The 233,800-nt window shown below is 42.6% G+C and overlaps 5 protein-coding genes across 12 annotated transcripts; 3 read left to right on the top strand and 2 right to left on the bottom strand.

The window, feature by feature from the left end:
- The first annotated feature begins 470 nt into the window (after positions 1–470).
- On the top strand, positions 471–165,424 carry RIPOR2 (RHO family interacting cell polarization regulator 2). 3 transcript variants are annotated; one of them, XM_050941799.1, is made up of 22 exons: positions 471–553; positions 118,918–119,044; positions 120,213–120,368; positions 121,071–121,149; positions 121,848–121,871; positions 123,301–123,354; positions 127,261–127,410; positions 128,392–128,455; positions 133,600–133,643; positions 135,456–135,581; positions 135,692–135,840; positions 137,325–137,454; positions 140,195–140,878; positions 143,645–143,829; positions 145,652–145,820; positions 147,472–147,607; positions 148,561–148,722; positions 149,709–149,867; positions 151,618–151,820; positions 155,811–155,894; positions 157,844–157,934; positions 163,804–165,424. In XM_050941799.1, the coding sequence occupies exons 1-22, from the start codon at positions 478–480 to the stop codon at positions 163,902–163,904; spliced, it is 3,153 nt and encodes a 1,050-aa protein (XP_050797756.1). In that variant the 5' UTR covers positions 471–477; the 3' UTR covers positions 163,905–165,424. The 3 variants fall into 3 exon arrangements, with proteins under 3 accessions (XP_050797756.1, XP_050797758.1, XP_050797757.1); XM_050941800.1 differs by lacking the exon at positions 471–553 and adding an exon at positions 69,160–69,280; XM_050941801.1 differs by lacking the exons at positions 143,645–143,829; positions 145,652–145,820; positions 147,472–147,607; ... (4 more) ...; positions 157,844–157,934; positions 163,804–165,424 and adding an exon at positions 141,948–143,587.
- On the bottom strand, positions 61,979–63,688 carry LOC127045621 (zinc finger and SCAN domain-containing protein 29-like). The gene is made up of 2 exons (XM_050941880.1): positions 63,151–63,688; positions 61,979–62,467 (listed from the first exon to the last, which is right to left on the bottom strand). Exons 1-2 carry the CDS (start codon positions 63,592–63,594, stop codon positions 62,456–62,458), a joined length of 456 nt encoding a protein of 151 aa, XP_050797837.1. The 5' UTR covers positions 63,595–63,688; the 3' UTR covers positions 61,979–62,455.
- Positions 165,425–167,773: 2,349 nt separating the features above from the next.
- Positions 167,774–177,753, top strand: ARMH2 (armadillo like helical domain containing 2). Its single transcript, XM_050941874.1, has 2 exons — positions 167,774–167,975; positions 177,308–177,753. The coding sequence occupies exons 1-2, from the start codon at positions 167,774–167,776 to the stop codon at positions 177,751–177,753; spliced, it is 648 nt and encodes a 215-aa protein (XP_050797831.1).
- A 6,566-nt stretch (positions 177,754–184,319) lies between these two features.
- On the bottom strand, positions 184,320–192,778 carry GMNN (geminin DNA replication inhibitor). 6 transcript variants are annotated; one of them, XR_007772781.1, is made up of 9 exons: positions 192,677–192,778; positions 192,041–192,109; positions 188,845–188,940; positions 188,041–188,179; positions 187,137–187,219; positions 186,950–187,060; positions 185,964–186,113; positions 185,320–185,585; positions 184,769–184,836 (listed from the first exon to the last, which is right to left on the bottom strand). XR_007772781.1 is itself a non-coding variant. In XM_050941869.1 (7 exons), exons 2-7 carry the CDS (start codon positions 192,095–192,097, stop codon positions 184,642–184,644), a joined length of 681 nt encoding a protein of 226 aa, XP_050797826.1. In that variant the 5' UTR covers positions 192,098–192,109; positions 192,677–192,778; the 3' UTR covers positions 184,320–184,641. The 6 variants fall into 6 exon arrangements, 4 of the variants coding, with proteins under 4 accessions (XP_050797826.1, XP_050797829.1, XP_050797830.1 ...); XR_007772782.1 differs by lacking the exon at positions 185,320–185,585 and having other exon boundaries at positions 184,740–184,836; XM_050941869.1 differs by lacking the exons at positions 185,320–185,585; positions 185,964–186,113 and having other exon boundaries at positions 184,320–184,836.
- Positions 192,779–213,269: 20,491 nt separating this feature from the next.
- Positions 213,270–230,760, top strand: C2H6orf62 (chromosome 2 C6orf62 homolog). Its single transcript, XM_050941868.1, has 5 exons — positions 213,270–215,376; positions 218,734–218,910; positions 219,667–219,792; positions 224,732–224,866; positions 229,466–230,760. Exons 1-5 carry the CDS (start codon positions 215,248–215,250, stop codon positions 229,589–229,591), a joined length of 693 nt encoding a protein of 230 aa, XP_050797825.1. The 5' UTR covers positions 213,270–215,247; the 3' UTR covers positions 229,592–230,760.
- Positions 230,761–233,800: the final 3,040 nt, after the last annotated feature.

Here is a 233,800-nt window from a genome sequence, read left to right as displayed (position 1 = left end):
ATATTCAACCGTATTATTGTTTAACTTTAACCTCCGTCCCCCCCAATAAATCACGTTGCCTGTGCCTGAGGATGCTGGTCAACTACATAGCTAGAGACCCAGGTTTCAGGTACGTGCACTGTAAACTCTCCAGGGCAGGGCCCCTGTTCTGTGTTGGTGTAGCCCTAGCACAGCGGTGCCCTGACCCAGGCCTGGGACCCCCTTGGGCGCTCCTGCAGCACAGCTGGAAGTGGAGGCAGGAGCCAAGCTGGCAGGACGCTGGGCAGGGAGCCCCCCTCCCCCGCTGCCTGCCCGGGATGAAATTACGCGCCCAACAGCTTCGCGCATAAAACATGAGCAGTCAGCGGGGCGCTGCCGGTGCAGCCAGGGCTGAGAGCCGCACGCCGGGCAGGCAGGTGGCTCCCGGGCTCCGTACGGGGATTTACCCTTTTCCCGGGGCAGCTGCGGCCGCCCCCAGGAGTGCCCCGCGCAGGGGCCATGGAGCTGCCGCCGCGCCTGCACTGGCTGAGGACCAGGCTGTGGAGGCACGGGGCTCGGCGCCGGCAGGTCTCCAGTAAGTGTTACCTGGGGGGGTGGGCGTGCGGGGGGCTCGCCTCCTTCCCTGCCCCCACCCCGCCGGAATGACGCTGAGCACAGGGGCAGCCCTAAAACTTCCCGGCCCTGGGCTGGCCCGTCTGCGTGCCCCTAACCCCTTACCTCCGGCGTGGTGCAGGCGAGGGGTCGGAACATGCACCATTTCTACCCGGACAGCTAGGCTGGGTCCAGTTCTGACACTCCCACAGCTGAACTACTCACTTGAGGGGACACCCTGGAATCAGGTCAGTACTGGTGGGGGTGGTCAGAAACTATTTTATTGCACAAGGGGAGAAAGAAGTCGGGGGTGGGGGAAATCCAGAAGAATACACCCCTCAGTATGGGATCAGCTGTAGTGAAGGATGAGGCCGGTTTTGGGAACCTAACAGATAGCATTAAGATGACAGGGGGGCCTTGGTGGAGGTCATCGCTTCCCTGCCACGATGACGATCATGTGCTGAAGTGGCAGCTGCTTTAATATATTCAAAATTGCTTCTATCTGAGATAGTCTTAGCCTAGGTGACAGATCATAGTAGTTTATCGCAAGCTTCAAAGACTCCCTTTTAGCTGGCTTGCAAGAGGGAACAGTGGCCTTTTGGTTCTATTGAATCTCTGCAGCAATGTATATACTAAGTCCATAAATGGCTATTAGCCAGGAAGGGTAAAGAATGGTGTCCCTAGCCTCTGTTCATCAGAGGATGGCGATGGATAGCAGGAGAGAGATCACTTGATCATTGCCTGTTAGCTTCACTCCCTCTGGGGCACCTGGCATTGGCCACTGTCGGTAGACAGATACTGGGCTAGATGGATCTTTGGTCTGACCCGGTATGCCGTTCTTATGTTATGTTCTTATGTTCATACAGAAACCTGAGTAAGCAGAGTGGGGACTTCTTTAGTAAGTGTCTGACCACTTGTTGACAGACAGCATAGACGTACAAGGGAACAAAGAAGGGATGACAAACTATCTCTGTTCATCTTAAGGTTATGGGCCAAGTATGGCAAAAGAGAACTTAACTGAAAATGCCTAGTGGGAATCACTACAAAATGTTAAAATACATTTCAATAAAAACAAGCATGCTATGTGCCAAGTATGGTACCTACAAATCAATGTTGTTTGAATATCTTAGTTTATTACAATTATCCTGAAATGTCAGAGATACCAGGATCCATCCTGCCCCATGAATACCAAACTCTCTCAGTTATCCTCTTGAACATAATATTGTTACAGAAGCCAAATCAGTTTAAACTGAGAACCTTTCAAATTCAAAGCATTATTTCTAGACTTTAGAACACATCTGCTGAAATGAGTGTTTCTACATTCCTACACTCTTTATTTACTGAGTTAATCATTGGTTCTGATCAGTCACCTGTTGTATATTTGCTGTTGTGCACGTACTTATGTAGTGCAAATATTTATGCATTCCATGGTATTATGGTCAATTCCTATTTCCTAGTCAGAAGAAAAAACAATTCTGTTTCACCTTTATTTAGGATTATATTAATCTTTTCCAATTTAAATTCCCTATTTACAATGAAAGAATTGACAAATAGTTTGGGAATTATTTGGAAACATCTTAACACAGGCTGCCCCATTCACTCTCCTCATTCTGATTAATAATTATCCACTTGCCCTACTTCAGTTGTCTCTTGAGCTAGTAGTAATAGCGCCAAATGCATCTAGCACCAGTTTATACAAACTGAAAGAATGGGAAATCGGAGAAGGAGAGATACTCTGAATAATTTAAAGAGATTTCTTTGGTTGGGAAAGTGCTCCAGCTTTGGGAAACATTGTAGCACAGAAGGAAGGGGCGGGGGTTAAAATGAAAATGAAAATGGAAATAAAAAATTCAAGAGAAGAGAGGCTGGGAAGCTTGGGTGGGTGATTTAGGAGAGAGGTACTAGACTCTGGAATATTTTATTATTAGGTTACTAATTTGAATCCAGACTGAGACAATAGTAACCAAAAGGGGTTCCTTTCTGTGGCTTGAGTGTCCAGTACTGAGAGGCCAAACCTAAGGATGTGGCCCTAAGACTGAATTACTCCCTTTGTGCCTCGATGTGGCTCTTAGTGATCAGGATTGAGGCACTGTGGCAAAACTTACATTATTGCTAGATACATTGTACATGTTCTGTTTATAAAATGGATATTTATAAACACACCCAGAGTATGCAGCAAGGAAATGATCACTGTTCAGTTTCTGATGTCACTAGAATCCCAGCCCTCCACAGTGGCCTCTCTTTGAAAATGTAGTCATCCGGGAAGACAGACTGAGGATTTTGCTGTGTCCTATCAGGATTATTGTGATCACTATTTTGAATGTCATCCTCTGAGGAGAACTTCCCAGAGGCACAGTTTAAGCTTTGTTATAAAAATGCTTCTTTGCGTGAAAGAGCACTTTCAAACTGTTGGAAAGCCTTTGCATTGTAAATGTAGCTTTGATGGTCAGACCAAGGGAATTCAATAAAGCAGATGGGATGGATTCTCTGTGACAACTTTTAAAATCTCAAAGACTTCTGTTTAATTTTTGCCTCTTGACACAGGCAAATGTACGTGGTTTTGCTTGCATTGGTGAAATCAGAAAGTAAATGTTACTTTATTACACTGGTGTTAGGGGGGAAAAAAAATATATCCTGTTTGTATCAATCAATCAGCAACCAGTCTGATGAAGCTAGATTTAGTATTCTTTAGACAAGCCTGCAAAACAATTTTTTTGCTGCTCCTCCCCAAAATGTGATTGAATCCTGACTATTAGAATCAGGTAACTGCACAGGGCTGGGGAAGTGGTTTACATATAAAGGGTCAGGTGTAGCACAGAGGGAGTATTTTTCTCCCATTACTCTCCCTGATGCAGAATGGGAAATCACATCCTTTTGCTGGTTGATACAGATGCCAACATTTTATAATAGTTTTGCAATGGACAGGGATTGAGAGAATGCTATGTCCTCAGCCTTTGAAGGGTTTGAGGGTATTCTGGTGAATTATATCATATTACAAAATCAACTATTAAATTGTCATCCCTCAGTGAAATAGGTAAGTATTATCTCTATCTCACAGATGAGGGAAATTAAAGCAGAAATGTTAAGTGACTTATCTAAGGCCATAGAAGCAGTCAATATCAGAGCTGGGATTGGAATACACAGGGCCCTAGTCTGAGCCCTGTGCTTAGTCCATTAGACCAGGCTGCCTTTCATGCTATCAAGCTGCCTCTCGTTGCGAGAGATCAGACTGACTGCTCAGCGGAGGAGCATAGAGTGTAGAGCAGTGTTTCTCAAATTGGGGCCACTGCTTGTGTAGGGAAAGCCCCTGATGGGCCGGGCCAGTTTGTTTACCTGCCCTGTCCGCAGGTCCGGCTGATCGTGGCTCCCACTGGCTGCGGTTCGCTGCTTCCAGCAGCCCCCATTGGCCTGCAGCAGTGAACTGCAGCCAGTGGGAGCCGCAATCAGCCGGACCTGAGGACGGGGCAGGTAAACAAACCGGCCCGGCCTTCCAGGGGCTTTCCCTACAAAAGCAGCGGCCCCAGTTTGAGAAACACTGGTGTGGAGCTGTGCAGGCTCTATGCTTCTGTCAGAGATGGGGAACAGTGAGGAGGCCATGCTGGTTTGTGGGATTTTTAAAAAAGGTGCAAAAATTATGGGACTGAGACAGTTGCATGCTGAGAAATTGACCCCTTGCTACCAGTCAGTCTTGCACGAGTTGTTTTGGCCCAAGCATGCATTGTCCAAACTTTCCAAAAAACAGTGCTCTGGACAGTGGTGGGTTGCATACTGAGATACCTATCCCTGGGACACTGCACTCTGCATTGATACCAGCACTCCACTGCTGACCCAAGGTCACATGTGCACAAACAATATACTAACTGCAGCGGCTTTATGCCGACATAACTTGTGTCAACCAAAGTTCCTAGTGTAGACATGTCCTAAGTGTGCAGTAAAGGTTCAAAATAGATTGTATTTGCCACTATTCACTACTATTGTCTTCCCCTTAATTGTTAGTGGTAATATGGTAGGCTTTTAAATATATTTGCTTTTTGGGGGGTTTAGAGTTTATGAAATATTAAGTACAAGGTCTCTTTTGTTACATAAAGGGAATGTTCTTTGGAAAAAAATATAACATGCAGACAGTTTCATGAAGTTCTGATGTGATGTGGGCACAATGTTTCAACTTCCAGGGGTCTATTCAGAATTTATTTAAATTCATACATTTTCAGAAATGTCAAAGACACAAATCTTTGTCTTTTCAGTGTGTAGAGAATCTTTAGTGTGTAGAGAAAAATATCTAACTATGACTAATGTTCTACCATTGTCATTCAAAACCTTTTTTCACTAAGCATTTGTTATAGATGAACTGGTATTATGCTAATACTTAGTTAAGTATATGTAAAACTATTGGATTAGCATGCTTATTTTGCATACAAATTAGAATAACAAGAATTTCATATTGCAAAGACCTCAGGAGTGTTTTGTGTGTATGTTTTAAATATTACCTCCAATAAAGGTGCTCAGCTGTTATTAGAACTGTTTCAAAGGAGTTGGAAACACTTTCTTTTTACACATTAAAATCAGGGAATTTGAAAGCAGCTCCGTGTGCTTGCAACAAGCCCTCTGAGAGTACAGATGGTGATGAACAAGAGTTACATGTATTTTTATAATATGTAGTTACTTACAGATGATGAAATGTAAAATTACCAAGGAAATATGTAATAGTTAGCAACAACCTGAGCAAGAAAGCAAAAAATCCCAATATCACAAGTACATTTGTGTTTTGTTTTTCTCCATCCTTTACTGGGTTATGATGTGCCCCATAATTATACCCTTCACATATTAAAAATGCTGTTTCCCCACCTTTAAATAAATAGAACTTCAATAATTCTCACTGGCATTATCTGCAAACATGATAATTCTCACAAAGCTACAGTGGTCTCACCTTACTTCTCAGGGAAGATTTAATAGCAGACTGCTGTAGTGAGACCTCGTATTATGGAGGCTTGGCCTAGACTAGAAAATTAGGTTGGTTAAACTATGTCGATCGGGGTGTTAAAAATCCATACCCCTGAACGATGGTGTTAAGCTAACCTAAGTCCCTGTACAGACAGCGCTAAGTTGGAAAAATTCATCCACCATTGACCTAGCGACTGCCTCTTGGGAAGGTGGGTTACTAATGCCGATGTGAGAACCCCTCCTGTTTTCACAGGTAATGTCCACACTGAAGCACTACAGTGGCACACCTGTGCTGCTGTACTGTTTTAAGTGTAGACAAGTCCTATGACATCATTGTTTTTGTTAACTATGCTACAGAACCATTACAAATGTACTATGGGATATTGTCATAACCACTTGAAACTAGACTATAATTGTCAAAATAAATTAATAGCCACAAAGATTCTCCCAATCTTTGTGTGAATTAACAAGGGTTTCCTATATGCATAAAGCAATGCCTATAAAGAATCAGAGGCAGTGTAAGAAAATCTCTGCATTGTCATGAGCCATTTTTTCCATTTATGTGCATTAGACCATGTTGTGTTCACAACAGATGACTGCACTACTCAGTTGGAAATGAGAGGCTGAGGATCAGTGATCACTTAGTTTTCTGAAGATGTCACAATTAACACCTGTGCTAAATAGCTTTGTGGTAAATCCCTGCGTAAAATCCTATAGGGTGAAATTCACATCTGGGCAGAGGGTCAGCACAAGGACTATGCATCCTTTAAGTCCCCATTTAGGCCTATATATTACCTCACTAGGGCTTTGTGCTGGCTTCCTGCACAGGGTGGTTTTTCACCCCGAATTAATTATAGCTGACATGGAGACTTTCACAGAAAGTGTTCTCCCAGGTGACGGGTGTGCCATTGGTGTCAAGGTGTGAACACAACACAGTGTGCCCAGCTTGTTCCACTTTCTTCCTCTGTGTGGGAGTGATGTGCTGTTTGTGTGTGTGCATGCACATATGTACATACATACCAGTACCTTCTACTGAACAAAATATATCAGACTTGCCCTTATCAGTTTGTGGTTATCATGTCTTGTAGTAGGTAGCATGAAAAAGGGGTGACATTTAGAGTTCAATCTGTGGAATCACAGTAAAGTCATTTGGGTGTCATTTGGGAAGAAGGTTTCAAAAGAAGGTGGTCAGTTAGAGGCAGTCAAAAGAAGAATGAGTTAGTTGGCCAGAAAGCTATTTCTTTGGAGATATGGAAACTGAACTCCTCAATGTAATAGTTGTAGACCTGTGCCAAATATGTGTTTGTGTTTGGGGTGGTTACTGGATCTGTGAAGGTAGGTGTGGTGATCTGTGGATTTCTTGTCTGTAGGGTTCCATAGCTGAAGTGGATTGTGTTATCTGAGAAGTTGATGCTAGTGTGGGAGTGTTCCAGAGAGTTGGATGGATGGTGGTTGCTGAAGTTGTGGTGGAGATCTATGAGGGAGTTTAGGTAGCCCATCCAGAGGATGAAAAATATCATAGATGTATCCACAAAGGACTATCTTCCTCCAGAAACTCTGGAATACTAACAACCTCTCATGCTTGCCACCAAGGAGGTCACCTCTTTATACACCAACATTCATAGCATTGCTGCCTGCCTCTCGCACAATAATGGCATTGCTGCCTGCCTCAAAATACCTACAAGACAATGAACAACCCTCAGATATCCACCCCAAACACACTGCCAAACTCGCCCAATTCATCCTCTCCCATAATTATTTTACCTTCAACAACAAAAACTTAGTCCAAACCACAGGAACAGCTGTAGGTACTAGGATGGGGCCCCACTATGCCAGCCTCTTCATGGGCCATCTTGAGGGGAAAAAAATCTGGACAAATACACCACAAAACTAGTGACATACCTGAGATATTTTCATCCTGTGGGCAAACCGCTTTATCTCCCTCATAGGTTTCCACTACAACTTCAACAATAGCCATGTATCTATTAAACTCTCTCGGGAACGCTCTTACACAGTAGCATCAACTTCTTGGACAACAAGATCAGCTTCAACAATGGAACCCTGCAGACTGCTAATACAAGAAAGCTACAGAGCACCACACCTACTTTCACAGATCCAGTAACCACCCCAAACACAACAAGAAATCCGTTATTTACAGCCAGGCACTCAGATACCACAGAATATGCTCCGTGGAAAGTCCAGGCTATATACCTTTACGCACTTAAAATCACCTTCACCAGACCAGGATACTCCATCAGAGAAGTCGATTGCATCATGGACTGGGCCACCCCAATACCCCAAGGGGACCTGTTTCAATACAAAAATAAAACCCACTCTTACTACACACCGCTAGCTGTCACCTACCACCCCTACTGGAGCCAATACCAGATATCATAAAACAACTACACCCCATACTGGCTGGGGACCTTATCTTGAAATAAGTATTTCCTGAACCTTCTCTTCTGGCCTTCAGACAACTCTCCAGCCTCTCCAAGCTCATTATTGGAACCAAGCTCCCCATAGACAGGACACATCAAAGTGACATCAGACCCTGCCAGAACAACAGATGCAAAACCTATAGACATATCTCCACTGCTGCAATCATCAACACCCCCCTATAACACATCTTACACTTACAAGATCCATGAGTCCTATGCATGCCTATCAGGACAGATGGAGTATCTCATCCAGTGCCCTAAATGCCTCAGCAATGATGTGGGTGAAACCAGACAATCACTACTCTTTTGAATGAACACACACAGGAAAAAAAGACAAAAATACTGTCACCTGTGGGTGAACTTTTTCACAAAACTGTCACTATATCTGACCTCTCAGTTCTCATTCACAAAGAAAATCTGCACAATACCTTCAAAAGATGAGCCTGGAAGCTTAAATTCATAACTTTGCTAGTCACTAAAAATCATGAACTGAATAAACACACTGGATTTATGGTTTACTACAACAATCTGTAACCCACTAACAATGCCTCTCCCAGCTGCCTTTCCCCCCGCCCATTCCTTCCCCTCTATGACTGAAAGGGTGTTAATGGGCCCCTTCTCCTTGAGTGGTCCCTTGAAATATGTGCCAACTACTTATGCTAAACAATCTGTTTCACCTTGTTTTTAGTTGTGACGCTCTGAATAGGTTTCCCAGACCTGAAGAAGAGCTCTGCGTAAGCTCTAAAGCTTGTCTTTTCACCAACAGAAGTTGGTCCAAAGAAAGATACTATGTCACTGTAGATGAGTGGACTCACCCCTGCGGCGGCACCTCCTGCTGGTCTCTCAGGGAATTAGCTCGTTCCAGCTCCGGAGCGCCCTCTGCAAGCCGATGAGCCACCTGTCCTCTGGCCCCTGTGTCCCTCCCTGGACCTGGTGCCCTTTTATTTGGGGTACTGCCCCTTGGCAGTAACCTCTCAGTCTTAGAGTCTCCCCTCCTCAGGGAACCCCCACCCACTATCCCCTCCTCACCTCAGTATAGGGCTACTGCCAGTCATCGTCTAGCCCCCACATCCTGGGGCAGACTGCAGTATCTGCCTACTCATCACTGGCAAGGTTGGGTTTGGACCTGCTGCCTTGGCCTACCCCTGGGCTGCCCTCTGCAACCCCCAGAACCTGTTAGCCCAATGCTAGGCCGCAGCCTGGGGCTTTCCAGGCTGGAGCTCCTCACCCTGTTCCCAGCCCTGCTCCCCTCAGGTACCCTGTCTCTAGCTCCCTGCAGCCAGGCCCTTCTCCCTCTACAGGCAGAGGAAGACTTCCTGGGCTTCTGGCTCACAGCCTCTTATAGGGGCCAGCTGGGCCTGATTGGGGCATGGCCACAGCTGAGCCTACTTTCCCCAGTCAGCCCAGCCTTCTTGCTCCAGCCACAGCCCTCTCCTAGGCTGTTGTTAACCCTCCAGGGCAGGAACAGGGGATCACCCTGCTACAGTCACCTACTTTTGTCTCTTTAATTTGTGGTGTTCCTTTTCATTTCTTGTCTGTGAATTCAAGCTTAGTTCTTCAATGTGTCACTCCTTTTGAGAGCAAAAGGATTAGTGAAACATTGAAAAGACCCACCTTGTCTCAGGACCAACATGGCTTCAACAACATTGCATAACACAAATTAAGACAACCAGCCAAATTCGTTATACTGGGGTTTTAAAGACATGAAATAAGACTAAGAAGCTGTTGAGCAATAGTGTAGCATCAGAGAGGAAGTGAACTCTAAACTGATTGTTGTTTGAAAAACTCTAGAGAAGAAAACGATAAAAATGACTGAACATACATTTTTAAAGCCCCAGAAGGAACATAACTAATCTAGCCTCCCTCAAGGAGACCTGCACCCAAACAATAGAGTGGAATGCATTCTTCCACTTTTATGACCAATCCCATCTTTAATTTTTTTGCAGGTTACAACATTATGCCATTAGTATTAGTCCCGCTTGATGGGACTGAAGAGCATGTGGTCTTTACTTGTCATTTAAAGCTTTTATTTTAAATCACAGGATTCTGAAATTATATTCAAAAGTCATCTTCCAGAACTAGTATAGGAAGTAGAGCTCACCAGAGCTGAGTCCCAGTAGCTCAGAAAGGAGACTGACACTGGTCCTGGGGAGAGGTCAGACTATGTGTTTCTAAAAGCAGCAAAGAATCCTGTGGCACAGCTACCGCTCTGATATGTGTTTCTAGTAAGCCCTATACCCAGTGATGGAATGTAGCTTTTTCTTTCCCCTAAGAGATGCACATGTATTACTCTCCTTAACATTAATGAAAGTTACACATGACCCAGAGAGGAGAATAGCCTCCCAATAAAGTATAAGTCTTTCTGTGACATAATTAACAGCAGAAAAATACATAGCTTTTTATTTAGCATTGCTCAATTTTTGATGTGAGAAACAAACATTTCCTCAGTTGCACATCAGTCATTCTCCAGAGCACCATTCACAAGGTGCTTTGATGTTTATGATAATTGAATCTTTTTTCTTTAGAAGATTTGACACCATTTACTTCAAAGCAGCAGTCAACTCTATATGCATTCAGTAGGTGCTGATTAGTATTTATAAATGGAGAGAGAATGAATAAATGTAGCTGTAAATTTTAACTGTACTGATAATTTCAAGATGTTTGTCAATGTTTTCAATAATTGTTTTATTGAGCTAACATGTTCCATAAGTTGGCAAGACAATGTAGAATAAAAATAAAATATAAGCTTGTCATCAGGTTTCAAAACATCTTGAGCAATTAGTAACTGTTAGACAAATTGCATTTGGTGTAAGATATAAGAATAAAACTAACTGTATAGATGTACATTTTTAAATAATAAAATTTCAGTTAAACTAGACCTAGTTATTTAAAGTGAAAAACCTACAAGATTTAAAATTGAACCCAAATAATAAGTGCCTACAAACGTATTACTTTTCAGACCAAAAAACTTGCATTTTATGGACTTAAGGGCACATGTTAGAGGAGTTAAAAACTAGCTTACAAATAATCTTCAAATGTAGTTGTTAATGGGGAGTTATCAATGAGCAGGGTCCCGCAGGGACTGGTTCTTGGTCCGTTATTTTTATTAGTGATCTAGATGGTGACATAGAATCTTGGCTGGTAAAGTTGCAGATGACACAAGGATTGGTGGGGATAATAAATACTGTTACAGAGTGATGTGAATCACCTATTTAAATAGTCATAATCCAACAAAATGCATTTTAATATGCCAAGTGAGGTAATACATCTGAGAACAAGGACCAAACGTTATATCTACAGGATGGGAGACCCTGTCACTGCTTTTCAAAACTCAGAAGGATTTAGAGGTCATTGTAGATAATCACTGCAACGAGAGCTCTCAGTACAGTGCTATGGCAAACAAAGGGATAAGGTGTTGCTTGAATGTATAAAAAGGAGATATCAAGTAGGGAAGTGCCCCTGTACACAGCATTAGTAAGACTGCTACTAAAATATTCTCTTCAGTTCTGGTGTCCACGCTTCAAGAAAGGAGGGGAGATACTGGAAAGAGTTTCAAAGGAAGACTTCAAAATGATCCAGGAGAAAACAAGCCGTATGATGTGTGGTTAAAGAAGCTCAACTATTAATGGAGATTCTCTACGTCCTAGTAAAGAGGAGAGGATGGAAGATAAAATACGGGTAGGATCTGATGGAAAAACAGTCAAATGAGTCCCTTTCATTTACATCATGTAATGGCAGACAGCTGAAAAGTAATTTAAGTACTTATATACAAATGCTAGACAGCTAAACAATAAGATGGGCAAACTAGAGTGCCTTGTATTGAATGAAGATATTGCTATAATAGGCATCACAGAAACTTGGTGGAATGAGGATTATCAATGGGATGCAGTAACATTAGGATACAAAATATACCGGAAGGACAGAACAGGTCATGCTGGTGGGGGAGTGGCACTATATGTGAAAGAGTGTAAGAGTCACATGAAGTAAAAATCTTAAATGAACCAAACTGTATGGATAGTAATTCCATGTTTGAATAATAAGAATATAGCAGTAGGGATACACTACCAGTCACCTGACCTGGATGGTGATAGTGACTGTGAAAAGCTCAGGGAGATTAGAGAGGCTATAAAAATAAAAAACTCAATAATGAGGGATTTCAACTATCTCCATATTGACTGGGTACATGTCACCTCGGGAAGGGATGCAGAGATAAAGTTTCTTGATACCTTAAATGATTGCTTCTTGGAGCAGCTAGTCCTGAAACCCACAAAGGAAGATGCAATTCTTAATTTAGTCCTAAGTGGAGCACAGGATCTGGTCCAAAAGGTGAATATAGCTGGACTTCTTGGTGATAGTGACCATAGTATAATTAGACTTAACCTCCCTGTGAGGGGGTGGAGGTGAGGTGGAGTGGGGAACACCACAGCAGCCCAACATGGTAGCATTTAATTTCAGAAAGGGGAACTACACAAAAATGGGGAAGTTAGTTAAAACAGAAATTAAAAAGTACAGTGCCAAAAGTGAAATTCCTGCAAGCTGCATGGAAACTTTTTAAAGACACCATAATAGAGGTTCAACTTAAATGTATACCCCAAATTAAAAAACATACTAGGAGAACCAAAGAAGTGCCACCATGGCTAAACAACAAAGTAAAAGAAGCAGTGACAGGCAAAAAAGGCATCCTTCAAAAAGTGGAAGTTAAATCCTATTGAGAAAAATAGAAAGGAGCATAAACTCTAGTAAGTGAAGTGTAGTAGTAAGTAAGGAAGGCCAAAAAGGAATATGAAGAATAGCTAGCCAAAGACTCAAAAATTAACAGCAATTTTTTTAAGTATATCAGAAGCAGAAAGTCTGCTAAACAATCAGTGGGGCCCCTGGACAATCCAGATGCTAACGGAGCACTCAAGGACAGTAAGGCCATTGCAGAGAAACTAAATGAATTATCTGTATCAGTCTTCATCGCTGAGGATGTGGGGGAAATTCCCAAGCCTGAGCCATTCTTTTTAGATAACAAATCTGAGGAACTGTCCCAGGTAGGTGTTTCATTAGAGGAGGTTTTGGAACAAATTGATAAACTAAACAGTACAATCTGTTCCTGGTGACTTATTATTCACCCACGGGTTCTGAAAGAACTCAAATATAAACTTGCAGAACTACTAACTGTGCTATGTAACTTATCACTTCAGTAACTTCTGTACCAGATGACTGGAGGATAGCGGATGTGACACCAATTTTTAAAAAGGCTCCAGAGATGATCCTGGCAGTTATAGGCTGGTAAACCTAACTTCAGTACTGGGCAAACTGGTTGAAACTATATTAAAGAATAAAATTATCAGACACATAGATGAACATGATTTGTTGGGGAAAGTTCAACATGTTTTTTTGTAAAGGGAAATCATGCCTCACCAATCTACTAAAATTTTTTGAGGAGGTAAACAAGCATGTGAACAAAGGTGATCTAGGGGATATAGTATACGTTGATTTTCAGAAATCCTTTGACAAGGTCCCTGATCAAAGGCTCTCAAGCAAAATGAGCTGTCATGGGATAAGAGGGAAGGTTTTCTCATGGATCGGTCACTGCTTAAAAGATAGGAAACAAAGGGTAGGTATAAACGGTCAGTTTTCAGAATGGAGAGAGGTAAACAGTGGTGTCCCTCAGAGATCTGTACTGGGACCAGTACTATTCAATATTTTCATATATGATCTGGAAAAAGGGGTGATAAAATTTGCAGATGATACAAAACTACTCAAGATAGTAAAGTCCAAAGCAGACTGCAAAGAGTTACAAGGGACCTCACTAAACTGGGCAACAAAATGGCATATGAAGTTCAGTGTTGATAAATGCAAAGTAACGCACACTGGAAAACATAATCCCAACTATACATATACAATGATGGGGAGTCTAAATTAGCTGTTACCACTCAAAAGAGAGATCTTGGAATCAATGTGGATAGTTCTCTAAAAACATCCACTCAGTGTGCAGCAGCAGTCAAAAAAGCTAACCGAATGTTGGGAATCATTAAAAAAGGGATAGATAATACGACAGAAAATATCATGTGCCCAACTTTAGTAGTCCTCCAACTACCATCCCACGCTGCTTTGTGGGAATCTGTGACCAATCTGTCTGTCCCCTGTGTACTTTCCACTGCTCTGGGGTCAAATTGACCAGATATTCCCTCCCCCGTTTAAGAACTGGCATAGGGCCAGGATCAGCCCATTTGCCCCTGGATTTGGAAATATCAGCACTGCAGTGACATTACTCCAGCAACATTCCACCATGCCTTGCACAGGCACTTGGAGCTGATGCAGGCAGCTCCTGCAATAAGAAAAACTTATTGAGGAGATCTCAAAACATGTGGCCAAAAAGGGTCACAACCAGGGTGCCTACCAGTTCCATATTAAAAAAAAAAAAAACCCACCCAGGAAAAAATGTACAGAAAAAACAGGGATGACAGAAGAAAGTCTGGTGCTGCCCACTTGATCTGTCCACTTTATGAAGAGCTGGACAAGATTTTTTTGCCAGCACGTCACTACAGAGCCCAATGCCCTTGTGGAGAGTGGACATCTCTAAGGACTGTGCGGAGACTGGAGCCCCTAAGGATAAGGGTGAGTGGAGAAGGATGAGGATAGTGGAGAAATCTCTCTGAACCATCAGGATCTCTTTGGCTCTGAGGCAGGCGTGCTGGAACAATTTTTATAGTGGGGATGCTGAGAGCCATTGAAGCAAACTGTAAACCCTGTATATAGTGGAAACCACTTCAAGCCAAGGGGTGCTGCAGGAACCCCTTTTTCCAGCACCGATGCTCTTAGGAGCCTGAGGGTAGCCATGTAGGAAGCCAGCCCGATTTCTAGCCCCAGACAGAGCAGAAAAATCCTATTGATCCTATCAAGGGGACCTTGTGATGCAAGTATCTATCTTCACAACTTACTATTGTTATGCTATACTGCTGGGCTAGGTTCTGTTCTGGATGTCCCATGGCTGCTGCCATTTTGGGTGGGCATGAACTAGGAGACTTTCCAAGTCTCCACCTCCCACTGCCCTCTTTTCCTCCGTCCCCCAATGTGGTCCCCTTTCATTCTTGCCCCCCAGACATGTTTTCAAAATAGTGGCTGGATCAGCCAGGCAGTTGGCTTCTATCTTGTGCTGAAGCCCTGACCTCTGGTTATTTACAAACCTATACCATGAAGGGCGCATACCCATCTGCTAATTCCCTTCTTCCTCCGTGGATCTCTCTTGCTTGGCAAATGTTGCCCTCACCCTCTGCTCTATCTGCATGCTCTGAATGGCAGCTGCAACCGCTGCCTTCTCTATACTTGCATGGCAGATTCAAATAATGATACTATTTAGTTGTGCAAAATTCAAAAAAGTTGATTGTAGCAGTTGTTACAGAAAAAAAATTAGCTCATATTCACAGTTTATAGGAGGTATACATAGGCATGGGCAACTGCATGCCCTAAAGGTATTAAGGCTACTGGTCCCTGCTAAGGCATATATATCTGTAATGGGACATACAGGAAAATAAGTTTAGGTTTGGGATAGCATAGCTGAACAGCTCTTGATGGCTTTTTACAGGCTTCATAGAAAAAGACATGGGGTGGTTAAGATTTCAGCCAATCAATACAGAATGAGAATAATTTTTCCTCTGCACTCCCAGTATGTCTACAGGGGATATGAAGCAGAATCAGACTGAGAAATTGCTCAGTTTTAGTCCGAACATTGTGCAACATAGCTGCACAGTCATTATCCCTCGCATAGCTCACAGCTCCTTTACACTCCTGCAGCACTTCTGGTGGGGACCATCTCGGTGAATCACTTCACAGCAGAGCTCGCTGGTGTGCCCTTTGCCTTTTTGAATAAGCTGATTCTCTGCCTTCTAGTCATCTACTTCAGTGTAACATCACTGAGAATCAGGACAGCCTAAAGGGGAGATGGAGAAGGTGACTATCCACCCCTCTCACCCCAGTGACCTCATACAAGTACCTCCAAAGCACCCCATGAACTGCAGACCCAAAACCAGGAATATAAACAACATTTCATTGTAGTTCCCATGCACACATGTACCATATCTGAGGTCTCCCAAGACTGGAATGAATCTCAGTGGATCGAATTCAGAAATAGATTTTTTTTTTAAACCCTCTATCTTTGCTTCTGTGGAAATAGCTGTAAGCCGTACAGTAACTGCCTGTTTTCCCCTTACTGTTCTGTTTGCCACATGCTGAGGACAGGGGATGGATTACTTGATAATTGCCTGTTCTGTACATTCACTCTAAAGCACGTGGAGTTGGCCACTGATGGGATAATGAGCTAGATGGACCATTGGTCTGACCAAATATGGCCATTCTTATGTTCTGCTCCTCTAGCCATAGCATCTGCAGTGGCAAGACTCTCAAGGACAGGGCCTTTACCAGTGGCTGGCCAACCTGAGGGGGAAGAAATGGAGGTCTAAGGATGAGATATTTGGAGACTTCCTTACAGACTTGTGTGTAAATTACATATATATATAAAAAAATATGTGGTATGGGGTTGGGGGTGGAGGAGACTATAGAGAGCTGGAGGTACTTCTGATGTCAGAGAGTGAGAAAGACAGGCAGCTATCCAAAGACAGCACTGAAATTGCCTTGGACAGCATTGCCATGACTTGAGACACTGTGAAGAAATACAGGGACATGCAGAAGCAGCATCTGGAGGCAATGCACAGGCAGAATGCTCTGCTGTAGTGCTTGCTATTAGGCCCTCAGTCTCCACCCCATTAATGTCTGTAGTGATTCTAGGGGCAAACTTCCCATTATTCATTAAAGGTAAACAGGCATGAATTCTGAAAGATCCTAGCACTGTGCACCTTTCCAGATCAACCTGCATTTATGTTGGTAAACCTGCCATAGTGGTCTACCAGGCCTTGGAGCACCATGAAGAAATAGCCCTTCTGTTTATAAACTTGGTGGCCTCATGTGGGGGCAAATGATAGGCACTTGGGTCCCAGCAATTTCTCCAATACAGTTTGGGAACCCCATGCATGTAAAACCATCAGTAATCTCCTGAGCATTACCGAGTTTTATAACCCAGCTCAACAATATGTTCTGCATGGCAGCAACCACTTTCATGACAATGGCCATCTACTGACTGCTCTGAGAATTAGCTCCTCTGAGGTCCAATACCCTCTTTTGGCACTCATTTGCATGCTCTGCTGTGCCCCTCTCTCTCTTTGACTCAGAATGCTCTCTTCTTCACAGCTTGGCCCTCCAGCCTGGTCAGTCCTCCCCTTCTGGGGTAGGGAAGTCTTATTAGACAACTGTCCTAGAAAGTCTTCTGCTGCACTGCTCAATCTATGCCACTTCCCCAGTAGGATAGGGGAACACTGGCCCACTCTCTACTCTGAGTAGAGCACAACTGAGATTAAATTTGGGTTGACAAAGTGACCTGAAGAAGAGCTCCGTGTAGCTCGAAAGCTTATTGTTCTTACCTGCAAAAGTTGGTCCAATGAAATAAATTATCTCACCTGTCTTGTCATTCTAATATCCTGGGACTGTCATGGCTACAACTACACTGCATATATGAAGTCAGACCTGACGGCTATCAAAGAGTGGTTGGGGGCAGGGGAATCAGTCTTAGAATGGTGAAGGCCTTTTTTCCTGTGAACTGAAGAGAGGTTACCTCTGGTTAATTAGAGACATCCAAGTCAAATTAAGGGCTGCTGGTGACCTATAAAATCCCTCTTCAGGTGAGAGAGGAGGAGGAGGGAGAAGAAACCAGCTGTAGCAGAGTTAGAGGCAGCAGGCAAGAAAAGGTTTCCCCCAGATGTAGGGCTGTTCTCCTTCCTATAGGGGAAACACTGAGTTTACGTCTGTTTGGGGAAGGGCTGGTAACCAGAAGCCAGCATAAGAAGATAACCCTCTAGTAGGGGGAAAGAGATATATTTCTTGTGTGTTGTGGGGTTTGTGTGGTGGTTTTTTTTTTTTTTTTTTGCTTAAGAGAACTACACGGGCCTACCCTGAGGCCAACCTTATAAAAAAACCAAAGTTAAGAATTAAATCCAGAATAGGACTGATTTACTCCAGGCCCCGCCTTCCCCCCACCAGAGGGGAGAATGCTGAGGCTGACATGGCAAAAGCTGTGCCTTGCCACATTGGGTACAGCAGGATCAGTCATAAGTGCATTGGCTGCAGTCTCTTACTGTGGACATCTAGACTCAACTGGGGAGGATGTGCGGGGACGTTACCAATAAAATCCCAACTGCATTAAATACCACACTACCTTAAAAACTAGATTTTCCTAGCAGCTTTTTCAGGATGGATGCTTCACCTGACTCTGGTTTGCTGTACATTCAACGAATCAAAAGATGTGGCCCAGGGGCATGGCTCAGCCTGGAGAAACTAGAACTGAAAGCTAACCTCGGATTATACTTCTACTAATTATTTTGTTGGAAGCTTTTTGGGGAGTCTACAAACAAAGCAGTTACTGAGGGCTTTAAATAAGTCCCTCTCTCCTCCCAGTGAGGGATGCTTCAAACTACCTTATCTCAGAAGGTGCTCCCTTTAAAGCTCCAGGTGCCAGTATAGAGATTACACATTAGGAAGAGGCCATTAATGCTTTTCCTGAGAGTTGGAAGACCAAGGTTGTGATTCTCTGGAAAAAAATCAACCCCAAAGCTTCTCATACTTTTTTGGGTTTCCCAAGTCTAGGCAGATTCCCCTTCCCCATCTCTGTGGATGGATGCTTCAGGGTGGGCCTTCATCTGGGTGTGAACCTCCTCAGAAAATGGTTTTGAGATATACGATAGAACTCACCTTTTGTCCCAGGGACAATTCTGTCCTTCTCCCAAAGGAAGTTAAAATAAACCCCATAAATAATCCCTCCATAGCATCCAAAGATGGTAGAACCAGTGCTGTGGAATGATATTTTGGAAAAGGCACAGGATTGTTTTTGCTACAAAGAGACATGATGGCATTCAGCCCTTTTTAGATTTTGGGTCCCTCAATAACTCCATAAGGAGATCAATATTCCAGGAGGAAATACTGAAATCCATAGTTACAGCATTATCTTCCCGAAACTTCAGAACATGAAAATAAACCTCCTGGAGATCTACTGAAAACTTGGCATCTAAGTTATTTCAGAAGGGAGACAGAAGAAGATAATGTCTGGCAAATCAGACACTACCACACCTCTCCTGAGATAAAAATCTGATTCTACTCCTGCACTAGTTGGTCTTGTGTGGCTATTCAGCAAAATTCTTGCTTTGCTTTTGGCCAGCAATTGCAGCAAATCAGTATTTAAATATCTTGGTTCAAATCCAGTACTAGCATCTTTTGGAGGACCCATTATTTAACAGCTATCTGATGTTGGGTCCAGAGAAGCTGTTTATCAGTACAGATTCAGGGGGAATGTATCTGGACTCCTATATCACTCAGAATGTGGAGGGAGGAGTAGGGCAAGGCAAAGAAGGGATGTGGTCCAAGGAGGAGACATACAATATAATCATGCTATGGATCATTAAGCTCACTCCTCCATTTATAGCAGATGATTCTTCGGAAACTATATAACTTCTAAGAAGGCAGCAAACCATCAGCACTACTTGAAAAAGTAGTCCTAAGTATTTCCTTATTATCCTCTGCCTTTAGCAAGAGAGAGTCTTGCTTGTGGTAACCAGGTATTAGCTTCTAACACCATCCTCTCAGCCAAATACGCCAGACTATGCCAACGCTGTTTTTGCCTTGCAAGTTAACAAGAGGGTCACTTCAGTGCCCAAGTCCCCTCAAAGTATTCTGTGATATCCAGCCCCTGACACTGGCTACTCACAGATGTCCAAGATCCTCTGCCCGCAAAGGAGCGGTGTACCTCAGTTCACCAGTTAAATCACTGCTCCTGCATAATGCATGGCACTTGTAATGAAACAAAGGACGGTTTAAGAAAGAATAGAGATTCCATTGGAAACAAGAGTGTGATGGAAACAAATGGTAAAAATACAAAATAAAATGCAAAGTAGGGCTACACTTATGAACAGTTACCTTTCCTATCTAATAAAGCAGGTCCCTCCCTCACCAATTCAGTTTGTTGCAGAGCTGGCTAGCTTCTCAGGAGCCAGGATCCAATCTTTCATGAAAAACACCTCAGCTCAACAAGATGTTTCCTCAGTGAATGGATACAGAGTGCCTCTCCCCACTGAGTTATACTGAAATAGTCTTTTGTCATCTTTACTAATAGACAGGGCAATCCTCTTCCCTTTTAGAATGGTCCTTTTTTTTTTTTTTGACCTCCACAAGCTTTTGGTTATTTACAGTTGTTTTTGATGGTTTTCTATTGACTATTTTGAGATGGGGCAATGGTAGGCAATAGAACCTTTCACTACATCACCAACTAACTGGAGAGAGGTGGCAACTCCAGGGAATAAGCCATCACTGAGCAATACTACTCCCTGCTGTCTCTTTTTAACGTTAAGACCATAAGGATATAAACTTCAATATAATTCTATTATTTCTTAAATATTATCCATACACACATGATTAGGAGCATCAATAAGTTGCAAGCTTTCTTACATGTTACTCTTTACGGACAAAAACCCCGTAAGTAGTGTATTTGATGTAGTGAGTTTGTCAAGTTTGAGATCAGAGATGTTTGCAAAGAATAGGAGATCCTTTGCTGAGGGCTTTTGTGTCTCATGTGGTCCTAAGCAGGCTCAAAGCAAAGATTTAGTATGCCTCCAGTTGCTATGGAGATGGGGAATGCCCACTGTGAAGACTCTGACATGAAAGGTCCTAAAATGAAAACTCACAAGTATGGCAGAATGTCCCCCTTCAGAAAAATGCTTTCATGTAAACCGCCTGTATGATTGTTTTCTACAAGCACAACACATTTGATGATCAGCGTTTCCTCACAATATTTGTTTCCTATATGTGTTGCATAATGCAATTGCTTTTTACTCTTATATTTTATATCTTCACTAACAATGGAAAACATGAAGAGGCTGAAAACAGAAGACACACTGAACTCAGAAAAAGGATTCTGAAATACTGTAACTCAGAGAATTAAAACCCTAGCTAGATACAAATGAATAGATTCCCTGTAGAACAATCTGGTACCAAAGGTGCTTCTCATTTCCTACACAATGTTCTTTTGAGTATTATGATTCTTAGGAGAAAATAACACCTAACTGGGAAATAGCAGTCAATGTTGTTAGATAACTGGATCTCTGATTGCCTGCACAGGCCTGGTGTCTGAACACGGGTAGCCAAATTACTTACTATCCTGAGACTGGCTCCTGTCTAATCAGTACCCATTTTCAAACACTTATTCCTGGTCTTGGTGGAACAAGAAAAATTACAGGGAAGCAAATCAATGTGTTAGCAATAGTGAATGGTTTTGGATACAAAAGAAGAGCTACTATTATACAGACAAAACACTTTTTTTGGAAGAAGTGCCTTGGTATAGGTTAGAAGCATGTGAGATGAGATAAGGTTATCTGCTCTAGTGCTCTCTTCGCGCTTGTCTGATTTATGTCTTAATACTGCTGCCCAAGCTTTGGCTATGGCCACGTCCAGACTAGGAATTAAAATCGATTTTAGATACGCAACTTCAGCTACGTGAATAACGTAGCTGAAGTCGAATTTCTAAAATCGAGGTACTCACCAGTCTGGACGGCGCGGCATCGATGTCCGCGGCTCTCCGTGTCGATTCCGGAACTCCGTTCGGATTGATGGAGTTCCGGAATCGATGTAAGCGCGCTCGGGGATCGATACACCGCGTCCAGACTAGACGCGATATATCGATCCCCGAGCAATCGATTTTAACCCGCCGATGCCGCGGGTTAGTCTGGACGAGGGCTATGTTCATGAAGAAGCTTCTTTTGTTTTTATCACTTAAAGCTCCTGCCTGCACTCTAATCAGCCCAAAATAATTTCATTGGGTTTTTAAGTGGTCTAATCATCTTCCCCCCCCCGCCCCCGCAATTCTTTACCATCTTTGTTCATTTGCTAAATATCCAAAGATGCTATTATTATAGGTACTGCAGAATTATTCTATATGAGGTAGATGCTACTGTGTATCAGCTATTCATTCATACTGTGAGGATGTCACACACACTGGCATTTTACTGTACAAGCCAGGGCAACGATTCTATTTGTGCTTCAGCATTAAGCACGTGCATAAGTTTTTGCAGCCTCAGGGCTTTGATCTGTTCAGTAGCATTGTATATTAATGATGAGGTAGACTGTAAAGAAATTAGAAGTGATGGAATAGATAAGAATCTATTGGGCCAAAATAACTTTGTGGGAAGAAAGCTACTAGAGGTTCCCCTGATATAGTGCTTAGGGCAGTGTTTCTCAAACTGGTGTCGCCGCTTGTGTAGGGAAAGCCCCTGGCGGGCTGGGCCGGTTTGTTTACCTGCCCCGTCCGCAGGTCTGGCTGATTGCGGCTCCCACTGGCCGCAGTTCGCCGCTCCAGGCCAATGGGAGCTGCTGGAAGTGGCAAACCGCAACCAGTGGGAGCCAGACCTGAAGACAGGACTGGTAAACAAACCGGCCTGGCCCGCCAGAGGCTTTTGCTACACAAACAGTGACCCCAGTTTGAGAAACATTGGACTAGGGTGATTTACAGAGCATGCAGGGGTGTAATCAGGAAGACCAAAGAACAATTGGAGTTGCAGCTAGCAAGAGATGTGAAGCGTAACAAGAAAGGTTTCTACAGGTATGTTAGCAACAAGAAGGTGGTCAGGGAAAGTGTGGGACCCTTACTGAATGTGGGAAGCCAACCCACTGACAGATGATGTGGAAAAAGCTGAAGTACTCAATGCTTTTTTTTGCCTCAGTCTTCACAGACAAGGTCAGCTCCCAGATTGCAGCACTGGGCAGCACAGTATGGGGAGGAGATGGGCAGCCCTCAGTGGCGAAAGAAGAACTTCATTTAGAAAAAGGATCATTTAGAAAAAGCTGGATATGCACAAGTCCATGGGGTCAGATTCAATGCATCTGAGGGTGCTGAGGGAGTTGGCTGATGTGATTGCAGAATTATTGGCCATTATCTTTGAAAACTCGTGGCGATTGGGGGAGGTCCTGGACAGTTGGAAAAAGGCAAATATAGTGTCCATCTTTAAAAAAGGGAAGAAGGAGAATCCGGGGAACTACAGACCGGTCAGCCTCACCTCAGTCCCTGGAAAAATCATTGAGCAGGTCCTCAAGGAATCCATTTTAATGCACTTGGAGGAAAGGAAGGTGATCAAACAGTCAACATGGATTCACCAAGGGCAAGTCATCCCTGACCAACATGATTGCCTTCTACGATGAGATAACTGGCTCTGTGGATATGGGGAAAGTGGTGGATGTGATATACCTTGACTTTAGCAAGCTTTTGATATGGTCTCCCACAGTATTCTTGCCAGAAAGTTAAAGAAGTATGGATTGGATGAATGGACTATAAGGTGGATAGAAAGCTGGCTAGATTGTTGGGATCAATGGGTAGTGATCTATGGCTCAATGTCTAGTTGGCAGGCGGTATCAATCAGAGTGCCCCAGGGTCAGACTTTTGGCCGGTTTTGTTCAACATCTTCATTTCATTCCCTACCCTCAGAAAGTTCGCAGATGACACTAAGATGAGGGGAGAGGTAGATATGCTAGAGGGTAGGGATAGGGTCCAGAGTGACTTAGACAAACTGGAGGATTGGGCCAAAAGAAATCTGATTAGTTTCAACAAGTGCAGTTCCTCCAAGTGCAGGACTTAGGATGGAAGAATCCCATGCATTGCTACAGGCTGGGGACCGACTGGCTAAGTGGCAGTTCTGCAGAAAAGGACCTGGGGATTATAGTGGAGGAGAAGCTGGATATGAGTCAACAGTGTGCCCTTGTTGCCAAGAAGGCTAACGGCATATTGGGCTGCATTAGTAGGAGCATTGCCAGCAGATCAAAGGAAGTGATTATTTCCCTCTATTCAGCACTGGTGAGGCTACATCTGGAATAGTGTGTCCAGTTTTGGGCTACCCACTACAGAAAGGATGTGGACAAATTGGAGAGAGTCCAGCAAAAATGATTAGGGGGATGGGGCACGTGACTGACGAGGATAGGCTGAGGGAACCAAGCTTATTTAGTCTGCAGAAGAGAAGAGTGAGGAGGGATTTGATAGCAGCCTTCAGCTACCTGAAGGGGGGTTCCAGAGAGGATGGAGCTCGGCTGTTCTTAGTGGTGGCAGATGACAGAACAAGGAGCAATGGTTTCAAGTTGCAGTGGGGGAGGTCTAGTTTGGATATTAGGAAACATTATTTCACTAGGTGGATGGTGAAGCACTGGAATGGGTTACCTCAGGAGATGGTGGAATCTCCATCCTTAGAGGTTTTTAAGGCCTGGCCTGACAAAGCCCTGGCTGGGATGATTTAGTTGGAGCTGGTCCTGCCTTGAGCGGGGAGTTGGACTAGATGACCTCCTGAGGTCTCTTCCAACCCTAATCTTTTATGATTCTAAGTGGGAGCATGGAGGATGTGGTGGAGATTAAGGATTATCAGCACCTAAACAAATACTTTGCCTCAGTTTTTAATTAGACTAATGAAGAGCTTAGGGGTAGTGGCAGGGAGGCTAATGGCAATGAGGATATGGTGGTAGAAATTACCACATCTGAGGTGGAAGTCAAATTCTAACAGTTTATCCCGGCCCCTGGGTTTATACCCATTAATCTCCATCCAGGAATATTAAAGAAACCGGTACATAAAACTGCAAGCCCAATAGCAAGGATTTTTAATGAATCTGTACATTCAGGGATTGTATGCTATGACTAGAAAATTGCTAATATAGTTCCTATTTTTAAGACCAGGAAAAAATGTAATCCAGGAAACTATACGTCAGTTAATTTGACCTCAGTTGTATGCAACGTCTTGGAACAAATTTTGAAAGAAAAAGTAGTTGGGCTGAATGGTAATTGGGATAAAATACAACATGGTTTTACAAAAAGTAGATCATGCCAGACCAACCTGATCTCCTTCTTTGAGAAAATAACTGATGTTTTAGAGAAAGGAAATGCAGTAGGTTTAGTCCCATTAATCTACCTGGATTTCAGTAAGCAATTTGATATAGTTCTACATGGGAAATTTGTTAAATTGGAGAAGATGGGGATTAATATGAGAATCGAAAGGTAGATAAGGAATTGGTTAAAGAGGTGACTACAACCAGTCGTATTGAAAGGTGAACTATCAGGCTGGAGGACGGTTACTAGTGAAGTTCCTCAGAGATCGGTCTTGGCACCAATCTTATTTAAGATTTTTATTACTGACCTTTTCACAAAAAGTGAAAGCATGCTAATAAAATTTGCAGATGATACAAAGTTGGGAGGTATTGCCAATATGGAGAAGGACCAGAATATTATACAAGAAGATCTGGATAACCGTGTAAACTGGAATAATAGAAATGGGATGAAATTTAATAGTTCAAGGTCATGCATTTAGGGACTAACAACAAGAATTTTTGCTATAATCTGGGGATTTATCAGTTGGAAATGACAGAGGAGGAGAAAGATGTGAGTGTATTGGTTGATCATAGGATGACTATGAGACATTGATGTGATGCGGCCATGAAAAAGGCTAATGCAGTCTTAGGATGCATCAGGCGAGGTATTTCCAGTAAAGATAAGGAGGTGTTAGTACCATCATAAAAGGCACTGGTGAGATCTCATCTGGAATACTGTGTGCAATTCTAGTTTCGCATGTTTAAGAAAGATGAATTCAAACTGGAACAGGTGCAGAGGAGGGCTGCTAGGATGATCTGAGGAATGGAAAACCTACCTTGGTCAAACTGACAGAGACTCTGGGGTTTTTTCACCTTCCTCTGCAGCATGGGGCATAGGTCAGTTGCAGTTTTAAACTAATGTAGCTGGTGGATTCTCTGTAACTTGAAGTCTATAAACCATGATTTGAGGACTTCAGGAACTTATCCAGAGGTTAGGAGTCTATTTATTTCATGAGTGAGTGGGTGAGGTTCTGTGGCCTGCAATGTGGAGGAGGTCAGACTAGATGGTCCTTTCTGACCTTAAAGTCTATGAGTCTACAAAGGGGGATAAAGGCAAAGATTCTATTTTGGCATTGGGACTGCATTCACAAACTGGAAGTGGTTCTGCTATTCCCCTACCTATATAAGAGTAATTTCATGTGCCTACCTGTTAATGTGTGAATCTATAAATAGGGACACGTAAGGAGAAAAACAGTGATAACTCTGAGATACATTAGATTAGTGGGGTTTGTGGGAGGAACAAAGTGGGGGAAAACATGCTTGCTGAAAAGTAGTGACTTTCCCTTTTGTGATTACAAGATGAGCTAGTAGCAGGGTCAGGAATATAACCCAAGTCTTCCAACTCTCACTTCCTGCTAGACCTGTTCTCTAACCACATGATGACATTACAACCTTAAGAATCTGAATGAAAGTTAGAGGTGTAGGTTTCCTCTAAGACTATTCAATGCACAGAAGATTTTGAAGTACTATTTCCAAAATATCTGATATTCTCAAGAGAGAAATACCAGTAAATCCATGTTATAGGTACAAGGTCACTCATGGCATGGGAGAGTCAGGTCCCCCACAGGGAAAAAAAGCACAGCAAGGATGTAGAGCAGGGGTAGGCAACCTATGGCACGCGTGCCGAAGGCAGCACGCGAGCTGATTTTCAGTGGGACTCACATTGCCCGGGTCCTGGCCATCGGTCCAGGAGGCTCTGCATTTTAATTTAATTTTCAATGAAGTTTCTTAAACATTTAAAAAACCTTATTGTCTTTACATACAGTAGTTTAGTTATATATTATAGGCTTATAGAAAGACCTTCTAAAAACATTAAAATGTATTACTGGCATGCGAAACCTTAAATTAGAGTGAATAAATGAAGACTCGGCACACCTCTTCTGAAAGGTTGCTGACCCCTGATGTAGAGTGTGTTGATAAACGTGCAGAGAGAACAGAAATGCGCCACCATTTTTCCCTGTTGTGGAGTGCTGGACAGACAAGCTGCCTTCGGGACATACTTCTCTATTTTATATAAGGGGGATTTGGCTGAACCAGCGCTCATGAGAGAGAGAGGAACTGAGAGTGTCACCTAAAGCCAGCTATCCTGATTTTTAAAAGCACAGTTCCTGCTAGTAGTACATCTTTAAACATCAACGCAAGATGTGGTGATCTGAGCAATTAAAGGCTGAGTTGTTTTCTCTTAACCACAGTGGCCACTAAGTGGCAGCATGACTTAGAGCCTAGCCTGCTGAAAGGTTTGCGCTGAATTCACAGAATGAATCAGAATTGAGGAGCAATGTACAAGGTTAGGTAATAAAGAGTGATGACACTAGAGGAAGTCCAGCCAGATCCTTTAAATAATTTCTTTAGTTGCAACAAATCATACTTGTTTGTAATTGTCCTTCTTTCACTCAAGGATAAATGCTCCGTACACGGTTGGTTGGTTGTGAAGGTGGACGTATGGTAAGGGAAGGCAAGAGTTCAGTTCTCGCGAGTTCTTTCTGATTTTGAGCACCAAACCATGTCTCTGAAGGAGGTATCTCTGCCTGCTTGGAAGATTTAGTCTTGACTTTCTTTTTTAAAAACTTTGCTAGGCAGTGCTATAAAGCAGCACAGCACCATTCTTAGTGATTTCATTCATTTCCTTTAAAATCAAACAGGTATGTTATTTCACCATCCTGTTAAAAGTTTCTAATGGCCATTTAAATTCCCACCACTTTGAGTAATCTCTTGTTTCCCCCACCCACCTCCATATGCTTCCTGAATAAAATCACTGTCAAGTTTTTTTAATATTCTGATTTTTCATTTATTCTCATGTTATACCCATGGCAATATCCCTAATTTTCCCCATGGCTTTAGGAATTCCTTGTCACAATCAGAAGCTGATGAGAGAAAGTATGATCGTAGATTCATAGCTTCTAAGGCCAGAAGGGATCACTGTTCTGCAGAAGGTTAGATTAGAGGATCACACAGGCCATAGAACTTCCCTGGAATAATTCCTGTTTGAACTACAGCATCTCTTTTAGATAAACATCCAAACTTAAATACCACCAAATATAAGAGCTGTTTAAAATACAGAGAAACCAACCAGATGTGTGATTGCTGAACAGCTATGTTCCTTTGGGGAAAAACACCTAACAAAATATCCCATCTGAATTTAGAAGTAATAAAAATGGTTTTACTGTGGCATATCTAATATTGCTTATATAAGAAAGACTGGTAATGCATTGACTCTAATGGCAAATGCAGTAGTCATTATGGGATATATTTTCAGAAGAGTTCCTATGGACAGATTTTCATTTACGGAGCACCCACAAATTGGGGCCAGATTTCTGAAAAAGTTCAAAATGCAGTAGCTCCCATTGTGACACTTATGGCCATACTGAGCTCTTTAGAAAAATTTGGCCACTTTTTTTGGTTTCTAAATAAGAGTTGAGCTCTTCAGAAGATCTGGACCTCCCCATTGTTGGAATTAAACAGTTGTGAAAATCTGGCCCTGTGAGCTTAGCCCACACAGCCTTGGATAGTCACATATTCTATGACGATAGAGAATGTTGACTAGAACACCAGCTGTGTCCCCTATCCTATTCGAGATGTGCCAAAGAATTTTTAATTTCAACTTGATCCGTTGGGCAGAAGAAATTTCTGTTCAATATCTGAATTAAAGGATATTACCAGTTCTAACCTCTGGTTTCAGTAAACCTTACCTACATATCTGTTCTGATGCAGAGCCATGGTGGTATGGTTATGAAAATTGGGAGTTGCTTTGTCTCTTCTTGATCCCAAATTATTTTGTTGGCATTAGCTTCAGTTTCTTATTTTGTGTGTGTGTGTGTGTGTGTGTGTGTGTGTGTGTGTGTGTGTGTGTGTACGCGTATTGAGTTTCCATAAGGAAGGAGTTCCTACAACAGTTGTTTCTCTCCATTTGTGAAAATGCCCTACATTCATAGCTAGACTGTTGGCATTTCTAGCTCCCTTTATATAAGCTTTCGCAATTCTCAGCTGTGCTACAAAGAGGACTTAATTTGGTGCCTCAGAATTTTAGGTGTCAGAAACAGCTGTAACAGAAACAGAAGTAGATGATATGGCTTTGTCCTTCAAATACATTTTGGGTTTTGTCTAATGTTCTCCAGCCCTGAAATTCCAGCTGCTCATATCTGTAGGCATTCCTTTTGTAAAGAAAAGACTGAGTACTTTTTGATGGAATTTTAAATTCTTCCCTGAACCCGTTTATATTCTAGCCTCTTATTTGGTTAACAAGCTCTTACATATCCTAGTTTTCTTGAAGTATGAAAGAGCAATGTATTGAATATTGAACCAAATTCATCGCTGATGAAAGTGTCCACAATCCAATTAAAGTCAGCAAACTAAGAGGGATTAATTTGGGGAAGTACATTTCCTATCATGCTCTTAAAGGGTGATTTTCACATTTCAAGACAGATCATGGGGCTTTTAATGCCACTGCTTAGAAAATTTATATAGCGTATTTCATGCTGATGGAACCAAAGAACTTAACATGTTGCATAGATATTGTTGAAATGAAGCCACTTCTGTATGCAGTGGAGTAGTTGACCAGCCCTTAACAGTGGTGAATGGAGAAGAGAAATTTATCATTCAGAACCCTAGGAAAAGAATCTAGCCATGCAGAACAGACAGGAATTTGGGGATTTTGAGGTCTCAGCCAAAAGACACATAGAGACTATGTCTACGCAAAGAGCCAAGTATGCACTCGCACAAGTGATATGTTAACTGCTATGGCTTCATGCCGACCATATTTAACTCTGTTGAAAAATTTGGCATTGACCTAAGTTTGTAGTGGAGGCATGGCCTAAGTCAGCAATATCAGTGTTTGAACTTGTTGTTCCAGAGTTTCTAACCTGAGGCTGAGAACATTAAACCATTTGACAAGCTCACTATAGGTATAAAAGGTGTAGAACAGTAGAGGAAGATCCTGGTGGTAGTGAGAGAGTTAAAAAAATTACCATATTACCACATACAGTATGTATTACATCTCCAATTTAAAAAAAAAAAGTAAGGAAAAAAGTTACTGATCTGCAAAATCAAGCTCATCATCTCAAATGAAGCAAAACAAAAATGCACCTAGACTACATTACACCATGTCATATTTATGGTCACAAACAGCATCTTCAACTCAGGCTCCAAAAATAACTAGTAATGAAGGACCTTGATGAAATACACAAGCAATAAATCCCTATCAAAGCTCATCTATTGTACAGAGGAAATACAGTAAAAGCTTTGTTATCCAGCATGTTGGGAGAATGGGGGTGTGATGTTGCACTCCATAATATTTTATGGAAAATTGCTTATGAGTGTAAATATGATGGAAAAGGTTTCTTGTAAGGTATCATTACAAAGGTTATTAGCTACTGAGAGTGTTCATCCTATTTGTCTGCATGTATTATTTCTATGTCTGGAGTTAGGAGAATAAAATATAAACTTGTATTACTGATGTAAACACATTAAGTGGAAGCCATTATGAGTGCTTCATAATCAATGAACTGTGAATGGGGTTGTTTACTTGCAAACCTCCCTGGGTACCTGCAGGCCAGCCCTGGAAGAATGAGGTCTTATGGTGATGTGACCATGTCACATGATACTAGAATCCATCTTAAACCTGGTGCTTTTCCATTTAGAAGGAGGGGTGGGGATCCAAAGAGAAAAGATTCCCGCCTTGTGCCAAAGCTATAAAAGGGAGTGAAAGAGAACAAAGGGCATCCCAGTCATGAGAGAGCCCCTGTTTTTCACCTAAGATGCCTGCTGGAACTAACAAGGAGTGTACTAGGAAGGAGTCTAGCCTGTGAAAGAAGCTTATTGGAACATTGTGAGATTTATTTGTAATTAGTTTCTTAATGTATTAGACTTAGACTTGCATGTTTTGTTTTATTTTGCTTGGTGACTTGCTTTGTTCTGTCTGTTATTACTTGAAACCATTTAAATCCTACTTTTTATTCTTAATAAAATCACTTTTTTGTTTACTAATTAACCCAGAGTAAGTGACTAATATGTGGGGGAGCAAACAGCTGTGCATATCTCTCTACCAGTATTATAGAGGTAAATTTATGAGCTTACCCTGCATACGCTTTATACAGAGTAAAACGGATTTATTAGGGGTTTGGATCTCATTGGGAACTGGGTGTCTGGGTGCTGGAGATAACTGATCTGCTGTGTGGTTTTTGGTTAAAGCCTGCAGCTTTGGGGGTGTGAATCAGACCCTGGGGCTGTGTTGCAGCAGGCTAGTGTGTCTGGAGTCCCGAGCTGGCTGGGAAAACTGGCTCAGAGGTAAATTCAGCACATCAGGTGACAGTCCTAAGGGGGTCTCTGTGACTGAACCCATCACAGGGTAGTGCCGGTTATTCAAATATTCCAGTTAACTAAGAGTTATACTTATCAATGGAATACCAATTTTCAAAGAATTAGAATACAATAAAATGAATAAAATATAAAATAGTATACAGGTACTCATCAATCCAGTAGTAGTAGTGCACTGCAGAGTGGTTGGTTTCTTGAAGCATTTAGCTATATAGAGGTAAAGTTTTCTATACAGGAGGCTGTCTTATAACACTACATATCCCTATGGGCAGCACATGGCGTACACCCAGATCACTAAAAATACACTTAACCTTAAAACTATACTGAACATAATTTAATTTTAATTTGATGATTCAGAAGTCACTTCAAGATCTTGCAGTGCCTCAGGGTAATCATTATCAACATCAGTTATCATTGTAGATGTAGAAGGTGTAAGAGACTGGGCTGAATCTGTAATGACCCTATGACACACTCTGGAAGCTCCTTTTTTGACTAATTCTCTGGTATCAGCTTGCTTACTTACTTCTGCCTCTTTTGCATAAAAGTAGAGTGCAGAATGTGCAATTGCATAACCTCCTGGGCTGTATACTAGTCCCGGTTACTAGATTGAAGATTTGTATTGGGAGATAAGAGAAATGTTGGTTAATAAAGCTTTCTGTGGGATAGCACAGCTTTTACTGTAATGAGTAAAGAGTCCTACTGGGACAATGACTGGAGTTGCTGGAGCAACCTTTGCAGTTCTGTGTTGGAACCTTTTTGATTCCCTTGTTCACAGCATAGTCTTGCTGGAATTGCTAGTTTACTGTGAAACAATGTGCTCCTACTAGGACATTCATACCAATCTACAACTTGCTACTGCTTGATAATTTTACTCAATTGCCATCTTTGCTCAGTGATACATTTCTAAGAAGCAATTAATTAGTGAATGTAACCCACTCAGTATCATCTATTTGGGCTGTTGGTCAGAATACTTTGCTGTCTGTAGCTAGGGTTTTGATAATTCTTGATGAAATATGAAACATGAACTGTTCTGGCTGTGGTTCTCTCATAGTTCTCAATAACCTTTCTCCTCAAGTATAAGATTTCATTTCCTCCTGGAACATGTACACTAGAAAAAATTGCTGTGTGATAATTCAGGTGAGATGAGATAGTGTTAACACTTTTTGTCACCACTCTGCTATAAACAAACATAATGAAGTTATTTTAGTCAGTCACTCCCATTAGAATCTCATTTGTGGTAGCTTGAGGTTTGTCCTTCATTATTATGATGTACAAAAAGTACCTTCCTACAGAAGCACAGCTCCTACTGCCTCACCCAAGGGCAGGCTTCTCTATCACCTCTCCTGCCTCCTATGGACCAGGAAGATTCTAAATAGGCCTTTTCTACACTATGAAATCAAACATTTGCTGACAGCAGTGGTCAGCCACAGGTGCAGCTGAACTATTGTTGAACATTATAGCTGAAGCTGCAGCCGAGCTAAGCAATGTTCAGTGTCACCTATGGCAGACAACTAGTCTCAGGTGTGGTTCAAGTTTTATAATGCAGATAAGATCTGAAGGCTTGTGCTGTGGCAGTGCACATAGGATGTCATGACAGGGAGTTTGAGCCACTGGCTAGGAAACTGTTAACTGGTGGTCAAACACTAGAGTAGATTTAAACAGTTAACGCATATCCCAGTTACCTCCACTCCTAACCCATTATTATTGTGAGATTGAAGCAGATCTCTTAAATTACAATGCTCATTTCACTTCAAAGGGGATGTTAGACTCAAACCTTAATCTCACCAGAGAAATGTATATTTTGTTTCCTTAAGTCATCTATGTCCTGGTACCATTATTTAGATATATGATGAGTCATTAACAAAAATGACTTGGGGGGTAGGGGAAGGGGTGCCATAAAATTCCTAATATTAAAATGTTATTCTAACCATCCTAGTCAAGAATAGTAAAGACAAATGTCCTTACTCTACATACCACCTCCAAAAAAAAAAGTATATTCAACAGTTTATTAAATAATAATAGAAGTCCTGAGGTCTATTGCTTGGATACATGGGCTTTAGTCTTCTGTTTTGTCCTCCGTCCATTGGATGCAGGTAGGAGCCATTAGCAGCTTCATATTTTGAGAGCAGACAGGGCCAGTTTGGCCCCTCAGCATAGTACAGAGCAGACCCAGTGCTCTTCTACATTATACCGAACCATCCACGAGCTGGGGATTACCAGTGTGCAGCACACTAGGCTGAAGAGGCTACAGAGATGGTGGAGGAGCCAGCTACGCCAACTGGCCACTCCATCATGTCAGGTGAAATCCCCATTTGGGGAGATCCAGCTAGTTTCTGACCCCTTTGCTCCATGTTAAATGGCTCAGGGTTGATCCCATTAAATACAGAGTAGTATTGTTAAATGGTGTTTTCTGTCTGATTACCCCACTTTTGTGAACAGTCATTTGCTTCAGAATAAAATGAGTGTAATCCAAGGGAAATACTGAAATATTTCACTGCAAGTTATTCCATAAAAGAAATACTTTGCTTTCAGTGGCACTGTGACAGGGTTTACTCAGCACTCTGGCGCCTCCTGACAGCTGTCCTGGGGATTAGCTCTGTTCGTCAGGGCGTTCTCTTTTGCTGATGTCTTGCCGCCATCACTTCTGCTCCTGGACCCAGGTCACTCTCAGGACTGCAGCGTCCTCTTCATGACACAGCCCTCTGGTTGTGCCACACTCTGTGCTTCCCCGATTTTCAGGGGACAGTATCGCAGCCCACTGTCCAGCCACTTCCCTCAGTGATTCCTGCAACCAATTGTCTGCCACTTTCTCAGTGGCAAGGTGAGGGGAAAGGGAGAGACCCAGGCCCACCCCAGAGACCTTGTAAGATGCATCCCTTCCAACTCCTCAGTACATTTCCCTGGGCCACTTCCCCATGGCCCCAGCTTCCTCTTTGCCCTGGCCTCAGCCTGCAGATCCCTGCAGCCTGCCAGGAGCTACCTTTAGCTCCGCAGGTCTCTGCCTGCAGCACTACTCTGCCCAGGGTGCTTGGTGCCTTTAGCTTGCAAGGCAACCAGTCCTCCTTCCTCCTCAAGCTCCAGGGAGTGACTGAAGCTGCTCTGCAGCCCTTCTTATATGGGCTAGCCTGGCCCTGATTGGCTGCTTCTCGCAGCCTCTCTCTAATTGGTGGCCTCCTGCACAGCCTCCATAGGGCTCTGTTAACCTCTTATGGGCCAGTGAGGGGCAGAAGCCCCATCACAGGCACGATCATGTACTTTGGGTACTTCAGGTCTACTGAAAGAGAATGAGAAGGAAAAGAGCTGAGAGGTTATTTTTATATGAGTCAGTAAAGAAGAGTATGGAACACCTTGTATTTACATAAAACAGATAGTTCAGTCGTTTATATTAGTTTGATGTCTGCTTAACCCTTTAATCATTTTCCTACTCATTTAGACCAGAGCAAAAAGTGTTTTCCATTAAGCAGAAAGTTTCTTCTCAAACATGGAATTTCATGAAATTACTCATTTTGTTGTTGTGATTTTTAGTCAGGATTAGGTTATTCCCTCAAAGGGTATTTTGTCCAGTGCTTAGAGCCAGGAGCTTATTCTAGTTTATTTTCTGTGTTCTGCCACTGATTTTCTCTGTGACTTTGGGCATGCATTTTACTACTCTGTGCCTCAGTTTCCCCATCCATAAAATGTTTAGAATACATACTTCACTGGTGAAAGATGTTATATAAATTCAAGTATCATCAATATTATATTAAACAGAAATTAAAATCACTAATTTTTGCATCTGCCAATGTTCTGTACTTTCACAAATTCTAAATGTACAAAATACATTGTCCTCTTAAAAGTTCTGCTTCCAGAACCATAATAAATAGAAATGATCATTGTAATACCTGCAGGTTGTATGAACATTAAAATGTGCTAGTATAAAAAGCTTGACTGAAACACTCCCGAGAGGGACACATTCCCCTCCCAGCAATCCGAGATAGAGATTATGAATTCTGATGACTAACTAGGAAGTCATTGTTTACACAGCTTCAGACACAGAGCATTAGCAAAGCTTTGATTAAAAAAGCACTTCCTAATCATGACATCAGAGCACAATGATGTCATATCATTTGCATTTACTCTCCTTTGTAGTGGTTTTGTATTATTTGTTTAGTTTTTATTCTAGGATAAATAGGCTGGCTCATATTCTCAGATGACTGAACAGATATATGTGTAAGATTCACAACTGTATATTCACAATGAGTTTTGGGGGGCCACTCTTGTTAGCATCCTTTTTAAGGACAGTAATGCATGAATTATGTGGGCAAAATCCTCACTTTGTACCTCATCCTACTGCCACTGAAATCAATGAAAAAACTCCCATTGCCTCAACAGGAGATGAGGGAGCTTGCACCACTCAGGATAGTCTTAGAATTTTCTGTCATTGGTCCTTTAGCTCCTTATTTAGATAGAACTCTCATTGATTTCAGTGGGATCTTCTCCTGAGAAATGATTGAATGGGGACAGTAGCATATGGCCCTATAAAAAAGCTTTTAAATGGTATTATATCCTGTATGTTCCAAGACCTGTGTCCATATATGATAGGAGGGATCTGAAAGAGGTAAAAGGTTAGAAACTTCATACTATTAAAATTTTATTAAAGCAATAGTGCAGTTTAATCAAACTTAAAACATTATTTTAAAACCTCTTGCAAACAAACGTTCTGGGTCCAGTTACAGTCTCACTTACAATAAGGTAAATCACAAGCAATGAAGTGAGTGGAGTTAACTTAGTGTAAAATTGGCAGATATGTGATGTAATCAGATTCTCTTGTTATACCACAAATGCTGCTGGCTTCAGCTCTCAAAACATTTATTCACTGGGTAATGTGTGTTTTAAGGGTTAAACAGTTTTTGGAACGCTAGAGTAACTGCTAAATTCATATCAGTTTTGATGAATTGGACCAATCTGTCTTTCATCTGAATCATCATTATGGAACATATTTTGAATAATATGAATTAATTCCTCTGAATTCTCATGTGTTTCATTACATCTTCCTGTTACAAAAATGATGATTTGAATCAGAAGGCATTAATTCATATTTTATTTATGCTGCTTCTTTCCTCTCAGATATATGAATGATGAGAGATGAAATGCCATTGTGTGTATTTAATTCTTTTTTTCGTGGGGATTAATAGTTAACTATTCTCTGTGAATTTCTATTTAGCTTCTAATAACAACTGTGAGAATTAAGCTCTGTTTAAATAAGGGTCGTATGCAGTGTTGTAGCCATGTTGGTCCCAGGATATGAGAGAGACAAGGTGAGTGAGGTAATGTCTTTTATTGGACCAACTTCATTTGGTGAAAGAGACAAGCATAAATAAGGATTAGCAGTTTTGCTTATACTGCTGAATTCCTTGTGCACTGTGGAACAATTGCAATTTTAGAGCTGTAAAGAGGCCACAAAAATCTGAACTAAGCCCCATTCTCCCTCCACCCCCAACATCTAATCTTTAGGTCGAAATACCTCTGTATTGGGCAAAATCAAAACTCTGGATCAGAACCTTCGGAGATTTTTTAAATCCAACCCCAATTATTTCCAATCTTTAGGGTGAGTGGTGGCGTCTGGGTGGAAAATCAGATTCAAATTTTAGTCAAGGCTCAGATTAAGTCTTGTTTGTTTTGCACTACATGGAGGTAGGTTTTTCTCTCCTAAATATTTAGCATGAATTATTTTATCTGGCAATATATTTCACAAATGATGAGAACAAATCTAGTACAGCATCTATTAATCCTTTTGAATGAATCATACCCTGTGCTTTTACTGACAACTCTTGAAAGCATTATCGCTCCCTTGATGAAGGGAATCTGCTTGTCATTTCATTGGACAAGAGAAATTCAATACCTAAGTCCCAGTACAAGTGAAGATTTATTATTTTTATCACATAGAAAACATTTGGTAGTAAAAACAAACAAGTCTGCTTCCATCCCTTCCATAATGAACTCTCATCTCATCCTTCATCCACCACAAAGAAAAAGGAAAGCATAAATAAACCGTGAAAACATGGCTTGTAGCTATGAGTGACATCATTTTTAATCTCAGGAACACATAGTATATCAGATTCGTGAAATCCAAGGGAACTCACTGAAATGAATTTCAGGGAAATGCCATAAAATTTCACCGAAATTTTATATGAAATTAGGTGCATTGTTCCAGACATACCACCAGGTTGTTAAGAAATTGCTGTGATTAATATAGTGTTATCATAGGTATATCTGCACTGCAAAAAAAAACTGCAGCAGCAAGACTTGAAGCCTGGGTAAACTGGCTTGGGCTTGAGCTATGGGGCACGCTGGGTTTCAGTGCACAGGCTCCAGCCCCAGCCTGAATGTCTACACTGTTATTTTTAGCCCCATAGCGTGAGCCCTGTGGAGCTTTTTGTTTTTTTTTTATTTTGGTTTTTTTTTTGCTGTATAGACACATGGAGCAGAGGCACAGAAAGTAAAATTTGTGCGCTCACTGCCGTTGCACTTGGAAATTCTATGGGAAATCTGTATATGGAATGGCTACAGAACTGCATTCTGACATTTCTGACATTTCACCTTGTCTTGTGAGATGGTAGGTCACCAGTGCCCCTCAAACAGATGGTTGTTAGCCTTTATTCAAGCAACCTCGCTTGATGGTGGCAGTCTCACCAATTATTGCCCTGGCTCAAATTTTCCTTCACCCTGGAAGCTTATTGGGAGGAAAAAGCCAGTGGCATTTGGAATTTTTAGATTTGCTTGACCTCTTTCAGTCTGCCTTTAGGCCGAGGGATGGCATGGTGGTTTAGGTAGCCATTGTTTTGTTCATGTGGTTTTTTTATTAAGATCTGGCACTTGTGGCTGAGGAGGCTGTTGTGACTTTACTTTCTCTCTTTAGATTGCTAAAAAGTCTGCCTGTCACCGTGGGTAACTGCCATTTTGTGAGGCAGAATTGATGCAGCTTGTTACAGAGGAGACATTGTGCTTCCTCAGAAAAACTTTAATGTGACCCGGAACTGGCTCACTGTGAATTGAAGTGTGTGTTTGGAAAAATTTGTTAGGAGAGCAAATTAGACATATAAAAACCACTATTGAACAGAAATATCCTAAGAACCAACTATAAGGTACAATATATTGATCCGTTGAGTGGATTTATGCACATATCACCTCCTCTTATTGCTTCTTTAACCATAGTTGTGGAGTTAATAAAAATGAGGGAGAAATAGACTTACAGGGCTGCATTCTGCCACAATTTACACTCTTGCAACACCATTTAAGTCAGTGAGGTTACTCAAGATAGGGTAGAATTTGACCTATTCTGTTTACAGGTCAGCTGGTCTCGATCCTATACATCTCAGTGCTCAGGGATGCTATTTAATGACTAGCTGTATGTCTTTTGGAGGGTTTCACTGTCCATGAAGGTTTTGCATGTCTTAGGGAAATCTCTTGTTCTTTCACTAGTTCTTCATTTAAATTGGTTGTACCATATATCTGTCATATCTTCCTGACATGCCCATAATTATCACTGGTGCGCCTCCCTCTCCCATGTAAAACATACATGGAGAGGGATTGCAAATGTAAACCAATGATGAGGTTTTCGTACTACAGTAATTCAACATGAAAAATTAGCTATTTTTAATATATATGCAGAGTGGCAATGATTATATTAAATCAGTCATTCCTGCCTTAATCTGCATTAAACATGTGGTTTCCCAACCTACTATGGTGTCATCTCATGTCTGTATATGACAGCAGACATGAATGAGGTTACTAGGTATAGAAGAGAATGCATGAGCTGGTGTAATTTCAACATCTTTAACTACTTTTTGTTGTAAATTAAGATGAAAAGGCTGCAATAGGAGGAGCTGTTTCTTGGCAGAATCAGTCACTTCGGTTTCAGGGAAAATGATCAGTTGTTTGCTCCAAAAAGTCCAGTCAAACGTGCCTTAAGACAGCGTGACAGGACACAAGTAATTCTTACTTGTGGAGCACTCCAACAGATTTCAGTGACTGTTCCAAATAAACTACTGCTCAGCATGAACAATGATGGCAGAATCTCTGGCTTTAACGAAGGTGGTCTTCTAACACAAGTGAAATGGTGTCAGGCCCCTGGTCTTTCTGGGCCACATTGACAAAAATATTCAGATCCCTAAAGATACGGATAGGTGCTTTGAAAATCCCACTAGGCACCACTAAGTCAGTTAGGCACCCAGGCCCAGATGCCCAAATATGCTTAGGTGCCTGGAGGAGGTTTGGCCATAACTCCCCTTAGTCTGGGAGAGAGGCCACGCCCCCTCCCTCTTATAACAAGCAGCCTTCGAGGCCCTGGCTGAGTAGATAGGACCAAGCAGCCTGTAGTCGGAGCCCTAACCCCAGGCAGGGCGCAGGCCCCCATGCAGGCCACAGCACCCAATGAGCTAAGGGTGCAGCACCAAACAGTCTGGGGGCGCAGGCCCACAGGCTAGGGGCAGCACCGAACAGGCTAAGAGCACAGTTCCTAAAGTGAAGCACAGCACCAAACAGGCTAGGGGCGCAGCAGAAAGCAGGCTGAAAGTCGCAGGCCCCCAGGGGGAACTCAGCACCAAACAAGCTAGCGGTGTAAATCCCCAGGTACCGTGCAGCACCAAAACTGGCTGAAGAGGGCAGCACTGAACAGCCTAAGGGGCACAGTCCACCAAGAGGGGTGCAGCACCAGACAGGCTAAAGAGCACAGGCCCTAGCCCCTGCTATCATCTGATGCCCTAACTCAGGCAGATAGCAGACAAACGCAGGCCTGATGGCCTAAGGTTTCTAGGCTGCTACCCTAAGGTGAGGTTGGCTGCAGGGGATTAGGGGACCCGACCCAGGCCACCCTACTCCACTGAGTCCTAGCCCCAGGGCCCTAACAGTGGCAGATGATTCCACCACTGGGTCTGAGGGATCCAGCCAAAACATGCTGACCAGTCTTCTGGCCATGCAACTGGGGTGGGGGATTCCTCTCCATCTGTCTCGGAGAGAGGCCACATTCCGTTGCTACAGTACTTCCCCTGACTGCAACAGGCAATAGGTGCCTAACCTGCTTAAGCACTCTGTACATCCTGCTAGGGTCTGGCCCTATTCTCAAGAAGATACACTCAGTGGGATCTGTTGTCTGACTCCACTCAGTTGGCTGTAGGCCTCTTGACTTTTGTGCAGCTGCAGAAGCAGCAGCCTAATCACATCTGCAGTTCAGCTAGAAGCCACAGAGAGTAGTTTGAGAACCTGTGCTCCCCAACTACTAGTACAAAGAGATTGTTAATGCTAATTGGGTCTTGTTTAACTTTCCCACTTAAAAAGCCAATCCTTTCCAAATGTGACTGCTTTAATATACAGTGCACGTTTGTAGAGATGAACTATTGCTTTAAAATGGCTTTTATTTTTGTGAAATATGTGGATCCAATACACTTTGCCTCCTGTTGTCTCAGAAGGTAATTTTATTTCCAAGGATGGATGTAATCAGTAACAATGCAGTGAATCTGAAGTAATGAAATACTGTATGCCCACTTGTTCTTTGTGCATGCAATCATATAGCTATTGCTCTTTGATTTTACACTGGGTTTTTCAAAGATCAATAGTGTCATTTTTAGTGGCTCATTCTGGGTTTATTAGCAGAGGCAAACCTTGCTTCTCTGTAGTCTTTTATGACCTTACAGGATTCTAATACTAGTGAGTCAAATTCTGCCCAAAGAGAGAAGACACATATAAGCAAAGAGTGAAAAGCTATTTCACAATGAAAAGTGTAAATAATTTAGAATGTGTGTGTATACAGTTGGCGGTGAAGTTATTCATTCATGATGAATCTTATCCAGAGCTTACTGAACTCAGTTGGAGTCTGATGATTGATTTCAGTGGGTTTTGGATCAGACTAAGGTGACACCAGCTGAGAAGAGTATAAGGGATTATAGGGTATACCTATAAGGGATTATAATTTGTGTCACTAGGCTCAAATAAACTTCCACCTATCACAGTCAAGCATAGGGTCAATATGCCAATGGATCCATCTCTTTTTCTAAAAGAGATGCTATTCTGTGTCCAGGGCTCAGTACATAACTGCAGAGAAATCTGAGCCTGCTTCTTTATCCCATTTCTGAATATTCTTCAAATTCTTCCCCAGAATTCTGCTTACAGACTGAGAGAATCCAAAAGTCCTTTTATGTTGCTCTTGAAATAGAATCTTCTTCTTGAAAATTAATTATTGAGTGTTCCACTGCTTTATAATATATTTATGTGCCTTTCTCTTTTAGAACATAGAGTGTTGTCTTAAACAAAGCTCAGCAAGAGAAGAGCCCAGTTTTGCTTTATGGGGTCTATTCTCCCAAATAACTCATGAGATAACACTATCTGCAGGCAGATCTAATGTGCCCATTATTGTGGTAACTAAGTGTCACATATAAAATGGAGGGTAACATTTCTATAATCCTGATTTTCAGACACAGGCTTCCATGTGTGCATGAAAAATATTGTTTAATAAGCTTTTCTGATAAGATAAAAGTGGGCTTTGTACAAAAGTGTGTGTGATGTTGGCAAACCAGGTGCCAGTTCTTGCCAAGATCTAAAAAATTAGCTAAGAATGAACAAATTCATGTCTGGAGACGAGACCAGTTCACCTGTATGTTAGTTTTGCTCAAAATAGGTATTAGTCTTATAAGAATGTATTTAGTAATTAGACTGTATGAAATGCTTGTAAATTGCTGCATGCATTAATCTCACTTGTAATGTTGGTATTCCATGTTATAAGAAAACATATTAAGTTTTACTTTATAACTTTGAAAATGCTTGCTCTGAACTTGTGAACCCACACATGGGAATTGTCCCTACCCCCCACCCATTCAGAAGGATTATCAGACTCAGAAGGGCCATCAAGGAGCATAGCAGTACAAAGGATTGGTTAATGGCTCTATTGCACGTTGGAAATGCTACAGGCAGGGAAGCTTGTCCTGTGGACTTGGAAGCTGAATGAAGGAAATAAAACAAATTAACAGGAAAATTTTCCATTTCCCTTTGCTCTTTGAACTCTGACAAGGCCAGAGACTCCAAAGTAAGCTGGAGTTTCTCAGAGGTTACCCCTAGGTATGTCCTGAAAGACACTTTGAATTGACAAATCACTACAACTCTGTCATTCTTAGAATTTAGATGATAACTCATTTGTGTATATGTGTGTTTGCTTGCTTTAGCCTGTAAATAACTTATTTCTTTTTCCTAGTTCATAAACTTTTAGATAGTTTATTACAGGATTGGCTAAAGATATTGTCTTTTGGTGTACGATCTGTACTAGTTGATTTGGGGTAAGTGCCTGGTCTCTTGGGACTGGAAGCAACCTGAATTTTGTGATTTGTAGTGTAAGTGACCATTTATCACTAAATACAATTTGTCTCCATGGCACGAGAGACTGCAGAGTCAAAGGTGGGGTGGTCAAACTATGGCGCGCGGACCATGTCCGGCCCATCAGACCTTTTAATCTGGCCCTTGAGCTCCCACCGAGGAGTGGGATCGGGGGCTTGCCCTGCTCCATGCAGCTCCCAGAAACAGCAACATGTCCCTGCTCTGGCTCCTACATGTAGGGGCAGCCAGGGGGTTATGCACGCTGCCTCCACCCCAAGCGTTGGCTCTGCAGCTCCCATTGGCCAGGAACAATGGCCAATGGGAGATCCAGGGGCGGCACCTGCAGATGGGGCAGCACGCAGAGCTGCCTGGCTGGCGCCACGCCTCCACATAGGAGCCAGAACGGGTACATGCCGCTGCTTCTGGGAGCTGCTTGAGGTAAGCGCCACGCGGAGCCTGCACCCCCTCCTGTGTCCCAACCCCTTGCCCTGGCCCTGATCCCTCTCCTGCCCTCCAAACCCCTTGATCCCAGCCTGGAACCCCCTGCTGCACCCCAAACCCCTCATCCTCAGACCCACCCCGGAGCCCTCACTCCCCTTGTACCCCAACCCCTGTCTGGAGCCCCCTCCCACACCCTGAACTCCTCATTTCTGGCCCCACCCCAGAGCCTGCATCCCCCAAACGGCGCCCTCACCCCCTCCTGCACTCCAATCCTGTGAGCATTCATGGCCCACCACACAATTTCCATACCCAGATGTGGCCCTCAGGCCAAAAAGTTTGCCCACCCCTGGTCTAAGGGGACTGTCTGTGACTCCAGGGTAAGAGTGTTATGATCCAGGAGTTTACATTTGTTACTGGGTTGGTGAAATCTAATTACAGAACTCACTGCCAGTTTGGCATATCTGCCCAGTTATTGACATTCTGCCCTGAGAGGCATTTACAGTCATGAGCCACTCCAGACAGCGTGACAGTGTGTATAGACACTGTATTCTGTTTTCTCTTCTATTCACTATTGGTTCTTACAGTGTGCTCATTGCCACAGTGAGGGACAACTTCACAGAGCTGAAAACTATGAGGCTAAGCAGTTGGGAGAAATCATATAAAACAGAAAAACTGAATGATAATTGGGAACTGTTTAAGAACATTTTTAAGAGGTGACGTAAAGGCAGCTATATTATATATATATATATATATATATATATATATATATATATATATATATATATATATATATATATATATATATAATATATAAAAATCAGAACCTAGGAATTGCAGAAAATTATTAAGGGAAGCAAAAAGACACAAGAAGAACCTATGGCCAGCAGAGTTAAGGACAATAAGAAGGAGTTTTTGAAGTACATTGGAACAAAAAGAACCCTAATAATGCCATCAGTCCATTAACTACATGAAAATGGTAGAATTATAAATAATAATGCAGAAAAAGCAGAAGTGTTCAATAAATATTTCTGTTCTGAATTTGGGGGAAAACAGATGATGTAGTAAAATCGTAGGACATGAAATAGTTTCTGTTTAACTAATAATGCAGGAGGATGTTAAACAGCAGCTACTAAAGTTAGACATTATAAAATCAGCTGGTCAAGATAACTTGCATCCAAGAATTTTAAAACAGCTGACTGAAGAGCTTGCTAGAGCTTGCTAGCTTGCTTGTTGATTTTCAATAGCTCTAGAAACACTGGAGAAGTTGAAGATGGCTGGAAGAAAGCTAAAGTAGTGAAAATATTTAAAAAAGGTGAATGGAACAACCCAGGTAATTATAGGCCTGTTAGCCTGGTATCAGTCTGTGGCAAAATAATGGAATGGCTGATACGGGACTCTATTAATAAAGAATTAAAGGAGGGCAATATAATTAATGCAAATCAACATGCATTTATAGAAAGCAGATCCTGTCAAACTAATGTGATGTCTTTTTTTTGATTAAACTACAAGTTTGGCTATTCAGGTAATAGTGTTGATGTAACCTATCAGAGGGGTAGCCGTATTAGTCTGGATCTGTAAAAGCAGCAAAGAATCCTGTGGCACCTTATAGACTAACAGACGTTTTGGAGCATGAGGTTTCGTGGGTGAATACCCACTTCGTCAGATGCATGTAGTGGAAATTTCCAGGGGCAGGTATATATATGCAGGCAAGCTAGAGATAATGAGGTAGTTCAATCAGGGAGGATGAGGCCCTGTTCTAGCAGTTGAGGTGTGAAAACCAAGGGAGGAGAAACTGGTTTTCTAACTGGCAAGCCATTCACAGTCTTTGTTTAATCCTGAGCTGATGGTGTCAAATTTGCAGATGAACTGAAGCTCAGCAGTTTCTCTTTGAAGTCTGGTCCTGAAGTTTTTTTGCTGCAGGATGGCCACCTTAAGGTCTGCTGTAGTGTGGCCAGGGAGGTTGAAGTGTTCTCCTACAGGTTTTTGTATATTGCCATTCCTAATATCTGATTTGTGTCCGTTTATCCTTTTCCGTAGGGACTGTCCAGTTTGGCCGATGTACATAGCAGAGGGGCATTGCTGGCATATGATGGCGTATATTACATTGGTGGACGTGCAGGTGAATGAACCGGTGATGGTGTGGCTGATCTGGTTAGGTCCTGTGATGGTGTCGCTGGTGTAGATATGTGGGCAGAGTTGGCATCGAGGTTTGTTGCATGGATTGGTTTCTGAGTTAGAGTTACTATGGTGCGGTGTGGAGTTACTGGTGAGAATATGTTTCAGGTTGGCAGGTTGCCTGTGGGCGAGGACTGGCCTGCCACCCAAGGCCTGTGAAAGTGTGGGATCATTGTCCAGGATGGGTTGTAGGTCCCTGATGATGCGTTGGAGAGGTTTTAGCTGGGGACTGTATGTGATGGCCAGTGGAGTCCTGTAGGTTTCTTTCTTGGGTTTGTCTTGCAGTAGGAGGCTTCTGGGTACACGTCTGGCTCTGTTGATCTGTTTCCTTATTTCCTCATGCGGGTATTGTAGTTTTGAGAATGCTTGGTGGAGATTTTGTAGGTGTTTGTTCTCTGTCTGAGGGGTTAGAGCAGATGCGGTTGTACCTCAGTGCTTGGCTGTAGACAATGGATCGTGTGATGTGCCCGGGATGGAAGCTGGAGGCATGAAGGTAGGCATAGCAGTCGGTAGGTTTTCGGTATAGGGTGGTGTTAATGTGACCATCACTTATTTGCACTCTGGTGTCTAGGAAGTGGACCTCCCATGTAGATTGGTCCAGGCTGAGGTTGATGGTGGGGTGGAAGCTGTTGAAATCGTGGTGGAATTTTTCCAGAGACTCCTTCCCATGGGTCCAGATGATGAAGATGTCATCAATGTAGCGTAGGTAGAGAAGAGGTGTGAGTGGACGAGAGCTGAGGAAGCGTTGTTCCAGGTCGGCCATAAAAATACTGGCATATTGTGGGGCCATGTGGGTGCCCATAGCTGTGCCACTGATCTGGAGATATATATTGTCATTAAATTTGAAATAGTTGTGTGTGAGGATAAAGGCACAGAGCTCAGCAGCCAGTTGTGCTGTAGCATCATCAGGGATACTGTTCCTGACAGCTTGTATTCCATCTGTGTGTGGGATGTTCGTGTAGAGAGCCTCTACATCCCTGGTGGCTAGGATGGTGTTTTCTGGAAGGTCACCAATGCATTGTAGTTTCCTCAGGAAATCAGTGGTGTCACGGAGATAGTTGGGAGTGCTGGTGGCATAGGGTCTGAGTGGAGAGTCCACATATCCAGACAGTCCTTCAGTGAGAGTGCCAATGCCTGAGATGATGAGGCGTCCAGGATTTCCGGGTTTGTGGATCTTGGGTAGTAGATAGAATAACCCTGGTCGGATCAGCATCCTATACAGCAAACAGGAAAACATCAAAAAAGAGCTCTCCAACCTGGAGACTCTCATTAATAACCAAACTCCATACAAACGGACTTCACTAAAATAAGACAGGAGATCTACATTACTCACTTCACCTCTCTACAAAGGAAAAAGGACTATAAGCTGTCTAAACTCCTATCTGCCTCATGGGGCCACAACCGTGGTACCCCCAACCCACCCAGCAATATCGTCAATCTATCCAACTACACACTCAGCCTAGAAGAAAAGTCTGTCCTATCTCGGGGACTCTCTTTCTGCTCTGCCACCCCCATCAACATGATACAGTTCTGCGGCGATCTGGAAGCCTACTTCCGCCGTCTCCGACTCAAAGAATACTTTCAGGACAACACTGAACAGTGCACTGATATACAGGTACCCTCCCACCAACAGCACAAGAAGAAGAACTCCACATGGACTCCTCCTGACAGTCTGGACCTCTACATTGAATGCTTCCGCCGACGTGCACAGGCAGAAATTGTGGAAAAACAACATCGCTTGCCTCATAACCTAAGTCACCCAGAACAAAATGCCATCCACAGCCTCAGAAACCACCCAGATATTATCATCAAAGAGGCTGATAAAGGAGGTGCTGTTGTCATCATGAACAGGTCTGACTACCAAAAGGAGGCTACCAGACAACTCTCCAACACCAAATTCTACAGGCCACTTCCCTCAGATCCCACTGAGGAATACACTAAGAAACTGCAACATATACTCAGGACACTCCCTATACTAACACCGGAACAAATCAACATACCCTTAGAGCCCCGACCAGCGTTATTCTATCTACTACCCAAGATCCACAAACCCGGAAATCCTAGACTCCCCATCATCTCAGGCATTGGCACTCTCACTGAAGGACTGTCTGGATATGTGGACTCTCTACTCAGACCAAAGGCCACCAGCACTCCCAGCTATCTCCGTGACACCACTGATTTCCTGAGGAAACTACAATGCATTGGTGACCTTCCAGAAAACACCATCCTAGCCACCATGGATGTAGAGGCTCTCTACACGAACATCCCACACACAGATGGAATACAAGCTGTCAGGAACAGTATCTCTGATGATGCTACAGCACAACTGGCTGCTGAGCTCTGTGCCTTTATCCTCATACACAACTATTTCAAATTTAATGACAATATATATCTCCAGATCAGTGGCACAGCTATGGGCACCCACATGGCCCCACAATATGCCAGTATTTTTATGGCCGACCTGGAACAACGCTTCCTCAGCTGTCGTCTACTCATGCCCCTTCTCTACCTGCGCTACATTGATGACATCTTCATCATCTGGACCCATGGGAAGGAGTCTCTGGAAAAATTCCACCACGATTTCAACAGCTTCCACCCCACCATCAACCTCAGCCTGGACCAATCTACATGGGAGGTCCACTTCCTAGACACCAGAGTGCAAATAAGTGATGGTCACATTAACACCACCCTATACCGAAAACCTACTGACCGCTTTGCCTACCTTCATGCCTCCAGCTTCCATCCTAGGCACATCACACGATCCATTGTATATAGCCAAGCACTGAGGTACAACTGCATCTCCTCTGAGCCCTCAGACAGAGACCAACACTTACAAAATCTCCACCAAGCATTCTCAAAACTGCAATACCCACACGAGGAAATAAGGAAACAGATCAACAGAGCCAGATGTGTACCCAGAAGCCTCCTACTGCAAGACAAACCCAAGAAAGAAACCTACAGGACTCCACTGGCCATCACATACAGTCCCCAGCTAAAACCTCTCCAACGCATCATCAGGGACCTACAACCCATCCTGGACAATGATCCCACACTTTCACAGGCCTTGGGTGGCAGGCTAGTCCTCGCCCACAGGCAACCTGCCAACCTGAAACATATTCTCACCAGTAACTGCACACCACACCATAGTAACTCTAACTCAGGAACCAATCCATGCAACAAACCTCGATGCCAACTCTGCCCACATATCTACACCAGCGACACCATCACAGGACCTAACCAGATCAGCCACATCATCACTGGTTCATTCACCTGCACGTCCACCAATGTAATATACGCCATCATATGCCAGCAATGCCCCTCTGCTATGTACATCGGCCAAACTGGACAGTCGCTACGGAAAAGGATAAACGGACACAAATCAGATATTAGGAATGGCAATATACAAAAACCTGTAGGAGAACACTTCAACCTCCCTGGCCACACTACAGCAGACCTTAAGGTGGCCATCCTGCAGCAAAAAAACTTCAGGACCAGACTTCAAAGAGAAACTGCTGAGCTTCAGTTCATCTGCAAATTTGACACCATCAGCTCAGGATTAAACAAAGACTGTGAATGGCTTGCCAATTACAGAACCAGTTTCTCCTCCCTTGGTTTTCACACCTCAACTGCTAGAACAGGGCCTCATCCTCCCTGGGTACATCTACACTACAGGATAAATTCGAATTAGCTAAAACCGATTTTATAAAACAGATATTATAAAGTCGATTGTGTGCGTCCACACTAGGCACATTAATTCGGTGGTGTGCGTCCGTGGTCCGAGGCTAGCGTCGATTTCTGGAGCGGTGCATTGTGGGTAGCTACTGTGAAAGAATGAGGCCAATAACGTCGATTTGCGTCCACACTAACCCTAAATCGATATAGTAATATCGATTTTAGCGTTACTACTCTTGTTTTGTAGGAGTACAGAAATCGATTTAAAGAGCCCTTTAAATCGATATAAATAGCAGTGTAGTGTGGACGGGTGCAGCGTTAAATCTATTTAACGCTGTTAAAATCGGTTTAACAGCGTAGTGTGGACCAGGCCCCTGATTGAACTACCTCATTATCTCTCGCTTGCCTGCATATATATACCTGCCCCTGGAAATTTCCACTACATGCATCTGACGAAGTGGGTATTCACCCACAAAAGCTCATGCTCCAAAACGTCTGTTAGTCTATAAGGTGCCACAGGACTCTTTGCTGCTTTTAGAGATCCAGACTAATACGGCCACACCTCTGATGCTTTAAAGGATGTAGGTTTCAGTTCAAGGATGTAGGTTTCAGTTCAAGGTTCAACCTCACCACAGAGTTTTCCCCAGAGCCTGACTGAGGGGTGTTTTCATCTTCTACCCCATGCATTCCTTATGCTGAGAGCCTCCCTCACCTTTCAGTTAGCCTAGGACAGTGGCTCTCAACCTTTCCAGACTACTGTACCACTTTCAGGAGTCTGATTTGTCTTGTGTACCCTCAAGTTTCACCTCACTTACAAACTATTTGCTTACACAATCGGACATAAAATACAAGTGTCGAAGCACACTGTTACTGAAAGATTGCTGACCTTCTCATTGTTACCATATAATTATAAAAATAAATCAATTGGGATATAAATATTGAACTAACATTTCAGTGCATAGTATATAAACAGGGCTGGCTCTAGGTTTTTTGTGTCCCAAGCAAAAAATGAACAAACAAAAAAACCTCCGAGAGCTCAACTGTCAAAGCGCAAAAAAAAAAAGTGTCCAGAAAGCTGCCTCTGAAATTGTGTCCCCCCAAGCACGTGCTTGGTTTGCTGCAGCCTAGAGCCGGTCCTGTATATAAAGCAGTATAGTATATAAAGCATTGTCTGTATGAAATTTAAGTTTGTACTGACTTCACTAGTGCTTTTTATGTGGTCTATTGTAAAACTAAGTAAATAGCTAGACGAGTTGATGTACCCCCTGGAAGACCTCTGTGTACCAAGGGATACATCTACCCCTGGTTGAGAACCACTGGCCTAGTATGATCATATGGCCAAAACAGCTCAATCACACAGGTGCAGCTCCCATTTCCTGCAAAAGGAGTTGTATAGTGTTAAATGAGAGCAGAATTTAATAAATAAACATTTTGAGCCAAATTCAGCCTGGCTGTAAGCAGCTGTAACTCTGTTGCTTAGTAAAGTGGCAAATACAAGTGACTAACTACAACTGCCTTAGAGCAAAAGATTGGAGAGGTCTGAATTTGGCCTTTCTGCTTGTATAAGCAGATAGCTGGTAACATGAAAATCAGCTGATTTTTGCTGATTTTTTTTTATAATGTCATGAGCAGCTGCTGATAACTCACCTAGACCTGGAACATCTTATTGTGTGTTTTGGGGAAGGGATGATGGGGATATGGAGGTATTTGCATTTCCTAACTTCCCCCCATTTGGGAAAGAGGGAGCATAGTGAGATTGCTCCCTGGCTTCTTTCTACCCTTTACTAAAATCTTGGAGAATTACCAGAAAGGTATTTAAAGTTTCCTCAGAATGGCATTTAGAATTTTCAGACAACCTCTGCCACGAGAGAGTCAGTCTACAAAAAAGCAGGTGATTTATGGACAGCTAACAAAACTGCTCCAGACAGAATTCTCTGTGGGGAAGGAGAACAGTTCAGAAACATCATGGTACAAATAAGTGACAGTCATGTTAACACCACTCTATACTGAAAACCCACCAACCACTGTGCCTACTTTCATGCCTCGAGCTTCCATCTCAGACACACCACATGATCCATCGTCTACAGCCAAGCGCTGAGGTACAACCTTATTTGCTCCAACACCTACAAGATCTTCACCAAGCATTCTCAAAACTATGATACCCACACAAGGAAATAAGGAAACAAATCAACAGAGCCAGATGTGTACCCAGAAGCCTTCTGCTGCAAGACAAGCCCAAGAAAGAAACCAACAGATCTCCACTGGTCATCACCTACAGTCCTCAGCTTAAACCTCTCCAACACATCATCAGTGATCTACAACCCATCCTGGACAATGATCCCTCGCTTTCACAGACCTTGAGAAGCAGGCCTGTTCTTGCCCACAGACAACGCACCAACCTGAAGCATATTCTCACCAGTAACCACACACCACACCATAATAACTCTAACTTAGGAACCAATCCATGCAACAAACGTCGATGCCAATTCTTCCCACATATCTACACCAGCGACACCATCACAGGACCTAACCAGATCGGCTACAATATCACCGGTTCATTCACCTGGATGTCCACCAATGTTATATATGCCATCATGTGCCAGCAATGCCCCTCTGCTATGTACATTGGGCAAACTGGACAGTCCCTGCGTAAAAGGATAAGTGGACACAAATCAGATATTCGGAATGGCAATATACAAAAACCTGTAGGAGAACACTTCAACCTCCCTGGACACACAATAGCAGATTTAAAGGCAGCAAAAAAACTTCAGGACCAGACTTCAAAGAGAAACCGCTGAGCTTCAGTTCATTTGCAAATTTGACATCATCAGCTCAGGACTAAACAAAGACTGTGAATGGCTAGCCAACTACAAAAGCAGTTTCTCCTCACTTGGTGTTCACACCTCAACTGCTAGAAGAGGGCCTCATCCTCCCCAATTGAACTAACCTCATTATCTCTAGACTCGTTCTTGCCTGCATATTTATACCAGCCTTTGGAAATTTCCATTACATGTGTCTGACGAAGTGGGTATTCACCCACAAAAGCTTATGCTCCAATACATCTGTTAGTCTATAAGGTGCCACAGGACTCTGTTGCTTAGTTCAGAAATTGTTTCTAATTAGTTCAGCCCACACTGTGAAATCCCAGCAGAGTGGACAAGTACTTGTATGTGTCAGTTTAGACATCCTCATCCTGTTTCTTGCACCCTTTCCAACCTGTTAATTGCTTGTAAAAATGTAGGCTGCGGGATCTCTTACTCAGGTTCTTCATACAGTATGCTGCTGATTAGCTGATTTGCATATTGCTAGCTGTTTTGGTGATGAGATGGTCAGCCACTGATAATTCAGATAGACCTGCAACATCTTATTTTGCATCTTTGGAGTGTGTGTGGGGGTGTGTGTGTGATGGGGATATGGAGGTGTCTGCATAATCTTATATTCAGGGACCGATTTAGTCTTGTGGGCATTGGGATCAAATGGAAGATTTTTCACCCCACACTCAATTGCTCTCTCCTTATTGGAGACTATAGTGATGCCTAACTGCATGCTTCTCTTATCAGTCAGTACTATAATGAGGTAAGGCACAGTAGAAAGCAGCAGTAGTTTCAGTAAATGGGCTGGGGTTGACTGGCCTGGACAAGCCTTTCCAAGAAAAATGAGGATGCATTGCAAGGAACAAAATTCAGTCTACACTCATTGCTAAGAGACATGGCAAAGACTCAAATTACTGCTGCATTCGTGTGGCAGCGACTCCCTCAGTTCAACATTAGGCCTTTCACTGCTTCAGTTTGCTTTTTTCCCAATCAAGATACCACACCACTAGTGCCTTTCAGGTTAAATGTCCCCTTCAGAGGTCTGGTTTATTCACATGAAAACAACACTCAAAAGCAAACCTTTCAGCCTTCTTCCCTGGGCTCAATTCATCCTTTCAATTCATAATAGGCTTTAGCATCCTTATAGCCCTCCTTCCAGGACTTCCCATTCCTTTTAGTCCTTCCAAGCTAAGCTTGCCCTCCTGCATTTCTCTCAGTTAATGCTTCTACTCTGCTGCACCTTGCAGCTCTCTTCCCAGGCCCTCTGCCTGGGAACGCTGACATTCCTTTCTAACGTGCTCTCTCCCAATCCTCAGCTAACCATATGCAGGCCTCTTAAGTCACATGGTCCCTTATCGTGTTGATGCAAGTTTGCAGCGCCATTAATCGTCCGTGACTCTGGGGAACGTGCAGGACATTGTGGATGGCTTTGCACAAATGGGGTTCCCTAACTGTGGAGGGGGGATAGATGGGACGCATATTCCTATTCTGGCACCACCCCACCTAGCATCCGAATACGTTAATCGGAAGGGGTATTTCTCTATGGTTCTCCAGGCGCTTGTGGATCACCGTGGGCGTTTCATTGACATTAACACAGGCTGGTCTGGAAAGGTGCATGATGCACGCATCTTTCGGAACATTGGCCTGTTCAGGAAGCTGCAGGCAGGGACTTTTTTCCCAGACCAGAAGATCACAGTAGGGGATGTTGAAATGCCCATTGTGATCCTTGGAGGCCCCCCTTACCCGTTAATGCCTTGGCTCATGAAACCATATACAAGGAAGCTTGACAGGAGCAAGGACCGGTTCAACTACAGACTGAGCCGGTGCCGAATGACTGTGGAGTGTGCTTTTGGCCGTTTAAAGGGGCGCTAGCGATCTCTGTATGGGAAGTTAGACTTGAGGGGAAAGCAGCATCCCCGCAATTATAGCCGCGTGCTGTACCCTCCATAATATTTGTGAAGGGAAGGGTGAAAGATTCAGTCAGGCATGGACCTCCAAGGTTCAATGCCTGAAGGCTGAATTTGCACAACCAGAGAGCAGGGCTACTAGAGAGGCCCAGCACAGGGCTTCAAGGATTAGGGATGTCTTGAGGGAGGAATTTGAGGCTGAAAACCAACAGTAATGTTTGGTGCCTTGCATGGGAGTGAAGTGCAGTGGTTACAATGTTAGTAGGAATCTGTTTTTCCTAAGCTGATTTGCAGTGCCTGTTTCTTTCCTGGGCTAAGGTATCTATGACTTTCTGCAATAACAAAGACTGTTTTCAAAGCCAAGAATTCATTTATTGAAAAGAAAATAACTTTATTGACAGACACACAACATTTTGGGAACCTAAAAAGGCAGGGGGGTGGGGTGGGGAACTGTACAGTAACAGGTTTGAATATGTCCTGTCTGGAGTGCTGTGCAATGACTGCTGCACTTCAGGATACCTATACTGCCTGGTGATGGGGGTTGAGTGCAGAGGGTAAGGGTTGTAGTTATCAGGGCTGGTTGGTGAACATACAGGTGTTGGAGGCAGCTGGTGGTGGTGGTAAGAACCTGGATGCTGGGGAAGGGGGTTTGTAGCTGACATTGGGGCACAAGGGAAAGAGCTTTGGGAAGGGGGTGGGAGGTTGGGCCGGCGCGGTAGTGCTCTGCCTGCATGGCTACGAGCGCCTGGATAGAGCCCGCTTGCTGTGCCAGGATGCTTATCAGCTGCTTTGTGCTTTTCTTCCTGGCCGCTGCGTTTTTCTGGCAGATCCTGCTTTTCCTTTCCCTCCAGTCCTGCACTTTTTGATTCTCTCTGGCAGAGTGATCCATAACTGCTTGCAGTAGGTCTTCTTTGCTTTTTCGTGGCTTCTTCCGGAGGTTTTGGAGTCTTTGAGCTGTTGATAACACGGGCAGTCGAGAACTCAAGGTTGCTTGTGGAAAGGCAAAAAAGGCAACACTTAACAGAGGCAGCATTGTTTATATCTGACAGTTATTCCCACACAGTGAAGGAGTAACATTCTTCAAAATAGCATAATTTTCCCATACCAAAGAGAGTGCACATAACCCACAGGAGCCCCGAAATGGTGAGTAAGGGGGACTGATTATTTCAGGGCTGTACTGTCCTCGGGGTTTCTGTGCATGGGGGAAAGCAAACAGCTGCAGGGGGCACCTACACTGAACACTATCCCAACATTTTCCACAGGAGTTGATCCTGGAAGATATCTCGCTGCTGCGGGTCACCTGGGAAGAGCGGGAGGGTCTTCTACAGCAATGCGGATTCCGCCCTGGCCCCTATGCAGCTTGCCTGTGTGCAGCAATGGTCCCCCACTCCTTGCTATTCCACATCTAGGTATGCATGCAGAAACCTCCCCCTCTGCCGAAAAATTTCCACCCTGAAAATAAAAGCCGCTTACTGGGAACCCGCTCCTCTGTTTGTCCTCCACCAAGTACCGGCTGCTGCGACTGGCTACCTTCCTTCTGACTTGAGAAGAGCTCCTGGCTGTATGTCTCCAGGGACTCCGGGGTGTCTCCCCCCACCCCAGTACCTTCACTCTTGGTTTCCTCCTCCCCCCTCTCCTTCTCCTCCTTCCCCGCTGCTCTGAAGTGTCCATCGTGGTCCTCGGATTGGTGGTGGGGTCACCCCCAAGTATCGCGTCCAGCTGTTTGTAAAAACGGCAGGTCGTGGGAGCAGCGCCGGAGCGGCGGTTTCCCTCGTGGGCTTTGCAATAGGCACTCCGCAGCTCCTTCACTTTAACCCTGCACTGCAGGGTGTCCCGGTCATGGCCCTTTCCAGCATGGCCCTTGATACCTGCCCAAAGGTATCGTAATTCCTATGGCTGGAGCGCAGCTGGGACTGCACAGCTTCCTCCCCCCAAACACTGATGAGGTTCAGCAACTCGCCATTGCTCCATGCTGGGGCTCGTCTGGCGTGTGGAGGCATGGTCACCTGGAAAGATTCACTGATTGCACTCCACACCTGGCTGAGCAAACAGGAAAGGGATTTTTAAAATTCCCAAGGCATTTAAAGGGTGGGTCACCTGAGGCCAGGGCAGCAGAGTTCAAACTGATGAGCAGAGTGGCTGAACAGGCATTCTGGGATACCTCCAAATACCTCTGGAGGCCAATAACAGCACTTTTGGTGGCCACACTGATGGAGCAGTGCTGCATCACCAGCACTGCAGTCATTATTCCCCAGGCCGAGGTGGAATACAGCCAGTGCTGTATCCAGGGAGATACAGCGCTGTATGTGCCTTGCAAGTGTCAACGGGGAGTGAGTTGCAGCGCTGTAAACCCACCACCAGCGCTGCAACTCTCCAGTATAGCCAAGCCCGCTGATAGATCTTTAAAATTTGTAGCCAAGACTGAGCTATTTTTGGCACAGCCTGACACGCTGACTGTCCCAGTGCTGCTACCGATATCACTACTGGGGTTTCTCTGCACAGGTGGGTCTCTGGTTTAGAAGAGAAACTTCAGGGAGATGCAGAAAAAAAAATAAAAATAAAAATGTCACATTTGGGGAAAATCCTTGTTATTTTTAACCATATATTTGGCTTTAGGCTCTCTCAAGCTAAGCAAGGTCAGCTTAGCTGGACCTGGAAAAGAGACCTGTAAGAAAAATCGAGATTGCTGCAGGGAGTAATTTTAAGTGATTCAATAGGTGGCAAGCTTTCTTCTGGGAAAAGTGGCTAGGAAAAGTGTGAATATGGTAGCAGGGAGCACTTGTGTTTTCTTGTAAAAACCAAGATCCTGACCACTTATGGTCAACGAAGAGCTACAAGTACTTTTTGGCAATAGTGGGAATGCTACCCAAAATGAAATTTGATCAGAACACTTGGATCAACACCAGTCTGTTTATTTGAGGAAAGCTGTTCTTGACTCCTTGACCTAAAAGGCTGTGTAGTATTGTTGTGTGCTGTGAAACTATTGATACACTTAGGTGGTTCTGGGAAAAGTGAGCCTACCATTTGTTCAACTCACAGTTAAAGTTTGTAAAACATTTGGAGATTTTTCTGGATGAAAGATGCTATTATATTATTGTCTGTCCATTGACTGCTTGTACTTCTTTGTGAGATTTTTTTTTTCTGTTTCCCATAAAACCTTTGCAGTTTATGTTTTAAAATCACTAGGCCAACACCCCTTCTCTTGCCAATTTTCCTTTGCATTTTAGTTATCACCCGTCAGCTAAAAATAAAATAAATAAAATGCATCAATGCAAATATCAGACTGTTTACACTTCTGCAAGCTGTGGTAATCACACCTTTTCTGAATCTTCCATTGCTTCACAACATTGCAAAATAAAGTTACATTGTTTAAAATCTATTTTTCTATGCTAGCCCACAGGAGTGACAGTGAAGCAATCCCTTCAGGAGAGATACTATGACCTTAGGGTACATCCAGTTCCTGCACGCGTTCCATAGCATTATATCAGGGGGAAGTCAAGCAGGGTGGGGATGCCTTGCGGTAAGGTTTCCTTTACCACAGGTTCCGTTCCCATGTGCCCTCTTATCCTTCTGGTTTCAGAAAAGAGAAGTAAACTCTGCTGTTGCAATTATTCAGAGAACTCACTCTATAGTGGCATCAAGTGTAGCAGAAAGTGGCAAATACAAGGACAATGGAATTTTTGTAAGGACTCTCAAAGCATTGCTGGAAACTGAAAATATAAATGTAATATTCCATATCATATAATACTTTATGCTTGAAAAAACCATTCACCATTCATATCGTATTTGAAAGAGCCATAGAAAGGGGCAGGAGAAGGTACAAGGAGGGGTAAATGGACAAGCGAAAACAATGGGGACAAGCAAGGGGATTACATGTACACTTCAGGATGAGATGGTTATCTGCTAGTATCACACCGCAGTGTGAAAAAGCTGAGAAGAGAAAGAAGCCTGAATGAACCCCCCAGATTTGAATATCCAGTACTTGAGAAAGTTTGGATCCTAATTCTAACTCTGCAGCTCAGAATCATCTCAAGGTGGGATTAAAAATCACAAAACTTAAACGTTTCCCTCTCTCTTTTTTAGGTCTGCCTACAAAACAGGTACAGGTTGAGCTTAATTTTGTGCTGGCTTCTGTCAGTGTAGATCAGGGGTAGGCAACCTATAGCACACATGCTGAAGGCAGCATACGAGCTGATTTTCAGTGGCACTCACACTGCCTGGGTCCTGGCCATTGGTCCGGGGGGGCTCTGCACTTTAATTTAATTTTAAATGAAGCTTCTTAAACATTTAAAAAACCTTATTTACTTTACATACAATAGTTTCATTATATATTATAGACTTATAGAAAGAGACCTTTTAGTAAGGCTGTTGACAAAGTCTCACATGACAGTCTTGTAAGCAAATTAGGGAAATGTATTCTATGTGACATTAGTATAAACTGGATGCAAAACTGGTTGAAAGACTGTACTCAGAATAGTTATCAATGGTTTGCTATCAAACTGGGAGGAGATATCTAGTGGATCCTGTGTGTAACAGTCCTGGGTCCAGTAGTAGTCAACATTTTTATGGATGACTTAGGTAACGGAATGGAGGTTATGCTTACAAAATTTGTGGATGACACCAAGCTGGGAAGGGTTGCTAGCACTTTGGAGGACAGGATTAGAATTCAAAACAACTTTGACAAATTGGAGAATTGGTGCAAATCAAACAAGATGAAACTTAGTAAAGACAAGCACAAAGTACTACACTTAAGAGAAAAATCAACTGCACAACTACAAAATGGGGAATAACTGGCTAGGCAGGGGGGTCTAGGGGATACAAATTGCATATGAGTCAGCAATAGGATGCAGTTGTAAAAAAAAAGGCTGATATCATTTTGTCCAAAGAAATGGACAAATTGGAGAGAGTCCAGAGGACAGCAACAAAAATGATAAAAAGTTTTGAAAACCTGATATCTGAAGAAAGGTTGGGGGGGCGGGGACCCAAAACCTGGACATGTTGGGAATTGGTCCTGCTTTGAGCAGGGGGTCAGACTAGATGACCTCCTGAGGTCCCTTCCAACCATGATATTCTATGATTCTAAAAATGTTAAAATGTATTACTGGGACGCGAAACCTTAAATCAGAGTGAACAAATGAAGACTCGGCACACCACTTCTGAAAGGTTGCTGACCCCTGGTATAGACCCTAGAAAGTCTGATGGGGAGGAGTTGCAGTGCATGAAAGTGTCTGCATCTTTCTATCCGCCAATGGGTTTGTATGGGCCAGCCTAGCTCAGAGTTCACAGCTCTGGCCAAAGAAGGACTTGGAGAAATGAACACTCCCCTCGGTAGCTTCTGCTAGCAGGACTTCTGTGAAGCCTCAGCCAGAAAATGAAGCTACCTCCCCTGACCTCCAGCACCTGAGGAAAACCGTAGAGTGTGGCAGTAGCAAAATTGTCCAACTAGGACATAGGGGGTCAAGGGGACTCAGGAAGGGATAGTTTACATCTTCCATGCAGCTTCACTGAATCTGTCCCATTATTTACAAAATACATATAAACATTTCATGTAAGTTTTTATATATTTCACTCCTTAAAAGTATAACCTTCAGATACATAAAACTCTGACTGGCAAGTTTCTGCACCAAAAGTTATACTACTTTCATTAAAGCGCGTTCATTAAAAGCGCTGTTGCATGTCCAAACTGTCTTCCACTGGTGCCATTGTTACACTTATAAGAAGCACACAGGCGAAGGCAAAAACATTGCATTTATTGAAAATACAAGTTAGCATACGCTTTTTAGTCTCTCTCACACACACACACACACACACACACACACACACACACACACACACACACACACACACACACACACACACACACACAGTCCTGCCAGTTGCTGTTTATAGTTACCAGTCTGTTGTAGCTCGAGTCTATCTAATGCCCAGTTAGACAGAACATGAGTGAGAACCTGGGCTCTTGTTGGTCACGATCCTGTGCTCCGAGGCTTTGCAGGACTGAACCATGGCAAAACATACCAGCTTTATAGTTGTAAATTCCCATTTAAGTCCATGCATTTTGCAATGTCATCTTGTAATCATTAGTTCTTCAGTGGTGTTATCATTTGATGGTTATTGTCAGGCTTCTCATCGTTATCTTCTATTAGTTGTCTCACCTTCGGGGGTGCCTGCCTCACCCCTGAGGTCGTCAATGCTGCTAACATGTTTAGCATTGGATATAATGGATGTTTTCTGCTTGTCTCCATTTTTTCCACACCTGATCTTTTCCTGATGCATGCATTCCTCATTCACACAATCTCTTACAGAAACCTTCAAAGGTATACAGACAGCATTTTATATTCAACAGAATACATTGTAAATCAAGCCCTGCTAAATCTTATAACTAAAACAATTCACACTGGGGCTTCAAGCCCTCAACGTTCCTTTAATCTCCTTAACATAGACTCAGACAAGATCCTGTCTCTTACTTACTAAAACCTTAAAATAAAGAAATATATATTTAAACAGAGTGCCTAATTTGTAATACATATAGGAAACCATAGTAGACATTATAACTTATCCTAAAACAAAAGGGTGACCATAATCAGTCATAAGGATTGTTCTGGTCTGTCATTCCTTTCTGCTATTCAAAAAGGGTGGCTGGCAGGATGATTTCAAATCATACATTAATTCTCATAATACAATTATAAAATCCTGCTCCTACACCATAGCATGTCCACCTTGCGATGCTTGCATTGCCAATGAGAGCAGTGCACTATGGGTAGCTATCCCACATTGCAGCTCTCCCTCTTCTACTGCTAGGTCTTGTGGGAAGGCGGAGGGGATCATGGTGCATTATGGGTCTGGGCTCAATGCCCCATGATGCACTGCTTTCCGTCCCAGCATTCAATGTGCTTCCATCTTCAGTTCGCAGCATTTTTCAGCATCCCATAGTGCTTTCCCCGCCACATCTATCTGCAGGAATGGACCCCGCACTGCTCTGCTAGCTCTCACTAGCACAGCATGAGTGGCAGTGGAGTTATTCTAAACATTACAAAGGCAACGGCAGTCACAGTTGCCTGACATGGTGTCCAAGGTGGACAGCAACAACAGTAGATTGCTTTTGGCATTCACAGAGGAGCTGAATGCTGTGGAACAGCGATTTAGGGCTCAGGAAACTAGCACAGAGTGCTGGGATTGGATAGTTATGCAAGTCTGGGATGATGCATAGTGGCTGCAGAACTTTCAGATGTGGAAAGCCACCTTCATAGAACTGTGTGCTGAGCTTGCCCCAGCCTTACAGTGCAAGGACTCCTGAATGAGAGCTGCCCTCTCGGTGGAGAAGTGCATGGCAATTGCCGTGTGGAAGCTGGCAACTCCGGACTGCTACCGGTCGGTCATGAACCAGTTTGGAGTGGGAAAGTCAAGCATTGGTGCTGTGTTAACACAAGCGTGCAAGGCCATTAATCACATCCTGCTGCGAAAGACTGTGACTCTTGGCAACGTGCGTGACATTGTGGATGGTTTTGCAGACATGGGTTTCCCTAACTGTGGTGGGGCGATAGATGGGACACATATTCCAATTCTGGCACTGAACTACCTTGCAACCAATTACATCAATCAGAAGGAGTACTTCTCTATGGTTTTGCAGGCACTTGTGGATCACCATAGGCAATTCCCTGACATTAACGTGGGGTGGTCTGGAAAAGTGCATGACATACGTATCTTAAAGAACAATGGTCTGTACAGAAAGCTGCAAGCAGGGACTTTTTTCCAGACCAGAAGATCACCATAGGGAAAGTAGAAATGCCCATAGTCATCCTGGGAGACCCATTGTCCCCCTTAATGCCATGGCTCATGAAGCCATACACGGGAAACCTAGATAGCAGTAAGGAGCGGTTCAACAACAGGCTGAGTAGGTGCAGAATGACCACTGAATGTGCATTTGGCTATTTAAAGGCGCACTGGCTATGCCTATATGACAGGCTAGACTTGAGCAAGAAAAATATTCCAACAGTAATAACGGCGTGTTGTACACTGCATAATATTTGTGAAGGGAAGAGTGAACGGTTTTCTCAGGGGTGGATTGCTGAGGCAGACTGCCTGGCTGCTGATTTTGAGCAGCCAGATACCAGGCCTAGTAGGGGGCGCAACGTGGGGCAGTATGAATCAGGGATGCCTGGAAACAACACTTCCAACAAGAAAATCAGTAATGGTTGTTGCTATGCTTGGGACTGTAATGATTATTTAAACTTGGAAGCCTATGAAGCAACTGTGATTGTTAAGGCCTAGGATTCAATGCAAGGGACTAATAAAAGTGTTGATTTGCATGGTGCCATGAGGTATCATCCCTTGTGGGAAAATAAAAAGAGAGTATTAATACAAACACTGCTTTTATTGACAGAAGAACCACACAGACACATACAGCCATCTACACAGTTGCGGGAAAGAGGGTGGGATTCGGAAGGAGGATGATTTTCATAGTTGAGTATAGGTCCAGCTTTCATTGGAACAACTGTCTGCGGGGGTGGAGTATAGAGGAAAGTGCAAAGTGCCAGAAAGTGGAAAGGAATGCACAGGGGGAGTTTGGGGAGTGCATGGGAAAGAGTTTACAATGCTGTGAAGGAGAGGACGGACACGCATCTGCTTAGTCTGCAATGTTATGAGAGTCTGGAGCATGTCGGTTTGACAATCCATAACTTTAAATCAGCCTCTCTGTGGCATCCCTGTTGTAAGTATCCTTCTCTTTCCTGCTTTTCACTGTCCCTCCATTTCTTGTGTTCAGTGTTTTCAGCCTCTGACTGTTGCAGCATGATCTGGAACATATCTTCCTTGGTCCGTCTCAGCCAGTTTCCTGTCTTGCACAGATGCTCTGCTGCTGTAGGGCTGTTTCTCATGGTGAAATCTGGAAACACATTGTTCACAATAAACAGTAGAGCTATTTTCAGTAGAGCATTGAAGCAGTAACATTAACACACTGCTGGTAACATACTTATCACTTTCTCAGTGACCCTAGGCAAGCACATATGGGGCAGAAGACCCCAAGTATGGTGAGTGAACTCTGGGGCAAGGGCATTTTTATTGCACTGAAGCAATCTGAAAAGGTTGCAGGTCACTTAAGGTGTGGCAACACTCTAAACTATATCACCATTTTCCACAGGCGGTGGTCACTATGAAAGATATCTCAGTAAGGGTAAACAGGGAAGCAAAGGTGCATCTGCTACACACTTGCGACTTCCGCCCCGGTCCCTACGTTGCTTGCCTGTGTGCAGCTTTGGTCCCTGCCCAAGTGATTGCAGAGTGGCGTGGGAAAGTGTCTTTCAATAGGGGAAGGAACAAGGCAGCTCTGCCAAGGAACCTCTGGCACAGGATTTTTGAGTCCCTCAAGGAAAGTTTCCTAGAGGTCTCTGTGGAAAATTCCCATGAAATCTCAGAGTGCATAAACTCCTTGTTCTGCCTAGCTGTGTGGGGAAATGCCCAGCACATACAAGCAAAGCCAGCCTTCCACATGTCTCTGCCCTCAATCCACTTCAGAACTTCACAAAGCAAAACCACCTCCAGGGGTCTGCTCTCCTGCTTCTGTCTCACCTGAGAGCGACTGCAGAGACTGGCTAGACACTTCTGGAGTACAGAACTGCTCCAACTGGACTCATCATGGGGTTCCCCATCTTCAGACTCCACCTCTTCATCAGTGACTTCCTCCTCTGGGTTAGATACACTTTCCACCAGCTCCAGACCCACTGAAATATCCATGGTGCTTTTTGCAGTGGATGTAAGGTCACCAGCTAGGATACCATCCAACTCCTTATAAAAATGGCAGGTCTGGGGTACAGCACCAGAGCAACAGTTTTCCTCCCCTGCCTTGTGGTACACTTTCCTGAGCTCCTTTACTTTTGCTCGGCACTGCAGCCTGACCCAGTCATATCCCTTTTCCTGTAAGCTGCATGCAATCTGGCCATAGGTATCAAAATTCTTATGGCTTGTGTGCAGCTGGGACTGTTCATAGCTCTGGCACCTCTGGGCTTGCTGCATCAATTATGAATGTAAAAAAATTGCTTGGGTCCTGGCACCTCTTTCATTATAAATTAAGCAAGGAACACAGACCACTCCTCCCATCAGGCACTGCAGCACCATAGGGAGATACAATTTAACATGGACTGATTAGAAATGAAAGGTTTTGACATTTCCAAATTAATTTCATGAAACTTCTTGCTCCCCATGAAAAGTTTTGATATTGCTACTTTTCATCACAATTTGAGATAAGAACAAATGTCAAAATATCAATGTGTACTCAGCTCTGCTATTCAGTACTAATTAGCTAATAGTCAATACTGAATGTTGGTTTAGTCAAAGTGAACAATTACAAAATATTTCTTCCTCACATTTTCCCTAGCTTGGCAAGTGGCTTCTCTGAAAGAGGCTGGAACTTCCCCAACAAGACCAGGCTCACAGCTGGAGAGCCCAGTCCTCCATCACTGGAGTCAGGTGGCCTTGTCTACACTGGGAAAACACGTCAGAAAAACGTTAACTAACATCATACTAAACTTGATTTTTTTTTCCTGGGTGGAATCTGATTAACTATGATAAGCTGAGACATATTTAAACACAACTGGGCCCCATCTGCATGAGATGCTGTCATTTCTAACATCATGTTTGCCCTAGCACCCTTTCTAACATGGTGCATCTTTCCAGTGCATTCATAGCAAATGGGAGGTTTCCCATTGACTTCAATTAGAGCAGGATCAAGTTCTTAGAGGTTTTCTGGATCTGAGAGTTCTAACTGCTGATATGACACTCAAAATATTGGTCACACAGGAGTTTTGAATTACATACTGAAATGAATGCTCACTTGTGGCTATATTAGACTATCTCACAGAGGTATCTTTTTCAATAGGTTGCAGAAGAAATGAGAACAAAAGCTAACAGAGTTAAGGTTGCTAAAGGAGAGCTTTTCTATACACTGCTTTCTATTACTTCTCTGATCCACGCTCCCCACCCTTGTTTTTAACACTTCGCTGGTCACCCTTCACTTTTTGTTTACAGGCTGTTTGAGGATGGGCGGTAACTTTCTGTGATAACAGGCATCAGATGTGGTTATGTCGAAGAAAAATGAGTCTTTCAGTAATTGCTGGCAGGAAGGGAGTGCACTGAGTTAACCAACAGGTGACAAGAAAAGTAACAAAGTTTGTAAACGTATCAAAGAGAAAGATATAAAATGCTTCTTGAGTAGGGAGGGAACGAGAAAAGTTGCTACTTCAAAAGGAAAGGAGGGGGAAGCTGTTTTAGCTTAGATGCTGAGATCAGAAAAAAAGCAAATAAATTGGTCTGCAAAAATCCCAAATACAAAACAGCCAAAGAAGGGGGCAGGGAGAACAGGAGATAGAGCAGAACCACTGCAGTGTAGATCATTTTCACACATTAAAGCATTTCATCTTGAATAAAGAGGTCTGATTTTTCCTTTTGAGACAGGTTTCTGTGAGAAACTTCACAAGCCAATGATGATATTGTACATGATCCTGTCATTTAGGGGAAGACAGTGTGGGAAATGAGAACAAATCAAAAAGACTTTTCTTCGTGTGTTTGAAGTGGAAGTTGAGTCATTATCATTCATTACCAGGCTAGTTAGTGCTCATTCGGGTGACAGTTATTTTCTGGAAAGAAAACAGCTTTTGATGCCTTTTAATTCCTGAAAATAAAAGAAAAAAGGGCTGTCGACGTAACAGGCATCCGGATGGGGTGACTGAAAACCGTGCACAAAGAAATAACTTTCAATTCTAGGGGAAATGAAGTACAAAAGGAAAGGGTTACAATAACCAGGACAGTTTTCCTTGTTCCTTAGTGTTTCAGAAACTTTGTTAAATGGCTAAAACTTTCTATGCTGAATTTACAAATGAGACACAGACAGGGCAGTACACAGAAGTTAGCATCTTTTTATAGGGTATTTTCCCCTGTTATTTCCTTTCGGGGAGCTGTGTATTTTGAATTATTCTGTGTTCTCATGTATGACGTCACTAATCTTGCGTTGGTTTTTTTTAATCAATCAAACACGGAAACCTGAGTATAAAAGTGCAAGACTTTTTTACCCTACATTAGTCCTTATAGGTTGAAGTCCTGGCCTCATTAAATTCAATGGGGCCCCCAGGGGTATGTCTACACTGCAACTGGGACCGAATCTCCCAGCCCGGCGACACAGATGCCTGCTGGCAGCACTTGAGTGAGCTTTCTAAAACTAGTAGTATGGAAGTTGCAGCTCAGGCAGTGACTCGAGCTAGCTGCCCGAGTCCAAGCCTGTGCCGGACTCCCTGGGTCTGAAGCTGGGTGGCTAGTCCAAGCCACCTCCCATTCCGCAACATCTACACTGCTCTTTTTAGTGTGCCAGCTCCAGCTAAGCTAGCACTAATCTGTCTACCCGGGCTAGGAGGCACATTCCCAGCTGCAGTGTAGACATACCCCTAGTGTTAAAGGGAAATGATAAGGCAAGAGTTGCCTTAGCTGGTGGATTTTAATTCTCAAATCCAGATGTGGTTCTGGGAGTCCTGCCACAGAACTTCTGTTTTTAAACAAATAGATGCAATCCAGGAAGCATTTTAATTTATAGAAATAAATGTGCACCATTCCCTTCTGCTCTCCCCATTTCTGTTTCTCCTTCACTTCTTCACCCTTTGTTTTTTTCCTCTCCTTCCACCAATCATGGTAGCTCAGCTGATTTGATCCTCCTATCACTCCTACTACTTCCTGAACATAATCTGTTCTTCTGGAGGCAGCATTTAGAAGTGCTGTGGATTTTCTCCTGCTAATCCTTTCTCTTGGCGGTAGCTTCTCTTTCCACAGAACTGATTTCTTCCCTCTGCAGCTCCACTCCATGTCACTTTTCCTATTCTCACATCTCTCTGCTGCTGATATTGTGCTGATTTATTTTCTTGTTCCTCCCAATCCCACCCTCCGTTGCTCTTCTACTTGTCTTCCCACAATATTGCCTCCTTCCTTCGTCTGTGTATTATTTGTATTCCAGTGGTACCTAGAGGTGCCAGCTGAGATCAGAGATCAAGCCCTATTGTGCTAGACATTGTAGAAATACATAATAAAAGACAGTCCCTGCCCTGAAGAAATTATAACATCAGGGCCTGTCTGCACAGGGCGTTTAGTCCAGACTAATTTGAGTTAGTGCAGATTGAAAATGCCGGTGAAACAAATCCTTAAATCCCTAAACTTCTTACTTGCTGTGAATTTTAGAGTCTTCTTTACAATGTGTACTAAATTTGATGCAAATTGAGTTAGTGCAGATTGCGGTTCACATAGAGACACTGCTGCTGCTCATTACTTTGGTAGTCCTCCAATGGTTACCCCACAGTGCTTTGTGGGCATCCATGAGTGACCTGTGTGCCCTCCCCTGCTTTGAGGTCAAGTTGACCAGATGTCCCCTCCCCCATTTAAAAACTGGCACAGGGCCAAGATCGGCCCATTTGCTGCTGGATTCCAAAGTATCAGCACCGCAATATTACTACTCCAGATTTCTCACAACATGCATTGAGCAGCCTCTTGGAGCCATGGTGAGATCTTTGGTCTCCTCACCATGTGGGAGACGTGACAATGCAGGCAGCTCTTGTGGTCAACCACTGCAATAAAAAATATACTGTTCAAGGAGATCTCAAAGTAGATGGCCAGAACGGATCATAACTGGGGTGCCTATCAATGCAATATAAAGAACAGACAGCTAAGAAAAATATTCAGAGCAACCTGCAATGACCTGTCCATTTTATGAAGAGCTGGATGGGATTTTTTACCTAATACCCTTATGGAGACTTGAGCCCCTGATGGTGAGCAAGAGTCACTGGAAGATGAGGAGGACAGTGAAAGATCTCATCAAAACCCAGGACCTAGAGGTGGCTGTAGAGGAAGCCAACCTGATTCCCAGCCTGCAACATAGGAGGTAGATCCTGCCAAGAGGTTCTTAGAAAATAAGTATGCATCTTCTGTCAGTGCAATTTATTATTATGCTACATTGCTGTGCTAACTTCCATTCTCGGTGCCCAAGGGTTGCTACCACTTTGGGCAGATGTGAGCAAAGAGCTCTGTTTCATGTTTTTACAATCACTATGAGCAAAATTTATAATTTTTTTTCAAGCTTTATTTTTGTCTGAGATGTACTGGCATAACTTGTGCAATTGAAACCATTGAAAAGTCACATAAAACCTGCAGTGCATGCATGGTACGCTGAAGAATTTATTTTCACAGAAATATAAAAGCACAATCACAAGACAAAATAAAGAGTGCAATAACATGCCACTTCTACCATGCGTAAAAGCAACAATGTGCTTTAAAATAGGCAATAATAATCACTACTGCATTCATATTTGCTCATAACTCACCTACTGGATGGTGAAGTGAATGAATTGCTGTTTAGTGTTTTTGTCATTAAAGGGTATGGCAGAATGGTATAGCCACTATACTAGCAAGATGAAAGTCAGTTGGCATCATTGTCCTTGAAAGAATAATAAGTCCTAATAGCAATAAATAAATAAATAAATAAATAAAAGTGGGAGATTACTTCTCTAAGTCTGCAGTCCTGAAAACTGAGCCATGAATAATTGTACTCATGTGAGTAGTCCCACTGAAGTCAGCAGGACTATTCAAGTATATACACTTAAGCAGGAGTTTTCTTCTATCAGGCAGAAACTTACAAGGCAAGAGGATAGTCAGTCAGTCAGGCATAGGATTCTCACAGACTCCAGGAGTAAATCTACTAGCTTCAATAATTCCAATATGAGAGAAGTGACATGTGGCAGATATAAAAATCAGAAAAATCGTCAGGTTTGGGTTTTACAATGAAATATTTCTGATATTCAACTCTAAATGAGATTTGACTTTCGGCTTTATCGGTGTTCTAGTTTTGTACCCCCTGCTCAGAGCATTAAGTTGGTTAGTATCTTAGGATGGTGATGCACCACAAGTGGTGACTCAGGGCAGCTTAATTATGAGGACAGTATGTCCCCACGGTACAGCCACCGATGCATTCTTGTTAATGAGACGGTGACTACAGCTGAGTTCAGTGTTAACTATATCTATTCAGCAGGTACTAATTTTCAAATGCAAGGAAAAACTGTTATCGGTCTTAATATGCTAATTTTAAAAGTGTCCACTGAACACATGACACTCATAAAGCCTGGTGGTATTCTCTAGTTGAATTGTCCCCGTAGTGAAATTGAATTTATCTATAGAAAGATGAATGCAAATTACTCCCTGATTCTGTCATGGCCACCAACAAACATTCACATTCATATGCAAAAACACCCCCACACTCATCTTTTAAATTACATGCATGCTGGACAATGTTGCTTTAGAATAGTATTCACTGCAATCAGGCTATGAATGCAGTCTGCATTCTGATCTGAGTCTGTTCTGTCTGCATCTCCCCTCTAGGTTTCTTCTCTCTCAGCTAAAAGAAACACCCCACCTCAAACCCAATCTCAAAGGCTGTGGCTAAAAACAAGAAGCCTTATTCATGTGAATGAGGCTGTTTTTGTAAGTGCAAATACGGAAGCTGCCACCACCAAAATGTTTAGGAAACTGGTGAAAGGAAATAGCCCTCTTGTAGCCTAGAAACTAATTCAAGCATTCAGCTCTGTAGCAGCTACCTCTGGCTGAGCTGTGGCCACGATGCAGCACCTAGAGGAAGATCTGACTATTCTTGGAGAAGCAGATGATATCTTCTGTGAAGGTAAAGAACCTTTTATTAAGCAGATCTTTTTAATACACAGACTGAAAACAGGTTTGTACTTAGCTTGTATTCAGTTTCTTTGGTAGAAGTTGAAGTTCTCCACTGGCTCAGGACAGCCACTAGGGCTCACAGTGATAGGGTTGAAAAAGACTTGCTTTCTCTCAGTAAAATAATGGGAACAAAAGCTTTCTGGGTGCAAGATAGTGAGTGAGATTCATATTAACTAGGCAGACAGGTTACACAGCGAGGGTGTTAGCTCAAAAGGGAAAGCAAAGGCGGAGCTACATACAAAAGAGCATCCTTTGATCTAAAAAGTTACACTTTGCAAAGTAAGCTAATACAAAAGGGCCTGTGTTCAGTGATTGACACTGGGCCTGATTCATCATGGCCATAAGGCTTGTGCTGTCACTGGCACCAGTGCAAAAGGCTACTAAATGAGAATGGAAATGTTTTATGTCCACTTCGCACTCACTCTCCATTGCTGTAAAGGATTATACCAGGTGGAGGCCAATGAGAATCAGGTCCACAGTCTTTCTCTCTTCTCCCACCACTCCCCACTGGCTTAGACACAAAGGACTTGATCCCGCAAGCCCTCCCTGCACACAACTCCTATTGTCTTCCATTGGAGTTCAACTAGGGTGACCAGACAGCAAGTGTGAAAAATCAGGACAGGTGCTGGGGGGCAATAGAAACCTGTATAAGAAAAAGACCCAAAAATCAGGACTGTCCCTATAAAATCGGGACATCTGGTCACCCTAAGTTCAACGCACAGGGGGTTTGCAGGATTGGTCTCAAAGATTGGTAATCTTTAAACTCAGCTGCAACATAGTTTCAGCAAACTCAGTTTAAACAGAGTTTGGCTGGTCACTTGGGATGGGGCCAAACCAAGTTATTGTAGCCTGAGTAAAGACTAGACCAGAGAAAAGAACACACTTTAAAATCCCGGCTTCAGTGATGTGCTGCCAATATCTGAATAGGTTTCCCACAAATATCCTCCCACCCTTACACTGTGATGTATCCCTATGCCAGACGTGCAATGCATTTGCAGAGGCAGGCTGAGAGGTCAGAGCATTACTCCTGTGTTTTCATTTATACACAAGTACTTTCTCCTAATCATAGCCCAGGAGGGAGGCAATGCCACCCGGCAAACCAACTTACACTTAGCTGGAAATGTTTATGCTTTGTACCTGAAAACTATACTGAGTATACAATAATGTAACGCAAAGTTCAGTTTGTGCAGTTTGGAAGGAATATAAATCCTCCTGCTTCAGGGCTTAAACGAACCTCTAACTATTGGGGTTCTGGAGGAAGGTTTCCCCTGGGGGCAGCCTATCCCATCATTACCTACTGTAGGGTTTCTTGTAATTCCTCTCAAGCAGCTGGTAGTGTCAGTGTCAGGCTACATCACTGGTATGATTCAACAGGATTCCTCTGGGTACAGTCTTCAAAGGTGCTTAAGATCCATTTGAAGTCAATGGGATTTAGGCTCCATAGCCACTTAAATGCTTGGGAAATTTTTGTCTCATGTTCCTAATTTGAAATGTGGGGGGCAAAAGTGAACTTTTTTTTTTAAATACCTGCATTTGATATAATGTAATCCAGTCCAAAGACAAACACACAGCATTCATGCAATCCTTGTGGACACCATGGCTAAATCATCTCTGGCAGGAATGACTTCTCAGTAGCCAGCGAAAGACTGGTTACTGGGAGCCAGGGGAATCATCCTAACTAACCTTACCTTTAGTTTAGTGGAAGACTTAACCAGAGGCCCAGAAGAGCCCCCAAAAGTCTTCCCAGCATATCACTGGATAGTTGTAATGTGATCTGACCCTCAGCCACCTTGGTGGCTAGATGGTATTAGGAACAGGTTCCCATAGTTGGGGGGGTTAAAGGCCCATCTAGATGAGGCCCTTCTCTGTGTTTTTCCCTCTGTCCTATTTCCTTTTTTTTTTTTTTTGAGTGAAACACAGTATGTTGCTTTTATTTTCGAAAGCACTTGTTAATGCCATTCATGGCCTCAGTGAGGGCCCAGTACACTCCTATAGAGTGGGCCATGCCAGCCAGTGAGGAGCCATCTTCTGAGTCTCAGAGCATTTCCTGAGCCACCTCCACTTGCATGGAAAAGAGAGACTCAAAAGATTAGTGTTACCAGAGGTTAAAAGAGGCCAGAATGGAAACAGGGCCAGCATGAGTAACACTGCTCCTCCCATGTCTACTAAGATCCACAGATATCTACAGATTTTGGAGGCTGGACCCACTGCAAAACCCACCATATTTTAGAGAAAAGGATTAGGAGGAAGTTTAAGTTCCACGTTTCCAGTCTCCTATACTGGTTCATGCTGCAAAGGACCTGTGTCCGCATACATTTGTTTCCAGTAATTCTATGTTCCCCTGCAGTAATGGGATACTAAAAATATCTGTAGCTTCATAATTAATTATAGCAAAAATATGTCCAAAATTTCCCCCTTCTTAAGCTGTGAAATGTTGGTAATACTTTGTCTGTGGCGTGGTAAGGAATGTCTATCACAGGGGAGAGAGGTGACCCGCAGCACATGATCTGACAGCTAAAGCTCAGCCTGAAGATACAAATGAATCAACCAACATGCGGATTTAGGGACTTTTAAGGTTGGAAGGGATCATTGTGACCATCTGGCATGGCCTCCTGCCTAATACAGGCTATAGGACTTCCCTGAATTAATTGCTGTTTCAAGACCAATAACTGTGATTGAACTAGAGCAGAACTTGTAGAAAAACGTCCCTTTTTTTTTTTTTTTAAATTTCCAGTGATAGAGAATCAACCACAATCATTGGTAAATTGTTCCAGTGGTTAATCACCCTCACTGTTAAAGACTTGCATCTTATTTTCAGTCTGAATTTGTCTAGCTTCAGCTTCCAGAGATTGTGGATCTTGCTTTGCTTTATCTGTCTAGCTTTGAAGAATCCTCTATTATCAAATTCTTGTTCCCTATATAGAGGATCAAGTTACCTCTCAACCTTCTCTTTGGTAGGCTAAATAGATTGAGCTCCTTGAGTCTATCACTGTAAGCCATATTTTCCAATCCTTGAATCAATCTCGTGACTCTTCTTTGGCCCCACTCTAATTTATCAACAACCTTCTTGAAGTGACAGAGTCCTGTGGCACCTTATAGTCTAACAGACGTATTGGAGCATGAGCTTTCGTGGGTGAATACCCACTTCTTGAAGTGTGGACTCCAGAACTGGACACAGTATTCCAGTAGGAGTCACACTGGTTCCAAATACTGAGGTAATATAACCTCTCTACTTCTATTTGATATTCCTGTTTAAACATCCAAAAATTGCATACTTTTGGCCATAACATCCGACTGGGAGTTCATGTTCACCTCATTATCCATGAGGATCTCCAAGTCTTTTCCAGAGTCACTGCTTCCCAGGATAGAGTTCCCCATCCTGTAAGTATGCCCTGAATTCTTTGTTCTTTAACCTTAACTTTGCCTGTATTGTAATGAATATTGTTTGCTTGCTCTAAATCAATGACCTGTCCTCTTTATTATGTGCCACTCCACCAGTCTTTATATCATCTGCAAACTGTATCAGTAATGTTTACTTCCAAGTCACTGATAAAAATTTTAAATATGTAGGTGCAAGAACCAATGTCTAAGGAACCCCACCAGAAACAAAACTTGCTTATGATGATTATTTCCCATTTACAATTACATTTTGTGACCAATCAGCTAGTTCTTAATCTATTTAATGTGTTTTTGTATCATTCTAGTTTTTTAATCAAGATACTGTGTGGAACAAAGTCAAATGCCTTGCACAAGTCTAAGTCTATTATATAAACACTATTTCCTGTATCAGTCAAACTTGTAATTTCATTTTTAAAAAAGATATCAAGTTACTTTAACAAGATCCATTTCCATAAATGCATGTTGATTGATTTTAATTATATTACCCTCCTCTAAATTCTTTATTAATCAAGTATTTATCAGCCATTCCATTATTTTGCCCAGATTCAATAATTGCCTGGGTCATCCTATTTATGGTTTTTAAATATTAGTACAACATTAGCTTTCTTTCGGTCCTCAGTATTCCAGAGAGCTCCTTGGCCAGCTTCTTGGATGTAAATTATCCAGATGTACAGATTTTAAAATGTCTAACTTCAGTAGCCACTGTTTCACATCCTCCTTAGCTATTGTTGAAATGAAATGGAAAGTATGTCATCATTATGCAATAAGAATATATCATCTGCTTTTTCCCAAACACAAAACAGAAATATTTATTGAATACTTCCTCCTCTTCTGAATTATTGTTGACAGTTCTATCATTTCCATTGGTAGATTTTCAGAAAGCCTTTGACAAGGTCCCTCACCAAAGGCTATTAAGCAAAGTAAGCTGTCATGGTATAAGATGGAAGTTCCTCTCATGGATCAGTAACAGGTTAAAAGAGAGGAAACAAAAGGCAGGAATAAATGGTCAGTTTTCAGATTGGAGAGAGGTAAATGGTGGTGTCCCCCAGGGGTCTGTACTGGGACCAGTGCTATTCAACATATTCGTAAATGATCTGGAAAAAAGGGGTAAACAGTGAGGTGGCAAAATCTGTAGATGATACAGAACTGCTCAAGATAGTTAAGTCCAAAGCAGACTGCAAAGAGTTACAAAGGGATCTCATAAAACTGGGTGACTGGACAAGAAAATGGCAGATAAAATTCAGTGTTGATAAATGCAAAGTAATGCACACTGGAAAAAATAATCCCAACTATACATAAAAATGATGAGGTCTAAATTAGCTGTTACCATTCATGAAAGAGCTCTTGGAGTCATTGTGGATAGTTCTCTGAGATCATCCACTCCATGTGCAGTGGCGGTCAAAAAAACTAACAGAATGTTGGGAATCATTAGGAAAGGAATAGATAATAAGACAGAAAATATCATATTGTCTCTATATAAATCCATGGTATGCCCACATCTTGAATACTGTGTGCAGATCTCAAAAAAGATATATTAGAATTGGAAAAGGTACAGAAAAGGGCAACAAAAATGTTTAGGGTTATGGACCAGCTTCCGTATTAGGAGAGATTAATAAGACTGGGACTTCTTATCTTGGAAAAGAGATGACTAAGAGGGGATATGATAGAGGTCTGTAAAATCATGACTGGTGTGGAGAAAGTAAATAAGGAAGTGTTATTTACTCCTTCTCATAATACAAGAACTAGGAGTCACCAAATGAAATTAATAGGCAGCAGATTTTAAAAAAACCAAAAGGAAGTATTTCTTCACACAACACACAGTCAACCTGTGGAACTTTTTGCCAGAGGATGCTGTGGAGGCTCAGACTATAACAGGAATTTGGTGAGTTCCTGAAAGATAGGTCTATCAATGACTATTAGCCAAGGAGAGTGTCCCCCTCTGTTGCCAGAAGCTGGGAATGGGTGACGGGGGATGGGTCACTTGATGATTACCTGTTCTGTTTATTCCCTCTGAAGCACCTGGCATTGGCCACTGTCAGAAGACAGGATACTGGGCTAGATGGGCCTTTGGTCTGACATAGTATGGATGGATCAATACCATTGTTAGGATTCCTTTTGTTCCTAATATACTTAGAAAATTCTATGTGATACAACTGACGGGTCCAAACTACACATACAAGTGTATGTCCTGAAAGAAGATCTTATAATTAATTTCCTTATTCTTGCACTCATATGCCACTTTTCATCTCAAAGCACCCTAGAGAGTTTTACAAATGACCACTTTGAAACACTTTGCCCATCAATGAAATGCAACCACTTCTGGTGCAAAATACAGCAACTTTTAAACAGCGCACAGACAGGAATCAAAGAATATTTATTCCACTTAAAAGTAGAGAAGATCATTTACATAAATTCTTATATGGCCTTCATCATCCTAGTACCTAAGCAATAAGAATTTGGGCAGAGCATTAAATTAACACACCTGCTCTTGAGAATATGCTATTTGGTTTTTAGTGACTATAAGTGTTTGGGATTTTGAGTTTATATCTCTTAGAAATACAGCACCTCAAACAGCACAATGCTCCCTAACACCATCATGGGGTATGAGTACACTAGAAGCCAGACCATACCCTCCATATGACCTAGATTTTCCTTATCTCCCTTATCATGTACAAACTTAGCAAGCTCGCAGCCCCATGTACTTCCACATGTAGTTAGCAATTATTAATATATCTAAACTTAGAACTTAATTACAGTTATTACCAAGTCTTTTAGACAGCTACTCCACAATAGCCTGTACTCACTCATGCTTATCTCCCTCTCTCACTGCTGAATAGCCTGTCTGGTTGCACTTACGGTAGCTGACCTACTTTTCAATAGTTTCCACAGAGCTAATACAAAATCCTTTTTATTCTTCCAGAGTATGAAAAAGCAAAACACAACTATTTTTGATAATATTTAGTAAACAAGAGATCCATTTTAGACAGTCCACAACTATATACATGAAATCTCAGAGGTCCTTTCCCTGCCCAGAGCTGATTTGCTTATTGGGTCATGCAACCATTCTCTCAGCATTGCCATCTATTGAAGAGCTCCTTGCAGAATTGTAATTACATTGTTCACAATATGTTTAAAAAATGTATATGAGTTTGCTTCCTTGTGAAAGTCCCTCTTTGAAGAGATAAGCAATTTAGATTTAAGTTTCATGATTGGGGTGAGGTTAACCTGAAATTAGAGTGCAAATAACACTCAATATTCATTTGATATATGTTTGTGGTAGGGAAAAAACTAGGAAAGATCCTTCCTATGATTACTATAAGTTCAAAAGACAACTTTATATGATTATTCACAAAAAACAGTAACTTCATTCAATTCTAGTTAAGGTAAATTAATCTCTTCCTTAGCCAAAAATATTCCTTAAGAGATTATAGTTTTCTCTAATGCACAAATCTTTGAAAACCTGGAAAATCCAAGTTAAAATTCCACATGTAAAAATAAATCATTCAGAAAGTATAAAAATGTACAACTGATGTAACATATATGACCTTAACTCTGCCCCCTTAGTGCCACATTGAGACAAGCTTATTGATTCATACAACCATTACAGGTTCATCTCTTTAGTGACCACAAAAACAAATAACTTGCTCTTAATGAACTGGTGTGAAGCTTTTCTCAAAGTGGCACTTCTGGGCCTTATGTTCTTTGGGTGACCAGAACCATGCAGTTGAATACCTTTGAATGGAGTGAGAGGGGGACTTTGTCAAGTAGAACACTATCTTGGAATTTTCAAGCAGTTTGTATCTTTTGAGAAAATGACAATATTCTATTGAGGACTTTTTGGTTAAAGTGAGTAAGTTTATTCCAAACGAACAAAGATCTTTGCATGGGAATTCCCTTAGTTTATAAAATAATGTTTCAATATTGCCAAGTGGCTGGAGTCCTTAAAAGATATTGTAAGCCCTGCAGGGACTGAGGTGAAACTTTCAAGCACCACAGGGACTTTGGCAGACTTTGCACACCACTTGGGAATGAACCTCATTCCCACTTAAACTGCCTCCTGTCTTCACATGTGGCTTCCTCTCCCCCATTCCCCATAAAAACTCCTTGCCGCACTCATAGGGGCTGCATGTTTCTGCTCCTTCCACACCACAGAGTGCATCAAATTGATGCATGTATTATCAAACTATGGTGTGTACGCTTAAAAAAAGACGCATTTCAAAATTATTTGCATTCATTGTGGGTAATTCTCTATGACCCTATATTTTCACAAAAACAACTTTTAGGAAGTGGGGAAATAAGTATTCAAACACCAAGGACATATTACTGAATATTCTTTACTGAGGACCAACCTCAGTCAAATGTATGAACCATGGGCCTATTCTGTTCTCATACTTCTAGGACATTATGGACAGTTGTACTTGAAAGTGCTTATAGCTCATCATCAGCCCTACCTGTCCCTTCAGCTTATCTCATGTGCCTATAGAAGGAGAATGCTTATGGCACACTGAGCTGTAGTGACAAGAAGGAAGAATGCCCAATAGTTTATCACCAAGGCAACAGTGTTTTCTTGCAGAATATATATTTCTTAACTGAGTTTTTTTAGCCATAGGCCCAGATTTCAGCACATTTAGCCAAAAAACTTGTATAGACCTTGTTATCATTCAGAACAAGGATGGATTTTTAAAGTATGTGACATATAATGTTTTCATTTTTTAATTTCTTTTTTGTTAAACCAACTCTTCATTAACCTGTTTGTTACACCAATCATTGCTGATTGTGGTTAATAGATGTAAAGGTAACAGAACTAAAAAGTATCGGAGGGGTAGCCGTGTTAGTCTGGATCTGTAAAAGCAGCAAAGTGTCCTGTGGCACCTTGTAGACTGACAGACGTTTTGGAGCATGAGCTTTCGTGGGTGAATACCCACTTCGTCGGATATTTGACATGCATCCGACGAAGTGGGTATTCTCCCATGAAAGCTCATGCTCCAAAACGTCTGTTTGTCTATAAGGTGTCACAGGACTCTTTGCTGCTTTTACAGAACTAAAAAGGAGTCTGCTCTGGTTTTTAGTTCAAGGATCCACAATAAGATAGTTAGACAGGTCTGCTCACCCTTATCTCCTCCCACCCCACCCCCAACTCAAGATGGTTTTTAGATTTTCAAAACCCATCCTGTGATAGCTGGAGTATTATTTGTATCGGTGCATTAAGCTGTGTATTTTAAGTAGAAGTGATTGATTCTTTAATGATGATGGTATATTTTTTTTTAAATAATTCAGTCAGAGATTGTTTCTGCACTGTTGTTTCCCTCTTTTTTAATTAAAGATCTTTGATGTTGTTTTCCTAACTCTACCTTGATGCCAGCCTAACTGAATTTCATGATCAACATTTTTGGAAGGATAATCATAATAGTAATGAGAAAATCAGGCCACCTAAATTAGTAGCATTTTGCCAGCCTTCTGAAAAGAAAGCATAGTACATATGGGCTAGTGAAGCAACTTACTAGATGTGCTCAGACAACATTTCAGGCTGCCAAAACAAGTGCCTTTCAAAATTTGAACCAACATTGCCTTTCCTTCTTATCGGCTTTATCTAATATTTGTAGTTCCTTGTGTCGGAGTACAGCTCAGTAAAAAATATAAGGGCTCTAGTGTCAAATCAAATTATTAAAGTCCTAAAACAAATTTGGAGTGATTAAAACAGTCACTTAGCATATATAACTTTAGCCCTTTAACAATTCAGTGCACAGTTTCACAGCCTGTTGTGAACGCACACCCATACAAACACATGCTAACCATGTCTTTGTGGTTGGTGTATTAAGGGTGTGGCATCCACAAACCCACTAGGCCAGGAAGTTCAGAGTTAAGGCTAATGCTTAGCTCACATGTTTGTGTGGAAATGGAAAACGGTACAACAGCATGAGTTAAAAACAGAGATGAGAACTGTTGAACGCTTGACAGTGTTAAAGTGGCACATAAATGTTGAAAGTGAACCCTGGCTCACAGAGCTATTTAAACTTGATTTTCAGCGGGTTGCACATAACAGCATGATTTCTTTAGGAAATCCCTACACCTGATTTTAATCTATGGAATATGGCTTGGTCCCACAGAATTTGAGTCAAAATTTCAAAAGCTGCAAGCTGTGAGTTGCATTGGAGGAGGGCAGCTGAGTTAGTCAAGAGATTTGAATAGGGTTCCCATTATGGCTTCAGTTGAAATAATCCCATTTAAGTTTTGAACATCACCATTTCATGGGAATGACCTTCCAAAGGGTAGGTGGCTGCGTGTTCTCGAGAACATTTTGCATGCAATATGAGAAAAGGTACTTATTCCCCAAACAACCATCTACTTTCTTGTACCCAAGATTATAGTCATTTTTCCAGTGGATAACAAGTGAGACTAAAGAACTAATGAAAAACTCGATGAAATAGCCTGGATTGTAAACTTCAGAAATGTGAACATCCATGAATTAAGAACAGGCAGACACTGACATAGTCTAACTTAATTGCCTATAGCCTGGCAATTAAAGGGTTCAAAAGCCCAGGCTTTCAAAAAAAAATGGGTGCCTAAAGTTAGTCTACTAAATCTTAATTTTCAAAAGTGCTGAGCAGCCATTGGAGTCAGTTGGGAGGAAAAGAACAAAAAGGATTGGGTCGTACAAAAGACAGAGTAAAATAAAGAATGGGGCCTTTCACAAGTGCTTAAACAATTTAGGAGTACAAGTTCCACTGGAAGTCAGTTCCACCCTAAGTAAATAAACAAACACTAAAATGTGGCAGCAGGAGAAAATATCAGGGAGGGACACAAAGGAATTAGTGAATGGTACAGAGTTTAAGCATAGAAGTTTCTGGTTATCAGGGAATAATGTACAGATTATCAAGAGGTGCAAAGTTTGGTTTAAGATCGGGTGGCATAAGTAATACATAATCTGCAATATCCCCGATTGGGAGTAAAAGGTTGATGGGGCAAAGCACAGACATTGAGATATGAGGGTATGAAGTTCATATAATGGCTATGTTCAGGTGTGGAGTATAATGAGTAGATATGATGATGAGGATGGATTGACCCTCATTTGGTGAGATTCAATGTTCAGGGAGTTTATGGTTCCCGTTCAAATGATCCAATGAAGAAAGTCTCTTGGTCCCTTTCTCGTAGTCAAACGATGTCACTCCAGCTCACGCCTCCTGGTACTGTCAGTGGCCAGTGATGTCTTCAATGTAGATGTCCGTGGACCATCGGATGGTGTCTGAGACCATGAGGCGCTGCATGAGCCGTGTGTAGCGTCGACCGATCCCACAGGTCCACAGCACACACTCATTGCAGGGGTCCCAGGCGCCCAGGGCTCCAACAATCAGGGCGTCCGTCTGCACCTCCAATACACTAGGCTACATCTGCACTTAGAAATCTGGCAAAATCCTGCTATTAGGCTAGCATCAGTGCAGCTCGGGTGATGCTAGCAGCAGTGGCAGTGGTATTGGACAACAGCTGCTGGCCATTTTGCCAATATGTTGCCTAACGCTGCACATTCTTATCCATAATGGTAACCAGTCTACATCAATCCTCCTACAGTTGCTAGACCAATGGTGGGAGAACTCCCTAAAATTCTTGCTGTAGACAAGGTCTAGTGGTGATGATCCCAGTGAACAAGCTTGGTCATGGAGTCTCATTGTCTAGACCAGGGGCGGGCAAACTTTTTGGCCTGAGGGCCGCATCAGGTTTCCAAAATTGTTTGGAGGGCTGGTTAGTAGAGGCTGTGCCTCCCCAAACAGCCAGGCCTGGCCCAGCCCTGCCCCCTATCCAACCCTCCTGCTTCTCACCCTGGCTGCCCCCCCGGGATCCCTGCCCCCATTCAATCCCCCTGTTCCCCACCTTTTGACCACCCCAACCTCTATCCACCACCCCGAACTCCCTGCCTTCTATCCAACCTCCCCGCTCCCTGCCCCCTTACCGTGCTGCCTGGAACACCAGTGGCTGGCAGCACTACAGCCGTGCCACCCAGAGTGCCAGGACAGACAGCCATGTCACCCAGCTGGAGCCAGCCACGCCACCGTGCAGCACAGAGCACCGGCTCAGGCCGGGTTCTGCAGCTGCGCTGCCCCAGGAACTCACAGCCCCACCGCCCAGAGCATTGCGCCAGCAGCGGAGCGAGCTGAGACTGCGGGGGAGGCGTAGGGGAGGGTCCAGGGGCTAGCCTCCCAGGACAGGAGCTCGGGGGCCAGGCAGGAGAGTCCTGTGGGCCAGATGTGACCCGCGGGCCGTAGTTTGCCCACCTCTGGTCTAGACCCATGTTAAAAATAGGACCCTGAACTCATCCCTTCCAAAAAATAATATACCTAAAACACACTTAGTCAGAACACTGCCCATAATCAGCTCATTATATGACCCTCCTTTATTAACTGAAACTATATAGCAGAGACCAAAATTATAATCAAATTACATTCACTTTGCAAACAGGTAGTTGCAACACCTCCAATTTCATCATCCCAGGCTCTCCTTTTAGGTGGCCTGTCTTCCTTCCTCTCCTCTTACCAAACCTAAGAGGAAGCAACAATAAAATTACAAGCTTTTGTGCAACTATTTCTGTGCTACCCTGAATTCCAAGAAGCTGCTTGTGAAAGTGACTCTCCTTTCCTGAAATCTCATGGCACTTTCTTCTTAGTATATAATCTGAAGTTTTAAACCCCCATTGCTGGGTCACCATTCCATTAAATGGAACTCTTGGAACCCAAGAAATTCAGCAAGTGTCAGTCAATTCGGCAAGAAACCTGAAGTTTCCTCTAAGGGTTCTTTAAAGCCTCTCCTCATGGAAAAGTCCTTCAGAAAATGACAGCCTTTCAACAGGGTTTTTTGAACCAGCCTGTAGAATTTAATAGAGAATTATATCCCCCTCATAGAGAATTCTATAGGATGGTTCAAAAATTCTATAGAAAGGTTATCCCTATCTATTAAATTCAATAGGTTTTCAGAGTAATTTCTATAGAACCCTATTGGAGTCGTTCCTATAAAATTCTGTATGACTTTTCCATCAAGCTCCTTACAGTGTGTGAATAAAGACACTGTTTAGTTTAGCACAGACTCCCTGGAATCAATGCATTTCAATATTTTCATTAATAACTTGGATAATGGAGTGAAAAGTGTGCAAATAAAATGTGTGGATGACATCAAGCTGGGAGGGGTTGCTAGATCTTTTGAAGATAGGATTAGAATTGAAAACAATCAAATTGGAGCATTGGTCTGAAATCAACAAGATGAAATTCAATAAAGAGAGAGTGCACAGGACTTCACTTAGGAAGGAAAAATCAAATGCACAACTACAAGATGGGGAATAACTTGCTGGGGAGTAATTCTGGCTAAACAAAGTAAAAGAAGCAGAGAGAGGCAAAAAGGCATCTTTTAAAAAGTGGAAGTTAAATCCTAGTGAAGAAAATAGAAAGGAGCATAAACTCTGGTAAGTGGAGTGTAAAAATATAATTAGGGAGGCCACAAAATAATTTGAAGAACAGCTAGCCAAACACAAAAAGTAATAGCAAAAAAAATTTTAAGTACATCAGAAGTAGGAAGCCTGCTAAACAACCAGTGGACGATTGAGATGCTAAAGCAGCACTCAAGGATGATAAGGCCACTGCGGAGAAACTAAATGAATTTTTTGCACCAGTCTTCATGTATGAGGATGTGAGGTAGATTCCCAAACCTGATCCATTCTTTTTAGGTGACAAGTCTGAGAAACTGTCCCAGACTGAGGTGTCATTAGAGGAGGTTTTGGAAAAAATTGATAAATTAAACAGTAATAAGTCATCAGGACCAAATGGTATTCACCCAAGAGTTCTGAAGGAACTCAAATGTGAAATTGCAGAACTACTAACTGTGGTATGTAACCTATCATTTAAGTCAGCTTCTGTACCAGATGACTGGAGGATAGCTTATGTGACACCGATTTTAAAAAAAGGCTCCTGAGGCAATCCTGGCAATTACAGGCCAATAAGTCTACCTTCAGTACCAAGCAAACTGGTTCAAACCATAGTAAAGAACAGAATTATCAGACACATAGATGAACATGATTTGTTGGGGAAGAGTCAACATGGTTTTTGTAAAAATCTACTAGAATTCTTTGAGGGGGGTCAATAAACATGTGGACAAGGCTGATCCAGTGGATATAGTGTACTTAGATTTTCAGAAAGCCTTTTACAAGATCTCTAACTAAAGACTCTTATGCAAAGTAAGCTGTCATGGGATAAGAGAGAAGGTCCTCTCATAAATTGGTAACTGGTTAAAAGATAGGAAACAAAGGGTAGGAATAAATGGTCAGCTTTCAGAATGGAGAGAGGTAAATAGTTTTGTCCCCAGGGGTCTGGACTGGTACCGGTACTTTTCAACATATTCATAAATGATCTGGAAAAAGAAGTAAACAGTGAGGTGGCAAAATTTGTAGATGATACAAAACTACTCAAGATAGTTAAGTCCAAAGCAGACTGCAAAGAGTTACAAAGGGATCTCACAAAACTGGTAACTGGGCAACAAAATGGCAGATGAAATTCAGTGTTGATAAATGCAAAGTAATGCACACGAGAAAACATAATCCCAACTATACATATAAAATGATGGGGTCTAAATTAGCTATTACCACTCAAGAAAGAGATCTTGGAGGCATTGTGGATAGTTCTCTGAGAACATTCACTCAATGTGCAGTGACGGTCAAAAAAACAATGTTGGGGATCATTAGGAGAGGGATAGATAATAAGACAGAAAATATCATATTGCCTGAATAAATGCATGGTACGCTCACATCTTGAATACTGCATGCAGATGTGGACACCCCATCTCAAAAAAGATATATTGGGATTGGAAAAAGTTCAGAAAAGGGCAACAAAAATGATTAGGGGTATGGAATGGCTTCCTTATGAGGCGAGATTAATAAGACTGGGAATCTTTAGCTTGAAAAAGAGATGACTAAGGGGGGATATTTACTCCTCATAGCACAAGAGCTAGGGGTCACCCAATGAAATTAACAGGCAGCAGTGGTAAAACAAACAAAGAAGTATTTCTTCACACAATGCACAGTCAACCTGTGGAACTCTTTGCCAGAGGATGTTGTGAAGGCCCAGACTAGGGTTCAAAAAGGAACTAGATAAGTTCCTGGAGGATAGGTCCATCAGTGGCTATTAAGATGGGCAGGGATGGTGTCCCTAGCCTCTGTCTGCCAGAAGCTGGGAATGGGTGACAGAGGATGGATCACGGACCATTACCTGCTCTATTCATTCCCTCTGAAACACCTGGCAGTGGCCACTGTAGAAAGACAGGATACTGGGCTGGGTGAACCTTTGGTCTGACCTAGTATGGCCATTCTTATGTTCTCATGTACTGCTGAGTAGGACCTGGGGGTTGTAGTGGATTCCAAATTGAATATGTCAATAATATGATGCAGTTACGAAAAAGGCTAATATTCTGGGGTATATTAACAGAAGTGTCCTATGTAAGATATGGGAGGTAATTGTCCTGTTCCACTCAGCACTAGCGAGGCCTCAGCTGGAGTGCTGTGATCAGTTCTGGGCATCACACTTTAGGAAAGGTGCTATGTAATGGACTCATCACAGTACTGCCTCTTGCTGACCATCTTGGGGATTAGCTCTGCAGATCGGTATGCCCTCTCCCAACGGCGCCTCACCCACTGCCATATCTGTTCTCTGACCCACGTCACTCTAGGGACCGTGGCATCCTCTTCATGACACGGCCCTCCGACCATGTTACCATCTGTGCTCCCCCCTTTCGGAGGTTTAGTACAGCAGTCCAGCCACTTTCCAGTGGTGGGGGGGGCAGGTCCACCTGCTGCTCTGGGTCCCAGCCCAAGGACCCTCTGAACCGCAGTCACTTGCTGCGTTCCTTTGCCTTGACTACTGCTGCATCTCCCTGGGCCACTTCCCTGCAGCCAAAACACCCTACTCCGTCCCAGCAGCCCATGAGGAGCTCCTTCTGTACTCCCTGGGTCCCTGTCTGCACTGCTCTGTCCAGGGTGCTACAGGGTTACAGCCTACTAGAACTCCAGGCAGCTAGTCTTCCAGCCTCGAGCTCCAGGCGGCTACTGATTCTGCTTTGCCCTGTGACTCTTCTTATATGGGCCTGCTGGGCCCAGACTGACTGCTCCTCACAGCCGCTCTCCTTTTGGTCACTTCCACACACAGCCTCCCTAGGGCCCTATGAACCCCTTACATGACAGTGTGGCATGGACGTCCCATCACATGTGGACAAACTGAAGAGAGTCCAGAGGAAAGCAACAAAAATTATAGAAGATTTAGAAAACTTGACCTATGAGAAAAGATTAAAAAACTGGGCGAGTTTAGTGTTGATAAAAGAAAACAGGGAGTGGGTGGGAAGGGAACACACCTGATGATAGTCTTCAAATATGTTATGTGCTATTATAAAGAAGACTGTGATCAATTGTTGTCTATGTTCACTGAAGATAGCAGGAGAAGTAAGGGGCTTATTCTTAAGCAAGGGAGATTTAGGTTAAATATTAGGAAAAACTATCTAACTATAAAGGTAGTTAAGCTCTAGAAATGCTTTCAAGGGAGGTTGTGGAATCCACATCATTGGCCATTTTTAAGAACAGTTGGACAAACATCTGCCAGGGATGGTCTAGGTTTATTTGGTCCTGCCTCAGCACAAAGGGGCTGGACTTGATGCCTTTTTGCGGTCCTTCAAGACTTACATTTCTATGATTCTATCATTTTTATACCTCATTCTTGTTTCACCATGCTCCACTATGGTGAAACCCTAGTTCTGGGATGCAAATAGGCCTGAAGTTGATATTAAAGACATATTATTGATTAAAAAGTGTTTACTGTTTAAAAAATAAAACACTATGTTCAAAAGTAATCTCTCCAACTGTATATTCAGAGTCACATCCGAATTTACTGACAAAAAGATGGTTTTTGCATCTGTTAGCATCACAGAGCTAATACAGCTACAGGAAAGCAAGTGGGATTTTATTGTGCCTCACACTTCATCAGCAGAACTGTCATCTGAGCTCCAGTTGCTGAATCTTTATTGCTGGTGATGATGCAAAAACCAGAACAAGCACAACTTGGTTTTCATAAACTCGATTTCTCTGCTGGCATATGGAAAAATCATCTTTTAGCTTATAAACAGAGTCAATGCGGGAGTTTTGTTCAAGTTGGGTTTGCAGTATCTAGTCATAATTCAGAAGTCACAGAGAATAAATGTGGAAACCCACATTATAGTTTTTATAATTATTTTTTTGACTGAAAAGTCACTTTGAGTAAGAAGATATGTTCTAATTAGCTCTTGCAGACAGGGACAGTTTAAATAATTGTATAAACCCAAAGAGCTTCTACAAGATCTTCTTAAACACTTATTGACATTTATGCTGAATGATGCCTGTCAAGTGATACTATTTATTTGATCATAAATGAGGCTCTCTTAATTTAGAAAAAAAAATGTTGAAATGGGCTGAGACAAAAGGTATCAGAAGCATCTAAAACAAAAAAAAGGTAGAGGTTTACAATGCTGTTGAATTCACTTTTAGCATCGTGTGTCCTTTTTAAAAAAAAGGACTATGGAATAGTAGGCAGTTGTGTGATCTACTACTCTGCTTAGCCCCCTCTGTCTGGGTAGCTCTGTGCCATTTCTGTTCCTGACACTTGTCATGAACCAGGAAGAGTTAGTCTAATCAGAGGCACGAGTCACTGATTAGTGCTGGGCTGCTGTCAGTAATCACTTCAAATGCTGTACTGAAAATAGTACCCAGAGGTCATACATTGGAAAATGGTCATCACTGCCATTCAACCTCAGCCATGCAGCCATGCCAAATGCCTAATTAACATGTTTTCCTGGTTTGCATTAAATATCCTTTGTTTCTTTGTTTAATTGAAATCTACTGAGAGACCCGCTGATGTGGTATGAAAAGCTTTCCCGGGTCTGCTGGTGAGAGGCGTGATGATATTGCTGTTTGCCCTCTTGAGAGGAAATGGTCTCTTTCTCTTCAGTAATAACATTAGATTTGTGCAGGTGATTAAACATCAGTTTCCATGAGAAAGCTGGAACCCACCAATTCCCTATTCTCCTGCCATCGGATGTTAGGAGAGTTCAAATTAGGATAAATAAACTGTTGTCTGTTGTGGTGTCTCTATTTAACCATTTAGCAGATGCAGTTTAGGATCATTGCTTTACAGAAGCAGAAACGTTATTGCACTCAGGGAGGCAGTTCACTCGCACAGCAGTTGTGCACTTTTACATTCGCTATTTTTAAGCCATGGAAATATGCACTGACAAGTGTATGAAAAAGAAAGCAACAGCTGTATCTTAGCAGTAGTATGGTTATGAAACAGGTTCTAATTTTTGTTCTGAATAGTGACTAAATGGCACTACTCATTGTGGCTGCTCGCGCTAGCGCACTAAAGTGTAACCAGGGGGAGCAACATGGGCAGTAGCTGGGACTAGCTGCCCGAGGGGGTCTGAACGAGTTTGTACTCAGACAGCTAACCCAAATTAATGCCTGTGCTACCCTGCTCATTTTACTGCATTAACTTGAGTAGAGCTAGCCCATGTCTGTCTACTCACACTGGGAAACAGGCTCCCAGATGCAGTGTAGACATTACCTGTATTGGGGTGATTAGTGTAAAAAAAAATAATAATGGCAATTCAGCTGGATATTAAAACACTGAGGGCTGAGCTCTGCTGAGCTACACCAATGTAAACCTGGAGTAAATTCACTAATTTCAGAGATACTGGGGATTTACACTGGTAGAACTGAGAGCAAAATTTGGCCTAGAGCATTCATCACACGGGCTCAGCAGAAGTGTCTGTGTTGCATTATTGTGTTAGGGATGTGCGTGAACCCAAATATCAAACACTGGGGCTCTCATACCTGGAACTGCATCATTTTAAGTGTAGCCCTGCCTTAGTTATCCAGCACAAATCCTTCCCATAAACCAATTATTAACAAACAATGGAACAGTCTCTCTTGGGAAAAACAAACAGGATACTCAGCACCTGTAGCTTTAGATCTCAGATTATCACATTAGCTTTGATCATCTCGTCACGTCTGACTTTTGGCTGTCTAGTAAGACACAATGAGTTTTCAGCAGCTTTTCATGCATATTAATTAGGAACATGGAATGCTTTTAAAAAAAATCAGGAAAAAACAGGATAAAGGCACAGTAATAGACATACGTATGTACACACACACTTGGCATGCACTTAAAGGCTGCTTGGCCTTCACTGGTTGCTAAGCATTATGAGAAATTGGAATGTACAGTTCAGTCAAGCCCTCTTGTGAGCTTTTTTCATTTGCCATAAAAAACCTGCACATAGGAGGGGCTGATAGCACAGAATGTGAAGTGTGGGATTTTGAAAAAGATAGTGCTTAAATAGATTCAGATGTTCTCTCCCTGACGGCCCAGCCCCAAAGTTGCACAGATGAGTGCAGGAAAGCATATGTTTATTTTTATATCTACTGACATTCATTCTTACAATTTGTGATTTTCAAATCTCCATAGGTGTGTACAGCATTCTTCAGACAGCCACAGATGGGAGAGTCCCTGCTCTGAGGGCTAATGATCTAAGATCACTGTGGATACAGTGCAACACAAAAGAGCATGGGGAAAAGCAAGCATAAGCTAGGGAACATGCAGCTCCTCCCCCCTCTACTAAAAGCTGAGAGAAACTCCCCCTTCTGTCCCTGCCTTGAGTTAGCAGCACTCTCCCAGACCCTCACAGTTCCCTCTTCTAATTGGCTGGTACGGGGGGGGGCTCCCTCACTCCCCTGCCCCCAAGAACACACACGCACCCAAATCATCTACTTAACTGTGGCAAAGGAATTACTGTGAAGCTGTGGACTGAACACAGGGCTGGGATTCAGGAGAACTGGGTTCTAATTTGACTCATTGCAGAACCTTGGCTAACCCACAAAATTGCTTTGTGCCCTAGTTGTAAGATGGGGGTAACAATGCTTGCCCAACTTCATGAAGTGCTTTAAGGGAGGCAGGTGAGAAGCACTACATGTGCAAATGCTGTTTATTATTACAAGAGAAGGTAAAACATTTCAAATGATGAGTACAGGTGAGGTAGCAACACAGTAAAGGGGAGGAAATGGAAGATGTACATGGGTTATTGGTTGCACGTAATGTGAAATCTGTAGGTTTGGCGAAGCTTTGTGGAACAAAGGATGCTTGGTGTATGGCAATTGGGAGGGCATGTACAAGGCAGAGCAAGAAAAGGGATGAAGATGGTAGTGGGAGGAAACCAACAGAGCAATAAGGGAGGGCAGTTTAGAACATGGGAGGGGTTACTGGATTTTTATAATATGGTTACCTCACGGATGCGAACGTGAACTTTCTCCCTCTCAATCAAACCTGGAAGTTACAGTCCTGATTATTGACCCTATTTGCTCACCTCTTGTGAAAAGGGGACTGTCACTTTAGAGGAAGCTGTTCCTTGGACCCCTCAGTTTCTTTGTGAGCACCCCTTCCAAGTGACATTTGTGATTTTAGACTGAGTTACTGGGTCATAACCCTTCTGTTTTCTCAAACATTTTTTCTTAGCAGACCCAACTGCCTTTGGCTTTGGTCAGAGACTTCCTTTCAGGACCCTGTGATCAGTATGAAAACGCAGTAACTCTGGAAGACAGCCTCTTCAAAGCAATGTATTACTCTTATCTACACGCACATAGCAAATAGGGAGGAAAAGTGTTAAAACAACAACAAAGGCCTCTATGCAGATTGTCTTATCATAGAATCATAGAAGATTAGGCTTGGAAGAGACCTCAGGAGATCATCTAGTCCAACCCGCTGCTCAATGCAGGACCAATACCAACTAAATCATCCCAGCCAGGGCTTTGTCAAGCTGGACCTTAAAAACCTGTAAGGATGGAGATTTCACCACCTCCCTCAGTAACCCATTCCAGTGCTTCACCACCCTACCAGTGAAATAATGTTTCCTAATATCCAACCTAGACCTCCTCTACTGCAACTTGAGACCATTGCTCCTTGTTCTGTCATCCACCACCACTGAGAACAGCCGAGTTTCATCCTCTTTGGAATCCCCCTTCAGGTAGTTGAAGGCTACTATCAAATCCCCCCCTCACTCTTCTCTTCTGCAGACTAAACAAACCCAGTTCCCTCAGCCTCTCCTCATAAGTCATGTGCCCCAGCCCCCTGGTCATTTTCATTGCCCTCCGCTGGACCCTCTCCAATTTGTCCACAGCCTTTCTGTAGTGGGGAGCCCAAAACTGGATGCAATACTCCAGATGTGGCCTCACCAGTACTGAATAGAGGGGAATAATGACTTCCCTCGATCTGCTGGCAATGCTCCTGCTAATGCAGCCCAATATGCCATTAGCCTTCTTGGCAACAAAGGCACACTGATGACTCAAATCCAGCTTCTCATCCAGTATAATCCCCAGGTCCTTTTCTGCAGAACTGCCACTTAGCCAGTCGATCCCCAGCCTGTAGCAGTGCATGAGATTCTTCTGTCCTACGTGCAGGTCTCTGCACTTGTCCTTTTTGAACCTCTTTAGATTTCTTTTGGCCCAATCCTTCAATTTGTCTAGGTCACTCTGGAACCTATCCCCACCCCTCAGTGTATCTACCTCTCCACCAGCTTAGTGTCATCCATGAACTTGCTGAGGGTGCAATCTAGCTCATCGTCCAGGTCATTAATACAGATGTTGAACAAAACTGGCCCCAGGACCAACCCCTGGGGCACTCTGCTTGATACCGCCTGCCAACTAGACATTGACCCATTGATCGCTACCCGTTGAGCCTGACAATCTAGCCAGCTTTCTATCCATCTTATAGTCCATTTATCCAATCCATACTTTTTTTAACTTGCTGGCAAGAATACTGTGGGATACCATATCAAAAGTTTTGCTAAAGTCAAGATATATCATGTCCACCGCTTTCCCCATATCCACAGAGCCAGCTATCTCATTGTAGAAGGCAATCAAGTTGGCCAGGCATGACTTGCCCTTGGTGAATCTATGTTGACTGTTCCTGATCACCTTCCTCTCCTCCAAGTGCTTCAAAATGGTTTCCCTGAGGACCCTGATTTTTCTGTACAACTTAGGCAGGTCTAACTTATCACAAGACACTCCAAAATCTGGGAGTGGAGAGACATAGCATTCCACTCACTCTTAGCTTCAGGACTGAGGTGTTTAATACCTTCAAAGTCCTTTGTTTCACTTTTCCCACTTGGATTCCCTGCCTCCAGCTTGGCATTACACCAGCCTGTTGGTCAGTGTGTGGTGGTGATAAATCTTAAGAGGACCTGTCTGGTTTGTTGATTACCAGTGACTGGACTATCTACAATCATTGTCTGCCTTCTTGCCAATGTATAAAACCACCCAGTACTGGGTTACCTCTTTGCACCCATGTAGCAGGCAGCATGATAGTAATCAGATAGACAGCAGTTCCCATAATAGTTATTTTTAAAAATGCTGATACTGGCCACATTCTTCATAAGGGCCCACACAGAGTTTTCCTCGGATTGTCCCTTTTAGGGGGGCAAGGCTTCCCCCCCCATTAAATGACCTCAGGGTTCAGCCCCCAAATCCAGTGGGATCCCTTCAGATCTGTGTGAATTTGCTGAAGGCAAAGGCAACTTGTGAGAGGCCTCTTGTCCAGACTGCATGGCCCTATTTTCCCTTTCCAGCTTAGTGGCAGTGCAGTGCAGTGGAGCTGAATGCCTCCAACTCTCCTGCCCCTTGCTGCCCTAGGGGATTCTATGGCTTGGAACCACAGGGACCATGGGACAACAGAAAAGTTAGAGCACTTTTCAAGAGATTTGCCACATAGCTTACAGTGTCTGTTTGCCAGCAGACATGTCCAGCCCTTGTGAGAGACAGAGCCGCATACACACTTCTGGTCTGAGCACAGGATTTAGGTGTTCTTGAATTCTCATCTCTCCTCTAGCCCTGACTCACTCTTTAGCCTGGGTTATTGTTTGCAAACCATGTGGAACAAGTAGGCTTGGAGCAGCCTAACAGATCATTTAAGATTCCTTGCCTCAGTTTCCCCAACTATAAAGTGGAGGTGAATACCACTCAGGCTTGTTCTGAGTATTAGTATTTGGAAATCACTGTGCATTTGCCAGGTAATATGAAAGAGTGTATTATTAATGGAAACGTGTGTGCATTGCAGCTTCAGGTTAATTTTAATGCAGAATACTTTGGAGAGGTCACTCTAGTTTAGTAGAGTAAAGCAAGAATCAGTTTTGCTTCTGCCACTTTGAGATTTGTACTTAGAACATAAGTGGTGGCCTATTTTTAACATAACAGCAGATTACACTTCAGCAGAGTGAATAATTTATAGGTATGGTAGCACTATCCCAATCACAATACAATGGCAGCTTTTAGGCCTGCCTAATTATGGAGGGAGGCAGTGTTCTCCAGCATTGTCCACTGAATTAGCAAAACAGCAGACATGTGAAATGACTGATTCTTTCAAAAGCAGGAGTGCCAGGGTCAATGAACATGCAGAAGGACAGTGGGGCAAAGAAGATTTTATCCAGAGCTTTGGGGTTTTTTGTTTTTTGCCAGGAGAAGCTAAAAAGGATTTATTGATAAATACACAGACCCATAGAGCTTTGTTAAAACTATAGAGACTCTTTGCGGTTTCAGCAGGCTATAGCATTAGAAGCAGGGTCATTATCTGTCTGCATTTGCTACTGCAAAATGATATTGAGAAGTCCCAGAAGGACAGATTAGATCTCCCTGGCTTATGCCGCAGATGGGATAAAGAAATATTTCATTGGAAAGAAAAGGAGGTTTGGAACTGAGGAAGTATTAGTTTCTGTAACACTAAGTTCTAAAAACCTCCTGAAAGAGGACATAGCAAGACTCAGAGGAAGTTTGCAACACACTGGATATATGCAGTAATTGCTAAATATCTATTTGAGGAGCATTAGGGTCAAGGTGAGATATAGCAACTAGAGCCCAGCACTGAGAACCTTTAACAAATAAGCCAGGCCGCCAGATTCACTGCCTGTCACCCACCCCCTCAAAAGATTGAAATGGACTCAGAAGCATATTAAGAATACATGAAGGGCAGGGCTGGCTCCAGGGTTTTTGCCACCCCAAGCAGCAAAAAAAAAAAGCCATGATCACAATCAGCTCTGCTACCGCTGCTTCAGTCTTCGGCGGCAGTTCGGCGGCTGCTCCTTCGCTCCAAGAGGGAGTGAGGGGCCTGCTGCCAAACTGCTGCCGAAGAGCCGGACGTGCCGCCCTTCTCCATTGGCTGCCCCAACCACCTGCTTGCTGGGCTTGTGCCTGGAGCCAGCCCTGATGAAGGAACATTTATAACTTTTAATAAATATTCCCTCTCCTCTTCCCCTGACACTCTGCAGCCCGAAGAGCACAGCTGCTTTTCTCAGGCAGCAAATTCTCTGAATTGCATCCCGAGTTCAGTTCGCTTGAACTGATTCATAAGCCAGGGAGATCGTAGAACATCTTTAATTGAATCTCGAGAAACTTGCTCTCATTTCCACTATTTTTCAAAGCTGTTGCATCCTGTTTAATTTCTATATACAATGTGAATAAAATATCTTCAGTACAGTGACTTGAAATGGATTAAGACCAAGGGGCAATCAGATTCAGCAAGCTGTATGTTTTCTAGAACATATACTCTCATGTTTTCATTTGTACAAGGTGTAATAGCAGGTCCTAATTTTAAACCCGCTTATTCTTTGCTGTTATTTAAACTCACTTTTAAAGTACCATTCTTTGTGAAAGATCATGTGCCATCTCTGAGAAATATTTACATTTGAAAGGGTGAATTTCATCCATCATGACATACTTAATCAGAACGTATAAAGATGTAGATATTAAGGGACAGTGTCAGTGCTTGCATGCCGCAAATTTGATTAACTCTTCAAAATCGTATTTGTCTACCAAATCCGCATAATTGTTTGCAGGTTCCCCCTACCCCTCAAAAGAAACGTTTCCATGCTTAGATTTAGGAGTCATTGTAGACAGCTTATTGAAGGAATCTGCCCAATGCACAGAAGCTAAAAATGTTAAGGGATAGAAACTAATACAGGAAATACTGTGCAGACTTTATATTGAACGATACCTAAAGTATTGTGTCCAAAAGCTGCACTGGAAAAATGAAAAAGATTAGAGACCAGTACTAAATGTGCTTTGAGATCTGTCAGGGTTGACATATGAAGAGAGATCACAATAACTGGGATTATTTATGCTAGAAGAAAGAAGATTTGACTTGAAAGAAATATTCGAGAATTTGACGTGAAACCTGGTCATTCCTTTCTTTATATCCTGCCCTATGGTAGTGCAAGAAAAAAATGTAAGGTTCCCTCTTTTCACTTAGACTCACCTTTCTAGTGTTGTCTTTACACTTTACTTTAGTGTGTCTAAACTGGGGACTTGATCTTGCAGATGCTACCAACTATAATGCACAGTACTGCAAATGGGTCTTTGGGATCAATGAACTACTCTTGATAATAAACGCTATGATCAGTCATATGTATCTGTAGTATGAGGCTCTTGGATTGTAAGCTTTTGGGGGGATGGACCAGTCTTATTTTTTCTGTATAGCACCTAGTGCATTATTGAGTGTTATATAAATAATACCAAATTAAAAAATAGTTCTTCCTGCAGCAGACTGTGGAACTCATTGCCACAAGAAGTCATCAAGCAGATACAATGGCTAGATTTAAATTACATTTGTAATTACACATGCTGAGATAAAGACAATCAAATCTCATGCATAAGACCATAACATGAACGTGACAGGAATCAGAAAGGAGTCACCTATATGCAGCATTGCACATTTGGCATCAAGTAGTGAGTGGGCCAGGACTCAGGACTAGATTGACCTGTAACCTGCTACAGTATGGCAGATTTTATGTTTATTCTATAAAAATAAGGTCAGTGGCTCATCATTTATGATTATACTATTGCAATAACAACTGTGTGTTCATCTAATGGAAAGAGATGTCAATTGCTAGAGTTCATTCTAGAAAACAGAGATTTTTAAGAGTATAAAACATACTTTGACCATGCCCTTTTAAACATAGCATATTAGAAATGAATAAATTCATGCAAAACCCACCTCATTATTTTATAAAGCCTTTAATCAAAATAGATCCCTGTATAGTTTAAATGACTATTTTAGCTGCAGAGCAGTTAACAAAGAGGCCACATAAAAAGGATTGTGCTATATTAGTTTAGGCAAAAAAAAAAGTCACTTCTATTTAAATAATCAATATGTAAGAAACCAAAACCCAGTTCCCTGGAGAGATGGGGAACTGCATTACAGAAATGTTTGTAGGGGAGGATGCCAGAGTGATCAGCTGAAAGCAGAAAGAAAAGCACAGCCCTCGCTTCCGATAGCTAGATAAAACTATCTGTCAAGCAGCCTCTGCTCCCAGCACACATGCCACTAATCAGACACTGCTCCCGTCCGTCCACCCATCTCCTCACGCTCTCAGTACACACATTCCCTCTCCGTCTCCTCCTGTAACTTTATCAGGGGAAATAGTGTAGTTGCTGCTGCTTCTCGGGAGAAGTGTGAGTCAGATCAGAGACAGTGGCTGAAGACAAGCTGATGACTACTTCCCCTCCACCACCAGCCCCTTTTTTTTAATCTGAAACACCAACTAAACCAGGGTTGCCTGTGAAGACAACAGAATACATCCAGCTAGTCAGATCCTAGTGTACTTGTTATGAAGCTGTACTGTACAAGAGGAACTTTGGGTTACAAGCCAGTGCATTCAACAACCCTGCCATGAATGTGAATCTCTATATTTAGGTAGGTACTTGGTTTGGTTTCTCCCACACCTGATTTTAATGAGAAGTGTAAATTTGGATCCTTCTGATTGTCTGCTGTGAATGGTGTGGGTTTGGGTGCTGTAGTTTGGAGCATTAGCTGTCTGCAGTCTGTTAGAAGCTCTAGAAGTAATTATGGTTATGTTTCAACAAATGCTTTTGTAACTGCCAATATTAAATACAGATAAGATGGATGTTATCATTACTATTAAAATAGATGTGTGAGATTATTGTGACACTCCGGTACAACATGGAATTTATGTGTGGAGCTCAAAGTTGTAAAATGAATTGAGCATCACAGAATCTGTGATTGTTTTCACAATGTCTGAAAAAAGTGGTGGATTCTAAAGTATGAATGTGCCACATCAAGAAAAGTGCTCGAGTAGGGAAGAATGGTATAGAAAGTATATACTATAAGAGTGAATCTGTATGTTATGTCTCCATGGCTCAGCAGTCACAGGTCAATAGTGTGAAACAATCCACTCAGTTTGGAAAAGTTGTCCTTGGTATTTCTACCTAGGCCACCACTGCCAGCCAGTTTGCCCTAATGAGCAGATAAGATAGTGGGGGACTAAATGGAAAGGAAAAATATTATAAATGAAAAATAAAAAATTTAAATGGTAAGAGATTGCAAGTAACCAAGCTAGTAGCTATAGGATTTTTTTTTTAAGGCTGTTGTCACAGAAGCAGTTGCTGTACCAAGCCTATCGTCTATGAAGGTCCTAGTGCACTGGTGTGGGATTTTAGGGGGAGAGAGCTTGAAACAATCTTTTGTGTACTTTTAATCTGTACATTTGAAAAAAAACCCTTTTGTTTGTGTGCATTCTTTAAGTATCTGACTAGTTGTGCCAGGAAAAGTGTGTTAATCATTTTTATCACTGCATAGAAGCTTGTTTCTATTCAGAAGACATCTCAGAATTCCTTTTGATTTTGTTTTTCTATTCCAGCAAGCTTTTATGGTATTATCAGTTTGAGAAAGGACTGAACCTCTTAAACTTTTCCCCCTTTATCCGTGGGGCAGTGCCCAAGCCAAACTGGTGAAAATATACTGCACTTTTGCATTGCATCACACTTTACCTTTATATGCTCTGTGTACGCTCAAAAGCTTGTGTCTCTCACCAACAGAAGTTGGTCCAATAAAAGATATTACCTCACTCATCTTGTCTGGTCACAAAAGGTCATTCTAATCCTGTCTTCCTATCCTATCTGATCTTTAAACTTTTAAAAAGGCTGTTTGGCAGCTTTCTGGAAGATGGTGTTTGTTTTTGTTTATTTGTTTTGCCATTTTGAAGGTTAAATATAAAGATATTTGGCAAAGCTGCACATTTTCAAGCATCAGTTTTGCACTATTTAATCTGACTCTGCATTTTGCCATGCTGATCTTAATTACTGTGTTTTAGCTGCTGTCACACAGCGGGAGGCTGCAGGAAACACTCCCAAATTGGAAGCATTATCATCAGTATTCTCCAACAGCTAATTAGTATTCAAGAACAGATCTCTCTCTTTGAATAAACAAAAGGCAGGGATGTGTCCAATGAGAGTGGCATTAGGGGATGAGGAAGTTGTTTTCCCTGGAAAAGACTCCACTGTAGAAGCTGCCTGTCATAGATGAGAAATTACTTAAAAGTGGTTCTTCACAAAAGGCAGAATATGCTGCACAGGGCTACTGTGGTCCACATTGTCTTGTCCATATTCAAACAGGTCTCCTACTGAAATCAATGGGGAGTTCTGCTTTAAATAAATAGGAAAATATGGCAAATTGTCTTTTGATAATAACTCAACATCGATGGGTTACGGTTAAATAAATGATACACTGTTGCTCTAAAATACATCAAACACACCACAGTTTGTTCTGTAAATTCAAAATTCCTGCAGCCTGAAAAGGTGGGGCGCTGCCTAGGATACTTGTCACTTAGGGTGACCAGACAGCAAATGTGAAAAATCAGGACAGAGGGGGTGTGTGTGTGGTGGTGAGGGGTGTGTGTGTGTGTGTGGTGTAATAGGAGCCTAGATAAGAAAATGACCCAAAAATTGGGACTGTCCCTATAAAATCGGGACATCTGGTCACCCTATTGTCAGTATATATTAACTTTGACAACCTGGATTTTAAGTCTTTGAAAAGCCACATATTGCTTAAGATATATAAAAATTGTATCCTGACACTGAATTGCCTTTTTGTATCCAGGCAACATTTTCTTGACAGTGTTTTCTGGTGTTTGGAGCAGTAAACTGAGATTCAGGGCTCTTGGGTTCCACTGCTGATTCCACCAAAGGCTTCCTCTGAAATTTTCTGTGTCACAGTTTACACCTCTGTAAAATGAGAATACAGGAATGCTATGAAACTGAATTAATATTTGATAAGCACTTTAGGATCTTCAAAGGAAAAAGACTCTTCAAGGAGCCTGTGGGTGACCATCCCAGCATATGCAAGTAAAATGGTTTGCTGCTGTTACTGCTTTTTGTGTCAAAGTGTGTGACCATTTCATGCATCTGCAAATGCAAAGCCTGGCCTTGATCATGTGCTGATAGATCTTATTCTATTATGCTGAGTGGAACTGCTAGCACTGTGTTCATGAAACTTAAATAGCAGCCTTTTGCCCTGCATATAAACCTGATCAAGAGGATAGATAATTTTCACAATACATATTGACTTAGAAATAGGCCACAACTGCCTTCTAACTAGGAAGGAGTAGGGATAAAAGTAAAGCAAGTATTTATATGCGCACCACTTCTTCCAAAAAAAGAGGGATGCCTGATCTGGCTTTATGTGCAGCAGTGGCTAGCAACACTGTACACTCAGGAACAATTCGTTTACTGGGGTAATTTTCATCTGCCAGAGCTGCTGGCTGAGAGAGAGACAGGCAGCTTGTGTTTGTGGTCATCCAAGCAGCAAAGAATACCAGCTGAAAATGGACAATGAAGGAACTGAATGTAGCAATGCCCTAGAAGCATGCACACACAGCTGGTTCATAGATGTAGATAGGGATGTGCAGTAGTGTTATACAGGCTGTCGTCATGTCAACCTCAAGTTACAGGGTTACTGGGTGATTCTATTAGTGAAATGCTAAGAATTCTGTGTGTTTTCCCTTTTAGCAGGAGCTTGGTTTCTCTGTGAGATTCACTCTGCTTCACTTCTCATCACCCTTCTCATTATCTCTTTAAAGGAAATGTTATTGTTTAGAGAATCTGAATATTATAATGAAGAAAAGGGACAGATTTGCCTCTTGCTCAAGCCAGTTTTGCTCAAATATAGTACCAGTGACTTCAACAGAGTCATTCCCGATTTGCACCAGTGGGAGCCAGCAAGAAGAATCAGGCCACAATGAGTTAAAAAGGTCTTTTGATGAAAGACCAAATACTCTGGATTTACACTGGGAAGAAACCCCACTGATGGCAGTGGACTGACCTCAGATTTACATTGGTGTGAACTGAAAGCAGAACATAACGTCCTTCCAGAGGTGTAAATCCCAGACTGAAAGCCCATCCACAGCTGTAAATCCCTTTGGAAGGTGGATGAGTGGATGGTAGTGGTGAAAAGCTTTCTCAGGCCCTGCAGTGCTGCAGGACCAGTGGCTGGCCGGTGTTCTCCCTGCAGTGAAGAGTGCTGGTTGGGGGAATGTGACTAGAGCATTCAGCAGATGATACACTGAGACCCTGTCAGCAGCACACCTATTGAGCCCTTAGCCTGTTTCATTAATAATAAGGGATGCAGCTAGGAAAGTTGTAGGACAGATATCTTTACTGAGCAAAGGGGCCTGTGCTTGTCTGGCGGCAGCCTGGTGACGCGTTTCCATTCCTGATTTTTCAGGTCTCACACCAAATTAGCCTATCCTGAAACTGACTCTCCAGTCCAATCCCCATCATACTATAGTCTCCTTTCCTAGTAGAGCTTGCATGAGAAGATAGATGGCAGCAATGCGAACACCACATATCTTCCCCCAGGGGTGAATGGTGCAGCAGCTCTCACTGCAGCAGGAATGTGGGCGGGGGGGTAGGGAGGGCTGCAATTTCCATTTCCTTATGGCAGAAGGGTAAGTCAGGTCCACTTTGGTATAAACTGCTGCTCACCATCAATAAAACAAACACTCACTGCAAAGAAAAACACACGCCACCTTCTGTACATAGTAATAATCAGTATCTTGGAAATATGTGTGGTGAAGGACCAGCCCCTGCTCCTGTTGAAGTCTATGGCAGTGCAGTGGGAGCAAAATTGGGCCCCCAAGGCAGTTTCCATGGGATTTAGGTTCAGAGCCCTGAGAGTGATACAAATTGCAGCTTTTTAAACCCTTTGATACTGAAGTGAGGGGTGGTTCTTAACAATGCACAAGCCCACTTATGCCCGATGCCAGATTAATTAAGGAGTAGCAGAAACACAACCAAGATCTTGCTGCACTCTGGCATTGTTTAAAAAGCAACTATCAGCCCAGACTGTGTAACAGGAAGTTATGGAATAAAGCAGGCAACCCAACTCTTCATTAATTGCTTTTGGTACTGCAGTCTGCTACCAACAATTACAGATGCTTGCCTTGGTCTTTTTTACACAAACTCTGGGGCTAATGCCCTCCTTAGGATGTGAATTCTTTGAGCATGAGCAACAATAACCAAGAAAAAAAAAAGCTAATTTTTTTAATTGCCTTTTTTTGTTCTTGTATTCTCTAATTTTGTGTAAGCAAAAAAGAAATGATAGATTAGCCACAAAACATGCAGGCATCTTTCTGCTTTTCAGTAGAAGGAACAAATTGAAACTGACAGTTCCCTGGAACCAACGCAATACACGTAGTATTGTGAATGCTTCTACATTTTATCTCCCAGCTGTTTAAAGCATCGGAAGCACTATAGTCCTTTAGTGCATATAGTAAGTTGACCTTGACTGACAGAGTCAGCCATCTAATTTCTGCTATCCCACTGTTCACAATATGTACTCATCAAACACTCAAACATTCAGATTAACTACAGTAGCTGGAGCTTCTGAGATCAGCTCAGCCTGCTGGTAACACCGTATCTGTTTCTAGTAATCTGATTTTCAGAGGGAAATACTAGTTTAGCCAAAGCACCTAGGAGAGTTGTCAAATTTAACCTTCTCCAAAAGATGCCATTAAATAGAAAACTGCAAAACCTCTGTCAACTAGAGCAGCTTTTGGATTTGCAACAGAATTTGATCAGGATGTTTATGACACAGTGCTAGGATTAGCCTACACTTTAGCTTTGAGAAAACATCATGCTGGTTTGGTTCAGTCAGGACAGACATTATTTAAGTCTCTCCATTCAGGCTAATCAAAGGGATGAACTCACTTTCAGTGAATCTATTGGAAACAAGGAAGTTAGCAAATAGCCATAGGTGTGTTTTGTTTCAACATCTGCAGCAAAAGCAGGGATTTCCCTACACCCCACCTGAATTTCCCCATCACCTTTCCAGTGATCAAACCAACCAAAATGAAGAACATACCAAGACTATACCAACATGTCATCTGCAGATTCAAGTGTTGTATCTATATCCAAACAGCCCAAAACACAAATACAACTTCCTACTGAATAAACAGTGTCTCTACAACTTGAAGGCAGTTCCCAAAGTTTGTTGGTCAAACTTTTCCCATTTATTGAAGTTAGAAAAGATGGCTACTAACGCACTTCTTGCAAAAAAGCTTAAGAAGAAGGAAAGCTTCCCACTGCTACAATTCGGTAAAACTGGAGGAGTTTGATTTGCCAGACCAATTGGCAAAGCCAGTGCTGACAGACTAGATGAAAAATCTGCAAAACACCAAGCCTGGTCCCCATTGATGTGCAGAAAGCCTTATAAGCTAGTCACTCATAGCCAATTTTAAGAAGTACTTTATGAGGCAGTTAAGAATGCTGGGAACACAACACAGTTTATGTGAACAAACATGGCTCTCGCATCTTACTTTCTATTTAAGCAAGAGATAGCACATACTACAAACTGGAGGCCAATGTTAAAATGCATTCTCACTTGTTAACCCTGAAGTCGGATGCTGGTTCCGAACAAGACCAACAAATGCTCACTATCTTTCTGCAAGACACTCAACTAACTGGCTAGAAGCATGCACTGCAACAATGAAAGACACTGCAACTGAAAAAGTGAAGAACTCTCTCTCACTACAGTAAAAAAAATTTGCCTACATGACTGATAAATGCGCCCATGCAAATTGGCATCAAGTATTAACTCATCGTGTATATTATCTTGATGTCAGACCAATAGATGCATTTCTAGATGTTCAGGTTATTAGCTGCATCTGTGACAACCTACATCTTAGAAGAGTCAAATATTTGTAAACTGGAGCCCAAACAGATGGCTGCTTGTGCATTTGATGGAGCTGCAAACTTCTCTGGAAGACATGGTGGAGTACAAGCTTTGCTCAGAGAAAAGCGTAACCCTAATCTCTCCTGTACACGCTGCAGAGGCCATTTTAACTTCATTACCTGGAAAGATAATGGAGCAAATAATTAAGTATAATAAGGTGTAAGTAATACTTATCACCTTATCTTATTAAATTAATTAACAGTCAAATCGCATCAAACCAATCTGATAGCTTTCTTTGACAGGGCAACAAGCCTTGTGGCTAGGGAGCAAGCAGCAGAAATGGTATAGCTTGGTTTTAGTAAAGCTTTTGATACTGTCTCCCATGACCTTTTCATAAACTAGGGAAATACAACCTAGATGGAGCTACTATATGGTGGGTGCATAACTGGTTAGAAAACCATTCCCAGAGAGTGGTTATCAGTGGTTCACAGACAAGTTGGAAAGGCATAATGAGTGGGGTCCTGCAGGGATTGATCCTGGGTCTGTTTCTGTTCAATATCTTCATCAATGATTTAGATAATGGCATAGAGAGTATGCTTATAAAGTTTGCAGACAATATCAAGCTGGGAGAGATTGCAAGTGATTTGGAGGATAAGATTAAAATTCAAAATGATCTGGAGAAATGGTCTGAAGTACATAGGATGAAATTCAATAAGGACAAATGCAAAGTACTCCATTTAGGAAGGAACAGTCAGTTGTACACATACAAAATGGGAAATGACTGCCTAGGAAGGAGTACTGCAGAAAGGGATCTGCGGGTTGTAAATATACCAATTCTTCCGCTCTATTCCGTGCTGATTAGGCTTCTACTGGAGTATTATGTCCAGTTCTGGGTGCTACATTTTAGGAAAGATATGGACCAATTGGAGAAAGTCCAAAGAAGAGCAATAAAAATTATTAAAGGTCTATAAAACATTACCTATGAAGAAAGATTTGAAAGAATTGGGTTTGTTTAGTCTGGAGAAGATTGAGAGGGGACATGGTAACAGTCTTCAAGTACCTAAAAGGCTGTTACAAGGAGGAGGGAGGTAAATTGTTCTCATTATCCTCTGAGGATAGGATAAGTAGCAATGGGCTTAAATTGCAGTAAGGGAGGTTTGAGTCACAGTGAATGTTTTTAATGACAGAATGTGAGAAAATAGTGTTATAAATTCATGCAGCCTTAATTTATTCAAGGGAAATTTATTCAGATAAATACCTTGCAATTCAATAATAATGAATGCAGTGAGATCCGATTAATTCATGCTTGGTTTATCCACAAGTTTCTATCTCAAAAATTCTAGTAGTAACCATAGGTGCTACAACTGGGGGTGCTGCCACACCCCCGGCTTGAAGTGGATTTCATTATATACAGGGTTTGCAAGTGGTTCAATGGCTCTTAGCAATCCCACTATACAAAATTGTTCCAGAACCCCTGGTAGTAACTAATCTTGTAGCATGTACAAAGTGTACTATTGGCTTCTTAACCTGAGGGGGGTCGTTTTTTTAAATCTGCCTTACAAATAGTTAGCTGATTTGGATTTACTAGGTGTGACTGTAATTACCACAGCAAGAACTAAATCATGTTCACAAGATTATCTGTCCACATGCCATATGTAAGTAGAAGAAAATACAAAGGCAGATAGACCAAAGGGCCAAAATATCTTTCAGTAACACAAGTGCATTGGTGTAACATAGAAAATTTAAGTGCAAGTCTGATAATGAATTTTGGTGGGGGAGTGGGAGGAACTGATTTTGTCTTTTCTTAACTAACTCCCTCCCATTTGCCCTAAGTGCAGAACTGGGATAAGGAAAGGCTTTTACGGAAAAGACCTATAGAATTTAATAGAAAATAACTTTTGTATAGTGTTTTTTTAACTATCCCTCAGAATTTGATAGAGAATTATATCCCTACTACAGAATTCTATAAATGGTTCAAAAAACCTGTAGAAAGGAGATGGAGATCATTTTCTGTACAGTTCTACAAGATTTCAAACTAATTTCCATAGGACACTTGGATTTCTTTAATATTCTCCTGATGTCACCTCTATGACACACTGTAAGATTTTGGCTGAGGTCTGCATGCTAACGGCTTGCTGGCAGATGTCTGGGAGGTCAGAGTATGCAAACTGTACCTTAGTGTTGAGGTCATTATTACACTACTGCCTCCTACATGTTTCAGGATTTAATGGTTAAAATAAAGTTTGTCATGTGACTAATAACCACCCGTGGGATTTTAAAGACAAATCCTAATGTTTATATATCTGTACTAAAACCCAAAAACTCCTCTAATGTAACATTCAGGTTATTGATTTAAATTCTCAGAAGCCAAGACGTGAAAAAGTTAAATTTGAACACACAACCTGAACTCCTCCCCACCATGCATGTATATTATTAGAATTCAGTGTTCACCTGTATGGTTACACATCATAGATAAAATTTCCTAGGCACTTATCCTGTAGCCTAAAGATGAATAAACCAACATATAGGTGCTATGGAAGTAAACAACACCCAGCTCTGTGTTTTTATGTAGATGTTTTTGAAATGGACAAATTTTGTTAAGTGTTGGAAAGATCAAAACAAATATTTTGTTGTAATATTCATATTTGGTACAAGAATAAATAGCTATAGGGTATGTTATAAAGGAAGCCTGATCCAGTGGTTATGGCACTAGCCTAGGACTTGGGTTCAGTTCCCAGTTCCATCACCAACTTTCTGTGTGACCTTGGGTAAGTCACTTTGCCTCTCTGTGCCTCAGTTTCCCTTCTGTAAAACGGTAATAATTCTTCCCTCCCTCACAGGGGTATGGCGAGGATAAACTCATTGAAGAGTGTGAAGTGCTTGTAGATCTACTAATGAAAAGCACTGTATAAGAGTTAAGTATAATATGTTGTCCTAACACACCTGACAATGTGCCTTTAACAACAAAGTAATAAGTAATGTATCATTGATTCACCCAGTGAAACAGAATTACCATATTAAATGGTTGATGCTTTTTAATTAATCTCTCATCATTTACTTTTTACAGAATAGCCATTCAGAATCTTTATCATTTTACTGACTGAAAGGCCTTGAAAATATTTTATGCTCTGTTCAGTGATGAGCCTATTTAATTTCTCTACTTTATCTTACTTACACATTGCTGAAATGTATACTGAGTACAAATGCAGTTTGTTTATTCTGGATGGAAGAGGACTAATAAATTTCTATTGCCAGAGCACTACAGTAGGTAGCTTGGCTATTCTGCATCTAGCTAGCTCTGATTACTTTCTCACACTCAAAAAACTGTGGTCACGGTAACCCCATATCAGTACACTGCCATTGACATACATGAATGAGGGGGTTAGAGAGCAGAACTACCACCAACAGGCAGGAATAACAAAGCTGCTCTCCTAAGGACCACTTTATCTTAAATCTGCTTCTTGTTAGTTTGCTCTTCCTGTCAACATCTTCCCTTCTATTTCCTCTCTGTGCAAATGACACCTTTGTTTTATACAGCCACTGAATGCAAAATCTGTGAAAGTTGCACTACTTTACCACTTAATGCTTGGTATGTAATTTACAATTACTGTTTAACATCACCATGGATGCAGACTTCCATTGGAGTTGTGCCTACATCAGAGCTGATTGGCCAGTTGTTTCCATAATTAACTCGTCTGTCTATTGCTTGATACTTTTGATCAGTAAAGAACATTACCTGCACCAACTGTTTATTCACTAGGATCATCAGTAATGTCAGCATTTGCAACTTGATATAGAACAGACTTTTTTCTGGCATATAGAATTTGTGACAGTAGATCCAACCATCCGTCCCTGTTGTCTAGTCAGCTGAAGTTGAAATTCCATATAATGCATCCAATTGTAATAGTGCTTGTTTGTGGGGTGAGTCAGGTAATTCCTTAAAGTACCATTCATTAGTTTGGCCCCTCAAACATGGGTTCACTATACATATTGGAACAAATTCTGCCCTGTTAGTTATAGTGCAACACTATTAAAGTCACCATTCTGCACCTACGTCAGTAGTCTTGTGTGGATTCGATGATGGGTGGAATTTGAGCCCAAATTAGTAGTTCTTGGCATGGTTTTTAGGTTTGTTCTTTATTAGCATTAGTCTATCCATTTACCTACCTAAGGTACTAACACTGGCGCTTGGAGTAGATTTTTTTTTTTCCATTTTAAAAAGCACTTTACAGATTCTGTAACTGACAAAGATCAATCCATGATCAGTACAGCCTCATTTAAGATATACGTAGAAATCATTTATCAGAGGGGTAGCCGTGTTAGTCTGGATCTGTAAAAGCAGCAAAGAGTCTTGTGGCACCTTATAGACTAACAGACTAAACGTCTGTTAGTCTATAAGGTGCCACAGGACTCTTTGCTGCTTTTGTAGAAATCATTATTCAATTATATCTAAAAAAGCTTGATCTCATTTGAAAGATAATAACTAACAAACAAAAGAATTTGGCAAATTTATACAAATGTATTTAAAGAAACCAAAACAAATGAAGATGAAAATCCAATCCAATCAGATGCCACATCTTGCTCTCTCAATTATACTCCTACAGCCCCAGTGGACCAAATTTTGCTTGTTTATATCAGTATAAATCCAATGGGATTACCCTGTATTTATGAAGGTGTAATGGAACAGAATCAGACGCATCAGTGACTGTATTACATACTTGGAGTCCAGATGTCAATGTAAAACAAATGTAGAAGCCAAAAAAAAAGGAGCAGTTACTATGAACCCAACTGTCATGTGGAAGCCACTGAGTACCTACAGAAAATCATTTTTCCTTGCCTAGTTACAGCCCAATAACTCTGTTTTGTGCTCATTAAATGAAGGTTAAGGAACACACAAGGAAAAAAATGCTGCCAATATTTCTTTGCGGGCAAAGCAAGCAGGGGAACGGGCAGTTTATGCTACAATGCCAAAGAGAGCAGGCATGTATTAAGCACTCCAATAAAAGGAGTGAATAAAACAATGGAGGGAACCACAGGGAATGAATTAATAATGGTACTACACAAAAACGGGGACAAATGCTGTTTGTCTTGCTTGACATCAGTCGGAGTTGCATGTTAGCAAGGCAAGCAGGTTTTAGCTCCAAAGGTATATTTTATCATAATTTGAAGGGGATATTGTCAGGTTAAAATCCTAGCACCGGTTCTGCTCTCAGGTGTAGGTCAGACCTAGTTCTACTGCAGTCAGTGGAGTTACAGCAGCATAAAACTAGCGTGTGTAAGAATCCGACACCCCTCCCCTCATATTGTTAAACCCAAATTACTTTACCATATTGCTATTAACTTGGATTATTAAAATGAAATTTTTCACTTATTTGTGCTTTGTGTGCAAATAAGTAAGGTGAGTTCTCTAAGGACCTCTCCTCTGATGTTTAGTGTGAAAAACAGGAGTCCACCAAAAATATTTTTTAAAAATATCATCATAAACACTTCTGACATGGAGACGATATAAACTGAAAAAGGAACACAAGTCTTCAGATAAATCACCCCAAATACTAATATCTTCAGTGTAATGAGAAATGAGACTCAGCCCCCTGGATGATGAATAAAGCTCCCTCTGAAAAGATGTTCCATATGTCAGTAAGGAAAGGCAGAGCTGGCTGATACAAATTAGCCTAGCAGTTTTGTTTCTGCTGGAGATGGAAGGTTTCTAGCAGCCTTCCTTCAAACACCTACTGTTGTTGGAGACAACAGGGGTGAGGAAGCAACAACCTCCTTCCCCCTACCCCCTCCAATCATGATCCAGCATAAACAGTCAGAAGGAATGAGCTTTGTTATTTACAGTTCAATCTCTATAATGTTGGTTTTCCACAGCAATATTGCTGAAACTATATGAGCTCACCTAACTGTTTTTCTGCATACTCAAGTTAACATTATCTCACAGCTCCTACCAGCCATGCACCAGTAGATATAGTCCTGGGATGTGTGCTGCTTAATATATATATCTGCAGTTATTTAGGAATATCTCATTGCTTTTATTCGGATGGAACAAGTGTGAATGATTTTGTTCTGGCGGCCAAGTATGATTCGTCAGGTGGTGCTCACATGCCTGTTACCCAGCAGAAGGGAATAGCAACCCAATCGCAAGGACCATCACAAACCTTAACACCTTCCACTCCAAGTTCAAGACACATGTATTTGACCTTGCCTTCTGCAATATAAACTCATTGCAACGTGTATATTTTAAAACAACCTATCTCAACAAGACAAACCACTAGACACACTTCCCCCTCTAGGGAGAGAATGAAAGAACAAACAACATGTGACCAATGTTAGTCATTTTGCTTAATGCACTTCTGGAAGGCACTCAGATAGTACAGTAATGAGTGCAGCACAAAAACCCATATGGAATAGAATAGGAATAGGAGCAGACTTTAAACTAGGTTCGACAGGGGCAGGAGACAAATTTCCATAGGTATATCCAAAGCATGGACACCTGAGTGAAGGGTTGGAATCTGGGGGAACATGGGAAATCACAGCATGGACAAAGAAGAGACAACAGGGAACATGGATGGGAAATCTAACAAATATCGGTATGGCCGTTCTTATGTTCTAATGCAAGAAGTAGGGGGAATAAACAGGAAGAACTAGAAATACTAGTGAATAATCACAATTGTAACATAACTGGCATCACAAAAACTTGCTGGGATAATTCACACGACTGGAATATTGGTATAGAAGGGTACAGCTTGCTCAGGAAGGAAAGGCAGGGAAAAAAGGGAGGAGGTGTTGCCTTGCACATGAAGGAAGTATACACTTGCAGTGAGGTTGAGCAGATAGAAGTGGGAAGCAGACCTGTTGAAAGTCTCTGGGTAAGGTGAAAGGGGTAAAAAACAACGCTGATGTCATGGTAGGGGTCTACTGTAGACCACTTAACCTGGAAGAAGAGGTGGATGAGGATCTTTTTAAACAGCTAACAAAATCATCCAAAGCACAGGACTTGGTGGTGGTGATGCAGGACTTCAACTAGCCAGACATCTGTTGGGAAAACAATACTGCAAGGCACAGATTATCCAACAAGTTCTTGGAATGTATTGGAGACTGCTTTTTATTACAGAAAGTGAAGAAAACAACTAGGGGAGAGGCTATTCTGGATTTGATTCTGATAAACAGGGAGGAATTTGTTGAGGCTCTGAAGGTAGAAGGCAGTTTGGGAGAAAGTGGTCATGAAATGATAAAGAGTTCATGATTCTAAGGAAGAAAACAGAATAAAGACACCAGACTTGAAGGAGGCAGACTTTAGCAAACGCTGGATTAGTAGGTAAGATCCTGTGAGAAGCAAGTCTAAGGGCAGTTTTTCAAGGAGACATTACTTAGGGCACAAGAGCAAACCATACTGATGTGAAGAAAAGACAGGAAGTATGGTAAGAGGCCATGCTGGCTTAACTAGGAGCTCTACAATGATTTGAAATTCAGTCAGACAAGTGGAAATTAGGTCAGATTACAAAGGATGAATATAAAAAAGCAACAGAAGTGTGTAGGGACAAATTTAGAAAGACCAAGCCACAAAATGGGATTAAACTAGGAATATGAAGGGTTACAAGAAAGCATTTGATAAATATGAGAATCAAGAGGAAGACCAGAGAGAGAGGATAGGCCATTACTAAATGAGGAGGAAAAGGCAATAACAGAAAATGCAGCAATGACCAAAGTGTTAAATGCCTTTTTTTGTTTTAGTTTTCACCAAAAAAGTTAGCAATGATTGGACGATTTACATAGTGCAAATCAATGTAAGTGAGGTAGGATCTAAGGGTAAAATGAAGAAAAAACAAGTTAAGAATTACTTAGACAAGCTAGATGTCTTCAAGTCAGCAGGGCCTGATGAAACACATCCTAGAATACTTAAGGAACGGGCTGAAAAGGAATGGGCCATTAGCGATTTATATTTGAGAACTCATGGAGAAAGACGGAAGAGAAACCTGAGGACTAGAAAAGGGCAAATATAGTACCTATCTATAAAAAGTGGAATAAGGACAATCCAGGGAATTATAGACCACTCATCTTAACTTCAGTACCTGAAAAAGATAATGGAGCAAATAGTCAAACCATCAATGTATAATCACCTAGAAGATACAGTCAGCATGGAATTGTCAAGAGCAAATCATGTCAAACCAACCTAATATCCCTGTTTGACAGGGTAACAAGGTTTGTGGATAGGAGAGAAGCATAGATGCCTTACTGAACTTGAGATATGACTTTTGAAACTGTCTCATATGGCCTTCTCATAAACAAACTAGAGAAATATAGCCTATATGAACCTACTATAAGTTGGATGCACAAGTGGCTGGAAGACCATTCTCAGGCCTTGTCTACACTGGCAAGTTTCTGTGCCGTAAAGCAGCTTTCTGCATTGTGACTCCCGAGGTATGTACACTGCCAAGCCACTTAGTGCACAGAAACTGCACAGTTGCAGCTCTGTTTAAAAAAAAAAAAAAAGCCCAACAAGAGGCATACAACTTTCTGCCCCGGGGATATAGCACCACGGTGCCAGTGGAGACATCCTGCTCGATTACAGTGCTGGGATTGGCCTCTGGGAGGTGTCCCACAATGCATGTTCTCCCCTTTCTGATCATCGGTTTGAACTCTACCGACCTGCCCGCAGGTGACCAACTGTAGCCTCACCCCTTAAATTCCTTTGGAATTTTGAAAATCCCCTTCCTGTTTGCTTGGTGATGTGTGAAGTGGTCTTAGCGCATCTTTCCAGGTGGCCACGCCTGCTCCACGTACCCAGGCAATCCCCTGCTTGGAGCAATGCCAAGCTGCTGGACCTCATCAGCATTTGGGGAGAGGAGGCTGTCCAGTCCCAACTGCGCTCCTGCCATAGCAATTATGATACATATGGACAGATTTCACAATGCATGTCAGAAAGGGGCCATGAGCGGGACACACTGCAGTGCAGGGTCAAAGTGGAGGAGCTGCGGAACACCTACCACAAGGCCCCGGTGCTGTGCCAATGAACCGCCTCTAGTTTTAGTTACAATAACTATATGTTTGAAGAAAGTGATTGGTGTTCGTTTTCCTTTCTAATGGTATCTTCCTCCCCCACTCCTCCTTTTTATACAAAAAAATTTTTTGCAAGCAAGTTCCAGCCATGGGAGAATTGTGTGTCTGTTCATTTATTTTACCTACGATAAGGCTCATGGCATACAATATTTGCTTACAAGAGAAGTCTGGAAGTGACTGCCTTTTAATCCCTTGTGATAGGGCATACAAACCCCACACTGGTGAACAAGGGGTTAAGGAACAGCTCTGGGCTCAGGCAGCCCTAAGCTACTGCACCTGTAAAGCCTACACACGCTGGAGGTGGCATTTAAAAAGGGAAGCATGGCAGCTCAGAAGGAAGCAGGTGGTGGAAGGGGGTAGATCTCTGCTCTGAGCTCTGGGAAGTAGTGCTGAGGAGCTCTCATTGCCTGACACCTGGCAACACAGAGTCCTGATAAAGCCTGCAAAGGAGAGATTGGTGACTGATTGTGAAAGTCAAACTTTATTTGTGGTTCTTTAATTTAGAGAGGAGGGGAGGATACTTAAGTAGAAAGGGATCCAGAGAAGCAGCTGCTTAGCACTCTGAGGTGCAGGACTTAGCTGTCCACCATTGCACCTTGGATTGGAGCCCAGTGGAAAGCGTGAGTGTAGATTTCCCGACCAACTCCCACAAATCTCCTTTACCTCAGTGGAGAATCTAGCTGGGGAAGGCCCTGAATGTTCAAAGGCCCAGACCTCAAGTTCTAAGGTGAACTAAGGTGGAAGCCCTGAAGCCTGTGAGGATGCTGAAAGACTCCTCTGTGACTAGACTTTCTTTTGGTATATGCTGAAAAGCCTGGACTGGAATGTGTGATCCAGCCAGAGGGCTGAGTCACCAAAGAAGAGACAGACCCCACAAGATTGACATCACCCCACCTTTCCAGTTACAGTTCTGGGAGGGAGACAAACTGCCACACTTCTGCCTAACCAGCAGGGAGCACCGGTGGTGTGTGCCCCTTTACGCCCCTATTGAAGTAACCGTTGACTAACTAGCAATGTCACAAATGGTTAAAATGATCATCTCTTTCACAAAGGGACAAGTAAACTTTCCATTGATATAACACAGAGAGATGTTAAAAGGATCCACTCTAAATAAATCAGTTATCCCAAAAGAGCCAGAGTCTAAAAGAATCCTTGGTGAATGGCCAAGACTCCAAATACACAAATCACTTCAGCCATGGAAAGCACAGTATCAGCCTGGTCCAACTGCCATTGAAATTAACAGGAAGATGCCCACTGATTTCAGTGAAACTTGGATAGGGTCTAGTACACAGTATATCTTTAGTAAAGGGGATAAACTCACAGGGCTAAATTCTACTCCTAGGCCAAATTCTATCCTCAGATATGACTTTGTTAGACGTCAGCATCCCCTTAGTACCTTTCTGTCTTCCTTGGCACAGGAGTACTGTATTTGGCTACTTGTGTGAACCTCAGATTTAAAAATAGCCGAGCTCCTCCCCTGCCGCGGCAGAGAAAAAGATACAAGCCAGATGTATGTGGCAGTCTAGAGGGATCTACATGCAGTTTTCTCTTATGTTCACACTTGATAATTGTTGTGCTTGTTGGTGTGCCTTCCTGACTGGCACTGCTACTGCTAGTCCTGACTTTTCCTGATGATGGACACAAGGCCAATGGTCTGCGTTCCTGTCAGCAACCTTTCCGAAGCTGCATTGGTAGCTGCATCTGTTTGCAGGACCATACATGTGGCCTTGTGTAAAGATGGTTCTATACAGTCATTGGCCCTGGGTGCAGATTCCACCTACCTTCATATCTGGCCTCAGTGTAGACACCTCATTCTAAATTCTGGGGCTGGATCATGTATCTCCAGGCAAGGGAGTTTGCTGCTGTCTGATCCCCGCTATCTCCTCTCTCTTTTAACTCATCCTACTCGCTGCTGCTGCTGCTGCTATTAAATAATCACTTATTTGTATTGACGTAACCTGTTTGAAAATCACAGATTTTCTCACTGTCCTATTTATGGTCTTTCTGCCTCTATTATTCTAACTCCAAAACACAGGAAGTCAGCAGGGCCAGTGCAACCCATTAGGCGACCTAGGTGGTCGCCTAGGGCACTAGCATTGGGGAGTGACATTTCAGGTCCTTCGGTGGCTGGATCTTTGGCCACCCTGGTCATCCTCAGCATTTAGGCAGAGGGAGCTGGGGCAGGGGGGTGCAGGGAGGGCCGCCTGCAGCAAGGGGGGGGGGGGGTGCAGCACACGGGAACAGCTCCCCGCCCCAGCTCACCTCTGCTGCGCCACCACCCCTGAGCACGCCGCCCCACTCTGCTTCTCTCCCTCCCAGGCTTGCAGCACCAAACAGCTGATTGGTGCCGCAAGCCTGGGAGGCGGGAGAAGTGGAGTGACGACGGTGTGCTCAGGGAGGAGGTGGAGCAGAGGTGAGCTGGGACGGGGAGCTGCCGCATGGCTCCCTGGGATGGGGGGAGCTGTCACGGGCGGGGGGGTGCCTCAGGGCGGAGGAGAGGTGGGGAGCTGCCGCGGGGGGTCGCCTTAGGGCGGAGGGGGGCGAAGAGCTTCCACAGGGCTCGGGGCGGGGACAGCACGCAGAGTGGAAGTTTCGCCTAGGGCGCGAAACATCCTTGCACCCGCCCTGGAAGTCAGTATATATCAGGTGGCTGGGGGAGCCTTCACAGTGCCAAGAGTTATTTGCCTGTTTATATGCTCACTTGCACATGTATACCCACAATAGGTCCTCCACAAAAATGTAGGTGAACAAAATGCAGTTACCTGAATTGTTCAGGGGAAAAACAAACAAAAAGGGTAGAAGTGTACAGCCACTACTGTATCATCAGTCAGATTTAGCGAACACGTTTGTGAGTATATTTACCACTCTCAGCTCTGGTCTAAGTAAACACTGGTTATCAAATATTCTGGCATTATAGAAAACTAAGTCCATACTCATACTGGTTGAAAAGGAGTCCTTCTGTAGAAAGACTATTCCCTCCAATACCTTCCCTTCTAATTAGCTTAGACCCAGCTGCTTCACCAATGTTTCTATAATGGAAGGAGAGATGGAGCTTTTATTTCCCCAGGGACAGAGACATTGTCAATTATCTGCAGTTTCCTGCTATCAGCTGTCACTGAGAAGTGGGGGGTGGGGAAATCTGTTCACATTTCTTATGTTGAGACTGTGCTAATGTACAACTAGTGTAGGCAATACTAAGTGTATTAAATTATGCTAATCTATAGTGTATATTTATATTTGCTTTAAGTAGATCATTTTAAAATCAAATACCAGTGATCCATCAACACCACGTCTTGAAATATAATAGCATTAATTGATTTAAAACTAATACGGAACTCTTAAACCTTAGTTGTATTTTGATCTAATCTTATTTTCAAAATACACTTTATATTAAGAGAGGGGAAAACATTCCACTTGTAAAGTACATCAGTATATCAGGTAACTATTACATTTGGAATTCAGTCATCACAGAGAACAAACAAAAACCTTCTCACTAATTTTAATCGTCATGGGATCCCACTGAAGTCAATAGATTTGCCTGAGTAAACTCTTGAAGATTTGGCCTTATGGTAATTACGGTATATTAATGAACATACAAGACGCTTCTCTTACAGGATCAAGTCCAATTTACATACACCAAAAAGGGAAGTCAGGATTTACTGGCTAGGAATTCATTTTTTCTCTACGTAGAGAATGTAGGGCATCCTAATTGTTAAATAATTCTCAAGTCCTTGGATGTTTTTGTTTTCAGTTATTTTCCTCTGTTGCTAAGATTTCCCATGCTCCATTCAGCAACCCCTGTACTTTCCTCGGACCTACTCTGGCTTCTGTTTAAGTCAGAGGCAAAACTCCCATTGACTTAAAATAAGTTATACTTACACCTACTGCAGTTGGCACCAAAAGATGATTGATCAAAACACAAAAGGTTTCCCTTCAATAGAGATCCCAATATTGATATCATTAGCAGGTCTGTGAGACTGTATCTTTTGTGGTTCTCTCTTGTTCACACCTTTCATTAATATGTTATTTATATTTAGCTAACATATGGCTGTCTTATGAAATTCAGGGATGGTCTCTTTCAAAGACTGCGTGTTAAAAATATGTTAATAAATTATTTAAAATATTTAGGGAAAATAGAAAGTAATATACAACTATGTAAACACCCATTACCTGAAATACACTTAATTCTAAATATTACAAGTAATCAAATCAATATGTAACCTATACACCATGATTGTCTAAGCAAATCTAAAACTAAATGACTTCTGCTGGAGAGAATATGTGAGAGTCTGTAGGGCCAATTGAAAATATTTAGGCTTCAGTGAAATCAGCTTAAATCTGAAATATAGATAGTGTTTGCAATCTATAAAAGTACAACTCTGAAATCTAACTGGATTTTGCAGATTTAAAATTATTAAAGCAAGATTTAAAATTATTCAAAGAGAAACTATTCCTCTGACAGTCCCAGCTCATGGGCTGTATTGGAAGCTCTGCTGCAGAGAGGAATTCCCCCCCCCCCCCAAACACAGAAATAATCACAAGTTATAAAATTAGGAGTCAAATCCTGTCAAATGACTGGTATATTTTCAGCCTATACTAACAGACTCATCGTAAAATGCTATTTTATTCTGAAAAGTGACTCAATTCATGGCATTGTGGGGGATCTATATTTGTTGTCTCTGTTCCTCCCATTTTTAATTTGCTCAGTTCAAAAATAAAAAGATGTATTCCTTCTAACTGCCAGATCTGAGAGGTGAGTTGGATTCTTTCCATTTCATACAAAGACAATGCAAAAGTAGATATAGACAGGTCTTAAAGTAAACATCAATTGTATTTGTTCCACATGTCGTGGATTTCACAAGCAGATTCACAGCTAATAAATCAGCATGAAATATGAAGAGTAAAGTTGGTCAAAATGTTTTTAACAAAAAAAGTTAGGTGGAAAATGACCTTTTAAAAATCTTTTATTTCCTTTTTACTGATGACAACTGAAAATATTTGTGTGTGTATCTATCATACACAAACATTCAGGAAATATTTTCTTTTAGACTGATAAATATTTATTAAATCAACACATTGTCACACTAAGGTTTTTACTCTTTTGTGACTAATAGGGACCTGATGGAATAGATAATTGTTGTAGTGTGTGTTAGCATTTTGAGTAGAGTTTTGAATTTGCAGTACCTCATCAGATATTGCCCAGGTCCTCATAACTAATACCAAACTTTCTTTGTTTTTGTTTTGCTTATTTTTTGAGGAATGTTGATGATCTGTATAAATGTTACTGCAGTTGAACCCAGCTGACTGTCAGAGCCGTTTATCTTTTACCTTCACACCATATCGCTTCTCGGCTCTCTGTGAGCTAAGATCAAGTGTGAGTAGTCTCTTGGCTTATCCAAGGCCACGATCAAGTGTCTTGATGTTTTTGGTCTTTTAGCCTCAAGATGAAAACCTTGTCTGTCTCTCTGGGACCTTGAAGTAAAAATATTATCTCTAGAGTCTGTCTGGGGATGCACTAATCATCATGTCAAATCAGGCAAACACTGAACAATTACTACTGATTTGGATCTGTTTTTAAAGCAATACAAATTGCAGCATGCAGCACACAGATTAGCCAGTTTAAAGTCATTTGAGAAAATAGAGAGAACATCTTAAACTTGCAGCATGGTACCCGAAAGTACTGTAATCAGATTGTTCCCTATTATGTCTCTATTGTTTCTCAGCTGGGTTTAAACTACTTGACTCAAACTCTAATCAATGCTTAGACTCTGTACTGTATTCATATATGGGAGTTTGATCCTGTAAGGTGCTCCTGCCAGGTACTAAGCATCATCAAATGGAAGCCGAGAAACTGCACTCTACAGGAGGTGCCCAGTGTCTTGAAGGACTGGATCCTAACATAGGGCCTGATTCTGGTCTCAGTTAATCTGATGTCAAGCTGGAGTATCTCCAGCAATACATAGAGGAAATTTATGCCATTACATAAATTAGATCAAAATTTTCTTCTTATTAATAGTTACTGCTCTACTTAATAATACAGCATTACAGGTCTAACGAAAAGGCATTGATATAAGATTTCATGCAGTTATGGCACAGACACAGATGTACAGAAGGCATCTGTGGAAGCCCTGTGAGAGGGGGCATGGCACAAAGTTTTGCAAGTGTCATATTCCTAAAATATTACACTAAAATGCTATTAATTCCTTTTCACATATGCCCTGCATGCATCTGAAGATTTGGCTAATAAGCTATAACTAGTATAATACCTAATATGCGTTCTGTATACTCTGTAATACAGTACTTTTAGTCCATTTTAAGGCAGACGCTCCAGGTTCCTGCTCACAAAAAAATAAGACTCACAAAGTTCATTAAGATATTAATAGAGATTCTTAGGGCTCTTTAACAAAGATCACAGTTATCTACTAGTTATGGTAAAGATGAAAGATGGTCACAGCCTGATGCAATTACAAGACCAGCATATCACAAAACCAAGATCATATTTACTCTGGATTGACTAACCATGAGAATCCAATCAGTTCTGGCTTTTGAAACACAAAGATCAATGCTGGCTGCATCACACAGAAATCTTCAGGTTAGTAATAGTGACAATATTCCTGGGGCTGGAAATACTGTGGGCAGAGCTTCACAAAGCTACTTGTAGAAGCACCCTTTCGTGCTAAATAGAATTCCTTCTGAAATTGTATAGGAGAAGTCAAAGCTGCCAGTGGTGATTAATGAAATCTGAAAGAGTATTTGGCCATTTTAAAGTTACTAATCAAAATATAACTGGGCTGCCTGTGACATTTCAAAAATAGAATTAACTTTCTTCATCTAGTGCATTTGAAATGCAGTAAGGATAAAGCTACTACATATCTCCGGTGCCTATTTTTAGTAAGTTCATTTAATGCTTGTGAAAGGTCCTAGATTATCAGCCCAAGGAGCAGTCCTCTTCCCACCGGACAGCAAGAACAGCGTAGTCTGAACCACAATGCCTTGCCTTGGTGCTTCAGTGTTGTTCAGCAAGCCTAGGGGTAAGAGGGCCGTTCAGTCTCCCCGACTGCACATTCAGCCCCTGCCTCTCTGCTGAGGTTGCTAAAGAGTCAGTTGTGCTAGATAGGTGTCCACGTTAAAAAAAAAAATACTACTAGGAAATGAACTGAAATCTCCAGTTCATTTCACTTAGGATGCTGAATGGGATAGACAACATTCTTGCCACAGAAGATAGCAGAGACAGTCTGGTGAATTGACAGTGCACTTTCCCTCTCTATCACCCTACACAGATAATTCCCTTCCCTTCCCAGAGTTCCTGCAATACACCCACATTATCTCCCCCTACCCCATCTCTCTCTGCAATAAGACACTAACAGTTACTGAGATAAGGAAAGCTAAGAGGACAGGTTTAGGACTAATATGTTTCAATGAATCCTCATCATTGTCTTCGTAATAATACCTAACCTGTTTAATCTTCAGGGCTCTCAACACATAGTAATCCCTATGATGCAGGTAACTATGTATTCCGATTTCACAGATGAGGAGACTGAGGCAGAGGGTTTAAATGACTAGTCCCAGGCTAAAGGGGTAGCCTGTGTCAGAATTAGGATTAGCCTTCAGAAGATGCTGGCTTCCAATCCTGTACTAAAACCAATGGACTACATTTTTCTCTCTAGCCTGTGTTTTTACATCTAGAATGTAATTCTTTCAAGAAAACTGCTCTTGGGTTGGTCCATAGATGTTATCCTGGAATTCACAAGAGATGTGCAAGTTGCTAGAGTTTAGTTCTGAGAAGGGCATTGCTTAGTAACGTGAATAAATCAACTGCAAAACTCTAACCATCCTTTGTATTTTCTGTGAGAATTAAATAGAGAAAATGCCTTTGCAGATGTTCCTGTTGTTCTGAAAACTGAGCTGTCAGTACAAACAGATTATCAAGAGTCAGGCTTGTAAACATCTAATCATCTCATGACACTATTCACCTTGTGGGATTAATTTACCCTTTATCACTTCCGATGAATGCAGTATCCTCTCTGTCTTCAACCTGTCTGTAGCTTACCACTGTCACTAACCTTTTATTATCTTGCAGGAATATCTTCCAGGCTCCCGGAAATCATGTCAGTAGGATCACATTCATTCTCCCCAGGTGGTCCCAATGGGATTATCAGAAGTCAATCCTTCGCTGGCTTCAGCGGTCTTCAAGAAAGACGATCCAGGCAAGTACCATCTTTTGGGGGGGAAGCTTTCAGCTCAAGAATTGAAACTCGCTTTGGAGACTGGAAAATTTTTGGTTTCTGTCCTCAGAGTTGAATTTGTGTGCTGTAGGTCAGACTGTCTGTTTATTCTCCCTGCAACTCCACTGTCTTGCATGGAGAATAAAGTATGAAGACACCCTGTCTCTCCACTGCCGGGAATCTATTGGGCGTTGGTTTTATTGATATAGGGTTCACCCTCTGGCCTCAATCTCAGAGAAATTTTGCTGGCATCCCAGAGTATAGATTTTAGTCCATTAAATTATACAGTTGTGATCTTTTCAACATGTAAAATGTCCAGAACTGTCTGAAACCCACTCCCTCCCTGGCTTCGGAACCCCAGCCACAACTTCAAAATGCTGTCTACCCAGATGTTTTTTAGAGCTATTGTGCAAGACCCACTAGCTTAGCTGAGTCTGTTGATCCAGGCTGGGAAGTTCGCTTCCAGGGGCTGTGTAGACATAAGTTACTGCTAACTTGATTAAATCCTGCCCTTTTTTTTTTTTTTAAGCTTTCAGTGAAGCAGGGAACAAGAAGAAAAGAATTCAGTGGGAATTTTCAGAAGCCATAGGAGTGTGATTCATATAATATAGTAAAATTATTATTTATTTGCAGTGCCATAGTGCCTAGAGGCTGTGGGTGAGATAAGAGCACGGTTGTGCTGTGCACTGGACAAATATCAAGACAGCGCTGTTTAGTAGCATATAGGTTTTGTATTATTAAAATTGCCTTTGTTCTCACCAACTGGGTGTAGCTTAGGCACTGCTGCAGGGGACTGGACTAGAAGACCTCTCAAGGTCCCTTTCAATCCCATTACTCTAGGATTCCCTAGCATTGCTGGATAGGACAGACCCAGTATAAGATGTACAGAGCTGTCTGCTATGAGCAAGCCTCAGGCATAAACTATTGTTTACCAGACAGGCATTCAAGTCTCAGCAACTGGCACATCAGATGCTGATAGCCTGAGCACAAGACTGCTCAATACAGCTCAGACCTATTAACCTGTAAACAAACAGTCCTCCAACAGCACTACTATAAGAAGATTACTTTAAGCCCAAAGAGATAACGTCAGGCAATAGTCCTTTGAGATCATTGTGATTTATAGTGTTTTCCTTTCATGTCCATTTTGCAGGTGTAACTCCTTTGTTGAAAATTCCTCTGCACTTAAGAAGCCCCAAGCAAAGGTGAAGAAAACGCACAATTTGGGGCATAAGAACAGCACCACCTCCAAAGAGCCCCAGCCTCAAAGGATGGAAGAGGTCTACAGGGCCTTAAAGAATGGATTGGAGTAAGAGAATTTATCACTGGATGTCTGAAGCTTTCTTTACTACTTTAGAGTGGAAAGCAATGGGCCATGGGAGTGAGGAGCCTCAGGCATGGTAGGGTAAATCCAACTGCTGACTTCTACTCTCCTGTATTAAACCCACATATGCACAGGAAGCAAAAACACACTGGGCAAAATCCTGACTCTATTAAAGTCAATGGCATGACTCCCATTGACTTCAATAGGGTCAAGATTTCATCTCAAGACTGTTGCTCCAGATTTGCCTGCCATCACATAGGAGAGTCACACCACACAATATGATACAAGATAACATCACAGAACATAGTAATGCCTTTGTTAGATAGGTACAAGGACAGTGATTGGACAGAGGCAGCCCACAAACTAAACAGCAGCTTAGTTCTCACAAAACCCAGCTGTTAACTGTGCCTGAAAGCATTAACCTGTTACTCAAGAGCTAAAGAAATGCTCCTATTGCTTGTTTAGTTGGTGTGGCACATGAAGGTTGGACATGCCAAGGACTAGGGAGATATGGAGAGTTTTTATGACAGTCAGGTCACTGTAAACATGTTGTATTTGTTTAAGTCAGCATGTGGTGAGAATAGCTATTTGTTACACAAATATTCCTTTCACAGAGGTCAGCGATCAGAACCCTATGTACTGAAATGTAGCAGAGTTCACGATTCCCTTTCTGGTTTATCTTTACAGTGAGTATCTGGAAGTTCACCAGACAGAGCTGGATAAGTTAACTGCTCAGTTAAAAGACATGAAAAGAAACTCACGGCTGGTATGTGTTATCCGACGATTCAGATGATAAAGTGTTCTGTGCTACTTGCACAGATCAAGGGTAACCTTTTCCAGGTATCGGAGGAAAAGGGGGAACAAGGGAGTTTTAAAGAAAAGCAGTTCTTCTAGGGTTGCCAACATTGTATTTCAAAAATAAGGGACTGTTTTCTTAGCACCCCCGCCCCGCTCCTCCTCCCACTATCATCATCACCAATAATAATAATAAACAGTACTCGCCTTCATTTGGCAGGGGTATTTCTTGCTGGTTTTTGCTGCACTCAGCAACTCCTGAACTTGTACAGAGATGAAAAAATAAGGGACATCCCTTGTACTAAGGGACTGTTGACAACCCTAGGTGAGCTCCAACCCAGGATCCTGTTTGATATTTCAGCTATTTAAACATAACAGGGCACTGGGAGAGTGTATCATTCAGTGGAACAGTATGATACACAAGCTAATCATCAAAAGCAGCAAAGAGTCCTGTGGCACCTTATAGACTAACGGACGTTTTGGAGCATGAGCTTTCATGCGTGAATACCCACTTAGTCGGATGCACGCATGTATTCACCCATGAAAGCTCGTGCTCCAAAACTTCTGTTAGTCTGTAAGGTGCCACAGGACTCTTCGCTGCTTTTACAGATCCAGACTAACACGGCTACCCCTCTGAAGCTAATCATCATCTCCCTTTCTTTATTGCAGGGGGTGCTCTATGATCTAGACAAGGTACGTTACTCTCTGGGGCAGTGGTGTGCAAAGAAAACATTAAAAGTTGAGTGATACATACCCAGACCTGGAGACAACTGTCACAAAGAGCTTCTCAGAACCTGATTCTCTAATCAGATACTACCACTGAGGGAGAGAGGCAGGCAGGATTTGCCACTGACTTCAATGGGAGTAGGATCAAGTCCTGAGGGGTCAGAAACAATCCACAGAGAGTTCAGAAAGAACCTGCTTCAGGCAGGTTACAAACAGAATGGTTACCCCCAAAACAGACTCTAGAGAAAAATATAAAGAAAGTCAGTGGAGAACTCTCTCTGATAGCTGCCTTGGCTCCGGCCAGCACTTGCTCTGGAGTGTGGACATACATCTGCCACCTCTTCATTTAGCAAGAGCAGGGCCGGCGGTCACGTATGGTGCCAGGATTTGAGGGGGTGGCATTTTGCCGCCCTCGGCGGCAATTCGGCGGTGGGAGGTCCTTCCGCGCTCCGAGTCTTTGGCAGCAATTCAGCAGCAGGGGGTCCTTCCGCACTCTGGGACTTCAGCGGCAATTCTGCGGCACGTCCTTCACTCGCTCCGGGACCTGCTGCTGAAGTGCCCCGAAGACCAGGAGCGCGGAAGGACCGCCCGCTGCAGAATTGCCACCAACGACTGGGGGCGCGGAAGGACCCCCGCCTAGGGCGCCAAAAACCCTGGCACCACTCCTGAACAAGAGAGGGCCAAATTTACTGCTAGGGCACTTCAGTGGCGTTGTGCCCACGTACACCAGTGGTTCACCAAGTCTTCAGAGTATTTCTAGTCTGTACGCTGACTACTGATCCTGCAAAAAGCAAAGGCCTTCAAGCTTTTGAGTAGAGCTGGTTGAAAAATGGCAGTTCTTCACAGGGAACTGTCAAATTTTTTCTTTCTTTTTTTTTTTTTTAAACAACAAAGGGAAAAAAATGTAAAAATCAAAACATTTTCAGTTTTCAAAGAACTTCTGGTAACACTTTGGCATTTTGAAAACCAAAAACTGATTGATGTAATTATTTTTTTTTTACTGAAAACCAACAAATTTTAAATGAAAAATTTTCAGGTTTTTTTAATTGAAAAAATATTTTTAAATGAAAATTTGTCAAAAATTTGTGTTTTGGTCAGAGCCATTTTTGGACAAAATAGGTTGGGATGGAAAAAATTCAACTAGCTCTACTTTTGAGTGAAAAACTAATTATGTTAAGATAAAGCACGTGATCTGAGGTTCATGTACCAAAACCTCTTCAGAATGAAAGAAAGCTTCACAGTTTGGAGAAGAAGAGTTTCTTTGACGCTCACAATGGCTTGAGACAGGAAAACCAGCTAAAGAGAAGATTTCTGCAAGGAATCTATAAAAATACAATAATCTGAGCTATTGGGTGAAAAAAATCTCTCATTCCTCATTTATTTATTTATTTTGCAGCAAATCAAAGCGATAGAAAGATATATGAGAAGGCTGGAGTTCCACATTAGTATGGTAATGAACAATTCTATCATGTTTCTTCTGCTTTTATATTAAGAAAATCAACCATTGCCTAGAGTAGGGGTCAGCAACTTTTCAGAACTGGTGTGCCGAGTCTTCATTTATTTACTGATTTAAGGTTTTGCCTGCCAGTAATACATGTTAACATTTTTAGAAGGTCTCTTTCTATAAGTCTATAATATATAACTAAACTATTGTTGAATGTAAAGTAAATAAGATTTTTAAAATGTTTAAGAAGCTTCATTTTAAATTAAATTAAAATGCAGAGCTCCCCCCAGACTGGTGGTCAGGACCCAGGCAGTGTGAGTGCCACTGAAAATCAGCTCGCGTGCCATAGGTTGCCTACCCAGGGCCTAGTGTGAAAGCTTCCACTCCAGAGGGACCCGCTTCGCTGCCTCTCCCCAATGCAGTTAAATTACAGCAATAACTCCTGAGACAGAAACAAAGAAAAGATTTTTAAAAGCTTTAAAACTTCTGAGGTTCGCCAGTTCTACATGCACACCAAACACGCCCACTGATAATGGGTGCAAAAGAAATGCAGGGTCAGGCCCTTGATGGGTAAGCTAAGATCTCATCATACATTTATTTTAAAGGTACAGGTAAAGGTACATTTGCACCTGCAAGAAGTTTAAGTTCACAATTTGATCTACTGCATGTTAAAAGTCTCACAGTCAGACTGCGAGTGTCCTCTGGATTTCAACACTAGTTTTTACACCATTTTATTCCACTGGGCCAAATTCTGCTCAGTTACACCAGTGTATACTTGGAATAACTCCATCCAAGTCAGTCGGTTTACTCTAGATTTACACTGCTTAGAATCAAACCCACAGTATATTTTCTTTTAGTCATTAATATATCTACCAATTAACATTTTTCCCAACTTGACAAAAGATGCATTTATGATAGATGAAATGTCTACTGAGATTCATTTAAAAAACACACACACTGCTTGTTATATACAAGAGTGACCAGGCATACAAAAAACACTTTAATTTCATTGTTCTCATAATCACGCAGCTCAAAGCAAATCTTTACAAAATACAGTAGGTTGAAATTTTCTGTCCAAACAATACACTTCTTTGCTGGTAACCTTCATGTCAAAATTAAAGCCTAAAGTACATTTTCTATCTAAATCCTTTCTACGCCATCCACATCCTGCACAGAGCTACTGGTTTCTGTGTTTATGAAATGATCCTAAACATAAGAGGAACTAATAAAAACAACTCTACTTGTTCAGTATGTTTGTTCACTGCTCTATAACCCATGGTGACAAATAAATAGACTATTGTGTGCGAGAGTTTTATAACATCAGATCTTAGGCAGCTATTTAGGAAAATCGATTTTAAATGGATAGAAGCAGAAGAATCTTTCAGAACAAGGACAAACTATGCTGTATTCTGATAACAGCAATGCCCTATCAATGCTAAGTACTGTTGTCATTCTATACAGGAAACAAAGCATGGAAAACAGGAAGTGCAGTAACAGGTGGCGAATCTTTACAGTGGCAGATGAATTCATCTTAACCGGGCTCACATGTGCAGACACAGAGTCTGAGCACAGGGGTAGGCCCCACCCTGATTACGGACATAAATAGCAAGTGACAACTATTTATAGTAGCTCTTTAGAATGGAGACTAGAGGGTTGCTAGCTGGAAAGATTAAGTGTAGAGGGCTTGCATCTCAGATAAGCTTGGTTTGTAATTCTGAAGTGTTAATAAAGTTACCTTTTCTTCTATTAATCTTTGTTGAAGTATTCTACTTGTAAACTGACTTCTGTTTTAGTTACAGGTCCTCAGATAAATTATATCTGCCATTATGAACCCAAATCAGCCTTGTTAGCCTGATTTTTACACTTCAATTTTTGAAACTGTGATGGAGGGGGCCCAGAGGGGGTATACTCAATCACACTTCTTGTTTCCCATTCAACTGGGATATAGGCAACAGCATTGTTAGAGATAGAGCTCAATGGGACATTTTGATTTAGGATCTGAACATTCCTAAAGTTTGGGGATCCAGGTTTTGGTTCAGGTTAATTTCTAATGTAGATAAAATACAGTCATGGTGGCAGGTAGTATATGAAGTCAAGTTAACACAAGTTTTGATAGAGGCAAGTTCTGCTGTGAAAGATCCACGACTGAGCAGCATTAGGATGCAGTGCATGATCCGCTAGGAAAAAGTGGAATATATAAAAACTGAATTTTGTCCACTGTTAGCAGGAACAGTGGAAAGAACTAATGTGACAACCTACTTGTAGTTTTAGTTTCACAGAAAAAAATCCATCTCTTAAAATAACTTTGTTTTACTAATGAAACAATCAGATTCAGCTCCTGCAGCTGGCTGCTGAATCCGAACATGTGGAAGTCCCCCTGCTGCAAGCCCCTGCAAATAACTCCGCTATAACTAGTGTGCACACGAAGGATGAGGGTTTAAAAGAAAAACACAGTTGGAGTGTTGGATAAGCTTATGGAATTAATAATAGCATAGGGAGCTTTTTTCTTCTAAATTTATGATCTAAAACTGGCCCACATTCCTAGATAACTAGGACCAAAATTTCCAAAAGTGATTAGGGGGTCTTGGGTGCCCAATGTGAGACACTTTCAAGGGGCTGATTTTCAGAGTTACTTTTGAACATCTTAACCCAAGTTGTTACTATCTAATGGCTGTTCAGTGGTCTATATGAAATGAGTTAAAAGCCTCTGTCACAGTTTCAGCGTAACTGAATCTGTATCCTCCCTCCCCCTGTGGCCCACTCCAGGAGTTTTAAGCTGCATAGTCCCCTTACACTCGGATATCCCCTCAAGCCAGTCTGTCTAAAGGCCAGTGCCTTTGCTTTCTCCTCAAGGCTTATGACCAGTGTATTGCCAGCAGTTACAGGTTACCAGCTTTTTCTCAGCAAACATCTTTATTGCTTAAGGTAAAGCCATTACACAGAAAAGTATGAATAAATAAAAGCTCCTGCATGCATGCTAAAAGCTTATCCGAGGTCACCATCAGTCTTTGAGAGCCCTTGTAGGTCAAAGTCCTCACAACCCTTCTGCAAGGGTTGGGTCCCACACTGGGAGAGAAGCTCCTGTCCGTTTGCTGGATCAGAAAGAAGGCCCTGAGTCAGTTCAAGCTTATCCTTTTATCCCAAAAGCCTTTCCGTTGTCTCTTAGTCTCTGGAAAACCCAGCTTGAATCAGAATATACAGATAACAGCAGGGGGTGATACCTCTCTAGAGTTGTTTGGTTTCACTGATTCACTTTAACCACCTCTCACTGTTTTTAGTCACTGGAGGAGCTGTGGTAACCTTCCCTTGTGGAGCAGAATATAATCATACATAAACCATTCATTGCTTTCATGCAATACTGTCCCCAAAGATATTGCATGCAATTGCAATATCTGTCTCAGCCCCCACCCAGGTCTTGGCATTCACACTGCAGCACTCACCGCTGACACTACCTGCCATCAGCATAGTGGCCAAGGCTCTATTTGGAAACTCAGCTACTTTCCCACTGCCACTATTGTGCTGTCCTTGGTTTTGAGACCAAACGGAGGACATTAGTACTCCCGAGGGCTGTCAAATCCAAGCTCTTTTATAAGCTTGAAATTGATTTTTAAAAGAGATTTAAAGAGTTCTACATATTCCAGATAAAAATGGAAAACAGTAGCTGGAGGTCTGCAGAACTAAAGTACAAATTGCTGAGTCTCTGTCTTGCTGAAGTTTTACAGCAGAGGATGTTTTTCCATATTGCATCCTTTTTAAATGTAATGTGATGGCATCAAAACTACAGTTGTTTACCCACTGATGTATCTAAAAAAAAAAATTCAGAATTGTTCAGTTCTATTTCCTTTTAATGGAACCTATTTTATGATTCCTTTGGGTTTCTTTATTTTAGTGTGCTTCCATTGTTCCTGCTAGGTGGATGAGCTGTACGAAGCCTATTGTATCCAAAGACGTCTTTGTGACGGTGCCAGCAAAATGAAGCAAGCATTTGCAATGTCGCCTGCTAGCAAAGCGGCTCGAGAGAGTTTGTCTGAAATCAACAGAAGTTACAAGGAATACACTGAGGTATGTGCTGTTCTGTGTAGTCCAGTCCTGCACTGCTTGACATCAATGGGAGTGTTCCCATAGATTTCAATGGGAATTTTGTCTGAATAAGGACTGCAGGATCAGCCCCTACAGCTAATTACTTTTCACTTTTGAAATATTTGACTGATTAGAAATATTATGGGACTATTTTATATTTACTTCCATGGGGCAGTAGGAGACCTGCAAATACAAGCTTGTCACTCTGTCAGAGATGGATGGAGAGGGCACAGTGAAATTATATTTTAATACTACAGTATTTCCATCTAAACATGCGCCCTGGGGCCACTGTTCAGGAAAAGGCATAAGACTGCTCTGAATCTGTCTCTCTGTACCCCAACTAAATTCTTCCCAATTCTGCAGATTTCAGTACATTACAGTTTCCATTAGCCTAGAACCCATTTGTGTGAAGACATCTGCTGCATCTTTTCTAATCTTACTCAATATTCTCAAATCTACTTTATTAACATGTGATTGCATCATGATCTGGAAAACTATAGAAAGATGTGAAAACCACCGCAGCTCCTAGGTAATAGGAATCTCCTTAAATACAGAGAATGCATTGGGAAGAGTCCATAGTGTGTTCCACATAGCTCAAAGCATAAAAGCATGTTGAGATCCACTTTGGCACAAATCCTTGGCTGGAGGGAGGGGTGGGAAAATGATCAGCTTACACCATGATGGCAGAGACTTCATTCTGCTAATGCAAGGATTATAATTCAACAGAAGAAGAACACTGGGCCAAATTCAGCCTTAGTGTAAACAGACTTGGCTGACCTGGAGTCAATAGGGCTGCATCTGTCTATTCCAGGCTTACTCTGGCATGTTGATTTTAATTTGAGATACTTATTTTTATCTACTGAACATTGTGGGATCTTTTCTTTCTAAACTATTATTTTTGTGTGTGGTTTAAAAAAAAAGTGGGAAGTTGGTCTGATGTCAATCTTCCGTTTTCCAACACAGAACATGTGTACCATTGAAGGAGAGCTGGAAAACCTATTGGGAGAGTTTTGCATCAAGATGAAAGGTAATTGCCTCCCTCCCAACCCTTCTGCATGAACAGACTTGCCAGAGCTCTCTGTGTGTGTTCCTGAAAGCTCTAAGAGCAAAAGCTAATTTAGGTTTAATGTATGAGAGGTTTGTTTTTCCCATCACATCAATTGCTGAGCCTTCAGAACCCTGACTTACACTCACACCGAGTAGAATTGATCATACTAGTTTGATGCTCAGATCTGTACAGTGAGCTCTTCAAAGACAATTCTTCTATTTTTCAGGGAGATGGGGTAATTAGACTGCATTGCTTTGGTTATCAAGATGAATGTGTGATGTGGTTGTAAAATGTTTTCTTATTTTGATACCAAGTTTGAAAGTCGTTTAGCTTTGCAGAGATTGATTTTTTGCGGGGAGGTGGAGGCGGGTGTTTTTGTTTTTTGAGTAAAAATTAAAAAAAGAGAGTAGGAGCACCTTACTTTTGAAAGACCCCTACCTAGCTCGAGGGTGTAATCTATGTTTCAGCCATAAGTCCTGTGTTTTTACCGTGGTCTGATTTCCTCCTACAAGATTAATGATTCTGAAAACAATAGAAGCACTTTTGCACAGATACAGCCTTTAACAGGTTCAGTGAATTAAGTCTTGTTTCAAGACTCAGTGCTTGAAGTAAAAATTGGAAAAGAGCTTTTTAAAATTAAATTCTACTTGTCACTTTTTCTTCACTCTTGTCAAACATTAGCACTAAGATACTCATGAAAACAAAATTTTTGTTTTGAAAAATTCATAAGCTCCTTATGTATATTTTCAAGTGTCAGAGGGGTAGCCGTGTTAGTCTGGATCTGTAAAAGCAGCAAAGAATCCTGTGGCACCTTATACACTAACAGACGTATTGGAGCATGAGCTTTCATGGGTGAATACCCACTTTGTTGGATGCCACAGAACTCTTTGCCGCTTTCACGTATTTTCCTCACTTGATGTCATAGTTCCTGTCCACACTAAATGAAAAGACATTGCAGAAAATATCAATTGGAGTATCTTGAGCTTGCAGTACCTATAAAAAGACTTTGCCTTCCATGTGCCACTCTCTCGCAGGCATTTTACAAACATTGGTTGTATCAGTAGGTTGCAACATCTGAGACAAGATCTAGATTTAGCCAAGATCACACTGAATTGATTCAGCCTACAATAGTTTGTCCCCAGTGGAGATGGGAAGTGACAAGTGTTGCAATTGTACTCACTTAACCACTCCTAACTCCATCCACAGTCCAATGTCTCCCATTTAAAAGCCCCTGCTTGCAGCAATAGTGCTGGGCACTAGCAGAGAGGCAGTCTGGTGTTCCAGAATGCACTGATACAACCAAGGCTATAAGACATGCCATGAATGGAAAGTGTAAACTTAGTTCTGTAACAAATAAAACTGCTGTGTGTACACCCTAAACCAATTAAAAGAACAGATGATGCAAAAAGCTACTTCTAGAAGTCAGCATCCCTGCAAGACTGATGTGTGCATAATGGGATGTTTGTGACATCACTGATCACAGTAGAAATGATTGTCATAAATGGCATAACTTCAAAGACCTGACCCTGCATTCTTGCACACCCTAAGCTTCCAGTGAAATCAATGGGATTTTATGGTAACCTGATTCTTCATTCCATGCACATCAGTGAGGAATAAGCATCAGGAACAGAGTACTTAAAAATCCTGATTACATGCAGAAACCCTTAACATAAAAGAATGGGAGAAGAGAAATGATAAATGATGCATCATCAGAATTTTCTCTGGGAAGTTCAATGCAGGTGATTAAGCAAAACTGTTGTAACCCTAGGATCCAAGGGTGGAGCTGAAATATACATTTCTGAAAAGCTTAAACGTCCCCAGTCATTTCAGTGCAAATCACTTTTATTTTGTGTCATGCATTAATAACAGTAGAGCAACACAGTCTCCTCCATTTGCACTGAACAAACAATAATGTCAGAAGGTAAAGAGATTTAGCTCTATTTTCATAACATATGATGTTAAAAAAAAAATCACGATCGTTTTACGAAGTAAGGACAATGGCCGTGCCAGCCTTCCATTCAGGATTAACTCCCCCACCTAAAGGATGGGTACTAAACATCACCACATGTGTGCCATGGAGTGCCACCCATCTCCAGTACTCTAGGTGCTGTCACAGCACTAAGTGCTAGGGGATGGCACACAATCAACTCAACTAGCCTCCCCGTATTCCTCTCCCAACCTCTATGGAAATATACTTTGATCAAGCTGTAGCTGTTTGAACAACAACAGAGGAGAGGCATGGCCCTACCGGGTTAGCCTAGTAATACCAAGAGCTCCAGTGCTTTCATACTGCTTTTCAGACTTGCTTTCCCTACCACCCCCTTCTGTGTCCCTTCACTCAAACAAATGCTGTAGGCCAATCCCCCTGATCAAAGACGAAGATGGAGCTGCAGTTTTATACCACCCTCTCCTCTCCACCCCTTCTATTGGGATGAAGAAAATGTTCTTTTATTTACATAAAATATGTTCAATGATACTGCCCAGCAGAGTCCAAGTTAGCTGATACGAGCAGCTTTATGGAGATGAGAGCATCAGCAGAGTGCTAGTAAATGTAAATTATTTATAAACAATAAATAAATTAGGAAGTGGGAGGCAATAAGAGCCCTGACAAGAGGGCTGCTTTGTTCTTCTGCTCCCAGTGTTCAGGAGAGAGTAGAGGATATGCTGCGTTCTGTTCAAAGAACCCACTAAAGAAGTGAAAGGAAAGAGTCTGAGTCCAGATTCTTAACACAATGACCCACGATAGATCAACCAGTAGTAAAATAATTGAGTTTACCTCCAGTAGGTTGGATCTAAATACCTCTTGTTTTTTAAAAAGAGGGTTTGTTTTGTGGGTACGGCAGCGAAGACTGGAACTCTAAGAGAGTCTTGAGTTTGATTCTCTGTTCTGCCAGATTTCCTATGGGACTTTGTGTTAGTCACATAGGCACAGATCCTCAAAGGTATTTAGGCACTTCACTCCCTTTGAAATCCATGGGAGTGAGGTAACTAATACGTCTGAGGTATTAGTTTTTCTGTGCTGCAGTTCCCCATCTGTAGAACAGGGATAATGCTTCCCTACCTAACCAAGGTGTTAAGAGGATACATTAATTTGTAAGCTACTCAGATGCGATAGTGATTGGGCCCATATAAGAATTGTTTAGGGTGTTATAAAGAGGTCTAATTAGGAGTAATGGGATGAAATAAAGTTGAAGACTTTTACGCCAAATATCAGCAATAGCTTCCTAATAAGGAGATAAGAGAGTCTGCAAGAAAGTGGAAGAAGTTCCCTCATGTGAGACAATTTAAATTAGGCTTGTGAAAAAATAGCAGATGTGTCCGGTAGCTGTAGGGAACAGTCTTGCATGGGCAGGGAGAGTGATATAATTGGTGTCTCGACCTCCTATGCATTTATGAAGAGAAAGTATCTTAAAAGATTCCTGCTCGTTATAATTTGTATCTTAGTTTGGTAACTGTTTGCAAGTAAATGTAATGCAGTTATCAATGACGCCAACTCTTAGCAGCCTCATGATATCAGATATTATTCTTAAAGCCTCAGCTTCTGAAGTCATGTGGTTACATGAGAATCTCCACTTTTTTATTTTTTAAATATAAAGCTTTCAGCCCTCATGCTTACAGAAAAAAGCTTGAAAACTTGAACCCTGAAGACTCTGCAAAAGGCAAATAAGAACCCCCCAGATTAATTATTTTTAACCAATCTCATTATTTGTTTGAGGCTCGACTCATGGTTTTTGAGCAGTTGTTGGGCTGGCAGTACTGGCATTCTTATATCAAATCTTACTGAAACGGTAAATTAGGCTTGTGAAGGATTGCTGCCATCTACAGACAAGACTTGAGAATAGAACACAGTATTATTGGAAGCCTGCAAAACACCAGGTTTATGTACTTAGTGACCACTTGACTAACTGCCTGAAAGCTAAGTTCTCTCCGTACAAACTAAGGTTGGATTCCGCTCTCAATTTTGTGTGTGTGTGTGTGTGTGTGTGTGTGTGTGTGTGTGTGTGTGTGTGTGTGTGTGTGTGTGTGTAAAATACACCAGGCAACATTGCATATGGTATTGGAAGCAATTTACTTGCAGATCTAAGCTTTCTTTATGCAATTCAACTGAACATTTGAATTTATTAGAGGTGTCGCAACTATGTGCGTGTCCAACAGCAGAATTTGACCCCAAACATGTCATGGCATGTATCTCATGCCATTTATGTCAATATAGGATGCTACATGTTGCTGAATGTGGTGACCTGTTTCAGTTTTATCAGGAGTTTATAATTAAATTCCCCATCTGACCGTGTGGCATAACAAATATCACTGGACAAAAAATAGAATGAAAAAACGCACTGTCATTTTCTTATTACCAGTTTGGATAGTGAGTATATCAAACAAAAAGCAAACTAGCAGACAGCAAGTTATCCAAGATCTCTCTAGCATGACTGTTGTATACTTGCGTTACGTTCAAATAGTTTTGTTCATTTCACATGATCACCATTTATAATAAACCATGACACAGAAATCATGAAAAAAGAACGAAGTTGTAAGCTTATGTCATGTCTCCTTTAAAGCTGTTCGGTTCTTGATGCATTTCCATTTCTGGGGGCTGTAGTAGTGGCTAAGAAATGCATTTCCAATCCACCAGAAGATACTTGAGATTTGGGGCTTGTCTTATTAACTGATTTGTAGAGCTGCACTAAAGAATTTGAGGGGCTAGTAGGAAGTTTTCATAGCTAAAATCCAGCCAGGAGCATAAATCAGACATTCAAACACCAAACAAACGAAATCCATGATTGGGTTACTCTCTCAGCTACCAATGCATCCTACTCTCATGTTGCCCAGCAACAAAAAATGAACTCGGCAGCTTCCCTGCCATTTGTGGGATCTTTATAGAAGCCAGAGAGGCAGCCTGAATTTCAAACAGTAAAAAATACTGGTGGGTTCAATTCTTTCAGAAAGGATGTACAAAGTGCTGATGCATATGGCATGACTGCACTGATGCCATAAAAGGAGTGCTAGGGTTTTGATCAGGTCTTAAGCATTCAGTTTATACAAGTAAAAGGAGCTAGAAAGGGAAGAAGGTGTTAAATAAAGTGTGTCTTCTGAAAATGATCTCAAATGTCATTTGCTCTTAGGTCTGGCTGGTTTTGCTCGTCTTTGTCCTGGAGATCAATATGAGGTAAGTATCATGTCAGTTCCCTTACTGTAAAATGGGGGTGCGGGGAAGAGGCGGGATTTCCATCACTTTGTACATGATCCTGAAAGTAACTTCTTGTAGTGACACCTCTGGAAAGAGCTGCTTTTTCCTCAGGTATATAGCAAGAAAAGCCCCACTGTTGTCTTTAACTGAATGTGTCAACGGTGAAGACTTCAAGATCAGACCCAAAGTACTGGATGATGGCTATTAAGATAACAATAGGTCTTTAGCTTTGTTTTAGAAAAAAATCTTGTCTCACAATACCTCATTTTTAGCATAAGTCTCCAATTCCTCTGTGCAGAAGATGCCTCATTTATCCAGTCAGTGCAGATTGAATAGACCAGATCTATTAGAGCAACACTATATCAATGGGACATTAATACCAGGGCAGAATATATATAGGAATGACAGAACAGGTTGTGCTGGTTGGGGAGTGGCACTATATGTGAAAGGAAGCATAGAGTCAAATATAGTAAAAATCTTAAATGAATCAAACTGTATCACCGAATCTCTATGGATAGAAATTCCATGCTTGAATAATAAGAATATAGCAGTAGGAATATACTACCAACCACTTGACCAGGATGGTGATGGTGACTGTGAAATGCTCAGGTTGATTAGAGAGGCTATAAAAATAGAAAACTCAATAATGGGGATTTCAGCTCCCCCATATTAACTGGGTACATGTCAACTAGGACAGGATGCAGAAATAAAGTCTCTAGACACCATTAATGACTGCTTTGTGGAGACAGGATACTGGACTAGATGGACCCTTGAACTGACTCAGTATGGCCATCCTTATGTCAACTTTTATCAGATGCAGATCAAAACCAACCAGAACCTTTTGGAAGTTAGAAATAGTTTGATAAGAATTCCGCCCACCCCTCCCTTTTACCAAAACCCACTTATTAATCCACCAGTCACCATTTCTTATTTGCAGTGGCAGGTCCTCCATTGGGGGCAGACAGTTCACTAGCTAGGGGCAGGTTCTCTCTATAGAAGACTGACCAGGCAGCCTAATTCTTCCATACCAAGATCCTCCAGCTAGGGTGGCCTGCTGTTCTCCCTGCTTTAAAATGTAGCATTAGGTAGGGGGCTTCACTTACGTTTATGCCACAGAATTCACAAAATCTTGGAGCATGCAGGATTCCTTTTTGTCTTCCCAAGAGAACCTGTCAGCCCCTAGAGAATCCTGGTGCCTGAAAATAGAGGTAGATGGCCAGCCCTGTGATTCTGTTCCCTAGATACAGAGATAATAGAGCAGATAAGTGAAGCTGCCGTCTCTTGGCCAGAGGAGGTTGTGTGGGGAGAAGAGAACAGGACTCCTCATGCCACCTAAAGTCATTCGGATAAGCTTCTCATAAGCGTATCAACTTGTGGTGTTTTTGCAAATCTCATCCCTGAATCTTTTCAGGTCTCTAGCAATGATGCAATATTACTAATGACATCGACATCTCCTTTTTCTCAGCCCTAGCTGCTGAGAGGGAAGGAATTTCTGGTATTAAGGGTTTGCCTTCCCTTTCTGCCCTGGGTTATGGATCAGTAGGAGCAAGTATTTCTGCAAGACATCTAGTGCTATGAGAGCAGGTTTACATTATGAAATGAATGTGAGAACTCAATGCAGTGCCCTTTCAGCATAGATTTCCTCCATGCAGAGTTCAGCATTCATAGCATCTATTCTTCAGGTGTATTTCAGAAACTGCCGTTTTCCTCATATCTTTGTCTGACATTTGTCTGCTGAGAACAGGTAGAGCATGCATGCCAAGGAACTAAGAGGACTTTTCTTTCTCATAGATTTTCATGCGGTATGGCCGCCAGCGATGGAAATTGAAAGGCAAAATTGAAGTGAATGGCAAGCAAAGCTGGGATGGAGAAGAAATGGTTTTCCTCCCTCTTATTGTTGGGCTGATCTCTATTAAGGTAAATACACCAATTTGTACTGTCTAGCCACCTGCTGCTAAAAGCTGTCCATAAGGCTGAAATAGAATATGAGGCCCTGTTCCAAATACTATTGCTCTTTACCCTTGCAGGTCACAGAAGTAAAAGGACTTGCTACTCACACTCTAGTGGGAAGTGTTACTTGTGAGACAAAGGACTTGTTTGCAGCTCGGCCTCAGGTGGTAGCTGTTGACATTAACGACCTTGGCACTATAAAGCTGAACCTTGAAATTACTTGGTAGTAAGTAAAACTGCTTTACTTTTCAGTGGGTCAGCAGCTTCTCAAAGCCAAGTAGAATCTCATATCCTCTTGTTTCCCTGGTGAAGAGCATTGGTAGACAGTGGTGACCCCCGCTTTACCATAGACTTCCTATATGACCTGGGGACAGTCACTAAAGATACAGCCACATTTGGGGCAGCATGCAGAGTATAGACACTGCACACTCAGCTAACCCTGGTGTAAACAGCAGTGTAGACAGTGAGGCACAACGTAGTTGAGCAGAATAATGTAGACTGCCCTACACCCTAGTGTGTGTACCCTACATGGCTCTCTACCAGGGTTGCCAAACCTCCAGGAATACATTCAGCCAAAATTGGCAACCCTATTCTCTACAGGCCCTGGGAGTGCCTCCCAAGTCTACACTGCTGTTTTTAGCAGCATAGTGTCCTGTTGCCGCCCCGCTGCCAGAGCCTTTTCCTGTCATTTATAGCTACACACCACAGTAACGAGTGTGGACACAGCCTGTCTCACTGCAGAGTGTAGCAGCACATACTTGACATATCGGCGCAAGTGTATACAAGGTCTTAGTGTGCTTGTGCAGTTCTCTACCTGTACAAAAGGGTAGAATAGCACTTCTCCACTTCACAGAGGTGTTATGGGGATAAATACATTAAAGACTGGGGCATTCAAATGCTACAGTGATGGGGGGCATATAGATGTTGCCTCATCAAACAAACATCTGACGGCAAAATTGGGCCCTTCTTATATGCATGAAAATCTCAGTTACACTGGTGCAAATTTTAATGGAGATTTACACTAGCATAATAACCAAGAACAGGATTTGGCCCAGAGCATTAAAAACTAGCCTTCACATGCTTGACACATTGCTTCAGGGTAGTGGGAAATCCCTTGACATGCTCACTCCACAGCAATAAGCAGCACCGGATGATAGAGCAAGGATTCAAAGCAAGATTTTATGGCATTTTAAAGAAGTATCTACCAGTCCTCTCTAAACAAACTGTGAAGTATTTAATATTTACATTTGTGTATGTTATATCTTATAATGCAATAAAACATTAAACCAGTCATGACAACTTCTGTATTCCATTGTGATGTAACAGCTATATTAATAGTAGAGCGCCTTACTCCTAATTATTTTTGATACCTCTCATCTCAAATGGAAGAAAATTCTTCATGCTGTAGGAGTCACATCATATTAGCATACATAAAATTATTCCTGGCAGTGGACTGCTTTTTATCCTAAATGAGAATCTCACTTCTGAGCTAACTGTCCAATGAACAAGATTTTCTCTTTAATGCTTCACTTAAAAACTGAATTCTCCTTTTTAGATTTGCTGCTAAAATCTATTACTTTTCTTGTGTGTCAGGTGCAGATTATTCTAATGAACTAAATGAATAATAATAAACAAAGGAAACAATTTCCCTGTAATTGTGATGCAGTCTCATTCTACCTAGGGTGATATATATTTATTTATTTACTACAGCCCATTTGATGTTGAGGACTTGACCCCATCCACAGGCAATGTGAACAAGGCATCTGCTCTTCAAAGAAGAATGTCCACGTATAGCCAAGGGACTCCAGAAACTCCTACCTTCAAGAATCACTCATTCTTTGTAAGTTAAGTTTGGCCTCACATAATTATGTAAAGAGACCCTCACTACCTCATCAAAATAGTAAATGCTTAATTGCTTTAAAATGCATTTTTCCCAGCTTCATCATTATGCCATGTTAAACTCTATGAAAAGCAACACACTTCTAGCTGTTCAGCATAGAAGTAAAGCATGTTTAGGTTCCTGTAACCCTAAAATATAATATGGTCAGTTATTGGATGCCCATACTTCTGCTTGTAATATTTGAGGAGACTTTATACAATGTATGTCTATTTGGCAACAGCAGTTTAAAACAATTAGAATAAACCTAGTTTGTTTAATCTAACACAAGGTGAAATTCACCCTTATGCAAAGGATCTGCACAAGTCCCACTTAAACTATATTTTGATGGGTTAAGTAGGATTTAAGTAGTGCATTGGCCTAGCACTGAGGTGAATTTCACCTGCAATTAATATCTTTAAAGCTGGCCGTTTAAGTGCTGTAACTATGATGCATTCAACTAACTCCCCCTTTTGCTTTAATTGCTGAAGAAATGGCTACATCCTCCACAAGACAGGCCGCAGTTGTCAGTTTTAGATGCTCTGCAAGACACTTTCTTTGACAGGCTGCAGCGCAGTCGCTCTTTCAGTGACCTGCCATCTCTCAGGCTGAGGCCTAAAGCAGGGCTAGAGCAATATGTGAGTTTTGCTGGTGTGGGTGTGTGTAATGAATGATTGTTTCAGTGCGCACGTGGCTTCCTCATTTCCATGCATGCTCTGTTTGATCTTTAGCATCACAGATCATCTACTTTGCTGACTGGTTGCAAGGGAGAGACTATGAGTATAAGCCCAGTGCTGCTCTCAAGAAAGCCAATAGCCAAATTCCCATTGACTTCAATAGGATCAGGATCACAGCCCCTATCTAGGGATGGGGAAGAGATTAAGCTACAAATGATAGTCAGACAACCCGTCTTTAGGAATGCGAAGTTAGCTTGGTCGATGCTCTATATTTTTCTTGTAATCTGACTTCTAGCACTGAAAGAAAGTTTAAAAATGGAACATGGAAAAAAGCAAAAAACAAAAACAGAATCTGAAATATATTTAGACTTAGAATGAAAGATACAGAGAACTGGGCAAAAGTTCAGTAGAACTTTGGATGCTTTAATGTTATAAACTAAGCCAATGTATAAATGCTTGCAGCTTTCTTCAGCAAATTGTCAGCAAAATATGTCATTTTTCATCTGTGTTGTGTTTATATGTGAGTTGAGACCTAGTTTGCCGTGCAATTTAAAACATTCTAGGGTAAGGACTACGTTAAACAACAAGCGTTATATTGTAGGCTTTCAATGTCATTCTAAAGAGATTCTTACACTTCCCATTTTGCTGTGATTTTTTTTATCCTTTTAATGTTCTATGTTTCATTTCCTACTATCTACTTCAAAGATTGGTTAAAATAACAGAAGAATTTGTTCTGAAACTCCAGGATGGCTCAAACCTATTTATAGTGAAGAAGGTAGTAGAGATTTTTTTTAATGCTACATTATTTATACTAAAGGAGAGTTAAATGTGAGATATTCATACATTTTGCTCCTTTTTACTGATGCCTTGTCTAACCAAAAGCTATTTTAAAAAATTTTTTTAAATGCATTCTGGTGAAATTCTCCAGTCAGATCTATATGGCAAGTTTTGGCTCCTAAATTTTGTTTCCCCTACAATGTATAAAACTCCCATGGAGGTCAGTGAGAGATGTGCACATGTGTAAAATGTGGAGAGCGGAGGTCCACTGCATAGACCTAAATGTAGAAAATTCTGTCCGTCTGTATACACTACTGTCTTCTACCTGTCAGTTTGTCAGAGAACTGGTGGAAAAAGCATCATGCAAGTTCTCTGTTATCTTTGAGATTCTATGTCAGTGGTCTCCAACCTTTTTACACACAAGATCACTTTTTGAATGGGAGCTGCAGGGACGGTGCTGGGGGCGGGGGCAGTGCACGGAGCTGCTTCCCCCAGCTCCCAGGGGCTGCAGGGCTGTGCCAGCAGCCAGCCACTTTCTGGAGCAACATGGAGCCATGGCAGGCAGGCAGCCTGTCTGGAGCCCCACTGCTTTGCTGGACTTTTATCAGCCCAGAGATCACGATCAACTGGCAGTGGCTCCAGGATTGACCAGTCAATCGCAATCGATACGTTGGTGACCACTTCTTTGTGACCTACGTTCACCAGTTACTCTTAGTATAACAAATACATTATTTTTTTTGTCAAAAGTATTGCATGAGTAAGATTGTGTGTCCCTGAAAATCATGTAATATTAAATATTAACATGAGCTAGTTAAACAGCTTTGTGATTCTAGGATTTTTTTTTATTGCTTTAGAAATGGAAAAAACAAAACAGGAAGTCTGAGCAATCACTAAACGAGTACAGACGTGCACAAAAGGACTGTAACAATATAATAATGAACAAGCTTTTCTATGTGAAGTAGTAAAATGAATAATGAAAATTAAATTGCTAAGAATTAATCCAATTATACCTGTTCAGATCTTACTGTTGTGTCACTCTCAATAGTGGGCTCAGTTTAGTTTGCCAACGGAAAAGATACTGACCAAGTTTCCCAGACCTGATGTAGCCGGTAGCACTCCCACTGAAATGCGCAGGAGATGTGTCAGCTTATGCCAGGGCTGAATTTGTCTCTCTTTCTCTTTTACACACACGTATCGTGTGTGATGCATTCCTTGTGTTTTATTTTTACAAGTTTACATTATCTCTGCAGTCCAATTCGCCAGATGACATCTTTGAAAATGGGATGGCAGGCACTGAGAAAAGACCAATATCGTTCAGCTTTGGCGATATACCCAATGGAGATTGTGCTTCCCCACCCATCGCTGTAGATTCCGCCTCTGCCCTTGACCCTTCCAGTCCTGAAATTACTGTTACACCTCCAGAGCACAAATCCTCAAAAAACCCAGCAATGGACAGTTCCAGCACAAACTCATCCCTGGACTCTACACCTGAGTCAAAAGACTTGAAGTCACAGCCAGAGCATACACCAGTACATGAGAACAAGAAAAGTTCCAGGGTAGCTTCTGAAGTTCATCAAAAGCCTCCAGGCCCTGGGAGTGATAACCTGTTTATAGATTCTAGTATCCCAGTGTCACTTCTACAGGAGACAGATGACGTGTCAGAGCTGAAACCGGTGGAACTGGACACCTATGAAGGCAACATCACCAAACAGCTGGTAAAAAGGCTCACCTCTGCAGAGGCTCCAATGACACCTGAAAGGCTGCAGTGTGAGGGATCAATAAGTGGTGAATCAGAAGGATATAAGTCTTATTTAGATGGAAGCATAGAAGATGCCTTTCAGGGGCTTCTCCTAGCCCTTGAGCCACACAAGGAGCAGTATAAAGAATTTCAGGACCTGGACCAGCAGGTGATGCATCTGGATGATATTCTCAAAGTAAGTATATTTTCAGAAAACATAAACATAAAGAAAATCTGAATGAGTATGAGCAACCCTATTAATTGTAAATAGCAAAGTACAGTTTTTTTAGTCTATCAAGAGCTCACTGGAAAAATACCTAAAACCAACTGTTTCACTCCAACCTTGATTGACCAACCATCTCTTTTAGAGTGACACATTTTAAAGCTATGTTGTTTTCAGTTTGGTTACTATTACCTTACGTTCTTGAGCAATTTGTATTTTAATTTAATTAGATAGAAGCTGAAAAAAATAATGGGGTACCATAATCAACAAATAATTGAATAAATTTCCTCCACTGCAGAAATTACTTAGTGAAACTCTGACCTGTGTTATGCAGGAGGTCAGATCACAGCAGTCCCTTCTATCCATAAAAATCTACAGGCCAGATTCTCAGCTGCTATAATTCAGCCTGTCTTTATTGACATCAATAGAGCTCTGCCAGTTTATACCAGCTGAAGTTCTGGCCCTATACCTGGATGAATGGAATTGTTCAAAAATGTCTAGGTGGCTTAGGAGCACAAGGTCTACTGAAAGTTAGTGAGACTTGTGCTCTTAAATCATGTAGGCTTCTCTGTAACTAACATCCCTAAGTATCTAAATCATAGAATCACTGAAGTGTAGGATTGGAAGGGACCTCAAGAGGTCTTCTGGTTCAGTCCTCTGCACTCAAGGCAGGACTAAGTAATGTTACAAATCCTGTAATTAGTCTAAGAATGAGACTGAAGCTAAAAGGAAAAAGTATTTTACATATGTTAAAGTACATAATGTCTTAACCTTAGATTTGTTTCACAGCTCTTCACTAATCACTGTGATGCACATTTTTTCCCCTATGAAGATATTCATGATTCTTTATCATGAGGACAGAGTTAATTGAGAATAACTGCTTTCAAATGCTTCATATTCATATGCCAGACAGTCTGTTGGAATGATCTGAGTAGTGTAGAATTAGCCATATAATTGAAGAAGAGCATAACTAAGTAAAGGAGGGAGAGGTTGTCCTTTTGCGTTACCATTTTAACATCTGTGTTTCCATTGGCATTTACAGCTACATGATACTTTTCCAAGTTAAGTGCTTTTCTGACAGCCCGTTCCTCCTGCTCTGACTCCCTGAACTAGCTCCGAAGTGGATTTGTACATGAGAGACTACAAGTATCAGTTATTTTTGAACTTCCCAGCTGCTCTGCTGCTTGTGCAAATGAGGTCAGCTGTCAGAACAGTACTGGGGCAGGGGAAAATATTCATTTTCTCTGTCGGTGAAGCATATCATACAAAGGAACAGAGGGGGGATGCATGTGCAGGTGGGATACTTGGACTCTTGAGACCATTGCTTCTTTGAGATCGCCACTCAACCTGTTAATTTGCTTGAAGATTGAGACTGTGGGTCACTAACCAAGTTGCTGGACTTCATCTTCAAAAGGTCAAGACAGAAGCTTGTTCTAGCTGAAGAAAGCTTCTCTTGACTGTGTCAGCAGGAAGAGAAAATTGATAGTGCAGTTGCTAGAGTTTTATTTTGTACAGGACAGGAAGCTGCATTACTAGCCCATCAAACATGTAAACTGAATGAAAGGCTGGATAACACATACCTATCTCACAGGGGTGTTGTGAGGATTGTTTGTTTAATGCTTATACAACCTTTGAAGGTGTAAGATACTGTAAATGCTAAAGTATTAATATTATGTACAGATGGCATAGATGCAAAACTCCAAATCACCCCAAGGTGTGGAAAAGTGTGGTTCTGGAATCAGATCTGAACTTCCCAGGTAGCTCATCCCTCACTAATGGGCTAAACCAGAACCCTGAATCTTAACACCAATTTTTGGGAAGGTTCTGTTCTGGAACCATACTTTGTGGCTTCGAGCCATCTCTGATGATGATGATAAGTATAGCTACAACTGTAGAAATTGCTCTGCAAAACTGCTGAAGCTGATCCTAAGTCAAGTTACCAACTTAAACTCTGATCTTGCAAGATGATCCACACAAGCAAACATCTGTGCCCATGCAGAGCCCCACTGACTTCAGCATGGCTGAACACAGGGTCTGCCTGCATGGATCACTATGCAGGATTGGGGTCTTAGAGATTTCTTACAAAGGCCATGAAGCTTTACTTACATTTTCTCCCTGTTGTTCTGAGTTTCTCACTCAGTTCCTCCCTATTGATATGAAAAGAAGGCATCTCTGGTTGGAATTGTTACTTTCTGGGTTATAATATTGCCTTTAGGAGTCTCCTTGTCTCCTGGAGTGTCCAGTGCCATATTTGATAGAGGAATGTCTTGTTTTTCTCCTGCTTCCAGTCCTGTACAGTAATCTGGAGAGATGGGACCAAATTCATACCATATTTAAACTCCATTGGCGTTATCCCAGGAGTGAATTTGGCCCAGTACAGCTTGAATGCATGCATGTAATTAAGCTCTTGTACCTAAAATTACTGCTATGGAATGTGCCTTGCGTTTTCAGCCTCCCACATGTTCATTAACAGATTGTCCTCTTTAAGGCCATTGAAGATCTTTTCAGTTGACTTTAAGTGAAATGTATGACAGAGCTGAACCCCAGCCCTGACATGTTTTCTATTTGGAACTTTTTCAGTGTGTAGACTTTGATTGCATTTCTTATGAAGGTTTGAAATTAATATAATCCAATAAAATTAAGTTTTAAAGCATATAAAAAGTTATAAACTTCAATGTTATCCTTTTTTCAGTAGTTAAACATATTTTTGGTGTTCACTGGTTTGTTCTGCCTTTGCAGTGCAAGCCAGCAGTAAACCGAAGCAGGTCCTCCAGTGTCAGTCTAACAGTTGAAAGTGCTTTAGAAAGCTTTGATTTCCTGAACACCTCTGACTTTGATGATGAGGATGGTGGAGGTGATGAGGTTTGTAATGGTGGAGGAGGTGCTGACTCAGTATTTTCAGACACTGAGACTGAGAAGACTAGGTAAGTCAATAGTGACAGCCAGCTTGTGTTTCTCAAGGCAAGCCACTACACTAGTTCTTTGTCACTAACAGAGGATCCTGGTGCACACGTTAATCAAGGAAGATGAAACTAGATGTTTGAAGTTATAAATCAAGAGGTTTTCTAGTGGTTAACACACATGAAACACTGCAAATGCAGGTATCAATTTCTTGTTCAAACAACTACACTCTGTCCCCCCAAAAGGGAAGTGTAATAAATTTGCACACTGAGTTTAATATCTGCAGAGCTTCTTCCTTGATATAGGTTTGGACCTGGTTTTCCTTGGTTTGGATTTAGTAACTAATTCCTCTCTGTTTTTCCTCCCACCCTTGTCTTTTCTCTCTAGCCCAATGAGTCTTTGCAGTGGATTAGGATTGTCAGTAACAGTAACACAGGGCCAGATTTAAACTGCATGGTGTAGGTTTCCTTTGGAATGCAAGAGTGATGACTGGTACTTGTTCATGGCCCTGCATGTTACTTGCCCTCATTCCACCACTGTCTTTGTGAGAGAAGTAGTTGTGTGTTTGTTATGTGCTGTCATGTCACCTTGTGAAGCTGACTGTGTTTTATCATTAGATCCTCATGTATACACTTGTAACCTGAGGAGAACTAAAACATGACCCAAGAAGTCTACACACCGCAAATATGACTGCAAAACGAGCAAAGAACACACCGCAGTCTCCTAAAAGGGAAGCTACATTTCCCACTTCCCATCATAGCACTTGTAAGGGATTTTCCAGCACAACAAGCAATCACCATTCTGCCATGGGGGGTGGGGGAGAGAACCACCTCATTGCATACTCCCCTCCCACCCCCCCCAAAAAAAACAACCTTGGACTTAACATGGAAATAAATTATGCAGATTACGTTGCTTGCTAACCTAGGCATTATTAAATTCATCCTGCTCCTGCTGATGTGAATGACAAAACTGCCTGCAGAGTCAGGCCTTATATAAGCACCATAGCAATGAGTTAAGTGAACTAGCTTAAAATGAAAAGGTTTCCTTTTTTTTCCCTAATGAAGATTTTTGAAAGCAGCGTCAGTTCCTACTCTGATTTTAGGTGAATTTGAATGCATAGTTTAGAGCGTCCACCTAAAGGCATGCAGGTGCTGTGATTTTTAAAACATGTAAATATGTGTTTGCATATTGGAAATCTGAATCGGGCCCTATTTTCAAACCGTGAGAGAACATTGTTGCAACAACAAGAAAATGGAAATGATTTACACACAGTGAGAATAAGTATTATCATGTGGAAAAAATATGGTGAACTGTTTGTTATACACACTATGCCTAAAACAGCAGATGGAACCATCATGTCTCTTATTCCAGCTATGTTTTCTTTTACTGACAATTAAATCTGGTGCCTGCAAAACACTGAAATGAGTTCTTAATGGTTTAATTTTTGATAAACCACAAATCAATAATGCAGTTTAATCCGGAACAATTTGGTAACTAATAATATCAACAGATGAAAAAATAACAAGTGCTAAGAAGGGCAAATTTCAAAGACTTCTTGGTGAGTTCTCCACAAAAGAGGCATTGTTCTGGAGAAACAAGTAGACCACTGTGGAAGCAATTTGTCTTTTAAATGTGTACAATCATTCCACATTCATTACACAATGTTACTGCCAAGTTAAGATACGATGTATTTATTAAAAGGTTTCTGGCTTATCAACGGCTATTTGGTTACAGATCACTGCTTGCAGCAATTCTTCATGTGCCTGATGTTAGTCATTTTGAGTTAATGTGCTCTGTCTGCATGAGAAGAAAATCAACTCCTTACCCAACTTTCTGCATTAACAGTTACAGGTCAGATCACCTAGAAGCCAGAGGGCACCTTAGTGAAGCTTTGACTGAAGACACAGGAGTTGGGACCAGTGTAGCTGGAAGTCCTCTCCCACTGACCACAGGGAATGAGAGTCTTGATATCACAATAGTTAAGCATTTACAGTACTGTACACAGCTCATTCAGGTACCACTGCTTTTGGGTTATATTTTTATTATAATATTCCTAGAGGCTTTTGTGTGCCAGCTACTTACAGTTTAAATTGGCTGATGAATTTAGTACTGGGTGAAAGCAAGGCAGGAGTGCTGCTAGACTGAACCAGTTGAGGGACTGGCTGACACCAAGAAAGCTTCTGCAAATGTAGCTCTTTTAATGTGCCTCAGTCGTGACCTGCCAGACCTATGTTATGCCAGTCCTGGCCCTCTTCTGAGCTGAGCGCAAGACTTGCAACTATAGGGCAGTTGTGACATGAACTACTGGTGTCCACTACAGAAAGTGCAGACCGCTCAATTCACTTTCCCATTGGACCCAAATCCTGGCACTGATCCTGCCACTGACTTCCACTCCACACTCAGAGCAGTTGCAGGTCAGCCTTGTTCTGTGACAGGCTTTCCAGAGCTGACATGGAAGCCCATACATTCACTGTTAACTCTAGCTAAACCCCAGGCCACTGGAAGTCAACCAAGATGTGTGTGTTTTTTAAAAGCAAAAGGTATTTTGGGTATAAAAAACAAGATGATTCTTTAAATGCAGGAACTGTAAAATGCTACCTTTGCTTTGAACTCTGTGTGAAGCACAGTGGAATGTTGCACTGAAGTCCAGTCTCTGTGTGAACCAAGTCTGGATAGTTATACATTCCAGGAAGTTTTCCCTCCCTAACCAAAGTAAAAACTTGTCCCAGGATCTTCTGCTTCCTGAAGGGTGCCTCCTTTGGAGAACATCAGTGTTTTCCTGTTGTATTGGAATACTGTATATTGGAGCCTCATTTACTGCATTAGGCTCTTCATTCCCATACAGACAGAGTGGGCATCTATTTCCAGTGGCCACAGGCTCACTCTGCTAGAATGGAAATCAAGTCCTGCTTCTATTATCTTGCTGATTTAGAGAGCTAAATCCCAGCCATATAGAATAAGGAAGGGTATTGGGCTCAATATAGGAGTAACTGCATGAAATTCTATGGGCTGCACATGTTATGCAGGTGGTCAGACTAGATGATCTAATGCTCTGCCCTAGTCTTAAACTCTATGGAAGGAGTTGGGTGCCTAAAGCAGCACTTTGCTATTTAAATGAGTATTTAGGTATTTCAGTATAGGCATAAAAATTGGGCCCCTAAGAAACAGTGAGCAAGACAACTGCAAGACATACACACACAGAAGCTTTAAGGAGATACTATGCAGTAGAACCTAAAGAGTTAAACACCAGAGTTTAAAAACTGACCAGACAACTACACACCTTACTTGGAACCAGAAGTACAGAATCAGGCAGCAGCAGAGACCCCCCCAAAAAAGCAAATACAGTACACTGTGTTAAATGTAAACTATTTTAAAAAAGGGAAATGAGTATTTTTCTTCTGCATAGTAAAGTTTCAAAGCTGTATTAAGTCAATATTCAGCTGTAAAATTTTGAAAGAACCATAATGTTTTGTTCAGTTATGAACAACCTCCATTCCTGAGGTGTACTATAGAACCTCTGAATTACAAACAATCAGTTTCTCACTACAGTTCTTAGATTAAAAATATCTGTATTCAGATCAGACTATTTCAGCAAGATGAAACATCTTCAGGACTCTTAGTAGGGTTCAGTAATTTTTTATTTTTTTTTACCCTTGCTTTACTAGCAAATTGTGTTCTCCAGTAAAACTCCATTTGTTGTAAGAAACCTCCTGGAAAAACTGTCCAAGGAGATCGTAGTATTGGAGAATCTTGCAGAGATCAGTAGTGAGAACATGGGGAACATCATCTCTGTAACTGAAGGTAAGCAACAGTAAGGGGGTTTGCTCTTTGGAAAGGCTGGGCGTGTGTGTGTGTGTCTTCCTAAGCAGTGATTTGTCTCACTTTTAGTAAATTCCATTGCACTAAAGGTTGACACACACAGTTGCAAATGCAAATGGACAGTGACTGGTATCAGTCAAAAGATGGTGGCAGGAGACATCAGGCGGGGCTAAGGTAGGATATCCAGAAAGGCAAGGGGAGAAGGGAGAGATGCTCACTATTTCCAATGTGCCTCCTTTCCTTTACCACACACAAAAAAGCAGATGGCTGCAGTAGTAAAGGATATTGCCAAAGCAACTGGTGTGGGGTCTCCTCTGAGAAGCCAGATTCTTCCTCCACCTCTCCTTGTCCAGAATGCTGAGATTATTTGGGGGAGGTCTAGTTTACAGGATCAGAGGAATGACACCGTCTCTGACTAGTTTGTTTAGGAGACTACTTTTAATTACCATTATTGACTAACACTTAGAAGCTCTGTAGCATCTTTAAAGAGCTTTACAAATATTATTAATCCTCACAAGCACTGTGGACTAGGCAAATATTGTTAGCATTATTCTGCTGAGCAAGAAACAGAGGCAAAGCACTTAGGTGAGTTGCCCTAAAAGGAGTGTGCGCCAGAGCCAGGTTTAGAATTCTGGAGTTTGTGGTTCCCAGTCCTGTGTTCACACTGTTACCTCACATCTCTTTGGTACTTCATGGTAATTGAATAACTATTTTCCAGTTCCCAATACTGGATCAGAAGCAAGCTTGCTTTCATCATTTTGGGAAGCCAAAACTCCTTAAAAGCTCTATGAGCTGGCACTTCCTGTGCATTGGGAAGTTAACTATTCAGCCATGGGGTGGGAACAAGTATTTATCTACCCTTATGTTTTTGTTATATTAACACAGCAATCTGATCTCTGCAATTTTGTTTCGCTGGTTTTGTTTTTCCTCCCCAGCAATTCCAGAATTTCATAAAAAGTTAACACTGCTGTCTTTCTGGACTAAGTGCACGGGTCCCACAGGAGTGTATCATACCTCTACAGACAAGATGATAAAGCAGCTGGATGTCACTTTTGCCACAGCTGTGAATGAAGAGTGCCCAGGACTTGCAGAAACAGGTAGATTCTTCAAAAAACAAAATTTCTATCCATAAGTCAAGGTGTATTTGGCAGAATCTGTCTTGTAGTGGGCTTCTGAAAAATGCCAATATGCGGAGACCAAGTTTTGCTCATCTTCAGTTACAATTCTTCACTCCCACAGAAGTCAACTGGGATGTGGTTCAAAAACCTTACCTGAGAGTAACTGATTTAAATGTTTGGTTTTTTTACCACAACTTGTAAAGCCAGAAGATTTTGCCTAAGATAGTAAACCTAAAGAAATTAACTGTTTTAAAGCCCATGATTATTTAAAAAAAAAAAAAAAAAAAAAAGCATGGCTAGCTCTGATAGTGCATTAGTTTAGTCAGAGATTAGGGGGAAATTCTTTATTTGCACTGCCCAGGTCATTGTCTTGCCTGTTCTGCCTGCCAAATTCACACTGATGTCAATAGAAGCTTTGCGTATGAACATAAAATAGCAAAAGATCCATGCTCCAGGCCAACTCCTGCTCCTAGGCAATTTCATTGACTTCAGTGGTATTACAGAGGTGCAACTGGGCACAACATTTGGTCCTCTATTTAATAATGCACTGTCAGGTGGAGAGAAAGGATGGTCTAATGGACAAGGTGGTGCATTGGATTCAAGAGTTTCAATTGCTGCCACAGCCACAGACACCCTGTGTGATGTAGGGCAAGTCACAAACTGGTCAGTTCCACTTCTGGAAGTTGGCAATAGTTCTTCCCTACCTCACACAGTTTCATCAGGACAGAATCTATTAATGATTGTGAGGAGCTCTGATATTACACAGACGAGGCCCAGACAGAGGACAATGTTGCCCTTAGTGAAGATTAGAAATACTGATGCTGGGAGGTGTCTTTTCTTTTTTAAGTTCTACCTTTCTTTCATGTTTTAAAGTGTCAAACCAAGTTAACTGCAGTGTTTTCTCTGCCTAAAGTTTTTTGCTCTTGTTAATACAATGTTCCTTTGTCTTTTCTTGCTGCACGTAGTATTCAGAATCCTGCTGTCTCAGATCCTCGACCGAACAGAACCAGTCCTCTCATCCAGTCTGCCCTCTGAAATCCTAACAGTTTTTCAGTATTACAATTATTTTGCCAGCAACGGTGTTAGCGACCTTGGAAGCTATTTGTTGCAACTTGCAAAAGAAGGTAGAGTGTTTAAGTTCTGGCTGGAAGAAGGGAAATGTATCAAGGTGCTTTTGAGCAGCAGATGAAACAATTCAGCCCTTGGGCTGGTTTTTCATTAACTAACAGGGAAAAGAGGGAAACAACTGCCTTGGTTGTTTGAATAGGATTTCAATGGCACATGTGTATACTGAATAAAGGGGCGGGAATGTCCAACTGACACTCCCTCCTCCCCTCCCCTACCCTACATGCTCATGAGTATTAAAAACAAGTGTGTAGAAAGAACTAATGTTTTGGGGCTGGATGGTACTGTTGGTTTGGTCCCAAAATTTGGAAGGTGCTGAGTGCCCACAGCTTTTACTGATTTCAGTCTCTTTGTGCCCATCATCCCTTTTGAACCGATCTCATGAAGTGCCGAGCCCCTCTTGGGAAGTGCTGAGGAAGTTGAGCAAACTCTGTGCCTTGCCAGAGGTGCTCAGCACTTCAGAAGACCTAGCCCTGTGAATTCAACAGGGCAACAGACACTTGGCACCTGTTGAGACCCAGCCCATCATGCTCTAGACTTTCGCTCCTGGAGACGTGAATTTCAGTTGTTAATCTAGTGCATCTGAAATGGAGTTTGATGGACTCCTCCTAGTTCCCTGTTCTATATGACACAGTAGCACATCTTGGCATAGCTGCCAGCTTTTACTCAACAGAAGCCAAAGGACTGGGATAGGAGAGATGTTCAGTACTAAGGCGTGTTAGCAGGGGCTGTCAGCAGAGATGGACATAAGTGGGCAGGAAAAACTGGCACATGATGTCCTTGGTACCAATATATAGCAGAGGAGAAGATCTGATTCAAAGCAAGGCCTCCCCACATAGTGCTTCCATGGGGCTGTGTGGAGAAGCTTGCACAAAGCGTGCTCTCAATGTGGCTGGCTGAAGCCAATGCTATTAGACACTCACTCTCATGAGTCTAGTCACTTTTCTAAAAAACAAAACAAAAACTAATAACCAATATAACATCACTATTACTATAATCAGATATCAGTGTTCAGTGTAAACGCCACTCAAGACATGTGGTCTTAGAGCTGGTCCACACTACGGGGGGGAAAATCGATCTTAGATACGCAACTTCAGCTACGTGAATAACGTAGCTGAAGTCGAATATCTAAGATCGGATTACTCACCCGTCCACACCGCGCGGGATCGATGTTCGCGGCTCTCCCTGTCGATTCTGGAACTCCGTTGGGGTTGATGGAGTTCCGGAATTGATATAAGCGCGCTCGGGGATCGATATATCGCGTCTGATGCGATATATCGATCCCCGAGCAATCGATTTTAACCCGCCGATACGGCGGGTAGTCTGGACGTGGCCTTAGATACAGAACATGCCTAAGGAAAACATGCCTCAAACTCAACTCTCCCCGTAAGATATTAAGTTTCCTTTGCTACAATCACTGATTAGAACTTGGGTTTTCTAGCTGCAGTAAGATTTGATTATTTCACTTTGGGCTGGGAATAAGATACCTAACATTCCATTTAGCACATCCACACGTTATTCCTGTTGAGAATGTATGCCAGTTCTCAGCAAGAGTATCTGCGATACACAGCCCAAAAATTAAAACACTCCAAGTCAGAGCATTGCAATGCTGGCAGCTCAATGAAGCAGGATTTTTTCACCTCTTTGTGCCAGTGGATAGCTATTTTAAGTGAAAAGGAGTAACGTAATACATGGGGAGAAGAAATGAACAAAAGGAGAATATTGACATCTCTTTCTTTTACATTCTAGCCTCAGTGGTTCAGAAGCTGCAGACATTAAAAGATGAAAAACTGCTACAGAATATAGCTGAGCTAACCTCCAGCAGTCTTCCACCTCAGCAGGAAGTACTGAGGTCCTTGGCTTTACTTCTGACTGAAAATAAAAATGAAATTGGCGAGGCTGTGACACTACTCTTGTCAGCTTCAGCAAAAAACAGGCATTTCAGGGAGAAGGTAGGGAACAGAGGAACAATACCTAACTGAAAAAACAGCATAGGAAACCTTATAATCATGTTCCGGCTAACGTGTAAAGTAACTTCTCAGAGTCATGCAGTGTTATTGTAGCTATGTTGGTCCCAGAATATTAAAGAGACAAGGTGGGTGAGGTAATGTCTTTTGACTTGATTTATGTTATTTGGACCTGAAGAAGAACTCTGTGTAAGTGCAAAAGCTTGTCTCTCTAACCAGCAGAATTTGGTCCAATAAAAGACATTACCTCACCCATCTTGTTTCTCCAAGTCTGACAATAATATACAAACATGCAGGTATGCCTGTTGATACCTGTCACAATCATATCTGGTCACTAATTTAAAACTATTTGGTTTGCACTGTATTCTCCAACCATCTATCGTGTTTCAGCATTAGTGGGTGTGCTAGATTGTTTATCTGGTGATTACTGAAATGCTGCTGAGCCATTCTTCAAGCACTGCCCTTTTGGAAAGAGATGGTGGTAAGATCTGGGCAGCATCACAATTTCTAGAGGAAGGGAATTGCTGATGACCAAACAATCAGCTTCATGGTCCCTAATTAGGTGATAAAAAGAATTTGGATCAAAGACTTTAGATAAAACATGATTTGAAATTAAGGCAGTGTAAACAATTAAACTAAAGAGAAGGGAGAGGTAATGATTGACTTTTGTACCTGCAATACCCTTCCCCATTTCTGCTTCTACCCCAGTGAAAGTTCATTCTTGGGTGCCCTGGTTGTGAGGAGGGGGCAGAAACAGGAGGAGGGTGTGATGGGTCCAGAGGGGGTGGGAACAGCAATCCAGATCAGTGAGAGGTTGCGTCACTATTTGCCCTGCAACCCAAGGTGCACCTCACAATGCTTTGCTGTTGTAGTTCCTAGCCTGGACTGCTCACAGCCAGCCTACCAGCTTGCAGGTCACAGCCTGAGTGTCTGTGTGTTAAACAGCCCTTGTACAGTGGCTCTGACCCCAGCAGCCTGTCTATAGCTCCACTCTGCCTTCCAGCAGCTTTAATTACAAAACCAGCAAAGTGACCTGGCAAGCTCCCTGTCCCAAATTTCCCCCAAGTCATGTATTGTAGAACATCCAGCCCTCTCCTGGACTGTTCAGATAAATAATAAGGTCCATTTGTTCTTCTAAAAAATAACCTACCACTTCACTGGGGTAAATACACCCTTTCATTTAATACTGCACTGAGTTAGTTCATAGTAAAACTAAAACAAATGTATGAATAATAGGTCATAGGTTGAGTGATGCCAAGTAACTGGAATAAAGTTAGAAAAGGTCACAAGCAAATGAAAGTGAAAACATGCATCTAAACTTAACAGAGTAAGACATGGGTTTTGTTCAACATGGTTTCTCTCACCGGTCATAATTAACTTTTTCTCAGTCATGACCTTCTACAAAAGCATAAGGGGCTGATTTCAACAGTCTTCCTAAGTAGGCTTCTCACCTATAGTCAGTTCCAGAGACTTCAGCCGCAGCTTAGTTGATGGACCTATCTTTCTCAGCATGCTAAGAGCTCTGGTCTCTTGTCTTTCTACTCATGGATGCCAAAGATGGCTTCTGTCCTTGCTTATATCTTCCAAAGTTCTATGACTATTTCAAGATGCAGGATGTGCTCATAACATTATTCCCTTCCTATGGGCTTCTCATCCCCCTGTATGTAAATGAGGCTTCCATTGTTTTGATTCCACCATGCTTAATTTATCTAGAAGACAGGTGTAATAGGTTCACTACTCACTGCTGGCATACCTCCTCATGGCTAATCTGGGGATTAGTTTGCCACTGGTTGGATGTCCTTTCCTGCAGTCACTCAGCCTGTTGTCTCAGTCTCACACTTCAGAAACCAGGGTAGTAGTCTTCCTTGTGACACAGCTGTTCCCTCTTCGTGACTTGGCCCTCCAGCCAAGTCCTCCCCTTCTAGTGTCTGTCAACGTCTCTCTGGATAAGCTATTCCAGGTAGTCTTCCATCTTATGTCCAAGGCTGTGCCACTTCCCCAGTTTCTGGTTGGGGAAACTGGGCCTGCCATCTACTCCAAGTTCCAGCTCACAGACCCTATGCTCCAGAACCATGGTCTACTTTCTCTCAGACCTAGGTGCTCCTTTCCTGGGCTCTGTCCTACTCCCTCCTTCTATCCTCTGGAACCTGTGGGTTTGCCACTTGTCTGAGCTTCCTTTGCTCCCCATAGCTGCTTTCCCCTGGGGCTTCTTGCCAGATCATGCAATCTCTAACATACTTCTCTCCTGGTAGAGAGTGACTACAGATTTTCTGTCTGCCGCCACCTTCTGGTGTTAGCTTTATAGAAGCCCTGCCTGTTCCTGCCCAGGTGAGCTTCATCCTTAATTAAGCATTATGGATCCCTGGCTTCCCTCCAGGTGCAGCCTATGCAGTTAATTGGCCCATCTAGCCTACCTTAATCCCCCCAAGTCTGGTGTGTGGGAAACAGATAAACAGCTCCTTTCTCTCCTGCCTGGGAGGGAACCTGTGTTTCCCCAGATTGGAAAGCCTAATATCAATGAGTATCAGTAATGCCTTATATAGTGCTAGTGCGTATAATTCACATGATATTAATCACCAGCATATCATAAAAGATCTCACTCTGTACACTTGTATAACACAGTACTATTGTATACAATCGGTTGATTCAACTGCTTATCGCTTGAAGTCCCACCCACCGTCTTTAGATTAGTAAACCTTTTGCAATGTAGTCTTTGACAAGTAAAACCCAGACCAAGCTTCCCTCTCCTGCTGGATGTCTCCTACCCCACTTCTTAGTGTGAGGTTTGCCTCCACCCTTTAACTTGATGGATCTGTTTAGGTGATAAGTAAATACATTCTCATTGTCTTTCAGAATACTTTGGAAGTAACTCACAGGTAGGGAAAACATGTTCCTTTGTCTAGTGCAGACCTGTTTACCAACTCCCCTGGAATGCTTGGTTTAAACACACTTTAGTCATAAGCCTAGCATATACCTTTACTTGTGTACACATGAGAATATTAATCAGTCAGTTATTAGTTTTCAAATGATACCTCTCAAGGCCTGTTTTGTACTAAGATTATTACAAGAGTGTGGAGGGTGTGAATACAGAGGTGCTTAGTGTCACAGGGGAAACGACAGAATGCAAAAGAAGGGAAGAGAAAAATGCTCATTCTCCTTTTGGTCATCTTCCTCTGTCCCTCTATTCTCTCTTTCCTCAGTGTCTCTCTATTTTATCCTTCCTCATTTTCTAATTGTGCAATATCAGTGCTCTGTGCTACCTTGCCCCTCTTCTGCAATAGACAAAAAAAATGTCCTCTTCTCCTAGCACAGGCCTGCTGCATTTATGTCTGGTTCACTGCTGAAGGGAAAAGGCGCCATGGTGCTTGTATCAAAACACCCTAGAATTCACTAGGAGCTGCCCGCTCTTGAGATTTGCGACTAACGGAGATTCTTGTTTGTTTAGCAGTGACTGGAACATTTCTAGAACTGAGCTGTGAACTTGGTTTAGCAGCTTCTGATAGCTTTGTGATAGTCATTTTCATTACAATCCAGCCTAGGTCTCTAGTGACGCCAAGTCATTACCACCCCTGGGCCTAGAGGGACCACCTTGAAAAGGGAAAGAGCAGTTCAGTCTCAGTCATGACCCACTTACTTCATGTGAAATCCAGCCCAAGTTTTGTGATGTATTCATGGGAAGAGCTAGTGGTCTTGGTCCAGTTCTTATCGAGAAAGTGTGCACATTAAAGCAGTCAACAATAATTGGTGCCCTTGATGGAAGTTTCTCAGAGAGGCCAATCAATGATATACCCCATTATCATATCCAGAGCCATCCAATTACCCAATACATGATGATTTTTCCTTTTCAATCCTGTATCCACATTGTCAGGTAATTGGGTTTTGCATGTTTGGAAATGTAGCAATACATACATTACTTTTACTTTTCTGCTCAACACAGCTACAAAACATCTTAATTGGTGTCCTTCTATTTTCCAGGCTTTAATTTACTACTGTGAAGTGCTAACACAGCCTAACCTCCACCTACAGAAAGCAGCTTGCATGGCACTGAAATGCCTTCAGGTAAAATGTGATGCAATCAGTGGTTGAACTTTGTTCTTGCTTTGACCTTCCATGGGAGAACAAAGTAAAGATTCTATTCAGTAGATCAGCGGTTCTCAAACTGTGGGTTGGGACCCCAAAGTGGGTTGCGACTCTATTTTAATAGGGTCACCAGGGCTGGCTTAGACTTGCTGAAGCCCAAGCCCCACCACCCAGAGCCAAAGCTGAAGCTCAAGGGCTTCAGCCCTGGGTGTAGGGGCTCAGGCTTCAGCTTCAGCCCTGGGCGGCAAGGCTCAGGTTACACACTCTCTGCCTGGGGCTGAAGTCCTTGGGCTTCAGATTTGCCTCCCACCCCGAGCACTGGGGCTCAGGCTTTGACCCCCCCCCACACCTAGTGCAGTGGGGCTCAGGTGGGCTCACTCAGGCTTTGGACCCCCCCTCCTGAGATCATGTAGCAATTTTTGTTGTCAGAAGGGGGTCGTGATGCAATGAAGTTTGAGAATCCCTGCAGTAGAGCCTCTTGAGCACAGAGATGCACATACAGCAAGATGCAAGCAGCAGCAGCAACATGAGCATTGCTTTTTATTTTGTATTTTGTGCCCTGATATTTTACAAATGGCTCGTTGGCCTGAATTGTTTAGAATCTTGGTTTTTAAAGCAATCAGTTTCTGATGATGATTAACTATGCATTAGGCATCTGTCTCTTTGAGCCTTGATAAAAAGGATCTTATTTCTCTTAGGCGATAGAGGGTATGTCCTACATGGAAAAAAAAATAAAAAAGTACAGAGTACAGAGTCTTGGTAGAGGGGAAAAAAATTATCTTCTTGAGCAAAATTATAATGGACATAGCCAAAAAATGTAAAAGGGGGAGGGGAGAGAGAGAGAGAGAGAGAGAGAGAGAGAGAGAGAGAGAGATGGCGACATACTAGCTGTTCTCAATCCCTGAACCCTCATATGGTCCCTGAAGTTAGGTAGCTCCAGTAGGTGCCCCATCCAAATATATATATATATAAAAAAGTTATATTTAATGAAATATAGACATTACAGAGTGGTGATCCCTCTACCACCAGTAGTCCTGTTCTTTTTGCGGATACAGACTAACACGGCTGCTACTCTGAAACATATTTTTAACAGTGAGGCTGATTAACCATTGGAGCAAACTACAAGAAATCAAGATTTGGGGACTTCTGGGAAGATATGGTTTAGCCAAACACAAGTTATTGGGCTAAATACAGGGGTAGCTGGGTGAAATTAAAGGCCCATGTTATACAGGAGGTCACCCCAGATGATCTAATGGTCCCTTTAAAAATCTATGAATCTGTGAAGAACCGGTCTATAATGGAAAATGGAAACACTTGAGATTTTACTCTTAGCTGACCTCCACACCCACCCTAACCTTAGCCCTACCCCATTGTCTAGGTTTTTCTGCTATTCTCCTCCTGGGGAGGAGATAGGAGAGAATGAACCAGGACAGATAGTTATGTTGCTTAATGCGCAAATGGAAAGTGCTCAGATACTACAGTGATGGGTGAAGTATATAAGAACCAGAAGAGAAGGAGAGAATTGCTATTTCGAAAAAGACATCACATTAAACTTAAAAAAAAAATAGAATAAGTCATCTCATATTTTGAAGCCACATGATCTATGTTCCTTTAAACACCTTCTTTCTGGGGTGATGGGACAGCACCCATCTCTGTTCCACTCATCACCACCTTCACAGTTATAGCACCCATGGCAAGGGCAATCACAACTGTTGCTTTGTCCAAAGGTCTGAGATTTTTGCATCAGAAGTGTTACTCCTTGCTCTCTGGGAAAGTAACAAATTGAGCTCAAACACAGAGATGCAAATCACTGTTTGTATGTGTTTGGGGTGGGAGAGAGATGTGGAGAAGGAGGTTTATGTATACCTACTCAAGAATACGAATAGATAGTAACTGGTAATGTCAACATGTGTTTTTTCACTTTCTAGGCTACTGAAAGTATTAAAATGCTAGTTACACTCTGCCAATCTGACAATGAAGAAATCAGAAAAGTAGCATCTGAAACCCTTCTCTCTCTTGGTGAGTTGTGTGTCTGTTCTATTTTACTGTTGTATACAGTATCTAATTAACACAGCCAAGAAGCATACACATTTTAAGACAATAAAAATACAACTAGACCTGTAGACTCAAACAGCTTAAAAAAAAAAGAAAGAAAAAGAAACCAAAAGAAATTGGACCAAAAAACGGGGGTGGGGAATCATACAAAAAGGAGGAAGAAGAGAAGCTAAAAATGGTTGAGAACAGAAATATCTTGCTGGCAACCTGGACCACAAATATTAAAAATTCCATAATGGCCTACCCTGTGCAAAGTAAAATGAGAAAAGGGGTAGGTTTTATAACTTAGTGTTTCTCAGCCTTTTTGATACCAGGGACCAGCTTGCTGCCTTTGTAAACTCTTGTCAGGGAGATCTCAGGGACTGGCACCAGTCTATGGACCAGTCATTGAGAGACCTTGATCCAACTTGCATCTTCTAATGTGGCCCTATTGGTGGTGGGGGGGGGTCCCTACAACTCTGTCCCTTGTGCCCTCAGCCAGTAAACTACACTGACATACACTCACCATGACAAACCAGCATGTTACTAACCCCTCTATATAGCCCCAAATTTGGCCTTCTTTTCTCAAACACAAATAGAATTAACCTTGGGACACAAAGCAAGAGCAATCAAGTCTATCTCATTTACCTTGCAGGTCAATGTATATAGGGTATGAAAAAGTATAGAGAAAGAAAAGGGATATTAATAACTAGAGCTCTTGGGTATGCTGAGGTTTTGCAGCCAGGGAATCCAATCCCTTCTGCTGAACTTCTTTCCAGAATCAAAGATTTAATTGTTAAGAAAATTGTATCTCTGGCCCTCGCAGCTATGAAGAAACCCTTCCAAACAGGAACAGTGTATGTTGATGGTCTTTTTGAGTCTGCAGACAACTAGAAACAATAAATCTGTGAGATGTAAACTGGCCTTTTAAGCTCAGTAGGGTGTTTATTGTTAACTGTTTCACTGGTGATCATTTCAGCAGGAACTTCCAACCCCACATTGCCTCCCACACCTCCTCAGAGGCTAAAAGCTTGATCTGTTCTTTGCTCAGCTGGCAAAACTTCCCTTTCCACTAGATAGCTCCTGCAATGCATTGGTACCATGTCAATTTAAAAAGCCCCAGCAGCATTCTGAAAAGTGAAAATGTGGGGAATAGCTTAAACTGTAATACAAATGTTACCACCACTAGGGCTTCTGCACTGACTGGAATATTTCCATATTTCATTAAAAAAAACTTTTCTTCATTTAAATGAAGCTGCAACAGCTGCTTCTCCAGGGTCCAGAGACCTTGCCACAGAGTACTCTGGGGCCGTAGCTATAACAGTTATACTGGCAACCTTGTCGGGGAGCAGGGAGAGTGAGCCACAAGGAACTAGCTAAATCTTAGAGCTGATATTCTATGAAATTCACTCTGCACGCATACAAACTGTATGAACAGATATTGTTCAGTGTAAGAGGGAGAGTGACAAACTGGGGTCCTGCCGGCAGTGCTGCTCTATTCCCCATTATTGCTATGCTAGCTCATGAGCTGGAAGAATGGTCACAGCCCCTTTTTCACATGTTGCAAGGAGTTAAATTCCCCTGACCCACACCAAGCTCACCCTCTGCAGGGCTGTTATGAAGCTCTTTGATAGTCCACAGATTCGCCTCACAAGCTTTCCTCCTACATAGCCCCAAAGCAGGATTCAACTAGAGTAGCATAGAGGATTTTGTGACCCTCTGCACCATAGTGATTTTCACAATAGTGTCTCTTCTCTTGTAACAGTGCACTCGCTTCTCACTAACCAAACGACACTGGTGTACTAGTGTTTAATAAAGGAGAAACACGCTGAGGAGCTGATCCAGCATTCTTTATGCACCTGAAACTGATGTTCACAGAAGTTTTGAATATGAAAGAATGCAGGATCAGGCACAGAGGAGCACATCTAGCCTCCACCTTTGTGGATGTGAAGGCCTCTTGGTTGTTAAATCTACTGGGCCATATTAATGGGGGGGGGGGGACTGTGTAGATCCCTCCATTCTGCCTCCTCATGGAGTTCAATCTGTCATTAGGCTGGAGTAATCACTAAAAGCAGCTCTGCAGCTACTCTGTGTCAGTGGGGAAGGGGAGATTCCTTTTGCCTGGACTCTTTCCCATGGAGATACCGAGTACCTAAACCCACTATTGCAGAGCAACTGAGTCTTTGAATGAGGCTACATGCACCACTTCAATGAAAGTTACACAAGTTCTTCAAACACTCTTTTCAGTTTCTCACACTCACTGACAAGTTGCATGGAAACTTCTTAAAGACACCATAATAGACGCTCAACTTAAATGTATACCCCACATTAAAAACCATAGTAAGAGAACCAAAAAAGTGCCACTGTGGCTAAACAACAAAGTAAAAGAAGCAGTGAGAGGCACAAAGGCACCCTTTAAAAAGTGGATGTTAAATCCTAGTGAGGAAAACAGAAAGGAGCATACACTCTGGCAAGTGAAGTGTAAAAATATAATTAGGAAGGCCAAAAAACAATTTGAAGAACAGCTAGACAAAGACTCAAAAAGTAAAAGCAAAAATGTTAAGTACGTCAAAAGCAGGAAGCCTGCTAAACCACCAGTGGGGCCACTGGACGATCGAGATGCTAAAGGAGCACAGAAAGAGGATAAGACACTTAGGTAGAAACTAAATGAATTCTTTGCATCGGTCTTCACAGCTGAGGATGTGAGGGAGATTCCCAAACCTGAGCCATTCCTTTTAGGTGACAAATCTGACTAACTGTCCCTGATTGAGGTGCCATTATAATAGGTTTTGGAACTGATAAACTAAATAGTAATAAGTCACTAGGACCAAATGGTATTCACCCAAGAGTTCTGAAGGAACTCAAATGTGAAATTGCAGAACTACTAACTGTGGTATGTAACCTATCCTTTAAGTCAGCTTCAGTACCAGATGACTGGAGGATAGCTAATGTGACCCCAATTTTAAAAAAATCTCCAGAGGCGATCCCAGCAATTACAGGCCGGTAAGCCTGACTTCAGTACTGGGCAAACTGGTTGAAACTATAGTAAAGAACAGAACTATAAGACACATGGATGAACACAATTTGTTGGGGAAGAGTTAACGTTTTTTTATAAAAGGAAATCATGCCTCAGCAATCTATTAGAATTCTTTGAGGGGGGTCAATGAGCATGTGGACAAGGGTAATCCAGTGTATATAGTGTAGTTAGATTTTCAAAAGCCTTTGACAAAGTCCCTCATCAAAGGCTCTCAAACAAAGTAAGCTGTCATGGGAAGGTCCTCTCATGGATCAGTAACCTGTTAAAATACAGGAAGCAAAGGGTAGGAATAAGTGGTCAGTTTTCAAAACAGAAAGAGGTAAATAGTGGTGTCCTCTAGGAGTCTTTATTGGGACCAGTACTGTTCAACATATTCATAAAGGATCTGGGAAAAAAAAACTATTCAAGATAGTTAAGTCCAAAGCAGACTGCAAAGAGTTTTACAAAGGAACCTCACAAATCTGGGCAACAAAATGGCAGATGAAATTCAATTTTGATAAATGCAAAGTATTGCACATTGGAAAACATAATCCCAACTATACATATAAAATGGTGGGGTCTAAATTAGCTGTTACCACTGAAGAAAGACATCTTGGAGTCATTGTCGATAATTCTCTGAAAACATCCACTCAGCATGCAGTGCAGTCAAAAAAGCTAACAGACTCTTGGAAATCATTAAGAAAAGGATAGATAATACAGAAAATATCATATTGCCTCTATAAATCCATGGTAAGCCACATCCTGAATACTGCATGCAGATCTGGTCGCCCACTTTCAAAAAAAAAAAATTAGAATTGGAAAAGCTACTGAAAAGGGCAATAAAAATGATTCAGGGTATGGAACAGCTTCCGTATGAGGAGAGATTAATAAGACCAGGACTTTTCAGCTTTGAAAAGAGACGACTAAGTGGGGATATTGTAGAGATCTATAAAATCATAACTGGTGTGGAGAAAGTAACTAAGGAAGTGTTATTTACTCCTCATACCACAAGAACTAGGGATCACCAAATGAAATTAATAGGCAGCAAGTTTAAAACAAACAAAAGGAAGTATTTGTTCACATAATGCACAGTCAACCTGTGGAATTCTTTGCCAGAGGATGTTGTGAAGGCCAAGACTGTAACAGGTTCAAAAAAGAACTAGTTAAATTGATGGAGGATAGGTCCACCAATGGCTATTAGCCAGGATGGGCAGGGATGGTGTCCCTAGCCTTTGCTTGCCAGAACCTGGGAATGGATCACTTGATGATTATCTGTTCTGTTCATTCCCTCTAGGACACCTGACATGGGCCACTGTCAGAAGACAGGATACTGGGCTAGATCAGGAATTGGCAACCTTTGACATGCGGCCGGTCAGAGAAAGCTGGCAGGCCGGGACGGTTTGTTTTCCTGCAGCCTTCTTAGGTTCGGCCGATCGCAGCTCCCACTGGCCGCGGGTTCACTGTTCCAGGCCAATGGGGGCTACGGGAAGCAGCAGCCAGCACATCCCTTGGCCCACGCCACTTCCCACAGCCCCCATTGGCCTCAAACGGCCAGCCACGGCTAGTGGGAGCTGCGATTGGCTGAACCTGCAGAGGCTGCAGGTAAACAAATCGTCCCAGCCCACCAGCGGATTTCCCTGACAGGCCGCATGCCAAAGGTTGCCAATCCCTGGGCTAGATGGACCTTTGGTCTCACCCAGTATGGGAGTTCTTATTGGCTCACCAAGAATTCATTCTGTTATTGGATATGGTATTGCTTGGGACACCAAAAAAACCCTTAACCCAGGGTTGTTTGCATAAAAGATCACATTGCCACTCTGACCTGCCTTATGACACATGGATACCTCATTCACTTCTCTGAAAGCACATGCAAAATATTAGTTAGATTGGACATAATGTGATGAAGTTCAAACAGAATACAATAATGAAAAAGGAAGGCTGATAAGACACAGCAAAATCACTGCTTACTCTTTTCATGCATCTGAGGAAGTGGGTATTCACCCACGAAAGCTCATGCTCCAAAACGTCTGTTAGTCTATAAGGTGCCACAGGATTCTTTGCTCTTTTCTATTTGTGACATAGGTAAACTTAGCTTGGAAAGACACAGACCATTTAGCAGTACACCTGTGCAAACAGCATCACATGATCACAAGGCTCACCTGCTTCATCTTTGCTCCAAACAAATCTTCTCCACTTAGCCCAAACATTTTGTAATGCTATTCAGACCATCTGCAAATCCATACTCCTTATTACAGATCCGTAGCTCTCATTAAAGATGAGAGAGTATATCATGTTTTAATTTACTCAAATCCTTTGCTTATTTATTTTGATTAAGTGTCCACAATTTCATATAAAACTGAATCCTTACTACACCATCAGTGAATTTAGTAGATTGCCTGTACAAATAAAATTTAAAAATTACACTCTGGCCACCATCCTATTACGTATTAATCTATCTCCTCTGAAAATGTGGTGTGAAAGTGATAGCAAGAATTTGTATATACGATGCAAAAACGTTTGATAGAAGATAGCTTTTTGAGAAGACAGATAGTGGAAAAGAGTAGGCAATGGTGTTTCAATATATTTATGCAAGTAAACGGTATGTGGATTATTCACTACCACAGAGATGCAGAGTAAAAGTTTTTAAGGAATAGTTTGACCATTCACAGCATGCTCAATTTTTGTGACTGATTTCTTAATTTGCACTGAACATATGAAAATTCCTATAGAAAAAGTCATCAACAAAGCAGTTCTTTCCACAGAAAAGAGTGCAGTGTGTGGGATTTTGTGTACACAAATGATGTAACGTTTTATTTATACTTTACTGTTTTGTGTCAGGTGAAGATGGGCGACTGGCATATGAACAGCTGGATAAATTTCCTCGGGAATTTGTTAAAGTTGGAGGCCGTCGGGGGACTGAAGTTGCCACAGCTTTTTAGACTCAAGATAATCTACCTAACAGTTAACAGTCATTATGACTGTTCACATTAACTGGAACGGTGCTATAATTTAACAGCTTTAAAAACAAACCACCTTTTGAAGAATGCTAAAGAATGTCCTGAAAGTTAGCAACTTACAGACTTTAAGAAAAAAAGTGTAAATTCCAGTTATTGAGTTCCTATTGGCTTTTCTTCCTAGCTTATGATGGAACAGTTGTATCTTGAAGACCATGTTTCTTCAAGTGCTTCAGAGTAAATGATGTAGTTGCAGTAAATCAGTCTCAGCAAATTTCTAAAAGATTTTAGAATTCAGCATCTTAATAATTTTACATAATTTTGCACTTGTTTTATTGAAGTTGTTGTTGTGTATGCTTGAAATGTGATGCTGCATCTAAAAAGGAAAAGCAGGGAGCAAACCAAGTGGAGCTACAAAGCAGCTTTCTCTCCACATTGCGTTAAGTGTTGGATACCTTGCAGCATTATAGCAGCATGGACTGAAACTCAGCTACCCAGATCTATTTTACTGATGAAATATAGATCAAGTTTCTTCAAATCAAGTTTTGTCTCCAGAAACAACAGACTGTAAACCCCCGGAGATGTTATTTCACTGACTCATTTTAAATGCCTCTGCGCTGGTCTTTTATTTCCTCCCTCTCACCCTCCAGTAATGAACCATGATTAATCCAGGGATTTGCTTGTGCTATCAAGCAATTACGTAGGTTTTATAGAAATAAATGGAAGGTTACATGTGCTCATTGTTCAAAAAGAAAAAGTGAATATAATACAATTGCATGAATCCCTGAAGCTGTTTTTGTTTCCTAGGTTACAAGAAGGAGTGGGTTACGTGCACTCTGGCTAGTGCATAGCAGCTTGCTATAGAGTAATTTCAGTATGAAGAATTAAAGCAAACTAAAGAAGACCTTAGAGCTGTTAAAGACAGAGTGCAAATAAAAGCATTTCCTCTCCCTCCAACTCCAAGTATGAAAGACTGAGTGCTTCAAACTATTGATTATAGCCCTTAAATTACACTCACTTCTTTTGTTAACAGAAGAGCATTGTTGTACTGCAGTAGATCTGTCATGAAATACTATTTAGATGTTAATTAAAAGATCCAGCTTCTGATAGACTATACAGAAAATGATCACTAATAGTTCACTTCAAAAAGAAGCCTTGTGCGCCAAATACATTGGCAGACAGTTTTTCTGACTGTGAATGTTACCAACAATGTACATACAGCTGTATATTTATAAATATATATATATATATATTCTTCCTTTAATTAAAGGTGCATTTGTACAGTCTAAAATATTTACTCGTTTACTGAAGAAAATAGGCTCTTTTTACAGAAGGTTAAATAACCATGTCACAGGTTTTATATCGCAGCTACTGCATGAGCTGATTCTCCCATCATGTTCTTTTGTTCTGACAGTTGCTTATTTTTTGCCTTCTAGTTTTGTGGCATTTGTATTCATATTTCCTATCACATTTAAGTTATAATAAAGGATATTTTTAATCACTAACCACGTTGATCCAAACTATAAAATGTGTGTGCTCAACCTTCTACACTCTGAAGACTAAATAATCTTAATACACATTTCTCAGGTTTTTGTCTACACTGGAAATTGGCCTCCAGCACCAGCCATTGGTGGCGCTAATCACTGTAGCTGTCCCAGGGCAGAGCCCATCCATTGTGGACAAGAAAAGCCTCAGTTCCCAATGGTGCAACTCCTTTCAGGCTGGCACTGGGGCAAATCCCCCAAATAGTTAATTAAGGTCTTAGTTTGCTACTTGTGCAGCTTCCTTTGTGCAGTCTCCCAGGAAACAATCTGCAAGGAGAGATTCACTGTTGTACTCATGTACTATCATGAAGGTATTTCATAAGAACATCTGAGGAAGGGATTAATAGTTCTGTTTTGACAGGTCTTGTCTTCACTACAAAATTAAGACACAACTTTGAAAAGTCTAGTTAAATAACAATGCTATCCACTACTTTGCGATTAGCGTTGCCAAGGAGAAGTCCCATTCAACATCATGTCAGCTAATCATGGTTAAACCTTAGTGCAACACTACCTAAGTCAGGGGTCCCCAATGCAGTGCCCGTGGGCCCCAGGGCGCCCGCTGGTGTGTCTAAGTATGCCCGTGTACTGGCCAGTGGATGAGCATCCACTGAAATGCCGCTGACAAGCAGCAGCATCCAGAGGCGTCGCCACCAAAATGCTGCCGATTTTGGCGGTGACGCCTACTGATGTTGCCACTTGGCGGCATTTCGGCGGATGCTCATCCGTCGCCACAGTCCTCCATGGCTCATCGTCTGGCACCCACCAGATGAAAAAGGTTGGGGTCCACTGACCTAAGTGCTCTGGTTTTCACTACATCCAGGAGTCCTTGGAAACGTGAACGGGGCTGGGCCCCTGTACACAGCACAACATTGTAGCAGACATGCAGTACTGCAGCTTCTCATGGAATTCAATGGCAAAAACTGCAGTGCTAACTTGGTTTTTTTTTCCTCTTTTGCCTTTTCATGGGTGACTAGATTTGTAGCCCTAACTTTCTGCTGGCCAAGAGACACTACAGTGACATATTGTTTTAGTTATTAAAACCAAAAACACACACAAAAAAGGCAGAAAAAACAAAGGGAAGAAAAATCAGCATGGAAAGGTGGAGGGGTATGATTAGCTGAAGTCAAAGAAACGTGGAGCCAATGATCTAATGCAGGGGTCGGCAACCTTTCAGAAGTGCTGTGCCGAGTCTTCATTTATTCACTCTGATTTAAGGTTTCACATGCCAGTAATACATGTTAACGTTTTTAGAAGGTCTCTTTCTATAAGTCTATAATATATAACTAAACTATTGTTGTATGTAAAGTAAATAAGGTTTTTAAAATGTTTAAGAAGCGTCATTTAAAATTAAATTAAAATGCAGAGCCCCCTGGATGGGTGGCCAGGACCTGGGCAGCGTGAGTGCCGCTGAAAATCAGCTTGCGTGCCGCCTTTGGCACATGTGCCATAGATTGCCTATCCCTGCTCTAATGCTAGTCTCCAGTACCCACCATGTACACAAGGCATTTCAAGCCAGATTTATTTAAGGTGTAGAGCTTTTTCACAACACTAGACCCAGGGTGGGGGGTAATTATTATGTGATTGGTACTATCTGAATTTCTGCAAAGCAAAATGAGAAATTATTTTAATTGTGTTTTAAATAAAAACATTATTTTGGAAATATAATAGGCTTGTGTCTGGTTTCTGTTCCTTCCCTTCCTACTCTAAAATAAGATTACAGCCCCTGGTTATAGCATGCTGCACACATTGTTTTAAACCAGTGATTCTCAAACTATTGTACTGGTGACCCCTTTCACATAGCAAGCCTCTAAGTGTGACCCTCCCCTTATAAATTAAAAACACTTGTTTATATAATTAACACCATTATAAATGCTGGAGGCAAAGTAGGGTATGGGGTGGAGGCTGACAGCTCGCACCCCCCCATGTAATAACCATGACCCTCTAAGGGGTCCCGACCCCCCGTTTGAGAACCCCATTTTAAACCAACAGAACACATTTACATTCAGACATCTGAAGATGATAATGTGTTACAATGAAATGGGGGTATTAGGGCATAGAACATTCATTTGCTAAAATAAATCCTCTGAGGTCATCAGATTCTGTTACAACAAAGAGTTGCTTCTATTTTTCATTCTGTTTACTAATTTTATTCTAAAGCGTTGCTTAGTTACTAACCCGAGTGATTTTCTTCAAAATCAGAATTAATACTGTTGCTTTCCAGCTGTTTCCTATTTAATTTCAGAGCACACAGATTTCTACACACATTGAAAAAAGTCATTAAGGACAACTTCTTGAGGAGTCCCTGAAAGGATGTTTAAGAAGCTCCAAGTTTGTTATGAAACTTACATCAAAACCTTTTTTTCTTCTGTGAAGGACGAGCCCTACAATCCAACTGGCAGCATTTTTCATAAGCAAAAAATTGTTAGATATGGCACCAACGTGAGGAACACACAACTACCCTTGGAACAGAGAGCCCAAGCTGCAAAAAATATTGGACTGCTAGCGTACACAGGTAACAAGGCAAACTGGCTTGTTGAAATATTTCTTCTGCTTTCTTGTTTGCTATTTCAGTATAATTTAAACCTACGGTTTCATATATGTGCTAAAATAAGGCTAGTGTTTTTTATGTACTTGTTGAAAAACTAGGCAAATATCTAGATGAACTGACGTACCCCGTGGAAGACCTCTGCATACCCCTGGTTGAGAAGCACTGCACTACAGTTTAAAACTGTATGAAGTGTAAGGATAAATAGTAATAATATAGGGAGCTTTTTTAAAAAAAGAAGGGGTTCTCTGAGCCTGCCAGACAGCAAGCCTACTGTAATTGTCAGAAATATTCATAATCAGTTGCCATCAATGTTCAAAAATGTGATATCTTAATTAAAGTCATAGTACCACTGTGGGTAGAGGAGACCTTCCTCCTTCTAAATGTTAGAAAAAGTACAGAGAAAAGTTACTGGTATGTTGTGATCCAAGTACACATTGCTGACAGAAACTCTATTACTTTGGGAGTGTAAAGTCAGCCAAAACTCAAAAAGAAAGTGGTTCAGTAGATGTGAAAGTCAGGTTTTTGGCCATCTAGAATCAGGAATAAGAAGGCCAGTCACGGAATGAGAGATCTAATGGACATGTCGTCTCCATCATACAATTTTTATCACAGAAAATTTACATGTAACTCACTCATCATGTGTTCTACAATCTGGCCAAGTTTTCTAGAGAATAGCTCAGCCAAGTTCAGAAGCAAGACTGGCAGCAGTTAGTGGATTTATGCAACAACAGTGCCCAAGAACCCACATAAATCACCATGACTAGTAACATCTGCATTTTAAAATGCTCACTTAAATGAATATTTGCCACTAAAAAAGATGCTTTTACTCTGTTCTAGCCCACGAAAGCTTATGCCCAGATAAATGTGTTAATCTTTAAGGTGCCACAAGTATTCCTCATTGTTTTTGCCGATACAGACTAACACGGCTACCACTATGATACCTGTCATTTGCAAGAAAGACAACACAGTGGTTCTTGTTCTGAGGTTATTTCCAGTCTATTCCATCTGCTGCCACTGACAGTTTCATTGCATTAAATGGCAAATCCTGACCCCACTGCACAGCCCAATCAACCAGACGGGGCACTGGAGAGACCTGATGAGTTTGTGGGGGAAGATGTTCTCTGAAGCTGAGCTGCAGCTCTTTGATGGGAATGACTGGTGGACCTGTAATATTACTGAGCCTGCTCTCAATTCTTCCTTCAACCTGCCTATGTTGCTGGATTACATGGCTCGTCCATGTAGCTGTTCACAACTGGTTTGAGATCCCCAAATTCTGTCTCACTTCTGCCACTCCTGAATGATACCACATTGGTTTTGCAGCACGCAGTGAATTCTGCATTGACAGAGGGCGAATCGTGGTGAAAGGGAAGTAGGAAAGAGAAGAGGGGGCAGTGACAGATTTACCCTTATGTAACTAGATTGCATTTTAGTAACAACATTGACGCCACAAGTTGCCTTTTCAGCATTTATTCCATGGACAAAGACCCCAAATTTTTTTTAGGACATGAAATCCTTTTTTTGAATTGCATTGTGCTATTGTTCTGAAAAAAAGGAAAAATAATGTGTGATAAATATGCCCTCTAGCAAGAAATACAGATGATAAATATCCTAATCAGATTAAAGAACAAGACTGTAAGCAGCTCAAAGGCTCAGCAGATTTTCAAGTTGCTAGCCCCCAATATCAAGTGCAGTTCTGAAAAAACACAAACTACTCCTGGGGGAATTTTGCGTCACTGTGCATGCGCAGAATTCATGTCCCCTGCAGATTTCTTTGCTTCCCCACAGAAAAAAATGACTTTCTGACAGGGAAGCAAAGGGAAGTTGCAGGACCAGTCATGCACCACTCCCTAGCAGTGCAGGTACATCATTTCAGGCAGCCAGAAGAGAGGTAAATCACCCTGGGGCTGAGGATATCCCAGCCAGTGGGGCCTACCTTGAGCCGGGATCAGCTGCTAGTCCCGGCTGGGCTAGAGGCAGGAGAGGACGGGACTTCCTCTGCCCCTGTAAGGAGTGGCTGGGGCTATGTCAGACCTGCCCCCAGCAACCTCCCTCAGCTACAGGAAGCTCAGCATCCACCCCTGCTTCCTGCCCCCTTCGCTCCTCAGCTGTGGGAGGGAGGGATCATTGTACAGGGAGCTGCTTCCCCATCCACCTAACCCCTGCACATCCAGACCTTTCATACTCAGACACCCCTGCCAACCCTCACCCCATACATCTAGAACCCCCCTAGCACTGCATACCTGAAGCCCACACACTGAATCTCAACCCCTGCAACCAGACCACACCCCCCACTGAGTTCCCTGCACTCAAACCTCCAGTAATGAGCCCCCTTCCCACACCACCTTGAGTCACCACATCCAGACCCCCATGACACTGACCCCAATGAGCATCTGTGCATCCAGATTTCCCACCCACCCCCCCGAGATGCCTGCACCTAGATTGTCCCACACAGAAGCCTCTCATCCCCACACCTTTATCCGTCCACATTGAGCCCCTCCACACTTGGATCTTGCTTGGTTGAGCCTGCCTGCCCCACACCTGTTGTGCTGGCACAGAGCCCCAGGGTGTGGGCAAGTCCAGACCTTATGCTGTGTCAGGTGCAGCCTCACCACTGAGTGTGTCCCGCGGGTGGGGGTGCTGCAGGGTTATCTCCCACCTTTATACAGCCAGTGGCCTGTGCTCCACACTGCCATGCTGGAGCCTCTTTCTTTATTCATTGACAAATAAAACTTGCAGAATTTTAAAATATTGTGTGCAGAATTTTTATTTTTTTGGTGCAGAATGTCCTCAGGAGTAACACACATGCAGAAATACCACTTAAGAACAGTAAATAATGCAATGTGTATCCTCTTTGCTGATGAACATATTTATACATGTGCAATCTGGAAAACAAACACAGTAGACCAACATGCCTCGGGTAGGCACCTCAGTGCCAAATACCAAGGGATTTCAGTAGCCCTTCCAAGTAATTATACTATAATAAAAGCCCTTCATTTTCAGTTTTTACCAATTTTTAAGGAAAATTTCCCAGGTTTTACAAAAGCTATTTGTTTTTTTACCAATTTTTGCTCAAGTTTTGGATCACTGACATACATGAAAATACTGATTATGTTAAGAAAATCCAATACATTAAGTAGATGTTAATAATAAATTAAACTAAGTGAAAATGTGAAGCTGCTAAAGTAAGGCAATATAATGGAAGATACACACACATATAGATACATACATGTGCATGTGTCCATACTGTTACTAGTTCATGAAATAAAACAGCATTAAGCTGCTTTTACTCTCAATATCCTTACTTTTTGCTAATTGTTGCTGTTTTTCTGCCCTCCCATCCCCCCAACATTAGCCTCAATATTTACCCAGAAAACAGACTTTTTTTGCACTTTTTCATTTTTTATAACAAAAACCAATACATTCCGGGGAAGTGTTAAACAAAATAAAAACCAAAATGGAAGGGAGTGAGTATGTATAATGCATACGCCTTCAGATGTTATGCCTTGGGTAGAATGGGTTTTTAAATTTTACCTTTCATTGTTACTTGGCTTTATTTGCCAGTAAATAAGCGCCTCTTCCCCATACTACTTTTAAGTACCCTTATTTCCTACTATAAAAAAACAGGGGCCAGCTGGTTCTATGCCGAATCTCTGCACAAACAATCCCTGCTGAAATATCTGAGATCTGAGGGGAGTCTAACTCCCAATCTGGCAAACCTGTAGGGTTTGGAGTTCCCGAGAGCCCAAGCGCATCAGAGCACACTTCAAGTAAGACATGCTAGGACCACAGCATAGAAGCAGACAGGCCCCCCATTCCTTTAAGGCAATGAGAGGAGTTATTTCAATCAGCAATGTGAGAAGGAAAGTGAGCCAGCTGCCCAATGAAGAGGCACAATGGTGTGCCTGGCTTTTTGAAAAGCAGGCCCAGTATATTCCGATTCTATCACTGGCCATTTTATCCTGCCAAACTAAATTCCCACTGCAGTTTAATTGGATATCAAGTTCTTCTGTTCATCTGCTAAGTAGTGTTGCTTTTGTAACACAGCTGCATTCCATAAACGTGTTCCCTATTTATTTACCACACAAACCATAAACAGCCTACAGTATGTATAGGAAGTAGTTTACATACATATTAGATGTAGTGTGTGTATATACACATGCAGGATATGTCAAGTGACTATCACTGATTATATATATATATATTGCCAAGTCTCACGTAGGATACTTTTAATTTGTGTATTAAATTTGAAAAGTATATGAGGATTCTTGGGATAATATATTGTAATAAATCCAACTCTGCACTTTTACAGCATATTTCAAGTGCTTTGTAAACATTTTTAATTAATCACAACACCCCTGTGGGCATATGCAAATATTGGCCCCATGTTTCAGATACTGAAATTGGTGCATTGAAAGGTTAAAGCCCAGATCCTCAAAGGAATTTAAGTGCCTAACTGCCATTGAAATCAGTAAGAGTTAGGCACCTATGTTTTTGAGGATCTGGGTACAAGTGGCCTGACCAAGGTCACAAAGTAAGCGTGTGGCAGAGAGGAAGAGAACCTCTGTGTTTCATCTCCCAGTCCTACAATTTTGGGCACATCTACACTTGCAAAGAACTAGCACTGGCAGTTACAGCGCCGCTCAGAGAGCACTGAAGGAAAACCACTGTTGTGTGTTCACACTGACAGCTGCCTGCACAATAGCGTGTTTGCACTTGCAGCACTATTCGGAGTGGTGCACTCTGGGTACCTATCCCACAGAGCACCTCTTTTGCCGCTAAGACTTGTGGGAAGGCGGAAGTGGTTGCAGGGCATCCTGTCTCCTGTCCCAATGCCCCATAATGCATTGCTTTGCGTCCCAGCAATCCCTGTGCTTCCATCCGCATTTGGGGCCATCTTTCAACAGTTTGTGTACTGCATGCCCTACCCTGCCTCTTTCTGGCTGCAGGAATGGATCCCGAGCTGTTGACCAGAACGCTGCTCGCACTGACCAACATGTCATGAGTGGCAGCAGAGTTATTCCTTAAACTACAAAGGCAAAAGGAATGTGACATTGATCTCACCACGCGTACTAGCTATAACACAAGAAGAACACTCGTGTCATTCATGGAGGTGCTGACCACAGTGGAATGCTGCTTTTCGGCTTGGGAAACAAGCACTGAGTGGTGGGATCACATCATCATGTACGTCTGGGATGACAAGCAGTGGCTGCAGAACTTTTGGATGACGAAAGCCACATTCATTAGACTGTGTGATGAGCTCACCCTAACCCTGCAGCACAAAGACAAGAGAATGAGAGCTGCCCTGTCGCTGGAGAAGTGCATGGCAATTGCACGGCAATTGCACTATGGAAGCTGGCTACTCCAGACTGCTACCGATCGGTTGCTAACCAGTTCGGAGTGGGGAAGTCAACTGTTGGAGTCACGTTGATGGAAGCGTGCAGGGCTATTAATTGCGTCCTGCTCTGAAAGACCGTGACTCTGGGCAACATGAGTGAAATTGTGGACAGCTTTGCATAAATGGGCTTCCTTAACTGCGGAGGAGAATACATGGCAAGCACATTCCAAATCTGGCACCAGGCCACCAAGTACATTAATCACAAGGGGTATTTTTCAATGGTTCTCCAGGCGCTTGTGGATCACCGTGGGCATTTCACAGACATTAACGCAGGCTGGTCCGGAAAGGAGCATGACCCACCCATCTTTTGGAGCACTGGCCTGTTTAAGAAGCTGCAAGCAGGGATTTTCCTCCCGGACCAGATCACCACCATAGGGGAAGTCAAAATGCCCATTGTAATCCTGGGAGACACCGCCTACCCCTTAATGCTGTGGCTCATGAAGCCGTACATAGGGCAACTTGACAGCAGCAAGGAGCAGTTCAACAAAAAGTTGAGCAAGTGCAGAATGACTGGAGTGTGCACTAGACCATTTAAAAGACCCCTGGCAATGCCTATAGGGGAAGCTGGACATGGCCAATGACAACATTCATATGCTTAGAGACAGGTTCTGTACACTCCATAATATTTGTGAAGGGAAAGGTGAAAGCTTCACTCAGGGCTGGACCAGAGGCTCAGCACTTGGAGACTGAGTTTGAATAGCAAGACCAAAGCTATAAGAGGGGCACAGCAGGGGCCTATAATAGATCAGGATGCTTTGAGACAGCAAATTGAAGCTGAAAGCCACTAATGTGTGTTGCTATGCTCTGGACTGCACTGCTTGGAAGGAGAGGATTAGTGCACCTGATGCAAGAAGGGGCCTTAACATAATTGTATGTTGCTTTGCAGTGCTCTTTTTGCTCTCACTTAATAGAATAAAGATTGCTTTCCTTTCAAACAAACACAACAATCAGAGGAAAGAGTCAAAAGAAAAAAATCATCAGCAGGGATGGGAATGGGGGAAGGGAAGGTCTCAAGAGGCAAAGAGGTCTGGGGATGGCTACAGATTTGTGTATGTCCAGGGATCATACCCAACCTTCTCCTTTGGAGAACAAAGCCATGGGTGCTGTACTTCAGCAGGGCTAAACTGCAGAGGGACAGGTGTTGAGCACAGTGGGTACTGGGAGTCTGCAGGGCTGGACTGTGACAGGGTAGGAGTGGAATGCAGCGGGTAAAGCCTGGAGCCAGGAGGTTGATAAGAGTGTGGTGGGAGTGGGGAGGGCACACACATGGGAAAGTTTTGCAACAGCAGCTGCAGGGCAAGGCGAGCGCACAGGTGCTTGGTTTAAAGAGCTAGTAACGCCTGGAGCATGTCCACTTGGCACTCCATAACTGTTAAGAGCTGCTCCATGGCTTCTTTCTGGTGTGCCACGTTCTCTTTTCGGTCCCTCTTCTCACTGTTCCGCCACTCTTTCAGTTCCTTTTTCTTGGTGGCGGAGTGCATCAAAACCTCATGCATAAAGTCCTCCATAGTTCTTCTTGGATGCTTTCTAATTTTTTGCAACCATTCTGCCGCCCATAAAGAGGAAGGCTGTGCTCCCAAGGTCATCGCTGTGAAGTTTCAATGCAACATTTTACAGAAACAGCATTGTTTGCAACACAGACAACACTGTTTCAGTACTTTAAAACACAGCCAGTACTCTCATACCTGTCACTAACTGGCTGACCCCAGGCAAGCACACAAAAGCCACAAGACCCTCAAAATGGTGAGTAGCCACAGGGGCAGGGTAAATCGCTGTTCCCGGACCCCACTGTATATTAGGCACGTGGCTCTTGGGCACTTGGGGAGAGCCAGCACTGTGGGGTGGGCCTGATAATCATTCCTGTCCCCACACTTTCCACAGATGATCACTATGGAAGATATCTTGATGCTGAGGGCGAGCAGGGAATCAAGGGATGGTCTTCCCCAAGCCTGCAGCATCCGCCCTGACTCCTATGAGGCTAGCCTGTGTGCAGCAATGGTCCCCCCGACCTATGACGGCACAGTGCTGTGGGAAAGTTACCGTTAATGGGGCACGAAACAAAGCAGCTCTGCTGAGGAACCTGCAGCAGCAGATTGCCCAATATCTCCATGTGAGTTTCCTGGAGATCTTTGAGGGAGATTCCCATGAGGTGAGGGAGTGTATCAACAGCCTGTTCTGAAGTTCAAACTAGGCATGAGGTGGGATACAAGCCTGCTTTCTACAATGCTCCTGCCCCCAACTCGCTTCAGCAATTCCCAGTCAGATCCACTTATGAGAGGCCTCTTCTCCTGTTTGCACTTCACCAAGATCCAACTACTGTGACTGGCTAGGCTCCTCCAGGGTAGAAAAGAGCTCCTGACTGCATGCATTTCTGGCCCCCAGCCCTCCGTGGGGGGAGGCTGAACAAGGAGCAGGTCCCAAGCAAACCGAGGGGCAGGGGGGAAGAAGGCCTCCACAGGGCGGGAGCAGGGGGGCTGGCCCTAGGTCTCCATGTAGGGTGGGGGTGAGGAGTGGGCCCTAGGCCTCCATGGAGGGGGAGCAGGTCCCAAGCCTCCATGGGGTGGAGGGTGGGGCACACCCAAGCCTCCAGGGGGGAGGGAGCAGGGGGGCTGGCCCCAAACTTCCATGTTGAAGGGGGAGCCCATGAGGAGCGGGCCCCAGGCCTCTGCAGAGTGGGGCATGCCCAGGTTGGCCCCAGGCCTCTGCAGGGGGAGGAGCAGATCCCACCCCCCTGCACTCCCCAGCAGTGTGGCTGCGGCCAGGTCCCTGCCCTCTCGCCACTGGTAAGTGCAGCCTTGGCCCCGCTGCAGAGCTCAGGGAAGTGGAGGTGGGGCTGGACAGGGAAGGAGAGGGGGCCCTGGGTTAGAGCGAGCTGGGGCAGCACGCAGCTATGCAGAGCACCAGGAAATTTGGTGCCCCAAATTTCCTGGTGCCCTGCATAGCTGCATACTTTGCATATGGGTAAGGACGACCCTGCCCATCTTCATCTAGGATTACCTCTTCCTGACTTGGTCCACTCACGACTGGCATGCAAACCAACCAAGTAATCACAGGGTCCTTCACAGTGGAGGTGGGGTCACCACCACATATCACGTCCAGCTCTTTGTAGAACTGCAGCTCGTGGGCATACCACCGAAATGGTGGTTTGCCTCCCACACCTTGTGGTAGGCATTCTGCAGCTCCTTCATTTTGACCCTGCACTGCAACATGTCCCAGCATGGCCCTTTTCTATCACATATATAGAAATCTGTCCATAGGTATCATAATTCCTACAGCCGGAGCGCAGCTGTGACTGCACTGCCTCCTCTCCCCAAATACCAATGAGGTCCAGCAGCTCCAAGTGGGGGATCACCTGGTGCGTGGAGCAGGCATGGCCATCTGAAAAAGGTGTGTGCAGTGGTCTCAGCACATCACCAAGCAAACACGAAGGGGACTTTCAAATTTTCAAAGGAATTTATGGAGTGGGGCTGACAGAGAGGTAAGAACAGACCTTGTGGAACACCTCCTAGAGGCCAATTGCAGCACTGTAGTCACCACGGTGTCTATACTGGCACCTCAAAGATCCATGCCTCTTGTGCGGGTGGTTCTTTTAAAGCACTGAATGTGTGCAGTTTCTGTGCACTAAGTGGCTTGGATGTGTGTACACCTCAGGAGTTACAGGGCTCAAAGCTGTTTTACTGCACACAGACTTGCCATTGTAGACAGGGCCTCAGTCTCATGGCTATCCTTCACCTATACAGTAGTTTCCTTAGTGGCACACACAATGGATTGGGTGTGTTCTAACACAATGGAACTAATTTAAAGGTTCTGTAGTAGCCTTAGCTCAGAATTTCCAATGTACATGCAAATGATTAACTAGCCAATGACCTACTAGAGATAAAAATAGCTTCTTCCATTGCAGGTGGGCCAAATGCTGGAATTTATGCATCAGAATACATCCAGGACTTAATTGCTATCTTGCACATGCCAGATACTTCAGCAAATGTGAGGATCCTGGTGCTTCAAGGGCTGTGTGGTATTTGCTATATAAATTACAGTAACCAAAACAAGGTAAAAGATCTGAGTCTTGCTGATGTTCTTTTTGTTTGTCTCACTGAAGATGAAAATTCATCCCCAGCTAGCAACCATATTACCGTGGTTAAGTTCTGGGTTTGTTACCTTCTGACTGTCCTTTGTTGCAACAATATCCCATACATCAGAATACTCCATGAACTGGGAGGTCAAATGCTGGAAACAAAGCTGAAAAGCCTGTCTCACATGGAATGGTCTGGCTGGCCTGATAATTATGCAGAAGTACTGTTTTCCCTTTTGGGGTTTCACAAAGGTCAACTTACTTCTGCTATTTAAAATGAAATAACCCTCAAGGATTGTTATAACGTGAACTATTTACATGGCATAATAAAGAAAATGAATAAAAATTAAATAGTGTCACTCTTCCTCTTCCCCATCCCCCAAGAACTATTTTGGAATTTAATAAATTACCTAGCTCAGCTCCTATGCTCATCCATTCTTCATCCTCTTCCCCGACTGGAAAGTCAGGACTACATTACTGAACAAGTAATCTGCCATCAGGTTCATTTTCCTGAGCCAATGCCTTACTAAAAACCTTTCTTCTCCTTTCCCTTCCTGACACACCCTGCACAGTCACTTCAAAGGATTCCAGACTAATACTCTCTTGAATACTACGTTGGAGCAGGGGTTAGTATGACCTTAGTGCACCATAGCCCCAACAGGATGTGATTTGTGTGAAGATGCTAGTCAGCATACCAATTCAGCAGAACCTGGGGAAGTGCACATTGCTTCTTTCTAAAAGGTTTGCTCCTATTAACATTACAATAAATGGGTAGTATCAGATTCTAAAGGAATAGTAAGATACATCAATATTAATCACCCACCCAAATCTGTTCTCCCCTGCACTGGCTCAGGAACCTTTCAGGAAGCTAGCCTCCCTCTGCTACCCACTCTTCGGTGCATGCCTTTACAATAAAGTAGGATATTTGGAGAGAGAGAGAGCAAGGTCTTGAAAACATGAAGCATGAGATTATGATTTACAAAATGTGCGCAGGATGCCAGGTGCTTTACAAACATATATAAAGACAAAGCCCCTGTCCTGAAGAGTTTATCATAAGACTGAATGCTTCGAACAATTACACATACAAATAGTCCCAATGAACAGAGCCAGGACCGTGAATCTTTTAAAATCACATTGGGACACAGAGGCTCTCTAGTATCTCCATCAAAAACCCTGTTGCCAGGCTCTCTCTCAATGCCTGCCCTATAAACTGAAGAGCATTTTCTGGGAAAGGTCCCCTCTCACTGCTGTACATGCTAGGTACAGCTCATAAAGCAGGAAGTGCTTTGGGAACCTCTCCCATGATAGTTTTCCAAACAACTGCACCTGTTCTGATACAGTCCTTTGAAAGTACATATGGTAACTTCGTTAACGTTGTAGTTATGTTCCTGAAAAATGCTACTTCAAGTGAAATAAGTGAATCCAATTTCCCCATAAGAATTAATGTAAATAGGGGTGGCTTAGGTTCCAGGGAAATTTTTTTCACCAAAGACATACATACAGTATAAGTTTTAAATAATTTTAAACAAACAATACTGTACTCACCAGTGATTGTGACGCCTGCCTTAGGCAGGGACGTAGCAGGGTCAGAAGACAGGGGCTTGCCCGGCTCTGCCTGCCCAGCGCTTCTGCTGGGTAGTGGAGTCGACGACTTGCCTACTCCCCGTCTGGAATGCCAGGCGGACAGAATGGGGCAAGCACTCTTGCACCAACCTGTCATAATATAATTCCCAATTCTGAACCTTAGCGTCCAAAATATGGGTACTAGCATGAATTCCCCTAAGCTTAATTACCAGCTTAGATCCTGTAGTGCTGCCACCAACCAGGACTTAGGGTAGAGTGCCTGATAAACTCTGGTCTCCCCCAAAACCTTCCCTGGGAATCCCCAAGACCCAAATTCCTTGAGTCTCGCAACAAAGGGGAGTAAACCATTTCCCTTCCCCCTCCTCCCCTCCAGGTGTTCCCTCCCTGGGCTCCTGGAGAGATATACAGATTCAAGCTCCGTGAATCTAAACAAAGGGATTCCTCCTTCTCCTTTCTTCCTCCCAGATCTTTCCCGCCCTGGGTACACTAGGAGATCACCGTGATTCAAACTCCTTGAATCACAACACAGAGAAATCAGGTGGGTTTCCCCCCTTTCTCTCCCCTTCCCTTCTCCTTCCCTGTTAAGTACAGACTCAATTCCCTTGAGCCTCAACAAGGGGAAAAATCAGACAGGTCTTAAAAGCAAAACTTTTAATAAAAGAAAAAAAGAATAAAGAAAATCACTGTAAATTCAAGATGGAATATTACAGGGTCTGTCAGCTTATAGAAATTGGAGAAACAGCCTTCTCCAGCAGAAATACAATTTAAAATACTTTTAGCCAAATACACATTAGACCCCTACCAGCCAGATACACATTTGCAAATAAAGCAAAACAATCAAAAAGACTAAACAGCCTTTCTACCTTTTGTACTTACTAAATTGGAATAGAAGATTAGAGAGCCTGTAGGTAAGTGTGGTCACTCTCAGAGCCCAGCGAGAACAAAGCAAAACCCAAAAAACACAAAGGCTTCCCTCCACCGAGATTTGAAAGTATCTTGTCTCCTGATTGGTCCCCTGGTCATGTGTTTGGTTCCCTGTTTGTTAACCCTTTACAGGTAAAAAGAGACATTAACCCTTAACTATCTGTTTATGACACAACCCCATCGCCCAACAGCAGTGCTGGGCAGAGCGTAGCAAGCCCCCAAGCCACATCTGGAACGCCAGGCAGATAGGCAGACCAGGGTGAGCCATACAACCTTATAACGGAACACTGCACAACTTTAAATGAGTAAGTTTTCTAATAGATCAGCAACCTAGTAACAAAACAATGTTAACTGGGATGACTAAGTGAGGAGTTACTGTATTAAGTTTCAGAGCTTCCAGATGTGCACATCTAGCCTTAAACTTGTTTAGAACATAGTTGCTCAAATGAGCCACTATGGCCACCCCACACCTATGCATTGATCGCTTATGAACAGGTAATAAGCTTTAAGGTGGTAGGGTTGAGGGGTTTTTGGTTTTTTTTTTTTTTTTTTTTTTTTTTTTTTAATACTTTGCTCATATCGAAATCTTCATCTAGATCCCAAAGTGTTTTATCAAAGGGGAGAAGGAGCATTTGAAAGGCCTTAAGGGTAAGACATGGCTATATTGGATACCATCTCCTTGATTCCAGTGCTCCTGGCTTTCTATGCTCACACCACTAGTTGTCTTTTAAGGATCTGCTGCTTGATGTTTGAGAACAGTAGGTGAACAAGCCATCGCTATGATAGGAGCATGAATGTGGTATTACAATCCATCACGTCTCACTTTTAAAAAGCATCAATATTTGCTCCCTCTCCTGCCCCAATGTTTTTGTGTAATCACTGTTAGGCGGGCCTGCTCTGATCTTACTTTTTTCTTCACCACCTTTTCCTGATGACTGTCTTTAAAAATTAAAAGATATTTGAATTGTTTTCAAGTACTGTATTTCATGATGTATTTGATGTGAAACAGTTGTCCCAAAAATACCACAAATTGTAAAAGCAAACTAAACATTCATTTATGATTGAAATGTTTAACTTGTTGAAAACTTGCTTGTGGCAGGCTGCATACATCTGAGAAAATACAAGCCAGTTTCTACCCTCCTTATAACATACGCTACTTTATATAAAGAAAATACATAATGAGGTGCATGGCAAGTACATTCAGGGAGTCTACAAAGGCAGGTATTTTGTACATTTTTTTTAACATGTAAGAGCTGTACAGACAGTTATATATTTCATTTACTTTTTTGGAGAAAAAAGTCAAATGGTAAATTATGACTAAATATTTTTTAAACTAACATTTCAGAAACAGAGCTCACATTTTCAGAACATCAAAAGTTATATCAGTAGGAGGTCCCGTAAAGCAAATTTTCAAATTTGAGTAGGAAAACTACTTCTCATTGTGCAAACACCTGATTATCTTTACTATGACTCCCATTGAGATCAATGGGACTACATTTGAGATCTTCAGATAAGTGCTTTAAATGTACGCGCTATTAAAACACTTCAGAGTGGTAATACTGATTAGTTGCCTATACCTTAGAGGCACTTGAGGGCAAGAAAAGGCCAGATGAAGCTACCTCTCTCCACCATGCCAAGAACCCTTTTTCATTGATTTTTCTCACTATGGCCTACTTCCCTAGAAGCAGGTCCTACCTCTTCCTTGACTTGGGGAAGGAGCAGGGCTTGTAGGCTTCTGAAGTGAGAGGAAGAGCAGATGTACTCTGACATGTAAAGCAAACAGCTTATGGAGCACATTTACAGGTGGTGCTTGGGCTCTTGAGGGAGCTTATTTTGAAGCATGTACAGAAACACACAGGACGGCAGTGCATGATAAAAATACTTATTGCAGTGTACTGAGGATGAGTACATAAGGCAAAAAGCAAACTATTTTATAGCAAAAATGAGGACTGAAACCGCATAAACTGAAGGAAATTACATAATTCACTGTTCCTTCACACTGCAGAGATAAAGGTAAATCAATTGTTGATCATATAGGTCACTTAAGTATTGCTACTGAACAATGGTTTCTACCTTTCATTTTAAGGTAGACTGACAGCTACATTAAACCCTTCCCCCAGAGTATTTTCTGTTTCAAGAGCTAGATAGCTGTCAGTTCTGTAGAAAAATTTTTAGTTGATTAGAGCAGTGGTTCTCAATCTATTTACCATTGTGGGCCACATATGCAGTTGTGTTATGTGGGCCAAATCCAATATATACACAAATACATACAGTAACTCCTCACTTAAAGTCATCCTGGTTAACATTGTTATGTTGATCAATTAGAGAACATGCTCATTTAAAGTTGCACAATGCTCCCTTATGTTGTTTGGCAACCGCCTGCTTTGTCCACTGCTTGCAGGAAGCGCAGCCCATTGGAACTAGCTGGTGAGGGCTTGGAACCAGGGTGGACTGGCAGTCCTGCATCAGCTCCCCACTCCCCTGTGCAGCAGCCAGCCAGCAGGCTCTCAGTTGCCAAGCAATTTTAGGTGTTCCTCCCCCCACTGCTATGTGCTACTCCTGCCCTCCGCCTTGAGACTGCTCGTGGGAGCCTCCTGCTTGCTGTGCAAGGAAGTACTAATGTCACGGTGTCCTCCAACTCTACAGAGTAAGGGGGACTGACAGAGGGAGCTTGCTGGCAGCAACTGCTGTCTCACCATGCTGATCTACTTAAAAAGGCAAGGTATTTAGAGTGGGGTCAGTGTACTTAAGGGGCAATGCACATAACACACAGCATGTCTCTGCCATGCTGTCTCCCCTCCATTTGTGCTGCCTTGTAGAGTGTTAGGCTACATTAACAAGTGTTAACCCTTGAGGGCTCAAGCCCAGTACTAGATCATTTATCAGTAAGGCATTCCCTGAGAAATATACCACCCTCTTATTTCACCATGTCAATGAAGCTTCACAATCATTACTGTGTGTATATTAAATTGTTTAATACTTACACTGTATATATAAAAAATCTTGTCTAGCAAAAGAATTTCCAGGGAACCTAACCCCCCTATTTACATTAATTCTTACAGGGAAATTGGATTCACTTAAAGTAGCATTTTTCAGGAACATAGCTACAATGTTAAACAATGAGTTACTGTAAACACAACCAACCACCTGTATGGCCAAGAGGATGTTACATGGGCCAGAGCTGTGTGCTGAATGTGCCCCAGGTTGAGAACCACTGCACTAGAGTTGTTTTAGGTAAAATGCAAACCTTATTTAAAAATTCACCACCACTTAGCTGTCTGATTTAGTTTATTAGCTGTGGGCTATTGGCAAATATTCTAACAAAAGTCAATTACATTTCAGAGTGGTCCCTTTAAGTAGAATTTAAATGCTTAACAAGAACAAAAGTGTGTATATTGCAGTAGTATCCAAGACTACTAATGGGTTGGACTCTACTGCACTAAGGGTTGTACAGACAAGTTAGTGCACTGGGGTAGGGACTAATGAAGTTTGACTCATCAACATAATACAATTATGAGGTGTTTTTGCTTTCAGCACTGACTGTAGCCATTTCCCCCCTTTTAGAAAAGCCAGTACCCCTCAACATTTGTTTTGAAAAACTCAATAGTTTCTCTTTCTGCAGAGAGTGTGAACATTATGAACTACTTTTAACACTGGAGAGAAGTGTGTACACAAGCTGTACCTGGATTTGAGGAGCATCTACTAGGATAAGATGCAGGAAGTGATTACAGGTGTCTGGTATCAATAGTTCCCATTGGATATTTATCCTATCTTCCTTTCTCCACAGAAATCATTTGTAGATTTCCTCTTGATGCAGCTTAGTCTTTACCAGAAACAGCAGGTGACAATGGAGTTAACTAATCCATCCATAACACCATCCATGCAAGATATTCCCCAAACAGCTATTTTGGGGAGAGTTCCACTACATGCCAGAACTGCAGCTTTAGCCTATACAACTTGGAACATGAAAGAGTGGGAAAATCCTATGTGAGTGTAGCATGATGCTGCCATGCCCTTCTACAGACAGAACTGCCGTAACTAGATCCTATATCTTAATAGCCCAGCTGTAGATTTTATTTTACAATTCACCCAGAAAGGCTTGCCTAGAGAATTGTTAATCTTTAATTCTAGTTTGAGACAAAAGAACTTCTAAAACCAGTTATAAAGTACTCAAATTTGTATTACACTGAGCAGTTCCATGAGGCATTAAGTATCACTTTATCAAGTGCTTATGTTGTATGTTTGTTTGCTCAGTGACTGCCAGACTGCTACATCTCCCAGAGTATGAGACTAACAACCTGTCCCCGTGCACCACATTGTAAGAGGCAGAGTGTTTTGGCAGAGTTTAGTTTATTTATCAAGTACACATTCTCATGTCAAAGCAACAGATACTATTTACACAAGTTAGAAATACATAGTATTTCCATTTTATAGAAGTGACCAAATTCAGTCTGTAATACCTTGTTTAGGTAGTATACAGCTATTTCCATTGCTACATATTACCAGTTAAAACCCACTGTGAACTTTTAAAGCTTCCACAAGACTTGTAACTTTTATCTGAGGTAAACTTTGGCAGTATATTCTTCCAACAGTCATTTAGCAATTAAAATAGGAAGCCATATGCACACTGGCCACTCAAGTTTGCCAAGCCATTTTCACAGACTTCTAGCTTTCTTTGCAGATGAATCTGTGGCATTCTCCCTAGAATCACAAGAAACCTGTGAAGGCAACTCTTCAGAATCACCATCTACGTCACCCTCAGAATCACTCTCTTCATCCTCCTGCTCAAATTCCTCCAAGTCTAGATTTTTCAGTGACTCAAGGCCATCAGGTACCTGCCCAGTTAGTCTCTAAAAGATACAGGAGAGAACTCTTAAAGATGTGTTAAGTTGTGTTTCCATAAGGATGCACTTATTTCCATAGAAGATATTGATACTAAGTTTAGAGTGCTGAGTCTACATGCATTCAGTTTTACTGATCAGTCACATATTAGCTAAGCCCTCAAGTGATAAGGTTATGCATCTGAGCGACAAAAACCCTGCCTACTAAAAAGCAGAAGCTCTCACCCCAAAAATGCAGTCTACAATTGCAAGTTGCATTTGACTTGCTGATATTAAGATCTTCCACATTTTCCAGGCAGCTGAGGCAAAGTATTTTAACCAAGAGATGAACTTTGATAAGGGACTGAGAGATTAAGTTTATTACTATACCACCTTAATAGTGTTTCCATAGTTCCACACAACATATTGCCATGACAAAGTAAAGTCTATGATGTTAGCCTTACAAGTAGTTTAACAAGCTGCCAAGCCAGAAGCAAAAAGCTCAGTAATGACCTGTTGGTTCTTGGTCCCAGAGGAGCAGATTGCACAGTTTTGAAGATTTAGGTAACCCAGAACAATTTGTCTACGTTATTTCTCTTTATCAGATATAACAGCAAGCTTTAGAGCATTCAAGAGAGTCAGCTAACATCTGACTTTGGGCCCCATTTAGACAAACTTAACTACTGCATTATGAACAGCAACCTTCACTATTCATATCAGTTCAGAGCAAAGCTTTTCTTTATCCCTCTTACAGTAGTTTTGGCGGTGGTCTTACAATCCTATAGGACAGTAATATGGAAGGAATAAATCTCTGTACAAAAAATGTTGTAACAAGAGTTGAATTATCCAACTGGAGAAGCACCACTGTGCATACATTTCAGTCTCAGGGCTTGTCTATATACAGATTAGACTAGTTTAGTCAAAAAATCAGTTCAAAACCCTGTGCGAGTACCTATCTTGATTTAAACTTGGCTTATCAGTTTAGCTTGTGTCTGTAAGCTTACAAGTACACGCTATACGGATATACAAATGTCCACATTGGGTCTCCACTGGTAAGACTTCTTTAGTTATATCAGTACAAATGTTTAGACCAGGCCTTTGAAAGAATTAATCAAGATTCCTAGGTTGAAGTCCTCAATCTTACTCAGCACAAATACCTCCTTTAGGGGTACTTCCAACTTCAGAGTCCCCATCACATAGAGTCACTAGATACTCATCTTTCACCCAAATTCATATTGGAAGCACTCCAACCAAGAGTCTGAAGATGCTTCAGTCACCCACAGTTTATCTTCCAAGAGCCACAGCACCTGGCAGAACAATTACTGTTACTCTCTGACCAGAAGGACAGGGCCAGATTGTGTGTTGAAAGTGGACCCAACCCTTCTAATCCCCTCTAGGTCTGGGTAGAGTCTACGCACAGATTCTGGCTAAGGCACATTGGCACAGACCTTGTCTGAGAGCCCCTTCTTGGGTTGTGGGTCTGGGGAGTCCCACAACCTTAGTCCATAAAACCAGTGCCTCAAGCTTTCTAAGCCCCTGTTGCTTAAACATGCTTCCCCAGAGTTCTACTTTGTTGTAAGTAATTCTGGCTCCTAGTTTAATCCCTTTGGTGACAGTGGCAGAAGGCAACGAACAAGATTTTCAGAAGAATTTAACCAGTCGCTTTAGCATTTAGAAAAAATGCCCTAAAGATCTCTGAAAGGCAAGAAATCCTGTGACCCACAGGCTGATCTCATTGTGCATGAGGTCTTGTCCACCTTTTAGGCAGAGTCCCTTCCTGCCTTCTCTTCATTCCATTCTGCCTACATGTGGTGGTGGATACCACCCTTCAATGCAGCGTCTTACTTCAGATCTCTGTCCAGGTGGAGAAACTTCATTTCCTTCATTACAATCAGAAGGGTGGGACAAGCTGATAAGACAAAGTTGATTTCCCTGGACTGCTTACACTGTGATTGCTTCTAAGTCACTCACTCAGCTAGGTGCCCAGCACTTGCAGCATAGTAAATTGACTTTATGATCAGGTACTTTTGCTATACAGAATAGCAAAATATACTCAAAACAGAAGTCATGATTTGATCTAGATCCTACTGTCACTTACATCACAGGTAACACTATGGATTGAAAACAAGTCATGTGAGTTTACCTCAATCATGTTTGTCATGTACTGCACATGTTCTGCAAGTAATATCAGTTCATCATTTTCTTCTTTTAGACGGGCAATTTCACCATCTTTCTGTTCAATTTCTTTGTGCAGCTAGAAAAAAAGATGATGTTTTATATAGGGACTAGCCAAGAGAAGAAGTGAAGAGGTATTTAACCTGATTAACTACCTTTTCATTTTCCTGAAGCACTTCATACAGTGCCTTCCTCCTCTCTTCAGCCACTTCCTTCCAGTACCGAGAGGAAGGATTTTCTGTAGGAAGAGTTTAATATAAAAAAAAAATCACTTGTGCACCTCTTATGTAAACAAGTCTTAAATTCAAGACGATTAAAACAGAGTAAATTTAAACACAGGGTTCCATGTGTTTTGAGTATTTGTCATTTCAATATTCTTTAACCATTCTGACCTTCAAAAAACCACCAAAGTTAACAAATGAGCTTTTAGTAACTTGAGACATTTGATTTGGCAGCTTGGTCAAATTCAGGGTTATACTAATTTGCTTTTGACATAATAGCATTTTCTGAAGCCACTTCAATAAGTGTCACAACATGCACTTGCAGAATGGTCCCAACTGCAAGACACATTGATCACTTCTGCAATGAGTAGCAGCAGAATAGGCTCACTAGAAGTAGCAAAGGCTGACAACTTCCAAGCCACCAATCATATAGCTTGAACCCACATATTCTCATCTATTTTAGAACAGTATTTAAAAAAACCAGGTCAGATTATCTGCATAATTTGGTTGGCAAGTGGTAATATGGCCTGAATTGTGACAGCATGCTAAACTAAAGTACAATTCCTGAAGTTGAAATGCTCTTGAGCCTCACCTACTGCTGGCCAACTCACCTTAAGTGACAGTGTAAAACTCTACATAGATCTGTGTGAATGATGCTTAAGAGGATGTGATCGTTAAAATAATTAGTGTTGCTACCTAATGTTGGCAAGTGCCAATTTAACAATTCTAAGCCTATTACTTGCTTTTAGTAGCATACCAAAATTTAATAGTAGTATTGAGAAATACATGTGAAGTTCCCAGCAATAGCATATTGTTTGAAGTGTAAAAGAAAACATACTTTTTACCATGAGATCAACAGCTTGAGTGACTCCTTTTAGATTTTCATTTTTCTGTTCTGGATCCACCACCTCAGCTTTGCAGGTCTTTGCAATTAGCTGATCACTCCAAAGTTTCCTTTTGATTGAACATTTAGCAGGCTGTAATACAATAAGTTTGGTTTTCTGAGATGCTATTTCTCCTTGACATTTTACATGTCTTCATACACTTGCAAACTCATCTAAACTATACTAACGGCAACAGATGGAGTTTCTCCTTAACATCTGTACCTATAAGCAACAGGCAATCTGTATTTCAAGTGTGGCACAACTTCTTGTCAACAAGCTTAACTCACAAAACATTTTCTCAGCCCTTGGACAGCTTTCTTGCACTAGCAGTATAGGTCTGATGACCAAGAATTTCTTTTCAGGTGCTTTCAAAGTATCTGAAATATTTATGCTAGATTTACTATTCAACAAAGCTAAATGATGTAATTACTATACAGTTTAAGGTACTCATTACAGTTAATGGGTATCATATGCTATTTATGATCTGATTATAGTACTTCAGCCCTTCTACATTAAACATGACAGCATTTAGTTTCTGTTACAAATTGTGTTGTATAGCAGTGGTTCTCAAACTTTTTACTGTTGATCCCTTTCACATAGTAAGCCTGAGTGCAACCCTCCTTATAAATTAAGAACATGAGGTGTTTGGGGTGGAGGCTTACTGCTCAACCCCCCCCATGTAAGAGTCTCATGACCCCTGAGGGGTCCCAAGCCCCAGTTTGAGAACCCCTGTTGTAGGATTACATCTTAATACTTACTTCATTTACCCTGCCAACAAGGCAACCTGCTGCTGAAGGCTGAATCATTTTAAGAGTTCGTCTTGGGGCTGAGCTTGCATTGTCTGTGAAGTACTTCTTGAAAAGAGAAAGTTTTAATACAAATCAGTTAAACTCCTCAATGGAGAAGGGTAATTTATGACGTTTTGAATGCCACATTAAGGTAATGGATTAAACTTTCAATCCACTTGCCTTTCCTACAGACAGGATTAACAAGTTTTGTTTTAATCTAGTTTAGAGTTTACTACACTACAATTACAATATAGCTTGTAGCAAAGCTGGATCTTAACTTTTATAAAATGCTGAAAACCTCCATAAGCCTTACCTTGGTTAAGATGCTCAGTCTCATTTACACTATGAAGTGGAACTATTTTAAACAGGTCAGATAGCAGCTGTGTTCTAACTGGATTCCCAATTCAGTTATTATAGTGAAAGTGTTCTGTTTAATCTTGCAAGTTATACTAGCCATTCACTAAAGATGAATGCTTCTGTGCTTTGACAACTGTTTTGAAGTGTTAGTGATTTTTTTGGTTCAAGGTGATTTCACCAGTTTAAACTGGAAAACATGCACAGGTAATTATGTAAGGTTCATTTTTTTTTTTTTTTTTACTATCTATAGGCAAATGGTTCTTCAAGGGTTGTATGCATTTAACAGAAGTTCTGCTTCAATCATTCATCAAGAGGTGTCTAGAATTTCCTTGCTTGGGGCATAACATGCTGATCCAGGAAAGCTATTGTTTTGTTATTTATCACCTTTCCTTGTCCTATGTCAATACCTATTTCCTGCATTAAAGCTTTTTAAACCATTAGTTACACTGCCACCACGGGACAGTAAACAATGGTAGACAATCAAACAGGGATAGCAAGAACACAGTACCATACAAGCGTGAGAAAGTTACTGATTCACACTGTACTTCACATAACAGTTCACTTTTCCCACGGTAAAACTTCTGCCACCAATTATCTTGGTGTTGAACTAGAGGACAAATGCCAGCTACTGTGGGAACCAGCACTACAGATACTATTTGCAGCTACTGAAGACTGATTGGTCAATGTTCCCCTGGCAAAATGCAGTTTAATACTATGCCAGGTGCTTAAGTTAACTCATTGTTCTTCATATTTGAGATAACCAGTGAAGCATCCAAAAAAGTGAGTCAGCCAGACTCTAAAATAAAGGCCATATGTTCACTAAGATAAGCTCAAGAATAAATGTTTAGCCATGGACATGCCTGATCCTTTTCACTAAAAGTGACTTAAGGATACAGAATTAGTCTTCACATCCTACAACACTGAGCAATTTTAAAGTTCCTGTAAGTTTCTTTGGGAAGGACAGGGATGACAAGAATACAGCTCTTGCAGTATGCAGAATGAGGAACATATGATTAAGTGCCACTCAACATAATACCCTCATTACTTCAAGGTGACTTTTACCCCCATGACTGTCATCCAGGACTGAACCCAGCACACCAAATAAACTCAAGACTGCTACAGGTTCTTAGGGAAGTCTGATACTTGTTCTGAACTGTTTAGAATTTGGATCCTCCCCTAGATTACACTCATCTTGTATTGGGTACATTGCTGCTCTACTCTGTTTTAGATTTGGATTTAAGACTGACTACATACTAGGCAAATCTAAAAAAAGGATTAAAGCAACATTACTAGGGTACTAACTGCACAGCATATTACATTACCTACTAAAGCCAAACACGATGTGAAGATAGCCCTTTCCTCTGGGCTGGACATTGATATTGGCAGGTGATCTCTTGAAATCCTCACTCAGTTTAAAGGTCATAAAAATAACCCAGTAATTTCCTATCTTAGGCACCCCATTTTGAGTTTTACATGCTCTAGAGTTCCCAAAGTGGGGAATTTTTTGAAGATTAGTATTATGGCAGTTCTACTTACAAATCAGACATTTACTGGCTGGTGAGTCTTGCCCACATGCTCAGGGTTTAACTGATCACCATATTTGGGGTCGGGAGGGAATTTTCCTCCAGGGCAGATTGGCAGAGGCCCTGGAGGTTTTTCGCCTTCCTCTGCAGCATGGGGCACAGGTCACTTGCTGGAGGATTCTCTGCAGCTTGAGGTCTTCAAACCACGATTTGAGGACTTCAGTAACTCAGACATAGGTTAGGGGTTTGTTACAGGAGTGGGTGGGTGAGATTCTGTGGCCTGCATTGTGCAGGTCTGACTAGATGATCATAATGGTCCCTTCCAACCTTAAAGTCAGTCTATTTAATAACTTGGTCCCCCTTGTGCATTTAGTGACAATTTTATATGCATAGCATATTTGAATTATGCTATGGTATACATCCAAAAATACTACCTGAAGACTAACGCAATGGTCAAGTGCCCAACTTCTTGCGTTAGTCTTAGTCTAATGATTTTTTTCCAAGCATGAAAATAAGAGCATTGCTTCAGAAAACTGCAAGTTTTTTTTTATAAGGATCTTAGTTTAGAGGGACCAAACCTAACTTAAATGAGTTAATTTCATAAAGTAAGTAGTCTCATATGGAATTGATTCAAAAGCCCTCTAATTCTTGTGGTTTATTTTCTTTGCTGTTTAAGACCCATGCAGATAAGGGAAGCCAGCTACATGGCTGGGAACTGCAGACTTGAAAGAGTTCTCGAATCAGTTATACTATTTTATGTATTATTGCATGATAAAAACCTGTAAAACTAGTATAATTAGCTCTATATTGACTGGGTGGCTTAGGGAACTGGTAACAAGATACAAAGCCAGTGGGTCACCAATTCAAGTGCAAGCCAGGTTATTAGCATTTGAAATTTGCCATATACAAACATGTGCCTGGAACTAAACACACACTTAAAAGATCATTGAAGTACTGGGAGAAAACTCAGTGCAGGCTAAGCCATTTGTAATTTTTTATCCTGGGGGGGCGCATATTTTCAACATCTTTGTTAGCTATGTACCTGTTCTGCAAAAAAAACAGAAGGACTGAGTCTCCAGAGCATCAGTCTGAGATCATTCATGATAAGAAAGGCACGTGATCTCTTTTTAGTTACCATTATAAAAGGGTGTAGCGATAAAGAGCTGAGCTACATCTGGAGTAAATACAGATGACAGTGCAAAGTCTGTCATTACAATCTGACCTATTTATTTTTAGGTTCACATACCACTTTAAAGACTTGAATAATGCTAAGTCAGGTTACAAACCTTTATCGTTCCTGCAGCTTTTCCTGCATCCAATTTCTGCTTCATGCTAAAATTCATCTGACTACAAAGCTGTGTTTTATACCAATGGAGACAGAGACACAGAAAAGCAAATTAGTCACAGCAGAAAGCACAAGTTCAGTTTGCCCAGTGGCATGCACGTCTGTCAGCTCCCACCTTCCACAAGGGCAGTGAGCCCCAGCGCAGCTTCCTGAGCCAGTCACAGCTATGAGTCTCCTGCAATGGGTTCACACCGCGCCCCACGCGCCGGGACCACGCCCCACCTGCCGGCCGCCCCCTGTGGCAGGGTTACTGCTGCAGCCAGGCCCCCGGGAGAGCGGCTGACGTGCCCCTTGGCCTCCTGCCCCGGCTTCGCCCCCCGCATCCCAGCGCGCGCAAACCCCAACCGCCAGGCCAGCGCCACCGCAGGGCGCAAGCCCGCGCCAACGGCCAACCCCGCGAGACCGCACCTGGCGAGAGAAACCCGCCAAAACCCGAACACTCAGCCAGCCCCGCAGCCGAGCGCGAGCCTCTCCACCCCGAATCGCGCGAGACCGCCCGGAAGACACTGCCCCCCACCCCTCGGAACCCTGCGCCGCCGCCGCCGCCCAGCAGGGGACACAGAGCCCCTAGACTCACCCGACTCCTCTCCCGCGCGTGCCTCGCCCGTCCCGCCTCGCACTGCCAGGAAGCACAACAGATCGGTCTGCAGATCCCCGCGCGCGCCTATAAATAGCCACCGGCTCAGGTCACGTGCCCTCTCGTGACCCTCTTTCCTCCCGTGAAGCTCCGCGCGGCGCAGGGGGTGGGGTCAGTGAAACCTTACGTCCTCTCATCGCCTCCCCACCCGCCAATCCCAAACCGTATCCTGTTCCTCCTTCCCCGCCAATCCCGGACCAGCAGGCCCTGCGTGGTAATACTACGCCCCGCCCCCGGGATAAGGAGGGGGCAGGGCGCTCTTGGGGGCGGGTAGTGGGCGGGAGAAGGGGAACATCCTGATCCTGTCCCTCTTCGGAGGCCCCGCCCCCTCTCACTCCATCCCCCTCCCTCTCGCTCACTCTGCCCAGCCTCACTCACTCGCTCATTTGCACAGAGCTGGCTGGGATGGGGGCAGGGGAGAAAGTAACTTAAATCGCATGCGCGGGGGGTGGCCTAGCTACAGGCCCCCAGAAGGGGTAGGGCCCATGGCACTGAGACAATTTTTAGGATTGGGGTCCTGAGTTAGGCCCCCCCCTTTGCCCCTGCCTGCACCCCTCACCAACCCAAGCTGGGACCACAGTTGGGGCGGCCAGGAGTGCCGCCAGCTTTTTTGCCACCTTAGGTGGTGAAAGATCCCATCCCCAAATGCTGCCCTTGACAGAGGCAGCAGAAGGTCCCGCCCCCGAAATGCCACCCCTGACAGAGGCGGCAGAAGGTCCGGCTGCCGTGGTTACCGCCTCCCAAATGTTAGCATCCTAGGCTACCACCTAGGTCGCCTAATGGGTTGCACCAGATCTAGGGACAGCTCCGGAGCCTCCCTGCCGCTGGCCAAGACCATGGGTGGTAACAAATCCCTGGTTGGCAGCGGTGGCCAGGGTAGGTCGGGGCGAGTGGGGCTTCTTCTCCAAGCAGCGGGTATTACAGTATTGCCAGATTCAGGCGATCAACAACCATAAACCAGCCCTCCTCCCAGCCCCCTGCCACCACAATCAGAGCTTGTTACTTTTATCTGTCCTTTGACTTTTGCACTCCCATATCCCACTGTGTGTATTTATTTCTCTTTTTTATAGAGGAATTAGATAGAGTGCTCCTGTCAGCTAATTTTGAAATGTTATTAGCTGCAAAAAAAAAACAAACAAACAAACACCTAACATTTCCAGGTGCTTAAGTAGCCCCTGTCTGGAATAACAGTTAAAGTTGCCCCCCACCAAAATCTCTCTGTATGTGTGTGTGTGAGAGAGAGAGAGAATTCATGTTACCCACTCTCCCAAATGTGTTCGGTACGGTCATTTTGATCACCTGTGGCTAGGGCTCTCAACTCCCTCTGCTCGTGTCATACCCAGCAATGACTCCTGTCCTCCCAATCCATTCTCCCTTTTCATTAGTTCCATCCACATACAGGCCGATTGACCTTTTGTGGGCTCGGAGTTGGTGCCAAACATATTTGCGGGCCCCCATGGGTGCAATGGGCCATACTGGTGGTGTTGGTTTCCAAAGGGAGAGTCCAACAGTGGGCAGTGGGGCATGGTGCCCTTCTCTGCGCAGCAAAGTGCAAGAGCAATGTTTACAAATTGGCAGCCACAAGTTGCACACCTTTGGGGACAGGCCCACACTATGTGCCATGATGCCCCCTTGCCCAGCCTCCCAGTCCTCTATGCCCAGTGCCCCCACCACCACAACTGCATAGCACCCTGCATACCACCACCCTCTGCCCAGTGCCCCCACAGGACCCCAGACAAAACCTCCACTGCCCAGCACTCCTTATGCCACCAGCATCACAACTGCACAGTGCCGCACAAAGACCCCCCCCACTATCCAGTGCCCCAGCTCACAAAGACCTCTCCCACCACCCCCCGCCAGCAACCCCCCACACAGAGCCTTCACTGCCCAGTACTCCAAAACAAACAAACCTCCCCTACCCTTCACTGCCCAGCACCCCCCCAAAACCACCCAGAGACCCACTCCCCCACGCCCTGCCTCACACGCCACACTCACTGGCGCCACTGGGACGTGACTGTGTCTGCCAGACCAAGCTGGCAAAGTGTCCTGGGTGGATTGGGCAGTGCTCCGGCCCATTGGGAGCAGCAGCATGACCAGCCAGAAGTCCCACTTGCCTGGCGGGGTGGAGGGCATGCTGCCCTCCAGGACCCTACCCCACTGGCTGAGAGACCAGCCCAGCCTCTGCAGTGGTACCAGGAAGCTTGGCCCAAGGAGGCAGGTGAGGCCCCAGTAGCTGGAGCTGTGCTGAGTACTGGGGTAGACCCCTAGGATGCAACCCCTGAGAGCCTGTCCAGCCCAGCTACACCCACAAGCCCCACAGCCAGCAGTCCTGCCCAGCCTGCATGGTGGAGCTCGGCTGCTGGACACACAGCAAGTCCCAGGAGCTAGACTCCCCCAGGCGAGGGGCCAGACCTGGCTGTGTGGATGGGTTAGATGGGTACTTAATGGGCCCCTTCCCAGTGTGGACCTGGCAACATAAACCCAGTACTGCCCACGTAATTACCCATCAAAGCCCAGTTTAGTGCCCTTAGCCTCACCTGTACTCCTCCTGGGTTTGCGAGTCCCAGCGCACCTCCAGCAGTGGTGGGCTGAAGTCCCAAGTCCCAATAGGGCTGAAGCTCAGAGTCCCAGCATACCTCCCACTTGCGTTGGGAATCAAGGCTTGAACCCTGTGGGGGAGGCTTCAGTCCTGGCATGCCTCCCACAGAGCTGAAGCTCTGATTCCAGGTGGGGATGAAGCCCTGAATATAAGAACAGCTATATTGGGTAGGACCAAAGGTCCATCTAGCCCAATATCCTGTCTACCGACAGTGGCCAGTGCCAGGTGCCCCAGAGGGAATGAACAGAACAGGTAATCATCAAGTGATCCATTCCCTGCTTCTGGCATGAGTCCCGGGGCACCTCTGGCAGGGCTGAAGCTCCAAGTCCCGGCGCACTTTCTGCTTGTGCCAGGATTCGAGGCTTCAGCGCCCATGGGGAGGCTTCGGCCCTGGTGCGCCTCCTGTGGGGCTGGAGCCCCAAGTCCTGGTGTGAGTCTCGGCAGGGCTGAAGCCATGAGTCCCAGTGCAAGTGGGAGGCATGCCGCAACTCATGGTTTCATCCCCACTGGAGGTGTGCTGGGTCTCTTGGCTTCAGCCCTGCTGTGGGGACATCAATCAGTCCCTGCAATGCTCCCATGGGGCTGAAGCCACAAGTTTCAGCATAGACTCATAGACTCTAGGACTGGAAGGGACCTCGAAAGGTCATCGAGTCCAGTCCCCTGCCCTCATGGCAGGACCAAATACTATCTAGATCATCCCTAATAGACATTTATCTAACCTACTCTTAAATATCTCCAGAGATGGAGATTCCACAACTTCCCTAGGCAATCTATTCCAGTGTTTAACTACCCTGACAGTTAGGAACTTTTTCCTAATGTCCAACCTAAATCTCCCTTGCTGCAGTTTAAGCCCATTGCTTCTTGTTCTATCATTGGAGGCTAAGGTGAACAAGTTTTCTCCCTCCTCCTGATGACACCCTTTTAGATACCTGAAAACTGCTATCATGTCCCCTCTCAGTCTTCTCTTTTCCAAACTAAACAAACCCAATTCCTTCAGCCTTCCTTCATAGGTCATGTTCTCTAGACCTTTAATCATTCTTGTTGCTCTTCGCTGGACCCTCTGGTCCATTGAGAAGCCTCTGGCGGTCCAGATTGACTGCAGGCTTCCTATTGACTACCCCTGGGCAGTGATGAGCTCCCAAAATCCTAGAATCGGTTCCCCACCCTGTACTTGGCAGCACTTCAGTGGTGATGACGGGTTCTTCACTTGCTCTGGGTCTTCGGCAGCATTTTGGCAGAGTGTCCTTCACCTGGAGCGAGTGAAGGACCCACTGTCAAAGTGTCGCCGAAGACCCAGTAGGGAACTGCACAGTGAGTACAAGCATCAAGTACCTCTCTCCCCTCACCCCCCATCCAACCCCAACCCACATCCTGCTCCCGACTTCTCCCCTCAGAACCCACAACCCATCAAACCCCCCGCTCCCTGTCTCCTGACCACCCCCTCCCAAGACCCCCCACCCTAACTGCCCCCCAGGAACCCCCCACACTCAACTCGCCCTGCTCTCTGTCTCCTGACTGCCCCCGACCTCATCCACCACCACCTCGACAGACCTCCGGAACTCCCACGCCTACTCAACCCCCCCGTTCCTCATCCCCGACCACCCCCCCCAAACCTCTGCCCCATCCAACCCCCCCCATCCCCAGGACTCTCTGCCCCTTATCCAACCCCCTCAGCCTCAGCCCCTTACCATGCTGCTTATCCCCGCCTCCCCCCTCTCCTGGAGCCTCAGTGCAAGGCATCCAGGAGCAGCCCTGGACAGCGCTGCAGTGGCGTGGCTCCAGCGGGGCCTGAGCTCCTGCTGGTCAGTCCAGAGCTCGCAGCCCCACCCCCTTACAACACTGCTTTGAGCAGGAGGAGCACAGGCCCTGCCAGAGCCACTTCGCTGCAGTGCTCTCCAGAGCTGCTCCTGGACACAGCACTCTGAGGCTTCGGGAGAGCGGGGAGGCGGGGGTAAATGGCATGGTAAGGGGCCAGGGCCGGGGGGGATGGATAACGGGCAAGGAGTCCCGGGGACAGGGAGCGGGCTCCATGCTTGCCATGCTATGGTGTCTGCTCGGGCAATCCAGGGAAAAGGGTGCAAAATGATTGTCTGCTGTTGCTTTCACGGAGGGAGGGTTTACTGATGACATTTACCCATAACCTCCCACAACAAATTTTTGGCACCATCAGGCATTGGGAGCTCAACTCAGAATTCCAATCGGCAGCGAGAACTGCAGGAACTGTGGGATAGCTACCACAGTGCACCTCTCCGAAAGTCGACGCTTGCCACGGTACTATGCACATGCACCGCCGAATTAATGTGCTTAGTGTGAACGCATGCATTCGACTTTATACAATCTGTTTCCAAAAATCGACTTCTGTAAAATCAGAGTAATTTCGTAATGTAGACATACCCTTGATTAGCACTTTACTCAGACTGTAAATAGGCATTCATTGTGAAGTATACAATACTCAAGTTACATGTCACCAGACAGATAAATGAACATCTTTTGCCTGAAAGAAACCAGTTCCTCACATTTTTGGTGACCAGCCCCAAATCCCCAGATTTTAAGAACATAATTTTCAGCATATATACATCAATCCTTACATATAATTCATGCATGTGATTCACAATGATTATGAAGACGAGTGTGACACAGCCTTTATGTAAAGACCTTACGTGGTACTCTTTGGTATCTTACATAGTATGTAGATACGAGATCCAGGGGATCCCTGTAATCTTTATGCACCCTTCTACCCTCTACCAGTCAGCACCATGAGGTCCCTGGGTCACAGTAACCTTTCTCCCTTCTTCTAATTATTAATAAATTCCTCTTTCTTCTCCTTCTGAAGTATTGTCCTGTGTTTTGTCTTATTTAGATTCATTAAAGTATGTCTACACTGGCAGAGTTCCAGCGCTGGCACTTACAGCACTGCTCAGAGAGCGCTGAAGGAAAACCGCTGTTCTGTGTTCACACTGTCAGTTGCCTGCACAATAGCATGTTCACACTTGCGGCACTGAGGCAGATTCTCATGAAGTGACGGAATCAATCAATAGCCTGTTCTGCCACTCAGATTAGGCATGTGATGGTATGTGCATCATACAGACACAAACCTGCTTTCTGCAAACCTCCTGCTCCCAACAACTCACTTCAGCGATTCCCAAAATCAAACTCACTTACCCAGGGGTCTCCTCTCCTATTTGCACTTCACCAAGATCTGACAACTGTGTTTGGCTAGCCTCCTCCGGGGTAGAAAAGCACTCCTGGCTGCATGCATCTCTGACCTCTGCATCCCTCTCCCTTTCCACATCCTCATCTAAGATTTCCTCCTCCTAGCTCAGTCCACTCTCTACTGGCACATGAGCCACCAAAGTAGCCACAGTGGCCTTCACATTGGAGGTGGGGTCGCCACCAAGTATTGCATCCAGCTCTTTGTAGAACCAGCAGCTCCTGGGTGGCAGTTTGCCTCCCGTGCCTTGTGGTAGGTGTGTCATAACTTTCTTACTCAGATCTGAACCTTAGAGTTCAGAACATGAGAAGCTAGCATGAAACCTCCAAACTTAATTACCAGCTTGGATTTGATATCGCTGCCACCAGCCAGAAAATTTCAGTGTCTGGCTCACTCTGGTCTCCCCAAAACCTTCCCTGGGGGACCCCAAGACTCAGATTCCTTGAGTCTCACAACAAAGGGGAATAAACCATTTCCCTTCCCCCTCCTCCCCTCCAGGTGTTCCCTCCCTGGGTTCCTGGAGAGATATATAGATTCAAGCTCCGTGAATCTAAACAAAGGGATTTCACCCTTCCCCCCACTTCTGTATTCCTGTTAAGTACAGACTCAATTCCCTCGAGCCTCAACAAGGGGGAAGAAAAAAACCAAACCGGTCTTCAAAAGAAAGCTTTATATAAAAAGAAAGAAAGAAAGAAAGACATAAAAATGGTCTCTGTATCAAGGTGACAACATACAGGGTCAATTGCTTAAAAGAAAAAATGAATAAACAGCCTTATCCAAAAAGAATACAATTTAAAACATTCCAGCAACTGCACACATGTAAATACAACAAAACAATATAAACCTATTGTCTTACTATCCTTGTACTTACAACTTAAAAACAGAAGATTAGAAAACCTGGAGATAGAGAGATCGTTCTCAGAGCCGAGAGGGCCACCGAACCAAGACAAAGAACAAAGAACTCAACACCCAAACTTCCCTCCACCCAGTTTTGAAAGTATTTTGTCTCCTGATTGGTCCTCTGGTCAGGTGTTTCAGGTCACTGTTTGTTAACCCTTTTATAGGTGAAAGAGACATTAACCCTTAGCTATCTGTTTATAACAAGGTGTTCCACAGCTCCTTCACTTTGACTCTGCACTGCAGTGTGTCTCGGTCATGGCCCCTTTCTGTCATGCATCGTGAAATCTGTCCATAGGTATAATTCCTATGGCTAGAGCGCAACTGGGACTGGACAGCCTCCTCTCCTTAAATGCTAAAGTCAAGTACATATATAAGCCTTTGCAGGATTAGGGCCTTAGTTTGTATACTTCTTGTGGCAAGGAATGCATGGTTATCTGTAATACACGTGTACACTCTCTCTCTCTCTCTCTCTATATATATAGCACTATATAAATATTTTCTAACAATAATGCAAAATTGCAGTGTATGTGTTTTGTTTCAAACTCATCTTAGTTGATGATTGCAGTTACTTCTATAAAGCTGTGTTTGCATTTATAAAAAGAATTAAAGTGTTGGGAGATTTATCTCTGAAAAATGGCATAATTGCTTTTGGAAATGTTGGTAATTAGAATGAGCTGATGTAGTGAAAGAAGGCTGTGATTTGATAAACTCAAGTTTTGTTTATTTATCCTTTTAATCTGTCCCTTGCTTTAGGTATGCTATCCAGGTGGGGATAACAATGGAGCCACTCCTTCCATTTAACCAGTTGAAGAATTTTTGCTATTGTGCACCTTTATGCTTCAGTGTGAGTTTTCTTTCTCCTCAGTTTGAAGGATTTGTAAAGAATCCCTTCACTAGATCTTTTCCTTCTATCAGAAGCTAACTGATAGGATTTAATTGTGGAGACCATTGTAATTGCACCAGAAATCACACTGAAAAGTTTTAGGTTGCATAATTATAACTAAGCCAACTGAGCACAAAAGTTTAGTTTAAAAAAACAGATGATGTGACCTTTTTTAGATTGATTTAAACAATTTTCAGTCTCAAAACTAGCTGTATTTCTCTTTCCAAGGTCAGTGTGCCATACTGGTTTCAGTGTGTTTGTTTCACAGAGAATGAAAATCTGAATGTCATGAATAACTATGACCATTTGCCCTTCTGTAGAATCTGAATAAATACACAGAGGTTTCCCATTGAGCTCATCCAGTTTGTTTGATCGTGTAGTGCCAGAGAGAATGCATTTATTTTTTAGGGTTTTTTATAATGTGTGGCAAATGATAAATGTTCTAATCTATTTTACATGACAATAGAAGCAGTTAGTTAAAGGTCTGGCTGGATCAGGGGATTTTTAATACATGATTTATTTTAATTTCTAAGGCTTCCATGTTGCAACTATCTCTGTGTGGGCAGACCCCTGCACCTGTGTGAAATTACATGGGTCTTTCTATGTGGAGCTCATTGCAGAGTTGAGACCCAGATCTCTGTATCTAATTAGCCCTGGTAGGTTGTGACCAAAAGTCATTTCCATCCGACAGCTTTTTGTGGCCTATATATCAGAGGTTCCCACACTGTGGTCTGGGCACTTGTGGTCCATAGAGAACTGCCTGGCCAGATGATGCTAAGGATCCTCTTTATTTCCAGCTGCTGAATCAAATATAGATAAAAAATCTTAAATACTTTCCTAATATTATTTTTTCATGTAAGCAGTTGCTGTAAAACTCCCAGTGTTGTTATGGGAGAGTGAATTGGAGGGTAGGATGGTTGAAGAGACTAGATCTTGTCACTGTGCAGCACCACTAAGAGACATAGCCCTGCCATGCCCTTCCTGCCTCAGCCACGCCCATACGCCAAAGCTTGTGGGGCAGACCTCAGCGGGGAGAGAGGTGCCGTAAGATTGTCTTCTCCAATCTCTGGACTGCACCAGTGGAATTTTCCCACAGCAGGAGGAACCAGGGTTTTAAGAGCCTGTCATAGTATAATTCCCAAATCTGAACCTTAGCATCCAAAATATGGGTACTAGCATGAATTCCCCTAAGCTTAATTACCAGCTTAGATTCTGGAGCACTGCCACCAATCAGGAATTCCAGGGCCTGATACCCTCTGGTCCCCCCCAACCCCTTCCCTGAGGAACCCCCAAGACCCAGATTCCTTGAGTCTCAAAACAAAGGGGAATAAACCATTTCCCTTCCCCCTCCTTTCTTTCTCCCAGCTCTTTCCCGCCCTGGGTACACTAGGAGACCCACCCTGAGAGGAAGGTTACCTTCCCCCTCCCTTCTTCCCTGGAGAGAGATACAGAGATAAACGCAGAGAGCAGGTTTTTCTTCCCTCCTCCCTTTCCTTTCTCCCACCAATTCCATGGTGAGTGCAGACTCCCTTCCCTGGAGTCTTACAAAAGATAACCAAAATATCAATTAGAGTCTAAAAAAGAAGAAAACTTTAATAAAGAAGGAAAAAACATAAAAACTGTCTCTGTAATCAAGATGGTAAATATACAGGGTTTTTAGCTTATAGACAATAGAAAGAAGCTTTCTCCAGCCGAAACACAATTTAAGCTACTTCCAGCAAGTACACATCTGCAAATAAAGAAAAACAAGTTAAAAGACTATAACCACCTTTTGTATTTACTCACTATTCTGAATAGATAAGAGACTGTAGCAGAGAGATTGGCAGAAACCTGGTTGCACCTCTAGTCCCATCCAGGACCCAGAGAGAACAACACACAAACCCAAAACCCACAAACAAAGGCTTCCCTCCACCTAGATTTGAAAGTATCTTGTTTCCTGATTGGTCCTCTGGTCAGGTGTTTGGGTCCCTGTTTGTTAACCCTTTACAGGTAAAAGAGACATTAACCCTTAACTATCTGTTTATGACAGAGATCCTTCATGCTGCTCTGGCCCTTCTATCCAACATAAAGGGGCCAGAATGGGGGTGAGAATCTTGCCCTATCTATCTAGTAAGCTGTGTTCCATGTTATAAAAAATGTTTGCGAAACCTTGGCCTATGTTAAATGAGTTGGTAGTCTCAGTTCATTTTCTAGTGGGCAGGTGTTCACACAGATCTGGCTTTAGATATAGAATTTGTTGGTTCTTCCCTACACTCCCCAGAAAGATTAAAAAAAAAAAATTGAGAACTTGGAGTAAACAGGTGTAATTCCTAATAAAGACAATAGCAATTCTGAACTTTTACTCCAGGACTGAATTTATTCCTTAAGGTGTGACTGCAGCTGGGTAGGCATATCCGTACCAGCTTTAATCTAGTTAGTGTGGTTGAAAATACAGTGAAGACACGGTGGCACAAGCTTTGAGTCCAAGTTCACCCAAAACCCTGGGTATGTACTTATGTTCCTAACCTGCGCTGGGATCTGTGCTGCACATCTTCACAGCTACTTTTAGCCATGCTAGTGTGGATAAAACTAGTGTTGATATGTTTACCTGAGCAGGGCCTATTTAGGCCGATTCGCCCGATTCCTGGGAATCGGGCCCCGCGCCTAAGAGGGCCCTGCGCTTTAGGCATCTTTTAAATTTTTTTACTTACCCTGGCTGCGGTCTGCTCCGGGGTCTTCCATGGCCCCGCTCCCCTGACCAAAGCTCTTGTGGGAGCGAGGCTGCCCCACAGCCTCGCTCTCTCAGCTGGAGCTCTGACCAGAGCGCCGCAAGCCCCGCGGCCCCGCTCTCCTGGCTGGAGCTCTGGCCGGAGCGTGACAAGCCCCCCCGGCCCCGGCTGGAGCTCTGGCCGGAGCGCGACAAGCCTCCCGGCCCCGGCTGGAGCTCTGGCCGGAGCGCAGTAAGTCCTGTGGCCCCAGCTAGAGCTCCGGCCGGAGCGCCGCAAGCCCTGCGGCCCCACTCTCCTGGCTGCAGCTCCAGCTGGAGCGCAGTAAGCCCCGTGCCCCTGGCTGGAGCTCTGGGCCCTTTAAATAGCCCCCAGAGCCCTGGGGTAGCAGGGGGCTCTGGGGGCTATTTAAAGGGCCAGGGCTACAGCTGCCTCTGCCACCCCGGTCCTTTAAATAGCTGCCGGAGCCCCGCCACCCCCATGCATTTCCCAGGGCTCCCACGGCTATTTAAAAGGTCTGAGGCGTGGTAGAAGCAGGGGAGTCCCGGGCCCTTTAAATAGCCCCCAGAGCCCTGGGATAGTGGGGGGCTTGGGGGCTTTTTAAAGGGCCGGGCTCCAGCTGCCTCTGCTGCACCTCCTGCCCTGCCCACACCAGCCCCGCCCCCCGCTTCCTGCAGCCAGCTCTGCACCCCCTGCCCACAGCCAGCCCCTACCAAACCCCCTGCTCTGTCTCCAGCCAACCCCTGCCACACACCCCTGCCCGCACCAGCCCTGCACTGCCCGCCTTGCCCTGTCTCCAGCCAACCCCTGCTGCACCCCCCTGTGTGAAGCCAGCCAGTCCCATACTCCTGTCTCCAGCCCTGCCAACCCCTGCTGCACCCCCCTGTGGCCCTACCTGAAGCCAGCCCGCCGCACACTCCCCTGTCTCCAGCCAGCCCCGCACCCCTTGCCCTGCCTGCAGCCAGACCCTACCTCCAGTCAGCCCCTGCCCTGCCTCGAACCAGCCCCATGTCCACTGCTGCCCTGCAGTTCCCAGGCCAGTAACCTGCACACCTGCTTCAATGAGGGGGGCAGGAAGCAGCGGGAACCCACACATGTGCACGCCCCCAGGGAGTGGCGGGGACCCACACATGTGAAACGGCAGTCATTAATAACCCATCAACAGCATATATGATGCAATGTACATAATATACAATTTTATTATTTATATAGTTATGGAAAGTAAATAATACATGGAAGAAATGGAAGGCTTTTTTTTACACTTTTTTCTTTTTAAGTCATCCCTACCAGGGCCCCGCCGAAAGTGTTCGAATTGGGCCCCGCACTTCCTAAAGCCGGCCCTGTACCCGAGATGCAATTGCACCTTCAATTTCAGTGTAGACATTCCCTTAAGGTTAGATACTTGGTAAAAACTAGGCTTTAGCACCCTTTAGGAGTCCACTAGGTGGCAGTGTAACATCAATTTGCTTAACATTTCAGTTCCTTTGGTCAGAGTATTATTTTATATTAGGTTCCTGTGCATTCAACAAACCACTTTGTAGTTTGTCTCTTTCCCTGTGTTATTTATTTTTATAAGGTTGCAGTCTTATTAAAATATCCTCAAAGAAATTATCATCATCCATACACAATCTTCAAAGTAGTTAGTCACAATGCATGCCAGTTTATCGTGGTCCCCATTGCTATAAATTAACTCTCCCCTGAGCATCCGTGATAGCCTCCTCCTTGTTAAAATGAGAGAGTTTCCTACAAGTATAGTGATCCCTCATGCTTCAAAGAAGAAATATGAAAGGAGAAAGCTGAAAAGTGCCTTTCCCCTCCTAGATTTTTCTTTAGTGTAGAATTGTATGAATCATTAAAGCTGTCTCTTGGAACAGTGTTAGGGCCCATATCTTCACATATAACGGGATCTCTAACATGTGGTTTTACTTTGAAAAAATCTATGTAAAAAAATGCAATAACTCTGTTCCCTCTAAGTATTCAGAGACATAGCTGCTGACTTCAGAGACTAGCATAAATTTTTAGTCCCACATCCACAGAGACTTAGGCGTTGCAGCACCTAACTTTTAGGTGCCTAGCAAATCACAGGGACAATCCTGAGATCCACAAAGCCTGAGTTAAGTGCCTAGGATCCTATACAATGGATGAGGGAATGTTGCCTTAGATTGTGATCCACAAAGAACATAAGAAGCAGACACACCTTTCTGCTTCCCTCTCAGTACCCTAGAAATATCTTGTTTAAAATTAGTGCAATTTTTGTCTTAATCTAAACAATTGAGACTAGGTAAAATTTTCCTGGGTAAAATTTTCAAAAGCACCTCAATAACTTAGGAGCCTAAATTTTCCCCAGAACTACATTACTGCAACTCTTTCTATTCAATTGAATAGCCTATAACAAGAAATGTATTTATATTTGCTCTTTCCTATATGGTGTCTGCCCATGCTGCCTGATTCTGCTTGCTTCTTAGAACAGACAAATGAACATTGTTCCCCATCTTTGCGCTTCCCGTCCTGCTGAGATGAAAGCCCCTAAAATGTGTATGCATATAAAGAATTTTACTCCTCAAAGGCTACAGGGCCACAGCCACCCAATAACATATGAAATCGTCATTGGAAGTGGAGGAACAAAGGGAGGAGTAAAACATACCAACCAATATACTTGGGTTGTGGGAGGCAAACAGAGGCTCTCTCACTATACCTACCATATTGCTCTACCATGAATAAAAATGCAAGAACATTATCTTTGCTGAGCTAATTGGGGGCGAGGCTCTACTTAAAGGTCATTAAGAAGTGTGGAATGGGAAAAATAGAATTTCACCTAGGAAAGGACAAGGTAAATTGATAATATAGCCAGCGGTGGCAAGTTATATGGGTTATATTCCAGGCTCCAGGAATATTCAGGGCCTGGGGGCCCAGCTCCACCAACGTTCGGGACCGGGTCTCTCCCCTGGCCCCAACTGCCACCCCCCACGCGCCTCCCCCGAAGCATCTCCCGGCCCCGCCTGCCACCCCCCGGGTGATTTAAAAGGACCTGGGGGCCCCCAGTCACCGCTGCCACCACTGGCAGCACAGCGGGGTTAAGGTGGCTTCCTGCCTGGCCTCACTCCGCGCTACTCCTGGAAGCAGCTTGAATGGCCCTATGGGCCCCGGGATCTCCGCATGCTGACCCTGCCCCAAGCGCCAACTCTGCAGCTGCCATTGCCCAGGAACTGTGGCCAGTTGGCGCTATGGGGACGGTGCCTGTGAGCAGTTGTGCACGGAGAGCCGCTGCCAGAGGGGTGTGCAGGTCACTTTCAGGAGTTGCCCGAGGTAAGCGCCACACCCTTCATCTTTTCCTGCACCCCAACCCCCTGCCCCAGCCAAGAGCCCGCACCCAGCACCCAAACTCCCAGAGCTCGCACCCCTCCCACACCCAAACTCCCTCCCAGAGACCGAACCCCCTCCTGCACCGCAGGTCCCTGCCCCAGGCCAGAGCCTGCACCGCTCCTGCACCCAAACCCCCTTCCAGAGCCTTAGGCAAGTAGGTGCAGGGGGCGCACGGGACTTGGACCTGTTCTAGGCCCCACCAAAAATTATACAAACCTGCCGCCCTTGACTATAGCCAGGGCAGCTTCCTCGTACCACTGCTGTACTAATTTTGATGGAATAAATAGGCCTAGAGTCAAAGTTATTAACATGACCCTGTCACTGTACAACACTAAACAATTAAACATGGTTCATGGGTTTGAGTACAGAGACTTCGGACTGTTTAGTTCCCTGGCAACAACCTCCATTAAATCTGTTTATAACCTTTTATTAAAGATACAGAAAAAGAAGGAAAAACAATTAAAGCATTTAAAAAGCATATTATGTAAATCTTTTACTTTAATAATATCTCTTATTCATTTTCCCTTTATGTGTAGAGAATATATATGGGGAAAACTCCTTGTCTGAGTGTCTTTTAGATGTTATTAAAGATGGTAATAATTGTCATTTCTGGGAAAAAGACAGTTAGCTGAGATAGAACAGTAACAACAGCTCCAATCTATCTTGCTTCCTGTCAATAACCTAGTCCCAGATTTGGACCTTAGCGTCCAAAATATGGGGGTTAGCATGAAAAACCTCCAAGCTTAGTTACCAGCTTGGACCTGGTACTGCTGCCACCACCCAAAAAATTAGAGTGTTTTGGGGCACTCTGGTCCCCACAAAAACCTTCCCTGGGGACCCCAAGACCCAAATCCCTTGAGTCTCACAACAAAGGGAAATAAATCTTTTCCCTTCCCCCCTCCAGGTGCTCCTGGAGAGATACACAGAAGCAACCTCCCTGAATCTAAGCAGAGGGAGTCCACCCTCTCTAATTCCAGTCCTGGAAACAAAAGCACTTCCCTCTTCACCCAGAGGAAATGCAAAGTCAGGCTAGTAAATCTAACACACACAGATTTCCCTCTGACTTCTTCCTCCCACCAATTCCCTGGTGAGTACAGACTCAATTTCCCTGAAGTTCCTCACTAAAGAAAAACTCCAACAGGTCTTAAAAGAAAGCTTTATATAAAAAAGAAAGAAAAATACATACAAATGCTCTCTCTGTATTAAGGTGACAAATACAGGGTCAATTGCTTAAAAGAAATATTGAATAAACAGCCTTATTCAAAAAGAATACAATTCAAAGCACTCCAGCAACTATAGACATGTAAATACAAAAGAACATAAAAATCCCCTATCTGATCTTTGGTACTTACAACTGGGAAACAGAAGATTAGAAAGCAGGAAATAGAAAAATCCTCCTCATAGCTGAGAGAGATTCAGGCAGATGACAAAGAACCCAGACACAAACTTCCCTCCACCCAGAGTTGAAAAAAATCCTGTTTCCTGATTGGTCCTCTGGTCAGGTGCTTCAGGTTACTTTTTTTTCAGGTGAAAGAGACATTAACCCTTAGCTATCTGTTTATGACACTTCCTTTAAGACAAAATAAGACAAATGCACAAAAAAAGAGAGAAAAAAGAGCCAAGATGGAAAATGCAGCTTCTGTCTCTTGTGCTTTTACTTGCAACCTTGCCTCTGGAAAAATACAGGCGTGGCTCAAAGTCTTATCAGCCACTCTGAGACCTGGCAAACTAGTATTAAACTCAGGCTGTTTAGGGCATTGGTTTTAGCTGCTTTTATAGTCATGGGCTCACAGCAATGTTGCAAAATACATAGTGTTGGCCAGCTAAGCCAGACTCTCATTAAACAGAAGTGAAAAGGAGAAAGATATGAAAGTGGGGGGTGGGGGGGGGAATGGTGGGGAAGGAAAAGGACACACACACGAGGGGGTAACAGCAGAAACCCAGTGTCCTACTCCAGGTTGTGTTCATGATTTAGCTGAAACTGGTGGAGATGGTGATGTCATCAATTCCCTCTCCCTGGACGGTCTAGTCAGGACAGCTCTCAGGATCAGGATGATGGTGGTCTAATGATGTAACAGTGGAACCTGGTGTCACAGGAGATGTTCAGGGTGGTAAAGTCCACTTCTTCCAATTCACCCACCCTCCAACCTGGTGTACTGATCCCCCGCCCTTCCCCTAAAGTATTTATTTATTTATTTATATTTAAGGATCCCAAAATGGGGAAGATGGGCAGAATAGCCCATCCCTCTATATTTTGTCCACGGGTTAGGCCTAATTTCCAATACACCAATTCTGGTCCATTAATTTCTGATTCCCTTCTCCTCTTGTTTACTAGTCATGATCTTAATACAGTCCTTGGATGGCATCAGCAAGCCTTTTTGTTTGGACTAATCCAGGTCTTTCTGATTTTAACTTTTGCTGACTTTTATAAACAATTGTATGTAACGGGCTGAGTTAGACTTTTGTTACCTTCACAACTTAGAGCACAGGCCTCTATAGAACATTTCCACTCTTTATGAACTATATCTACTTGATATCAAATGTTGGTACATAAGCTACAATTGTAAAACAAAAATCTTATTTTATGTTTAGTATATAAGAAAAAGTACTTAGTTATATTTTAGGTTTGCAAATTCTGTATCCCAAAATTGCTGTCTTACATGAACAAAACAACAACAAAAAATACATCAACATCAAAAATAAAACAGATAACATACATATGCACAAACAAAACAATCACAAACATAAATTATCACAACAAAAAATGTGGTGCTGCAACAGCCCTTTCAGAGCATTTGACACTCAATTCATAGTTGATACAGTAGCAGTCCTGAATTAAGATAGCATTTTGTTAACGAGGGGTAACCCAAGATGCTCTTTTAGTAAAAGTCTGTTTTAGCAACTTAATCTTCAAAAGTTTAAAAAACTTCATTTTTACCATTTTTGCTTTCTTTAGAATTCCTTTATATTAAACTATGAAAATTATTCTAATTACAAAAACTATAATTCTCAAATTAAACAAAAGAAAAACAGAAGCAAAACAGAATATTTTTAAAAGTTTAAAAATTCATAAGTATAAAATGAATTGTTAAATGATCTTATTTTTTTAAACAGGAACATTAACCGTTTGCTTTGCATGTTTAACCTAAACAAGATCAACATGTTCAAGGATTTTAAAACAGACTTTTGTTTCTCAAATCAACTGTAACCTCTCTAGCATTGTCTTAAAAATAAAGTTTGTGTTGACTGGATTTAACATGATATGGTATTACACAATCAATCTGAAGCATAACCATATTGAAGTACTGATAGCCATGTGGTCAGGAGAAATATTGAGTGATATTGCATAAAGCTCTCCCTCACAGGACCTTATGCCCAGATCCACAATAGGATTTAGGGCTTGTCTACACTTCTCTGAAGTTCAGACTACGGAGGTATGAATAGCTGTGTGCACTACAGCTATGCTGTAACACCCGTGTGGATGCTGTGGGTGTGAAATAAAAGATTCCAAGTTTGTGATAACATAGTCCTCTTGCTCTGGACGCCATTAATGCAAACTAGGAACCTTTTAAGTTGCACCCCACAGTACCACATGGAGGATATACAGTTCAGCACTGGGTGCGCATTGCTATTCACATGCCCATAATCTGAACTGCAGGGCAGTGTATACATAACCGTAGGGACTTAACTCTCTATTTTAGCCACCTAAGTCCAAAAAAACCCCAAAAACCTGCTCAGCTAACCCTGTAGGCATCTAACACCTGTAGGCATCTAATTTTTTTCCCCTGGGCATGTGCACAATGCTTCACACTAGGAGTCCAGATACTTATATCATGCATAAACCCCAACAATCTTTCCTGTTGAAAATATTTCACTTTAGATAATAAAGAATCATTGATACAGGAGGACAGGATCCTAGGTCTCTTACCTCCTAGATGAGTGTGGTAACCAGCAGACTACAAAGGCATTCTCATTTGGATTATATCTCTATTTAATCCAAAGTGGAACAGAATCAGCAGGAGAGACTGCGTGAGAGCCATACCAGAATATCCCATAGCCCAGGGCATGCTCCTGAGAAGTGAGAGATCCCTGTTCAAATCATTTCTCCCCATTAGGCAGAGGGAGTAAATTAGTTTTAATGTTGCAAGTTCTAAATTAATCTAAGTACTGTGGAAAAGATCAGTTTTTCAACAGTTCTCTTTTATTTCTGTTGACTAGTAAAAAGGAAAAACTCTTTAGCTCATACCTGTCCTGAGCTTTTTTTTGTACAATTATTTGAGAATTAACTGTCCTAGAGCAAGTTTTCAAGATTTTCAAACTTTTTTTCTGGGGACCCTTTTGAAGAAAACTGTTGATGCTCATGACACAACGGAGCTGGGGATGAGGGGTTCAAGGTGTGGGAGAGGGCTCTGGGCTGGGGCAGAGGGTTGGGGTGCAGGAGGAGGTCAGGACTCTGGGTTGGGGGTGCAGGCTCTGGGGTGGGGCCAGGGATGAGAGACTTGGGGTGCAGGAGGGGCTCCAGGTTTGGAGGGGCTCACGGCTGAAGCATAGGATCGGGGCATGGGGTTGGAGTATGGACTTACCTCCAGCGGCTCCAGGTCAGTGGTGCAGCCAGGGTGCAGAGGCAGGCTTCCTACGTTCCTGGCACCACAGACCATGCTGCATCCCGGAAGCACCCAGCAGCAGGTTTGGCTCCTAGGTGGAGGCGTGCAAGCGACTCCGCATAGGGTGACCAGATGTCCCGATTTTATAGGGACAGTCTCGATATTTGGAGCTTTGTCTTATATAGACGCCAATTCCCCCCTGTCCGCTCCTGATTTTTCACATTTGCTGTCTGGTCACCTTAACTCCACATGGCTTTCACCCGGAGGCACTGCCCCCCCAGCTCCCATTGGCTGGGAACTGGTCAATGGGAGTGTAGAGCCGGTGCTCAGGGCAGAGGCAGTGCACGGTGCTCCATGGCCCCCCTGCTAGAAGCCAGACCCGCTGCTCGTCACTTCTGCGGCACAGCATGGTGTCGGAACAGGTAGGCACTAGCCTGCCGTGCCTTAGCTGGGCAGCATGGCCAACGGGACTTTTAACTGCACGGTTGGTGGTGCTGACCAGAGCTGCTAGGATCCCTGGGTACATGGCATGTAAGGCGATCCAGTGCCTTACATGCCATGACCCAGTACTGGGTTGTGACCCGAACTTTGAAAAACAGTCCTAGAGGATACTGAAAAAGCAGCAAAGAGTCCTGTGGCACCTTATAGACTAACAGACGTTTAGGAGCATCAGCTTTCGTGGGTGAATACCCACTTCGTCGGATGCATGTCACATGCATGCCACATGCATCCGACGAAGTGGGTATTCACCCACGAAAGCTCATGCTCCAAAACGTCTGTTAGTCTATAAGGTGCCACAGGACTCTTTGCTGCTTTTACAGATCCAGACTAACACGGCTACCCCTCTGACACAGGATACTGAGTAGCTAAGAATTTGCTGACAATATAGTACCAACATACATTGTTTGGATTTTGTGGTTAAAAAGTTTCCCATTCTCCCATGTTAGCCCTCTAAAAAGCTTATTTCTGATTCAGTGATTTTGCAAGGGCATTAATACACGTCTTGGCCTTTAGCTGCCACATACAGATCCGTGTCTGTTAGCATAAAGTCTTTCTACTTTAGTTATGTTGCTCACAGAGTTTAATATAGACAAATGTTACTCCCACACTCTCTGTGCGTACCCAGTCTCATACCCGCTGTCCCGACTCTCATGCTGCACTTAAAAATAATTTCAGCGCTGGCACAATAGCATTATGTTGTACTGAGACAAAATAAACACCACAGCACGAGGATGGGACTTGGATTCTTACACTGGTGCCCCCCCCTTTGCAGGTGGTAGGGTGACCAGATGAGAAGAAAATATCGGGCCACATGGGGGAAGAGGTCACCGGCAGAGCAAAAAAAAACAAGAACAAAAAAACCGGAGTGCTACTAAATATCAGGACAAATTTCATCCCGACCGAACATCTGTTGGGACATGGGACAAACACCTAAATATCAGGACATCTGGTCACCCTAGCAGGTGGTTAGTGGCTACCTACTAGGCTGCTGTCTGTACATTATGTAACAGTCGATCCTTAATTTTGTACGTTTCTTTCACGGTACAAGAGAGGGCTGGGACTGAAAAGTTACCAAAAAAAGCGTTATGTAATTTATGGACAGCCCCTTCCTCCATGATACCCTGCGCTCTTGGAGCCACAGCCCAGTGCTAGGTGTCTCCTTGGCCGTGGCTTCCGGGCTCTCAGTGCCACTGGCTGCGAGGATGCAGTTTGCCCCTTAACTCCGTGTTCAGCTGCCGGGCCGTCCTGGGCGATGCGCAGCAACCCGGGACCGCCTCCCCGCAAGCAGAGCCACGCGCAGCAGCTGCCTTGGCCGCCGCCAGGGCACGCGGTACTGTGGGGCGAGGGGAGGGGCCGCTAAGGGCGGGGCATAGGGCGAGACCGAGACGCCCCGCTCCCTTCCCCCAACAGGGACACGAGGGGGAGAGGCAGGGTGAGTCTGATAGAGCAACTCCATCCGGGTCTCCGAGCGGGAAACGGCGGCGATGGCTGCGGGTCACGTGCGTCGCTAGAGCCACGTGACCTGCGCTGAACTGGGGGGGGGACGGACGCGGGTTCCCTACCGTAAAGCGATGCACAACCTTCCCTCCCCCGCCGTTTCCCCTGTCACACGCGGGGCATAAGCCGGCTTTTCCCCCCTGCCAAAGGCACCACTAGCTCGGCCGCTACTATGGGCTCCCTGCTGGGTCTTACGCTCGGGCTGCACCCCCCGCAGAGCTGGGAGATGGTACGGGCCAGCGGAGCGCGCTTGCGCAGTGAGTCCCGGGCGGCGTCTGCTCTGGGACTCGGGCAGGCGCTGCCATTTTAAGTTGTTTGTTCTCGGTCCGTCTTGTGGCTGCCAGTCGCTCCCGGGCCTGAGAGGCGCCTGCGCTCTCGCCGCCGCCTGAGAGGAAACGCTGGGGCCGCCTGGGCGGTGCGAGGTTTCCCCACGCACCCACCGCCGGGACTCGACGCCATCGCCTGGTCTTCTCCGTAGGAGCCGCTAGCGCAGGGACCCGGCCTCCTCCTCCCTCCTCCGCTGCCGCCTCCGCCACCATTTCCCCTCCCCCGGCACCGGGGCGCTGAGCTAGACTATGGGGACCACGCTGGGGCTGAGCAGCGGCAGAGCGGGCGGCCCGGTCACCGTGTCCAGTGCAGCAGGGATGGGGGGGCTCGGCGACTTCGTGGCTTTATCTTGACATGGCTCCTCCCCGTGCTGCTAGCAGCGCCGCCGCCTCCACTGCTCCTCCTGCGCCCGCCGGCTGCGGGTAGCGAGCGGGCCTCGGTTTCTGCCTGTTTCCTCCGTCTCCTGCTTGGGGGAGATTTGGGGGTGTTTTTTTGAGAGGGGAGGAAAGAATCGGTGGGTTTTTCAACCTAGTCCGACGACTTTATTTTGGGTTAAAACCCTTTTAAAAGCCCCAACCCCTAGAAAAAATGGCTGGAGTGAGGCAAAAATAACCTACAAAGGGTATTTGTTTTTTTGTTTTGTTTTTTTTTTGCAAAAAATCTGCCACCAAATTTTCGAAATAAACGGGGAAAAATTGGTAAAAATTTGCACCCCCCCCCAAATCTGTTTTCAAAGCAACCCCCCGGCCGCTCCATGTCTGTGAAGTCGCTACCATGAAGTGAGAGAGGGAACCCCAGGCCACTGAGTCGGTGCCTCGCTGCCCTGGGCACAGGCCGCCCGCCGCCGTCTTGTGTAGGGAGGGGCCCCGAGGGGAAGTGAAAAGCGTCGGCCATGCCTAGCCCCAGCTAAATCGGGCTCCCTGCGGAGCGCAGCAGCAGCGGCAGAGAGAGGAGGATCCCCAGGGGATCAGCAGCCCAGGGAGACACTGGGGTGTTGGGGAATGTAAGACTCTCACCCTGAGCGGTGGGGAGAGTCGGGACCGGGGGATCAAGTCGTGTTTGAGTCTCTAGGGGAGATAATATTGTCCCTTCACCCACACCCACCCCTCATCTGTGGCCATCATGATCCCTCTTCTCCTTGGCAGCGGCAGCCTTAGGGCCATGATGTGCCTGATGATGAGTAGGATGAAGTTAGAAATGACTCCGCTGTCTTTCCTCTTTGCTCTTCTGCAAACCAGCACCGTGTTGTTTGTAGTTGATTTTGTTGTTGGCAGGGAAATCTCGTACCTCCCGGGACGTGCACTCCTCCTCCTCTGCACTCTCTTCTCTGCTCTCCATCAAGTGTAGTAATCCAAAAAAAAAAAAAAAGGGGGCCACATAGCAATAGCAGAAATCTGAGAATAATAATCAGCAGAGTCATGAATCTGGCTGGGGTAAAACGCAATTTGTAATTTGTTTTTTTTAATATATATTTTTCTTTTTTCTTTTTTTTTTTTAAGCAAGGCAAAACTAACCCCACATGGATTGGGCTTGTGCCAGTTGCTTTTTATTGTACACATAAATCTTGATAAGATTTTTTTTTTCCTTTTCATTCTCACCCACTTATTCGTGTGGTTAAACACTTCACACAAGCATATTTTCTTCAGAATTTTTAGGTTTTGTTTTTTCTTGGTACTGTTGCAGAATTGCTTCTTGTCCAGTCATGGTTGGACGATTACATATTTTGTTTCTTGACCCCTCTAATGTGATAGCCTCATAAAATATAACCTGAGGTGCGTTTTTTTGGGTTACATTCGCGTTTTATCTATTCAGTCGTATTAGTGGGAATAAAATGACTTGTTTCTGTTGTACTTGAGTCTTATGAAAAAGTGCCCATAGTTTAGTGAGTTTCCAAAGGCTTTAGTACCACTTGTGTTACAAAATGGGGGACCCAAACTCCCGGAAGAAACAAGCTCTGAACAGACTTCGTGCTCAGCTTAGAAAGAAAAAAGAATCTTTAGCTGACCAGTTTGATTTCAAGATGTATATTGCCTTTGTATTCAAGGACAAGGTAACTTCATTTTAAAATCTTTTCTGTGTTGTCTGTTACAATAGGACTTCACCTCTTTGTATACTGGTAACTGTTATTTTGCGAAATGATCCAAGGTCAAAAATGAAATTTAAAATCTATTTGTCACCGTACTGTCTTAAGGTTTTCCTTTTAAGTGACTTTGGCTTTCATTTGTCATGTGCTTGCACAGGCTTGTAAATAGTGATTGCAAACTCATCATTGGGACACTTGCATCCAAATAAATCTTTTCCCAGAGTGGGAGGAAATTAAAAAGTAAGTACAGGTCTGTTGCAATTTACGCTCATTTAACATGTGCAATTTCAGCTTTATGCTGCTGGAGTCCAGAGGCGTGGCCTCAAGCAGAAGAGGTGTGGCCTCAAGATTTAAAAGTCCTGGGGCACCAGCTGTGGTTGGGAGTCCCAGGGCCTTTAAATCAACCAGGGAGCTCCTAGCTGCAGAGGTGGCTGGTAGCCCCTAGGGTGCACTAAAGGGCCTGAGGCTCCAGCCACTGTGGCACTCTGCGCCCTTTAAATGCCAGCCCCAGCCTGGTGGAACCCTTTAAATCCTGCCCGCAGCTTCGACGGCCGGGCTGGGGTGGCATTTAAAGGGCTCCTCCGAGCTCCCTGATGCTAATGTGCTTATGAGAGTCTCAGGTGTGACAGAGAATTGGCTGCATCAACTACTGAAGTTATCACCTTTATCAGATTAAAACAGAAATTGGCTGTGACTGCATTTTAAAACACCTTTTGAAATGGTACGAATGTGCATGGATATCTGAAGCTGCTGCTGTCATGCTTGAAAACAAGTTTTATTTGCTTGGCTGCAGTGAACAGAACTTCTGGATGTTGTCATGTCTGTCTGTCTCCTTGGATAACTCATCTATTCCTGCATTTGTGTCTTCAGTGTGGGTTCTGTCTAACTGTTGGCAGCTATTTTTTCACTTTAATGTTTGTAGAACTCGGTTCACTTAGAATTAGATTGACATACTAATGAATTATCCTAGAAATTCAAACTAGTTTAAATTTAAAAACTAGGATGGAAACTTTTTTAACTACTGCAGTATGTGTTTATTCCAGGAATGAGGAAGGAGGCTATATTCCAGAATGTGATGCTAAGAAGCTGAGCAGACTTAAGACACTTTTTTAGGCCATGTCTACACTAGCACTTATGTCAGCAATACTTTTGGTGCTCAGGGGTGTGGAAACCCCCCCCCCCCCCCCCGGGACATAAGCACTTATGCCAGCAAAACTTATGTGCTCATGTTGGTGTGGTGGGAGATGCTCTCTCTGATTCAGCTGGTGTTATGTCGTCAGCATAACAGCTATATCTGTGCTGCTTGTAAGTGTAGACATGACCTTAATCTGCAGTTACTTTCTGAAAGCTCCTTTCCTGAACTTCTGAGGTGGTGTTGGCAAGCCTCTAGCTCTAAATCTAACTCTAACCTCAGTTTTGTGGGAGTGATACCCATTCATGGCAAATGGTATTCAGAGTTTGTCTGATGACAATGGATATGCTGGTCTCCCCTGTTCTTCCTGAACAAATTCCATAGACAATTGCTGCAATAACAGATCTGTGAAAACCAGACGCAAAGGAAGTGAAAATCGAAGTAACTGATTTTTTTGGTCAAACTGTGTTACACCTTTCTCTGCCTTTTCAGTGGAGCACAAACTAAAATTATTGTGAACATCTATATGGGAACGTGATAGTGTGGACTTTCTAGTCTCTAGTTGCTATGTCATAGGGCAATAAAGATGACTTCTTAGTTTATTCATGGCCACTATCATGCTAAGATTCTATGCTCAGTAATAAGGTGGCAGCGTATGCCACTCTATTTAAGAGAAATGTAAATGTTTAAGCAATGACAGCAATTACATTGTCTCAGATTTGTCTGCTTGAAGACTAGTGGTAATACCAGGGAAACTTCCTATATGGTTTCTGGAAGTGTCCTACGCATGCAAATTTGTTTAGGCGTTCTGAAACCTTGCTTACATCCAAGTAGAGCATTCCAGAGTCCATCTTGCTGTCAGTCCTGGACCTGCACACTAAGACATAGGGTGTTTGAAAGCTTAATGGGTGTAGGAAAGAGTAGCCCAGCCTGGAGCATGCAAAAAAGGGGAAGATAAAATAATGCCTATTACAGAGACTGAATATGTGCCATATCTTTAATGAGATGTTCAGAAGAGAAGTCAAGAGCCTCGGTGAGTTATAAGAAAGCCCTACAGGCAAACAGCCTTTGTTTACAGGTGATGTATGTGCAATGTAAAACTGCTTTTTGTTCCTATGACTCAGGGATTCTCAAAGAGGGGGAGTTTGGGACCCCTCGGGGTCATGAGGTTATTACATGGGAGAAGGGGTGCAAGCTGTCAGCCTCCACCCCAAATCCTGCTTTGCATCCAGCACGTATAATGGTGTTCAATATATAAAAGTTTTTAATTTAAAAGGGGGGTTGCACTCAGAGGCTTGCTAAATGAAAGGGGTCACCAGTACAAAAGTTTGAGAATTACTGCTGTAAGTGTTCTCATGAATGAGAGATGCTGATGCAGTTGTTAGTAGGTAACTGTCAGTGTGGAAACCATGCAAGAATCAGCTGTGAAAGTGAGTTAGAAAATGAAGTAACTCTTCACTGGTTGACAGTCTGATTGCTAGAATTAAGGCTTTTCTACACTACCACTTGCTTCAGTATAATGTGCCCTTTAGGGGTGTGAATAATCCACACCCGTGAGCAAATTAAGTTACACTAAGTCAGTGGGATAGCTTCTCCTGCAGACATAGTTCCTGGCCCTCATGGAGGTGGAGTACTTAAGTTGACAGGAGAGCTCTGTCTGGCTTAGACTGCAGACACACTCTAGTGTTTCTAGTATGGACTAGCCCTTAGAATTGTTCCCAAATTGGATCTGCCTCCCTTCTACTGATAGTGGAGTTTTTTTAGTAGGGGGAAGAGATGCTTAAACTTCCATTTGATGGAAATTGACAACTTTACAGATGTGAAATGCCTTTGATTAACTTGGTTCACCAGCAGAAATCTGTATCTAGCTGTCAAATTTTGACACAGTTCCAGTCCTGTCAATGCTTGTGCATGTGTTTTTTAACTTGAAGCATGTGTGTAAAAAAGCTTTTGTGGGGATTGGGCCTTGAGTCATCTATCTAATAGAGCTATCTGACTTATTCTCTGTCTTGAAGAGTTTTACGAATAATTTCTCGAGACTGAGTTATGACTCTGAGACACACTACTTTCAGTGCTTAAGCAACACTAGCAATGAGGGGAAAACATGCAGGCTTTGAAATGTTGTTATAATCACAAACTGCTTGGAAAAACTATAGAACCCTAATGTGACTACTATTTTTTCTTTTTTTTAGAAGAAGAAGTCAGCACTTTTTGAAGTGTCTGAAGTGATACCAGTCATGACCAATAATTATGAAGAAAATATCCTGAAAGGTGTGCGGGATTCCAGCTATTCCTTGGAAAGTTCCATAGAGCTTCTACAGAAGGATGTAGTACAGCTTCATGCACCCCGCTACCAGTCTATGCGCAGGGTAAAGTTATTGTTTAAACTTACTAGTTTTTGGCCTGAATTCTGAACAATTGTGAGCTGTTCTTACAAATCCTGGGCCCAATCCTGCATTCCTCCAATCTTTTGTTGAACTAGAACTTTGGGTACGTAAAGAATGGTGAATTATGGGTACAGGTTGAGGGCTGAACTGAAACATGGCACATGTGCTTATCCTGGAATCAAATTTACTTATGTATTTGTGCAATTATTGAAATTCTCCATTTGTACTTGAATGGGACAGATTTTATATTCAGAAATTTGAAAATACTTCTTCCTGCCAGCCTTGCCCTCTTCTAGTGGGCAAATATTAATCTTCAAAAAGCAGTATTTTTGTAGGATGGCTAAATGCTTATTCCATTTTTGAATGAATATTGAAATGAATGACACTCAGATAATCCATGAAAAAATTATAATAAACCTCTTTGAGAATAGAAGTTGCAAAAGTGGGGACTGTTGTGTAACACTTACTTTGCCGTAGCATGTAAAAAAGCCAACTAGGTATCTATGCTAGCTCTTGTGCACACAGAAAACTTCTCCCAGTTCTTGTCTCAAATCATTTGCTTTCTCAGACTAGACATAACAAGTAAATCAGATAAACTAGTGGGTTAGGATGGAAGAATGTGGAGACAGATTTAAGAATTGTGAACATGGTTACCGTATGTAAAAGTGAATTATATCTGCTTTTGCACTGATTATGCTGTAAGATTAATTTACAAGTGAACCACTCAACTCCTTACAGGATGTGATTGGCTGTACCCAGGAGATGGACTTCATTCTTTGGCCTCGGAATGATATTGAGAAGATAGTCTGTCTCCTGTTTTCTCGGTGGAAGGGATCTGATGATGAGCCCTACAGGCCTGTTCAGGTATTTTGTAAATTTAAAAAAAAAATAACCACATTAACTTATTTGAAATGTTAAGATTTTAATATTTCCTGTGAAATACCAATTTATTCCTTAGGCTCTTTGTAGTGGTGTGTAGTGAGCTTCTGCCCATGTAATGCTACTACAAACATAATGCAGGAGAAGTCATCACAGCTAGGTGAATGTGCAAGTAGCTTCAGCTTGCCATAGGATATGGGAAAGGATTTTTAGTTCAAATATTGTCAAACTACTCCTCTTTGGTCCTGAGCTTGTGCTCACTGAAGTCCATGGTAAAGCTCCTATTGACTTCAGTGATGCAGGATCAGGCCTTTACTTAGCATAGTATTCTCTTTTGAACTAGAATGATAGTGAGCGTGTTGTACACGTTGCTTGTGAAAGTGTATTCATTTTCATAACTAATTAATTGGTATCAAGATACTAGTGATAGTTTATAAATGCTTGAGAATTTATTGGCCACTTCTGTTGTTACAAAGCAGCTAAAATATTGAATGCATACTTTCTTTTGTTACTCGTACTAAAAGTCTGCCAATACCACTATTAGAATATGAAAGAGATGCAATTCCAACTTTTGTGAATGTTAGAAGATGCAGAAACTGGAATTGGACATCCCTGTTTTCAGTACAATCCAAACCTGATTAGTTCAACCTTCTTTCCTGATAAATTGAGTTGTTAATGTTTGATAAATGGAAGAGGGAAGCAACTAAAGTTTAGATACTAGTCCTCTTTCATTTCTTGGCTTGAAGTTAATGCGTTATATACATGTTAGCTTATCACATTCAGATACTGAAAATATTTTATGCTCTCTGCTCCTTGCTATTGCGTAATGGGCAATAAGCAATTCCAAGTGCTGTGCTGCCGTCGGTGATGTGAAGGTGTTCTAACAAAACAAGATGAATTTCCTGTTAGACACTGGGTTGAAATGGTACCTTTGTCTACATTTTTAATGTATCTGTGTTACGGTTAACACCTACAATGTCTGAGTGAGGGACTACATAATTCCTTGAGTTTACTAACTTGTTTGTCAACACTTTAAGTGTACAGTCAGCATCACTTCCCCTGTTTGTGTTTCATAAATAAGCAGAGTGAGAACCAAAAGGAAAATCTGGTTGTAAAGTTGCAAGCTGGAAAGGAAAGCCCGCAGAGTACCTGAAACTACTTGCAACTCCACTTTTTATTTAAGCAGCCAGCTGTCTTAATTTCAGCTACACTTGAAACACCAGAGAGCAAGTTTAGTGTTTCTTAACGAAAGGCGAACAGACTTTGCACAGATCTCACTTCACGCTTCGAGTCAAAGTAGAATTAAATATATCATTCTTTCCTATAAAATCTAAATACTCTTAGATTTGGAAAACTGATAAGGACTTGATTGTGCAGCATACATGATGGCCACTAGTTTTCTGCAAAAATAAGTGATTTTTTTTTTTAAGAATTCTACTGAATATATTATCTTCTTAAAACTGAATGCATCTGCAACTAAGGGCTTGGCTACACTTGCGAGTTATAGCGCAATAAAGGAGCCCTGGGCTCACTATCTGTCCACACTGGCAAGGCATGTAGAGTGCTCTGACTCTGCGGGTACAGCGCTGCTGGTACTTCACCTCAGCGAGTGGAATAACGTTTGCTGCGCCCCCACTGGAGCACCGTGGCGCCAGTGTGAACTAGATGTTACATTACTGTGCTCTGACCTCTGGAAATGTTCCATAATCTCCTTAAGTCAAGTGGCCACTCTTGTCATTGTTTTGATCTTGCTGTAGGAATGTGGATATGTCCTTTCAAAGCTCAGTTTCTGACAGCTGGTTGCTTATCTGCTTCAGGACAAAGGAATGCTGCTTCCTATTAGAGAGAGAGGCAGGGGTGAGGAGGGAGGTCTGCTGCTGTCTGAATTTACAAGACCATATGCTGACACACTCTTAGCCCCTCAAAACCCACTTTCTCCCTCCACGTACACACAAGACACACCCTGTAACACTCCACCCCACCCCCCACATTTGAAAAGCATGTTGCAGCCACTTGCATGCTAGGATAGCTACCACAATGCACTGCTCTTTGTGGTGTTGGAAGAGCTGCTAATTTGGCCACGCCAGTGTGCTTCTAGCTAAGTGTGTAAACACTCGGCAGCATTTTCTCTGGCCATGTCTACATCTAAAATTTTGCAGCGCTGGTTGTTACAGCTGTATTAGTACAGCTGTATAGGGCCAGCGCTGCAGAGTGGCCACACTTACAGCAACCAGCGCTGCAAGTGGTGTTAGATGTGGCCACACTGCAGCGCTGTTGGGCGGCTTCAAGCGGGGTTCGGGGAACGCGAGAGCAAACCGCGGGGAATCAGGTCTCCTTCCCCGGTTTGCTCCAGTGTTCCCCGAACCCCCGAACAAGCAGGTCTCCTTCCCTGCGGTTTGCTGGGTGGTTCGGGGAACGCGAGAGCAAACCCAGGAAAGGAGACCAGCTTCGCCGCGGTTTGCTCTCATGTTCCCCGAACAAGCAGGTCTCCTTCCCTGCGGTTTGCAGGGTGGTTCCGGGAAACGCGAGAGCAAACCGCGGCGAAGCTGGTCTCCTTTCCCGGTTTGCTCTCGCGTTCCCGGAACCACCCAGCAAACCTCAGGGAAGGAGACCTGCTTGCTCTCGCGTTCCCCGAACCCCGAGCAAACCGCGGCGAAGCTGGTCTCCTTTCCCGGTTTGCTCTCGCGTTCCCGGAACCACCCAGCAAACCTCAGGGAAGGAGACCTGCTTGCTCTCGCGTTCCCCGAACCCCGAGCAAACCGCGGCGAAGCTGGTCTCCTTTCCCGGTTTGCTCTCGCGTTCCCGGAACCACCCAGCAAACCTCAGGGAAGGAGACCTGCTTGCTCGGGGTTCGGGGAACGCGAGAGAAAACCGGGGAAGGAGACCAGCTTGATTACCAGAGGCTTCCTCAGGTATGCTGGGATACCTGCTTATTCCACGGAGGTCAAGAAAAGCACTGGTAAGTGTCTATATTTGATTACCAGCGCTGGATCACCAGCGCTGGATCCTCTACACCCGAGACAAAACGGGAGTACGGCCAGCGCTGCAAACAGGGAGTTGCAGCGCTGGTGGTGCCTTGCAGATGTGTACACCTCCTAAGTTGCAGCGCTGTAACTCCCTCACCAGCGCTGCAACTTTCTGATGTAGACAAGCCCTCTGCTGCGGTCTCTTGAAGGCTGGTTTAACTCCCAGCGCTCTAGATCTCCAAGTATAGCCAAGCCCTAAAAGTGAACTGCAGAGAAAAGTACTTGTGCCCTGTAGTGCTGCTTAGCAATGTGTAAATTGTCTAAAGTCTCTCAGCTTCTATTTGACTTGACAAATACCATGACATTTCATGCTAGTGAGAGATGTGCCCCATGAAGACTTTGACCCAGTTTTTAATTGGCCCACTCACAATGAGTAGAATCATAAGTTGCTGCTTTCACAGCTTTCGGTTGAAGGGGAGATGTTGAGTATTTTTCTTGACATCTCCCACATGTCTATAAAATTTCTGTTTCAGCAGAAAACTCAGCAGAATGCTCAAACATCCCCATCTTCCTCAATTGAGGGTCGGGAAAGTTGCTCAGGTGTCAAATTCTCCAAGTCACTACCCTGTCAGTTTTTCACCTACAACAAACCAAAAAAACCCAAGGAGGGCAAGGACTTAAAAAATCCCACCCATTAAATTAACAGCATTGACAAGCCTTGGAAGAAGTTGTCTGCTGTACAATATATGTGACCCATTGCTATACCAGTCACCTTCAAAGGGGTGCTGGCATGGTTTTTGTTTTTAAAACTACTTGGGATATGTGTTTTTTGCTTTTGTTTTTTTTGTTTTGTTTTTAAACCACTTTGATTTTCTTACTTTATAAAACTTCTAGGGATCTATTAGAACTTAAATTAATTTTAAACGCATTTAAATCATTCTGTTGTATTGCAGCCTAAATGCACAAATAGTGCTAGTGCATGAGAACCAGAAAGTGAAGTACTGTAAGCACTATTTTTCTTGTCAAAGCTAAGTAAATGCAAAAAAACCCAAAACAAAACTGGTTTTGAGAATGTAACTACTAAAGAAGCAGTTTTAGTAGTTCAGGGTGTAAAAAGGAATCTGTTTTTGTTAAAATGTTTCTTAATCTGACAGCCTGTAAAGTCATGCTAATGTCTCTTTTGCATTTGTAAATAGTTCTTCCATTCTTGATGTAATTTGATGCCCTTGAAATTGGTAATTTTTATCCATACTGCTCTTACTAGCTACACACTGCAGAGTCTCTCTCTTAAGACCTGGTCTAAGCAGCCTTGCACCACTTTAGCTATATGTGCATGTTTAAACTGATATACCTAAATGGGTGCAAGTTTGCTCAGACAAAGTCTAAGAGTTAAGGAGCAGCACCCATCAGGCGAGATGTTTAATCCATTTGGAGTTCTTGCAAGGACACAGTTAATTTGAAAGTCAATTTCAAACTGATATTTTTAGGTACTACACACTTGGCCTTCTGTTGCGTTGTCATTTTTATCAATTGAACTTCAACTTTTTCAAATATTTTTCTCTTCTCTTCCCCCCCCCGCCCCCCCCAAATATTTCATACTCATACTACAGGAAAAACTGACAATACTCTGAAGTGCTGTCAGGTGTGCAAAATAAATAAACCTATAACTTATTTTTTTTGTTATAATACTGCAGCTTTCTCATGTGCCTCTGCACTGCTTATGTCTCTGTCCAGTAGCAGAATGAAACGTACATCTCTGGTCGTGTTCTCCACTGTTAAAAACCTAATGGGTAGCAGTAAAACTGATCATAGTGTCTTTCCCCCAAGCTTAAATTTGAGCAGTAGAGAGGATCAGCTCTGGGTTTTAGGAGTCTGACACTACTCAGATCAAACACAGAATGTTAGAAATTTAATGTGGTAAGCTTTGTTTGTAAACACTGCCTTTTATTCCTGTACAGGCCAAGTTTGAATTTCATCATGGTGACTATGAAAAACAGTTTCTGCATGTTCTGAGCCGAAAGGACAAGACTGGAATTGTTATCAACAATCCTAACCAGTCAGTGTTTCTCTTCATTGACAGACAGCACTTGCAGGTAAGCTTGTCCTCTTCACACTTTTCAGAGCATAGTTCTAAGGACTTGGAATATTAGCTCTTAGCTTATGCAACAACACTTTATCCTTTTTTAAGCACGTGAAATGAGAATAATTGTCCAAAGGTTTATAAGTGATTTAGTTGTAAGTATTTATCTAAGTTTACATGAACAAAATTGCCATGGTCGTATTCTTGCTATTAACCAACGGTACTACAAACCACCATTCTGAAGACTTAAAGATGCAGCAACTAGATATAAGCAAAAAATCTTGCCAAATAAGATTGATTCAGGACTTTTTTGTTCTGGAATCTATTGGAAATAACTCTTAGAACAGATTCCTTATATTTTGGAAAGTCAAAGCAATTTTGGCTTAATCCTTTTTGTAGTTTTTATTAAGTAACTCAACTCACAACTTACAGTTGGAATGGAGAATTATTGGAAGAACAGTTCAGAGGCTTCATAACATTTTCATCTTCTAAACATTGCAGATCTTGTTGAAGACTTAATTCTTATACATACAAAATGGTCATTGTCAAAAATCCCTCCTACTCAGGCCAATGATCAATCAGAGGCCTATTTGGAGCTGTGCCATGTTTCTCATCAAACTACTGAAAAATCTCCCATTAGACAGGAATAGTATCCTAAATAGCATCCTCTTTCAAAACATCTGTTTTCAGGGTGCTCAATTGCCTGTACTCCTGGAATCATAGAACTGGAAAGAACCTCAGTCTTCTAGTCCACTCCCCTGCACTCATGGCAGGACTAAGTATTATTTAGACCAGTGGTTCTCAACACACAGGCTGTGTGCGGTCCAGTCATCACATAACTGCAGCCCATGTGAAATCCTTGGGGCATACAAGTAATATATTTTGTGTGGATGCAGCCCACCTAACACAGAACTGCATATATGGCACACAGTTTTAAATTGGTTGAGAACCACTTCTCTGACAGGTGTTTGTCTAACCTGCCCTTAAATCTCCAATTATGGAGATTCCACAACCTCTCTAGGCAGTTTAAAGAAGTTTTATCTAATGTCCAACCTAAACCACCCTTGCTGCAATTCAAGCCCCTTGCTTCTTGTCCTATCCTCAGAGGTTAAGGAGAACAATTTTTCTCCCTCCTCAGCCTTTTAACAACTCTAGTATACTTGAAAACTCATCACGTTCCCCATCAGTCTTCTCTTCTCCAGACTAAACAAACCCAGGTTTTTTTCAATCTTCCCTCATGGGTTACGTTTTCTAGACCTCTAATCATTTTTGTTGCTCTTCTCTGCAGTTTCTCCAGTTTGTTGATATCTTTCCTGAAATGTGACACCCAGAACTTGACACGGTTCTCCAGTTGAGGCCTAATCAGCGCAGAGTAGAGCGGAAAAACTATTTGTCTTGCTTACTACACCCCTGCTAATACCAATAAATAAATCAAACATCATTCTGGGATGTAACGCATTTAGCTTATGATCCACTATGACCCCATGTCCCATTTCACAGTACTCCTTCCTAGGTAGTCATTTCCCATTTTGTATGTGTGCAACTGGTTGTTCCTTCCTAAGTGGAGTACTCTGTATTTGTCCTTACTGAAGAGACTCAGTGTACATATAAGGTAGACTAAAGCTCTGGTGTTGAAAGCTTTGCTCCTGTGGCACAGTGCAACACTTTCTACAATAAAGTAAAGCTAGGCTGTTTAGGAGACTGACCTTTGTCGGGCTGGCCCAAGACTGGAATGAGCTCTTTAAGGACCATTACAAACCTCACCACCTCAAGTAGCTTGAACTTGGAGAAGTTCTTTGACCTTTCCTTCTCTAGTATACACATGTATTTGAAAATTTCTGCACATGCTTGTCTCCGAGGAGAAGATGAGAGAACAAACATATGACGTGTTAGTCATGCTGCACTGGAAGGCTCTCAGGTTCTTATACCATGCTCACTAGTACCTATGTAGAACAGAATCTGTCTTTCATTGCGACAGCCCCTATTCTTGCAGGTTTTAAAACTGATAATTTTGTCCAAAAGTTAGGTAATGCTTTTTAACAATTTTTTTTGAACAGCAACAGTTAAAAGTAGGATTACTATTGCTGGAGGAGGAAAATACCTTCCACAATTAGTTATGTTAGCTATAGATTGATGAAGAAATTGCTAAATCAAACTAATCACTGTTTATATTTTGCCATTTATGTTAGCTTACCCAGAAGCAAGAGTCAGTGTTAACAAACGATTGTCATCACAGAATATTGATGTTGTTTTGAGATCAAGTTTTTTCATGCTACTTGTGAGAGTAGATGTCAGGACTTTATATAAACAGGCAGGGCTTTGGAGCTGTGCTCCGGCTCCGCTCCAGGCAAAAACCTACTGCTCCAGAGCTGCTCCAGCTCCGGGCTCTGCTCCAAAGCCCTGTAAACAAGGACAACAAACTTTGTGGAAACGTAGGTCTTTGCTCACTCTGCTTCTCCTTTAACAGACCCCCATTTCAGACCAATCCCTTGCTCTAAACCATTATGTAAAACCTAATGGAAGAGGAAGCCAGTGACTCTGTCTGTCTGATTTCCATATACAGTAGCTAGCATGAAACAGCTAATACAGATTGCCTCTTTTCTTTCATAAGAATACAATGCTGGATTTGGAAGAGTCTCTAGTTTGTCTGAAGTAAAATTTCCAGGCTTGTGTGTGTGTATCTAGTAGTCTAACCTAATTTGTCTCCACTTCCACCTAATCTCAGGGTAGAGGAGTTTTCACTAAGTTTTTCTTCCTTTGCTCACCACACCTTCCTTGATGTAAAATTTCAAGGAAGGAAAGAGTTGCCACCCACTCTTTTCCCTTGGCATCTTTAGCTTTCCAGGCCCTTTCAAGTTTAAGATACCTGGTGTAAGAGAAGAATCTTACTAGTCACTGACTCACCAGAAGCTTTGCTCAGAACACTGCTTTGCATATGCCCCACTCAGAAAACAGTAAGGCAAACCCTTCAAATTAGGGCTTCCACAATGTTATAACCTATCCCAGTTTCCTCCATCAATAGTTGTATGATGGCTGTGATCTGTAACTGCCTTCTTGACTACTGAATGTCTTTTGCCTTTCTTAATGGTATTTCCCTTGCTATCCCAAATATTGCCTTTGGTCAACACAGTGGTGAAATTGAGAAGGAAAGCGGACTGTTTCTTGTGTATGGGGGGAAGAGACCCCAGCCCAGTGTTCCAGGAGGCTACTGGTGACTTGCAAATCCCTAATACTGTTCCCCTTTCCCTACAGCAGAAACCATATGTGGACCTTTGAAAATCAATATCAACTTTAAAATGTATTACATTTAAATCACTAATGCTTGAAACAGTTTTGTTTTTTTTAAACTGATCAAACTGGTATAACCATGGCATAAAAAAAATCCAAATGTAAAGTTAAGAAACAATAGCAAGTATTTTCTTATTGAGTGGCTGCTGCAATAACCTCAAGCAGGGCCAACAATTCAGGATCTAAAGACTTCTCACTTAACTGTAATTCTCATTTGTTCAAACATCAGAAGAGGGCTACCTTTTAAAACTCACTTGTAAAACCCCTGCTGTTCCAAATGTAACTTCTTTTCAAGATTCCCTTGAAATCCTTGGGTTTACCTCAGTGTTTCCTAAATAAATACTTTAAAATGTTTGGGTTAATTTAAAACAACTAAAGAAAGCTGGTAGTTCTGGACAAGCTCTTCATGCTTTTGACCTGAATCGTAATGCATGACCATATAAGCCACACAAACCCCAAAAGGTTGCAGAAGCCTACCTCTATACCACCTTACCACCTACTTCTCCCACCCCTTAATTTAGAACAGCTTTGTGTAAATGAGCTGTACTACTGCTGAGTTTGAGACAAACTCAGCAATCTTGGGGTTGAAAACAGCATTTTATTTTGGTAGCTTGTTAACTGCAGCTGACAGAACAGGAGACAAGTACAGTATCTATTTGAAACTATTGGAGGAAATTGGTGAAATCTAATTTATCCAAACCGTGTTCTGGCTAGGAAATACTGCAGCTACCACCTTCAGTCTCAAAATGCCAAGTGATCTTCAGCGGATCCTGACTACCCATAGCCATTCATCTTTGCGGGGGCACGGGGAGCTCAAACAGTGTACCTTAATATTAGGGTATTGATTTGGTACTGAAGCAGAGAATAGTGCTGCCTCTCTAGTCTGTATGCTGACCAGATTATATTCAATTTAGTTTGAGAGCTGAGATCTCAGCCTGAGATGATGTGGCGTGTAGCTTCCCCATGCAGAGCTGAATAACTTATTTTTGTATGAAAATATATTCTGGAGAATCTCTTGATTGTTATACAGCTAATGTTAAATCTTCACATAAGTCTAACTTGGTAGCCCCTCCTACAAAGACACTGTGCTACTTGTCAGATTCCACTCATGGTTGTAAAAATGTTAAATAGTTTGACATTGTCCGATATTTCGATCCGACTACATACACAGAAGGGGTTGAAACAGAGTGGTTATAAGAATATTTTTTATTTTTAGGGATTGTTTTGAGTGGGGAAGGGTAAATATTACACCTGTGCAAATGTAACTTTTTTTGTTTGACTACATGTTAAGTCTGAACAAACTAAATACTTTTTCCCCCCCCAGACTCCAAAAAACAAAGCTACAATCTTCAAGTTATGCAGCATCTGCCTGTACCTGCCACAGGAACAGCTCACCCACTGGGCGGTTGGTACCATAGAGGATCACCTCTGTCCTTATATGCCAGAGTAGGGTACTGGCCAGCAAAATGGGGAAGATCACAGAATGCAGCAATGAATTCTCACTTTCCTCACCACTTCATTCTTTCAGAATTTAGAAGAAAATGGACTCATGTTCAGAACACTATACATTGTGAAACTTCATCATCCTGGATTTATTTTTTAATCATTTGTGTATCAGAACTTTACAATTTTTTTAAATGTTTTCTGCATGGACCTTGTGAAAGAGAGGATGCTCTGCATATTTTTGCACTGTCAGCATCTTACTAAAATGTGAAATGAAAGGACTGTTGTACACTGAAACAAATGTATCTGAAAGCACAAGGTGATCATTTGCGGTGGTGTTCCCATTTGTGCTGATCATGGCCCTAACATTAGATGTTAGTCATCAGTATTTGGAGGGTGAGAAGTGAATGTAACGGGTATAAAAGCCTTGTAGCTTTGCTGTTAATGATTGTATCAGAGAGCACTATCCGATTCATTCTAATGAACAGAAAAGTGGCTGTTAAAATAGAAATATAAATGTGGGGAAAGAATTCCTATAAGGAAAAAAGCATCTCATTCAGTGTAGGCATTTCTTGCCTTTTTTATTTTGCTGGGCCATGTTTAAGTTTACTGGCACTTTCACTTTTGGATCTTTCCCCAAGTTGCTGTATAACTGTATAAAAAAGTATTCTGTTGAGTTGGATACATTTATACAGATTATGAGGCAGACCTGGAGTCTGAAGTAGTTAAAGCAGCTAAAAGTAAAATAGTAGCTGCAGAAACCATGTTCTTGGTAGAGGATTATTTTTTCTTGAGAGTTGAGACTTGTAAACTTGCTGGCGAACTGCAGGAAAATACTGGTTTCTAAAACATTTCTTATGGAAAACCCACTGAGGGTTTTTGAAATAGATGTTATAAAGCCGTTGTGAACTTCACTGTAAAATAGTGTTTGGAGTGTCAAAAGTTGGTTCTGGCAGAACATTTTAAGACTGTGCAATGAAATAAGGAAGACTACTGTATAGTTTTAATGACAAAGAAGGCTTTGCTTAAGGGTTGAGTACTTTACTGGAGTAAATAAGCCTGCTCCCTTTGGGTAAAACTAGTGCTTACCTGTTTAAATTTGTATTTAGCTTTTGTTTGGAATTGGAAAAATTGGAAATTAAATAAATTAGGTGAAAGATGACAATGTTAATTTTATGCAAAGCTCATGAGTTTAATTACTTAGCTTATACTATTTTCTTACAATATGTCATCCACAAATATTCGACTTAAAGCTTGTAGAGTAGTCTAAGCATTGCCACTAATTTTCACTGGAGAGACTGACGTGTTCTCAGCATCTGATATGGTTATGGTAATGTCAGTCTGGCATTTAAAAATATAGTGATGTGACAACATTAATAATAAACTAGTGACCAAAAGCAGCTGAATTCACTTAAGGGCATGCTGGTGTGTCAGAAGCACTGTGAATTCTGATTCTCTCTCCCCCCTCCCCCTTTGTTTTTTGTCCTGGCAAGTCTCTCAAAAGGGAAGGGCTGCTGAAGTGAAATTACGTAATTTCAATCTATTAAAAAAATTGCTTCCTCTTTCCCTACTTCTCTTGTTTTAGGGCCTGATCCTGAAAAATGCTGCTAGGCATTTGAGAATACTTGAAAATTGGCATTACTGCCAATAGTACTGGTAGGATCAGTTCCTAACTGGTAACTGTTTTTCAGTGACCTATAAGACAAATAGCAATACCAGACTACAGCTTGGTGAAACTTGAGTTCCACTTCTAGAATATTGTCTTTAACAGTCTTGTTTGAACGCTGTAACCTACTGATGAGCTGTTCAAGGTTGCTCCTGTGTTGTCTTGGGCAATGCATCTCGGGTGGAAATTAGTGTTTCACTCTGTCCTTGATCAAACTTTAATTATAGGGTGCGGTATTGGCCATTTCAATTGAGATTCTGGTCACTGACAAGCAAATGACTCAAAGGATAAGAGTTAGTGAGGGAATTGGTGTTTCTAGTTTTATAGAATCTTTTAACAGTCGTAAAAGAAAATCAAGATACTGGTTTATGAGGACATTTCCAGGTTTATCCACAGTGGCCAGATTCTTCATCTTAATTTAAAATTCTGTTACAGAAAGTAATCTGTACTCAATCATAGTGCTGGTGTCTTGTGAATTTGTATAGGAATTTTAGATGTATAGGTATCAGACCTACATTATGTGGCAGAGACCTCAATTTAAGCAGCAGTATACTCTGAAAACATGTCCCTTTCCAAGCTATACATTATTTACACTTTTTGATAAATTAAATCTATTGTATATCACTACCAAACTTTCAACTTTCTGACAAGTAACAGAACTGTAGAAGTTTGTCAGGAAAGGAGAAAGGGAAACAGGTTTTAATAGGTGGGTTGGGATGTCACTGGAGCCTTCTGACTTCCAGGGAAGGTATAGGAGGCTGGCTCCCCCTGCCCCCTAGTATTTACGAAACTTATATCTCTTGCTCTGAGAAGGGGATTCACCATCTTTCTTCTCTTGGGAAGGGCACGAGACCTCACATTTTGGAAGTATGTTGAATTTCTCACATTGACAAAATGAGGCAGAGTATTTCCAACTATGGAAAACATTGAATATTCTGGTGTTAAAGTTGCCACCCTATGAGAGCAGTTCATGTCATTGAGCTGTTGTTTTTAGGCCATCTTTGGGGTCATATCCTGCTAGAGGTGTGAGAGCTGATACAATCTTCACAACTCTAAAGGCTACGGTTCATTTTATTAAATCTTTTATGACACATAGTTGTGCTAACTTAAGTATATGTAACAGCTCTGCATAAACACTCAAAGCATACCTTTTGAAAAGGTTTAGCTGATTAGTTAATATTCTTTGACACATGTACACCACCCTTGTACTTCCTTAAACAATTTAATAGGAAAAATACAAAATTCTGTGAGGCTGTTCTCACTACCTCTGTTGTAGCAAGAGTCCTACTTGATTCTTGGTGGTAGAGTTCTCTTGTGGCTCTTAAGTCTGAATCTGATAGGAATTGTACCCAAATCCCTGAAGAGGTTTCAACAGAGCAGACCAGTTAGAAGTATCTGTGGTTGGTCCAAGATTTCCATGTACCTTGGCAGTGGAAAAGGATGCTTGCAGAAGAGGATGCTTCCTACCAACTATGGAATATATGAATTTATGGGGCAAGCACTTTTATAATCCTCCTAAGCATCAAAATGCCAAATCTCCACTCCTAACCTACTCAGTAGCGTAGCTTTTTGTCCAGAGGAAGAAACCGGTAAGTAGTTACTGTGGTGCACCAGATAGCATGAGGAAATGGTTGCATTTGGGGTGAGAGAAGAGTGGGCCTGAGAAGGGGCTGGAGCCAGGAGCTTACTGGAGGTTGAACTAGGTTTTTGTATCTTATACACCTACTGAATAACTGACAAGACTTTATTCCTCCATTATACTTTAAATAAAATCCCTTCCCAAGATCTTTACTAGATTACACTTAAATTGTTACAATAAATGATGCATCATAAGTCAAGCAGCTGTAACACATTTAGGTAACATAACACTTCTGTTATTAAACCCATACTTCTAAATGTTCATAACAATAGTAAATTAACTGGTTTGGCTGAAATTTTACATGCTTGATTTATTGAGCAGAAACAGTTTTTAATCCTGTTAACAAGGCTAATGAAAAGTAAGCATATAAGGCCTTGCTCAGTAATAATGGCTGTGACATGCACACAATACCAGGCAGTAGTACTACAGTAGAATTCATGATCATCATTCCCTCTTTTATGTTGTATCTAAAAATAGTCAGTCCTGTCTATAATATGGGGCAAGTGTCCTAGAGAACACAGCTGCTCTGTGTCAGATCCCACAGAAATGATGAGCTGCATGCCATTCTAGGGGGTGTCCCTGCAACAACCCCACCTGTTGCTTCCCTCCTCCCCCAACCTTCCTGGGCTACCGTGGCAGTGTCCACCCATTTGTGTGATGAAGTAATAAAGAGTGCCGGAATAAGAGACACTGAGTTTTTAGTGAGATAAAATGAAGGGGAGGCAGCCTCCAACTGCTATGATAGTCCAGGCAGGACATTAAACGGTGGGGGGAAGAGGAGCCTAGCATCCTGCTGTTATGATAGTCCAGGCAATACAGAATCTTTTCTTTAGACATGGGGTGGGGGGGGGGGGGGCTGCTGATGGAAATCAGCTCCCAGTTGCTATGAGGACAGTTACCAGCCGTTCTGT

The sequence above is a fragment of the Gopherus flavomarginatus genome, chromosome 2 (assembly GCF_025201925.1).
Source record: "Gopherus flavomarginatus isolate rGopFla2 chromosome 2, rGopFla2.mat.asm, whole genome shotgun sequence".
NCBI lineage: Eukaryota > Metazoa > Chordata > Testudines > Testudinidae > Gopherus > Gopherus flavomarginatus.
This window is presented reverse-complemented; position numbering and strand designations above follow the sequence as displayed.

What these genes read in the sequence shown, in the direction of transcription:
- RIPOR2 (XM_050941799.1), top strand. Translation starts at nt 478, where the DNA reads ATGGAGCTGCCGCCGCGCCTGCACTGGCTGAGGACCAGGCTGTGGAGG. An exon ending in ATCTGGATGATATTCTCAAA is followed by an intron (nt 140,879 to 143,644) that starts GTAAGTATATTT and finishes CTGCCTTTGCAG; the next exon opens with TGCAAGCCAGCAGTAAACCG. An exon ending in ACTGAGACTGAGAAGACTAG is followed by an intron (nt 143,830 to 145,651) that starts GTAAGTCAATAG and finishes CTGCATTAACAG; the next exon opens with TTACAGGTCAGATCACCTAG.
- LOC127045621 (XM_050941880.1), bottom strand. Translation starts at nt 63,594, where the DNA reads ATGCAGCAAGCCCAGAGGTGCCAGAGCTATGAACAGTCCCAGCTGCAC.
- ARMH2 (XM_050941874.1), top strand. Translation starts at nt 167,774, where the DNA reads ATGTTTAAGAAGCTCCAAGTTTGTTATGAAACTTACATCAAAACCTTT. An exon ending in TGGACTGCTAGCGTACACAG is followed by an intron (nt 167,976 to 177,307) that starts GTAACAAGGCAA and finishes CTTCCATTGCAG; the next exon opens with GTGGGCCAAATGCTGGAATT.
- GMNN (XM_050941869.1), bottom strand. Translation starts at nt 192,097, where the DNA reads ATGAATTTTAGCATGAAGCAGAAATTGGATGCAGGAAAAGCTGCAGGA. An exon ending in TTGTTGGCAGGGTAAATGAA is followed by an intron (nt 188,180 to 188,844) that starts GTAAGTATTAAG and finishes ATTGTATTACAG; the next exon opens with CCTGCTAAATGTTCAATCAA. An exon ending in TGTTGATCTCATGGTAAAAA is followed by an intron (nt 187,220 to 188,040) that starts GTATGTTTTCTT and finishes CTCTTCCTACAG; the next exon opens with AAAATCCTTCCTCTCGGTAC.
- C2H6orf62 (XM_050941868.1), top strand. Translation starts at nt 215,248, where the DNA reads ATGGGGGACCCAAACTCCCGGAAGAAACAAGCTCTGAACAGACTTCGT. An exon ending in CCTTTGTATTCAAGGACAAG is followed by an intron (nt 215,377 to 218,733) that starts GTAACTTCATTT and finishes TCTTTTTTTTAG; the next exon opens with AAGAAGAAGTCAGCACTTTT. An exon ending in TTGACAGACAGCACTTGCAG is followed by an intron (nt 224,867 to 229,465) that starts GTAAGCTTGTCC and finishes TTCCCCCCCCAG; the next exon opens with ACTCCAAAAAACAAAGCTAC.